The sequence below is a fragment of the Argopecten irradians genome, chromosome 4 (assembly GCF_041381155.1).
Source record: "Argopecten irradians isolate NY chromosome 4, Ai_NY, whole genome shotgun sequence".
NCBI lineage: Eukaryota > Metazoa > Mollusca > Bivalvia > Pectinida > Pectinidae > Argopecten > Argopecten irradians.
In genome coordinates, this window is record NC_091137.1 from 40,402,469 (window position 1) to 40,605,700 (window position 203,232).

The window sequence follows — 203,232 nt, forward strand, 5'->3', positions numbered from 1 at the left end:
ACGACTTTGGGGCGGAGGAATTGGAGATCTATGGAGTACTTCCGTTGACAAAAGAGGCACAAAGGGCCAGCTTAATATATTTAGAGCACTTCAGTGTTAAAGTAAAAATAAACTGCAAGTGTGTGTCAGTAATTAAATAAAGAATACTTATTTGACTGTATATATCTTCGACATTAACAAAGAGACTAGTCTGTTTAGTTTTATAAAAGTTTATTGCTTAGTTTGACAAATGATTGTTGTTTTGTTATAAAAAGGTTTTTTTGTTTGATATTACAAAAAATGTTGTTTAGTTTAACAAAATGTTATTGTACTTTTGTTATCCGCAAGTGTAATGTGTTCGGCTGTATAACTTACATGTAGATTTTAAATACGTTGTGCATTTTTTGGTTGGTTGGTTGTTTAAGCTTAACGCTTAGATAAATAAGAATCTCCCCTGTATTTGTCCCTTTGTGATAGCGGGACTCTTGTCCAGTTTATAGTGATATTTCATTGCAGCGTGCTGCAAAGGACACCGAGCCGCACATCCTGCTGGCTACCTTCAATTATTAATTGACAAACCAGTCGTTTCATTGCATATCTGTTAAGCGTTAGGCATGGACGATGACTACCACATTCGAAGTCTCCGATGTATCTGGGCATTTGAACATAACCCAAATATTTTCTCACAGGCTAGCATTTTTTAAATGCGCGGATTAGAACGTACGAAGTTTAAGTCACAGAGTCCTATTAATTCCGAAACAGATAACGAAGAATGGCGTTTGTCGGTGTTTCTCCATGAACGTCGAGGATGATTCTTTACAACATTAATATAAAAATATTTTGAATATCGAAAACATATGTGACTGTGACGGAAGTTGATTTAATCCTATCAACGCTAATAAGTCTGTTCCATTCTTGCTTTATCTTTTGCGTTGATACAATGTTTCTGATGTTGTGACTTCTTTTGTCGGCTTTAGACTTAGTTAAATCTTCGTCCTTTGGTTTGGCAACTTGTAATAGACGCTGGAATCGGAATTCAATAACTTTCTAGGTATTAAGCGTATAGAGATGTAGAACTACATTCGATTTGTGGTAGGTGGACTGCCATGTTGATTTTGTATTAATATCATATCACCGGGTTTAACCCGTATTTTAAGATGTATATGGCGTTTAGAGTCGATGAAACTGAAGAATTCTATTTGCTCTTCTTAAAGGGACAATTCATTTGTTTGAATAACAGGAAAGTGTTGAAATTGTTTATATTTAATGAATACTATATAGTTGGTTATATGTATTATAATGCTCTGAAATAAAGGAATAAATATTGTCGGTTCTAAAAGTCTTTTTCCTAATACATTGCGTTGATTTGAAAAGTTTCTTAAAGCTTGTTTCTAAAGGGCATTTGGTTAATGTGTATTTATTATACATTTTAATGCTAGGGAAATACGACTTCATTTTCAGTTTCATTTAGGCATCATCAACCTGTTTAAAACGAAGGGATATTACTTTAAGGAATTCTCTGAATACCATGCTCATGCTTACTTGTTTCGTCATTGATGGTTCATTCTCATCTTGATAATATCGGGCATTATATTGTATGTTATAATGACTGTCGTCCAGTTATATCTTGGATATTTGAAAATAAGTGCTTTGAAATAAAAAAAATCTTTCTCGTTTGAAGTCAGTATTTTAAATTGCAAAATAATGCTAAGATATAAGCTTTAATTATTCACATAAAAAATAGTTACATAAATTCGGGGAACCGTGAAATACAATTCACATATTTAGTTACAAAACTGTTTTAACATAATATACAGCTATAATTCAGTTCTACAACTAATCTAAACGGAATATAGATTAGATTATTTTCACCTAAAACCTGTTCCTAAAAACTATTTAACCGAAATATTTTTTACAGCAAACGCCCTAACAGTTATAGAGACAGTGTTATTTTATCCCTATGAACTATTACTCCAAACTAGTAGAGTGATTATATCAATATTTAGCTCAGATAAGGCAACAATAGAAAAAATAAATCCCAAAATCAATTATAATAGAATGTCACATCCGTCGACTGTATGTTATGCTAATATTAAGCTCATTTTGACGCCTTAGTATCTCGTCAGTTTAAACAAATGATGACCTGTTTCAGACTAACCATTATAGTATTTTTTTCTTTGAAGCAATTCTGCTTTATTAAATATCGGCGACGCACTTCCGGGACATGTTCATTATTTACTTCCTTTTACTTTTACACGTCGATTCAAAATTTAGCTATGACGCCATTTAATGTATGAAGGCGTTATAATTAAGTACTAGTAATTTCCCTCTCTATGGTAAAGATGACTGTGAAATAATAGCGGTTGGTTGAACATTAAATTGTGTGTAATTTTTTCATCACTTTATTAAATACTTCAACGTTCTGTTTTCATGAAGATCAAAACGGATGCCAACACTTATTTGCTTTTTCTAAGGTCGATCACGAAAGTAAATGGATTATCACGGTATTTGTCTAATTTTGTACGTTAGTCATAAAATTATATAATAAATAGGTATACAAAGTATTGTATGTTTAGTTTACATCGCTTCCTAGAAAATAAGGTCAAGGGATCATATTGTCAACATTTAGTTTTAATAAAAACAATATTGAGTAGTCATATAATTTGTGAAATGAATTCCCCGAAGATATTATTTATTCAATTGTCAAACACTATATCTTTCAATAAATAATTATCCATGTCTTTAAATAGGTCATTGTTACTGATTGTTGCTTATTTGTGCCATTACTGCCCAAATGTTCTCTAACAAGGAGACAGGAATCATTCAGCTTAGATATCCTTGAAAAGATCGAATAAAATTAAATTACACCCTTGATGACCATTTCCTTGGGCAGCTCAAGATGGCGTTATTGGAAACAACACCCAGTAGAGAAATTTTGCCATTTCTACTGTAGAATCACGATGCGCAGAATTCAAATATCGTTCTAAGTTCAAGGAAAGCCAAACGAGTATACGGAGACAAAGAGGCGGTGAAGTGTCTTCTACCAACAAATTATGCTTAGGAATGAAACTACAAAGACTGAAACTTTTATGTTTCAATCATTTTGGACACATTATAAAATAACACATAATCATTATGTTATATGATGAATGGATCATTTTAGCACAAACTTTCTTCATTTTTGCAACTGTGATAATTCCATATACTATTAGTCTATCATCATAGTAACTTATTTTATCGTGCTTGTAATATGTATGTTCATAGGCTAAGGATTTGTGTTGTAACATTAAACGTTATCGTGACAGCTCTTTATTTGACTTCTTCCGGTTGACAAAAACTTAAGCATAACGATTTCTTGGGAAAATGTCCCCCATAACATTCCCGTGAATTATTCAGGTATAGAGATATGTTACACAAAAGTAAAATTGGTGTAGTGCATTATAATGTTTGATATCCATCCTAAAAAACCAGAAGCATCAAAATGTGACTTCCATATTAGTGAAAGAATGTGGCCCTCAGAATACCTATAATAGCATCATCTGAACCTAAATAATTTCACTCGAGTTTCATATGAATTTGACGTAAAGAAATGTTGTGTTGTGTGCTTCTGGCGCTATTAAAATAATCTTTGTACCAGTTTCCACAGCTGACCTGCTTGAGTGCTGTTATGGACATAAGATAGCATTGACTTAACAATTAAAGGATTGTTAGATTGCATTTATTGGAGATATCAAATGCAATCTAGGTGGCAGATAAATAGAATAGCGCCGGTTAGGGCGCTATTCTATTTATCTGCCATTCAGATTGCAATTATATCTCAAACAAATGCAATCTAACAATCATTTAATTGTTATATTTACATTTACTTTCTAGTTCAAAGTAAAACATAATTTAGATGCGAGTGAACATACGAATTTCCCGCTTCAGCCATTTAACCTAAATAGCCAAGTTCAAAAGTGATAAAAAATAGTCCCTATAAAAAATTAAAAATATAACAAAATTTCAATGTTTTTCGATACCTTTTCAGTTTACTACAATTATCCAGACATTTAAAACATTTTTTCATAACCAATTGGTTCATTCAACTACAATGTCAATTTTCCCGCGCGGACTAACATGGTGTCAGTAAACAAGACTCGCATCCATTTATGTAGATATTAATACACCAAGTCTAGGCTGCATTTATTGGCTTATAATGCAGATCAAGATTATCATTAGAGTAATGGAAGTCGCAGTGACAAAATGTAAGTATATGACAGATGATTAGGTGATAAAATGGCATTACGTTGACTACTGTACCAAACCGTGCCTTAACGACGGTAGCTATACGCCTAGTATATAAAGTCAAACAATCGGGTTATTTTAGTTTTCTTTTAAAGCGCTCGGAAATAAAAACACAACCTTTCGCTTTTTTAAAAGAAACATTTGGTATAATAAAGAATATCAGTAAAACAGTATATCAAATATCATAGTTCTCTCTTACATTATACTCATATGAGCCTGATCATTTCTGTACTTTCGGATTCTTTTCACCGAACTGGATCTTTCCTTTAGATTTTAGAGTTGAGGTTATGTGAGACATGAAAGATTAAATTCCAAATAGTCGTTATATAATCACACATCATTTTTCCTAGTTAGAAATTCAAAACTAGTAGAAATAATAGTAGATAGAGCAAGCAAATAAAGTGTATAAAACGTAATATTTTAGAAAGGTCATTGACGTTGTATATATATCCCTAATATTTATGGAAATGTGTACGTGCATGGACATAATGTTGTATCCTACTTTTGCCAACTTAATTTCGGTCCATATGAAAGATGATCAAAATATTTTTTAGAAAGTTATTATTCAATATTTGTCAAAAAAACTTTTACGTATAAGCATCGATATATTAGCTTAGTACACACATGAATCGATTCTATTGAAGTATATAGTGCAATATTATGTTGAACACTTGTCAACAGGTACTTTAAGTTTCCTTTAAAAAAGACAGTACATGTATTATTCAGAACCCCCGAAATGATACATAAACCTTGTGCAAATAAATTTAACCCAAACAACTGGACACGTAAGTGATAAGTTGGCATAGTTTCCCTTTCTAGGTTTGCTTTGCTTTAGATGAAACCTTACTTGAAATGTCCTTTTTACGCACATTAATTACTATGTCGTTTATGTTGGAATTATGAACATTCCAAATGGTCTATCTCCCGTCTTCTTTATGTTCTGAAACTAGAGGGTTGTCCTTAGCAGGTCTGAATGAATAAATTTGGGAAAGGTTTGATACAAACGTAATGCACGCTAAAATAAAACCACGCTGATTTAACATTATTTGTCGACACGGATAAAATGTCATTTTAACTCATAAGAGACGATCTTAAATTAATGGCAAAAACGCATATACCGATGTCCAAAAATATTTCAATACTTCGTTGAAATTTCAATGTTGTATTTAGAGAGAATATCAAAACAAGATAATAGAAAATCAGCTGGTACTAAAGCTACGTTTATTTCTAACTAGCATTTTCATAAATCAGAATCATAATGTAAGGATTACTTTTCATTTTGGCGTTTTTTTATCTGTTAGTCGTACATATATCCTAACGTTTTGTTTTTGTAATGATTGTTATGTGGTCATTGACATGACCTTTTCTTCCCTCGACCTTTTCTGCTCACGAATGACAATACCTGTAAAGCTGTGACAAGTAAATGCAAGGACAATCTAAATACAATAAATCTAAACGATATGTCACAAAATCAATTAGTAAAGACATATTTCAGATGAAGCTGGAATATCCTCGTTTCCTTAATGAGAAAAGAAATTGACAAGATAAACATTACATAATAGGTCTTAAGTCGACGGAATCCAACTAGTGCGATGTTTTCTTGTCACTTTGATCTTTGAAACCAGACAAACAGTTTGTCTTGATAAAAAATCAATAATTACTAATCGATTAATCATTAGTGTCATAGATGATGGTGTTAACGGGACTAATTGGTACTTTGTCTGTCATTCATCAAGCCAGCAGAGGGCGCCAACAGTCATTATGGACACACATATAGGTTTTACGACTTCAGATGCCGGGATTAAGCCCATGGCCATTTATTTGCATTAGGATTAATAAAGAGAAAAAAAGGATAGACTTTCATAGGTCTTTACATTTACTTATCATGTTAAAAGGTCTCTTTCTAGTTATAAAAGAAATGATAGATAGTTAGGCGCTTCATTCTTGTGTTTGGTTTACGTGCGGACCGGAAGCTGGAAAAGATCATGCTTAAAACGTAATTAATAAACCTGGAATAGAAACCTAGATAAACCTTTGTACTTTAAGTGAATCGGTTAATGTATAGCCAATTAAATATTTTATCACATAATATCTTATTTCATTGAATTCGCAATTGCGATAGGCGTATGTCGTTTTAGATCATGTGGTCATCTGGACGTCATCACATTGATTGACAATGAGTGACGTCACTAATTAAAAATGGCGGAACAAAGTGGCTGATTTTCTCAACACATTTTGTCTATAAAATCCTTTGAAGTATTTTTTTCATTATGTGATAAGAAGATTTTTTGTCGGGAATAGCAAAAGAACAGCTTTAAATACTTCTTATATAAAACTTTCAATTAGACCTGTTGATATCAACTCAATATGTTAATCATTTATGTTCATTTCATTAAATTGTGTGAAATATTGAATTACAGACGCTAATGGACAGGCTATATCTCTAACACCAACACCCCCATCCCCCCCCCCCCCCCCCCCAAAAAAAAAAAAAAAAAAACAACAACAAACCAAACAAAACAACAACAACAAAAAAAACCACTCTTTTTTCATGAAGGAAAATTCAATGAAACTAGCATACTTTGCTATCAAAAAAAGCGTGTTTGCTGTGTATGCATATAATCTTACTACCAGTCTTTTTATAGTTAAACTATTAAAACTGTCGTTAACTTTATCTTAGTCAGCATGTCTGAGATTAATTTGTCATGAATGGGATATATAAATTAAACCCTCGGGTGTTTACATACGCAGTCTTGCCTTGGTATCTACTGCAATTTCTTTTTTTTATTATTCCTTCGAATTTTATCTGCTTCCCAATCCATCACGTTTACACAATGAAATCAGTCTAAATCGGTTGCCATTGTCCCAACTGAGTATGTAACGAGGTTCTGATTTGTCTCCGTATTTTAACATTGGTCTGGGGAAACTTTATATTCGTCACTTTAAATTAGATCAAACGGAATGTTTAGTAGAGTATTGTACGTGGGAGACTAATGCTTCTGAAAAAACTAGAATCACTTGGTCTGATTTCGAACATTAACCTTGTACTTTTAATTTGGTAAACATCTCAATATACCTCTTCTTCATCTCCAAGTTGTTAAATTATTTTCAAGATGAGTGGTAATTCTATCTACGAGGCATGCTTCAGTGATTTAGCACTACAAAAAAAGAAAATAGTTTCACTATAGAAGAAGACACAACAAAAATATACCACAGTCTCCCAAAACACGCACCTTGAACTTCAAACATGGAAGAAACAACGTAAACTGAGGCCGTCCTTAAATGACCCTGACTGTTAATAGGACGTAAATATAAGAAACCAAACCTAATCGTAACCTGTGTAGTACATTTCAATATATTCCATGGAATTTTGTTTTCTCAATGTGAATCTTCTTGAAGAAAACATTAAAGAAAAATATAAAAGTTTATTAATTAGTTACCAATACAAATTCAATTAATTTTTGGAAATTTTAATGTAAACTGCGGGGAAATACGCATTTTGTAAAAGAGTTGACATGAACACTATTTGTTTTCCCAATGCTTATATTCTTTTTATCTTTCTGTCATTTCAGATGAACTTGAAAATAGTATGTACCGCTTTGGTGTTTGCTGCGGTTCTGCTCCTGTCTCACGCCAGCCAATCACAGCCTAGCACGCGCGCCCTCAGTCGTCTGCTCGGACAACAGCCTTTGTTGTTTGGAAGGAGAGGCATGAACCCAAATATGAACAGTTTATTTTTCGGAAAACGATCGATGTACACTAGTCCAACGAATGTAGAAGATGTGCGGGAAGCTCTGGCATCAATTTATTCCATTTGTCAAACAGTTATGCAGACAAAAGCCAACCTTGAGGACAGCGTGGACCCATAAAATCAAGGTGCATATCGAAAACTATTGTGGCTAATGACTCCCCTTCTAGCATGTCGTGAAAGGTCTAGGGAAATACCGCCCATAATTTTAATGAATTCAGTAAACCAGTTTACATATTAGATGATGTCGATATATATTGTAAATTTACAACATTGTTATTGTATAAGTCATGGAGCTGTCGATTTTCTTGGTCTTTAGTAACTGTGGATATATTTAAAACTAACAAATGCTGCAAACCACCAAATTAACAACACATGTATTGAATGTCTTGTAGTTGTATCTTTTATGAAGCATTCATATAAGAAAAATTCTTATTTGCCAGAGGAATCCGATATAACTACAGTATAAAATATGAACCAGCAACGTTTTGTTAGTTTTTCCGTTCTGAAATAGATATCAAGGACATTTGTATATTAAACCTTTGAACTTTCCTCATTCCTCATTTGGAGGTCAAATAGACTAAAAAGTTTTTTGTATATTTATCTACACTATTTTATCGAACTCCTTCTTTTTTGCAGAATGAGATATGCGTCTAAAGGAGAGAAACAGATGCAAGTCTAAATTGTTGAAATCTTATAACAAATCATCGAGATTGATTCAATTATGATTCATAACAGTTTAGAAACGCAGTATCGTGTTCATGTTTGCTCGTTTAAGAGATTTTGTAAATAAAACTTTTCGACATCAACACATGTTTCTTGTCACACATTTTGTTGATGGATTGGAAACAACTTGTTGGAGAAATAGCTTAACATTACGCTAAAGACCCTTCGTAGAATTATCAGGATTTTCACGCCGGAGAATTCCACACCAAAGATTTACAATGTATTGAGCTAACAAATCTTCTTTAATTCGAAAAGGGCTTACCCAATTTTTATGCTCTCTTTGCTAAATATTTCATTTACAAATTAGCGTGGACTTCGATCAATATGAAAAAAGACAAAGCAAATAAACGTAACAATAGTTTTTGGAATTATTACCTTTTTATAATTTTAAACTGGTTAAAGTTATGACCCTTAAGATGTTTTGACAGTTATATTTCGCATAAAATTTGAATACTAGTGTTTTATATCAACGGTATAAATTTCCAGCGATTAAATAATTGAATTAAATTTTATATTTCTAAATCAAGACAAAAGCATTATCTTACACCTCATTTCTCTTTCCTTTAACCACGACATGCGCAATGTTTAGCAAACTGCATGCAATGTTAATAACTGAAAATGTTTGCAACAAATGCAGTACATTCATGGAATATTTGATATGATTACTTCTCTTTTGACCTCTTAATTTCAGTTTAAGGTCAAATTTACTTACAAACGGATATTCAACATAGATAAAGAAGTAAAAATGTCTTACACATATTCAGGCATAAGGTTGAATAAGGTTGAAATACAAATTGTGCAATACAATTCGATTCAGAACTTTAAGGTTCTGTTCACCATATAAGCGATACTCCAGGGGCTAAGATTATTATCGGTACATTCATCCCTGGAAATTATCATAGCAAAACTGAAAACTCTGGCCGAAACAACAAATACAACAGATAAATTGGCCCTTTTATGTCCATCAATAGAATCAAATAACGGTACATTGTGTAACTCAAAGTTAGGCGTCGCTGTCTGTAAGATAGAGTCTCTGTAGGCTTTTGAGGTCAGATTTTGCTCTCATGAAATGCCAAGGATTATGGGATGTTGAAGGTTATAACGGTTATTGTTATTGCAATCTGAACATATCACAGAGTACTACTAAACTGAAAACGCGACCAACCTTCAGAATCCATCGATTATCGAAGTATCTCCCACGTCTATCATCATAGTAATGTTCTCCATTTAGCGTTTAATACGTTTTCGGGTTATAGTTATAGTAAATATGTCGTGGTCTATTTTTATAGTGGGATAACATGACTGGTTACTATAATAGAGCGACGCAGGAACATAACGGAAGTCTGGAATATAACACATTATAGTGAGGTGTTCACCAAATATCAATATATAAACATAGAAGCCTTGAAAAAGAACGGTAGTGTGGTTGCTGGTATTTGTCATTTAGTCTTTTCGTAATTTCGCCGGGTAAAAGCGATATGTAAAATCAAAATTATTGTCATGAAGTTCTCTTCCAAAACAAAGGGCGATAAACGAAAAACATAGGTTTTAAATATTTCTAGTCACCATAATGACCTCTCATTACATCCCGTTATTTCACACATAATGTTTTGTATTTAATTAGGATGAGCGAACACACGATGTCTAGTGAGGTGAAAAGAAAGTAATTACTATTTGTAAAAGGTAAGATGATAACGGAACAATACATACAAGCCGACAACACATGATAAATTAAACTGTTTGTATTAGTGAAAATAATAATGTATCTTCTTTAAGACAGCGCGGATATATCAAGGTTTGATGCTTGAAAATAGCAATTTTGATATCTAAACATCTGATCGGTTTCTCAGTCTATCTTCTAGGTTAAAGTCAAACTAATTTATGATATTGAGGTACATATCAACTTTAGTCTAGGATTCATCGTCATCATCGACATGACTAACCTTAGTTAAAGACAAGATCAGATTGTATGTCGACAACCCAGAACCCGAAGCAATTGTCTTTCTGGCCTGCGCATTGAAGAACGAAATGTGGAGAGACCACAGCACCAAATGATTCCCCATAGACGATAATATTAAAGTTGGTCACTGTCCAGGATAAATAAAGCTATTAAGTTTGGTCATTTATCATCTATTTTGAAGATTGTCATCTCACACAACTGTGAGTATTTTATTTAAATGTGTACCATCTTTCTAAATTTTGAGGTGGGGTGCCATCTTTGTTGAATTCCGTACCATAAAATTGATTATCTCCCCTCTCAGAAACAGTTTTAAAATAATTTCAAAATTTCTTTACGCATTTTATATTTACATCTTTACTTTCTTCTTGTATATATGACTCCAACTATAATTAAATAAAACTAGATATTCTATATTGTTGCACATAGCTTTCATGGAATTTACCGTTGCTTATGCATATGAAGTTTCTTATTTGAATAGATTTCATAGACAAAATATGTAATATTTGCAAAAGTGAAGATAATAAACAAGTACTACAAATGTACCTTTCAGGTATAATATACAAGAGACAAGTTGTAGAGCGAATATAAAAGATGTATGACTCCCGCATACTTCCCCCCAAACACATATACATGTACATACACTCAGGCTTACAAGATGGTCCCCATTTCGATATTTTTATCTTCCTCTCCTCTCTGTTATTGTTATAATGGGGGTTTTGTTTCATCATTTGAAGTGATAAACTGTCTTCAATTAATGACTTTTAGAAAATTGAATTATTTGATTTTTTTTATTCTTGTTGTTCGCTCGAGTTGCTCCCCTTCGACTAAATATTACTAACTATGTCAACATATTACAATTCATAACGTATATACAAAACACTGAGACACCAATATAATGACAAATGTCTGAAATATTGACAAAATATCGACTTCGAAAACAATATCATAATAGAATCAATCTCGGTTACACATACATGTATATACATAATTAAGAATCAAATATAGCTTTTATAAGAATTTGGTCAACGAAATCACCGAAAGACGAAATGTCGGATATCAGAATTAACAAGAATATTGAATTAAACTGAGATATACAACTATACAGAAAATACTTGGTTACTACAGTGAAAACAGAAAATTTTAACCTAAGTCAAAATTTAGCACTATTTGGTTCAAAGAAAACCGGATAACATCTTTATATCGAAAATAACAGTTTACAGTTTATTGGTACAAGGCTATGAAGCTAAGCTCAACAAAATCAGAATCTTTACTGACTTCTATTGTTAAAGCAAAATATGAAAATATCGACTGTAGAAATAGGGTAATATTTACAAAGACACATTCAAAATATTTTCAATTGTTAAAGCAAAATTTGAAAATCATTGACTGCAGAAATAGGGAAATATTTACGAAGACATATTTAAAATAGATTGTCAACCAACTTTTATCTTCTGACATCAAAAAATTCGGATGGAAAAGGTAAGTTTCATAAAATATACATGAATATTAAAGATTATCCTTTTTCTGTATTGTTTGTTTGTTTTTATAGATAGATTTTTATAAAACAGCTGTACATTACCCTTACTTAGAAACAAACAAATTTTTCATCTTAATCAGGAGCATTTCCCCCAGAGAAAATAATTTTTAAATACACGGAGATACTATACAGTCTAAAAGAAGGTAAATTTTGGACCTCTTGCATTTTATCCGGAGCTGTTGAAGCATTGAATATAAGTATGTGACGCGTAATAGAAAAATTAAAAACCCTCTAACTGTCGCAAATTGTTACCTTCATTTTATCAGGTTATTTGTCATTCACTTAAAATGAAGCTACATAACTAACGGTAACGGTTAGACTTTCATTAGATGTTGATTTCACGAACACAGATTTCATTATCAAAAAGGAAATAAAAAAAATCGCCTTTAGGAATATTATTTTTCCTTGAAAAAAAATGGATAAAAAGTGAAAAGATTTGTTTAAAAAGCATCCCTATAGAAGTTATTTATTTAGGTTGACAATTACTACAACTTGCTTCATATTTCCCTGAGGTATATTTGTTAATACACATAGCCGTTTCAGAAATATCACAGTAGGTTCTCTTCTTTATATCTCTGAAAATTTGATGATACATATATAATATATAAAATTCATTGTAAAATAAAGCCTTGTCGTTGCAACCACAAAATTCCATTGTTTGCTTCCAAAATTGGATGATAAGATGTAATACAGTTACGTGGGTTTCTTTATTTATAACTGATAACTGGCTCATTGCTTCAGAAATCGACACATGTTTGAATAGTTAACATTTAACGCGTTTAACTTGACAACCAATCAGAAATGTCGTTATGTTGGCACATAGGAAACTGTGCTTTCCGCTGGTGAGGTATGTAGCTTCTTTTAGTATATTCAGTGAATATGTTGTCAAAACTTATGTAATCTCATCTTTTACTGAAACTTCTGATAATTCCTGATAATAAATTGCACAATCCTCTAACAGACCAGTTTGAAGATATGTATTCAAGTAGATTCAAGTTAATTTGCTCGATAGTTTTGGTCTCCAATTATTTATTAACTTCTCCAGCACGAGTTCTTGTTCGAGTTGTTTCTCTTCGATTGGATATCGAGTAAAATATGTAATAGCAAGTAATTCTTGGTATTTCTTTTTGAGTTGTCTTCCTTCATGTGGATAGCTTGTCAGAAAAGTTTGCAAGGGAAGTCCATAGAAAAAAAAGTTCCTGTTTTAAATGAACAATATTGATTAATTGAATATGTAGTGACATTTATAAGATGTAGACAAATTAATTGTTAACCAACTTATATCCGAGGTGACTTAATTTCGCATTTTGAAGACCAAAGACTTTTTCATTGAGATTTATTTTTCTCGAAGGCTTATTAACCGTCAAATACGCGAAATTTAGTTACACGCAAAATTATGTTGGTTTTCAGTACTACATAGCTTAAATAAAAAGTTTTCAGTATTTATTGTTCTATTCATTTTTTTTCTTCATAAAATCATTAAATAATCATATTGACCGACTTTTACATTTGATATTTTTTTTGTGTGTGATGACAAAAAAAAGTTCAAGGAAATAAAGAAATAGTTATGTCATAACTCAAATTTGGTGATGTCTACTTTCATGAAAGATAAATATGAAATTATATTGCTACTGGGATTGATAATTTACATTTTTGTAGAATACAAAAGTAAAAATAGTCTGATATCATCAAGAGGGAAATGAAATTTTCATTGCAACATGTGGACATTTTTAGCCCGTCTGTATTACAAGTTGACGTGTTATTCATTCCATACTCAGATTTATCTATTTTACTTCAAATTCGATCAAATAAGCATATAAACTTATTTATATTTATATATAAAGGTGCGAAAATAATCTCTTTCCCAAAGGTACGTTTTTTTCTGTTATTGTGTGGGTATCCATCATTCCAACAGTATGAAAATAAATTTCTCTTGAATTGAATTTTTCCCTGGTGACAATCTGTAACCATGACAACTGCTGTGATAACCGGAAATATGTAAAACAAGCAATTAGCAATCTATGATAAACAGTAACCATAGCAATTGGTTACCTTTGACAGCCGGTAACATATGGCATCCAAGATTCAAGATTCAAGAAATTTTATTTTACGTCGCATATCAGAAACAAATACAACAATAGCACTATAGTGCTATTCTTCGCTACAAACATAAGTATTATTGTAATTTAACAATGAAAAGGCTGACAAAATATCACAGACATAATTATACACTGCTAGACTTTACAATGACAATGGCACAGAAAATATCATAACATTTGAAGTAAGCATAGTCACATGGAGTAAAAAAAGTAAGTTAATATTGAACACTAGTATATCACACTGGTGTTACTATAGAGTATTAAGACACTGCTGAGTGTAATATACATATATCCAATATGGCAAAAGTAAAAATTGACAGAATAAACACTAACATCGTGTATATTAAAAGAAATATCAATCAAAGAGATATGTAAAAAGTTTAGCTAAAGATAACAGATAAAATTTATGTGTTGAAAAAACCATGTTTCAATCATACAACGGATAGTGACTATGACAGGAAGGAAAGATGTCAACTTAATTGGCAGGGTTAGAACAAATGGTCCATGAACAGATTTGGCCATCCCAGGTGCTAAGCAATCTACGGAACGACCCATAGTTATCAACTAGTCTAAGGTCATTCGGCAGACTGTTCCACACCTGAGATGCCACAAACCTAAAAGATCTTTACCCACATGTTGAGGTGTCCACCTTATAAATCTTCATAGTATTGTCTTTCCTGAGGTTGTAAAATGCTTCTTTCTTATCAATTAAATCATTTAAAATATATGGAGAAACACCATTTAGAATCTTAAAAACTTCAGCAAGCCAGCTGGCATCCATTTATGTTCAGTAACAGATAACTCGTGACAATCTAATATCTTATCTTCTAGCGATTCACATTTGAATAACGAAACATGTGTTTTCTTGTTAAAACTTTCCTCAAATATTGAACACCAACCAAACGAAACTATTCTTTTAAGTTTTGGTTAAACAAGACAATTCTTAGGCGTTTTCTGTACGAAGTGTTTGCGCATGCGCATTTTAGGACACTGTGTCATTGTACCCTAGGGGCAGTTTTCTAACTTAATAAAAACCTGTCTTTCAAATTAATACTCAAATGTCAACAACATCTTGTGTTTTAGATTCTAATCTGTTTTCGTCTTTTAATGTAATTTCCTTGTGAGGTTCGGTCGAATTTTTCTTCGTAAAAATATCGATCCTTTAATTAGATGCCCATCGTAGTTTAAAGACTGTGGCTGAAGGTTTAAATTTGCCCTAGCGGGGCATTTTAATGTCGGTGGCGTCTCGAAACGTCTTCTTTTAATCAATTAATACTGTCGATTTCGCGCAACGAGCTGCAAATGGTCTGTCGTTCAATCGTGATGACCCAAACGTGCGTTAAATCGGGACGCAGCATTAAGCTAATGAAATGAGTTCTGTTAAGGACCGGTTAATGTAAATAAGCGTTCATGTGTTCTCCCTGGAGTCACACGGATCTGCACCAATCACCCACCGACAAGCTCTTATTTATTGACAAATAAAGTTAATCTAGCAAATGGTGCGAGCTAATAGCTCTTAGTCGATGATTAAAGTTCGACACAGGGAGTGCTCCCCCCTTCACATACCAAAAGAACTTGTATTTATAATGACTTAAACAGTGTTTTGTCGATGATAAAAAAGAACGTCAAAGCGTTCAGAAATCCATCATGAATTTTTATTTCCTAGTAAGGAACATAGCAAAAATGTAGAATTGTAGGGAAGTCAAATGATCAAATTGGACCGTACATAACCGCTTTATGTAAGACAATGTTCTGTAGTTAACATTTTACAGAACCGATTGTTTTGTAGTTAATGCATCGTACCCGTAGTTGCACAGTAGTCTGCATTGGCATCAATACAGAGTTATCTGTTCTTGCGGGTAGGTATTGATTATGTCATCATATGTTTTCGAGCGTAACGTCATACTTTTCAGAGAAAACGACTTGAATTTCACTCACAAAATAATGACGTCACAATGGAAACCTACTCAAAAGGGAGTTAAATCTGTAATAGCCAAGGCCGAATATATTCCCGATTTTTTTTTCAAAAGTCATATTGTCAATTTTGATCTGTAAGTTTCTCTCTGAGTGTATCCATAGGGTAGGGTGGTCCAAAATGAAATTGTTTGTCGGAATATAAAGAATGCGCAGTGCAATCGGTTCAGTAAACGTTATTTACAACGCATTTCCTTACCTAAAGCGAGTCATGAACGGTACCATTTAATCACATGACTTACTCACAATGTGTAATAGATTTATCAAGTGTTTTCGGTTTTTTTCTCAAATTAAAATCTGAATTTAAAGGACCATTTGTTGTTAAAGGGATATTCAGTGGGGCTAATTCTATTTCATAACCACGAAGCAAAATATGACATAAATGTATTGTCTTACATTTCTTATGAAACTATAACAAGAATAATGACAGATTTCACGACATTGTTAAGAATAATAATTAATATCATTAAAACTCCAAATCGTTGATCAAACGATTAAGCAGGGACAACATTTACGCTATACCCATATCCGAGCCAAAGTCACGCACGTAAATCAAATGCAATACATAACCACTAAGGAGTTGATGAAATTATATTTAGACAAGAACATGCATCTAATAAGGTAAACACACTACTGTAAGAGTGATTTGAGTAGTTCTAGACACAATTTTGTTTTACGTTGCCAAGGGCCAGGGTTCCGCATAAAGACATCCGGCCACTATGTGCAATGACGGACAGTCAGCGAGTTCGAACATTTCACATTCATTTCACTACAGTTGGGTTTTCTGAAATAGTATCACAATGAAAACATGAATACTGCATTGGTATTTTTTTGGAGTTTATAACATCATAGACTTTGCGTCTATGAAAACAATGTCCGTCCTCTTTTGTCTTTGACGTCTTAAACCCTCAAAATATTGAGAATAATGCTTATTTGAATAATATACTAATTAGGCGTTGCTTTTCTTATTTTCATCTCAAACTTCTAACCAATAGAAATGAGTGTAACATATGAAATTAAATAACAAAGTCATAGAAAGTGTCAGTTAGATCTGAAGTATGACCTTTTTCCACAATATGAGAGTCGTAGTAACGGACAATATGTATTTGTGTTACACCCTGCACCATTTGATAATGCCACTATTAGTGATTACTGGTTAGCAATATAAAAGTAGGTAACAACCCTAAAAAATGCTACACTGCTGACGAATGGTAGTTTTCTTCATCAAAAACCAGTGCAGACGAGTTTGTGTGCTTTCTTCAGTTACAAAAGTAAAACTATGCCCTATATTGCATGAAGTTCTTTTTGTGCATGCACCAAACGCAAAACAATCTATTTCATATTAATGTTTGTGTTAATTAGACATACATTTACATGAGTAAACACCAACGTTTGTTCAAATAATGCGTATTGTTTATGCTCTGTCGGCGATGTAGCATCTTTATTTATTCATTCCCTGAATCTCAAACATTGTTAAAAGAGGAAAAACATCAACATTAACACATATCCTACATTGGAAAGATTTAACAAAGACTGCCTCACTGATCTCAATTTTTTTTTACATTTTGTTTTTACTTTTTACCCAGATAATCAGACCTCAGATACTTCATATTAAATGATATTATCAAACCCGTGTCAATATTGTCATATTGCAAGCCAACTGTCAACCCACACTCCATCTGAGATAAATCGACCACTTCCTTGAAAGTCAGACATTTGTACACATAATACATTGCATACAGGCCTAGGGGAGACCGTCCTTCAATGATCTTAGGGTTTACATATACCATACATTTGAAAGTTTAATACATTTTTTAATTGGAAGTTAGGCCCAACTATCCAAGCATTCTAGAAAATCATCACTGTGGAGTATGTTAAATGGGCCAACTTTAAAAGTGAAGACGATGTAGATTTAGTTTGATGCTATATTTGGATGTCCAAACGTTATAATTGGAAATTCAAATGGTTGGTGGCTTGCAAGGGAAATGTACTTATGACGATTCTCATTGTAATTTTATTGAATTTGCCATTTTATCTGAAATGCTTGTTTGCACAGAGAATATGGATAGAACGATGTCTAGTAATTTACATGTACTTTATTCTAAGTTGACGATGATATTTGTAAATGTATTGAAGTGCTATTTTAATCTGAATGATTTGATTACAAAGAGAAAATAGAGAACGATTTCAATAGATGTCCTTTTTTCAAGAAAGCACAAAAGGATGTTGACAATAGCCCTGGAACAGCACAGAGAGTGGGATCTATCTTCATCCGTCTGTATACCCACTAGTGTTATGATTGGCCATACACTTAGACATGTATCAATACTGATTAATCGTCAGAAGACAGTTAATGTTTCTTGAGCTTTGCATCGAGTCGCCAGTCCAAGCGAGTAGGAGAAAATGATTACAAGTTACATATAGATTGGCGCGGACTAGACTCTTCAGCCAGGCATGAAATCACCCCATCATGAATAGAACTGAATGATTTTCCTTCAGCGTGAAAAATTCCACAGAAGAGCGGTGAAGAATGAGAACTATCGAATAAATCAGAGAAGAGACCTATAATCTGCTATTTTGCCGATGTCGATGTTTGTCTTCTCGTTTTAATCTCGTGACCTCCGATGTTTAACTTGGTGTAAATTGCCACACAGTTTCCCGCCAAGATTGATGCCAGATAGATCAGAGAGGATTGCTTTCGGATATATATCTCGCTAAGTCGTCAACGTTTATTGATCAAATTGCCGAAAATGTTCAAATTTACGAATTATCTAGCCATTTATAATTTGATGTTGTTGAGCAAATAATTGACTGATGGTCTTCGAAGGAGCAATCTTCATCAATTTCGATTATATTTGCATGATGACGACACCATTTCCATGGTGATAAATGTGATATCGTTTGGTCCTAGACACCTTTCTCAGTCTGCGCCTGCGCAAGTCCACGAAATACCCATATGACCGGCTACCCAATTAATTAGAAACTTTGCTTCACAAGGAAAGAAGGGTACTTAATTTACAACTCCTAAATGAGACAAACGAGGTTTATTTTCGGGTCAAATCTAGAAAGCCATCACGAATCTTAATCTGCATGCTCAGTGTATCAGTTTACACAAGCTATGTATGTATGATATTGAAGAATAAGCGAGAGATGAAAGCATGCAGTATATCGTATATACATAAAGGAAGTGAAGGGAGAGAACTCATATAGGCTATGCCTGTTGTTCAATCCTTTTCAAATAATTCTTTGAAATAAAATTTGTTGAAATTAAAAATTGAATAAACGAAGTGTTGGTCGTCAGCTCGCTCTAGTCCTTTTATGTCAAGAACTTCAGTACAAAAACTATATAGTCATGTCATTGGTATTTCAAACCTAATACAACTATATGTTTTTTTCTAAAATATAGTGTTATTAGATTATTTTATTTTTTAATATTGGCTCGTCATCTTCTCTGTGGGATGGTTTGGTGTATAAGATTACTGTCCTATTAATAGTGAGGATCATGTAAGGACGGCGTCAAATGTGTATGTTTTGGGAGGCTCCGGTATATTCGTATTGTGTCTCCTTGTTATAGAGGAACTCTTGCCCTATTTATAGTGCTATCTCACTGATGTGTGCCACCAAAGACATCGAATAAGCACACATACAATTCAATTCAATTCATCTTTATTGCTTCCTTGCATCCATACAAAAGGGATTGATAGCAAAACATACATGTACATAACACACAGTAGATCAAAACAAAAATTTCAAATGACTTTTTAACAAAGAGGCCTAAATCATGCAGTTATTATTAAAGAGTTATCCATTTTGATTTACCGCATAATTAAAGAGTTATCCATTTTGATTTACCGCATCGCCTCCCGATGTTATTTTATTTTTGTTTTCTATTATGAAATAACCAACGAAAATTGACGTTATACTAAACGCTACTTTCTGTGTCGCCTGCAACGCAATGGAGACATATAAGTATCTACTATGTCGGCGTCGGCAGCGTCCGAGAAAAGGTTTCTGTGCAATAACTTTAGTATTTATTTTCCGATTTCAACTAAATTTAGTATAATGCTTTATATCAATGAGATCCCGGATTGGTTTGATACTGCTTAAAATCCGTCAGTATTTGCAAGAGTTACGGGACTTGAAAATCATCACAACAGATAATTCCTTAGGTTCAACTCTACGTTACTTTTTTCCCCGAGATAATTTGCTGATCTGGAATGTGTATGAATTTAAATTAATCTGATTTTATGTAATGTTAATATTAGTAGTCAAATTAAACTCACATAGACCAGTCGCCTAAAGAACAGATACTCTTTAAAGTAATCAGATGTAGTTACATGACAATATCTTCATAAAAGATAATGTAACGTTGAATTCCGTCTTTGCATATTACAGAGTAAGCTCCCATGCGGGTAAGTATCGATTATTACGTCATAATTTTGTTAGCGCAATTCACCTCATTTTCTCTGAAAAGTATGACATTACAAAAACATGACGTCACAATCAATACCTACCCGCAAGTGCAGATAACTCTGTAATATGCAAATCCGGAATACCTATTTCTCTAATATCGTGAACAACGCAATGTAGGAAAAATGGTTATTTTCTAAAATATCTTTGCCAAGGAAAGTGATATTTTCCATAATATAATACTTTCCGTTTTGAGAGTAATTAATTTGCTAAATTCCGGAAGCAGAAATTGCACGTTGCGCATACGCATCGGAACCCGTATGTACAGTTTTCCTCATTATAAAATACGCAGCAAAAACATGATGGCACGAACAGTGCATAACGGTGATAGTGTGTTTCCCTAGAACCAAGAACATATCACAAAGCAATATTATCAATAATAATAAGTAAATTTTCTAACCCTCCAAAATAACATGTATCTCTGAAATAATGACGTTTTATTTTGCAGCAATTACGAAGGCTTTCATATTCTGTTTTACTAGAACGTCATATTCAGACCAATAAAAATAATCGACCAGAAAATATATTGTGTTTGTAAGTCAAAAGTGATGTAGGCCAAGTAAAAATGTATTTATTTTAGCGGTAGTTTTATTTTAGCGGTTTTTAAGCTGCTTTTAAAGCGTTAATTCATGTAGTGCTAAAGGATTTTTATAAAAGAATATTTCCGGTATTGAATCACCGAATTGAGCTAATTTCGTCCGAGCTAATAAGTCACATTTTGTCTCATTTGCGCTAAAATTTGACTGCGCTTAATATAAGTATATTTACAATGAAAAAAAAATAAAACAAAAAGAGAAAAAAAAAATACAGAAAATATCCTGGTATAACGATTTTGACAGTTTGGTTTACATAATGTATTCCCAGGTAATACCACGTGAGCTAATGATATTGACCAAGGTCCAGAAAATGTTCATTTTGTGAAATTAAGATAATTCAGCCTGATCCCGTATAGGGAACACACTATAAATATCCTGCTGATGACGTTTAAAACTGAATTTATTTGTAGAATTACGGATTAAGGTCCGACATTGTTTGGTTTGTCGCTGTATGGGTTCTTCTCAAGTACGTGTTTTTATTCAAGTTTTTGACTTATGCGTCATTGATTTTCGTTCTGGAATTAAATCCGGACAATCAATTTTGTGTTTGTGGGTGATAAATCTTGGTTATAAAATGATAAATGATCTTATGAACGGCAGGTGTGTGTCCATTAAAATAAGTCTTGTTTATAAGTCATTAGACTGTTGTTATTGATTTCATTGCGCAATCAATGATAATCATATTACAAATCTTTATACTTTAATAATATAAAATAACATTTTGAGGCAAAATTGCATTGATAACAAAATATTCACCAATTCATTAAATTTAACTGAATGTTGATATTGACGCCAGATAAATTTGAAGTCATGTTTGTCATATTTGGTAAAACAAACCAAACTCACGGATTTATTTCGCGTGTGAACAAGTGTTTTACCACGATATCTTTACTTGTTTTATTACCAACCTTGAGTATTGCATTTTAAAAAATCTTTGAAAAGTAATCTGTGCAAAAATGAAACTTGCTTTCTGTCGAGGTTATCGTTTTCTCATTAAGCTGATGAGTATGCCAATACAGATGTGATTATATCTATATAAGTCATCCACAAGAAGTTAGTCATAGGGTTTCTTAAATCCTTGATACCGAAAAAACCTGGTGAAGACACGGACTGCCCTGATCTGACAGCTGTGGAACTAGTCCTCGAGTCAATACGGGTATCTTATTTTCCTGATAAATTCAGTTTTAGGGTTCAACTTTTTAACTTTTTAAATTGTTTCTTAATCTGCCAGATATCCAATTGAACCATTGAAAAGGCCCCTTCAAGGCAGCGCTTACATGTGTGGACAGGGATATTGAAAATAGTTCGATAATGAGTCAGGGATAAGCGTTGATGTGACCATGATGGTCGATCTGGACAGGGTACTTCAAAATTATATAAATAAAAACTGACAAAAATAATTTTTAGTAAAATTTATCAATATGTCTAATTTTCTTATTTTTGAAATGAAACAAAAGGGGAAAAGTATAAAACAAATTATTGCAGGAATCCATACTACAATAAATATGTCATATATCAATCTGTCTAATTTTCTTATTTTTGAAAGGAAACAAAAAGGCAAAAAGTATAAATAAATTATTGCATGAATCATATTAGAATAAAGATTTAAAAGTACAAAGAGTTCAAGAATGGAATACATATTTTTGTTTAGTAATTTATGTGTTTGTTTTGTAAAATGATGAAAACATACTTGATTGTGTATGATTCTCACGAATAGAAGATTTAAAATAAAGCAAATGTTTATCAATATTTTATCAAATCTTTCAAAGATTTCAAATACACAAACTGGAAAACAATACGTCTAAAAGTAAAAAGTACATAGTAATACAATGCCTTATGTATTGTCCGGATTTACTATTACATTAACATTTGGCAGCAACACATATTATTCCAGATCTTTGTACAATTTATGGGAAACCAAAATTGATTGATAAACTAGTAACTGAAAATCTACACATGTGCATTCAATGTATTGACACCCTTTATGAACAAATCTTATGAGAACTGTATTATCTGGTAAACCATTTTGACCCCGAAATTAGGTTCGATAAGGATTTATACTTTCAAAATAATAATAATAATAAAAAAAAGACAAAAACAAATCCAAACGTCAATTAAGTGTTGGCAAACATTACAAATATCTTTGCACTGAATGAACGACAACAATGACACAACTTCGACCTTTGAATGGAAAGCATTTACAAACGGCAATCAATCTGCGTTTGGTTACCACTACCTGTACCCATGTTTGCTATGTACTCATGTCAATCAATATTGTTTTAAGTGACACTTTTATAAAGAAGCACAACCAGATGAGTACGTGTATTGTATGGTACGTCTTTTTTGTATGTGTATATTTATCTGTATGTTACATGCAGTGTAATTTGTTTTATCCGATACAGAATGATTTATTTCACCTCTTTTACCGATTAATTTCCAAATGTCTTCTTCATATGTTAAGTTAGTTAACTATATTTGACGCCACCTTTTGCTATATAAGAAAAGAAATGGCATATAATCATGTAATTTAAACAATACTTACCTCCATTAGGATTTATAAAAATATTTGCAAAGGTTAAGGGGGCTAGAATTGTACCTGTTAGCATAATTGCATGTTGGTAAAAGTTGACTTAATATAGGATCAGATCATTTCTCTTCTTCCCAACTTTTCTCTTCATAATGTCTAGCTCTGTTGAGCACTTGTCCATATGAGGAGGGCTCTGAGTTCGAACTCCTGGACAAGACACACTATAGTCTATAAAAGTGGTAGTTTCTGCTCTATGCAAAAAGCTCAGAATAAAGTGAATAGGAAGACTTGTTTGCCCGTTGTAAGTATTATGTGACCAGGTGGGTTGTGCTGATTCGGTGTCTTCAGCGGCATAACAATATAGAAAGGGAAGGAATTCTACAATGCCAAGGAGAGACAAAAAGAATATACAGCAACCTCCCAAAACATACAGATATTCAAACATCGCAACACATTGAACACATAGGAGGCCGTCCTGAACTGACCCTGACTATTAATTATATGACATTAAACCTGATAACCCAAACTAAATCTATTAACATTAATTCACTCAATGTTTCAGAATTAATTAATCATGTAATCTTTACCAAGATTTCATTTTAATACTTTGATGATAAAATCATTGATATACAAAAAAAACTTTATTTACTTTATATCGATTGCTGCGAAACAGTTTACACAACTTATACAAATCACTTTCAATGGCCCGGATGAAAGCGCGCGTAGAGTCTTGGAGTGAAAGGAAACCGGAGTGCCCGGAGAAAACCTACGTGATCGAGTAAATGACCCCTGACCTTTTCACGTCGAACTGCGACCGGCTAGGTGAAAGGCTTAACCACTACACCATCCGATTACCCAAATCACTGGTACTAACAACAGTGATGTATTTGGGTCAAAGTAGAAAGCATAATAAGGTAAACGAGCCATAAAACGTTTATGATATATTTATGAAATTTACATATAGTGCATGTTACTTACAAAAACATAAATTATTCAATTAAAAACGTTTATTCTTCCTTTCATTTAAAGTGTAATAAGAAAATGATATTTAATTAACATTATTATTTTAATGAACATTGAAGAATTTCCAATCTGATAGTTGTTTAAATTCTGATAGCATGAATGGAAAACAATGATGATTAGCACTAATATATTTATCAATATCTTATATTCAATCTGTGTTTGAATGTTTTAAACGATGTTTGATTTTAATACAATTGAAAAGGGATCAAACGACAGATAAGGCGTCTGTACGTTAGAATGTTGATGGCGCACCATTTTAGAGAAATAAAGATTTCTTACGACGGAGGAAAGCATGGTTTATCGCATAACTAGCCCGTCCAGCCATGTCATACGGCCATATCATAAATATCGTAAGACACATGTGTAATAACATTATTTTGACGTCACAGGTAGTTTTGACGTCATAATCTATATATGACGTCGCCTGAATAATTCAGTAGATGGAAACGTCACATCCGAGCCGGATTTCTACTGTTTTACTTATATTTCTATTATTAAAAGTTATGTGATACATAGAATCTTACACTCGTGACTATGATATATGATTTATCTCTCTTGTTAAATAATCTGATATGCCACTCGCCTAAACGCTCGTGGCATACCAAATTATTGAACTCGTTTGATATATTCCTATCACATAGCCACTCATGTAAGATCCTATATGTGATATATACTAGAATCATTGTCTAGATACTCTGCTTATTAGTTTTCTTATTACATGGTTTCTAAATAAAAATTTATATATTTTCATTTCTTTGGTGTATAAGATTTGTTTTTAAGAACAGACAAAAAATGCTCTTTGGTAGTTTCAAATAACAATGTGGGAACCAGAACAGAAAATTTCCTCAGTGTTAATCACATGATGGCTATATTGGATGAAATACTAGGGTCAATACACAAATCAAGTGTGAACATCGTGTAACCCGTAAGTGGCTGCAATCACACAATCCATAAACGACAGCAAATTAATTCATCACCATAAAACCCCGTGTCATGATTCCCGCCGTTGATAAATGGCGACCATTAATGGACCTCATTAGACTCCGCCAGATCAGGAATGCTGGGTAGTCAAAAAGCAAGAACCTCTTTGTCAGCGACGCCATCTTATCATTGTCGCTAAAACCATTTAAGATGACCCCCTTTGCCTCTTGGAGTCGCGATGATCGTTTGTAACGCCTAATGTTATTACAAATATACATTTCCTAATTGAAAATATTTGCTGGACACGGGTCACGGGGTGGTATAGGACATAGGATAGGCTTTCAGCTGTGTCAGGCTGTGTCAAATTAGGTACTGTACCGAAGATAAACTTATCGGCTTCAACCTTATTGTGTACTTAAAAAAGTGTATCGGTTATCACTCACACGTCTGTAAGTTTATTGCCTCAAGTTAAAGTTGGTACTCGTTAAGTTGATGTTATTTGTTGTTTTAGCAGTTGATGGTGGCGGTACTCTTAATCTGCTTGCACGATTCTTTATTTACCAGGTGACCATGAATTTACGATATGACTTTTATTTTTGATAAATCGACATTTAATAAATAAAGTTATCTTTTAGTTATCAATAACTTTGTTTATTCAAAACGTGTCGATGTAAAAATAACAACTTGCAGTGACTGTATATACAGCCTTGATTTTATCCGAATAATATTTGATTACCGAATATTGCTTCCCGTTTTAAAATTCGTCATGGCATATTATGGTTTATTTGGATATGTGAGTTATAATTAATGTAAGCTCCATTGGGCATATCTAGTTCTCGTAATCTATATACTACACAGAATATAAAATATTGTATGTTATTGTTTTGCAATTTACATTTCGATTTTGAATTGATAATTTCAGTAATGAAAACAGTTTTTCGTTTGCTGTACAAGTATCGACTGTATTTTCGTTTCAATACTTGAAAAAAAAGTTTATTATAATAATTTTATTTATTGATTGATTACATAATTGCAATTTAAGGAGAAACTGATATACTTAAGGTTTGTATATGTGTTACTATGACTATGTTATTTTAAATTAACCAGCAAATCGCTATAGTTTGTACTTTTATCTTACAACTAGTATTGATCAAGAGTGAATATCATATGTTGTACTTAAACTTTCACTTATGAAATCATGAATCCATTGACGGACAACTTTTATTATGTAAGGTGCCTGAATAATCAGAACCTTTTTGAATGGGTATGCAATAAAACATGTCTGTCTGCCACTGCTACTGGATAAGTCATCCAAGGGTTCTTCATCCATAATGTGATCAAGCCAAAACAAATCTACATGATGTCTTTTATAATCACGCTCCATTGTTTTCTCGGGGAAAATGTGAAGCAAAACATTTCAAAACGCTTTGATCGACGCTTCAATAGATAAACCAACAAAAACACTTTTTATTATGTTATCGGAAACCGGTGCATCTGGTGACCGAACGACTGATTCATGCAATAAACCTTAAAAATTGATGTATTTGTTATATTCTTCCATTCTATGTTTAGGTGTCAATTCAGGCTTGTTAATATTGATGCTTGCTGTATAGGCACCCATGTTAGAATCTGTTTCTTTGCTTATCTGCTGCCTTTATATAAATGAACGCAATCACGAATTAAATCTATCAAATATTTGAAAATCAGATTTTGTTTATAAATACCCATGATGCGCAGACTTTTACATCTTTGTACAATGTTCCATATAATATTGCATTAAAACCATTTTTTTCGCATTTAATATGATTAAAAATCTGCACTGGCCGCAATGGTTAAGAGAAGTTAAGATGTTTCGACATACATGTATTACCACCAGCCCTCCACCTCTGGGTCCCGAGTTTGAATCGCATGATTAGTAGTATCCAGATACTGAACTCTGCTCGGTGGTTTTTCTCCTGGTACTCCGGCTTTCGTCCACCAACAAACTGGGCACATCCTGGAACGACAATGTCTGTTGATAAGACGTTAAATCAATAAAACCCCAATTTGTTTAGAAATGTCAATATTGTGTCATTCAATATTTTATTGGAAGTCGATGCAAAAACTCTAAAATCTATAAAGTTTACAAATACAAAGAGTGGAAGGAAATTTTACGTGTTCTTGGCGGTGTAATGTGTATCAAGTGAACAATGAGAAGTATTCTAGCTGGTGCTTCATCACTTTAATAATATATTACCTTCGACATTCCAAACATACTCGAGGCTCTGGTCAGCACACACGTTAACGTATCAAATATGATTTTAATAATCTCTAGAGATTGGGTAAAGTAGAACCTCTCACATTAACAGCGGGATGACCATGATACGGCATGTCCAGTGAGCTGGCTGTTTGACAAGGACTTGAGATTCTAACGAGGCTAGAGTTCTATTATTTAACTGCCAATGACATGAAAGGATGAATACTCTATAGGAAATGGCTGATTATATTAATAGTAGAATTATTAGTTTTGTTGAGTATGGTGGATGCTTATCTGATAGCACACGCCATGACTATTGGGCAATATTACACAAATTACCAAATATCTTTATGTTGCTTAATTATTTTAATCGGATAAAAAAACCAACAAATATTGAAGTTTATGAATATTTTAACATTCAATATATAAATTTAAACCACATATTTTCACGACCTATGGAAAGGGCCTTAAAGCACATCCAATAAAGACTATGTGTAAATTAAGGTAAATATTCATTAGCTGAGAAACTAGAATATTTACAAAAGGTGCATCTCTTAATATTGTAAATCTTACCTATTTTAGTGTCTTCACAAAAATAATCCCAAAAATGAATAGCCGCATGTCCAATTAGAGAAATTTCATTTCATAGGTAGTGCAAATGTAATCTGAGTGTAATCTAATAATGAATCGGTTCGCTCTTACACTCAGATTTTTATGCTATTGCTCTTACCATAAAAATATATTCAACTTTATACTTAAATACTTTCCATTTTATTTCTTCGTTATTTTTTTCTCTATGAAATTGAAAGAGTTACATATGATGGTTTAATCTAGACTACTAAATGAGACAACCCGTCATCTGTCTGATAAGCCGAACACGCTGCTTAAAATGTGATGAAAGAAACGCCAACAAGGGCGATGAAAATTTAACCGCAGATTAAACACACAAGATGTAAAACACAATTAACGAAATGATACGCTAGGCATTATAACATCTGTTTTTCTACGTCGTGATGTAACGGGAATATTTTCCTACTTTCTGTTTGGTTTCTTTAACGGTATACTTCAGTGAGATAGCACTATAAGAAGATACATCCCGAATATAAACCGCAGCCTCCCAATACATACTACATTTAAATACGTTTCACATAGTATTTTGTATTTGCATATTACAGAGTTATCTGCCTTTGCGGGTAGGTATTGATTGTGACGTCGCATGTTTGCGAGCGTAACGTCATACATTTCAGAGAAAACGACGTGAATTGCGCTCACAAAATAATGACGTAACAATCGATACCTACCCACAAGGGAGCTAACTATGTAATATGCAAAGACGCAATACTGCTTAGAGCGCCCGTAAATGATTGCCTGTTCATAGGACGTTAAGCTGAATCAACCATATAACCTACAAACAAACCCGTAATTGATGACACTGATGGTCATACTTAATGATATCGATAGGAGTATGAAGGAGGACAGTGTTTAAGGGAAATTTCTGTATATTTCATGTCATCTTAACGGCAGCAAAGCGAGTGTTTATCAGTAAGAATTCCAATAAGATTATATTTATCTTAGGATGTTCAGTAGCCACTCCCGCCTGATGACCAATTACACAGATGTTTGGCCCGACACATCAAACACTTCTCCTCCTGTTTGTTTTCTCAATACTTGCCAAACAATCATGGCCGTTATTCTGATCTATCTAAACACTATGTTACCATTGTATCGAGGCATCAAATTAGATATCCTATTCTTCTATAGTTGGACCACCTGGTGACGAAATCATTATTTACATCAAATAGGTTTAATATGACTGATACTCAATGAATAATACGCCACAGGACAAATTATTCTTATATTTCTATAAAACAATATTTTCCGGTTTTAAGAATCTATTGATATACCAAAATAATTATTAATATTATTTTATTATTATATTATTATATTTTTACTATTCTATATACTCCGTAAATACAATGGTTCTGTAACATGCAACTCCTCTAGAGGTGAAATGAATGGGGACAAATATTGTATTGCAAAAATGTCTTACAACTAGACGATTTCTCGGTAATGGAAAATGCTACTACTTTTGAATAAAAATATTGAAATACGTTATAGATAATTGGTCCTGTTTCTGACTGAATGAAAAATCTGGGTTCTTTTTGTCCGGTCATCGTGTACACTGTCAAACTGCTCCCCATTGTACATCACGTGTCACGTGCATGTCTTCTGTGTCACGTGCGAGGTGAGATAGATGCATCTAATCAATTGCTGCACAATAGATACACAGAACTTGATAGAAATGAAACTATGCATGTACACAGACGGTCATTCATATGTTAAAAAAGTCTAAAAGGAACTCCATATTTGAATTGTTAATTTTTTATTGATAGCGTAGCGATATACCTAATAAATAAAAAGCTGTCGTGGAATAGATAATTGCACGTATAAGCCGTGCAATGTTATACACTACTAAAGTATGTAAAAGCTGAACCAGTGTCCACAGTGCCGCTTGTTACCATTTAATAAAAAGACGGCCGTCATTTAGGCGTCTGAATCTGAAAGCGTCTAACATATCAGCTAATCAGTTAAAAAGAGTCACTCCTTTTCTATGACTAATGAATAGCAAAACGCAGTAAAATTGATGAAAATGTATCAATCAGCTAAGAAATGGTTTGACATATACGATAGTTATGATTTGTGACCTTACATTACCAGGAATTACCATTACTAGGAGAAATGGCGGGAGATTGACATATAGAGTGGCGACTAACAATCAAAACCAACCTAATCAATTAGACGGAGAGGGATATCCGGGATGAAATAGAATTCAGCTTGACAAATGAATTACAATATTTCTAGCGCATTAAGGATAATGCAGTGCTTCGCTTAGACCCAAACATGCTACGTCCCGAAATGAACAGACGACATCGACTTGTCACGTGCGAAGATTCTTATGGGCAATACACATCGATTTCGTTTAACCAATAAGAAAGGCCGAGAAAGGGTGTCGGGCAACCGTAACGGATGATTGACAAGTCTATAGGAATACACAACTTAAACGGCAGGTAAAATACTGTTATCAAGTTTATAACATTAAAACCACATCGCATCGTATATAATTTTAGCATTATATACGATTTATATATGAAGTAATAATGCCTTAGATTTCTTGCTTCATCTACGATTCAGAATGGACAGCAGACATGACGATTCTCTTCGAAGTTTAAAATATTGAATATACTCAACAGCGATTATCATTTCTTAGCCATTCGATAAAAATGAAAAGGCTAAAAGCGCACAAGTCATTGCGAGATAAATAACTTCTTGAAAAGTTGAAACATTTGTCATTGCAAGAAAGTTATTTTTTATATAAAATGCTACCCAACACGTATATTAAAATTGTATTGTTATAAGTATAAAAGCTTTAAAGATCAATAAAACCCAAACGTAAAACAACAACAACAAATTGTTAATATAAAGTCATGAATCAAATTTACAGTATATGTTTAGTACATTGTCCTAAAGCAACAAGTGTTTGAAGTATACGTATCTAGAGTAATCTTACAGAGGAACTGTGTTAAACACAAATCCAAACCTATTAATAGAACTACATGTATATGATTGAAACAAGACCTGGTGACACCCAGCGTTGAACAAGCCACTATACGTATGGCTGTTACCTAGTTCGATCTAAATCATCTGTTGAATATCTCCCAGCTCGAGGCTGATCGTGTCTTAATTACACCAACGACGTGTAAACTGCAGGTGCAACAGGATCATTCCGCTGTTATACGTGCATAAGTACAACATTATTGAACTTAAATTGATAAATAAAAATGTTTAGGAGCATAAAACAAAAGTACCTACAAATCTGTTCCTGAATTACCCAGCAATTGTAGCAGCCTCGAGCATGTCTAAGCGTCCTACAAGTGCATTAAATGAAAAGCATATGTACGATATCCTAGATACGTGAGTTCTCCGCACAGGTGTTCATTTCATAAATCTTTTTCTTACAATCTTAAGCATATCAGAAAGCAATAAATGTCAACCATGAAAAGTAAATGTATAACAGAATGCTTTCACATCTACCTCTAAAATCCTTTCTGTATTACACCGGGTTACGAACCTCAAGGGTTTGACCCCTACGCTCTCTCTCCGTTTCTCCAAACTTTTAAATAAAATCCGACAGAGTTCTGAAAATTATTACTATTTCACATTAATTTAATTTTATATATAGATAATATGGTTCGGGCACGAAGTGCGAAGCACTTCTAAGGTCATGAAAGAAGTTATGTAGAAGTAAATGGCTCCTTTATTTCCATAAATTGAACTTTTTAACATTGCAAAATTAATGGTTACTGAAACATCTGGCTGCGCCATTTAAGGCCTTGACTTCATTCATATTACATACAGTATATGTGCTTAATTTGTTTTAAGTTTTGTTTTGATATTTATTTTCGCGATTTTTATGTGCCCCCCGCAAAACGCGAAAGTTAACCGGACGCGAAAATATATTGGTTAACAGTAATTAGAATTTGTCATCATTCAGTGCGGCACACGGAATAAAATGCAGCCATGTTCACTTATTTAAACCAATACTGTAAACCACTTTCATGCGCGTGGGATTTACTTTCGCAAATTTCGCAATCCAAGTAAATTCGAGAAAGTTTATCTCCCCAAACTATTATCCACATCATCTATGTTGATAGGAATTAGCATTCAGTTGTTAAATCTGCCAATAATTATCTTCGCGAAGAATTTATTTGAAAGTGGAAATCGCGAAATTTAATAGCCGCGAAAGAAAGTTGGTGTACAGTATAATATTCTAGGTTTTAAAAGTTTAAATATAAATACACACCATGCACTGACTGACTTAATATGAACCTAAGGTCTTGGTAACCGTTTAATATGATTTTTGATAATTTGCATGCCTATAAATAACTTCACTGGTGGAGTTAAACAGAACGTGATTGATCAAAAGTTAGTGTGCATCATGGTTATCTGTAGCTCTTACTGGGAGCTGCTTTTAATTTTTGACAAAATATGTTAAAAATGTATGTTGCAGGAAAAATTATGCAGGGGAAAGAATATTTATAAATGAATAAATTTCTTCAAACAATCTTTTTACTCCACTCAGATGTAATTATAGTATTTAATCATTGATATCAATTTAAACATACATATATGGCATATTTGCGGATATAATTGATATTTCTAAGGTCAAATTCGGTCAAAGAAAATGAATGAAATTTTATCCGAACCTGCTACACTTGTTTTTACCTGAATCATATATAACTATTTCGCATATTTTCTCAAAATTTACAAGCGGTTCAATAAATTACACATCAACAGTTTAAGAAATTTTTATTTATCTTTGATTAAGTTAGTGCACCACAGATCCCACCAGTAAGATTTAACAGGGACATATTCCATTACAAAATAACACAATGGAAAGCACGTGCCATAAATATTTGCTTAATTATAACAACAAACCATATGATCAAATGATACTTTTATGATGTCGCTGGTTGCCCTATGAACATGCAATTCATCAAAGGTGTTCACCAGTATAGAAACCATGAATGTTTGGTCTTGACAAGACAGTATTTTAGTTCTAATCTTACAGAAATGTTTAATTTAATGTAAGATTTCAGGACATTGTAAAACATTAATTTGAAACACAATATACAGTAATGCCAAAAAAAAATTTCCTTCTGATATGAGGGGTTGAGATCTTTGGATTTAAATTTTAGATAACGACATCAAGATTTACCTTACGACATTAACATTTCATTTGATTAAGCAAAACTGATATTTAACTTTATTACACTTAAAACATGCTGGGAGCATGCGTTGTGACAGTTTCAATTAAAAATTATGTATCTCTATTTAAAAAAATGGAAAAATCCAATTTTTACACTTCCAAGGCGCATGCGTAAATTTCTATTAAACCCCCCAACCCCCCAACTTTTACAATTGTCGTTATCTGATTAGACTGTAAATATAATTTTCTTCAAATAAAAACATACCTGAATGCTATCAACAAAGATTATGTTTTTTTTTGTATTTCTGTAAGAAAATAAAATCATTTATGTCCAAACACTTCGAATACAACATCAACCAACATTGATAGGAGTCACTCGAGCAGCTGATCAGACAATCTGATTTGTTGTTAGTCACATCACGTGTTTTAATTTCAGGTCACATGACGATTTGACTTACGACGTGATTATGACAACAACAATGGTGGGGGATTTGTGTATCTGTGTGAAGTGTTACGGACCTCCCGTGGACAGCCATTCCTCATATGTAACACACCTGTACCGTTATGGAGACACAGCGAGACCATCGATGTCTCTACCAACATAGAAACACATACAAACTTTTCATGTAGCGTATCTTAAACAATTCTACGACAACAATTCTTGGTCTTTTTAGTAGTTTGTGATGTGTCTACCTGAGTGGAAGATTTTGACTGGTCAGCACGATGCTTACTGAGTGCTGAATTTATTGGGTTTTTTCCAAGCTGAAGCATGTGTTATATTCAATAGTGGATCATTTCCTAAGCAGCACAAATTGAAAGCAGATGATCTTTAATATCTTATCACAACAACGAAACCATTAAGTTGAGATTAAAAAATGCTTTTCAATATTATAGCTCATTGAAAATACTGTTCATCTGCAAAATGTTTTCCAACCGACATTTTGCTAATGTTTGCCATTAATGCTATTGTTACCAATATATATATATATATATATATATATATATATATATATCGTGGAGAGTATATTTCTGATTCGCCTGGTTGCCATACTTTCACTCCAATCAACTCATCATTACGCTGTGTTGTGTGCACAAGCCAATCTGATGGTCCCTAACAATAGAGATAGCTCCCTCGGGTATTAGATGCCCTTGTCACATCAATTCTTATCTCGGGTGGCATATAAATACAGCTAAATAAGACAGCCAAGATCCCCTCTACGTGTCTAAGACGGGTTTCCGACTCCAATAGGTACCGGCAGTTGTTTTGAATATTAGTGCGACATCTTTGAAGGCACTTCATTTTCAATAGCAACTTCTAATCTAGTTTACTTATCGATGTATATTGTAGGAATTATGTCCACATTTAGAAGTTTCTGATATTAAACTATGGGTATGTAAGAATAAATCAAAGCGATTTAAGGAGATTATTAGCTGATCAGTTTTAAGATAGATGATTTATCTATTCAGTCTGAATTTGAATAGGTGTACATGAGTCATCGAAAGTTTTAGATCAAAAATGATTTAACTTTCCACGTGGGAGTTAGTGGACAATAGAGATGGGGTCAGCTGTTTAAGCTTAGAATGGTATTAATTATAAACTAAAGTATTCATATGATGTTACCCCTAAAAAATGAATAAATAAAATATAAAAAAATGCAAAATATAAAAAAATGCAAATATATTATACAGGGGCAACTATTAGTATCTCTCTTTCATGTACTTCCACTCAATACCGACTTCCATGTGAACATCTTTTCAAATTCATCATGAAAATTGAACCCCCACTCCCTAAAATGAAAAGTAAATCATGACATTTCCTCTACTTGTTTTTTCACATATTCTAAATTCAAGCTTGGGTGACACTCACATCATTATAAAAAAATTCTATTTTAGTATCGTTATCGAGTTCTACAATAGAGTATCCTAATACACTTGAATAATAAATCTAAAAATGTTCATTAGCATTATATCATGTGGATCTTTCTATCATTTTCCTTTACATATGGAGGGGGTCGTTATAGGTTTGATAATGTGGTTGTCCAATCAGACTACCAAAAAAACCCAGTACAACCAGTGCAAATATATCTTTTACAGATTTTCGGCCTCTTTGACATCTTCAGGTACATAGAAACAAAAGGCAAGCTATCGTAAAATCCATGTTGAACTTCTCAAGATTTTTAAAAAAAAATTATAAAAGAAACTTTGTACTGTTTGAATTTTATATGTATTCTCCCTCTGGAGGTATTGTTTACAAATAAAAAATTCGGATATAAAAATTTTCAATCCTGTTGATACCACAACTGTTACCATTCTTAATAGTTTTATGTTTTCTAAGTGAATATTATAAGACTCTTTCATAAGTTGATATGAATGATAGGGATATTTTCTACCCGAGAGTCACAAAATGTAGTAAAACCCGAGGCTTGCCGAGGGTTTTGCAACATTTTGTGATCCCGAGGGTAGAATATCCCTATCCTTCATATCCACTTATGAAAGAGTATTTTTCTTTCATACCTCGACGTTTTATTGCAGTTTTGCAACAATAATATCCCGCCATTGTGAAATCAATTCGAAGATATATCCACGACTTAAAGTCAATTTTCCATACATGAAAAATAACGTGATATTTTCAATACAAATTCCGTTGCTTGCATCTTTTATAGTAAAACCAGTAACTTTTGTGAAAAGAATGTTAAAATTTTACCGAGGAAATAGAGATTTTGTTGACGCCGTGACGTCACGAGGCTTTATTGCATGGGTAGCCATGCAATACAGCCTCAGGCGACATGATTGTATTGGCCTAGACAAGCCAATATTACACGTGTAGGTATGAAAGAACACTAGTTATGTTACACATCTCACTCTGAATAAAAGATACGATGAAGCTAATTTTTTGGATATATTATATAAATAAAAAGACAATGAAAATGTCCGGTTATATTTTCATTAAGTGACGAGCAACATGACAGACATGGTAACAAACTATATATTTTGGTAGTAACTCTCCCCTTTTTGTTTGGTGAGAAACAGTAAAGAACTTAGGCGCAACCGGAATTTTATGCCTCAATAGTGATCAGTCGTGGTATTTATTTCATTTAAAGACGTTAATAAATTTTCTGAGAATATGAAGTTATGTTCATCTTTTTTTTCTGTTACGTAAGGAATTCATGTACGAAAAATCGGGTTCTGCATCAAGCAATCATCTTCTATCACAAGGAATTTTTTTTATACAAAATTGAATACCAATAATTTGGGAAAATGCATAACTTTTTATTTGTTCTCATGAGTTTGACAATAATAGATGTGTTGAGGAAGTGAAAATCGTTGCTCTTAAGTTGTTACTAGTATAAAAAGAACAGTAATTTATAATCGCTATTGTAAGGAGTACAATATTTCACAATAAAAGGTAATAAGACACTTACTTTGACTTGTAAGTAGATGCAGGTGTGATAAGTTTACACTCTCGAAAAGAAAACTCTTAAAGCACCGCTATAACACATGCCATACAACCCTTTAAATAAAACACACTGATTGGGGAGTTTTTGTTTTCAATATTTTACAGTAATCCCATGTTGAGTGGCAATTCATGCACAATTTGTGACAAAGTAAAATCGACTTTATAACAAGTTAACGATAACAGTATGATATATGGGCCTATAGAATACTTTGGGTATGTGTACTCTCGCTGAACATTCAATAAGGCATGCTTCAGAGCGATCGGTCTATATCTAGGATACCATGCACTACTTGTGGGTACGAGAAGAAATAAAAGGATTTATGACGAATGATTATATAATTAAAGTATATTTGCTTCGACTTAGTGTAAACGATTGGATGATCTGAAGTAATATCTCGATAGGCAATATATATGAATGTGTTTTACAAAGGTACGATAGTTTTACTCTTGAACAATTGTATTACGGGAAATGGCCGTCTGTTTTCCAACTTTAGGGGATCCTCTGTGATTCAATAAATAGAATTAATTAAACACATAGGCGATATCTGAAATAAAACCTTACATTATAAAATTTGCAAGTTTGAATAATTTGCAACTCAATATGTTAAAGTACATTATAATTTGGAAGTTAAAGAATTATTAACATTTCAAAGGTCATACTTACAAGTTACGTTGTTTCTGTCTTTCTTGTTACCGACACATATTTACGCCTGGGTGGCAATTCTCCAACAATGTAAAGCACGACGAAATCTCACGTCGTGTTCTCGGGTAGCAAAGTTTTAGATAATAAATCGTCTAAACAGTGGCCTCACATGTTATGGAAGTAAATGACATTTTCGTTTGGATATTCCAGATTTTGTGTTTTGGAACATTAATATAAAGTTTTGGGTCAGTGAGTTCCGTAATAACGAGGCCGAATCAATAAGTAATTAGCATATTCCATTTCTGATTGACCGAGATGGTCATGATTTTCATGTTTGTTTCAATACATGTTTTATACCTGGCTGTCCAACTACTCGCGACGCGTATCAAGTCCATGGCTAATGATGCAAAGGGCATGTTTTTCATTCGGTACTTGCAACTGGTTTGCTCTTTGTCTGTTTAATGTGACCGTGTGAGGTGTGTTGTTTGGTGTCTTTGGGGGCAAGCTTCATTAGGATAGCACTACAAATAGGGCAAAAATACGACTATTACATAGCGACATAACTCGAATATACCGCAGCCTCCCAAAACAAATAATCATTCACAAACGTAACACATTTCATATGGTTGAGGCCATCATTAAAATGGCGTAAAAACTAATAAAACACCCCCCCCCCCCCCAAAAAAAAAAAATTATATATATATAAAAAATAAATAAATAAAAATAAAAAAATAAAGGGATGTAGCCAATGTTTATGGGTATATTGCACAATCTTCCATTTGCAATTCTGGGTAGGCAGATTCAAACGTTGAATAATGTTTTTAGAGGCCGTCAAAGGTAGGGTCACCGAGGGGTGGCAAAGTGATAGACACAGCATTTAGGGATACAAAGAGAGTTGTTATGCTGAAACTGAAACTGAAACTTAAGAGTACTATGTACACTTGCTAGATCAACTGAAAACCGCAATCCCTGAAAATTACCCAGAAACTCTTAAGATGTTTTGCTGCGACAAGACAACGCAAGAGTTCACACTTGCAATGGTGGCGATGGATGATGTGCAGCGAAATAGGTATGTATAGTATCACATCCTGTCAAGTCTATTACTGATGTTGATAAGTTTAAATCACCAATGGGCTTCCGTATTAATGCAACAAAGTTTTAAAAAAAAATTAAAAAAAAATAACAAAACAAAAAAGAAGAAAAAAACCACACAAATAAAACCCCAAAACATACACGTATAACATTTTATAAAAATAATCATTGTATTGTTACATTTTCCTCTTCTGGTCCCAAATAATATTTGAACCTCTTTAGACGAAAAATGGTTTATCCCAACCTATCCCTATATAAGTGAATTATCTTTCTGACAATATTGTGACTAATGATGTTGATAAATCCGAATTATTCAATAAATATTATTGTAGCATAACAAGATTAGATGATAATTACACTGGCACACCTAGTGTTGAGTTGTAAACAAATTAGCAATTAATCAAAATAAAGGGTACTACTTTATATATTCCGTATACTGAAGCTTGCCGAGACCTCTGGCGGGGATGTTATCAGTAGTCACATACTAAAAGCAATGATTATTCTGTTTGTTTAATACATGAATCTCTAAGAACTATAGTCTTTACCCAAATAATTGGAAGCCAATTTCATACCGTTATTCAAACCAAATTATTCAACAGTTTGTGTAACTTAATGCTGATGTTCCACAAGGTGCTATACTTGGTCCTTTATTGTTTTTAATACTCATAAATGACATTGCGGTTATATTCGACTCGGCCTCTCGACTGTTTGCAGACGATATATAGTCACTTTTAAAGGGACAATTCAGTGAGGCTAATTCGTTACATAACAATGAAGCAAAATATGACATAAATGTATTGTTCTACATTCCTTATGAAACATATGACAAGAAATAGTGACAAATTCCACAACATTGTTAAGTATTTTGATTAATACCATTGAAGTTCCAAATCGTTGATCAATAAGATAGAGCAGGTACAACATGTACGCTGTACCTTTACCCGAGTCAAAGTCACGCACATTAAACAAATGCAATACATTGTATGTGCCTTTAGTATTATTATCTGTCAATTACAACAGGTGTCGGACTTTATTATACCTTTATTAACAGGTACTTGTTACCTTAGTTATAACATCAGATAACGCGTATTGACCACTGGTCAGTTATATAACACCTGATTGATGTGTGTGACACGTTAAAATTGGGGATGTTTCTGAGACTGAAACAACTTGGTACGGATCATAACTATTATCATAACTTAAACATTATTCTTTGATTTCTTTGTACTTTAAGTGAGAAAAAATTATCGGAAATGCATGAATGATATGTGGTGTAAATTAAAGCAGTGCCTAGTCCGATAATGAAAGGCCACCATTTCTCTGATGTCAGCATGTGCCATTTTTGACAATTGCATTGCATAGGATAAACATATTCGATTGTTATTTTTCATAGTTTTCACGAAGAAAAAAAATAAGAATTTTTTACCCCAATTTTCACCCCGTGTCTGAGGTTATCATTCCTCTGCTGCTATTCGATTAGTTTGTATTTGCATATTACAATAATTAATTTTTCTTTGTTTTCATACCAAATCTGGCTTTCTGACTGGCCAATATTTTTTTGGCATACCACTATGAAAAAAAATCCGAGAATGGCGCGAAACCCCGACGTTATCGTGACGTCACAATAGAGACATTGACGTTGCGTATTGATTCGGAAAAAAGAATCCCTTGAAAAAACCACTATAATGTTACATTTAAACATACTTCATTTTATCAAATAGAGTATAAAATTAATTATAAGTATTGATGTCACTATTTTTTAATTTTATCGGGTTATGAAAAAAAAAATTGTTTGCAAACTTTTGTGAGAATCCGCTACGCGGATTCACACAGTTTGCAAACAATTTTTTTTCATACCCCGATAAAATTAAAAAATAGTGACATCAATGCTTACAGAGTTATCTGCCCTTGTGGGTAGGTATTGATTGTGACGTCATGTGTTTGCGAACGTAACGTAATACTTTTCGGAGAAAACGACGTAAATTGCGCTCACAAAATAATGACGTAACAATCGATACCTACCCGCATGGTAGCTAACTCTGTAATATGCAAAGACGGAATATAGTATTAGGGATATACTCTCTAAATTACTAGCATCTAACCTATTTTTATTTAATTTATGGAAATTTGAAGTCTAAAGAGAACTGTGCACATCCGTATTAATTAAGGTAGGTCCATACTTTTGAAAATCGCGCCAATTTATATGACGCTATACCGGAAGTTGCGGAGGTTGTTTTGAATTCCAGAATGGTTTCCGATACGCCACGACATCACACTTGGATATTTTTTCAATGGGTGAAAATTGTCTACATATAATATTGAATGTTTAAAATCATTAAATAAATCAAATAAAAGCAGTGAAGTGAAAATTATATGCTATCTCTGTGGTTTTTGCGGTCCCTGTCGTAAATGGGAATGGATTTTTAAACACCGGAAGTGGCGTTCGTCGCTATAAATCATAAGAGGGGACCCGGCCGGACCGAAATTCCGGAATTCTAAAAAAATCGCATACGGATTTCCTTTAAACACACAATTTGGAGAAAATCATAAAAACAAACAGACATAAACCAGATATAATATCACAAAAACGTATGAACTGATGTGGAATGTTTTTTTGCGGCATGATTTTCAAAAAATAGTCAAATATAACCCATCTTAGCACTGGATGAAATGGGGGTAGGGTTGCGAGTTACAAACTTCAAGCTTACAAAATTGTGAAATTTTGATCGAGGACCCCGTGTTTTTGTATGATATTTGAAAAACATATTACCTTTGGCATATCATATACAAATATTGTGAAATTGACATGGGTTTTCATTTCCTTTTTGGTCTATTCATTGATTTTTTACGGGCGAAAATATGGCAAAACATGATAATTACGTATAGAAAGGGTCCTTGGAAATAACAAAAATTAGTAAGCATTTGTAAAAATAAAATAGTTTTGTATATTGTTCTATCGTAAGAAATTTAGGACAAAAAATCAACAGGATCGAGACTATATTCACCCTAATATTACAGAAAGCATAATTTTACGAATTTTTCTATTTTCGGTCAGCAAATTTGCATGGATGGTATATTTCAAGCTCAAATATCTCAAAAAGTAGTTCGAGAACACCCATTTATCTTTACAGATTTGAAATCTACATGAAAAATGCAAGAAAATAAGACCTGTTAGAAAAAAATGACATGGGTTTTCCCAAAAGTATGGAGCTACCTTAAATACCACAAGTCATTATTGTATATTCGTCACGTTTTTCTCATCCACACTTAAATTGTATTAAATGTGTTAAAATCTATTAAAATAAACATATAAAAGAAATATGTATAAACCAATTACCTATATGCTTATTTAAATGTAAGTATTAAGGGTTTAATAAAAAAAAACGCACAAAATACGTCTCTTAGAATAAAAACTAGCTTGTCGAGTTCTAATACAGTCGACTATCAATGATGTATATTGCCCCGTAAACAGGTGTTAGCTAAATAAGTGGGTTCTAATTAATTTCTGACACCAAGGGGACATCCCAGGTACATCGTCCGTAACTAGGAGCTATCCCTGAGCCAGGTGTCGGCCATGTTGACATTAAGTAGAGGCCTGGTGAGAAACAACTATGCGCTGTACGTTATAGCGTAATGTTGACAAATACAGGGGGTCATCAGAACAATAGTAAACTATCAAGTCACTGTGTTCCGCGATATCACACATACTTCTGAAACAGCACAGGTGATGCAAATATCCACCCGTGTAAGTTAATTATAAACGTTATTCCGTGGCAGACATGTTATATCTTCATATTTTAAATGTTATTAAATTCCCAAATCGATGTAGGTCTGCAATTACTAGTAATACATACTTGTAACACCAAGCAATACTAGTTTGGCACTTGTCTATTGCTGGAGCATGTCTCCGGGACTTTAAATATTGTTCATTAATTAAGTTATTAACAAGCATATTATCACGTACTCACAAATGTTTTCTTAGAGTTACCTGACACACAGGTAAATGAATCAAGGACATTTTTTCTGCTCCATGTAAAGATGTTCAATCGCAGCCTCTTTTTCAATAAGCAGGGTGCCTGTTGGAAAGAAAATCGCTCCGAATCGCTCATAAAAATGACACTTTGGATAATTAAACGGTGTGTAAATTCACACCTGCAGCCTAGGTAAGAGAAACAGCACTTGACGCACGACCTACTTACTGTCTTTATCACGTGTCAATATAATCAGTAAGTTTAATTGTTATATTGCCCTGACGGACCCCATGTACTCTGACTAATAACTGATCAAAGTAACTAATCTTGTGTAACTTTTCAAGGCATAGTTATAACATATTTATATAGAAAAAAAACCCACAAAAAAAACATAAAGTATTTTTTCAAACTTATCAATTTCTCCGTAATATAAGTAAACCTATACAAATAAATGCAATTAATGTAGCAGTACATAATGTATACGGAGAAGATGGACGCTGGATGCTCAGGGAGAGATGAAATCAATGTTCTTCTTAATTTTTGATTTTTTTTAAAAGAATAAATACATCAGAATGTATAAATACTACTATTAAATGATAATAAGAAAAGATAAGCGAACATTTACAGATAAAACGAGAAGGGAAGACTACCTTTTATTTATAATATTAATCTAGATTTATATCATATTTTATTCGCTGAAAGATTTTGTAAATCTTCCAATATAAATCGTTTAATTGAACTGATTTGTAATGCTTCTTCTTCGCTACAGTACACGTGATTTCGTTTCAGAGAGGAAGTGTATCTCTTAAATCGTTTGAATCTATCTTCTTATAAAGAATTTGAAACAAACAAACAGAAATATTTAATTCGACGTAGCTTTTGATTGTATTGATTTCAGAAAAAAAAAGACAAAATGGCAAAAATGCAGGGACGCGATAATAGAATCATTTTCCCCATCATTATGTACTATGCTATCTTTCGAAGTTATAAGAAATAAAATATTTATATATTTTGATCCAGTGTGTTTTGATTGATCGACCTGTTACTCCATTTTCTTTTGTGTTTAACACAATAGTCATTTCACCTAGTGAAATTGTGCCTTAAAATGTTTAATTTTTGTTTAAAAATCAACGGTTTCAAAAAATGACAAGTATTCTTATGAAATTTATTTCATTTTTCTAAAGTTAGGTTTTTGTAGGAAGGCGCATAAGCTTTTCTCTCGCTCTCTTAAAAATTCGATGAAAGAAAAGCCAACATTGTAATACATACCTAGACAACAATATATCTTTTTTTTAATTCTATGAACTTGACAAGGACAACAATTACAATTTCTGTAACAAAAACGTCATTTCGAGAATATCGAATAAGGAGTGAAAAATACGCCGAATCACACAGAAAAAATGGAAAAAAGCATATATGAATATTTCATGAGATGTGATCAAACCATTGTAATCTGTTAATATATTGACGGAAATTAATACCGAATCCGCTTTGGCTCGACAGTGTGTTTTACAGTTGGACTTTTGGTCATCGCCAAGGGGAGGTAATTAAAAAGCTAAAGCTATGCCAATCATAACATAAGACATACATATATGTGTAATGAAATATATTTTTTCTGGAAATATTATCATATCATATCCATGATGACATTAACACGAGAAAAACAACCATTGTGTTGTCTTTTCCCACATAAAACAAAACATTAGTCAATGAATAATAGAAGCTGTTTTGATACGATTCAGAAATAATCAAAACATGTACATAATGTAACTGTTTGTTTAATAAAAAAGAGTATTTCCTTTAAGATTTGAAATATTCATATGCTACCCGGTATGTGAAATGGTATAAATCAATTTTCTTAACCACAAATTAGGAATTTAACTTATTTAAAATTTCAAAACATTTTTTCTATAAAGCATTTATCTGAATCTGTACACTCAGAACTAGGAATTACAATACGAAATTGAAAATGGCATCAACTAACCGACAAAGAAAATCTCCGACCAAATTCAGTAGTCACTTTACCGACGATCGAGATAAAAGTATTTACTAATCTGCCAATGAGAAACGCGACAAAGATATCGACAGCGTGCTGCGGTTCCATTATTTACATAAAACTCGATAGCTCCACCCCTTATGCTAATGACCATAACGGGAGATATAATCTTTGAGAGCTACCGTTATCGAATGTTGTGGCAATGTTTGGACGGGTAAAGAGTGACACCGTGTGACGTTTGGCACAAATATTTAGACTTTTTTGGACACTTAAGGATTTGTGTGGTAAATGATATGAGTGAGGTATGGACTAACGAAGAAGCTCTTTACTTCGGACTTCAATATTGTTTTGGATTCAACCTGGTGTTTAGTTAGATAAACAAACTTTACATCCTTGTTGGACTTAAGTAGTGTTCGTATATAAGTTATTGGTGTTGTTTAGTTAATGAAATTATGTCTTCTCGTCGACAGTTCAAAGTAACGAAGTAAACAAACATTTTTTTAAACTAAAAAAAAAACAAAGAAAAAGAAAATTGAAAAGACGTTCTGATGCATTTCACAACAAAGATGGAAAATTCTTCCAAATCCTTCAGCATCGACGCTTTACTATCGAAATCTTCCTCAGCATCAACACCAAAGAAAGCTTCTGATTCGGATCATCGTGCTCAAAGAAAATCACCACAAGTTTCACCCGTGGCACCACTTGGATCTCCACGGCCCTCGTCTTCCGGTTCTAGTCACCGCAGTAACAGTCCTGACTCTAGTTTATCCCCTTCCGGTTCCGGAGGGTTCACATCTGGAACTTTTATTCCTCGTCCTGGACTTCTTAACACTCAACATCCTGCACTTATGCATCAACATTCGGTTGCTATTCAAGGACTTCTTCATGCTCAACAAATGTATGGAGCATTTAATGGACATACGGGTGGACATGGCGGAACTGGAAATAGTATGCCCATGTTTTCAGGAAGTGCTTTCCATAGTCCTGCAGAGCACGCGTATAAACTGTCACAGCACGCGCAAAATATCCAGCCCTATCTGAATGAGTGGTTCGCACGTGGCGGCATGTTGATGCCCCGTATGATGGATTACACGGGTGAGTGATATGTCACGGATGAAATGACTGGTTGTAGTAGAATTTAGGTATCTTACATTTATTCGTAAAAAAATAGTCTTCTGTTGTGATCATGAAATCCTAATCATAAAAAAAATATTGTACGCTATATAATTAAAACCGGTGCTATGTTTCCCCGGATTGTATATAAACAGTTTGATCGTAATAAACTGACATTTTAGTGTCTTTAGGTAGGGGATTCTATTTATTGCTGATATTATCTAAATGTTTTTCTTTTTAATATCTGATATTATCTAAAGGTTTTCTTTTTAATATCATTAGTTGTGTGAACATAAAACCAAATTTTCAGTTATTGTCTGATATGAGTTAATATGGTTAATATGCTTTTTACCTAGGATACTTTATTATAAATTTTGAATTATAACTCTATGGAAAATTATCATAACAATTTCATGGTTTTATTTACCACAATGTTACATGTATGTGGAAGCAAAATTTAAAACAAACATGTGAAATATTGGAAATTAAATAAATTATGAATAAAAAAAAAACAATAAACAAACGAGCAGAAAACGGAAGATAGGAGGTCTTTCGGACTAGTTTTCAATTCAATAATATACCAAAAGATCGTTTTAATATAAAGAGATTTATTAAATCAGAGAGGTGGTCATTGAAAATGTTTCCAGTATTGAAACTTTATGAAATATTAAAATAGCGAAGAGTTGATGTATTTTTCAATCAATTTGAAGTATTGGCAGAAATTTTAAAATCAATGCACCATTCGAAATGAAACGTTTATTTATAAAATGAAATGTACGTAATATAGGTATAAGGAGAGTGAAACTGATAGGGAAAAAATCAAAATCCGGAAATTCAAAACTCCTTATTCTAGACTTGTAAGTCAAATCACTATAAATTAATAGACGAATATTGCCGGGAACCGGATATCGTTTTACTGGTTTTTTTTTTACTAGAATATCGAGCGTGTTTTATGGTTTTATTTTTATAAAGAGCTATATAACCGATAAAAATATCGACAAATTATCTTATTCTAACCTTGATTAAAATTTATTTAAAAAATGAAACGGCACATATTTCTCTACTCTTTGCGATATATAAAATAAACAAAATATTGAAACAAAAATAAACAGATGATATCATAGATAAGTTTATGTTATTTAACAACGATGAAGTCGGGTATACATTCAAAATAGTATATACAAATCAGTGAAGCATATGTTAAAATGTGTAATAATTTTAATGTACAGTATTGTTTTATTATTTGTAGTTTTTAAAAATAAAAATAAACACAAAGTAATGGAAATTGAACATTAATTGAAATAAATTTCATAAAATAGATTGATTTAATGCGATATGAAATAAGGTTTAAAACGAAACTGAGAATTTCGACATGCTTATGTTGCGGAATAAATGCCAAACAATTAGCACCAGAGAAAGAACAGCAGTGTTTTTATTTTTAAGATAAGTAATTTGATTATGGGGAAATTCATAATTTTAAAGATTGAATCTAGGTTTAGACACTATTGAAATTTATAACTTTTAATATATCTTGTTTGTTAAGAAGCCAATTTTTGAATTTTTTTGAATGTCACTAAAACAAATACGATAAAATATAATTTTATTTAATATTAAAAAAAAAATTAAGCGCAAATTTCAGAAGAAATAAGCTTGTCATTTCAACGTCACTTAGTGTAAAAGTTTTCTAAGTTTTGGAATTTATTTAGTAGAACCATTTAAATAGAATCAATCAAAATGCAATATTGAAAAAAATATGCACAAATTATATCTGACTATAGCAGATTTTTGTTTATTCTATATTAAATAAATACATCTCAATGTACTAATGGTTTGCATTGGAGGTTTTAGCTGTACTATATCAAGTCTCAGTTTTAAAACCAAAGAAAAGACATTATCTAACTTACGATATGGTAGATGGTATTTATTTCAATATACAGTTCTTGTATATTTATCTCTAACACGTTCGTATAAGTTAAAAGTACAATACAGGATTTAATCAATATATTTATTGAATAAAGGAACAGAACAACAAATACCTGTATATATACAGAGTTGTATAATGATAAAAGTATAAAGTAAACTCATTTTTGCTTTAATCAATCCATACTCCCCTTCCGTTTTCCTACCCCAGCACCTAAACACACAAAACCTATAATAAATATTACAAAAACTGTCCAATTGCTTATGTGTTGTATATATGAAGACGTATTAATTTCATTACATAGTAATTGTTTCCGAACCCAACCTCATGTTTTATTGTATCCTTATTGAATAAAATATTGTTTAAACTAATTACAAAGTACTAATATTAATCATCTCCATATATAACACAAGCAATTAGACAGTACTGCAGTTAGATAATTAGTTTAATTTGTGCCAAGTGATGGGGAAAGAAAATGAAAGGGTACAGGTTTTGGGAAAGGGAAACAACTGGCGTTTAACTTCCAACCATACAAGCATACAAATCTGTTGAGAAGACGGAACTGATGTTGTTTGATCATTTAGATAACACTAATCGGGTCTGAACATGAATTGTTGCCATAGTGACAGTGACTTTTAGTGTGTATAGTTTCAGTTAGTACAATGTTCTCAGTCGAGATATGAAAAAATGACCTAATAAATTAATCGCTGATTAGTTTATTAATTGGCAGCACTGAAGATGTTTAAAAAACATTTCATCGAGCAGATTTCTAATTTTGAAGAATTGAAAATAAACTACAACGCAGTATTTTTCATGATTAAAGAAAATGTTTAAAACTATTTTCCGACTCTTTGATTTAGACTGATTGTTATAAAATAGACATTTAAAATTTAATAATTGAAATAAAAAAAAATATATTTAAGCTCTTTGTACATTATGTTGAATTTATATGTGATAATAGATATGGACCTTGCATTTATTTGTTAAAGGGAAAAAAATTCTTCCCATTGTCTAAAAACAAAACAAAAATACTAAAAACAACAATATTTTATTTTAGTTCAATTGCACACAATATGGTTTATCAAATTAAGAATTGGATATCTTGAAGGTCAATACAATTCTTTTAAAGTCGTAAAATAAATAAAAAAAAAAACCCAAACAGAAGTTGAATATTGACTATTGACATATGCATGAAATAACCTATTGTGTGATCGTGAAAACCCTTTGCTTTTTTATTTTTATGACAACAAAAGTTTTTAATCGACAGAAATATGACAGAGTACCAATAGTAGTTTTGGTTACATACTTCTGGACATTATATTCTTTGATAACAGTGCAATAATGAGTTAATTAATTCGTAAAAGGATGTATTTATTTTCGAATAGCTATTGGTAATTTCATTTTCAATTTTTCATATTAGCTGTTCGATGTATTTCAAAATGAAAGTTTGTTTTAATGAATTAAAAGTGCTTAAAGTGTTATTGATATTATTAATTATTGTGACAAATGTAGAGTCGATAAATTTGATTATCTTAATTAACAATAAATATTGTGGGCACAGATAAACAGTTGTATGTATCTCAGTATGCTTGAACTAAGAAGTTCTTTATAATTATGTAATGGACAATAATCATTGTAAGCCATCAGCATAACTTCAATTGTCGCAGGGTGTCTTATAGTGGTTCTCCTGGGTCATGTATGAAAACATCCATATCAACCTTTTGGTCCATGTTTCCCCTCCCGTCTTCTTGTCCGTTTGTTTGTTCCATAGCTTGATCTCCGTTTTACCTTTTTAACCCACTCCCCTATTGAACATTTTGTCCATTTTTACCGTCCCGTTGTCTGTTGAGTATTGAATATTTCTTCGCCCCTCTCCTCCCATAGAGCTCTTCGTCAAAGGTGTAATTTCTACTACAATAATACCTAGACACCCTCTCGTTCCCTTCTATTGTTTATCGGATTCTTTGCCCCTTTACACTGCCTTAAAGGGCTTGCTAGCTTCTCGCGATTGCTTTCTTTTATCATTGGCGCTTTTTATTGTTTTCCATTTTCCAAAACCATATGCATATTTTTTGACTTCAATGAACCTTTATCCTGCTTGATTGCTGTTTATGTGGCTTGCATTCTTTCACATCTGTACTTTTATAAAACTCACACTGATTCAGTGTTTTATTGACCTTTGTGTATCTCACAGCCTTCAACGCGCTAATTACTAATATTTCACGTGACCTAACTCTCCCATATGCTAAATTGCCTTATGTATGGATTACATCTTCTCACCTAATACATTGTCACAGTATTGTTTACGTCTAAACTCCTTCACGCCCTATGTTAACTCTTGATGTGGGGGAAGCGTTTGACACACTCTGTCGTAATCTATATAATTCCCCTGTAATTCCACGAAATACCTTATCATTAAGTTCCTCATAAACCAATTATGTCCTTATAATCCCAACTACTCTAACACGCTAGAATAGGGCGCACCATTTCAAAGGCGCATGCCTACTTTGTTTAGCGGGCCAGATCAGAAACACAAAGACCGCCATTTTGGATTTTCACCTTTTCGTTGGATATGAATGCATTTGACTGATACAGGGTTTGATAACATTCTAACGGGTATTTTTGAACGAACGGTAGACGAAAGGTAGCATTAAACCTGTTTAATCCGGGTATGTATGGTAGAAGTGAGAACGAGGCTTAGTGTACGGTTATACAGATAACGGTATCGGTAGGGTATCATAGCAACGTGATGAGGCATGGAAATGAAAATTAGAGCGGGACAGGTGTTGTTGAAGACAAATTATACCTTGAAAATACCTGAAATCTGTATTGAATTAATTCAGCACGTATGAAAAAAAATTCTTTAAGGGCAATTTGTTTTGCAATTTCTGGAATAGTTTTGTTTTTATCATTGTTTAATGACAGTTTTATAGTTTAACGTCCAAAATCTGAATAAGTAAATACTTCTGCACTAGTGTAAATAAAGAGTAAAGGAATCATTGTAATATTATTAAACCAAAATAAATCTAAACTAAAGCGACCGTATTCCATACAAATATGTATAAAAAAACACAACAACATTTTCTTTGATTCACTCTGGGAAAAGTGTAAATTTAAAGTCCATTGCTTACGGATCCGTGTTTGAAGATTAAAATTCCTTACAGAAAATCCGTATTTCCTGTATATTTCTCATGAACTAATGGAAGGGAATTGTAACTAACGACAGATAAAGTGGATGATATATACTAATCACTGCAAAATAGGCATATTTTTAAGATCTGCATTTAGTTTGTAAGCGCCGTTCAGCTCACGCCAATGCGAGCTATTTTTGTTCGACATGAGATATGTTGACCGAATCCCCGGGTTAATTTTCAGAGACCTTTATTGCTGATCTTTTGCTATTTTGATCATTGTGTAAGATTCAGTTGGTCTAGAATACTTCCCATCTGTCATACCGTGCCCTGATTGGTCAGCTTGCCCGTTTAATTGGTCTCTCTGAAGTGTCTCTTTGTGCCGAGAAAACTGTCTGCTGAAATCTGTTCTAATCGATCTATTATCCTGAAATGTTACCATATACCGTAAAATATTATCATTTTAGTAATGACTGAAAATGATTACAGTTTAAACAATATGTTTAAGTTACTTGATCATAAGATTACAATCATATGGTTGGTGTAGGAAACAGAGGTAGCAAATAGAATGTGGCTTTTATTAACGCACGCTGGTATTTCAGCATCCCGAGCACGATTTGGGGCAGATTTGTCAACAAAACACGTCAATTTACAAGCTCAAATCTCCCCTAATATGTAGCCTTAAAGTGACAGGCTTAACACCTGGTGACATCAAAGGGCCTTCCGAAGTCAGGTACACAGGTAACAAAGTCCTGGCCAGGTAAACATCATCCGTGTATATTGTTATCTCCTTTGACAATTGGACGTGGATTATCAGTGAAAAATATGAAAATTGTTTTAACGTGTGGAAATTAAAACGTCGCAGAAATATTTGGCCAATATTTGGAAACGCGTTAAGCTATTTGTTTTGTTTAAAGTTTATCTTAAGCATTTAAATCGTTTACGAATAAAGAGTTTGACAGGTAACATATGTTGATGAGGTATAATCAACTTTACTTAGTAACAAATTACAAGCCAAGTCGGATGTCTTACGCTAAGTAGGTGTCGGTTGCAATAGAGGTGAATACTCATCGAAACTGCCTTCAAATTCATTCATTCATTCATTCATTCATTCATTTAAATAACTTAATGAATTAATTCATTTCATTCAATTAATCAGTTAATTTCAGTTAAATTTCATTCATTCATTCGTCCATTGATTGATTGATTGATTGATTGATTGATTGATTGATTGATTGATTGATTGATTGATTATTCATTCATTCATTCATTCATTCATCATTCATTCTTTTTATTGATTGATTCATTCATTCATTCATTCAATTAATCAATGAATTCATTCAGTTAGTTTAATTGACCAGTTTATTTTATCAATAGATTCATTTACTTAGAGCATTGTGTACCATTAGGCATCAGATTGGGTTCCGTTTATTATTTCATATAAGCGTCATTGTGTATGAGCATTAAGGAGTGTAATCTCACAAGATAGCTACCTATCGGTAATTTCCAACCAAATCTTAAGTCTGTGATGTAATGCATGACTAGAAGGCCGAGAAATGGTCGTGATCTTTTAATGATTGATAATTTTTATCTTAAGCCGGTCATCATTAAAGATGGCCGATATCGGTTACTCTGTCGATAACGACCTCATACTCGACATGGCAGGTTAACAAGTCCGTGGACGTCCCCAGAAGATTATTACATCATACGAGATCATATATTACGATTTCTTATTCGTTATTACTTCATTCTGTCGAATTAACAAAGATAACCCATGTAACTGTTCTACGGATCGTGCCGAATGGTAGATTCGTGAGACTAACCCTACCTGTAACGCCATTTTGTTTTCTCGTCAAACTTTAAATGCCGCTCCTCTCTTGTAACGTACCGGATGTCGTTCAAGACTGATGTTTTAATGATTATGCACTAAACTCTTTATATGTGAATAACAGAACAATTATCTGCTTCCCGATAATTCATTATTTATTAGTAAGTAGTTATTTAAAAGAAAAAAGTTCAAGAAAGAAGTTATGCAGACACTTATAGGGTTCTGACATTGCTCTGGAAAATAACCCTCTGAGCAAAACGAGTTTAAAGTCATATAAAATTATGCCGGTCTCTACTGAATATTTTCCTCTGAAATACCCATACTTTATGAATTGTCTTCAGATAAATATGGTTTTTTTGCTCATTTAAAATTCTAGCCCTACTGAAGCATACTATCCATACCAAAAGGCACCTTATAATGACAACACCTGTCATATCATCCTGTTTATACTGAACTTTAAGCAAGAATAGAAAATATTATTTTTAAAGATATCGTCTTGTCTAGAAGAAGTAAGACAGTGTTTAGGGAGACGTCAGGAGGGATGAAATGGGTAAGAAAAAAAAGACTCGCCTTTGATAATTATGCTATGGGAGAGCAGGTATGATTCTAATGTCCTATCTGTTAAGGCAACTGACATTATGAACAAATTAAGCGTAGATCTATTTAGAAATGATAGTCTGATTCGGCAGGATAATTACTTGATTGCATATAATTGAGATTCCTACAGAAACTGGTGTCTTAAGAGTGTCTTTTATTTTGATATTCATTCAGCTGTCCGCGGGATTGTTTTTCTTAAATTACACGAGTAGTTAGCCTTAACAATGCAAGAATTCAGCGTTGCAAATTGGCCATCGTGGAGTGAAGAATTATCCATTTCATCTACTCCGGTCTTACGCCCTGCCCCTAAATGACAGAAATCGGTTTCTAGCTGAGCCGGTGGTTTGTCTCTGTATCGCTATTTTCCGGGAATGCACTGGAGACCAACCGTAATTCATTAGCCTGGAAAGAGGCGAAGAAATGACTGGGAAATTTGGTAGTAAAATTTCATTACGAATGTACAGAGTGTATTAGCGGCATCTGGTAGAATGTATTTCATTTGTATATGTCAACAGCACCGGCTTATCGCCACATGATTAAAACGGCACTGTAACGGGCGCAAGGAGCGCAATTTGCTAATTCAATTTTCAATTCGCCAGCTATTAGCCTCCGAGACAGTCGATTTAGCCTAACATTAGTGACAATTTGTATTTGGTTTTGCCACCATAGGGCAAGCTCGCCAGATTAATCAAATCTGCATGAGAAAGACTGAAAAGGAGACGGTCTCTCCTGGTGTGATGACTGAATTGCCTTCTCTATAGCGTCTGTGGTCGGAACACAAAGGCAAACCACGGGAAGCTCTCCAGAATGGTTCCTTAAGTTACTAACGATAGGGCAAATTAACTAATCAACTTAGTTCTTCCGGAATTAAATCCACTTGATCCGACAAATTAAAACCGAAGATTAAAAAGCACAACGACAAACAGTGTTGCAGTGCCGTTCTTGTGACTGACATCATTCAGTGTGTGTAATCAATCATTCAGACTTGGCCCAGAATTTTAGCCGACAGACTGCAACATTTATCGTCTAAATAGAAAAGATAGTAGGGTTAAATTCAATATGAAAAAAAGTAATCACAAAACCTTTAGGTAAAATGTATTAAAGTTTAACAAGTACCACTTTCCACGCCCAGAAGCTGATGTACCACTCGTCTGCAGACCTATCAGGCGAAATTCAGACTTTAATCAAATGATGCTCGAATAGCATTTGTATTCAAATCACTGCAGAAGTTTTTCGAGTACCTTTCTATTGGAATTACATATTGCAATTTCGATTTGATTGCTCGGAGGGTCAAACATTTTGTTTTAATTAAGTTTATCTTACCTCTAGATATTTAAAACACCACCGTGAATTTCAGGAACAACATTTCTTTGATTTTTTAATTGAATGCCTGATGTTTGTGAAATATATTTCTTAGGTGTTTCACGGTATGTAAATACTTCAATATGTTAGATTCTTTAAGTCAGAAAGTGTTTCACTATCTTCACATATTTGTCTTTAATATAAGAAAATAGAAAACTTTAAAAAAAAATTCAAAATTATTTGATTTACAAGCAATAATGTAGAAATCCAATTTCAGGTAGACAGAAATTTCAATAATATATTAAAAAAATATAAGATTAAAAATAAAGGACCTCTTGTACAGACCAAGGAAAACAAGAAAACACAATCTTTTGCAATAAATAAGTCCTCTGAATTTAAAATCAAACTTTGATAAATTCTTGATACTGATTATTGAAACCAAATAAGCGATTTTTTTTTGTAACAAACATTTTGATTGGTTTAAAGTTAATGTTATTTTGTCAGATCGTTATGACGTTGGCTTTTGCAACATCGCGTTTGGTTGGCTGAGGTATAAGTGATTAGTTTAACAATCTTTAAACAGAAAATATGTTCTTTAAATTTAAATTGATGTTATTGCTAAATAAAAATGTAAGCGGACTTATATTTATTAAAATGAAAAAGGTTAGCCAAAAATTGTTAAAATATAAAATCCTAATTATAGAAGACGAAAAAGAGAAATAGTACACCCTATTTGGTGATAATTCCATTATTAAAAGGCAGATTTTAAAATTTAGAATCTGAACACTTGCGAAGGTATGTCCCTTGAAGTGACGAGGGATATTATTAATCGTGTCATTCTAAGACTGAATCCAAACTTGATAAGAAACATGAATTAGTTTATGATTTTTGTTATATAACATGATATTAAAAAAAGATGCACATTTTATTTTTCGTTCCAAAATCATGTCAAAAATTTCATGTTTAATGATATTTTCTTTTTATCATCATTGCGCAACATGATACGTTTTCATTATGAAAATAGAGGATAGAAAAACATTCTTTTTCTTAAGTTGAAAAATAGTTTTAATTCAGGGCATCTTCATTGATTCAAAAGTAGTTCAATTTCTTAAAAACAAATAAATCCATCAACAATGACGTCAATTTTTCATGATGTCACATTGTATGAAAAGGTTATATGTAATGTGTTCTTTTTACACAGATGTGACTTCAATAAATACTAGTATGATGCGACTATATGAGCGATGTGAAATAGGTAGACATATTTTCAAGGTTCAGTTCAAGTGCTTTACGGTTAGATTTAGATACTCGAGTGAAGTACTCTTGTCATTTCTGCCTGGTTAAATGATCGACGTTTAATTGGAAATGAAGCGGAACAAAATGGTTAAGAAATTAATCATCATGATAATGAGGAAAACGAATTTAATCACCGGAGAGAAATCTGTCTGATGAAAGATAATTCTATCAATTCGAAAGAAACAACGGGATGAAAAGTGCTATTATAAGGTCCTAATATGTAAGGAGGATTCATTAGAGGGGTCCTCGAAAGGGAATTATGGAACATCTTATTACAAATAATAATCAAAATCAAAGTCAAGTTCGCGTTGTATGATTATATGTCTAAATAAAACGAGAAAAAACCATAACACTTATGCAATAAAAACAAAGTCTGCAAGATCTGCAATTAAACCAATATAAAAAATATCATTGAAAAACAAAGCAAATTCGTTTAATAAATTTCCCTTGCCTTGCCCCTATTGAGGACGACTTGAAATTTCCCCGCGTTATTCATTAGAATCTGTTCTCCACACCGCAGCCAATACATTAATAGAATTTATGGGAATTCAGATTTTCCACATGGCTACGTTTTCACCGTCTGGGTAACGGGAACCGCGTCGACTCCTGCTATTCATCTGTAACAGGGCATGGCTTTATTTGAACTTCTCAGTTACAACTCAAGAGCTAATTAGTGGACTGTTGACAAATATAATTAGATTTCCGGAACAGCAAACTAAGCCGCTTGCTCCTGAATAATCATTTAGAGAAACTACTGTAGTGCTTTTTATTCGTGTTTGTTAATGCCACATTTTTGACTAATTTCTTTTTTGGTGATATATCATGAGCGCCAATTGAGGATGAAGGTTCAGTAATGATAATAGTTACATACATCTGCTTGCATATAATGAAGCATTATATTTTCGTCATATGATAGCTGTTATCATATATGAACTGATAACCTAACCAGGAACACTTAAGTATTAAGTTTTTTTCGTGTAACTAATTTCAAACTGGCATATACTTATGGTTAAATAATTTCTGAAATAACGAAATAATAAAGCATGTATAAATGGTATTATTTGAAGAGCTATTCTACTTTATATAAGATATTTACATGGTATATATCAAAATCATTTTGTAAGTAAAATAATCGAAATAAATACCATATAAGATAAATAAAAAAAAGTTACCAAAAGATAAAATTTTTATGGAATAATTTTTCAGTTATTTTAATACTTTACTACATAATAAGTATAACAGGATATTTTTATACAAAAGACAATAGATTAACTAAGAATAATTAAAATGAGTTGTCCGAACAAATGATGGAGTAGGCGATACGATTTTACAATGACAAATAATTACAGTCTAAATTCACATCAAAAGTTACTTAATAAGAATCCCAAAAACACAAGAAGAATCAAAGGTATATTTTATTTTTTGATTTAATATATCTTTTAATTCTGAAGTCTATTGTATAGCTTGTCTTTTATTAGACGTTATGGATTCGTCCTACTCATTAAAAAATAAATTAGCTTTACTCCCGCTGTACTTTTATTGTTGCATGCAAGTAAATATGATATGTACCACACATAAATGCTATAAATTAAAAAAAAACACTTAATACAATAAATAACATAAAATCGTTAATAAATCCAACATAAAATAAATATATGATATAGGCTGCATATGTTATTTAATGATTTGGGAGACACTAAGGTAGATTGAAGGTTTATATAGTGATCACAGTGAACAGTGTCTTTGCAGCGTTTATTGATTGTCAAATATCACAAATGGCTTTAAAATATGTCCCAAATAGTTTTCATAAAGCACTGCTAATATATAAAAAAAGTCTACTGAGTGTTAACGAAGCATTACTTAATTTTTAAGACTTGTTTAAAATTTAAATTGATAAAAGACTACTTTATCATGATTTACGCATTGTTTTACTTTCACAAGATGAGAGGCTGAAAATGACGTTTGGCCACATTCATTAGTTTTAATATTTTGACGTTTATTTACAGCTCAACAACAGTCGAGTCTGCTCGGAAAGACAAGACGCCCTAGGACAGCCTTCACTAGTCAACAACTGCTGGAACTAGAACGTCAGTTTAAGATGAACAAATACCTTTCACGGCCCAAACGGTTCGAAGTAGCGACATCCCTAATGCTGACAGAGACTCAGGTGGGCATTACTTCGCTGTGTGTCGATTACGTAACTCTACACATCATTTTTGATATCTATGTATATCTTTATGATAATTTGTTGAAGCAAGATTGGCCATTTCTGGTTAATTTGTGCTTTCGTATTGAATAATTGTTGACTTGTTAGATAACATGTTTGTCAACGATAATTTAGGACAGTTATTAAGAATTTCCGCTTAGTAATTACTAATTGACATTGTATATTCTGATTTCATTTTGTCAAAAATTAACACAGAACTTAATAATTATATAAACACTGACAGTCGCCAGAAGATAAAAGACCTGAAACATGAAAAAATTAAACATAAAACCAATACTTCAAGAATTTGACAAAAATAATTCCGATGGATTTACCTTTTAAAGTAGGATTTTCAGTATAATTTTATTTACACTCACTGTAAAATTCGAATATCACTTTACTTTTTTACAAACACGATAAAGTTCTATGACAGAACTAGTATTTTAGGTAATATCTAGATAATGTAGAAACAACCTCTTTAACATTGCATTTCCAACAAACAGTGATCTGAATTATCCAGTTTTATTTCATATTGATACCAAAAAAATTAAGTTCTTTGATTAGATAGCAAAACATGATAAACAATATGACAATTCATTGAGTTTTCTACCCCTGAACCCCCCCCCCCCCCTCCCTTAAAAAATAATGTTGTGAAAAAATGTGGATATCAATCATTTATGAAATAGAAATTACTATCAAACAATTCAAAATTTTATTTTATCACGACTATAATTTTAAGACAACGTTTAAAAGATTTACAGAATGTTTATTTATCCTAATGGGTACAGATAATGTTGTTATCACAAATTTGAAGCAAAAGGTCAAATTTTGATCCAAATTTTCCATTCTTGTAGGTGAGATTTGTGATTAAATATACAAAAAAGATTAATTGATAACACTCACAGAACTAAAACTTTAGATTGTTTCTTTAAATGCATTAAAAAACATCCATGCTTTTTTTCTTTACTAAACCCCCATTATATCGATAGATGATATATGAATCTAATAAAAAATACAAAGTTTGCACAAAGTTGTATTTTTGGTAACATTATTCACAACAACAGAACATTGGACAGGAAGTATAACTCAGTATTAATTTGGAACCTCCAGGACAATATAGGATAGATCACCAAGGTAGTTTACTTCCCCTCTTTGCCTCCAAGTCATTTGAAACCCATTTGTTTACCGTTCTATAGCCTTTATTTGTCAAAGTTAGGCATGGAATTTCACTCATTAGCAAATGTTCACTTCTTAATCACATTTAAGTTATGATAAAATAGCCGAAACAGGCAGGAAAACGTGGCTAATCTCCCTTTTCTTACAATTCTTTATCTTGCATATTTCCTTCGTGTTGACTCTTTATCAAACGAAAACACAAAAACTGCAATTGAACGTGGTCGTGTCTAAACGCCCCGGCGATTAATATCGGAGCGCTAATTCCGGACTGCAAGGTGACTTATCGTACATACTCCGAGATTTTTGTAAATTCACCAAGCTCCATTTTAAGAAGGGATTAGCACACGGGGTTAAAATTTACACCTCACCTGAAAACAAGGATACACTACTTAATACCCCAAACAACACCTGTATATTATCACAACGTATCCAGCTGTCTCATCGACGAACTTATCTCCGGTTGTCCGAGCAACCTCCTTGATTAATGAGAGAAATTTTACCCACTGAGAAATAAGAAAGGTATTTTGTGCGGGGTGGTGATATGGCCGTGTTGACCATTAGACAACTGACGGCCCGGGTGACTGTTAAGTTTTCATTTTTTAGCTTTCACACCGTCGTTAAATTTGTAACAAACGAGGTATATGTACTTTCCATTGTATTGTAGGATCGTTATTCCTGATTAGTCTGCACGGATCTAATGTCCATGCGTCGGTATATCTCCATATCGGATTCACACCTTGTCAAAAACCCGAAAGTTATCAGATTTAGAAGTTGGTGACTCACAACTTTGGGCGCAAACATATTTACAAACGTTAATTTACCCAGGACTTTAGGATACCCTACATTACATTTCTGTCCGGTTTGTATCATGGCTACTAATCCAAAAATGCACTTCCACCCCATACATGAGCCTAACAGTAAATAAACATTTTACAATGATAACTTTTATTACTTTATTACTTGCTGAAAAGAACGCGGTTGCTTTGGAGCAAAATACATTGGAACACTACATCCATTTCACCGTAGGCGTGCTTCCTATTGCATGTCCACGTTTTGTGTAGAAACGAATGAAAACAGATTACTGAACTTGACCACATTTGAGCGTATAATATTGGGTATTATGCAAATTTTATAAAATTTCTATGTTTTAATTCAAGGTGTTTGGCATCAAGTCGTTTTATATATTTTATTTTTAATGTAACGGGTTTCTTTTCAAGGTGAAGATATGGTTTCAAAACCGAAGGATGAAATGGAAGAGGAGCAAAAAACCTTCATCGGAATCATCGCAGAAACGAGTATCCGATGGAGAGAAAGGAAGCAGCCATTTCTTAGCACATAAAGGAGAAAAGACACAATCTGATGATAAATCTGATTCGTTCGACATCGATCCAGAATCCGAGGATGTCGATATTGACGACGATGATGAGGATGACCTAGATTGTGAATCACGTGACGGAGACATCAATGAAATTCCCATACCACTTCCTGCTCACGTGCAAACTGACATTCATGGAGGTAGCTTACAGGATTCAAATTTTAATATGAAACAGTTTGGATTAATACAAGCAGGCTTGTAAATATCACTGTCATTAAAAGTTGATGATGGGCAGCTCTGTCGGTCACATATAAACCATGAACATTTGAAAAGCCATTTTGATTGAATTTGGCATCGAAGGACTTAACTCTCACAATGAAATTGTGTTTTTCTTGCCATTGACTGTCCTCAGTTTGTGACATTGCCATAGGAACCAGGTGACATTCCTATGGTCCCAAACCTCCAGGACCACGTATGAAGTCATGCGTTATGTGATGACGTTGTCTCACGTGACTGTTTGGCAGATATGCTTCCCGCCAAGTATTATGTTGAGCCAGAATGCAATTGACCTAGTATTATTTATTGACATAATTGTGGACTTTTTTCTTGATATTGACGATAATTACGATAATTATGTCGATCAATATTGACGAGTACGATATAAAATCATGTAATTAGTACTTGCCGTATTGTTGGATTCATTATGTTTCTGAAGAAATGGTAGAGCAAGCGCAGAGAAATCCAGAGAACACGTTCTTTATCATCGTTACATTGAAATGATAACAAACAGCTATATCAAACCAATCAAAGTAATGAATGGTAATAAAATTAACAAAATTTACCGAAAAAAGAAACACTTAAAATGAAGAAGACAGAGGCAAATATAAACAAAATCTCGTCTGAAGTGATATCTAGAGAGTAATGGGCACACAGATATCCTCTGTTCCGGAGTGGTGAGAACGTTCAGAGCTACATAAGCTTTAATTCCCGTGAAGCTCTAGTTGTCATGTTTTAGATTTGTTTTTTTTTTCTCGGTCAATAAAAAACATAACTTTTCATAATGTTATCTATTATTGGCTATATTAAAAAAAGATGATATAAGATGTAATCCTAAAATAAGACTTCCAGGATATTGGTTCATGTATTTTCATTCCCCGAACTTCCAAAAATGACAAAAACCACAACTTGAAATAACAACAAACCTATAAGTCTCGACAATAGGCGGCGATGTCAGCGCTGTGTGGGGTGCATGTGCGTCTAATATTCTAGACAACACTGTGCATCGTCTCCAATCGTCCTTCGTTACAGCGACTCAAGGTAATTCTGTCCAATCTTTTACCAATTTCCGTGATTAAAACATACAAATAAGAGAGATTAATTCAGGGACAATTGATTGCAGTTCAACGCTCGTGACGAAGTTCTATGTTTACATAAGAAGCTGGAGATACCAGAACGTAACACACTTCCGTAATCTTATAGGCAGGGATTCAAGAAAGACGTCGATAAAAAGAACATTTTAAATATTTACCTGAACGTCGAGGGCAATAATTCGACCATTCTGTCGTCATTTTGAGATTAAACTCCAATGAATTTCAGACCATATGTTAAAGCCGCGCACACCTATATTGTAATTGGTTTTTAAAGCAAAATTAACTAGTAATTAATTGTGCCTTAACTGATATGCGAGTGAACTGTTACGTAGAAGACGTATTTTCTTTGCTAGAAAAGTCTACCAATTTTGGAAGTATCCCAGGTTGAAATGCCAGAGTTACCTGTAACGTAGGATGGAAAATAAATATATGCCACAAACATGTTTTAAAATGACAGGAATGAAGTTACATGTAAATTTAAAACACTATGAAAAAAGCGGCGAAAATCATATTGCCAATGCAAATTGTCCTAAAACCATGAGTCTCGGAACAATGAGCGATCTCCGTTTTATCAAAAGTGCTTACTATCCGAAATCGAATCACATGTAGATAAAATTACATTCTGATACCAATCACACAAAGATGCACTGTGCAAGCATGACTTCACGTCGGAAGGCAAAACAATTTTGTTTTGAATGCAATCTCATTCAGGTTCTTTAGAAGTGTAGTTGTCATCATCAAAATACAGTTTTTCTGAACACATTATCACATTATCTGTTGAATATTACGAATAAATAAAAAATAAACCTTAAGAAACAGAAACTTAATATGCAAAACAACTGGCTGTTGCCGTGGAGCGAGCATTCAGTGGTTAAAAATTTATCATCGAATTTCGATATATTTTTGAATTTCAGCATCATGATTAGATTATTTCCCGTATGTTAAACAAAAGTAAGCTCATGTAACATACCTCAGGTGTAAAGTCTTTCAAACGCCTTTTAACAGATATGTTTATTATATAAAGGTCACTGGGACACACTGAACGGGTTTAAAATGTGAAAAAATAAGAATATTAATGGTAGTATCCTGATATTACTCTTTGTATTTCTCAAGTATATAACTGAAGCGTGATTGACATGACTGTCCGACCAGCCTGCACATCTACAGATGTAATTGGACCAGAGAACACAGATATTCCGGTATGTGGAAATCAACAGGAATAAAATATCGATCTAACCTACAAACGCACGATATTAATTCAAACAAATGGGATTTTCTGGATTTCAAATATGCTGATAAATGTATTTCAAACCGATCAAAAACATCCATGGCTTAGTTTGATTCAAACATTGCTCCTATCGATAAAGAAATGTAATCCTACGACTTAGGGAAAGGATTTAAAGTGAATTTAAAATATATTAGACCTTATTAAGGACTTATATGTTTGTCATTGGACAAATATTGTACAATCCCAAGTGCCAATATATTACCCAGTAAAACACAGCTGTCCTACACGGTTAAATTGGAACCATGTGGCGAACGAATATTCCTGGGTCTGAAAGTCACTTCCAAGAGAGATTTTTGTGACATTTTCGCATGTTTGTCGCCAGTAATGTCGGTTTTGATTTGCTGTAACTGTAAAGATGAGGAGCAGTAAGCTTGAGCTTACATAATTTACAGGACATAGAACGAATCTATAAGTAATAAAATATATAATAGATAGTCTTACGTCGACGGTAGTTCAGGGATTTTCTATAGGGTCTTCGGAAAACCCTCCTAATCGCTTAATATGCGATTACCATCAGTATTGCCTTTTATATTTAGTTCATCGTGATCTTTCAGAGGATTAAGACACGTTCACACGGTAAAATGGTTGATATCAGAATAGGTACTCGTCATTTGATTTGTTTCGATAAGTTTAACGTCCCATTAACTGCAAGGGTTATCCAAAGACGTCCCACGTTTGGGAGGTGAAAACCGCCGATCAGCAGTCAGTACATGGCGACTGTCCCTACATGGTATTTGAACTTGCAACTCAGAGGTGGATGACCTATGGTAATATGTCAGGACATCTTAACCTCTCGGCCACCACCGCCCCATCGTCATTCGACAAAAATACATAAGGATATGAGGAAAACTTTCAGAATGATTTAAGAAGAGCTTACCTAGGTTGTATACATGTATAATTGCGGGTAGTATTATTGCTGTTTTGGCCAAGTCCAATCGAAAGAGTCTGCATTCTGTTTTGTAAGATGGCAGGTACGAATACATGTCCATACTATTAATGTTTGACTGTAAGTGTCCGTCGCGCTACAGACCATTTTTTTTGTTTTGTATGCTGTATAACACAGACGTTCTATGTTTTCGTTGCTGCTGTTGAACAATGAATATAAAAACAACAAGTTAGTTCATACGTTATTTGAGTTGCTATCTCATAGGAAAAGTATGAATATTTCTTCACACTTGATACATAAAACAAACTTTCAAATCACCAAACAATTCATATTAGACAGTGTTTTTGATAACTACATCTAACATATATTTATAAAAAAAAAAACTATGCGAAACACTACATTAACTATTTTCAAGTTTTTTAATCACATTGACCAGTTTGTCGTCTTATCATAATGACAATATATGATACATGCTATAGCAGTAAGATTGGTCTTCATTTGAAATCAAACACATTCTTAGCATCGAAATGTCTTAACGAATGGTCCGTATAAAACCACTATGAAACATTATGTGACCTCAGGTTACTCATTTTATTGGAATAACATAGGTTTTACTTTTATGTTATGTTTATGTTTGCACTAAAATGACACCAAATCAGGCATTTTTGCAAGAAAATGAATATGGTGAAAGACACTTATGTATGGTTAGAGTATTAAAGCATAATACACCACTCTTATTATAATATGGAGAGTTTTCGAATCATCTTATACTGACAACAGACTGACAAAACCAACCGACTACCTTATACCGACTGGTAGCAAATCACCAAGCTCGCTACATTCTATTGACAACTGTCGAACACCTCATCCGCTCATCTTATGTTCACAACTGGTCATCAGCCATACCTGCATATCTTATGCTAACGATTGATTACTAACCAACCTATCCTCTCACCTTATACTGGTAACTGACTGATGATCAACTTCATCCGCTAATCTTAATGTATTGACAAATGATAACCCTTTTCAGCTGCTTAACAAATATTGACATTTCGGTTTTTTTTTTACCGAAAACGACATAACTTGTTTTTGTTGTTGTGTTTTTTGTCTAGTGTGTCGTTTTATGTGTCTTGTGCATTTTGTATTCTATATATTTTTTCTGTCTCTTGTGATATGTGTATTTTGTTCATGGCTTTTATTCCAAACTAAATATGTATTGATTGAGGCCCAGTTGATAGGATATCTTACCATTTTTTTACTATTTTGTTTATTCTTTTAAAAGCAAAATTGAATATATCAAGATTTGAGCAAATAAGACCAAAATGGGAATGACTGATATATGATTGATAACAATTCACGAAAAAAAAAGATAGAGGATTGTCTCATAAAACCTCGCAAAAATGCATCCATTATCACGTGTCATGCGAGAACTCGTGAGCGTTGTCATGGTGATATGACATTAGGTGATAAAGCTTTCTTGAGTGACGTCGACGTTGCCTCATTAAACACCTGTGCTCGCGTTAAACACTAATTACTCAACGCAGCCGTGATAAGTAACGGAGCTCCCTTCCTAGTCAGCCAAATGTCACTCTTATAATTTCACCATTTTGATTTAAATTCTAGATAAGGGACAAACAAGGCTATCTTGGTATCCCGTTCTGACCTAGCTATAAATGAATGGTTAGGTTACCGTCGGATAAAATCTGACCACACGGACTTAACATTGAAATTTCAGAAATTTAAATTGGGGGTCGCAGACGCTTTATGATCGTCTTCTTTTGAAGAGAAAGTATTTGTTTCTTTTGTTTTTGTTTTTATCAATAACAACTCTATATTCATAAATTGTAAATTCACCCTAGGCAACCACATGCCATAAGTATTCAGGATAAATGTTAGAAATATAAATTCGATAAAAATCATTGGAAAATATCCTGATCTCTTTGAACGTAAGACATGTAAACAATTACTACTTAATGGAAGGCACATACTGATAACCACAGCAGCTAAACGCATTCTCATGGTCAAAAAAAATGCATGATTTAACTTTCGATCTATGTTGAAACTACTTTAAAATTGTTTGTATCATTTTTCTTTGAATTTTGGCATTGACTTGTACAAATTGACTGCGACAAACTGTATACGAAGTTCACAAGCTAACCATACCTTTAAAATTCAGGCTGCGAAAAGCATCCAACAACTCTCCGTATGCTGTTCACGGCGATAAACACGCGGAGACGTGGATAACATTTTTCTAAGGTTGACATCATTATTCAATAAATATTGCAGAATCAACAGATCATTCTACTAAATTATGACAACGGGTGCGATAGAGAAGGTGGCTACTTAATTAAATTCCGCCAGAGTCCGGAGACGAATCATTACAGCGATAATGTCCAGTGCTTGGCAGACGATTAAAACTAAATTGAATACTCGTTCCATTGAAGGGTAGTCCCAATTGAGTCCACCGTTAATCCTTAGGTACACGGTTTGATGTTTACACCGGGGATTTCCCGGCTTTATAATCGCGATATGATTGAAGTGGGATATTGAAATTACTACTTAATGAAAAATACTTACATTTTATACGTTCCATGTTTGATATCGGTTTTACTTATATTGGTACGTTACATGTGTTAATTTGAATAAATGATATTGTAAATTGATTTAGTCTCGCTTTCTTTCTGCTCGACACCTAAAATAGGCAGAAATTAAACTGTGCTAAATTAGAATTGATCGTTGTTAATGTGACGTAAATAGTATCATAAATATGAAAAGGTTTTTAATGTTCGTCATTTGCATAGCTTAAGTAAATCTAAAAATAATTCAGTGAATTATATGGATAACGAACCAATAATAAGGTAGATCCAATTTGATGAATTAGATAACAAAAAGAATCCTATTTATCGCACTTTCATTTATCTACTCAGTAGCGGAAACTGAACAATGGACATTCGTAATTAAACAGATACATGATTTATGTGAACCTCATTGCTCACGGTGGTATTGAGATGTATAGAATCCCAACGGCAAAGGTAAGGTCGAGTAATAGCTCATGTTTTTTGGAAACTATTTATAAACTGTACGTAACTCGTGTTAAAAATCACAATTTCTTTTTCTTTATCTACATCTCTCCTCCTCCCCCTCTCTTTCCATTGTGTTATACATGTACATTTTGTTTCTTGTCGTACTTGTAGAAAGGTTGAATGAGGTGAGATAACTCGGCAAAAGTAACAATTTAGTTTTGTTAATATACAAATTAATTTACATGATTGTTGTGATAATAGACTTACCATTATTATTAATTAGTTATCATTGTTCTTCATATTTGTTTTTTTGTGTCTCCCTTTGAAGACCTTGGTGCATTGCAAAGGTTTTTACCAATTGTCATCAAGGTAGTCATCTTCAAAGACAAATCAAACATTGGCAGAACGATATAATGATTTATCAAAACTTACTGTATAAATTAATTCATGCATTCATTTAATGATGCATTTTAGCATCAGATAATGACTATCTATTATTGTGTACTTTGATAATTGATTATGTACCCAAATTGCTATGATCGGGAAATAATGAGAAATAGTTTAATGATATTTACCATTAAAATCCATGTCGCTTCTCTCGTTTTTAGATCAAATCAAGAAAATTTTGGTCCGTGAAAATAACCGGTTATACAGTATGTCATTTTTCTCTACCTTAGATGAGATTCAAGAAAATAACATATTCTTGCTTTATTAATATTTCACATTTCAATAATGTTAAAATGTAATAAATAAAACCAGATTCGGGAAACTAAACTATCAGAACTGTGAATTTAAGAGTTATCTCGCTTTAAGGTAAGTTTTCAACCTCTGGAACATGCATTGTAGTTTAAAATAAGATACAATAGATATAAACTTTTATCAAAAAGGAAGAAATTACTGTAACAGAAAAATATATTTTTATATTAAGAAAAAAGAAAAAAAGAGAGAAAAGGATATTCGGTCAGTAAATATATAATTATGATAAAAAAAATAACAAAATAACCCCTTTGGAACCTCGCTGTCATACATACAACAGTTCGGCAATTCCTTCTGAGCATGTTTGATTTACCTCCCTTATAACGTGCCCTGAATCTTGAGGCTCAGACGGATGGTTGTACTTTGTGCCTATCACGATATCACTTTATGTCCCTCTTAAACCACACTAACCACCATCTTGTTTCTATCAATGCCACAGCAAGGGTAGTGATCTTTATTTGATACCCAACGATTCAAGAACAATGACCCCTCCTTCAGTTGTCTACTTTGTCATTCAAGTTTTCGACTACAAAATAAACCTTGCCGTGTTGTGATAACAAAATATCAATTTAATTGTAAGACCATACAATCTCATTGTTATTAATAAAAATAATTATATAATAAGGTAATATGGGATAGTTCAATACTTATGCAGGCAATATATGAATAGGGTATATCAGAAAGAGTACTTCTTATTTATGTTGCCCATGAAATCTATCTTTGTCAAGAACAAGGATTAGCTATAGTCTAAATAGATAAAAATCAGCTAGGATATATTCAGGGATACATATAAAAAACACTGCTTTACACTGCGCTAATATACCGTGTAGATTGGTTCCAACATATTGAGGTCGTTTAATCATGTCTTATAACGACTTATCTTTTATTGGGGTCATCCGAGGCGAGCTGAACATTATGCTTCAGGTTGGTAGCTCACCAAGGCGTTATCGACTGTAGTATGGAGGCTCATACAGGCTATAAAAGTAGTTCATCACACACGTCTGAAACCATATAGCTCTCTCTCTCATAAACTGGTGAAAACCTTCAAATCTCTCACAGTTTTATGCCTAACAATACTCTTACAATATCATCATCGTCCTATCAAAGAACAAGTCATAACATACTTTAGGGGGTTTATGAAAGATTATTAAAATTGTGGAATCAATGCTATTGCAGTGTTGCATGGATACCTGACTTAAAAAACCAAATACGTTTTCTTTTAAATGATAAGAAATCATATTAAGTTAACGCTGTGTAAGGGTCAGTCAGGTAAAATGTGAGGTATTATTCACTTTTCTCCAGATGTTATGCAATATAACAGAAGTGTAACAACCGCTGCTCGTAGTATATTATCTTCGAAAATATCATTGCCTTGCTGTTTTGAATGACAAGTACTATCACTTGCATACTATGCCGCTCTGAGTTTGCTTTTTATGATATGACGAGTTGTAAATATTTTATACGGCTTTATTCGTTCTTTTTCAGAGTTGAACGTAAAAGGAAGATAGAATAGCAAACTTTCAGCCTAGTAAGACGATTAGAACGAAACAACATAAATGTTATGGAAAGAAAATTCGATTGAAGATATTTTACAGGAATATGGAGAGGAAGTGTACAATTCTTTTAATATTCTTTTGCAACCTTATTGAAGAATTTTCCTAGTCACTTAAAATATATTCATAAAACATGGGACTGATATAAAAGTATGTCTCTGTGATTATTTTAGTAGAAGTGTCTTAAAAATGAATGAAGAATACATTAAAATACTTTGAAATATGCCTTGTATTTGATGCATTGCCAGTATTCATTTAACACAAACACACATTTGAATTTATTTCTTAATAAACATCAAAAGTAGTGTTTCAAACCCAGAACATCTTTGATATACCAATCCTTTCTATGATAAACTGAAATGTGGTTGTGCCAAAATGTTCACACCTAAAATGTTAGAAATATATGCTTGATATTCCCAAGTATTTCCGTTCTATTACATAACAGTGATAGTGTTTAATTCCTATGATTCATATGTACAAGTGTTGGGAGATGAAAACATGCACTAATTTAAACTGTATGTTTCAAACCGCATACGCCTACGAAACGTCATTATGTGGCATTACTCAGCAGAATTTAAAAACATTAATTTTAAGACAGTGGTGCAAAAAACTCGCTGATAATGCACAATTTTACCTCCGTTATTGAAGAGCTATTCTGTTACAAACGATAGACGATATTTCCCACTTCTTGAAGGAAGTGAAAGCATAGTTAGCATACAGATAACTTATTTATATCAGACAACATTTTCAAAACAACACCAAAATTATATATTTGTTTAACAAACCGGACATTGTGTGTCCTTATTTTAGATGTTTTTGAGATACATCATGGGGGGATATAGCTTTTTGCAGAGTTAGCATCGTAGGTCTCTAGGGTCGGACGACTGTGAGTTTCCATGTACAGACAATGAAATTGGTCATTACTCCTGGAGTTCACGATAAACATCAGCACGTGAGACACATGTGATGTAAAACATATGTTTTTCAACACAGATATTTTATCGGCGGGGGTCAACCCACTCACGAACTGCTGCTGAAGAGCTGCCAGAAACAACTAGTCGATAAATGAAGTTGCCTGTTGGAATTCTACAACAGATAGTATTTAGGAAAGAAGCAAAACCATAAAAACGCAACAATTACACGAAAATTTGAAAACACGAAATAGAGAAAAAATAAGAACCTTTTGACTTATTTCCTTTGAATTCGACTAAAAGTGTTTTTGCAATAGTAAAATTAATAACTGCAATAAACTAAAGTTAATATTGATAATCTCGTTAAGATTTAGTGCGGTGTTGCAATTTTATCTCATTGTTTTTCTTTTAATACTTATAGTACATATTTTGAATGCTGTAAGATCAAATCAATTGGCAGACTTTAAAAGCAGTCAAATTAATGAAGCTTAAAGGATCAAGAGTTTGCTAATTGTTTTATATTCGGGTTTTTAAGATAGTAGATTGAATGAGATACAGAAAACAGATTTGGTATGGTGAATCTTGTCTCTGTATCTTGTGCGGTATATCACACCGTTCACGACTGTGTCGATGACCTCAGGAGATAACGACTCATGGGAAAAGTAGGGTACATCATTTTTGAATAAAGGTAAATTTAGGTTTTAAAACACGACACGACCTCAAAATGTCGATTTCAGCGAAGTCAGCAATCACTACGGCTAGAAACTGCCAGTTCTCCTCTATCTTCCTCCAACCGTACCAGATTGAGTTTCAAATGGAGTACTTTCTGCATGAATGCAAAAACCAACCCAGCGTTTCCAGCCATTAAAACGACTTCTCTAGCCAGTGGCTTGTTGCGGCGTCTTTCTTCAGTGATAAAATATCGCCCAACAAAGGTCAATGTTTGAGGTCACTGCCGCGGAGTCTTCAGCTTCTGCAGCAGCAAAAGGGGCTACACGTCATATTACGGAGTGCTGTCTCCTACGTTTCTCAACCTGCAACTGGTAGCCGTGCTCTGTTTAGTACGGCTTCACCGATTGGCCTATTTTTGATGACTAGTATATTAAAACTTTTCGGCAGTTCTGTAGTAGTTTGATGCGGCCTCCTAAAAGCTGCTCGACTCAGTGAAGTCATTTTCCCCAAGCTAACCTAGGAATCCGGTGTTCCAATACTCAGATATTGGAGCACGGCTCTTCCTAGTATCAGAAGCCGTATCCGGCTTCGGACAGTACATCTATTAATATCCTGAACTTTTTTCCATTCCTATAATCTTTATGAAGTTCGGGATTAAACGTTTATAAAATGGCATTTGGAACAGTTCGGTGGTCGAACTGTATACTCCCATTATTGCTATGGGTGATAGCAACGACGGCTCAAGGTATGTATACAATTATAAACTAATAAATCGATATGTTTAATGAGCAAATTATAACTGTACTAATGATTTGAACATGTCACGTATTGCAATAACTTTAAAAGATTGGGATAACATGTGCACATTTGTCATAATTTGCAAGTGCCGCCATTTTGTCATTTAGATATCGTGACAGACGAAATATTCTGTTTAAAAAAATGATAAGTGTCATGCTTCAAATAAAACACACAAGAGTGTCGCAATTGTGTGCCATTATTTTAGTGAATATATGTTGTGGCATGTTCAGAACATAAAAGCATGAATCACATAACGTGTTATTTGGTTTGTTATGAAAACAATTTTCTTTGTCACTTAGTCTGCTAATTCATGTCGCTTTCCCGTGAAGACGATGATATGAAAAATGACTCGTTTTTGACGGACACTCGGCTAGTAATTACTACAGATGAGGGAGACCATATGCTAAAGCTTAAACTCATCGAAATATTGTTAGAAAGGATTGTCACGTTACTATTGTTACCAGATTATTGTAATCGGACTAATGGTTTTAGAACCTTATTACCGAAAGTATTCACCTACCAAAAATGTTCCTGCATGTGGTAGTAACGTCATGGCACTTGTCATTCTACAATATCGATGTTGCATATATTCTGAAAGATATCATACATTTGTCAATTCTAGAAATCAGACATTTGGTTTTCTACAAGCAACTACTCAGAGGCAAAGCCGTTATTTGTTTTACATTTCAAAATTTATTTGAATATTTGAATTTAAAATAATCTGGAGCAAAATGTCACTGTATACCTGATTTGATGGTGAACAGTTGGTAAGCGGAACTGGCTGGCAACTGATGATATATGGATGCGCATGCGCAGTTAAAAGTGATGACGTTGTGATAACCGAATTATGCCATTGTCCATATAGAAAACATTTTAATAACGACTTAATTGATTTTCGGTGACTTTATTCTTCGATAACCGATACCCTATTTAAAACTCTGTAATGTTTGTTGTTTATAGCTAACTTTTATTTTTTTAAATTAAGTATTGGTGAATTACATTTTTTTATGAATTTTAGCACTCACACTTGACAATTTTCATCGTCCCTACCCCGCCACTTCTTACCTTCAACAAATTTCCGAATAAGCTCTGTCCATCATTTTACTTTTACCCCCTTTTTCCCTTTGGTTTTGATAACGAAAAACTTTTGTGGCGTCGGCAATATGTGAAATCATAAGGCATTGTAAATACACATCCGGTCCAAGTTATTTAATTCATCGTTTCAATTGATATCGGTACATACGCATTTGATTACTTATGAAATTAAATGTAAGATCCAACCTTTCCCACAAGACACAATTTCAGCTAAAATTAACAACTTATAGTAAATACGTAGTTCCGATACCCCCTTCGGAGGCCTCATTAGATTTGAAACGTGGCACAAAACTCTACCTCAAGCATATGGCTACATCCGTAGAGTTTATATTGATAAAAGTTTCAGTCATACAAGTGGTTTGAGTAATTTTAATTTACTGCCTTGTTAGATTTTAATAGCATTGGAGCTTAGTATTAATAAAAATGTTATTTCCCTGCACGGTACTTTTTTTTTACTAAATAAAGATACAGCCAATTGTGTTCAGTACATTTGACATGGAAGATGAAGACATATGCAATGCTCAGATTCTTCTGTGACAAAAGATTATTATTTCAAAATTCATGCCATATACAACTATTTGGTCACATTTTTTTGTGATAGTGCTCATTGGTAATTTACATAGACACAAATTTTTTGAAACTAGAATAAACATTGTCATATTCTTTAAACTTATCTACTTTTTAAAAAAAAATCATTATGTTATTTAAAAGCAATTGTTATCTATTATTTTCTCCGATGCACACTTTAAGTTATTTTTTGCTTGACCGATTGCTGATATCTAGATATTGCCATCAAATATAGCAATACTTGATTGCGGTATTTTAAAATTTAGTTCACGTATAGAATTGATGTGATATTTGTATGTATTGAGGAAAGATGTTTTAATACAATTAATCAATTAGGTGGAAAACATGAACCACTTTTTTGAGAAACTTGGCGGCAGGTGCGACACAGGCTGTTTTAGGCGCTTGTGTTATCTGTTGGTAAGTCAGTGGCCATAGAATGGTTTTTTACGAGTTTTGTGTGAAATTGAATACAGCCCTAGGCCTAGATTCGTTCTGCGATGAAGTCAAGTTACATCTTGTTGCCGATATTTCTTAAACTGGCACAGTGTTATCTTAAACGACCTAGCAACGGTTTCCAACGTCCCTCCCCTCCCCCTCCCATTCGTACACACTGTTGGATTGATAGCATTCGGGTCTACGCTTCGTGCCACGTCAGCGACTTGTAAACCTTAAAATTTTCATCTAAATTTTTCGAAAAGAAAGAACTCAATGCAAGGCTTTTTTTAAATCAACTATAAAACGTTTGTTTATTAAAATGATTTTGTAGCATCTTACATTTTCCAATAGATATGCAAAACATAGCGAATTTAACATAATGCTGAATAAATGTTTTCGACATGTGGGTATTAACATTATATATATCCTTTATTGTATGTTGTTGTTGAAACAACATGCGGGTGTAACATTGAGTGTATGTTGCAACATCTACAATGTATTACATGAAAAGCTACATTTCAAAAATTCATCTTTGGTGTGTTGTATACAAATATAAATCATTGACCTAATTCGGAGTAAATACGATAATTTAGCTACCCGGGAAAGGTAACCTCTTTTGAGGATAAATCAAAAGGAGGTGCCAAGTTAGGTTCACTAATGGTTATCACCTATTATGTATACCTTGATGTTAGTTAGTAGTATTAGGACATGAGGTTTTATATTCGATTCAATAATGACCAACGTTGTATAGATATTTGAAAAAAAATAGAAATGCATATATCTATTGTAAAAAGATGTTTCATTCAACTATTTCAAGAAATTACCCATTCGGCACTAATAACATATTACATGTGCTTCTTATCCTTAATTGAAAGTATAAAATCAACTCTATTTCAGTTCAAAATTTACTTGAATTATCAGTGCATCATTTTAGAAATATTTAGTTTATATCGGTTGTGTATCGAATGCAGCTATATATAGATATATATTGTACAAGTTTAGATTTCCGAATGTGGACAAAGCTGGCATCTATTGAAACTATAAACATTAGTGTAGACATAAATATTTATTGTACAGGTTTAGATTTCCTAGACAAAGCTGGTAAAAGCACAATATTGCAAAATCCAATAACTGTACAGCAACCCCCTTATCACTATCCATTGCCGAAATGTAAATATTTTCAAATGCAAAATATATCTATTTCCTAAAAAGGGAAAAAATGATCTCTTTAAAAACTAGGTCGCCGTGACCTACTTTTGCATAATGGTTATTGCTTACACTCTATTGTAATATATACACCTATCAATGATTCAATATGACCATATGACGAAATATTTCATTACATTTAGTTACATTTCGTTTCAAAAATGACTTTCCATCACCCACTTTTAACTCAAAATGGCCGCCTCCGAGTAGACCTTTATGTCATACTATATCATGGCTACCAAACCCCAATGAATAGGTAAACAAAAATAAAACGTATCAGATAAGTGATAGACACACTCCTTTTTTGCAATTAGGTCAATGTATTTAAATGTTTCATCATAAGACGTTTCTATTTCAAGTGACATGAGATAATCATAGCAAACGTCACGACGTAGGTAAAGTTTGCATAGGTCAAAGGTCGCAAGAAATGTGATTATTCTGTTACATGATGTACTTAATGATACTATTAATTATCTTATATTGCAAAATTTTATTTACAACTTATACTTATGTGCTCAGTTTCAACAAATATCTGTCTCTATTCGAAATTTAAAAAACTTAATGAATCATTTCAAGCTATATTGCAAACTGTATTCTATATTGCAGAACCGGAACAAGAACTTATGTGTAATTTTAAAGGAGGAAAAATACGCGAAGGGGATTTTGTACCTGGAGATGATCCCTGCACACAATGTGTATGTGAAAATGGAGAGATAATCTGCTTTAAAACAGACGAATGCACAAAAGGTTGGTTTTTACACTTACTCGTAAGCGAATATAATGTATGACTGTATGAATTTGCTGAACATAATCATAGGTGATATCATAATATCACACCGGTACTTTTCAATCTTTAAAGAATCCATTCAATGGCTATTATAGATACTGTAAGCCATCTTCCGCGATTTTGTTTTATTTTCAAAAGTTCGTGAAGATAAACATTCATGGTTTTAATAATTGAATACAATTCCTTATCAATATAAATAATTTTGCTATTAATTCGCGGATACAAATTTAAGCGAAAGTAGTTGTGTCGCGAAATTCGCGTTTGTAAAAGTAGCTTACGGTATTCCATTGATTTTAGAAAAAAAAGTCCAAATCAAGCAAGCGTCAAAATGCTTCACGTTTAGTGATGTAAGTCAACAGCGGTTTTTAATTACTTATTTCAATTCATAACAAAAGAGGTCAAAGGTCAATCTGTTGTGACATCGATCGTGAACGGTTCCTTGGATGATCTGTTATTCACTAGTCCATGTCGTTTTCTGGAAAAAAAATAAAGAGGTATATTTTCCAGTATTTCTTTTGTAAAATTATTGCTTTAAAATCAGACTGTATTTAAATATGTCTTCTTCTTTTCTTTCAGAAGAAAATAACATCCAAGTAGTAAGTAGATAGATACATTTCGTTCATATAAGCAAATTAAGCTTTTATCAAAAATCTTTTTAGAATATTTGAAATTATAAATTTATAGTGGTTATATCAATAATATTAGAAAGAAAAAACTTTTTATGACTTGCCTTTCTATAAAATCAAATTAATAATTTGATACACTGCGTGACTTTTGGTGGCCATATGAAATATGGAGATTATTAACTTTCATATAACATAAGTATGATTCGGCCTATCCTTTGAAAGTAAATGTGAAATACGAAAGTAAAGTCCAATTATATTATGAATGCTTATTCATTCTTAAAGTGAATCAATTTAGGGTAGTTTTCTTTAATTATATACAGCGCTATGCAAATCTTGCATATAATTGTTATTATATTAAAATTCTTCGAAACGATTTCTGCATGGCAGAATGAACTAGAAATATGTTTAGATAATATTCTTCTATGCCTTTTTATATATTGATAAAATATATATTAATTCTAAAGGCGTCGTTTTTGCATATGTTTTGTCTTATTTCAATATTTCTATTACATTTTTCCAGAAAGATTCTGAAACCATACAAGCTGCTGAGGTAAGCTTTAAACAAATTTGACACAATATTAAAGTTCTGTTTTACTTTTTGAATTAACTCTTTACTACATAAATTTCCAAATTGTAAAAAAGATACATCAAATATACAGTGAAAATAGTTTATAAAGAATTACAACGGACATTTTGATAATAAGTGTTAAGTTACTACGGAAATAAGGTGAACGGACGTAAGAACGAGTTCATTAAGAACAATAATTCGTTATACATATGGTCATATTTCTTATATTATTAAGTACTGCAGTCCGACATTAAATTTTAGTTCGTTATGAAAATTGAAGTCTTTATATTAGAGGATTTTACTGTATTTATACTTTAAAATTCATCTATGGAATAAATTGAGTAATTCTGAATAAGGGAGAAGTAGCGGATATGCCATCATTGACAATTTAATTATATAATGTCGCAGGGACACACAGGACCAGAGGGTTACCGCGGCTACACCGGGGCTCAGGGAGTTATGGTAAGTGGTAACCACGTCACGTTAATACTGTCACGTAATGATGACGTTATCTCGACAATGTGAATTGTTCCATCTTCTTTTAAAATATAGTTATTTTGGTTCCCATTATTAAAATGTTCTCTTAGGATATCGTATTTCTTTCTAAAATCTCAGTACTGTTTTTTCTATACAACTTGCTGACGAAGTATTCCAGAAATACAATACGATACCTATTTCCATTAATAGTTCATGTATTAATTTGTGAATTAATAGACTGTTTTTCACTTATTTTTATTCAATATTATTTTATTATAATACACTTTTGTATCATTTGGTTCTAACAGGGAGCACCTGGACCGAACGGAAACCCTGGCGTACCTGGACCTCCAGGCCCACCTGGAATATCACAGACTGTACGTGGTTTATTTTTCGAACATAAAACCATCGGTTTAATTACATTTTGTATTAGACAAACTAATAAGTGTTATAGCAAACTGATAAAATACCAGTACGACGTAAGGCTGATGAGTTGACCAACTAACGAGAATATTTATTCAGGACAGTTTATGTACATCCTGCCTTTCGCAATAATCAATAAAATAGTATGTTATTATCTACGTCAATAAAGTATTACATTACTGAATCGATTATACATTAGACCCAATGCTATAAAGAATGTATTACTAATAACAACCCAGTAAGAAATAATTGTAAAATAAGATTTTGCCTTATCGTCTTTCCAATTCCCACATTCAAAGGACATTTGAGACATTGATTGGCTAAACAGAAACTTAAGTCTATGACTGTTTCATGATCCAGGAGTATGGTCTGTCATCTTTTAGATGGCAAGTGCCGTTCTTGGAAAAAAATTAAAGCACTTTCAAATCACTGGTTATTAAAACAAATTGCATGGTTCTGATTCCCTAATACTTTTCAAATAATTTCTATCATAAAGTTTAAGCTATGTAATTTTAGGCATTCTTTGCACCACTGACTTTATTCATTAAACTATCATCTGGTTTAAAATTAATGACCATTTCTCTCTTCTCTTGCTTACAGCCAGCCGATGAAGCTTTCCAGCACTGGGCACAGAACTATCCACAGAAAGCCGGGGGATATGCTCAGGGACCAAGATACCTTATGGCCCAACCGGTAAATAGAGATCAACCTATGCCTTTATTGTTTTGTAAATCAAAGTTAATTAATAAAAATACAGCTGATTCTTTCTACTGAAAAAAATTGTACTAAGAATTTGCTTATAGTCGAAACATACAAAAATAGTAAAGAACACTAAATAAAAAAAGATCGTTTTTGAATATCAAAATGAAATGACCCTTTAATGTAGTGAAATTAAATTTTTGTTAAATTGTGCTGTCAATTTCTACTATTTATCTGTTAAAGTCATAAACATATTATAATTGATATGGCAGCTCTCTGTACCGGCCACGCCATTTATGGGATAATTTAATTAGAAATCAGTTCAGTAAAACAAGGTAGCAGGTGATTTATTGTTCAAACAATCTCACAGTAAGAATGCCAACCTGCAGCTTGTATTATCTGAATGTATCTCAGATAACTAGGACTTACAGCATCACACGAATTCTGAAACATGGCTTCCTTTATCGCTTGATATGGTTTGCTATTTTGTTTGTTCCAATTAAGTAGTGTGTCTTGAAATTAACCTTTTTACATGACTAATTACAATGTACTATATTCTTGTTCCCTAGGGACCAGCTGGACCTCGCGGACCAACAGGACCCCCTGGACAACCTGTAAGTAAAGGAATATGTTGGCAGTATTGTCATGTAGTGTCAGTATGCAGGTGTGTCATACAAGTGGACTATTGTAAAATATACACTTTAAGAGAGATGACAACATCAGAAGAATCAAAATAATATCAACAACAATATCATTCTCGGCTTAATTTCCTTTTGGATCCGTTGTATTAACTCGATTACATTATGGCAGACGACGCTGTCTGTCTTCAACTTTTGAATCTTGTTCTATTTTTATACTGTATATGATATAATTGCATTCTGGTAAATAGGGACCACAAGGTTTGACTGGTATCCGTGGAGAGCCAGGCGATGCCGGCCCACCCGTAAGTATCCTGTATTTCTTATCTTATCAAACGTATTCCTCACATGTTACGGAGATAACATTCCTAAATAAAATACTCTTTATCAGAGATGACAGCTAGCTTAAGCAATTACAAATATGCCGATATTTTTTCTAGATATAATCTCTCATATTGAAGGTAAATTTTGAAGAAAATGTGATCAACTTTTGTAACAAAGTTGAACTTATAAACTGGCAGTACAAGCTTAGTATAATATTCGTTAAGTATATACCCATGTGGGTTGGTAATGATTACTACGTCATATGATGAGCAAAAAAATTTGTTTGTCTAGGAAACTGCGTAATTATATTGTTCACCAACTAATGATGTCATAATGCATACATACTTACAAGAGGAAATGATTATAAATATGACAAGAAAATACAGAATAACATTTAAATGAGTGATTCAAAAAAGTTATTGTTTATCTCACTTATTTCCAGGGAGCACCCGGACCCCGTGGTTCTCCAGGACCTGCCGGATTACCCGGTCCAGATGTAAGTTACTTTATAAATTATAATATTCCGGATTAGGCATAACAATCATTTTTGGATATACAGTAAAAGTTCAAAGCGTCGAAGTTGGCTGGACAATCATTCGACTTATTGTGACTTTGATTCATCTCTTAAAGATTTATTTTATTGTGAAACAAACTGGCACAGGCGTTTCAAAAAACAAGCTTATATGTATGCTTAAAACTCAACTGCGTCATGCAACTAATGAATATTTAAAGACTTCCGAGTGATGCTTGTATGACACTGTCGCCTTGGTAACGTATTATTGTACCGGAAACGGAAAAATAAATGTGATATGTTTCGTTAAGGGAGATGACGGTCGCCCTGGTGAGACAGGACCTCGTGGAACAGCTGGAAGGAAGGTAAGAGTCTCCCCTTTAACTAGTAGTTGGTTTGTGTGGTTTAACGTCTGGTTAACAGCCATTGTAATTTAAAGATTTACAAAGTTTAGGAAATGGGAGAAACCCGGAGTACACGGAGAAAAATAATCTAGGGTAGTGTTTAGTACCTAGCTACTGCTTCACATGGGATTCGAAATAACGACCTTGGTATAATTGCTAGTGGCAATATGTCGGGTGATGAAGAATATAACTTGTATAGATATTCTTTAACAAGGTGTCAAAGTATCGAATATATATGTCAGCAAATTACATCACATAGAAATGATCGGAGACAATATTTAATTTTCTACAACTAACTGTACTGCGTATTTTTTTCAAGTAAATATGATAACATATATAACAAAATGAATGTTTATTTCAACAATTATGTAATATTTTATGTAAAATAGGGACCGTCAGGACCGGCTGGAACTCCAGGAATCCCGGGCTCAAAGGGACATCGGGTAAGTAACATATCGTAGATTTATCTAAATAAACTTCAATACCGGAAGATAATGCAAAAATGTGTATATACTGAAATTATTGCCAAGTAACGTTATTGACACAATAAAAATGTCATATTAAAAGTAGCATAATATCACAATTGAATTTATCATTATGATTTAATCGTCATATGTTCATCGTTATTCCGAGTTACATCACTTGCCAATAGTTCGGTATCCGTGGTGTCATTATTTTGTGAGCAAAACTCACGTCATTATCTCAAAAATAGTAAGACGTCAAGCTCACAAAAACATGACTTCATAATCAATTACTACCCACAAGGGCAGATAACTATGCAATATTTCGACATAATAAGTAAGATTGTTATTGATCTCCATTTGTAGGGTTACAGTGGTTTGGCCGGACCGACTGGTGAACAGGGTATTCCTGGAGATAAGGTAATATATCCATATATATATATGTCCTCTTTGTGATGTAAACATACCTATATTTGCGCTTTTTTACCCCAGGCATATTGCGTTAAAATATAATCATATTATTAAAGCAATTATTGCGAATGCGCGAATGAGTCACAGTTTTATGATAATATAGAATTACATCTGTTATATATATTAAGTAATGCTTGGCGAAAATGACAAGAATTGTCTTTTAAAATCATAATTCTGTCCTTAACTCTTCGTATTAACTCTAAGAAAAATGAATAATATAGAAATATAACAATAAGAAAATGTCTTTATTTAGGGCGAAACCGGTCCCCCAGGACCATCAGGCGCTCCGGGTCTCCAGGGACCACGTGGCTTGGCTGGAGACAGGGGCAGGGATGGTAGCGATGGGCCAGCGGTAAGTGCAAATCGTCCAAAACCAACCTGGGAAGGCCGTAGGTCTGCGGTTGTTTCCACCTGTAATGATATTTCGGTATTTGGCTTCATCGGATACAAGATCACGTCTCTGTATGCTAAAAGCAAGATAAGTTGAATATTGTAATTTTCTACTGTAGATGTACCACACCATATCTGACCTATCACTATTGAATGTTTTGAACAATATATGACTTATTTAAAAACCTTTTTGATCATATTGTTTCATGATTATTATTTTTGTTGATAGCGTTTTTTATTATGGTTTTCAGGGTCTCAGGGGAGTTGATGGTCTCCCTGGAGCAGCTGGAGCACCCGGTCCTGTTGGAAACATAGGACCACCCGGAATCCCCGGAACACCAGGAGAAAAAGTAAGATTATTGTCACATTTCGGTATTGTTACCAGATATCACATTTTAAATGCTTAAGATTCTTTCATATATGTACATGGATGGCATCAATCATCAAGGTTCATAAGTTCATATGAAACCTGAACCTTGCCGACGGTTTTCAAAACATTTTGTGATCTATAGGGTAGAATATTCTCATAGTTCATGGTTGTATTGCACCAAACAATCAAACAATGTAAGATTACTACATTAAATGAAGCAGTACTTCACGTATAGGTGAGGGGGAATCATACTTACATGTAATATTCATGTGAATTTTTTATCGTTGGTTGGAGCTTTGATGGAGCGATAATGCCAATATTCTTTGGTTTTTTTTATATTCGTGGTTTCACAGCAACCAGAATAACAACAAAATTTTCTATACAATAGACATTTTATGCAATACAATGTACGAACTGTGGACATTTTCTATGATACAGAGTATTAAAAAGAATTTCTCTTCTGATGTAAATGTATACATATCTATGTACAAAATGTGGACATTTTCTATGACATTTTCCAAAGAATTTATTTGGTGTTGTATACATAGGGATTAAATGTATTTTTTCTAATTTCATAGCGGCTATGAATAGCAGAAGCTATCTACATATCCCGTGGAGCGCGTTAAACAAGATAAACAAGAAATATAATTAAAATAAGATTTGATTTACTTATTACATTAAACCTTAGTTGATTTTACATCAAGAAATAACGTATGAAAGATTATACATTGAAATAATCTTTATTGATATGAACCTGACGTAATGTTTCAAATCGGCTGATCGAGGCACGAGAACCATTGTATTCATAGTGTATTCATAGGGTTTTCATAACCAAATATCTGTTTTTCGTCAGTTGGTTGATTCATATTGTGACGAAACACTCCGTATGTAAATATATATCTAAATACGAAATATGGACATTTCCTATGATATTTGCAAGAATTTCTTTTGTGATGTAGACATATCTGTAAGAAATGTGGGAATTTTCTATGATATTTTCAAAGAATTTTTAATCATTCGCCCCGTTAGGGACAACGTGGAGCGCTTGGACCAAAAGGAGCAGTAGGCTTGCAAGGAATCCGTGGAGAGAACGGAGAGCCGGGACCATCAGGAGAAACTGGTCCAACTGGATCTCCCGGTCTTCCAGGAACTGATGGCGAGAAGGGAGGATATGTAAGTATCAACACTCTGATAAAAGGTTAAAATGAAATTATCATTTAATGGTCAGTTTTTATTAAAATACCGATTCAAGGATGGACTTGATAAAATATTAAAACTTGTTCAGTTCTATTAAATATAAGTAGAGTATAACATTTCTTATGAACCTCGAAAAGAAAGCATTTTGAGAAAATTCACTCCTCCTTATATTTTATATTTAATTACCTGTTTTGTTGCTGAAATACCATAATTTCTATAACAAAAACTAATACTATTTATATCATTATTTTTTTGGTTTCGATTAATATCAACTACATTATTTATTTTTAGGGAGAGCCAGGACTTTCTGGTCCCCCAGGCTTCCCCGGACCTCGTGGAGCCCCAGGATTTGGCGGAAGTCCAGGTGCTATGGGACCCAAAGGATCTACGGTGAGTAAAAGAAATGTTGTCTTACTTACACACAATTTAAATACCAGTATCACAGTATTCGGTCAGAGTAAGCGATGGTGTTGACATATTAAAAAAAAAGGGATCATAAGATTCTTAGTTTTAAACTTTTCTATATTTGCAGGCCTGTATGTTTGACTTAGTGAGATGTAATTTAAAAAAAAAAGAATTGTATTGATATATTTGATTTATTACCTAATTAGGGACAACCCGGACAAATGGGTGTTAAAGGAGCCAGTGGTCAACGTGGTCAGCCAGGATCAGTTGGAGAGAGGGGTATCCAGGGTCCACCCGGTCCCGAGGGCAATCGAGTATGCATCTTCTTCTTCATACAGAACAAGTATTAACACAGCAATACATGATAATGAAATTATACAAAAGTCTTATTGATAACATTTCTCAAAGTCTTTGATGTGTCTAGCTTATTCTAGTTTTAGTATATTTTTTTATAAAGCCAAAATATAATTCTTAATATAAAAATGTTTCTGAGAAAATATTTTGATGTGTATCTTGAAATATACATTGAAAGTTACTGTGAACGTACATTTCTTGATGGTAATCATATTTTAGAACTTTGTGTGTTAGAAACCTTAAATAAAATCACACTAATTTTATCTAGTGTAAGCAATGATAATTTTTGCGCTAAAATTGATTGCGCTGAAATAAGTTCGTAACATACAGCAAACGCAGATCAACATGCATTGTGGTTCTACTTTAAGACTAAACTAAGTAATGTAATTAGTAATAACGTATGATATCATATTTACAATTAATGTTAAAGTTAATTGATGTTCATTAATGATTATTCTAGGGACAACGAGGTATAGTTGGCGAATTGGGACCAGGCGGTCCCCAGGGTGAGCGGGTAAGTAACCTTCCTACAACATACTGTATCACAGATATATGCTAATTTGAATATTCATAATATACCATATTACGCTTTTTAATATTCCTGCTAAATGATGTTAGCGCGGTATATCGTCTTTTAACGTCATTCCATCACCAATTGAAAGAATTATTCTGCACAACATTATCAGGCAACATGTGGTCGATTTTTTACAAATTCATATCTTATGTACTGAAAATGCATGATCAAAAGAAGACGTAGATATAATAAGGATCAAGAAGATATCCTTACTACTCAGGACTAATATTTCTCTCTGCGGAGCAAATGCGCAGAAAGAATGTAAAATTACGATACGTTTATCAAGATGCACAAGGGATTTGCGTAAAGAACGTTGGTTTTTGAGAGATTATTTCCATATCTTCAGGGACCACCAGGACAGCGAGGAATGCCTGGACTCTCTGGTGAGGCTGGAAACATCGGAGAAGATGGCGCTCCAGGACCAAGAGGTCGACGAGGAAACTCTGGTCCTATGGTAATTTATTAAACATCACTTCAGATAGACAATTATGTTCCAAACAGTCAACAAGATATACAATTATGCTCCAAACAGTCAATTATGTTTTAAACAGCCAATCATGTTCTAAACAGCCAATTATGTTCCAAACAGCCAACCAGATACAGATAGACAATTATGTTCCAAACAGTCGACCAGGTAGACAATTATGAATCATGTATTGGGACAAGATTTTTTGAGTTCAATATAAATGTTCAGTGTATGCAGACCTTCTCTGCATTGCCGACTTCAACCTTGACATTTCTAGGTACACACTATTACCATCTCAACTGAATTCACACTATCAAGTATAGCAAAGCAGAGACTGAAAAACAAACCGACCTATTACTTACTATTTTCATTACTGGTGTATAATAGGAATATATTTTACTACATTAATTGCATGAAAATTGTCCATTTCAATAAAAGGTTTTCTACCATTTTCACGTGTCCAAAGTATTATATTTATATTGTTTTTAATTCACAGGGAGAACCCGGACGTCAAGGTGCACCAGGTGCTCGAGGCGGCAGGGTACGTAATACATAAGGATTATGACAGGATTACTCTCCCTTTGTATTATAGCCCCGTTTTAAAACATCTACCCAAATCAATGCTTACAATTCTAATGAAATTCTAAATTTAACAAGGGAATAATTTCTTTTCGATATCGCTACGCCGTTGTATGTAAGAACCAACGTCATTTTTACGTTATGGTATGACATTTCAAATGTTTAACCAACAACAAAGGTCATTACAAATAGGATTTCATTATATATCTTAAGGTTACGTTGATCTTGCTTTCAATTATAAATAATTTTTATTAACACATTCAAGAGTTATACAAATGCACAAAAATCGAACATAAGTTATTATAATTGATGCTCATTTGTAAATAACATAGAAAGATCGATTTCATCTGTTGAGTAATTCGTTTAAGTTATCGATCCTCACTAAAATATTAATATTCACGTGTAGATATTTTCATCAGTGTTAATTTTTCTTCTTATGATAGAATTCAAGTATATCGAATGTGACATATCCGCATTTATCCTGACATGTGATATAATTTCCCTTGATGCAGGGACCCGGAGGTATGGCTGGTTTAGATGGAGTTCCAGGAAGGGCAGGACCTCAAGGAGTTCCTGGAAATGACGGATCTCCTGGAGAAATGGGACCACCCGGTATTCCCGGACCAGCCGGCGTGCAGGGGCCACAAGGCCCAACAGGCGAAAGAGTAAGCACACTGTATCTTGGCAAATTGTCAATCATTTAGAAATATGCTTTACTTGAATTTTTATTATTCATTTCATTTCAAAATATCGGAAAGATTTAATTTTGGAACGGGCTGCAGGCTGCGGGCATATAATGAATATGTGCCCTCTCCACACGATTACAAGTATGTATTTTATATAAAAGCATATTTTTAAGAGCATATCGTTAAAAGTATATTTGAAAGCATATTTGCACTGTACAGGATCTATAAAATGACATTTAATCATTTTTAGATTAGAACACTAATGAATAACGGTATTAATTGGTCTGTATTAAGCGCTTAAACAAAACGTTCTGATTTTAGTTTAACTGGATTTTGATTGTAACTTAATCTCCCAATGTCATTCTCACTCTGGATATTCTTTGTAGCTAGGCAGCACTAAAATGCACTATTTTACGTTTTTATTTTTCGTTATATCTGTTTGTTAGTGATTATGTGTATGAAGTTATTACAGCAACCGTCAATCACTAGTGTTTATTTTAACACAGGGAACACCCGGACAAGATGGAAACCATGGTGGCCAGGGAAGCCGTGGACCGGCTGGTGACGCTGGACCCCCAGGAGAAATGGGACCATACGGACCTCCAGGCCCAATCGTGCGTATTTTTGTGAACACACTAATTATCTTCATGTGAATACCAGACATGATGTTCAGTAAACGCCTATGAAATAAATTATATAACATCGATTTAGAAAAAATAATTTAGCATGTTTTTATTTTTTTATTTTACATACATATAAAAACCAGTTGTAACACATAAGTTAAAGAAAATATGTTAATTAAGAGTTGAGTCCTTAAAGATTTATTTTCGTCTCCTCAGGGAGAGGCTGGAGAAAGAGGACCAATGGGAAAGGCTGGCCAAACCGGATACCAGGTATGATTTTATTCTAACAAAGTATGAAATAACTCAAGAAATAAAATGTGTACTACATTTCTTCCATTTTAAGTGTAAAATGATGATGACAGACATGTCTAATAAATAATTGTGAAATGAAATTGAAGTTTAAAGTCTATTGCTATGAAAATGTATCTAGTGAACCTTACATAATAAATGTAATATAATGTTCCGGTTTATAGGGCTCACCTGGTTTACCTGGACCCCCTGGTGAGAACGGTAAAGAAGGAGAGCAGGGTCAACCTGGACCCCAAGGACGAAATGGACGCCCTGGATCGCCTGTAAGTGTCTCTGGAATTATTTAATATTACCTGAACGTTTTCGTTATAATATGGAGGTATAACAAACAGATGATCCAGACAATTCCACAATCCGAGAGGGACTATTTTTTATGAAATTATCACGTTTTATAAGCCAATAATGTTATGAGATGATCACAATTTTTTTTAGCAAATTGGAATTTTAAATTAGTTTATTTTTAAATGAAACCAATTATATGTCAAACATTTTAGAATTATTTAGAACTAGCACACGTGAAAATTGTTTAGAACTAACACACGTGAAAATTGTTTAGAACTAGCACACGTGAAAAATGTTTAGAACTAGCACACGTGAACATTGTTTAGAACTAGCACACGTGAAAATGTTTTAGAACTAGCACACGTGAAATTTGTTTAGAACTAGCACACGTGAAATTTGCTTAGAACCTAAAATCTATTTGGGTAGAAATGTTCAGTGGAGCCTGTGATGTTATTGTTGCACTTCTTTTCAGGGAGAGCGTGGCTTCCCAGGAGAGCAGGGACCACCAGGAGTTTCTGGAGAGCCCGGAAAAGTTGGACCAGAGGGACCTACAGGAAGAGCTGGAGAAAGGGTAAAAGACAATTTCACAACACTTTGTATTTCAAACTTAAGTCTTACAGTATTTTATGGTATACTTTAAATGCAAAATGCAATTGTGTTCTCTGATTACCTTATTTCCAACATATCTTAAAGTGAACAGTCGGGCAAGGATGGCTAAAGTCGGTAAAAATAAAATCTCTCGCCAAAATCTGTCTGCGTACGAAGAAATTAATTTAAAGTATAGGAATCCTTATACGTCCTCCCGGCTGACTATGTCCGTGGTTACATTTACACGCAGCCTCGCTTTCAATACTTTCAACTTTCCTTTACTTTAATGGTCAGAACTGGGAAACGTAAGCAGAACTTGGCCGTCGTATTAATATGTGAGAACTTTTGGAAGGCCAATGAACGCATTTAGACTGGTTTTCTTTGCCCAACTATTCACTTTAATATCGTTATTTGATCCAGAATTATTGTTTTGTTTATAAAATACATACATGCAATATATATAATGAATCTGTATTATGCTTACCTGTCTTGTTACACTGACAGGGAGCTCCGGGACCTCCAGGAGAGAAAGGAGAGCTTGGATCTGCAGGAGGATTGGTAATAATCAAGATAATTAATTTCATTAATAAGACCTCAGAAATATAATGTATTTTACACAAAAAATATAAGAATTAACACTATATGCTGACGCTATAATTATTCGTCGCACCTTTCGTTCATTGTAAAATTACTGATATGCGTCATAAGACATGTCACCAAACTTCTAATATTCATTTTATACACTTCCCCTGTGTCCACAAAAGATTGCCACTTTGAAATAAAAGTTAAAAGACATTTTAAGCATAGAAAAAAGCTTAAATGTTATCACCTCTAAATGCTTGAAATAAAGACTACATATGGTAACGGAAGCGAACTTAATATTATATGAATAATAGGAAGCAGATTTGTACATTGTAGCATGCCTAATTGTAATCTCTATTTTGATAGGGACCACAAGGTATGCGAGGAGCGCGCGGACCCCCAGGAGAAATGGGTGAACCAGTAAGTAGACCTGTCAAAATGACCATTGGTACATTTGACCATCTCTATATTTTGGGGAAGGCTACTCATGCTTTGTTGTGTTTCTTGGGATATGAAAATACACGTAGAATAAAAAGCTAATACCAGAAAGCATTTAAAATATGAATCGTATTTAATTTTCGTAATAAAACCTACTTTTATTATAAACAATTTTAGGGTGACCCAGGACCACCGGGTCCTGACGGTCCTACTGGACGTTCTGGCGAGCCTGGACCACCCGGAAAGCCTGGAGAGGTTGGACCACCGGGACCTGCCGCTCCCAAAGGAGAAGCTGGAGACCCAGGATATGATGGCGAGAAAGGTACACGTGGAACACCTGGAGAAAGGGGTCCAACAGGTCTGGGGGGTCCTGATGGGCTGACAGGAATGCCGGTAAGCTGTGATTTCTTCAGAAAATTACTCTAACGGTTAAGGTGTTGCCAATAGATATGAAGAAGGGCTTTGGATCTTTCATTCAATAACATTTTTGTCAAACCGAACATAGATATATATGAGGAACTATGCATTGAAGTGAATAAGGCACGAAATGATAAATAAGAAGCTTTAATATATACAGAATTATTACTATTTTGCAGGGAAGTGCAGGGCCAACTGGACCAAAGGGACAACAAGGTTATCCAGGAGAAAAGGGAGATCAAGGAGATGCTGGTGATGCTGGTATTTCTGGACCTGCAGGACCAAGGGTAAGTGGTTTAACAAAGTTTACCGCTACCGATTGCCTATTAATCCAAGCGATACGGTTGAGTGAAAATATGTAAAGTCAAATATTAAGCAACATATAGAAGAGGTACGTATGAACTAATACATATCTGTGTCTGCCAAACAGGGTCAAAATGGACTGGATGGCTCTAAGGGTGTCCGTGGAGAGGAAGGACCACCTGGCCTCCCAGGACCACCAGGACCGAACGGTCGACCAGGACCTTTGGGACCCCAGGGTAACATTGGCGAGACCGGAGATCCAGGGGAGGCAGGACAGGATGGAGGCAAGGTAAGCTGAGCCTAATTTATAATTGGTTGTTCCAGCTCTCTTAGCAGACGGGTGTAAATGTTTACTTAGGGTTGAATGAGCTGATAATCAGTACCGTCTTATGTAGTTGAAAACACTGCAATTAATGCATGTAACATGTATTTTACAAACAATTCAATTTAAGCACCAAATATCGTCTTTTCTTGCACCGAAAACGTCATATATACGGATTATTATTGAAAATAGTTTACTCGAAGTCAGCGAGCCATGATAAGACTTATGTAATCAGAGTATCAACATTTTATTTATTTCAATAATATCTCTTTAAATAGTAATACATTGGTTAATGTCCGAAGCAAAATTTCTAGGGAAAAATGAAATAATATAGATTAGTTTAGAATAATATGGATTTTGATTTACTCCTACAGGGAGTACGAGGAGATATCGGAAATATGGGTTATAGCGGTGATACTGGAGCCGCCGGACCCCCAGGAGAGAATGGCCAGAAGGGAGAACGCGGTGAGGACGGAATCCCTGTAAGTTGACACTGAAATAGGTTTATTTTATCAACTTCATAATCACTTCATATTAAAATATGTAAACTCATGGTTGTAGAAACGATGCAAATTGTGCAATAGGCGTCGGAGTAAAATAGAAATACAGTATGTATATGGTTCATTCGGACGTAATTTATTAATTAGAGATTTTTTTTGCATATTTGTAATTGATAAATATGTTATAACATTTACGTATAATATAACAGGGAGGATCTGGACCACCAGGACCTCAGGGACCGGCTGGAGATAGAGGGCAGCACGGTATTCAGGGTGTTAGGGGAGAGAGGGGACCTAAGGGACCCAACGGACCACCGGTAAGTTACGCTTAAAGACCCAAAGTCACCTTAGTGAAAGACATATTTGTTTTATTTCCTCGGTGATTTCTTGCTTTGTTGAACTTTATCTTTGTAAGCTTGTTAGTTGTTTTTTCCCTCTCCCCATAAGATTCAATGTCACTTTAGTGAAAGTAGTCTTTGTTTTATTTCCTCGATGCTGTCTTGATTTGTTGAACGTTATCTTTGTAATGAGTGTTTGTTTTCTCTCTCGATAATGTCTTGATTTGAGTTACAGTTAACGATTCAACGTCACCTTGGCTTTTTAAGCGGTTTAGTTGTTTTTCTCTCTCACAATAATGTCTTGATTTGTCGAACTCCATCTTTGTCAGCTCATTAGTTGTGCAATTTGAACACATAGGGTAGCCAAGGTTCCCCCGGACGTGAGGGCCAGGACGGTCTGCCAGGAAAACCAGGACCAAGAGGTGTGGCCGGACCACCAGGACCAGTCGGTGACTCCGGTAGTATCGTGAGTGTTCACTATAAGTGTTGTTTCAGAAGATGTTTATTATACAACAGTAAATGATGATACGTCGAATCTAGTCAGACCTTGACCTAAACCACGTGACGATGTGGTGAGTGCACATTACTGTTTTGAATAGTGTTTTCCTCCGCAAACGTCAGTCAAGAAAAAAATCATGATTTTTTATCATTAATATTAATCTTTGTAAGTACCAAATGATGAGAATGATACAATTGTTTATATTGAAAAACAATTTAAAAAGGAATAAATATTACGTATAAAATGAATACGATGAAAATAATAATAGTAAGTGTTATTAATCGAAGGTGAATATGCATTGCTTATAATATGAACGGTTTTAGGGCTCCCCTGGACCTGACGGTACACCCGGACTTCCAGGCAGGGTTGGAGAACAGGGATCGGACGGTGACATGGGCATGCCTGGACCAACTGGAATGATGGGATTCCCCGTAAGTACTGTATAACCGATTCAGCCATGAAAACACATTTAGATTTTTCTAGTTCTTCAAAGTCTGGAAGAGTTTATTTGGGAATTTCAGAGATAAATAAGCTAAATACGCGGGGTTCATATTTTGCGGTTTTGTAACCGTAACTTATTCGCAGTGTATCCAAAAGTTTTAATGGTGTCGATTTTATTATTAATATTTTCTTAGTTCTGAGTGTTATCGCTCGTGTGACCACCATGTTGAATAAGGTACACAATAAACAAAGTCAAAACGACGTTAATAAAACAATTACTTCGGTGGTGTTTTGAATTCGCTGAGTTCAGCAAAATTGGAATTGATACGAAATTATTCTATAGTATATTGCAGTAAAGAAAATACATTTCTATCTAATTTACCTAGTCCATTTTTGCCATCGTATTTATTAACAACTGTAAGATAGCATTATTAATGTTCAATATTTAGGATTTATATAGAGAACGTCGCAAATATTAGTCCTTATATTTTAAAAAATGTGTATGTTTTCATAAATTGTCATTAGTTTCATTCATTGTACAATTTAATATTATTTAAATTATTTTTAATTGATATAAATATTAGATTAATAAAATCTTAGCCCAAGACTGAGATAACCCGATCTCGATCACTTAAAGGTAATAGATTTTTTTTCTCGCGCCTCTAAGATATAACAAAACCCATCTATATACGCATTCAGAGTGTAAAACTAACCCGTCTTGGGCCTCCTGGTTCAAAGCCGATTAACCATTTCATCTGCGCTTCGATTTCAGTCATTCCGCATAAAACTATAGTTCGGTTATATCAAAGACAAACGATGATCAATCGGTACATACTGTTTTCATAATTAAAAACAACAACCAAACAATGCATGGTAAATGACTAAATGCACACATTTCTAATAATATTGATTATCTGACGCTTGTGACGTCACCGGTTCGAGAGTTTGACGTCACATGCGCGGACTTTTACATGAATGGCGTAAAATTCCGCCAAAATTCGCGTAAAGGTACCAGACAGATCGGACGACATAGAAAAATCTAGCACTGGGTATCCTGTGAGATTTCCCTGTCCGAGGTGCGAGAAATTATTATATCATTATTTATTATTTTTATAATTTAGGGCCCTGCTGGACCACCAGGATCCCCAGGACCAGCTGGAGAGCGTGGAGTCAGGGTAAGCCTTATTTGTGGTCAAACCATTTAATATCATTTAATCTAATTTCATATGTTACACTTATTTCTATTGGTTAGAAGTTTGAGGTTATTTTGAAAGAGACTGAAAGATTTTTACGTCGAGCATCATGACGTCATACACGAAGAACATTTTCGCTGGAAATTTTAAAAGCGGCACAGTAATTGGTCAAAATTAACTATGGACTGGGATATCAGTGAGCCACATCTGAATTTGTTATATTGTAAAACAAGAACATAGATAAGCCTTATAAGTACCTCACTGAGTTTTTCAAATTCAATGATAAGAATTATCCTTAATATATAATAAGAATAATGTTTAAATAGAAAAGCTAAAACTATATTTTTCTTCCTTAATAAATACACGACATCATCTCTTATCAAATAGGGCGAATCTGGACCAGATGGAGCACGCGGCGCACAAGGGCCACGCGGACCACCTGTTAGTAAATATGACTTTAACTCATTCACCTCCGAAAACATAATTAGGCTTTTCTTAATCGACTAGACCAATCCATTATAAAATGTCTGGAGTGAATGAGTCAATCTAGAAGGTTCCGTATATGATTAATATATTACTTAAAAATGAAGTAATAGCTGTAGAAGCAAATCATGTAACCAACCTTTTGAATAATTGATTGATTAGTATTTTTGTATCCGTTGTTTAGGCAATGCATAAATATGTGAAGTTATAAACTTTCCGTGATGGATATTAAACTATTTGTTTGTATCGCAACCGTATTTTTCAATTCTTTTTATTGAATTGTTTACTGATTGCATCGAAGTTTAAATCAATCTACATTTAACAATAGAGCGAAAAATGTATAGAACATTGACTTTTTTGCTTTATGTATACACATTTAATTCTAATCTAATTGCTTGAAGGGGGCATACGGAGCACAAGGAACTTCCGGTGAAAGGGGAGATGATGGTATGGCGGTGAGTAAAACTACCTAAAGTAAAGTGTTTTAACCATTCATTGATAAAAAAAACAACATATAACATTTAAAAAAAAAATTACACAAATGAAACTGGTATTATTGAGGATTTGCGGAAAACATATATGTATCTTATGAATAATCAATACTGAAAATCAAAAGGAATTTGCATTTTTGTGTAGATATAATGATTTTCAATATAATAAGATATAATATCAACTTAACACTAATAATAATTGTTTTGTAATAAGTATATTTCTGTTTAATAATAAGTACATCGCTGTGTTTAGGGAGACAAGGGAGATCCTGGTCTGATCGGTATGCCTGGACTGCCAGGACCAGAGGTAAGAAAATGCGTTGGAGTAAAGGAGTATTTGTATTTCAAAGAAATAGACTAGGGTACTACAAGACTTCAAGTTATAAAATCTCTCGTGAGACTTATCCATTAATTAGGTTTTAAGTTGTTGTCATGACAATGCGAAAACAGTTAAGAAAAAAGAAAGAAATGATAAACCTTTTATTTACGTAATTCGAATCATTATAATATATAATCATATAATAGACATTCCAATGTCATTGCACTAGATTTATAATACGAAATGGTATACAAATTGTTTTGCGTCAAGTATTTTGCTAGTTTCACTGATGCTAGCTCAATGCGCTATTTCATCTTATTTTGCTTGGTATGAATACTGATGTAATTTTTCCAATTAGTGTTCTGTCAATGGTTAATAATAAATCAAGAACTGAATTAAATTTATTACATGTGAATAGGGACCACAAGGAGATCAAGGAGGCGCTGGACCCCCAGGCCCAATGGGACAACAGGTATGTATATTCTTACTTAGTTACGTGAATATCAACAACATTTTATATGAAAAAAATATCAAAAGATACAAAAAAACGCATATTGCGTGTATCTTTCGCTTGGTAATTCTAAACCATCTTAACACCCATTATGGATACACGTGAAAATATAGATTGAGACATCGTCTGCGCATTTCTTGAATTTTGCACCAAAGGTTGTCTCATACCAAAAAGTGATGAAAACGGATTATAATTGAACTTGTTTATTCAAAGTCAGCGCGGACATAATACTTTAGGCCTTCGAGACATAAGAACTCGAGTTAAGAGTCTGAAAGGTATATAATGTCTGTTGTAGGGTCCTGACGGACCACGTGGACAATCTGGCAGGTCAGGAAACAACGGCGAAACTGGACCACCAGGCCCAATGGTAAATATGTCTATTATTTTGTTAATTTGTATTTCAAATAGTTGTCGTATCGTTCTCAACCATGTCCAGCAATCATACCAACATATAAGAATATTTTTCAAAAAAGAAAGAAAAAACCCAATTTATGAAAATAAAAAAATGATTAAGAATTAATAATAAAAATAATAAATGTTAAAGCAGATATCTAGCCTAAATTCATTAATTTTGGAAATATGGACACATCATTAGCCGCCGTTTTTCAATTCAATTTCGAAAATCTTGATGTTAAAATAAACACGTTGATGTGCCGGATCCCCGATAAAACATTTAACAATGACTGTTGTGTTGAATTAACCAATATTTGTTTGCGTATAGGGACCAAGAGGAAATCAAGGAGAGGACGGCAGATCTGTGAGTATCTATCATTCATCAGAAATGTCTGTAATATATATCACACCGCATTATTCTTTTTCAAGCATATCTTTTGGATTATTCTGTATTGTCATGCATTAGATAAGAAAAAGAAAGGCTTGCAATTAACTCTGAGTAAATATTTTGATAAACTTTGCTTATATTATAAATGCTTAAAACGATCCATAAAATAGGGGAAAATAAAAAATATTGTATTTGAAAATACATGTGCTCTTCTTGTTTGTGTTCTTAACAGGGTGTAATGGGAAATGCTGGACCTCCAGGACCTGCGGTAAGTTATTGCTTAAAAAAAGTCAAATGAAATCACAAATCTATTAACATGAAAGCCAAATAATTATAAAACAAAAACAAGTTATGAAGGCCAAAACGACGACAAGATGAAGGTTTATGGAAAGAGTTTTTCAAAATATTATACGATTATCATTAAGTGTTGAAACGTTTCTCATTTAGTGTTGAAATGATTCTCATTACGCATTCTTAGAAAATAACCAGCAAAATGTGGCTTGAACAAGGATTGTAACAATCTGAAATCAGACTAGAGATAAACGTATTAAATTGTCTTTTGGCTGATGGAATCACTATGTAAACCTCAAAACATTCAAAAGCATAGTTATTTTGACATTGTATCTCTGATAGCTTCTGGTAAAAACTCTGTAAATAAAGAAAATAAAAATATATTCCATTTAAAAAAATCGAATACATACCATGAAATCATCTTTTCCATTATCGGAAAATACGTTGGAAGGAATATCTATATTAAAACGAAATAAATGAAAGTTTAAGATAATCAGAAACAGCGTCTACACCTATCTACACCAAATACTACGATAAAAAGATTACAAACCATCATTTCACAAAAAAATGTGCAATTTACACAAGACGCCATTATTGAACATATACACTACTTATTTGATGGAGTAAAATGAAATCACCCATAGTGTTATGGATGATATATTAGAATGCTATCTGTACAATTTTAGGGAGAGCCAGGACGATCGATCTACAGCCGAGCTATCACTGGATGGTTCAGTCGTTCTGACCTGAAGGGAATACAGGTAAGGTTTTAAAGCTTGAACAAATATCAACTAATTCCATTTTGTTTTAAGTTTTATAAATATTTTGTTTCAATATAAATATCAATGAAAGACAGTGATAGAGTATAAATATACCATTAATTTGGAGCTCAACATTTTTGATAATCATGTGATATTCATGTGATATTCACATCCATGCGTAAACGTCTTGAATAAGTATCAATGTTCGTATACACATTATGTTGGCTTATGTATTAAAGAGGCCTGTTTTGTTATTTCAGGGAGATGAGCCTTTGACAGATGAGGTATAGTATTTAGATCGAGCATTTAAACTTAAATATAAAAAACAAACAACTACGTTGACTTTCTTTAAGGATAGTGTAACAATATTATATAATTTGTTAATAGTCTTTCTTTTTAGCAAATTATATAAAAGAAATATAATATAAAAAATTGTGTATATTTGATACATATGTATGTATGTAACACACAAAATGGAAACCACTTTTTGAAGAGGTGTTTTTCTTCGTGGAATTCTCTTTACAGATTAGAAAGTTGTTAAGTTGTTTATGATGTCTTATTTATAAGTATATAGTATTAACGTATATTTTCGTACGATTTTCGTACGATCTGGAAAAAATTGTCGCGAAGGAGTGTCCCCTAACAAAAATAAAAAAAAATAAAAATAAAATAAAACGCAAAAAAAAAAAAAAAAAAAAAAAAAAATTACAAAATAAAAAAAATTATAACCAAATTACTTTTGGGTGTAAACAACAAAATCAGCGCAGTGATAGTATTGTCGGACACAAAATCGTGAAATTAAGTTGCCACGAAAAGAAAGTGCTTCACAGTATGCTTTAATGGTATATTATCTTTATCATACTATAGCAAACCAACATTGTGGCCTACCTGAACTTCCTGGGACATGAGCTGTCTAAAATCATGCACCCACAAGGAGAGGAAGATTCCCCATATGCTAGGAGCTGCTTGGACCTCCGTATGGAAAACAATGACTTAACAAACGGTAAATGGCTGTATTCATTACCTTATTTCTAGGAATATTAGAGTATCGTTTAATATTTGATAGCGCAGTTTTTGTGTTTTTTTTCTGTCTGATCATATTTTTGATACAGCTAACAGTTTCTAAGGTTCAAGATTACTGATTTTCATTTTTTTGCATGAACTTGACATTGTCCCCACAATTACATCAAATTTGTAAATTCTATTTACTCTTTATCATTTTAATTATAGCTGCAAAAATGCTGTTTGCAAACTTATTTTGGCAAAATCATATTCAAGCGCAAATGTGTTCTCCAAAAGGCTGGAGCAATGGATTGCGGAATCATAATAATAGCCATCTATTATTTTTTTTTTATTTTTTTTTGAAAAAAATAGAGGAAAAAAAAAAATAGCCATCTAAACAATACTCAGAACATAGAATTACCTAATAACATAATACCTTTAATGCGGAAATATTGTTATCGTTAAAATGTATACGTTGACAGTAACTAGCGATTTTTGATTTTTTTTTTATTAATATTAGGTCTTTACTGGATCGATCCTGATGGTGGAGTGCCCAACAACAAGATCCAGGTGTATTGTGACTTCAGAAAGAAGACATACACATGTGTCCGTCCTCTGATTGGCTTGGTGAGGGTCATCTCGCATTTATATACGACAATTTATTAGTTTCAGTAGTTAATATACTCAAAATACATATACAAAATTTATAAAAAATAAGTTACTTGTCACAAAACCTTAAAAATGTTTTTTCCATAAAATTTTGAAAAGAATTTTCACCAACGAATTATATAAAATGAAAAACGATGCCTTAATATAAATCAACATATTATGGAATACGCATTTAGATATGTAACTGTGTCTTTCAATTCTAATTTCCATTAAATTTAGTATGAGAACCAGCCGGTGTCAAAGGAGGAGGGCGATGATTATGCATTGTTTGCTCAGAAGCAAATCAAGGGCAAAGAGGTGTGTAGCATTTTGAAAAAATTCTAATCATAAGAGAAGTATTTATTGAAAATGCGTTTCCGAAAAAAGTCCTATTATATAACAAGCCCGGTATAGCGCTAGGGCATCTATTAAAGTATATGAACCGATTACCTAAAGAGAAGTTACAATACAGAACAAATGCAAGTTCTCTTGTGTAAATCTATTTTAACAATATAATTATACCATAATTTGGGATATTTTGGCGTCGGGAACGTTTGGCGTTTATGTATCACAATACAGTGGTTAAATTTTGGTGCGTTTAAATTTGGTGTTTCTCTGTGCCGTGTTAATTTTTGCGCATGATTTTATATGATTGAAAGATTAAAAAAATTAAGATTTGCTTTGTCTATACACATATATCTCGCAACGATGAAAAATTGACGTGTGAGTTTTGAAGCCATATGGATAAAAAGACAACACTCTGAAATATTTGTCTTAGAAGGACTCGCACATGGAACCTTTTCCCCCACAGAATATATCTTAAATGTTTGTTTATATAACATGTTTCAGTAATTTATCCAAGAATATCCGTTCGCATGCCTAATAAATGATATGTAGATGTAATGATCGTTATATACAACAAATAAATACGTAGCCAAAATTTGGTGTGTTGAATTTTGGCTCTTTGATGCCGAACGCCAAATAAGCCAAAATATGACCACATCTATAATATCCGTATTAACGGTATATGATGATAGTTAGCTAAAGGAAGATCCTGTTAATAAAAAACGACCCGCGTTATGGAAATTAACAATTAAATGATTGAGTTTATGTTTTTAAAATTTTGTAGGACAAGTGCTGTAATATCAGAAAGCTAACTATTTTAGAATATAAAAAATCAAAGTCATATGACATTTAAATTAATTTATATTTCAAAAATGAATCATCGTTCCAGTTAAATTATGCACTTGTAATTGATATTTCAATATTTTATAACATAATAATTGATTTGCCATATACAAAGTAGAATATAGACAAGCTTCTTAAAACTATTGAGAGCGAAAACTATATATATTTATGTTATCTCTCACTTGTATGTTAACGTTTTTAGCTGGAGTACCAGTCAAACCGTGTACAGCTTAAGGTCCTTCAGAAGATGAGCTCCAAGGCTATTCAAACCATTGTATACAAGTGTAGGAACACTGTCGCATACTACGATCGCCAGGCAGACGCTTACAATAAGGCTATCAAACTGGTCACCTTCGATGATACCGACCTAGGAGCTCAGGGCAGGAAGAAGTACAGATACAAAGTCATCAGTGACGGTTGTGATGTACGTATTGTCTTACATAGTACCACTTCTATTTTTTATTTTCTTGTTTTATGCATATGAAGGGTGATAATTTACACCGATATTGACTTCTTATTCTTGTTTTCCCTCATTATTTTTGGTAATAAGGTTCGTACAGGAAATAGCTTCGAAACCGTTGATAATATTAACCGCAATAAAATAAGTTGGTTTTTATCGTAGATAATGACTGAACAATGCCTTTTGCATCTAAATCAAAGTAACATCACCTACACGCGGTTACGCCGTGTGTATTGATGATGTCACGTAATTGTCTAGCGGTTGTGAGCTGTCTCAAACCCCCTTTGTAAATAATAAACTTATATTACAGATGGCCCAGGACAGTTGGGGAGAGACTGTTGTCGAGGTCAGTACCAAGAAGACTGAAAGACTGCCAATCATCGATGTGGGAATTCAGGATATTGGACAACCGAACCAGGAGTTCAAGATTGAAGTGGGACCTGTTTGCTTCAGTCATGATAATTAATGTTTGTTACGTATCATATAATTCACGATTCATAATTGATTTCGGACACTTTGTGTAATACAATGAATTTTTGTTTTGACTTTTGAGAAGCCTTCTTTTCTGGCTCAAAATTACTTGTAAAATAATTTCTGATTATTGTTTAATTGAAAATATTGATAATGAAATGACGCCGCATATTTAGATATGTTTTACTTATCAGAGGGTAAGGGACCTGGTTATATTATTGTGGGGAGGGTTTAATCATAGAACATGTTGGATGTTTGTGTGTGTGGGACCATTCCTATGTTGTTTGCCTTTATCAGAGAAAGATAATATATCACGTGACAGGATGTTTCTGTGTATGAAAGTTGCCATGGAGAATGACGGGACGCGACGTCATCGTTTGGTGTAACACCTGCGGTCTGCCATGATACCGCCCCCGATGACGTCACGTTCCAGACCTTATATTTTTATCTGTGATATATACAGCTAACACTGCCATGATTTCAAGTACAAAAGCTTTAATTACTATCAGACATCTGATTGCTATAATTTCATTGGTCGTTTACATTTTCATTATATCAAGCTTGTCTGATAGTACATCGTGCTCTTTCATGACACTTGCTTGTCTACCTTTCTTAAATAAAATGAGAAAAAATGACAACAAATGTGTTTGCTTTGTTTTATTAACCGCAAAACGCGTTGACACAGGAAATCTCTATAGAGAAAAGTTGTTCGTAGAATTCAATTATATAAATATTCAATTTCCTTTTAACTCATCTCAGTTGTTCGTCTCTGTTGTTCAACTCCGATGTTAACCATATGTTCAACTCAGATGTTCAACTCCGATGTGAATCAGACATTCCATTTCACTTATCTTGTATGATTTTGATTAAAACCTGCTGAATTTGTATTAAGCTGCTTAAGTATATATATGTTACAGCGACATGTATTTCTTTAAAGATCTCGGCCTAGTCGGTCTATCTCGTTTACGATGAAGTCCATCCCTGACTTTTCACAGAGCGGGTTTTCTATTATGATCCTGAAGAAGTTAACAAGACCTTTACTTGACAAAGGCTGGTATGCCGTCATCATAGTACCCTCCATCATCATCTTCGTCTTGATTTGTGGCGCCACCTTGAGACAAATAGAGTGGAAACGGAGGTCAGTAAATAATCCATCCTTTCAGAGCAAATTTGAGGTACCATCTTAAGTGTTGATAATGCAAATGTATGGTATAACTGGTGTACTTAAAATGACGATTAATATCTAGAAGGTAAAACATTATACAGTTGATGACGTGATTGAGGGCAACAGATGATTGGTTGGACCCGACAACAAGCTGTTGCCCGACTGTTGTTGAGGGTCCAACAAATCATCTGTTGCCCGAAAACCCAAACGATAACTGTTTTGTTATACCCATTGACTCCAAACAATGCTTTGACGTCACGAATTGTAGGTGTGACGTCACTCCGGTCCAACAGCACATTTTAACAGTTGATTTTAACAGTTCTTTGGACCGGACTGCTCGACGGAACAGTTCATTTATTGGCATTTTTGTCAATAGAATTTATATAGAAACGATTGATTATAGGTATAACAAACATTACAGTAACTGTAAATGAACTTATTTTAACGCTGTCAAATTTTAACGCAAATGCGAAAAGTTGAAAATTATTATATATTTGCGGGTATATAAATTAGCGCATTTTGGTGTCTTAATACACAATATACAGAGGTTTATTTCCAATCATTTAGCTGTGCTATCGTCTTTTTACATAGGTCTGGAACCAATGCACAAAGACGATATGACAACAGAATAATCCATACTGATTAAGGATGTAGATCTCAGAGACCTTCAAATAATTATTGTCATAATATGAAAAATATGATATATGACATCAACTGATAAAAAATATTACATACATTTTTATTTCAAACAAAAACAAAAATGTTATTTGTATTTATTCGCTGATAAATGCTATATCTTTAAACTAGATATAAATATTCCTTGTGGTTAATTTTGCTCTAAATAAGTAAAGAAATTAATAAAATAGAAAATAAAAAAGTAAATTGCTAAACATTAATAGCGTCATTTTTGAGTAAGGGAAAGTTTACCTTGGAAACCTCTTTCCACCATTCTTCATTTTCTACTTTTCCTCTCAGACGCGGAGGAATGTACCAAAAGCTTATGTTCGTACACTGAAACTAGAAACAAATAAAAAAAAATCAACAGAAGAAAAACATTCTGATGGAAAATGAGTACAAAATGTATACAAAAGGTTTATATTCTAAAGTTGATTAAACGATCGTCGGTTTTTGTAATTATTTCATCATTTTTACAGAATGTTCAATTATATCTACTACCGTTAATTTTTCACTAGAGCCAAAACAATATTACCTCGGGCAAAACTAGCCGAAATCCTTCTGTTTCTTTCACCTTTTGTGTCAAATATCTAAAGAATATTAAAAAGCAAGTACGTCAATAAAAACACAATTGTGAAAGGTATATAAGACAAGACCGTGCGATTGAAGAATTATTAATAAGAAAAGTAATAGATAGGCGAAGAACGGCTAATATGATTCATACAAGGTAATTTAGTGGACGCATTTTATAAGCAAAAAAGATGTTTCATATCTAAGATTTATGGATCTTTCCTACTTAGCCATGTCGTAGGCATGGTCCACACGAGCTGCCATCCCTTTGTCGCCATATGCTTTCCACTGCATCCACAGCTTTAGTACATCTGGCTTTCGTCCACACTGCATTGTTTTGTCGCCTGATCAAATATTAATTACAATCATAGCGTTAAAATAAACACCAGATGCTTAATTGAGAAAACATCGGTAGGCAGAAGTTTGAAACTTCCAAACTAATTTGTTAATTCGTACTGAATGGGGATATAAAGTACAATGTATATTCATAAAAAAGAAGCTCTTCATTATGATTTTTTTTAGATATACATATATATATATTTTTTGTAAGAAATTTTTTTCAGAAATATTTTTTTTTCTTCAAATAACAAGTTTACAGTAAGTGTTGCAATCTACACACGTTCCCTGCCGTCAATTAATTTTTCTATGGCCAGTTATTATTGCTTAGTGATGCTATCACTGTATGAAGTTTGAACAAATTCCGTTTATGTGTTCTCAAGTTATCAAACTAACTAAAACTTGTTAAACAAACTATTTTGAACAACAGTGACTATAATTGTGTGAAATTTACGGTGGCTGGGAGCGGACATGAAATAAATAAAATTATTGCGTGGGAACGAAATACTATTGCGTGGGAACGAAATATTATTGCGTGCGAACGAAATATTTTTGCGTTCGAACGAAATTTTATTGCGTGGGAACGAAATACTATTGCATTCGAACGAAATACTATTGCGTTCGAACGAAATAGTATTGCGTACGAACGAAATAGTATTGCGTTCGAACGAAATAATTATTTCGTGGGAACGAAATAATTATTGCGTTCGAACGAAATATCAACGGTTCACCTTTGGCTATTTCAAATGTCGCAGTCTGCAATTTCCTATCAATATTCTTTGTAATTGGTCATTTTTAAGTGGTTTTGTGTTAACCTTCTTAATAAAGTAGTATATTTTGCTTTGAAACCATTAAACTATTTCAGTATGTGCCTTCAATCAATCAATCTTTTATCAACCAAAAGCCCTTAGACTTATAGGTACAAAACATATATACATAGTTTTCATAAAAACTGCAGAAGATGTCGTGTAAATTCATTGTTTTACTTTTAAAAATAGTTGACTAAGTATTGATACAAAACAACGTTCGTTGTAACACAATTGCACACATTCAAATGGAAATATTGAAGCATAATGTATTAACATATAATGCTTTTATTTACGGCAGCGTATTAGGACCAATATATAGGTTTATGTATCATGTCCATACAAATTATTATCTTGTACGTTTAACTTAGTATCTTTTTAGTATCTATTGTTACATTATCGTGTACATTTGTACGTACGTATGCACAAACACTTATCTTGTACGTCTGTAAATTATTATAAATTATTATCTTGTACGTACAACTTCATATCTTACAAATTATTACAGTGTCTTGTACGTGCAAATTGTGATATTGTACATTTGCACGCACAACGTTGTATCTTGTACGTACAAGTTTATATACTAAGTTGTTCATATGTACAAGATACTATGCTGTACGTAAAAGATAAATACAATTATAGACATGTATAATGTCCCCTGTACGCCATCATGTACGTGTATTTCATTAGATATATAAAGTATAATACAATAAACAAAACTTTAAATCGTTAAAAATAAGGAAAACATCTTTTTTAGATAACGTGCCGTTTCATAAGTTGTAGGCCATCTCTTAATCATATTACTACGGTGGCATGATTACTGTCAATTCATCCATGTATGATAATGAGCTCGATAGTTATTTCGTTTGAACGCAATAATTATTTCGTTCGCACGCAATAATTATTTCGTTCGAACGCAATAATTATTTCGCTCCCACGCAATAATTATTTCGTTCGAACGCAATAGTATTTCGTTCCCACGCAATAATATTTTGTTCGAACGCAATAATTTTATTTATTTCATGTCCGCTCCCAGCCACCGTAGTAATTTGATCAAAATCAGTTGATGTTTTCTGAAGATATCATCTGGAAACAATAGTTTTTCAAACAGTCTATTTGTAGTAATAATGAGCTTTGTAGTTGACCTTTTGCCCCCAAATTCAATTATAGGCTGTATATTCTCATATACTACATGTTCCAATGTGTGAAAAATGTTTAAAATCAGTTTATGAATTCTCAATTTGCCGTTTGGAAACTAACATTTTATGAAACAATCTATATCTAATGACCTTTGTAATTGACCTTTTGACCCCAAATTCAATTCCATGCTGTATTTTCAACCATTGTGTGAAGCATGATTAAAATCCGTTGATTTTTCTCAAGTTATCGTCTGGAAACGAAATCTATTTTCAATAACAGTTGCCTTTGTAATTGACCATTTGACCTCAAATTCAATTCCAAGCTGTATTTTCCATTATGACACCTTTGTGTGAAGTTTGATGAAAATCCGTCGATTTTATCTCAAGATATCGAAACAAAAAATAGAAACGAAATCCGGACAGACAGACAGACGGGAACAAACACTATAGTCCCCTCCGATTTAACCGGCAGGGGACTAAAAAGCAGAAATCAGGGATCCCAAAATGTAAAATCCTCGGCATGCCTCGGGTTTTACAACATTTTGTGACCCTCGGGTAGAATATCCCTATCTTTCATATCCACATATGAAAGAGTCTTATAATATTTCGCTTTAAAAATTACTTTACCAATATCATACGAGGTGTCGTAGCATTTATCGGGCTGAAACAGGTACTCTGCATTGAAGGAGTTGCAATTCTCTAACAGTCCCTATACCAACAGAAATTTCAGTTGTCCACTAGTAATAGTTGTACACGATTATCAAAATACATTTATTCAATCCGTAATTTTTGGCAGTTTCATATATCTTATTTAAAGTATCCATATTCATTGCGAAATTTGTGTATAACTTCTTTTATTTTACAGGGATGCGGGGAATAAAATTTAGCTATATTCGCGGTAGAGTTAGTTTCCGCGAACATAAATATCCACGAAAAATGTAAAGAATGACAAATAAGATGCACTGTATAGCTTATTATTGTTCAAATTTGATAAATCCCATGTAAATAAGTGTCAAAAACAAAAACCGCGAAAAAGTATCCCGCAAAAATTATACAGTAAATTACGATATACTAACCCAACAATACATTATTCGTTCTTAGTGAACATATTATGCGACAATTTTAGAAAATGAAATGAAGTTATTTATGTAAATCTGACAATCCTACCTTTTCTTTCACCAGAAGAGAAGAGCATTGGATTGGGACTCCACTCATTTTATGCTGGTTCCAAGCAACTGAATTGGCTCTGGCGTTAAGAATAGATATCAAAAATTAAATAATAATAATAATAATAAAAAAAACAATATCCAATGTACTCGCAATGTAAATTCTTTTTATTGTAAAATAATTATATATATGAAAACCTTAATATATATCATTTGAGCATTCTTTATTTGTATTTGTTTACCTTTCAACTCCACTCATTAATGCACGGTGTTTATCAGATAAGATTGCACTTCCTCCCCAGGCTGCCTATCAAAACAAGTTAGATACATTTATAATTCAAAGTGAAATAAAATATCATTATGGTTACATAATGGCGAACATGGTCAAATAAATGATAAAAGGATCTTCTATCAAATATAGCTACATAACGATAGGGTTAATTGTGCAATACAAGTTATTTGCAAACAATAACATATTTAGATCGTTATATCACACACTATGTGAAGTTACTTTTATAGTTTTAAAGACTGGTATTTGGTTTGCTCATTAAAGAGCCTTACGATTAATCTTTTGGTGGGACAGTACATATCCGAAACCATGCAATATGATTAATTATCCCACACACATCACGTGTAAAGCTCGAAATGACTATAAGAGATATATTTCAGTACTTGGCATACATTAAGGTTCTTGATACATTTGTATGTGTATAGGATTTCCGAATATCTAAATCATACGACACTGAACGTAATGATATTGTTATATTTTTATGTCACACATAAAATCTTCAAACTGAAAATCCCAAAATACGCAAAACGCTAACACGTTAACTAATTTATAATCTTAAATATTTAAAGATATCATTTGATAACATTTAAAGTTTTGTTTCAATTGAAAATGATACCGGTGTAACCCAATAAGGCCAATTCTTGATAGATCATGAAGCTACATTAAACAGAAAAATGGCCGATATACAGGGGTCATCTGGAAACCATTTAAATTATTTTCCCATCTCAAAATGAATGTTTTGAATCTGCATTGTCAGCTTTATGAATGGTAAAATGTTCTACTATATTAGGTTTATTTTCAAATCAACCACCAATTTAACACGTACATCTACATGCATCCAGACGCCATGTTTCTCACACACATCTGCAACGGCATTGAGATCGTCAAACGACCCTAGGACAGTCGACCCACATGTCGCCATGACAAAGACGGGCAGTGTACCCTGTAAAAATCAAAAGTATATATCCATGAAATTACAAGTATATACAATCATGTCATCGTGTTTTCTAAATTATATAGTTTACCTTATAGGGTATTCAGAAGTACAAAAGTGAACTCTGCTTCGTTTTTTGCTACCAAAAACTTCAATACGTGCGTAATCGATAGATGAGCATTTATTAAATGCAAACGGTGAATGACAATATCGCAATATTTTTTTAAGATACATGTAACAAGGTTGGTTAAAATAACAATTTACTAACAACACTTAAAATTATTGATGTTTAATCACGCCTCTGTTTCGATTATCTCGATACCAACGTCCAACAACGTTGAGGAAAAAGATAAAATCTATTTTTTGATAATAACAGATTATGAGATAAATTAATTTCATGAATTTATGATATTGAACTGCATATCCATGTGTTAATTAATGCTTACTTTAGCCTTCTGTTCTGTTAGTTTCTTGTCCAGATCAGTCGGACACATGCGTCCTTTTTCATCAGTGTCGATTCTAATGAGATTGTTCATTCCAAGCCCAAGAAAACTAGCGCCTTTCGCCAGTGAGTAATGCGCCTGGAAAGGAGATCAACGATATTTGATTTATATAAAGACTATTTCCACTGTAAAATAAATTAACTTATATACCAATTATCAAACAAATCGAAAATTAGAATATGAAATAGAAAAGTAGGAATGACAAACATGGATTACTACTACCATGTGCAGCAAAAACTTAAAAAAATTCCATAAGAAATCATCACAATAGTTTAGATCTATTAAAACATGTAATATGTTCCTATGAAGAATTTTATATTAAGGAATTTCTGGGAATTTCTTTAAGGAAAAGCTAAGCCCTGGTACTTATAGCGCTTTTGCGTTAGGATTTGTGCTAAAATATAACTACTTATAGTTTCTGTATGTCTACTTCTTACAATGACATTGGGCTACATCAATAAAAATTGCAAGGTAATTAATAGATGAGGTTCATCTCACAGACCCAGTTTGTCACCAGATGAAGTTACAACCAGAACTGACAGGTACTGTAAACCAATGGTTATTTGTTTGCGTATTTTTGAATCTCCTCGATGAAATATCTGCCTCACTTATATTGTATTCAGTTTAATTCCATGTAAGTTAACATTCGCATTTGTTTTCATCACAAATCGCTTAAACTTTTACAAAATTAAAGAACATTTATGTAATCATGTTAAGAAATAACTACGTTTACAAAAAGTAATCCTGATTACACTAATCAATTGCAAAGACCATTTGGAAAAAAACTTATGTGAGCTGAAAAGCTCAGGGTAACATTAATCGCAAATTCTTAAGTTTAAAAAGCAACAGCACCTACATCTGCGTGTGTAAACATTGTGAGGACCTTGGAACCGAAATTTCCCGTCTGTTTAAATGATGGGTTGGACTTGTACCTAGCAACATGGAGCGCCAGTATATTTGAGTAAGAACCCCCTGAATGTTGAAAAAAGATTAAATTGTCAAAGGATGTGGCGGTAAATTCAACATAGAGGACAATACGTTTGACTATTATCAATAGATACATTATTACGATGTACATGTATATACACTAAAATTTTATCAAATTATATGTAAATCCCAAACATTGTCGGAATTCGTTAGGGTGAAATGTAAAAATCTAAATAATAAATAAATAATAAGAGAAAAAGGCGAAGTACTTGCCCGGACAAAACACGCCATCGCCATTCGGAAAACCGAACACCGAACACATTTTTTTCATCATGAATCTCTCCAGTATAACGAAAACGGGAGCCACTTCATAGGTGTGTCTGAAATAACATCATTATATATCATAGAAATCATATGTACCGCATATCGTTGAGTATTCCGCCCTTGCATATTACAGAGTTGCTTCCCTTACGGATAGGTATCCGTTGTGACGTCATTGTTTTGTGAGTAAAATTCATGTTTATTTTGGTTTACGCTAGGAAACACATGCCGTCACAATCAATACTTACCCACAAGGGCTGATAACTTTGTAATATGCAAATTCAGAATGGGATGAAGATTTCTGAGTATGACAGTAACGAACTGCTTGTCAGAAACCATGGCCACTCGACATTCTCTGTCATTATCATTTTAAATGTAAACAGTGATACGGTGCTATATAGCAAGTGTGGATTTAGCTCAGTCGGTAGAGTGGCGGACCAGACAGTCCGAGGTTAAAACCCGGCTGGCGACACACTATTCTAGTCTTGTTAAAATTGTATTGAGAGTGACATTTTTATAGATACCATTGTTTGTCATGACAGAAAACTTTCTGTGTGTGAAAACTTGAATTTAGAAATGCGTTACCGGTTTATACTCACAGGTTTGTACTGAGAGCGTCAGTGAGCCAAGCCCCCGCCATACTGTACGGGTCTTTACCGCTGTACAACTGGTTATAGAACTGAGGGTGACCTGAATGGACGAACGTAATCAAAATCATAAGATAATAATAATAAAGGGTTAAATAATTTTATTTAAGTGTCACCTCTATATTACATGAAACATATACACAGTATTTATAAAAAATCAATATGTAGCCAAAGTGATATTGACTTAAACATAAAACATTACTATTCTAAAAATTTATAAAATATATGGAACCTTAAATGATTTCCAGATAAATAAAGAAAGCTGAGTATAGTATATCACTATCCTTAGTTCGCTACCATATCCATGTGTACCACAATGTCTTTATCACAGTTCATCATCTACGTGTGTAAATGTAAAATGTTTTATCACTTGTAGCCTATGTATATAAAGAAGCATTTCATCCCTGAGGTCTTGTCATTGAATAACTTTCACAGACGGTTAAACCGTAAATAGAAGTGTATGTGTGTGGAAATATAAATAATACTTCAATAGTTACTTAAAGGGGCAGAATATGAAATAAGTTTCGTGTATATTTTTAAACGTTTATGAGATTCAAACTACTGATATAAAAGTCTTATAGTTGTATAAGTTTTTGTATGATATACTGTAAATTGGAATCTTCTCGCGTTTAGATATTTCCGCTAGATGAGCTTTCAAATTGTTGACGGTGTGATCATGTGCCTTTTTACTCTGTATTCGCGAGTGGATATAGTCGCCAATATTTCATGAAAAGGGAAATAAGGGAAAATGTCCACCCCACGAAAAATTCCACTTTTACAGTATTCATTTAATAGCGATACATTATCATTCCCACCGGTCTTTACACTATGTTTGATCAGATCACCACTCAGCTCCAATAGCCGCTCGTTTGTAGTTGGTCCATCCCCAATGTCCAGATCTAGTATTTTCTGTAACCACATTAGCATATCCCAATTATATGACCTATTCTTTCATGGCTCTCGATATTGTATATGATGTTGAAAGACAGAAATGTTGATAAATATTTTCTGTAACCACATTAGCATATCCCAATTATATGACCTATTCTTTCATGGCTCTCGATATTGTATATGATGTTGAAAGACAGAAATGTTGATAAATATGTTGGAAGTCAAGATATCACTTACTGAATTAATGAATTACAATAATGATTTTGTATAATATTATCGATCTTGTTTCGATGTCCATAAACATATTGCATTAATGTTGCACGAAGCATCCGCCCAAAATAGATGTGATGATATTTAACCAAATTCGAGTCATGGTATTGCCAAATGGAACGTTCTATTCCCCAATTTACTGCCACTTAATTTGTAAATGAAAATTCATCAAAAGAAAAAAAATTTCGAAACGTCTTATCAGGTGATCCAAAATATCAATAATGTTTAATAATACAGTACCTCTAACTCATGTGGCTGTACGAAGTTGCAGACCTTAGTACTCGGGTCTTCCTCTGCTGCTAAAGCTTCATTGATCATAAGTTTGTGGAAATCCTCCAGGAATTTCTTCGTTGTAGGGTCAGAGAAAGGCTTGTCTAATGATAAAGATCATCATCATCATAATCATCATCAACAATCATCATCATCATCATCATCATCATAATCTTCATCATCACCATCACCATAGTCATCATCATCATAATCCTTATCATAGTCATAATCACCATTATCATAATCATCATCTCATCATCTCATCATCATCACCTCAGTAATCATTCATCATCATCATCATCATCATCATATCATCGCCATAGTCATCATCAATCACCTCATAATCATCATCATCATCATCATCATCATCATCATCGCCATAGTCATCATCATCATCATCATCATCATCATCATCACCTCAGTAATCATTCATCATCATAATCATCATCTTCATCATCACCATAGTCATCAACATCATTATCTTTATCACAGTCATAATCACCATTATCATAATCATCGCCATAGTTATCATCATCATCATCATCATCATCATCATCATCATCATAACCTTATTCATCATTATTATCATCATCATCATCATCATCATCATCATCATCATCATCATCATCATCATCATCATCATATTATCATCATCATCATCATCATCATCATCACTCTAGTCATCATCATCATCATCATCATCATAACCTTAGTCATCATTATTATCATCATCATCATCATCATCATCATCACCTTAGTCATCATTATTATCATCATCATCATCACTCTAGTCATCATCATCATCATCATCATCATCATCATCATCATCATCATCTTTGAAAATTATAATACTAGGTAAAACCTACGAGACCAATATCACATGGTCTGAGTTATACAACCAAACATATGTCGTTAACAAGTCATCTAAACCACAGGCATTTTGATTTTTAACAAATGAAATTGAAAATCAGTAAACATTTCTGTCTCTTGTATCTCTTCTGTCAGTTTTATATGAAATAACACTTATTATTGCAATGTCACGTACAAACACTGACAAGCCCATCATAATATCATTAGCTGTATTACAGACAACATCATGGAAAGATATTAAAAGAAAATCTTCCTAGTACGTCTACATATGATTGGATATCTATATAAGAACATATAAAGCGAAATGATTTCTTTTATAAGACATACAGATTTAGTTGCCATCTAATCAAGCAGATGTCATTTAATACCTTTCACGATATTTTGATATGAATAGAATGTTACTGCTTACTTATACTCGCCATCGTTCGCTGTCTGGTGAGGTGGTATGATGCTTGTTGGACGGTACACCGGAACTGCCGAACTGGTAATTTCGTAATTATGTAACGAAACATTAACCTTTGTGACAACCTGTAAAACACCACGTGATCATACGATAAAGAGCCCAGTCTTTTTGCCACAACGCATCCCCATACCCAAATAGACAAGAGCCTACGGTGAGTAGGCTAGCCGAACTACATGACTATGTTTACATATAACGTCGTTACATATATGTGTAATCTCGTCACACTAGCCTTGACACTGCTCATCTTGTCAGCCTTGTATGACGATAGCTTTGAAAGTTACAGGTCCCGACTACTAGTGTGATTCCTGGTTTTTCTTTTATTTATTTTGTGAAATATTACACTTTGTATGAGTATTTTTTTTTTATTCAAAACCAGCTTCCCCTTAAACTGTAAGGACTAAACGATACGTAACATAATCAGATCAGTAATCATTCGCCGCTGTACTAGATACCTGTCGATATATGTCAGTATGCTACATAACTACGTCCCGATATTCAACGCAACACGAATATCATTTAATGTATTATGATAACTCCTATTATCATACAATGATACTATCATGGATGTCTCTGAAGTATGATCTGTAATTAATTGCAAGGTATTTTGTTACAAACATAAGAAATCAGTGGAGCGGAACGATATTTTCAAGCTGAGATAATAAAATGTAAATGATGTTTTTTGAAATACACATTTCCGACGGCTTCTTATCAAAGTTAATCTACAGTTACTTACGTGTAGGCGCACAGAACATGGAAAGGTCTGTCCTGCTGATCGGTGTGTTATACATATTATCCTCTTATCGTGATGTAGGCCAGTGTGTATGGAGAGGGCTTGGTGTCATGTGCATCTAACTTCCTCAATGTACAACTATTATGTATATACCTAAATCGAAACCAAATTTTGATTTCGAAAATATTAATATGAAATGGGTTTGAAAATGTTATAGAATTCCAAAAGTTGTTAGCTTGCAATGTGTTGCATATTAATAATAATAATAATAATAAAAAATCCGTATGAATGGTAATTCCCTTCGTCATAACTCCTCGTTTGACGTTGAACAAAACGGTTTTTTTTATTTCTGTGTCTCTTTTTATAACTATTTGCCATTGCCATGTGAAAATGTGACAAAATAGACTTTTGATTGCAGAATTTTATGTACAAGCATATAATCAAATTGACATTTTGAAAACAAATGATTCTTACGCTTTACAGGCAGGCAAAATTTCACTTTCACTTAATAAATGTAAGTAGCAAATGTGACAACATGTTTAGCTCTTTTGAAGGCGCACTGTGAACCAGTTAAGTGAACAATTACAACACAATGTTTTTATTTGAAACATAACAAATTTTGTAATAAAACTTAAAACGTCTAACACAACTGACCCTCAGTTTTTATGCCAAAAAAGTAACAGCATTTTATTTTAAATTGCTAGATATTCAAAATACATGTAGTGATCCTAATTGTTTGTAAAAACTGGATCTGACCAAAAAAGTGAAACATTGAGTATTTTAAAGATGCTGGTATTCTGGTCAGATAGCATGTTTTATGTTATGGCTAATATTACACATAGTGTCAAAAGCTTTTTAATTGTCATTAATTGTTCTTCACATCTAAAACTTTGATATGAACTCCTATTTTTAGATATCTTTATTAAAAGAAAAGTCAGTCATAGGAAAGTTATGACTTCTCATCAGGGAAGATGATAACAGGGAAAAGCATATGGTTTTAAATCTCGAAAGTATATCAGCACATGTTTTTATGTATGGAAACCCGAACTTTGGTGGCCATGGAAATAAATTGCTTCACATGTTTTAAAAACGAATCTAGAAGTGCTTTTGATATGCTATTTACTCTCGAAATCATCAATGTTTTGATAATTACAATACTTTCAATGCATAGGTTTTAATCTTACGTATGGAAACTAGAAATTTGGTAGCCGTGAAAATAAATTGCTTCATATATTTTAAAAATGAAAAAAGAAGAGTTTTTAATATGATATTCACTCCCAAAATCATCAAACTTTTGAAAATCACAATACTTACAATGCATAGGTTTTAATCGCACAAGTATATGTTGTAAGGAGAGGGCGTGTATAGGCATGTTGCCTGTTACCCAATTCTGATTGTCTTTACTATCAGACAATGAAATATTCTTAACTTAAATATTACAAGTACAAATAGGAGCTGGAAATGATTTTGGTAGTATAATTAAATATAGAGTGATGATGAAGTGAGTACATGATATATGATTATGAAGTTGTAGTCTACTATTTCATTTTACCGTGTTATTAGTAAGGTAACTGAAAAGTGATTTACGGAGGTATGTTTCCATCTACATAAGACATTATACAATAATTTTACAGTACGTAAATTAGGTGTTGTAACTAATGTGTATTAGGCATCATACATGTTTGTCTGTCCATGTGAATGATTTTCACAGTATAATTCATCACATCTCGTGGTTTCAATAGATTTTGGAGACAAAATAAAAATGTTCGCCCAGTCATGACGCACATAACTTTAATAATCAAAAGGATAATGGAATAAGATATGGATCCAAAATCGAAATGAAATGCTACAGAAGATAGGTGCTTGATTTAGCACATGTAAACTTTACAACACATTTACTGTGGTCGAAATTAGGACTCTTTCAAGAATTATTATTATCATAAAATAACAGGAAAATACGGGAATATGCCTATTTTGGAAGCATTGTTTTCGAGAGTGATTACAATAAATAAGCAAACAAATGAAAAATCCAACATTAACTGATCTTGTAGCTTGATACCAAATGAACTATATACTTTGCGCTATCAATAAACTTGTCTTTTAATATACTAGTCTCGTATATGGACCACAGAATATTTCCAGAAATATAGTATGGGTTTTCAGTTTTTTTTAAAATGTTTCTGTACCTACTGGGTTGAAATTTACATGTGTGTTGGGCGTTATATGTCAGAATGAAATCAAGTCTGATTTTGTCAGTATGAGCTCAATTTGTAAGTTAACTTTGTAAAAAAGATCAGTTGTGTTACCAGACATGTTTGTCGTCTTTAATTAGATGAACAAAAACTAAAATGGATGATTTCGAAATATATCTATCTACAAATTTGAGAGATGACAGTCTTTGATATTAGGGCTAGTTGACCAGTGTAAATTTGTGAACATATTTCATCTTGGCAGATAAAAGATAAAAAAAACCCAACTCGATGAGGTGATGTTTTATCAGCTCTACCTATAGTTCTATAGTGAAACAACTATCTATTGACATAGGCTCGGTTTCAGATAATAAATAATAATCATTAATACCCTCCAGCATTGATGGGTGAAGTTATTCCAACATTTCCACCTGACAGTTGCAAAGTATCAACGGTAGGTCGGTGGTTTTTATACGGGAACTCCTGTTTTGCAGCACCTCGAAATCATGACTCAGCTTTAAATGAGCTTGACACCTAGTAGGAGATGGACACATTTCCATTCCCCTAAGATCGACGGCAGCCAAGAAAGACTAGGGAATTACAGGATAGTTTATACATATTGTTTTTAGATGAAAAAACACAGGTGAAGGTGAAAAGACCTATTGGTGTTTCAAAAAATATATTTAAAGATTAAAAATATATTAGTGGTAAGACAAAATCTGGTGATCGGATGGTGAAGTGGTTAAGCCACTCGCCTTTCACCTAGCTGGCCGGGGTTCGATCCCCGGCACGGACGTGAAAAGGTCAGGGGTCACCTGCCCGATCACGTGGGTTTTCTCCGGGCACTCCGGTTTCCTCCCACACTAAGACCCCTCGGGCGCTTACATCCGGGCCATCGAGAGTGATTTACATAAGTTGTATAACTTGTTTCTCAATCGATGTAAAATAAATAAAGTTTATATTTAGACAAAATCTCGTTTCTTTTCATTTATTATTAATGTGACACTAGGATGAAATGAGTTATCTCTTATGTAGGGAGGACAATGTGCAACCACACACGTAGACGAAGTATACACGCGTACATACACATACAATACATTATGATACTGTTTTGTCTTGTAGTCTTAGCTAAGCTTCTCAATGCATTCACATCACATCGTAGTTACTATAACTATGGTGATAGATTCCTCAGTGACGTATGATGTTTGGGTTTATAGGCAACAATGCAAATGATAAGCGTCTGAGTCACATCGATCATTTTTATCCTTACCAGGTCAAAAGCTAAGAGAGATACCTCACACACAGCGAGAAACAGCATCAGTGCTTGTGCAGAAGAAATCGATAGCCATATTGGATAAAGAGATCGGAGGTCGTCTTTTTATAGGATTCATGATTAGGCGTTTTATATAAACTCATTGGAGTAATTAAAAGTAGATCCATACCATCTGTATTAAAACCTTTTGATACCGTATGTTCGCGATCACCAACCCGCGTAAAGCACTGGTTATACAGTGTTTCATTTTGTTTACTTCTGCTGTCAGTATTATCAGTCCTCCAAATAGTATCAATGTATTTTTTGTCCACGACGAGTACCTGTTTTGCTCTGTGTCCTGCCTATTATTCAATTACTGATAATTGTAAGGTGTCTGGGATGTACTGAACCCTAACACTAAGCGAACACATGTGTACACCTCATTCATAAAAGAAAACTAATCTAAGGACCTTTACCTGTACCAGTTTTAAGGGATACCGCTTATCGGTCCTTGTTAAGGATTTATCGTTATCTCTCTAGTGAAAAGGTATTGACAGATATTGAAATGATGATTTTGTGAACGAAAGTCACGTTATTTTATGTGTCTAATTTGACGTTGTGCTCACTAACGGATGACGTAGCAATCAATACCTACCTAGCTACAAGAGGAGATAACGCAATATATACGCGAACACGGAATAGGTAGTTAATAACGAGAAGCACTTTCATGTATTGGTTAATATTAGGAGTAGCAATGGCCTTTAATGGATGTTGAATCTTGCTTTTAGTGATAGTTTTCCGTTTTTCTCGTTGTTATTACTAACGCTTTACTGTATATGATGCTGATTAAGAGTAGAAATAGCTCTTATCTAAATATGGTCTTAACTGAAACCTTATTGTTTATGAGTGTATGTTCTTATCGAGTTGTTGTTTAGAAGTGTTTTTTTCTGTTCGTTTTAACATATGTTATTTGTAATTGAAAAGTAACATTTACCTGTATCACTTTTTACTTAGTAAAAGACCAAATGCATTTTTTAGGATATATTTTTCTCGGTATCAATAATCTAAGGATTAGCGAGATTGAATGAACCTGTACAAGTTGCTGCTTGTTGATTAGGTATAACAGTAACCTTGACAATTGTTATTTCGCCAAGGAAATATTTTAACTTTTATTTTTCAAAGTGTCGCCTATATCAGTTTTTTTATTTGTGTGTGATTTTTAACTACATATTACACTAAGTTTCAGTGGCATCCACCTGCATGAAATGTTGATCAGGAATATTTTTTATCTGTAACATGTGTTGTTTAAAATGTAACGTAATAAGGTAATAACAGGATAATGATAATTGAGCATGTGAACAAGTGTAAATTTATAATCATATCAAAATAAAACTTAAAATATGATATGTTCCAAACCGATGGTTATTCAGACAATGTAAGTGGAACTTGCTAATATCTGTATATTAATTTCAATCTGTATTTCGTGTGACTAATAACACACTATTAGAAGCGAATCCTGCAGCAGTGTGTACCTGCATTGTTATTGCATATAGAAGTTCAGGGGTGAAGGTAACTTTAACAGTTGATGGTTAGCTGTATAGAACGCTGTGGAGAGGACTGAGGTTTACCTGTGTTTTGTTAGCATTCAGCCAGAAATTACCTGTATCGGGGTTTTTTCAAGTGAAGGTTCACCGCATTCAGTTGTTATTCCAAATATTAGGAAAAAGTCGTTGTGTAATTATTACTTTAAAATTTGGGTTTACTTGTAAAGCTGTTATTTATCAATGAGAGAATGTTAATGTGTACATGATTTGTTGTTTTTTATTTCGTTTATAAATAGTGTTTACCCAAAGGATTGTTAGAAACATTTACTTGTATCGGATGTTGTTTAGCAGTTACGAATAATTTTTGATTGTTTCTAAATAGAGATAACATCCTTGGTGCTGCTCGGAAAAGCGTTTACCTGCAATGGTTGTTGTTGTTGTTGAGTCAACATGCACCTGTACCGAGTGGTCTTTTTAAATGCCTTCCACTCAAACAACATACCTTTTAATTTATGTGTATTTTACATATTTGTCAGAGTCGCAATGGCCGAGATGGTCCAACATATTACCACAAGCTCTCTTCCTCAGGTTTGTGAACTCAAACGTGGGGCATTTGCCAGGTATTGACCACAGGTCGGTTGTTTTTCACAGGGTACTCCGGTTTATCTCCACCATGAAAACCGAGCACCTCTTCAAATGGTCGTGGCTGTTTGTAGAACATTAAACTAATCCAAACCAACCGATCCTTTTTTGGTCAATAATTATGAACCGAACTCGACAATGATACAATAAATCTTAAACAGTGGGGTGTACGACTGTTAATAAAACAACAAAAAACTTAAATTATTTAGTTTATTTTTTTATTTTGTTCCCCTTTGCTACTGCTTGGTGTTTGAAATGACGCCGCATGAAAATGAATGATGAAAAATGAGAGGTAGAAAAATAAACTACTTAAATCCCCGGTCAGAATTAATATAGAAAGAATCCTTATATGTATATTTCAACAACACAGTAGACTCATGTTTTATACCCTTTTGTACAACTGCACTATCATGCATTTGTATAAGATACCCTGTCTGTGAACATAACAGGATTAATGTTGTATTCCCCTATAAATATACATAGACAGAAAGGAAAGACGATGAAACAGTGATAAGTACATATGGACGGATGTGATAAGGTTATCTCCCTTTATCAGAAAAAGAGAACATATAACGCGGTTTGATCAAGTTGCTATGGTTACCCTTATCATATTGCCAATGTGCCATGAATTTCAATTTTGAAAATAATATCTCTTGATGCTAACCTATTACGTGTTCTCTTGTTCTTTGTAAAGTTACCACCAGTTCACCACATATTCACACATTTGCTCATGTTTACACACATTTGCTCATTGTTTATAGTTTTCATTAGAAAAAAATGTCCCATCCTGTTGATGAACTTATATTCCTCCGTTGTTAGAAATTGCCACGATTTAAATTCTAGGTTTGGGACTCTCGTGTCTGATTTTTCCGCACCATGAATCTGGAAATTGGTTGATTTTATTTTACATATTTATTATGTGGAAATCTGCCATGATTTCAAGTACTGAACGCCTGCCATGATTTCAAGCAAAACCTTTAAGAAATGAAGATATTTGAATTACCAATTTAATGAAATTAGGCTCGGAAGCAGACCTCTCCTAATACTATTTTAAACTCTGCTTGGCTACCATTAATATCACTTTCATTTATGTCTACATCTAAAATAGGCAGAGCTTCAGCCTTTCTGGATTCAAGGGTGAACACCTTCTGTCCCCATTCACCAGTCATCTGCAAAGAAAAAACATCAATGAAGACGGAACAGGAAAATTACAAAAAAAACCCAACTAATTTGTTATGCGTGGCAGAAAATATCAATTGAAATGAGTCAATTTTGTGACACGTACCTAAGATTATCAAATTATAATTGAAAGATATTAAAAGCTAATTTGAACTGGAACATGATAATTTGTTTTATATACATTACATATATTTTTCGCAACTTGGGCTACACAATTTTTTATATCTCAAACTCATAGCTTCCAACAATTACAGCGGCATAATATAGCCTCTTTATTTTAGCAGAGATATTTCGTTATTTACCGGGCCATTGCTACGATCGCGAAAATTCAATCCACGAAATTTTGAGAATATGGTGAATTATGTACTTCAAAAGCCAGGTCGCAAAGATTTAAACCAGCTTAAATATAATTTTTTAATTTCTTTTTTCATAAAATAGGAAATATTTTGACGAAAATAACAGGCTGCAGTAATTAAATCCATTAATGAAAATAAGTCAGGTGTTCTTACATTGCAGTTATCCTCGTCAACATGTACATCGACATAGCGAGGCTTAGCTCCATTTCGCTTGTTAGCGTCCACATTACAGCCGAGGAAGGTTTCAAATGAGGTGGTGCTGAGATTGATGTCGTGATTCCTACATTTGTAAGTAAGTGTCTGCCTCGAGCTGTCGCTGACCTCTTGTAACACACGCAATTGTCTCTTTTCCTTATAATAAAACTGGATAGAAAAACAACAATATTTTAAACAATACCCATAAATATATAAACATATGAATACAAATATGATAATATAAACATAGAAAATATATCTAATAAATGCCATAAAAGTATGGGGAAATGTTGGAGTTTGATCCGATTCAGGTACATTATATTTCCATATAAATTGTTAGATGCGACTCTTGGTAAAATACTTACTTCTTTTGTACTACCTATGAATTGTTCGACTGTTTTCCATGTCAACTGAAATAATTAAAAAGTTGTTAATTGCATATTGTTTATAAAAATGCAAATTTATTTAGCTTTCTGTCTTTCATCTTCCTAAATATGCTGAAAATCGATGTTGATAACAACGCTTTGCAGATTGTATACACAATTGATATCAGGTTTTGTTCGTGCAAAGTAATGTTATTTTACTACAATATTAAAAAAAAACTACTAACCTCTTCCTGTCCTGGTCGTATGCATGTTTCCATTGATTCAAATCTACAGTATGCTGGAATAGCATTCTCCAACTTTCCACCATCGGGATCAATCATGTAAATACCTTCAAAATAAGTTAATGAACAAAATAAAAATACTGAAATAGAGTAATTTGTCGTATATGATAAAAGTGTCTCTAAAATCCGAAAATACTTCAGAAATACAAGACATGAAATGAATAAATTAGCATAATTAATTTATTTCTTTGATTAGTTTAACGTCGTATCGAACGCCGATGTTATTTAAGGACGTGATAGACAGAAAGCCGGAGTATCCGGAGAAAAAATAGACCACCTGTGGTCAGGACTACTAAAGGTTGAGGAATAATTTGTCGAGACATATTAACAATTCGACAATCGCGACCAAAACCAAATGAATTCCAATCTTATCTTCATAAGATGATTCCAACATACCATTTTTAAGTTTTGCTCTAGCTTCATCAGACTCTTGCGCGTGGTACAAGTGAGAACAATCTCTGGCTGGTGCTTTTTTTGTTCCGTCGGGAACGTAAAGTCGGTCAATAGAATCTTGCAAGCTTCTAAGGAAGGTTGAAGGCAGTTCCTACAAGTAAAAAAATTAAATTTGTAGTACGAAAATAATTTTTTTCTTTGCTTTATTTTCATTTACAGAAAATTGTGTTTTTTTCTTGATAATGTGTTGGTTTATATTTTTGATAACAATTATTCAAGAAATGAGAAGAATATGATTAAAACTTACCCTAAACGCCTCATCATACATCTGCAATTAAAAATATAAAACGTAAGCTTACATGTTTCAATACGTAACGAGTTGCATGGTCAAAAATAAAATCATAATAAACAAATCACAAATTTTTAAGTTATATAACTGAACAATATAAAACTAAAAATGAAGTCAATTTTCTATGATTATAATATACTGCATGTGCTTTTATCCTTATTAGCTATGATTTTGCTTTATGATGTTTTCTTTCTAAACGGTATACCATCATTAAAACTTACGTAGCTTCCTGCTTTAACTGGTGCGGGACCAGCTCCAGCGCACATCTGACCGTATCCCTGTAATCAAAATGTTAATGCAGTTTCAGGAAAATGAGAAATAAAACTGATTGTAGCCATTGTTGTAGCTGGATCGATTGACGATGAAGAAAAATTTAAAATGTTCATTGCAAACATGTCAAATTCCTTCTCAATTTCTGTTATAACTTATGATACATGAACTTAAATTGTTTAATTTTTGATAAAGAGTAAATAGAGGTTCATAACGAGTGATTTCATTATTTATGTTACACGAATTAGCTATTTTCATTTTGTTGTGTGACCTGCTTCTATGACAATTTGATGATATACAAGGAGGCCAGATTAAGATGAACGTTATTTGCCGACATATGCAAATAAGATAAAGTAATATCTTCATAAGCAAAATGGTACTCGTTAAATCATATTTGCAAAACTAACATTATTGATAATTTTTTTTACTTTTATTAAAACACAATGGTTTTCCCACTAGCTGATTGTCTTTTCCGATCTATATTTTCATAAACCCTTATCCAATAGACAACTCGTTGTCGAAATATATGCGAATATATTTTAATCAAAAGACTTCAAGATGATTATCCGCTAGTATGTACTACTATTGGAATATCAATAAATGGATTTATCCAACACTTAAAACATTTATAAAGTGGGAGGGATAACATAATGTATTGTGGTAGAAAGTAATGTCCTTAAGTCTGCGTTTATTATTTTTTTTATATCTTTGATGCGTATTAGATGCGATTTTTATTATGGTAGTTAAGGTGAACTCACTGGTGCTCCGGGGGCTCCTCTTGGTCCTGGTGGTCCAGCAGGGCCCTACAAAATACAGCAGTCCCTTATACTGTTAAGCATAAAATATTCACGGGGATGAAACTTTTCAAATGATTTCAATTACTGGTGGAAAGTCTTCGTAACGATGTTTATACTAATGTAGAAAAATACACGTTAGTTATTTTTCATGGTTTAATAGCAACTCTGAAAACAACAGATACTTCTAAACAACAGAACTAGAATGTTACAGAATAATACTAATCAGTTCGTAGGATATTTTATAGCCCAAATCTATCTAGGAAACAGTAACTCTGGAAATATGATACTTTGTGTATCATTTATTATCGCTATTGTCATTAACATTCCGTTGACCACTTACGGAGTCACCATCGTGTCCAGTAGGTCCTCTTGGTCCCTAAACAGATAACATCAGCGTTAATTACAGATATATATTAATTAGTGCCAGAAAATGTAAATTAAATATTTATACCCATCAAATTCTGCATGGCTTGTGGGTGTCAAGATCCATATATGATCTTTTTTATGAGATCGAGCATCAAAGGAGTCCTCTCAATGCTTCCAGAGAAATTCGGTTGCTTTTATTGATGTCCTGCATATTATGAATTATTTGCGAAAATATATTTATCTAATCTGGAAATTGATTATTGGCATAATTATCAGGAAGACACTATAGCAGGAATTGAAGTGACATTTCTCGACTTTTACTATCCACAGTATATAATTGTTATCTATGTATATGTAACGTATATATTTTAATGACGATGTATTGGATGAAGGAAAAAATGAAGCGCGCACCTGTGGTCCCGGTAATCCTGGCGGTCCTGGCTCACCATCACGTCCGCTTGTTCCTCGTGGTCCTTGTACACCCTAAATATGTACAAAACCAACAGAGAAATCAATCTCAAATTGCGAAACACTGTTAATATTAGTGAATAAGAAAGGTATATTTTATATCATTCCTGATTACTTGTTTGTTATTATAAAACTAACGTTTCCTAGACGAATGCTATAGACAAGAGATCAGTAAATGTTAAAAGTCATTACATCGGGACAGTATCCGTTATTACTAACCGGTTGGCCTGGAGGTCCGGGGGGTCCAGAATGTCCCATTTCACCAACATTTCCCTGCAAACAAATAATATCAAAGTTGATGATTAAGTTGAAGTTTAGGAATGAAAACAGATAGTCATTTTACATTTTATACACATCGTTAATCAACGATAACAGAGTTGTCGAAATCTATTTATGTGTAAAAACATTAAAAAAATCTAAACAAACAAAGATATAAGAACAGGAAATGTAATGTGCACTGATCCTTCAACATTGATTTATTATTTTTCAGGCCGAATTGAAGTCCAGAAAACTCCTGTTTCACTTCCAAATAAACATAACATACCTGAGGTCCTGGCATTCCCTGTGCGCCGGGCATTCCTGGCCAGCCCTTGTCTCCCTAAAACAAGATAGCAAATCATTAATAATACGAACTATTGAAAGTAATCTAGTAACGTGATTTTGGTTATCCTGTCACATGAGAAGTTCCCTACCGTTTTCGATATCTTCTTTAGTCGACGCTTTTCTAAAAGTTTGAATTAAAAAAACTCTTTTTGTATTGTTAATATCATATTTCCTCACAATCAATTTAATAAATTAATAAACATCAAAAACAATTCATCAACCCTTAACATTCATTTGAAAATGAATAGAAAGAAAGTTCTATTGGTAACAATCTACACCATTGCCTTAATATTAACTTTTTGTTTTATTAATTTAGATTTTAATGATATGTATTACATGGATAATTAGATTAATAATTAATTAAAAATAAACGCACTCTTGGTCCTGGTTTGCCGGTGGCTCCCTTGTCACCCTGGGGTCCAGCTGGTCCCTAAAAATATTGAGAAGACGTTGCTATAGTTTTGCTCTTTATTAAAGCAGTATGTACCTTTCAATTTTGTTTTTTGCGAAATATGTTGCAGCTTAAAATATGACATTCTAAACCTGCATATCTGCTTTAGTAATGAAAAACACATTTTCATGCAGCTTTATTAATACAAAATAAAAGTCAAATATAATGCTTATGTAGTGAATATTTGATAAAAAATATTTGTATTACGTCATTTAAACCTTATTCCTTTGTCTCACCTGTTCTCCTTGTTGTCCCGGAGCTCCTACCGGTCCGCTTTCTCCTGTCGCTCCCTAAAACAATGAGTATTTAGTATAATAATCACCTCCTTATGCTTATGATTATTATTAGCAATTATAGTGATATAATGTAAAGCAGAAGATTCCAAAATACACTGCCCTCCAAAAGTTCTGTTACACATGCATTTTTAGAAATATACATAAAGTACAGAAATATGTAAATCTTGTTATTACAATCATTAGTATATATTATTTTTCAACTTATTTAGCTTTTCTTCAACTCATGAATTGCTTTTGCATGAGTTTTATCAGAGATAATTTGTAAGCAAAATTTAGGGTATGTAACAGAACTTTTGGAGGGTAGTGTACTAGCCGATAAAATGACAGATTTCTGTCTGTTATTTATGGTATAGTTCTATCCAACTGAACATATCCACAATCTAATATTTACATATCACAAACTTTCTACCTTTTTATTTTCTCTACTTCTTTTATTTTCATTATCACATTCCTATTGCCATATGGCATAACTCATTCACTTCATTTTGTTTTACTTTGATTTTTGTTTAAATGAATGATTAACTTGAATAGATTTTTTTGTATTATGGAGATAAAACATAACGTAAAAATTCTATTCAAATTAATCCTTATAATTCAATTTACTAAAGATAATCTCTTTAATATTCACAAATTCAATTTGGGACTCTTTTGTCTATGAAATAAATACGCCGATCAGCCAATCAGAGGCAACGTTACAAATGGCGACGCCATTTTTTGAATTTATTTGCTAATAAAGTAAATATTGAAGCCAATGAAAATGCTCGTATCAAGCAAAATTGAATTATTCATTAAAATGTAGTTGATTATGTTTTAATTATATTTTACGTGTCTATATTTAGTACTATAGATCTTTAACTAATGACAATAAAAATAAAAACTGACCCTCTCTCCTCGTTCACCTTGATCTCCTTGGGCACCAGTGGCTCCCATAGGTCCCTGTAACACAACGAGGCATGCTTGTAGTGTCCAGTTTTAGATGGATTGACTATATTGACTACTTTATAAGTACTTAATAAGTATTATGAAAAGACAATACATCACACAAACTCTCGGGCTTACAAAAGATGTCATTTCAGCGAGGAAATCAGCGAGAAAATGAAAGGTTTCTGTATAGCTAACTCTCACGTAAATGAAATTAGAGATTTTATTTCTGATACAATCATCGATGCTACCGTAAAATTGATTTCTCGCGTCATCAATGAGCCAGTTTGTAAATATCGTGGTTTCATACTATTCAGTGAAAATTGGTAAAAACCTGTGGTCCTGAAGCTCCCTGGAGTCCGTTAGCGCCCTGTGGTCCTCTATCTCCTTTGGAGCCAGGCAAACCTGGGGGTCCCATGTTACCATCCATACCAGGTGCTCCCTATAGGTAAAAAGCACAATCATTTAATTCTCGTCGATGTAATTCAAACAAAACAAGTTAGAAATGCACCATATCCCTTCGCATTCATTTTAATGAACTTTCTATTTAACATCGATAAGTTCATAATCTCAATAATTTTAATGCATCATAATATAGTTTTGTCATAGATGGAAATGTCACCGATCATGAAAGATATATAGATCTGCCTGGGATATCTTCGACTAGGGTATATACACACATAGATAACGGTTTTAACTTCTGAACACTAGCCTGTGTCTTAGATTACCGATGCTTGACTTAACCAAGCCTCTTTCCATTGAAATATTGTGTGTCAGTTAACATTATTCTGAAATTAAAATAATAAGTACTTGTTCTCCTGGCTGTCCTGGGTATCCGGCTCCTCCCATTGATCCTGGTGATCCTGGAGGTCCTGGGATTCCATCAAGTCCATCCTTTCCTGGATTTCCAGTCACTCCCTATCAAGCATTGAACTATAAACTTAACTTATCTCCCTCTCAGATATTGTATTATAAACTTAACTTTATTTTTTATAGATTTTTTTTCAAATCAAATCATAGCATTCTTTATAATCCGTTGTATACTGTATTTTTAATCTTCGTTAACGAACTTATTCACGGAAAAAATAAACAGGTAACTGTTAAACAGTTGAAACAATATTACCCGATTTAAAAAATCGCGTTTTTTTGTAAATGATCCAAAATATTAAAATACAGTATGTACAATATCGCATGGAATTCGTGTTTTTTTAATCGATTAGTATACACACCTGTGGTCCAGCATCTCCAGGTGGTCCAATCTCTCCCGGCATTCCAGGGAATCCTGGTCCACCTCGCTCTCCCTGAGGTCCCGCTGGACCCATTGGTCCTTGTGCTCCCTGTGATATTACGTAAATACAGCGCGGTCTAAGCATGATATCAATAAACTATGATATGAATTAATCGAAAGACGTTGCATATGAATTCTGTATTTGCATATCAAGAATTAACCTACTCTCGCCAGACATTGATCATTACGTGATGTATTTTGTAATAAGTGTAACGTGATGATTATGTTGTGCTTTAGAGACCGAACGTAATTTTCGAACGCAAACTAATGGTACAAAAAACCAAAAGAAGAGTAGATATACTATATACTGTTATATACAAAGATTGAATAAGATCAGATTACGAACAATCAATTTAAAATCACATTGATACATAATTAGTTGAATGGTTTTTTTTATAATTCTTACAGGTTGTCCGTCGCTTCCTCTGTCACCAGGGGAACCGTCAGCTCCAGGGAATCCGGGGGCACCGGCAGCACCAGGAGGTCCTGGAGGTCCAATCTCTCCACGATCTCCCTAAAATCAGATAATTTCTTTAAATGTTAGAAATGAGAACACAGATACAGATAGACAACAAGGACATTTTTTGTAAATACAATGTAGGTATTTGGAAGGATTTCATAATTTTTCTCCACTCGAACTTGAACAAATCAAATAACTAGACAGTGATTTTTTTATAAATTAATAGCTTACTAATAACAGGCTCACTATCAAAATACAAACAGGTGGTCTCACATGAGGAAACTTAATCGTCGTTCGCGCTTTTAATCACACACATACTCTCACTTACACCTATTATAGGGAATATCGTTTATAAATAGTGTTGTTTAACCTTAAATATAAGGGAGATATTCATATAATTTCTAAATGGAAACTCATTCTTTCACATGGGCGTTTTACCTGTTCTCCAGCTCTACCAGGTGGTCCAGCCATTCCAGTATTTCCCTTATCGCCGGGCAAGCCTGGTGCTCCTGCTCTGCCAGGAGCGCCTGGGGAGCCAGATAGTCCCATGGCGCCAGTCTCTCCTGGAGCGCCTGGTGAACCATTAAGTCCATCTTGACCCTATCACATTTGAAAGTTATCTTAGATGTATCTACAATGTACTTGTTATGTAAACGTTATGTTGATTTAAAAGATAGCCACGATTAAGCATTTTTAACTTTACATAAATAATTACTATACGTTAATAATGAATAATTCGTTTTATATTTGTGTTTTATTTTGCAGGTTTGTGGGTTTTTTTCAAATTATGTCACGATAAAACATACTCTGTAGTTCTCATTTAACAAATATAAATAAGTTTGAAAAAATAGTAAAAAGCACCCTGTTGTACTAATATTTATCTACTAAGTCAAAATCTATTCAAATTAATTCCAAGGAGGTGATCTGTCAATTAACATTTCATGTTTTAAAGATTTTGTTTATTTTCTTAAAGGAATCAACCTTTTGATTTTATCCGAATATTTCTTTGAACTTTAACTTCCTAAATTCGATTAACATGTTGTTAATTCGGCAGAAGCCATTGCTTTCTAGTAGGCATAACTTAAATCACTATTGTTTAGTCAATACATAACTACATTGTTATACAAACTTACTGGAGCACCTGCTGGTCCTGGCTCTCCTGGGTATCCTCTTGGTCCGGGGTCTCCCTAATCACAAGAAACACATAGAATTAATAAAGAAATTATAATATATAAATAACTTTCAATTTCCACATAATGAAAAAAATATATATATAAACTTAATTAAAATTCTTTACAGCATCAAAATCTGCCTTATTATTGAGCATGGAAACGTTTTACATATAAATAAGATTAATTAAGAATGTTGTTTTAAATAAATTAGTATAAGCTTATATAAATCAATGTCAACATAACATACCCTATTTCCTGGTTTTCCAGTGTCTCCTTCTGGCCCACTCTCGCCGGCTGGTCCCTAAAATATTTCATATAAAGTTTAATATTTCAATAACGTCATAAAAACAGTAATATCAAAGTCATATCGAATTAAGTTACTTTTCAATACATATAAGCATTTTTTAATATTAATATAAAGTGATATATGAAAACAACAATATTAAAGTTATATGACAAAAATTCACTTGTCATTACATTAAAGCAATTTCAAAATAAATAAAACAATAACATCAATGTCATATCGTATAAGGTTACTTTTCATTGCATTTAAGTAACTTTGTACATAATTGTAACAAGTGTATAAAACATAAATAGAAACAGGTCAGCTTAGGTTTTCAAATTTTTGGCAGTAACTTACTGGTGGTCCAACTGGTCCAAGAGCTCCTGGTGGTCCAGCGTATCCTCTTGGTCCTCCCTCTCCTGGCTCTCCAGATGGTCCGGACTCTCCCGGCGCTCCGCGATCTCCCTTCTCCGGCATGACAATACTGGCGGGTCCGACAATACCTGGAGCTCCAGGGGTTCCCTGCTCACCTGGCACTCCCTGCAGACCTGGGGCTCCAGCCTCTCCTGGTTCTCCCTACCAAGGTCATGTAAGATAATGTTAGATAACAACACTATAATAGCAAATGTCATCAGTTGACTGACACAATATATACACGTGATATTATAATGGCAGTCATTCGCCGCGGGTTACTATTGTTAGCATTACTAATTGAAATATCTTCACTAATTATTGATACTAGTAAATATTGCCTTTTACCTGTATACATCTTCACTCTTAAGTAAACATAGGTTACGCATGGAGTCTTGCATCTGTTTGGTCTGGTAACCTCATTTTAGTCCACCGATATTCCGAATTTGCATATTACAGAGATATCTGCACTTGCGGGTAGGTATTGATTATGACGTCATGTGTTTACGATCGTAACGTCATACGTTTCGGAGAAAACGACGTGAATTGCGCTCACAAGAAAATGACGTAACAATTGATACCTACCCGCAAGGGAGCTAACTCTGTAATATGCAAAGACGGAATATGTCTTCTTATGTCATTATTGTTTTAGAAACTTTTAATTAATGTGTCGAAATGTTAGAGGGCCTTTAACTGATGATGATGATGATGATGATGCTATGTAACTTACAGTAAAACCTTGTGCTCCTCTCAATCCTGGTGGGCCAGCCTCTCCTGGAAGACCCTTTTTAATAAAAATGATATCTTTTAAATAAATAGAATTATAAATAGAATTGTTTAAAGGACCTTCTTATGTCATATCATCAGCCTTAACGTATCCTTACTGTAACGCATATCTACTAGTAGACATTAAATAGGCATTGTCAGTTGTTCCTTACTGTAACGCATATCTACTAGTAGACATTAAATAGGCATTGTCAGTTGTTCCTTACTGTAATGCATATCTACTAGTAGACATTAAATAGGCATTGTCAGTTGTTCCTTACTGTAACGCATATCTACTAGTAGACATTAAATAGGCATTGTCAGTTGTTCCTTACTGTAACGCATATCTACTAGTAGACATTAAATAGGCATTGTCAGTTGTTCCTTACTGTAACGCATATCTACTAGTAGACATTAAATAGGCATTGTCAGTTGTTCCTTACTGTAACGCATATCTACTAGTAGACATTAAATAGGCATTGTCAGTTGTTCCTTACTGTAACGCATATCTACTAGTAGACATTAAATAGGCATTGTCAGTTGTTCCTTACTGTAACGCATATCTACTAGTAGACATTAAATAGGCATTGTCAGTTGTTCCTTACTGTAACGCATATCTACTAGTAGACATAAAATAGGCATTGTCAGTTGTTCCTTACTGTAACGCATATCTACTAGTAGACATTAAATAGGCATTGTCAGTTGTTCCTTACTGTAACGCATATCTACTAGTAGACATTAAATAGGCATTGTCAGTTGTTCCTTACTGTAACGCATATCTACTAGTAGACATTAAATAGGCATTGTCAGTTGTTCCTTACTGTAACGCATATCTACTAGTAGACATTAAATAGGCATTGTCAGTTGTTCCTTACTGTAACGCATATCTACTAGTAGACATTAAATAGGCATTGTCAGTTGTTCCTTACTGTAACGCATATCTACTAGTAGACATTAAATAGGCATTGTCAGTTTTTCCTTACTGTAACGCATATCTACTAGTAGACATTAAATAGGCATTGTCAGTTGTTCCTTACTGTAACGCCATATCTACTAGTAGACATTAAATAGGCATTGTCAGTTGTTCCTTACTGTAACGCATATCTACTAGTAGACATTAAATAGGCATTGTCAGTTGTTCCTTACTGTAACGCATATCTACTAGTAGACATTAAATAGGCATTGTCAGTTGTTCCTTACTGTAACGCATATCTACTAGTAGACATAAAATAGGCATTGTCAGTTGTTCCTTACTGTAACGCATATCTACTAGTAGACATAAAATAGGCATTGTCAGTTGTTCGATCCTTTTCCAATTACATTGTACATTTCAGGCAAAATTAAGGTGAAATGAAATATAGAATATTTCCATTCACAATCAGATATAAACCAAATGATAAACAAAGCAAATAATTTTGCCAGTTATGTTGTCGATGATTACATATATAATTATGTATTGTTTTCCTACAACTGATTTTAAAAAATCTCATTTTATAATTTTTTGATCATTTTACTTACAACAAGTCCTGGTGATCCAGTGTCTCCACGAGGTCCTGATGGTCCTGGGGGTCCCTATAAAATTTTAAAATGCATTTTGTTTCTTTTTTTTTGTTTGAAAATCGATAAATGACGCGTAACTTTGTCGTAGGTTAGTGACACTAATTACATTTTAAAACCAGAATTTGTTATACTTACACCCTGTCCAACTTCTCCTGGTGGTCCTTCTGATCCTCTTTCTCCTGGGGCTCCTGTTGCTCCAACGGGTCCGGGCTCTCCGGGGAATCCACGGTCACCCTGTCGATCAGATTATGTTTTAATGATAGCGGCACGATAAGTTAAATAAAAATGTAATATGTTATACTCTATCAAAGTTTACGGCTGTGTTTATATTGATTTTGCATGAAAAAGGGTATCCTTTATAATACAAGATATAGTTAAATATATATTAGAAAATTAGAATACATTTATCAATATATAATATTGAATAAGGACACACTTTTACTAATGATAATGGATGAACCATTCCACCAGTCTCTTCTTGAATATCTAGTTCCCCCATGGTAAGAGAATTACCTTTCCTCCGGCATTTCATCGACCATTTGATTTGCCATCACCCTAACCTTGTACCAGATTCCTTGAACACTTAGTTTTCCGATGAGAGGAGACTTATCACTCCTCCAGCCTCTCCTTGAACGTTTAATTCTCCCATAGGCAAAGACTTCAAAGACTTACCCTTGCTCCTGCCTCTCCTGGCACACCTGGTTCTCCCATGATTCCAGGATCTCCTGGCCTTCCAGCTTCTCCTGGAGCTCCGGCTTGTCCGGTTATACCCTATGATAAAAGGTTAATTTTACATACAAATACCTTAGCGAAAACACAACAACTTTCATTCGAAAGTTAATCGGCGATAAAACGTTTTGTTTTATGCGTAACAATAATTGTGAGACATGCTGCACTGTACCTGGAATCCTGGTTCACCGATTGGTCCAGACTCACCACGTTCACCCTGAGGTCCCTATTACCGGTAAATAGAAAATAACATGTTGTCAGTAATTGACACAACGATTTTTTTTCTGTAATATTGAATGTTTTTTTAATACACATATTGTCGTTGATGATAAAGTGTATGTAAAAACAATAGAAATGAGACTATATCATTATTTGCTAAAAACAATAAATAAAACTTAATATTTTTTTTACAAATTATGTGAACAAAAGGTTAAGATTATGAATCGTATACTTATAATTGGCATCAATAGATAACGATGTATGATGGTGATGAAACTATACGGAATATATTATTCCTCAATAACACTGGATGTTTCAGGTATTTATTGGTAAAAATTTAATAATTAAGTAGAAAAATATATTTTCCCGCGTAGTAAAATGAACAAACATACAGCGGCTCCTGGTGGTCCTTGTGGTCCAGATTCTCCTGCAGGTCCCTTCTCTCCACGTGGTCCTGGTCGTCCGGGTGGGCCAGTGTCACCGTCCCTTCCTGAAGAACCCTATACACCAAAGGTTAACATGGTCTTATGATAATGGTTTCTAATTTATATCAGAAGTCAATGGTCTCAGATTGAATTATAGTTTTATATTACCATAGTAACTTTTGGTCGATGGTATAATTTTCGATTTGCAATATTTTCAGATACATATTATTTATATAACATATTATTTTTGCAGATATTTGTGTTTTCTGTTTCAGTTTTTTTGTTGTTGTTGAAAATCAATGTTTCGTGTATTAGTATCTCAGAAACATTAACAGCAATATGGACAAATACCATATGATCCCCTAAACTGTTACGATACTTATTGTGTATGGGTTATGGTACAAATGTAAAGTAAAACATTTGTGTTAACATTTCTTTTTGTCGAATGTGATCTAGATACTGTGTTAAATCATACTTCGTCTCCCTTAGGGCCGGATGGGCCTGGCAGTCCTGGGATACCCGCTGGTCCTGTTGGTCCCTGTTCTCCTGGCTTTCCCATTTCTCCTGGGTTTCCCTGCATACAACAACAAGTACAATACATTGATGGCTATCTATAATAGGGGGCCTACTCATTCGTTGGCGACCTTATTAAAATCATCGTCTAAAGTTAGATATATTTATGAATTTTACAGTCAAATGTGTGTGCATATTGTAATTGTTTCTTTGAAGTCTGATATTTGATCAATGGTATTGTTTGAGTTTTGTTTCCTGATTTTCATTAAATCGATTGACTAAGTGAAACAAGTTTAATATCATGCTATTACATTTAAGATATCGCGATAACATAATGATTAATAGATTTATTTTTATAGTTAGTAAAGTTTTTTTTATTATTCATGATGATAAAAGGTCATTGTTGACTTACACCTGGTCCCGGGGGTCCTTGGTAGCCATTTTTCCCGCTCGTTCCTGGTTGTCCCTATAACATTTAATTATACTTTGTAAACATCCTTGTTATCCTGTTTTAAGAATAACACTTAAAATTATATGAATGAACATACTACTACGTCATGATTTTACTTTAAGTAAGAAAGAAAAGGAGAAAACGACGAATATTACTTTATGAACTACAAACTTTTCAACAAAGATTTATGAGTATGGAAAATGTTTATAAATTACACTTTTCAAACATATTTAAAGGGTGTGTGTTAGGAGGGAGGATTGCTTGATGATTCACAAACTATTGTACAGAAGATGTGTTTGTGATTTCGTGTGAACCGTGTGAAGACAACTTACCCTGGGTCCTGGGGATCCTGGTAATCCTGCTGGTCCCTGAAGGCCCTGTTTTTGGATACGAGAAAATAAATGATTACTGTTTTCATTTTTCAACAAGATGATATTAATGTTATCCAAAATATGATAATTATTCGCAATTTATCGCAATTTTCTTTTTAAACATGGTTAAGGTGAATCTTGTCGTATTATGCAACTGGTTCTTTTTATACGTACGTTCTCTCCAGCCTCTCCGGGCTCACCCGGAAGGCCCCTCTCTCCGTCATTTCCCTGCTGACCTGGTGGTCCCATTGCTCCTGGCATTCCTTGCAGACCTTGTGGTCCCTATAAATCATGCATAATGTAATTTGAAATTAATTTTGAGCATTAAAACTCTTTCTACAATTTATATTTTATAAAATATATGAAAATTCAAATATGTATATGTGCTGCAATTTTCCAAAAGCAATAAATTAATAATTAAATAAAGGAAATTATTACTGCAGCAGTTATTTGATTGGTTTTATGTATAACAGTTTGTGTATGAAGGTTATACAAGACATAACATTATATTATATCGCAATATCCATTTGCTGATTTTTTTATTGAGTGTCATACAAACCCTAAAGAGACCAGAAATATCCGCACAGTGCAAAGCTTCCTAATCGTGTTAATAGTCAATAAAACGTACCCTATCTCCGGAAACTCCAGGTGCTCCCATTGGTCCGGGCAATCCTTGTGGTCCCTGCCAACCCAAAGTTTTATTTGTAATATATGGACTTGGTTCGGTTCAAAAAGTAATATAAACGATATGTTCCGGGTAACAGGGGATCCTTACAAACGAATATCTGTAGGACATTAAATACTTACATATAAACCTAACCGTACAGACAAAACATATTTCGGTATCTCAAAGCTGTCTGCCCTTTTATGGATAATTGTATAAAACAAATGTGGTCATATAGAAAACAAACTCAAGCAATAATCTTTTCAGTGAGCGGTAGCCAAATTTAGCAAGATTAAGTCAATATGTTCATATGAGGAATTTAAAGAATTTCCTTAAAACATTAATTTTAATAGCCTTTTCTTTATTTGCATATAACAGAGTTATCTGCCCTTGTTGGTAGGAATTGATTGTGAGCGTTACGTCATACTCTTTTCGAAAACGATGTGAATTTCGCTTATACAACAATGTCGTCACAACGAATACCTACCCGAAAGAGATGTTACTTGAATTTTGCAAAGTCACTTGCTATATTAGGCAATAAAACAAGGTTATATTATACGATAACTTACACGTGTTCCTGGGTTTCCAGCTAATCCTGGCAGACCACGTTCTCCCTGAGCTCCTGGTGGACCCTGTCGGCCTTGGGCTCCCTCTCGGCCATTAGCCCCATCCATTCCCTATAATAACGTTGGTTTTGTACTGAATTTACAATCCGAACTACAGATTCTATAAATCATCCGAGATAATCATGCAGGTTGGAATCATTTGGTTGATATAAAGTATTTGGCTTAATAACAACAGAACAGAAAGTTGTTTTACATTGAAAGTAAAAATCTTTTAATGAAGATGTTCCTGTTATGATAAGTGATTCTTGTAACAATTCATTATACAAATCTAGCAATTCTGAGGCAAAACATATTTCCAGGAAAATCAGGCAAAATCAGTCGAAGTTAAACTTACCGGTTCACCCTTCATTCCTGCTGTTCCTGGTTCACCAGACTCTCCCGGGGGTCCCTGGGGTCCTGGGAAGCCAGGAGAACCTGGGGCACCTTGAAGACCCTATTGAATAAAATATATGAAACGTTATCGTAAAGACACTGACAGATATGGTTAGAAATCGAGACTTCGAAATTGTTATATTTAGTGAAATTTGAATTAATAATATAAAGCTCAATCATCAATTCCTTTCCATATTACAGGGAATTAAATGGTCATTTATTGTGACATTACCGGTTTAACACCAGTCTTGATATTTACCTGGGCTCCCTTTTCACCGGCAATTCCATCCTTTCCTGGAAATCCGGAATCTCCAGGTGTACCTGGTGGTCCAGCGAGTCCGTTCTCACCAGGGGGTCCCGAAAGACCCATAGGTCCACGCTGACCGGACTGACCAGCATCACCCTATTACATAAAAGAGAAGATAATATATTGTTAAAGTATTTTACATTTACTTGTATGGCAATCCCAGAGAAATGTGTCTAATAAAAAATGAAAAAAAAACGTAAGAAATCCCACCTTTTGTCCAGGACTGCCTGAGAAACCTGGGGGTCCTGGGTTTCCATTTGGTCCCTGAGGTCCACTTTCTCCAGCAACTCCATCCAATCCGCGGGCTCCCTGCAATACATCGAAAGTTATAATATTTTCTTGTTTGTGTGTATGTGTGTCTTGTTTGTGTTTATGTGCTCTTTAATTATGCATCTTACGTATTTGAACATTACAAAAAAAAAAAAGAACATAAAAGAATGAACAATTACGTTAGTTATCACACGGCAAATTCATGGGTGTAAATTTAAGGTGCAAATTAATGTAGATATATAGATGGGTTGGTTTACCCACCATTGGTCCTGGGGATCCATCTCGTCCACGCTCTCCAGTTTGTCCAGTTGGTCCCATGGGTCCGGGGGCTCCTGGAGGACCAGAGAGGCCAGCAGGTCCCTATTCGTATAAAGAACATACAAATAGATTACATATAGACTATATGATCAGACAGAATGTGCATTTAACAAATCATATTTATATTACAACTATAAATTTTTTCCAAAATTTATCAAAGTCCTTATATATTTTATTCCAGTATACGATTTAGATAATTTTTCTCCTTACCTTCGATCCCTGTGCTCCAGCAGGTCCGTCCTTTCCAACGGGGCCTGGGAATCCCTGTAGAATGAAAGTGGGAAACATTTTCATTTGAAAAGCAAATGATAGTTGATGCTGTCATATATGAAATTGCGATGGCTCATTATCATAATTACCCAATATGTTATTTGTATCTGTATCGCGATCAACATCTATGTTACTTTAAAAAAAATATTCAACTGCGTTACTGATACACAACCTGTAAGTAAGAAAGACTATATTATCAGGAATACCTGTATTTGGGGACACTTTTTTCTATATGTGTTGTTTATTTGAGAACATTACATTACATATATATGTAACAGAAATAACAAAAAACACTCGCTTAATTTACTTATTGCATATAAGCAAAAGTAAAGTTAAACTATGCAGTAAGAGTTCAACATTAGATGTACTGTTCATCGAGTTTGCGGAAACATTTTTTCTACCTCGTTAACTTATTACAAATTGATGGTAATATTTTTTTTATTTGAAACATCTAGTTTTTTTCAATGAACAATTTATATACATGTCAGGGTATAGTCAATGACAAATGAATTTATTTGGTAAGGCATTTGTATATAATTGGCAATTTATTTTCTATGATATGAGAGTACAACATATACAAGACACAAGAAACTTTATGTTATGTCGAACACATAACAAGCAAGTCTCCATAATAACTACAGTTTACTTCGGAAGTCTGTATTAATATGAGATCTGATGTGGTTGTAAGTCGACAAAGAAAGCGACAGATAAAAACGACACTTGCGATCAAAACACTATTGTCTGTGTTAGTACTTACCCTGTGGCCTTTAGGTCCTGGCAGACCGGGCATACCGGGGCGACCTGGGTTTCCCTAGAAACAAAGCAGTAGCATATCCATTTTTATCACGTACGCTTCATTCTCTAGTACAAGAATAATACTAGATATAATTTTACAATAAAGCCTTACAGTTCATCGTATGCTGCTGAAATATTTTGTACTTGCGTCAGAAACTAACGAGAGCGTTCTAAATATAATAATATGCATCAAATACCGAAATGCTGTATGCTGCATTGTCTAAACTAATACCATAATTATTTTAACAAGATGCGTTATACGCTGAAAGCTGCTTTCAAGATTCATAACGAATCAAATAAACTGACTTTTTTTGACTATCTGTCGCGATAATTGTAATGAATCTACAAATTAACAAAACTACATAGAAGAGTAACAGCAGACTCACTGGTGATCCTATTGGTCCAGACGGTCCCTGCTCTCCTGGAAGTCCCTCATCGCCCTGTAGTTATCACAAGCATTTCAATGTGATGTACAAATTGAATAACTGACACAGACATTATTTATACACAAGCATAAAGGGGTGACTATTTTGTAAATATCTTTAAAAATAATATCAAAATATTTACACGTTTTCCATCGATGTTTAAATGGAAAGCAAAAACGGATAAATTGGTCTCTGGTGTATCAATTTCAACCATGTAAAACAGTTTTACCAATGTTTTATAAGTCGATATCTGTTGTGAATCTTTCATAAATTTGCTATTATATATAAAGCGTAATAAATATATATTTTATTTTAAGTGATATTATGTTTAAAAATAGTTGATAAGTGTTGGCTATTTCATTATTGAAAAGAAACTTGCATCGGATCCTGGTGGACCGGGTGGGCCGGGAAAACCTCGCTGTCCTGGTGATCCCTAAAGTAAATAAGAAAACAAATAAACACATATTCCTCTTGTTAAGATTACGACTTCTATTGATAATGTCAATGATTCCCATCCTTCAATTGTTCTTGGCCAATATGCAAAAACTTATCTTAATTGAGAAAATCCAACAAGAAGAGACAACTAGAATAGTTCATTCATATGAGTATTTCTGAATTAAAATCATCATGTTTTAGAGATCAATTTATTAAAACAATTGAACACGATACATTTCCATTAATTTTTAGGTTATTTTTCTGTCTTTGCATATAAAAAAATCCTTGGAATGCCGTTATTGATCGTGACGTCATGTGATTGCGTGTGTAACGTTGCTCACAAAATACCTACGTCACAATCGATACCGTTCCGCAAGGAAGATAACTGTGTAATATGCAAACACAGAATGAGGCATTATAGTGCTACGGATTATATCCTAAGTATTACTTACTGGTGGTCCAGTCTCTCCTGGTTCACCTCGCTGTCCCATGAATCCCTGTTGTCCCTGAAAGAAACAGTTATAGCTATGTTTTTATATGTCTTTTTATGAAATTCCCAACGATCAATTCAATCTAATATACATATTTCTTTCCATGGCTTTCAAAAGTAAAATGACCACTATCTCAAAATGATTCCAAGCGGATGAAAATCAGATAAAGTAAAGGCTACGTATTCTTTAGCTTGCTTTGATAAGATATTATTATTTTCTATTGTTACAGTTTTCTTTAAATTAATAAAAACATTATTCTGTTCTATGCTACATCAACTGCACACACAATGTATTGACATTGGTGTTGACAGTTAAGCATAATTACCTCATTGACATACATTTGGATAAATAGCGTCATTGTTAGGATCGTTGTGAATAAAAAGATAAAAAAAAAATGTTAAGTTAATACTTACAGCTGGTCCCATCGGTCCTGCGGGTCCACGTGGTCCAGGAACACCCTGTAATAAAATTGGATTCTACTTTGAAGAAATAATTCATTTTGATTTACTTGGGGGAATATGATAAAATAAAATTGTATTCTGGTTTGAAGACATAATTCGTTTTCATTCATATAAGGGTATATGATGAAAATCATTTTTTAATCATTATTTTTGTTAAGACGGAGATTACTTTAATGATTTATTTAAGTGAATGGGGAGAAAATGATAATATAGTGAAAGTGAATACACAGAGAACTGCTCATTACTAACCTGTGTCAGTGGGAGGGTGGACATTGCTGGGCCTGCCTTCTCATCGGCGACAACCGCAGCAATTTTCGCGCCTTCAAGATTACCAGCCATCACTTTTCCCATCATTTCCTATGGAAAAATATATGTTATATGGAAAATAACTGTTGATATTACTTCTTTGACCCCTATATGTTACATATATCAATAAACGTCCTGAATTATTGTTTTCTCTATTTTGTATTTTATTTTGTTTAATCAGTAATGCTACATCAAAAACAAGATGTCCAGGCTTTGACTGGACTATAGATACCAAAAAATATTTCCATTTTGACATTTATAAACGACAAAACACTTGTACAACGGTTTCAGAATAACCCAAATCCTTTTAAGATGAAAAATTGCTTACCTTTTTGCCAATAATTTCTGTAAATGAAAAGGAAAGATAATTACGATTAACAAGACGCGTAGTAATAAAAAAAAATCATAGAGTCCCAACTGAACACTTAAAATACACCGTCTATGGTGCATATGTATATAAAAATTCAGTGTTTGTATTTTTTAATATTGAGGTTCGATTTATTTATACAATTAAGTAATACGTAAAATGAACAAAACAACATTTGATTTTCATCGCGGAGTTGTTTTATTGTTCAAATGTGCTCAGGCTCGCGGAGCGTACCTAAGAATGCTGTTTCACAGCATCAAAAAACGTGTCATTGATATATGTTCAAAGCATATCTGGTAAGCAAGCAATCTTACCAAAACATTTGAGCTAAAGGTGTCCAACAAAAACATTCGCTTGTGTGGATATTATACTCAAGTGCGTGACTAGCATGGTACATTAAAAAATATTTAACTAGATTAAATTAACAGGAACCACACAGTTGATAAAAAAGTTTACAGTGAATAATATTTCAAAGTTGAGTATAGCACATATTCAGCTTTTGTTGTGCTTGTGATTCTTAAAAACAACATTTCAAGACTGATCACATATTGGTTCTCTTTATAAAACATACATATCTTATTTAACATAAAAAGTTAAATTATCCATCAGTTTGTTTTTGCGTATTACGCAATTATGCGATTTTCGGGAGTTGAGTTGTTAAATTTAATGTCATATAGCGATGCAACTCTACTCAAAAAAAAAAATAAAAAAAATAAAAACACAAAAAAACACCGGAATACTCTATCAGTGATATGTTGAGTCGTCTATGGCCACTGAAACTCCTTTAACTCTGAGTTTAGTTGAATGTTTTAATGGCCTTTTCTCACGTCATAAATTAATGATTGGCAATTATTTTCGTTCCTAGAAAAAAACTAAATTTACCTCTGCAGACAGGACAGCATTGTGAGTCTTCAGTCACCACTAAATCCTGACCAGGTGGGCACTGAGGAGGTACATCACAGATTATCTCACTACAGACTAGCCTTCCATTGTCACATCGGCAAGTTTTCAGGAGCTGGCATTCGTTGATTTCTGTTCCATGTTCGAGACGTTTGCCTCCAAGGTCGCAATCAAGTGGTTCTGGCAATCCTAAAGACAAAAGGAATCACATGCTTTTGACAATAATTCATAGTATATTTATCTTGCTTTTATACAAATTTTGCCCAAAGCGTAAAAATAATTTTCACCATATACAACGCATAATGTTACCTTAACAAAGCTTCCTAAAATTCGAATTGTACGGCATTATGTAAAGTTGGAAAATTGAACTTATAAAGTTTACTTATTGGATTAGGATTAAAACTATGAAATCGGAATTCACTATCAGATTTAAACTTAATAAATCCCAGTGACATGTAACAAATTAACTTCCACATCATTTCCAGGTTTAATTGCATCTACATTTAATCTTAGGCACCTTATCGATTGCAATTATGAGTGACTGCCTATTATGACGTCATAATCAATAATAGCAGTTATGACCAACTGCCTATTATGACGTATTAATAAATAATAGAATATATCACAAACAGAATATTACGTCATTCTTATCAAAAATATAATATGGCAGTAAAATAACTTAAATATTTATTTACCCCAAAAATTATATAATTATCAATGATATTTAATTACAAATGAAGTCACCCCATATACATTAGTCACTATTTCATTTTATCACATAATCCGCCTAATATCCAGTGATTTTGCTCGTGTAATATGATTGCTTATATTACTAGTGTAATATGACCTGGATCGATTTTCATTGGCTGGAAATTCATTGTGAAATGACGTCAGGAAAAATGACTTTACGTCAAGATCATGTGGACGGCTCGCCAAGGCTCGCAAAAACAAAAACTTCTTAGACTCGTTTGATAAAATTTCATATGAAATGATCACTTATGTAAGATCCTATACGTGTATATTTCTTGTCGACTACACATCATATTGACAGGGTAGAAGGACATAAGTCGTGAGTATATATACTCAATTGGGAAAAACGAGTCTAAAATGTGATAAAAGTCACATGACTTTTCACGATTTCATCCAATTGACATTCTCAATAGCAGGTCGATATATCTCCGAGGTCGATGAAGACCGGTGTTGTTTAATGAAGTCTTGTATTTTCATTACTTTGCTGTACAGCACATGTTATCAAAACCGGATTTGGTTTAAACCTGATACCTATCTATCCCGGTTTAACTATATGATATTTCCCTGCTTCGTAATAGTAATTGAAACCTGTATAATCCAAAATCCTGTCAATACCGGTAAAATATATTGGTCCCGATTACATTCTACATTGTATAGGACGTTTACCTCCTGATAATGTAAACGTACTTGTTTTAGTGGTACTTTCATTTTTTGCCACAGACTTAATTTTAAATTTGGAAAAAGATTTTTTATTTAATTTTTCTTTGTTTTTATATTGCTTAATATATTTTATGTTAGATTTTAGAAGATATCGCAAATCATCTTTGAAATACGAAAATACAAATTTATAGACGTGGTAACATTAAGTATAAACTAAATTCTCTCCCTCAAGAAATCGTCAACACGTCGATGGTGAGATTGAATTCTTTATTTTGAATTATAAATGAGATCTTAAAAAATCTAATAAATAACAGCGTTGTCATAATAGAAAAGACAAAATATTAATATCTTGAACACAATAGGATTATGACGTCTTACGCCTTTATTCCTACCTATGTCGTTCACATTAGATCCACTGGAGCTTAATTAACAGTTTATTTAAGGGTTATTTATATTCTTTTTTATGTTATGGAGATATAAAATACAAAAAAAAATCTGAGTTACCTCTAAATATGCTGCAAAGCGGTTTAATATGAGAGTACACTCAGATTTTTGTGTTATATCTCCATAATATAAAAATAAATTCAAATTAATCCTTATAATTCAATTTACTAAATATAATCGATGCAAAATTCCGAATATATATTGGGACTCTTTTTGTCATTTTGTCTTTTTTTCGTAATGAAATCATTACGCCTTTATATCAGTAAATAAGACGTGATGATACAAATGGCAACGACTTTTTTTCCTTTATGGCCTGATAAGGTATTTTTTTAAACCAATGAAAACGCTTGTCACAAGCAAAATTGAATTACTTGAAATCAGAATATTTACAAGAAAGGAATACAAATTACGTGGACCATATCCTAATTCTTCCGACGGCTAATGGAATTCGTCAACGTATCACAGTGTAACTCAAATCACCATTGGTCATCTAAGGACATATTATATATTCAAAAATAGAGAAAAAAAAACAATGGTGTATATTACATGGAACAATGTAGTATCTATTTCTAAACGGTGGGAATCAACTTACGACGCAAATATGGAGAGCTAGTTATAGAATGTCGATTGTAAGCTGTCCATTGGAATTCTTCGCGAACCACATCAGAGCTGCGTATGACACGAATACTACGCCATGGGCTTAGGTATACTTATATGCGAGACTCCATTCACAAACTTATCACAATAATTGCTTCCTGGTTTTTTGTTTTCTTCATATGTGTTGTCAAGTTATGTAGGTGCTTGATGTTATGACTAAGGCTAATATTTTAAAATTAAACACTTTCTATTTTCTAAGTACTTAGTAAGTAGAAAATTACGAAATAAGCATTGAAATATTTTAATACATTTAATTATATACCCACAGTCAAATATCAACATAAAGTGTTTTGATACTTAATTATCTAATCATCTAAAATGCATAAGATAATTTCTACAATAACTATCAGTATCATGATTAAAACTTTCTGCGCTGGTTGTATATGCCTTGAAAAAGTTAGGTTGTATCATAGAGTATATTATAACAGTAATTTGATTAAACTCTTGCACCTGTATGAATATAGTCAAGTAGTACAAAACACATTTTTTTGCAAATCAAAAAAAAATATTTTCTAAATCTTTGCAAATGGACATCACAGTCATACAAGACACTTGCTTTATTAATAGAAACTGATAATTTTTACAAAGTATATAATCAACAAAGTTAGTTTTATTTACTAAGATGGCGTCTTTTAAGTAATTCAAAACGTTCCTTTCATCAAATGTAAATGCATTAATTATCTTATGTTGAAAACGCCATAGGCTGTTCCATTGGGGTATATAGACACTGTTTCTTTCTAACTCATATCTAAAAAAAGGTAAACGCATTTGGGATACCGTATAGTCGGTTATTTTCGCGGACTAAAATTTTCTCGATTTGATCTAAAAACGAAAATCGTATCTTAACAATTTTACGTTTTCGCGACATGGAATTACCGATAGATATCATTCTACCATTTCTTATTATTTTACGGGTCAAATTTTCGCGATCATAGCAATATAACATCCCCGCGAAAATAACCGACTATATGGTATTGCTCTTTTTATCTTTCTTTTATTATTTTGTTATAGTACATCGCCTTGTTTTCCGTTTACTTAAGTTTTTATCCGATTTTAGAGAGGATTTACCGACGTCTATATGAACGATTAGAGTAGTGTTGCGATATGCAGTTTATCACACTAGGGTTTCTTTTTTTTTTTGTTTTGTTAAAAGCGATTTACATACTGTTTTTTCACTAAACTCTCCCAAATCCAAGACATCACTAAGTGATATCAGGTATGGCAACGCAAACTATATACAGAAATCAACTTTTATACTAAAAGTATATTTCTCTTGGACCCCGACTACTGGAGGAGCGACCTCTTGCGAAGATAAAACAGTTAAAAACTAACATAATTTGCTTGCATCAATGTCCATAGTATACATATAAGTATCCACGCAAGTGTACCCTTCAAATATCCGTTTTAATATGACCTTGACTTTTGTGCCCAGGTAACCAGTGAAATATGTTTGTAGAAAAACCTGTCGTTTACAAAGCATCAAAAGCTCCACAGTAAGCCAGTTCAGATAGGATCCCGGAAGTGGTATCGGAAATGGTACCCACATTGCATCTCAGTTTATACTTTCTCACATATTACGACACGCTCGTGGTTTCGAGTTCAAATCTCACGTCGTGGACTAGTTGCCAGGTACTGGGCGCAAGTCCGTGGTTTTTTTTCCGCGGGTACTCCCGTTTTCCTTAAATTACCCTGGCCGTTAATATTTAAACCAATCAAACTTAAGGTTGTGCCCAAAGCAAAGATAAAAATAACACTTATATATTTGCAGCCATTCAGAGGAGACAAGGTCAATAGATTTTTCACCTGTTTGGCACTGATAGAAACATGAGAGATGTGTAATTATATGTCAATTTATGGTAATGGCACTTAGATATCGATTCTCAGAGATATTCCTATTTTGAAAAAAAAAGCATAAGAAAAATACCATCACACGTTCCTAAATACACGTATTGCCTATTTAACTAAAAGTCCTTTATACTAAAATCACCATTTCATATCCTTAAAGATGTTATAAAATAAATAAAAAATAAGATTATGATAATGAGGTCAATTGAGGTAAAGACATTTTAAAATCAGGACCGATTTGAATATCATTTGATTTTTACTATCTTACAAAAGTTCAACAAATACGTTATGGCATGGGATGAAATGTTGAGTTAAAGGAAAAGGTAAATACGTCTACCACTTTGGTCAAGATTGCAAACTCTTAAGGACAACAATTTAGCCGACTTCCCGAGTTTGGAGTTTCATGGTCATGATTTTACAGATGGATGACTTTAGTAGTATATCTACTTGACAGGTAAGGACTTTATGGTTTAATGACCTATTACGTATCTACTATCAAGGTCATGATTCTACAACCTGATGGCTTATATATCATTTAGGACCTACATTGTAACCGGCTTGGGTTCGATCCACGGCACAAAAGTGGAAAGATCAAGGGTCATCTGCCCGATCATATGGGTTTTCTTCGGGCACTCCGGTTTCCTTTTGCTTTAAGACCCCTCGTGCGCTTACATTCGGGACATCAAATGTGACATGTTTATATTACATAACTTACTTCGTAACTGATGAGCCATGGTGTCAGAGTATGAGGACAAATGATAATCCTCTAACTAGAAAACGATTGTAGAGTTTGAAGTTAAATACCATACACCATATTACCTATGTCAGGATTCAGAGGTTAAGGACAAGTGGTAGGTTGGTGACTTACGGTCTTTTCTTCTAAAGTCTAGGACATGGTCTCCAATACTGTGAATTTACGAATTATATCTTTACTAGGCAACGTTATTAAAGGTATTTTTGGGAAACTTTTAAACCATTTACTATTTCAAGTGACATAAATGTCAAACATATATTATAGACATTAACGAATGCAAACATGTTCGAAAAGGAAATGCTTCATCAGATTAAAACAAAACTACCAATATCACGATGATTAAAACGTAGCATGGAAATGCCAAGTTCCGTGATCAAAGTATATATGGGTATTCACTGTATAGCACTTTAAATTCGCGGGGCCAATATTTCGATGTTTCATTGACGGGTCATATTCATGTGGGTTACGTTTCGTGGTACATATACTCCTATATTGTTCATGGATCTATAAAGTACGTCAATGCCAAGCAACTTTTTAGATATTTTGCTGGTGATTAGTATTCGCGTATTATAGTAGTTACGTGAATATAGCGAAAAACAAACAAGAAAAAAAAAACCAAAAAAACAAAACAAAAACACGAAATTTAGCCGCGATACCCTATCAACCAGCCACATAGCAGGCTCCGAACCGGAAGTGACGACATCTTTGATTTTGGAGCATACCAAAGATAATCAAAATTTATTGAAGTCATATCGGTTAGGTGGTTACACGTGTATAAAGATTATAATTATAGGCAAGAGACCTATGTGTTTGTAGTGGAATCATGTGGTAATTTCATAGAACTTGCATACTTACATTGTTAGTGGTAATCAGAAGAGATGGTATAAAATCAAATTAAAACATAGTGGTAAAGCGATTGAAAAAGAGTTAATGCCCATTCCATAACCCTGAAAATTATAACGTTAGGGTTTCCCATTCAAAGCGACCATAGAACTGTTATCTTGACATAACTTCAACCATTTCCTATATTGTCATGTATACGTTAAATATCTAAATGCCTTGAAGGAATAAATTTTTATAATAGTGATTAAAGTTTTATATTGAAGTTTTATCCGACAAGATGTTTTCATATGGGGTATGTTGTTTTCTTATTGTTACGTGGTTATGACATAACTAAAGCCTAAGTTCAAATAATAATAATGTAAAAACCATTATGGCCGAAGTTGTAATATTTAATTTTCAATCATTAATCGAATAATATTTTTTAAACATTTTAATTAAATTCCAATAATATTTATCCGTAATCGCATTTCGGATTTGAAAACCCTGTGCATCAAAACTATCAATATTTTATAACTGTACTAATACATGACAAATGATCAATTTGAAGAAAACAAATCGTATCCTGTGTTGTTAAATTAACTCATTTTTGAAGAATTTAAAGCATAATTATCATCTCAAAAGTGTTATACTCTATATGATGGAATCACGTCAATTTATAGAGCATGTCGTTAGCACTTGAGCCTATGAGCTATAACTAATTACCCTATCGCTGAGCCAACTAGAAAGTCTTTACGGGTTCCTTATCTAATTTGCGCATCTTGCTGTGATGTCTGCTTATCTCTTAAGTGTTATCGATATCAACGTGTATTTAAATACATATTCTCATTACCGAGGTTATCGCTTGGATTTATCTAAGATAAAGATAGAATAAGTGTTTGTTGAAATAGATCGCCTGAAAAATGCCTGAAAGAAAGGAATATATATCTACAGACATTGCTGTTGATCTTACAAGTGGATACAATCAGCATCATAATACATATTTTAACCAAGTGGGCTTGTTCTCATTTTATTAATGGTGTTCCATGTCTGGTGTGATATCTCATAAGAAACCGCCTACTAATTAAAAATGTTAACAAGTGTTGTTTTTTTCTGGCAGCCATGGCAATTATTTACAATAGCAATTTAAAATGAAACTATTATACTTTAAAGACTTGGTAAAAATATGAAAAAGATATTCATAAAGGAAACCGCACAGTCAGCGTTTCTGGTTTAGAAGGCAGTGAATCAACGTGGCACTAGACAGTCAACTTAGGTGTTGTTGGAAAAAATTAAAAAAGGATAATAGCAAATGTAAACGTGTTCGTTGGTATTTAATAACATTGTGATTTGTTTTATATCATTAAGCTATAAATGAAGGCATCAATAAATAGAAACAAACTTTTTTCTCTTTAAGGTAATGTCCGCCATTTTGAATGACAAATATGGCGGACGTCCATTTTGCAAACGTGGCAACATATCCAAGTCGATGAAAGTCACATCAATGTTTAATTTTCCATGAAAACATTTTGTTCGTATTCAATATACATTTATTAACAGTTATCTAATAAAATGTTCTTTTGATAAAAAAAATAACTGCTAAATTTCTTTAAAGTTAGCAAATATACATTTAAGTTACTAGTTTGAATAAAAAGAATAGTAATCCTCATTTTTGAAATAATAAGTATTTACTTAAAAGTATTTTGATAGTTCGAAGCTACAAGGTATAATAATAGAGATGACTTGTAGAGATTAAACAATGATTACTTATTCTTAAGACAGCTAATTAATACACGAATTCAATTATGATTAGACGAGTTTTAAACTTTGAATATATTATATCAACAAAATATTGTTTCTTGTAATTAGTGCAATAAAGTTCTAAACCACGTATAAGCATATTTATAATGTTAAATATGAATCATTATTTGTCAGCTGCAATGTTGACATATCAATCGAGGTATGATGAATGATAAAGTTGATACTTCAAGATATTTAATTGAGGTAAATAAATATAAGCCATTCAATATTTGATAATAATGGAACAAATTAATTAAATAATCTCTTAATTGATTGATGATGCAGATGTTATCATAATTAATGTGGCGTGGACTTGGCATACATGTCACTGACGTGTATCCAGAAATATGTCAACGCGTCTGTCCCATGATTCTTCCTCGTCCTCCTTTTCATGATGTTAATTACATAATGCATGTTAGTATTGTCTCACATACGTACCATTTTGAGCGTAGTTAATCCTTTGAGCTGATATTTTTCCAATGATACATATGAGCAGAATGCTCCATCGTACGTTACCGTACGATGACATTTTGAGCTAATGAGTGTTCTTTCCTAACTATCTACTGCATTTATGGGGGAACAGTAGAAAAATAGAATTATCTGTCCAGATTGAAAGACTAGTTGGTACTAAAAGCCTGAATTGTCAGGCCTTTCAAACACTAGGAAGAGCCGTGCTGCTTTTGAAGAAAAAGCAACACAGGATTCCTAGAGCGACGTCGGAGATATTGAGTCTAGTACCGTCGACCAAAAAGCCAGGCGGCTAGCCCTCAAATGCTTGCGATGATAAGTCAGAATTTTATACGGTACACATGCGCTAACGGCCAATCAGTCTCCACAACTGTGACCCAGGCTACCAGTCGCGCGCTGCTTCCTGAGCCCGTTTCCAGCATCTGCAACCCGTTCGTAAGATGGATGGACGTTCGGGCCAGCTCGGTTTCAATTATGCAAAGTTATATGAGTGGCAAAAAACACTAGCCTGCACACTCCGCTAGGCAGTAATTCGATACCACCACTCCGTAGAAGTCGTATAATTTTTACTGGTATTTGATAAAAACTTGTTTGAGTGTGAAACAAACTATTGCCAAGGAGACGTGAATAAGAAGCTTGACCTGGGTTGACCCCGCTGTAAAACCGTTATTTAAATCAGTCGCGTCTCTGTGCCTGTCTTATGTGCCCCGTTTGTCTAACGTAACGTGTCACTTTTCGCACTGGGAAAACTGCTGTAGTTGCCGAAGAAAATTTTCGCTTCGTCAACTTTTCTCAAATTTATGGAGGATGTTACTCCTAAAGCATCTACACCAAGCCCACACTTAAACCAGATGAATTTTGCCTGGAAGGCAAAAAATAATGACAATTTGACAAGAAACTGCATACACGTTTTCAATATTTTAATGAGAAACTTAAAGAATGTATAGCGATTTAATATTTTATCTACAAATACCTTAAACAATTCTATAGAAATATTTTTTTACACAAATGTGAAATGTATGTTAATAAACGTAAAAACGACAAGAGCAGTTATCTACAAATCGAAAAATCTTTAAAGTTGGTCATCTTCATTAATCAGAAGTAGTTTGGCACTTTATTTTTTCTGACACATTCGTGGTTTTTGTCTGTTTATACGCGTACATAGAGTTCGCACACATATCTGGCTACAATTGCTGTCTAACAGGTCCTGTTTTATTTAGCAGTCAAGATAATACTGTTAAAGTCAGCATTCTGTTTATCGACTAGTTATGCCTGCTTCTCGAATTTTACTTGTTACAATCAATTGCTGTGTATTAAAGTGTTTTGCGTGTAACCTCTGCCACTGTATCCAACGTGATGTATCACAATTAGAATTTTCTCTGTCAGACGCCAAGTATCAGTACAGCGGGCTCAGGGGTGGTCAGAACACCTGTGGATTCAACAGACAATGATGTTCATTTAAAACCAGCTTGTTTTGACCAAGGATTTTTACCTTTGTTTATTCTCCAAACAGCATTAGGCGTTGTTAATACTAGTAAATAGTATCAATAAGAAATCTTATAGCAAATGAGCATGTATCGATAGCTGCCCAAACAAACCATTACTAAGTAAGTAAAGGTTGGATTGCTAAAATATGCATCCCCTCTAAATACCAATGAATTTGTTCGTAAGAAAACTTTAAAAAATATCAAAATTAAGCATGGGCCATTAATTCTTCTTAGCTATTTTTTTTCTATGTTCCTTGTGCCTCGATTATATTTGATGAAATGATTAGAGTAAAAGTTGAGCTTTATCAGCAATATCCCTTGAAATATATTTTTTTCTGAAATCGACCGTGATATTTCTATGGATGCATGGAATATCAACTTAGAGGGGTTGTGATTGCTCGTTTTGCAGGAAATTAGTTTAAAATTTTGTATAAAGGATATGGATATACAAGCATAATTATCATATTAATTAACTCATTTTAATTCCGTTGAAACTGTTCTGTACAGGTGCAGTTTGATCGTTATCTACTTTATGGAATTGCATTAAGTTTATCCCACAACGATTACATGTGTGTACAATTATTTATGATTGTTGTTTTAGAATTAGATAACTCTTATCATTTTTCCTAAAATTTTCTTTCATATATCTCTCTCATAAAAAAGATCCCGAGGCCATTTTGACAATTTAAAACTTTGGATAGCTACTTTATAACAAAGTGGGTCCTAAATATATCAAAATCCTTCATGCATAGTTGGTAGTTACATGTTTCCAGCTCTCTGATCTGAATGCTAGATAAGAACTCTTCTCTACAACAAGCATCAACTGTACTTAACAAAAAGCATTCTGACACGAAATGCTCGGTTTAGCTCACATGTCAGTTTCCTGAGGAAATACTGCAATGATATATAAAAGAAAAAAATAATTTCTTGTATATGTAGTTTTGACAGCACTGTAAAACCTAGTGAATGAAGTAGACATACGGCGTTCATTTCCGTTCGGAATTTATGTCATCGTTAATGTTTCATGTTTTGTAATACCCTCGGAACCCAACAGTAAAATGACTTATGTTACATTGCAATATCTTGCTAACAAATATAGATGCATATGCATATTATTGTATTTAAATTCTAAATTAAGATTGATACACACGAGTTTGGAAAATTATTCAGTACTAGCGATCAAGCTCCTAACTTACATTGTCAGAAGAACAATAACAGTTCTGATTTGAGACAAAAATACATTCTATGTGTTACGGTAATGAAGAACAATTATACTTTATTCAGCTGAAAATATCATTTTGTTCTTTGCATTTTTGTATGTCGTTGATATAAACAATTATGATGGAATTGTGAATGAATTTGCGAATACAACATTCCACCAACTGGAAAATAATCATTTGTACAGTACCTTCACATTCAAATTTTTCTTAAATATTACCATTTTACACTAACACATTGTTATAAAGCTTCGACCACATTAAATTGGGTTATCTGGAATATTCTAATTATATCTGCATCATGGATTCACTATTCGATAATGGTTGGTTGATTCGATATTGAATGAAAAAAATCGAAATTGTCTGTACAGTATTTGTTTCTTTGGATGATAACACATTATATCGACATCTGTGTATTTCAGTCATGCATGACCGCGATCTCAAAGTCCACAGACCTGCTGCAGTAAATTACACAGGTTTTCCAGTAAAGCATGACCGATATCTGCTGTATAAAGTGCTTACACTTGTTTCATCTATTCTGGATTATTTACTACATGATTGAGATTTCTTTGGACATTGACCAGACGTTCGGGTTATGTAAACAGATGTACCTAGCGTACATGGTGTTATTCCTCTTTAATAAAATGGTGTGGTAGTATTTTATGTTCTTGCAAAATTCATATCATGAGGAAGATGATGATGATGATGATGATGATGATGATGATAATTGAGTGATTTATGAAGATGATGATGATGATGATGATGATGATAATTGATTGATTTATGAAGATGATGATGATGATGATGATGATGATGATGATGATTGATGTTGATGATAGTGTTGGTGGTAGTGGTTTTTCTTTTGATTCCAAAATACAACATTACCACCATCGCTATCGTCGCCGCTACTGTCATTGTCGTCATCATCACTGTTGTCGTCGTACTCCTCGTCGTCATTATCTTCAGTAGATGTTGGAACATCATGCTTAATTCTAAGAGATGTGAATGACCTATATATTTGACACTACCATGTGTAAAGTAAAGATGGCAGCCACACGGAGAAGTGAAGAAACTACGGCTTAGTTTCACTTTCGGGTCAAGAACCTGGAAGACAAAAGAATGAGATCTAGGTGGATACCAGACGATAAGATCTAGACTGAGAGAAACATTGTCAAGTCGTAGAAATAAGCCATTTATCATCCGGATATTGACAAGGCAAAATGCTATTTACCTGATATAACTGTACCAGATCTTAGCCACCGAGAACAATAGGAACACATTTTTTGATATGTAAATGCTATTTTTCGGCTTTTAAGCATTTTTAATTTCAATATAGTTATGTCATATCAAAGTATGGGCAGATACGAGGTTTTTTTTTAATAATGAGCATATCAAAAATACATAAAGCCCGGCACAAGATATCGACAAAAAGAATATAGTTAGATTCAACTCATTTTTAATTCTCTTTGAATACCCCTATTACGACTGAACGTTTACCTATATTGGTGTTGTTATTAATGCGAACCGAAAGACAAGCATCTTTGTGTTTCATGGTAATTTTATTAGCATACTTAAAGATGTACAGTGTCCTCTCCTTTTTACGCATTTCATGTGAACATCATAAAACATATGCTTTATTTCATTCTCCTCGGCTGCTGATTAAACAAACAAATCATCAATTGCATTCTTATGATTTACTTTACCAGTAGATAGTTTATTAAATGGTGATTAATATAGGAATAAACGATGAAAGACTTTTTTTAACCAGGCGGACTTGTCTTTTCAAATAATAGTTATCATCTAGATGGTTATTCAAAAGTTTTTGGATGTCAAAGTGCACTTTATAAGTGTAAGATATTTTACTAATATATAAATGTACACCATGGGAATATTAAGGACACGTCATAGAATGTTCCTTCCCCTATACAAAAATGTTCTGTATTATTAAAAAAAACAACCTTGCATCGTCTCATTCATGATTTGCTTGTCTGGCAAAAAATTTGGGATGGTGCAGAGTTGTTAGGGAAAAAGGATTGAAGTGCTTACTTGACAAAACAGGCGCATATTTTACCAATTTACTAGTATGATGTCACAGTTCTCTCATTGAAAGTTTGAATATATATGCTAAATTAGCATATATTCTCTATGTACCGATGAATAAACCAATACTGGTTTATCAGTAAACAATTATTTGCAATTTGGTTCATAATAAACCTTATTCAGAAGTAAGATTATTTGTATATTACTTAGCTCTTTTTTAATTGCTATAAACATGATGATTGTGTTATATTGTATAATCATTCTGTATTAATAATCCGTGTTTCATAATATGTCTGAATTCTGCATTCTACCAAAAGTGAAGTACATTTTTGTGCAAAAGGAAAATGGGCTAACTTCAGACTTTCAAAAACGATGTCAGTGAAATTTGTGTGATATGCTTACAGGGCAGTATTGTAGTGGAGTAGGAACCTACAATGTTAACATTCGTTAACACACCGTAACATACGGTAAGTGGGTCAATCTCGGGAAGGAATAGGGATCATTTATCTTACTTCCCAAGTCGGGGTTATCAGCGGACACAGATAGGGGCCTCTCAGTTTACACGCCTAGTAGAGGCTTCAGCTGCCACCGTATACAAATTATGTGTTTAGGAAAAAAATAATGTTTCGTTTTTTACTTTAACGAAAAGTGACGTGATGGTTACTATGGGGAGGGCCGATTTTTGAGGAAAGTTTGACAAGACGAATTCGGCTTAAAACACACAACTTAAATAGCGCACGTTACTGGGTTTTTATGTCTGGATATTTGTTCAAATGCCAAAAAGAATCATTTTTATTTTCATGTATTCTTTCTTGAAAAAGTCTTTGCCGTTATTTTTTTTTATCTTTAATCATCATAGTATTATAAAACTTTAATTTTCCTTGAAATTTGTGGGTCGAAGTGGATATTGGTGCATATGTTTTCAATTTAAGTGTCCATTTAAAACAACCATGCCACAGCACTTTTCCAGTTTTAAACAATCGAAATCCTTTTAGAGTCGAATATTGCCAGGTACTGACAACATGTCTGAAGTTGTGTTTTTATTTGTGGACAGCGGCTTTCCTTCACAACAAAATCCGACATATCTTTACATAACCCTAGCTATTTATTGATGTTAAATAATAAAGTAAACAAAATCAGAAAAAAAAATCCAGAACAAAAATGATAGGAACGTTGTATAATTAGCTTTTGTCTATTCGTAGCTCTTTGTTAGTAGTCTTACGGTGCCAAATTGTTTTCGAAATAACAACCCCAAGCAGGTGTTCCGTAGGAAATGTACCACCGTCTTAACATATCATGAATGGTCAACTAGACGAACAAAGTACTAGTGTTGGTGAGCAATATGGAAACAAAATACAAAAAAATATATATATGTATAAAAATGAAAATAAATAAAAATAGATGAAACATCTGCCAACCTAGCAAAATATTGTCTACGTTTTTTGGTAATGCCGGATATAAACTTTTGATTTCAATGTGTAAGTGGTAATATTCATAAGATATATATTTCAATAGACAACTATATTTTGTTTTTAATTTTATGAAAAAATCATCTTAAAAACATTATTTTCATATCCGTACTCAAAATGCTATATTTTTGGCGTGTACTTAAGTACTAACAGTGTATCTGATGACGACACACAAAGAACTTTCAATAAGCCAGCTTAAGATAAGTCGATGTACATTGCAGTGTTCTAAAGAAGAAGGAATGTGCAAGTGTGTGTAAATAAAAAAGTGAGCTCCACAGGTCATTGCTTGGGTTCAACTACCAGCACCAAGACATTCACATTAGGTCAAGGACCTTTAGACAATTTCAACTAAGAATTCCATTGCATTTTATGTAGCTATAAGTGACATTCAGTAGATATCAAAGTAAATAAACATTTGAGAATTTGGTGATAATTAACTGCATTACCCTTCTTGTTTGAATCGCCAATGGAAGTATCCTTATTGGGCCCCCTCACGTCGCCTGCCCCATAATCAGCTCATTGAAAGGGCGCCGCCCCAAATCGTTCAGGTCAGTGGCAGCAAAACGACTGCTTAATTTTAAATCCAAAAATAAACTTTTTCTTTTACAGGGCAAAAACGTCGAATGTGCAGTACATGGTAAAGATAGCCATAGTCTCTGATACATGTTTGTGTATAGCTTGCTTGGAACGTCGCGACCGGTGCTTCATCATTGCTGACACAGCGAGACGATTACTGACTTATCAAGGACCCGAAATATAGTTATTCTTTTGTCTAGATAGCAAAAAATAGCACCATCTTTGTTCTCAACATATAATTATAATGATACTGTTTGTTCAAAGGATTCGAAATTGTAATTGAAAGTGGTGATATGATCATTTTCGTTGGCTATTCTTCTTCGGATCAACCAATTGATCCTTATTGCTTTAAGTCTTTGATATAAAACTCATCTTTACTCCCATTGAAAAAGGGAACGATCTCTCAAGTTGACCCTTGTCATTGCCAAGAAATCTTGATACACATTCAATCTTTTTAAAAAGTTGCGGTTGTCTTTACGAAACAGTTTTTGCACTTTCGCCGTGATTTGTTAACAATCGTATCATCATTGCCATTGTCATGGAAACCAAAGTGGTCGTTTTCTTTGTCCACTGACTTTGATATACATGTACCATAGGCTTTGTTTGTTTTATACGTTTTAAAACATATAACTTTAACTTCTGAGAAACTCGATAGCGACATTCCCCAGATATTAACAATATAAGTGTGGTAAGGTGTAAAGTGTCAGAAATTCGGAGTTTCTCCCCTAATGCTTTCCTATTGAGAATGTTAAGTCAAAGAAGAAACTGGACCCTTTTGTCCTTATAGGACCAGACACCCTGTCCGTTGTTTAAATATTATAATTCCCTGTGTTATTTAAGGAAAATTGGGATTTCTATAATTAAGTACGTCTAGTCAATTTTAAATATAAAATCTTGTGTTCAAAAGCTATCTTCATAAATTAGGGAAAAAAAACCCAAAGAGGTAATTCGTGACCATCTAATTTATAGATGCTATCTAACTTTGTATACTGGGTGTCGAAGTGGTATCTAGTTGTTCGCTGTAGCTCTCCATAGATTGCTGTTTCCCACGCCTCAGCCTTCAGTTCCTGCTTCTCTACATAGAGGATACCTTGTGAGAAGTGCTTCGTAATAGAACTTTATATCCATGGTCACGATAAAGGCAAGAAATCATATACGGGATGTTATCATGGCATGAATATTCTGGAGTATATATGTTACCGAGTTTACACAGGTGTCGACTGCTTAAAACCAAACTAAAAAGTCCATGTGGTTCACATTTCACATTCATATAAATAAAATAATTTACTAACTTATAAATTATTTTGTAAAAAAAATAATTGTAATAAAATAATCTTTATCAAATTTGATTCTTAGTTTTAAATGGGTATATGCTATACTAGTACGGTAGTATTCATTATAAAAATAAATAAATAAATAAATAAAATAAATAAATAAATAAATAAATAAATAAAATAAAAAGGGAGGGAAAACACACCGACAAAAAACGCACACCGTAACAATGTTTTATCATTTTTAAACATTGATGATGGTGTTTTATAAGAATACGCCCTAGATTCATACGTAAGGAAAAGTAGCTTAAAATATATTCGTTTTATTATGCAAAATTAGTTTTTTCATACTGAATAGTTTCACACCTTATCAGTGTAATCCATTGGATCAGCATAAACAACCAAATAAAATAAATAAATAAATAAATAAACAACATTTTACCATATATTTTGTCCTCACATTTGAATGTAGTGCCTTGCCCTATATAGGATGTATACATATCAGTCGCTGTATCTGAGTGCCGAACTGTGTGAATCAGTTTCCTATATGCCGAACTTCTGCATTTGGCAAACAAGGGGTACACGAGAGGGATTGAATGATCAGATTGATACTGGTGTACATTACTTGTTTCTGAAAATTACATATTCGTGTATTTATTTATATACTAATGCATGGGACTGTGTTGTAGCATTTATATACATTATTTAGAATATATAATTAGTGTGTTCAATGTATACTACAGTATACACGACGTATTACACCACTCAGAATTATCGTTCCTGAATTCCGCATTTTTATCCCCAGTTCCACGCCGGATATTAACATTACTCAAAATGGCGGCCTCCACACAAAACATGAATCATCTTATGAAAAGAAAATCTGATTTGGAAGCCGAAATCAAGGCTTTGAATGAAGTTCTTGATTCGGTAGGTACTTTAATCAACTGAAAAATAAGCTTCGATTTAATAATAATGTTTTAATGCGGTTGTCATGCGATTCTAAAAAAGAATCTGACTTAAAGTGCAGAAGTGTACATAATCACATTCTGTCAACAGGCAGGGCACAACCCTGCATATGGGTAACAGTTACCCATTTGAGTAACAGTTACCTGTTTGAGTGATCTATAAGTTACCCAAATGAGCAATATAAAAACTGCACATATGTAGCATACATATATACATATGTGTAAATACCCACATAAATTACTGATTTACATAGTATTGATGGGGTATAAAAGTTACAAAAAAGACACGACCTTACCAAGTGTATACATTTAAACATCAAACTATTGTACACTTCATCATACACTTTATATAGTGTATAGGATAGGAGAGGAAATTGTATATTTTTTCAAGACATCAGACTTTTGATAATATACATGTACATTATAAGAGCGCAGCTCTCTGCGCGGCCGAAGGACGCGTAGAGCGAAGCTCTACTAACCATAACACGTGTGTGAGCAAAAAGAATCCAATACATTCCAGTACCCCCTGGACTTTGAAATCGTGTCCTGCGGGAAAAGTCTCGCGCCTCCATGTAGGCAGCCATGTTTTAATTCTCGTTATCAGGACGACGAGATTTGAAATTTCTGTACTAGACTAAATGTGTTATCTGTTTATGCTTTAAAATTACTGTTAGTAGTTTTAATTTTCACACATACAGGGACAACGCAATAAATGTACTGGTCCAATATATACTGTGTATGTTCTCAAGCGCACGGGACCGTCAGCAGTGACGTCACAAAACTTGACGCCAAATATGACGGCACAGATTCGTGCGTATTTTGATAGCATGGCATGTTGCCAAGTTTTCTCTGCATCTGATAAAAACAAGATTGAAGTATGTTGAACTATTCCATTTGGATTATTTTGAATTCTTTCTAACTATCGATAGTAGTAGTATGTGCATGTCATAAAATATATTTTATTGTTAATCTCATAGGAAAATATAGACAATATAAAGTTATGATGATCTGCGCTCTTCTGAGGCTTTGCCTTAAATTCATATTATATGTAAATCTTTAGGCCAAAAAAAATATATGCATGTTTCATGTTACATGACTGAAAAATATAGGGTAGGTCGGTCGGGATTTTTTTTTTTTTTTTTTATAATTTTTATAGGAGGGGTTGGGGAGGAGTTGAGTGGCTTTATTACTACATTACAAAGTAATTTAATAATACATGTAATTTGTCATTCAGTCTTTAGGCTAGCTAGAAGTCTTTTATTTCTCATTACCGTATTCAAAATTGAACTTTATCTGGATAAACTTAAAGCATGCATAAAAATCTAAGTTGACAACTTCACACACAACATTTTTGTTTTGAAAAAGTGTGATAAAATAGCTAGGGTCGGAAGTAAAAACTAGGGTAGGTAGGGACACCTGAAACATACATATTTTTTTAGGCCTTATCCATGCAGTACTAGTCCTTATACATATACATGTACTTTTGATATTCTTATGGAATCAGCAAGTAAATGATAAATGCTATATGTAATTATCATTTAAACACCAGTTAACACAGAAAGTAGAATAAACTGAATTAGATGAAGGCGAAAAATCCTTAATGTACACTGTATGCTTTGGAAACTTCCTTAGTGTTTATTAGATTGAGTCACTGAATAGTCTTGCATGTATGAATACTTGCTTTTGTTGATATTAGTCATTCAATTGTTTCCACTCTTTTCCACAGCAACAAGGCGTTGGTTTGAAGGAGCCCCTGGTTGATACAGAAGGCTTCCCCCGGGCAGATATTGACGTCTACTCAGTGCGACATGCCAGACATCAAATCATATGTAAGTTAATTGTCTCTTTTTTAATCTGTAATGATAATGAAGGCTAAATATTTGTTCTTCACAAAATCTGATTGTCATACACTGTATCAAATCAAACTAAAAATTCAAATTAGATGTGATAATGCTGAGGTTTATTACACTTGGTCCTCAAATAAATATCCAACCTGTCTAGAAGTTGTTTTAATTTGGACACTTTGAAGGACGATAGTTTATATAACATACCATATAGCCAGCTATTAACGCGGGGTTGATATTTTCGCAGTTTGATCTGCAAATTATTTTCAAATGGTTGAATCATACATACCCTTAAAGTTATATCGAAAAAATTGAAATCGTTGAAATTTTACTCTCTTGTTGAAAGATAAAATCGTGAAAATTTTGACTCACAAAAATAACTGGCTATAGGGTAGCTTTGATCACAAAATGTTTAAAAGTCTTTCAATATTAATAAAAATATTCTAATAGACTAATACCCTATCCCCGGTATGTACCATGATATAAAGAATGCTTTGGTTGTCAATACTTTCACAGATAAAGGGAGACCAATCTTTTTGAAATTATAGGCCCATATGTAAAATAAAAAAAATACAGACAATTGTAACCCAAATGCTTATGATTAAGTTTTGCCTTAAGTATCATTTCAAATATTTTGTATATAGGCCTTCAGAATGACCATAAGGCAGTTATGGCCGAAATTGAGGAAGAATTGTATAAAATCCATGCTGAAGCTCGCAAGGCTAAAGGTGAATCTATGGATACTACTGAAGAGGGTGGATCTGTACAAACTCAGTCTCTGACAGAAAGATTATCTCCCTTTGCTGATGTAGATAGAGTTGATGAAGGATCTCCAGCAGCTGAAGCGGTGAGTGAAGACACAATACATACTTATAATATTTTCTCTTTTATAAAAATGTATTAAAACCTTTAATTAACCACAATTTGTTTTTCTTCGAATGAAATTAGAAAATGAATGTATGTATGTATGTAGACAAAAAATATTGTCAATTTTCATATTGTGACACATTCATGCAATTTTCATTTTAAAAAAAAGATAAAAAAAAAATCACCCAGCTTTAAGAAATATTATACATTGTATTTCATTGAGGGGAGGAAACTTTGATATTTTTCAGAAGTGTGAAGTTTGATTCATTATTACATTTTCCATAGTGAAAAGTAAGGTTCTATGGTAAAAATAAATGTGTTATTACATATCAGTTTTGATATTTATTACATTTATATCCCTGTCCTTAGATCTAGACTAGGTGTACATATATTGTGATCGGCCGTGATACTTATCTTGACATTGATGTGATTAACTGTGCTACAGTACAATATATTTATAAATATATATGTATGCAAACTTTCCGTACATATTTATACATACAATGTATGGGTATTTGATTTTACAGGGATTGAAGGTTGGAGATGCCATAGTGCAGTTTGGTTCCATTACGTCAAGTACATTCCAGTCAATGCAAAATATTGCATCTGTAGTCCAACACAGCAAAGATGTAAGTTCATATCTTTTTGTGTACTATTAAACTATCAATTATATATCAATGTAGAAGTATCATCTGTCATCTTAAAGAATATAGATGAATGTTAATTGTTCTACATTGATACTTCTGTATAATAATCTGCCGTTCATCACATTTAAGATGTAGTATCATTTGGTATGTCACGATTCTGGCGAAGAATTGTTTTTCCCTGTGATTGAAATTGAAAGCAACTTTAGTGTTTTATGTTTAATTTATGAATTGAATACATGTACAAAATTAAATAAATACGTTTTATAAACAATACTGTGACAAATAAGGTGACCAACTTTATACAGTTGCTAACCAGATGTTAGTTGTAAACATTTAAAAAACAATTTTGATATATCAAAGATAGATCAATTCTGCATAGAATGGCTGAGATGAGTTTTACGATGTGTTTTGATGAATATGCGCGCGCCAAAGGCACAAGATTTTGTTGTTTGGGGGGTCCGCGGGTCTTCCCTGAGAACAAATATTACGATTTGGAATGGCTGAGATGCGTTTTACAATGTATTCTAATGATTTTAAAGCGTTCTTAATACCATATTTTTTCAATTGAAAGTTACCTGGATTTAGAAATGATAATTGTGAGTGGCGTCATACCATTATGCAACCCAGCTCGATCTGAACATACCGGCTTCACACCATCGGCACATTGTTGTTTAACTCAAAATAATAATGAATTGATTTTCTTGCTAAGACATATAAACAAATCAATCTTTTAAGAAGCATTTCTTGAAATAGTATAATCCCTTGATAGACATTTTTAGTTTAGTTCGTGTGTATTGAATTTTCATTATTAAAGAACATCTTGAACGTTTTAGTAAACGCCCCGCGCAGCGGAAAATTTTCTTAAATGAAGTACCTCTGCTTGTTTTTATATATATCTTCTATCTGGACCAAAAGTTGCCGGTCAAAGGACCAGCTGAACGGTAAAAATTGTCTATCCAACTATAAAATTGCCGGTCACGGGCAGACGGACAGGCGTTAATTTCGAACGCTGCTCTTACATGTACCACCATTATGGACTTGACATCCTATTTGTCTTAATATTGTTGTTTTCATTTTTGCAATTTTCTTTAAGAATCCGTTGAAAGTCATTGTACGAAGAAAAGACAGAGAAACACCTTTGAGTTTAACACCAAAATCTTGGAGCGGTCGTGGATTATTAGGGTAAGTCTATACTGTGTGTCATTGAAATATTTTGATCGTTATTGTTCCAATTATTCTTAATTTTTCCATTGAAACAACAGAGTTATGTACGATCGTATATGATAAGAATCCTCTTCTGCACCCTCTTTCTATTTATATATATTACATTACAAGTGTTTTCTCCAAATTTTCAGAGTTTATCCAAAAGTTTCCCCAAGACAAAAGTTTCTTTTGATTGAATTTTCAAATGTAGTTGTTTATCAAATACATTAATACATTGTTTGTTGGATATTTGATATTATGTAAATTTCTTGTATTTGTGATCTTTCAGAAGACAAACAATATAACAAATGGAACTTTTTTTCTATGTGCTAGAATAACGTGGTTATTTGTTTTTACAGGTGTAACATTGTACCAGTGAAAAGATGATAGTGAATGAAAAGAAGAACCGGACCAGACTAATGTTTTTATCATCAGTGGAATAGATGGAAAGAGGAAAAGGAACAAACTACATGTACCGGGGTTTTTTTTGCACCGAATGTTGACACTGTAAATACGTGACAGTTGTTATAAGAAAAGTGGTTATTATACATCTGTATAGAAATCCTGACAGTTTTAATTATTTTCAAATATGTTATCTGACACCTGATCATTATAGTATGTCTCTTAATCGTTTCATGGAAAGGTATACTTGTACAATATGTACATGTATTTTCATTGTAACTGTCGATGTATGAAGAGATTTGTCATAGCTAATCAAAGTCAACAACAACCTAAGTGGGAAACTGTGTAATAATGTTCATTTTGTTTGATAAAAATTACAAAAATGTTTTTGAAATATGTTTTGTTCAGGTGTTTGTCGATTTATACTTAAAACAAGAGATTCCAGAGGGATATTGGCGCCCACCAAAGAATAATCTACGTCTGACAATGGAAAGAAATTTCAAACTTTGACTACATACTAAATATATAATTTGAGAAAGATGCCTTCAGTACTTTCTGAGATATAGCAGTAAAAAACTTCAATTATGAAAATCCAAGATGGCAATCTTGTTGAACAATCGGTCTCAAAATGCAATATTCACAACTAAGGTCCTAGGGGTATCTGCATATGAAATTTGAGGCAGATCCCTTCAGTACTTCCTAAGAAACAGCGGTAACAAATGTAAAGCTTCAAAATCGAAGATGGCAGCATATCGGCCATCGTGTTGACCAATCGCTCCTAAAATGCTTTATGTACAACTAGGGTCCTAGGGGAACCTGTATATGAAATTTGAGACAAATCCTTGCATTTTTATCTGTGAAATAGCGGTAACAAACTTCCATTATCAAAATTCAAGATGGCGACCTGTCAATCATCTTGTTGACCAATCGGTCCCGAAATATGCACAACTACGACCCTAGAGGAACCTGTATATGAAATTTGAGACAAATTCTTTCAGTACTTTCTGCGAAATAGCGTCAACAAATTTTAAGTATTAAAATCAAAGATGGCGGCCTGTCGGCAATGTTGTTGATCAATCGCTCCCAAAATGCTTTACGCATAATTAAGGTAAACCTGCATAAGAAATATGAGACAGATTCCTTCAGTACTTTCTGAGAAATAGCGGTAACAAGAATTGTTAACGGACGGACAACGGACGAACGGCGATTTGATTAGCCCACCATCTGGTGGGCTAAAAATAAACAATATGATGTTTTAATAAGTTGCTTTCAGCAGATCGCATTGCCAAACATTTATTATTCATGATATATACAATGTAAATATTTCGTTTTTTGTAAACCATTAAACATAAACATATGATTTAATACCAAATAAAACTTTGGAAAAGTATGATATTCTTTCTAATGTCTATTATGAAACACGATTGGAATGTTTATAGTTTTTAGACAGCGACGGAATGATATTCTGTATTGATAGGGATCACACATGCATTGCCTTTTAAAACATTCAATGCCATTTCTAATATCTATTTTTTTGTAGAAGACATGTTTGAGATAAAATATTTTATGAATGTCAACAACATATTCAGATAAACTAAACAAATCAAGAGGTAATCTTAAAATTTATGGAACATTCTCATCAAACAAGTAAACTTCCACTTCTAAATACTGTTAACTGTATGCGGAATTTTTTGCTAAAGCAGCCTTTAAAACTATTCGTGATATGAAATTTTCGGGCTGTAAATCTAGTTAAATTCATCATTTGTTCAAATTTGCATTTAATTAATTTTTAACGTGTGGATACAGTCATGGAGATTTATTAAATGAAATAAGCGGCAATTTTCACACCGTTCAGTCAGTCCCAATGATGTGTTTATGGGCCAGAGTCTTTAGTTATACTATCTATAGACAGACTCCGCTATATCACTAAAAAATAGGTTCAGAGTCGATGTTTCTTATCACATCCTGTTGGTCGTTGTCGCAACGCGCCTTGATTCTGGTTTTAAGTAATCCGAATTCCCATCTAGATGTATGTGGCGGGTGCCAATTATAAATTGTTGCGAGAAGCATTTGAAAACTTCTCTCGGACTTCTCGTACTGAAAAACATTATATTTTTGCATTTTACAGAGTTGCCTCCCTTGCGGGCAGGTATTTGTTGTGAAGTCAATATTGTGTGCGAAATTCACATCGTTTACTCTTAAAATTATGACGTTCTGCCCCCAAACACCTGACGTCACAATCAATACCTACCCGCAAGTGCAGATAACTGTAACTGCAAATACAGAATACGACTACCTTGATGCATTGGCTATGTTTTAGACTATACACAAATGACTATTGTAATGAGTTCCAATGAGATGTGATGGCATCATGTTATAATGACCTATACTTAAACTAATGCTCACAACAATATACTTCATGATTCAACAGTCAATCCAGCCTCATGCTTGCATTAACCCCTATCTTTCTAAGGAAATAATTCAATGTCATTAACTTCAAAATACATCCAGTCTGTGGAAACCAGGAAAATGTCCGTGTCTGAAGTTTCAGTAAACAGCTTGCAGTTAGCGTCTGTCAGTTGTTTGTTGTAGTTAAACGCTTGACACAGACTGTTCCTTAGACACCTGTCACTACAGTCTATTGTACTATCACCACGTATCACGTCCAAAAGGGACGAGTTGTTTTGGCGAAGTTTGGTGTCGACAAATGATATTTCGGCTAGCTTTTTGGTAACCAGGGTACCTGAAACAGAATGTACCAAACACAATTATAACATATTCTTCTTTTCAACTGTCGGTCTCACGCTGAAATCCTGTAAACGTTATTTTTCAACATGGCAACGAGAAGGTAGCACCGTATTCGAGATTCGGGATTCGAATAACGAATCCGGTGCCAGCACCTTATTCGGGATTCAAAAATGAACCAATAAATAACAATTTCAAGACATAAAAAACAGATCGAAACAAAATTTCACAACCTCAAAAAAACTTAATACCTCGATAAATTGTTTTGAGATTGAATAACGAATCGCCGGGATTCGGAATTCGAATAACGAATCTGGTGCTGGCACCGGATTCGTTATTCAAACTGAATAACGAAATACGATGTAAGCATGTTTTCTGCGATTTTCAAGTGTTTAAATGATGTCTATATACGTTTTACTGAATAACGAATAAATTGCTGACAAAAATTCACTGAATCGGCTGTCAGCCGCGTGGCTTCATTGAGGAAAAAGAAACATTTAGTAACACAGTTACTGGTATTACATATGTAACATGCTATAAGGCAGTTTTAACATAGTATTGAACTATAGAATGATCGACAGACTATGTAAACAGGGTAACCTACCGTTATAGATACAGTCAGGGATGGACTCCCATATGAAGCTGCTGTTACATGTGATGGCTTTAACGCTACTACCGCCTGGGAACTGGTAATGACTGACACAGCTGTATGTAGCTGTTGTGTTATCAACTGCTGAAATCGCATTTCTGACATCCGGGGGGTCACCGCATCTGTAACCTGTAAAACACCAAATATAGAGAACGAAGTAACATACTAGAACCAGTTTTAAAGACAAATAAACTTGACCACAAACCGACTTTAACCTGACATAACCGACCAACACAAGTCGATGAAACTGTCTGCAATCCAATCTTATTGTCTGCAAACCAATTACAACCAGACAAAAACGACCACAATCCAACCTTACCGATTATAACCCGATGAAATAGACCATAACCTGACAATAACTAGTTCTAACCGATCAGAAACCCATTCAGACGACCTCTACCAAATATGAATAAACCATATCTATTATTATAGTGGTTCGTCAGAGGGCACATTTTAGAATTTGCATTGTACATTGCGCTTGTAACACATTTTCATTTGGTGATTGTGCTGAGTTGAGCAAATACATGTTATAATGTATATAGACAGAACAACCGTAGTGCCGTTGTAGTCTACCGAAATTTTGTTGAAATCTAACGGCTTTCTAATGATTCAAAATGTCTTGCTGCGAGTATTCTACATCATGATATACCAAATTAACAAAAACATCCCTCTGTCGATAGACGGACGAGATAGCTTGCGATGACATTGAAATTCACAATTAGGTTTTATCACAAGGTCGATAACATTATAGAACTTTATTCACTATTATATTTATTAACGTGTCGACATTTTAAAATAAAAAACACCTTTGATGTAATGGGGAGATAAGTTTGATATATAGTACACAGACAAAGTTGTGTTATGATATTTACGTACGCGTACAAACTGCCATTATTGGTTCCCACTTTCCGTCGGCACCACACGAAGACGTTAAACTGTACGTATCCGGGGCAAAACGCATTGGACTGGGGCACGTGTAGGTGGCGTTCAATCCGTACGTGTGTCCCTTATCAGTCAGTTCCGTGTTTGCCATCGAAGGTGGTGTTCCGCAGTCTACCGCTGTAATCGTAATTAATACAATGAATTAGCTTGCAGATATGATGATTATTAATAATATTTAATGTATGAGTACCTGACATACGCTTGAGTGTTTATGCCTATTTGGCATTATATACATTAGCATTTAAAGCATATTTTAAAGCCTATCTATCTGAAGTCGCTAAATTCCGTTTCTTCCCTGTTTTATTGTCTCACTTGATAGATTTCTCGTCACAGATAATGATGTTTCTGTTAACTAACGACCTGCAGTGGATTACCTCGGCATATCGTGATGTCTCTGTTCCCTACTTCATCCGGTACATATTACATTGTCAGACATTGGTTGCTGTTGCTAGCCGACCGATATTCTTACCTTGACCGATAATGATATTCGATGTTGCTATTACCTAGACGAGCGACAATATCTTGCATTGACAGGCATTGGTGGCTCTTGCTAGCCGACCGGTAGTGTCTTACCTTGACCGATAGTGATATTCGATGATGCTGTTACCTAGACGAGCGGCAATGTTTTACATTGGCAGACATTGGTGGCTGTTGCTAGCCGAACGATAATGTCTTACCTTGACCGATAGTGATATTATATGATGCCGTACCTAGACACCTAGACTTGATAGATTTCTCGTCCCAGATAAAGATGTTTCTGTTAACTAACGACCTGTAGTGGATTACCTCGGCATATCGTGATGTCTCTGTTCCCTACTTCATCCGGTACATATTACATTGTCAGACATTGGTTGCTGTTGCTAGCCGACCGATATTCTTACCTTGACTGATAATGATATTCGATGTTGCTATTACCTAGACAAGCGGCAATGTCTTACATTGGCAGGCATTGGTGGCTGTTGCTAGCCGACCGATAGTGTCTTACCTTGACCGATAATGATATTCGATGTTGCTATTACCTAGACGAGCGGCAATGTCTTACATTGGCAGACATTGGTGGCTGTTGCTAGCGGAACGATAATGTCTTACCTTGACCGATAGTGATATTATATGATGCCGTACCTAGACAAGCGACAGTCTCTTCCATTGGCAGACGTAGGTGGACTTTACCTAGCCGACCGGTAGTATCTTACCTTGACAGGTGATGGCGCTGCTGTTCCAGGTTTTGTCAGCCTGACATATAATGGGCATACTTGTTGCGCCACTCATGGTGTATCCAGTGTTACATGTCAGCAGTACCACGGTTTTGTAGGTTGTGGCTGTTGTGTTGACAGTGCCGTTTGGAAAATCCAATTCAGGACAGCTAATAACTGTAAGCATACTTTCATATGAAAAAAAAGCAGGAAGACGCTGCCGTTTCATCAATACTTGTGATATAGCGTATCACAGGGTAAACGGATTAGGGTAAATAGTTACCCGCATCCATGATATCTATGATGCAAAAACGTGAGTAAAAAAGTGAGTCGGTTCACAAGTCAAGCAGGTATTTGGCTGGAATAATCGATGTAGACCATGTCTTATAGCATAGCAAAATTGGAAGCAAAAATTGTAGAGATCGTCATAATCAAACATAAAATAACACGATTTTGGTAACGAAATTATCTCTTCCGTGATTTTCTACAACAATGTGATTTGGGTAACTGACCGATAAATTATCCATCGATATTGAATTAATTTATTGGAGAAATAGAAAGAGAAATATTTTTACAGTAAGAAGACGACGGTACATACCTCTGCAGTAGTCGCCCAGATCGCTATCCCAAACATGGTTGTCCCCACAAGTGATGTTCCTAGAAGTAGTGTTATCCAGGAAGAACTCATGACCGGCATCACAAGTGTATGAAATAGTAGAGGATACGGTAAATACATCCGGAACGTGGGCAAATGTAGTCAAATTGGTACTTCCGGGTACGGCTCCAGGTGGGTCGCAGCTTACAGCTATATCGTTCAATACCATCACATCATAAGTGCAATTAAATAAAACATTGTGTACTTAAAGTTGTGCATAGACTCCATAAGGTGGTCTACATTGCTTTATTAAGAAACTCATTACACAGAAAATAGAAATAGTGGTGGGAAAAATAGATTTGTTTGTTAGATATCAAAATTGGGTTTGACAATATTAGGTTTTATATACTATAAATGAAGCATTGCCATAATAACTGATGATATCCTGCAAGTAGCTACCAACTGCTGAATGTACATACAATTATTACAGAATCATCATCCCTTACATGTAGGTATTAATTGTGACGTCATATATCTGCGAGCATTACGTCATAGTTTTCAGAGAAAACGACGTAAATTTCGGCAACAAAATAATGACGTCACAATCGATAAATTCCCGTTAGTGAGGTAGCTCTGTAAAATACAAAAACGGAATAGATTGTTCAAACGTCAAAATGGAGAGTATTTCTTTACCGTAAAGTCTGTGGACTGCTGCAGCGAAAGGCTCGGCATTGTCACAATCACTTTGTGGGAGTTGACCATAACTCATTTTTTCATGGCATCTACATTCAGCCAATAACGCGTCTAAAATAGGTAAGGATATTAGAAAACGAAGCAGTTATTGGTAAATGAATACAATTGAAAAGTTGTATGGTCGGTATGAAGATTTTGCGAAATAAGTTTTCTTTGTGTTATGAAGACATGGTGTTCGTTCTTGTGAACATCTTTCGTTCGTAGTTACTTAATTTTTGCGATTTTCATTTCGATTTTCATTTCAGATTTAAGAGTTTATTAAGATTTATTATCGCATAATAAATTTAAAATTTGATCATGAAAGAAGCACGTTTGAAAAAGCAGTTTTCATCATGTCTATGACTTCGTTACTGAATTATTCAATTCACATTTGAAAGTGACCAGGATTCTTCTGGAACATCATGTTTAACTCGAGATGTCAACAAACAAAATATTTCCTTAATACTTTGTATTAAATGTAAGTGTTGTTATTTTGAATGATGTTTTATTATATCATACAAGTAAAGAAAACAAAGCTTACCGTAACTGTAGAAGGGCACTGTGCCAGCGCATGTTACTACACAGTCAGCCTCACTTACTACTGACACAGTCAACGTCACATCCGGCGAACTTGTGTTGAACACTGCGTAACATCCCATGTATGTGCTAGAGTCTAAATAAATAACATTTGAAAATTAATGTGCAGGCATTTAATTTAAAGTTTTGAAAATTTCCAGAATTTTTTATGACGCTTCCCGTAAACCAGTTTGCGGCACAGAAGATTATTTAAACTGGATCTATGAAGTATGAGGAAAATGATCATAATTTCAAAAGTCATTAAACTCAGACAGGTATCATAAAATCCATGTCCAAATTAAGGTATTGTTTGCGTTCCAGTTTATTTTTTGGTCTTGATTAAGACATATTATTACCTATATAAATATGATAATTAACTTGTTATCCTTGCGTTAAGTTTTTACAATTTAGGCCAATATATTTTTTATCAATACATGTAAATGCAGCATCTTTGCAGCATCTTTACAGCATTGTATAGTTATATAATTCCGTGCAGAGAAAGAAGTTCGCGATTTTTTCTTACATGCGTATTCGCTGAAGACTTTTTCGCTCATTGTCATTTTTTACACTAATACATACTTTTGTATATGTTACCATTCTTGTTAACATTTTCAGTGTATTCGTGGATATTTAAGTTCGCTGGAGTTAAACTCTTAAGTTAATATATCAAATTGCAGCCCGTCGCGAATAAAAGTATCCTCTTTGAGACCAATCCGCTCCGAATTAGATGTCAGTTTCTCACCTTAGGAAGCTATACAGGTTGTCTTGATTATCATTATCTTTGGTTTTCTCGTGAGTAAAAACAATTATTAAGTATTGGAGAAAGTGTGTTCAGTTCACTACTTTTTCATCAAAGAATACTACATCACAACGCGAATCATTATGTTTTAGAATGTGATAACTATATCATACTAGAAGCGTAAGACAATGGAAGGCTTGTGAACACGATAACACTCATTTGATACTATGGGCAATATGCTCACCAATAATGCATACGCGACTTTCATTTATGTCCTCTTTGACGTTTTAATTGGAAATCATTGTAACCAAATGACATCTGATGTCTTGGAATTTTATGTATCGTATTAGTCAACATTTAAAACACTTATATAAACATTTTCTACAAAATCACATTAAAAATGTATCCAGTTGTTTAGGAGAAGTTGTCCTGGCATGTTCTGAGGATTACAGACAGCCAGATCATATCTAAAAGGGATGTTTCCATTATGTATCCTACTTCATTATGAAGAGTACAATAACGCAAAAGCAATTTTAGCGATATCTATCAAGAGAATGTGCGACTCGCTCTCTTATTGTGTAAGAGAACCATATTAATTGGAATATCATATACATACGAATACAAATAAGGTATCTACAACGATTTACTTACAATCGAGCATGGCCATATGATTTCCGAATAAACCCATTCGGAGTGCTACGCTTGTTCCATCCGGGTATACTCGAACGGTTTTCGTCACAAATGGGGCCGGGAAGAAAATATTGATGGCGCTGGCTTTGTCTTTGTTAGCTAAGAACTTTTGGAAAAACGAAAAATTAGTCAAGTTGTTTTAAGGTAAAACATGGTTTAGCTACCTCAATGTTTATAAAGGGAGGTAACTTTGATACGGTTTGGTTATCTCAGTGTTTAAAGGGAAGTAAATTTGATACGTTTTAAGGTTTAGCTACCTCAGTGTTTAAAAAGGGATAACTTTGATAATCTGAGGTATTGTTATGTCATTGTGTAAACGGAGATTAACTTTGATAATCTAAGATATGGTATCTCAGTATGTAAAGCGAAGTAACTTCGTTACGCTTTAAAGTACTCACGGAACCGATAGATTTCCATTCTTTATCGACAAGACTTGTGTATCGGACCTCTACTGTCTTCGTGAATTGGTTTGTACTAGGGTTAGGGCGACCTGAAAATAATATAGAAATAATGAACTAATTAACAAAATGAAACGGAAATACAATGAAGTTATGCTGCAAACCTAAAACATTAAATAGATATGGGAAAACTATTAATACAAAACGAAGAAAAACTCCTATCATACATGTACATACAGGTCACAAGGTAATGTCACTCTTTTTATCCTCACTAACTGCAACAGGGAAATGCCAGTAACGATTCCTACCCACTCTTACTGTAGGGACGAAATCTCAAATTGTCACTAAAGATTCGTACACACTTACTGAAACATGGAAACGCCACTAACGGCTCGTACCATTTCTTACTGTGACCAGGAAAAAAACACTAATGCTTCGTACCCATTCGTATTGTGACCAGGAATTGCAACTAACGGTTCGTACTCATCCCTACTGTGACCAGGAAATGTTACTTAAGGTTCGTACCTACTAGTAATGTGACCAGGAAATACCACTAACAATTCTTTTGCACACTTACTGTGACAAGAAGATGTCATTTACGTTCCTACTTACTCTTACTTTTACCCTTTCTGACTGTGACAAGGAAATACTACTGCTGATTCATATTTTACACTGTTGTTAAGGAAGTTAGATTGCTAACACTTACCTTGTACCAACATGCCAGTCACTAGGTAATCATTGGATAACTCCAGCTGTACCCAAGGCTCCGTGTCACCCTCAGCCGGAATCCACACAGTATCCGGACTGAAGATGGAGAGCAGTTCGGTTCCTCTGTGAAATAAGTTTGTGGCACTTTTTTAAAGCGATTAAAATTACAAACTCTTGATACCTAAATATGTCTTTTTATCCAAAAATATCATCAGCAAATAAACAGATAAGAATAAGTTTAAAGATGCTCCACCGCCGACAGAGCATAAATGATATTCATCATTTGAACAATAATTGGTGTTTAATCGTGTAAATATATGCCTAATTAACACATAAATTACATAAAATAATTTATTTCGCCTTTGGTGCATGAGCAATCATTACTTCATTCTATATAAGGTATAGTGCCAAGGAATTTTTTCGGGATGCAATTAATTATTTTTTCTATTTTTAACTTAAAGTAACATTAGAAGCTCAAACTTTTCAATGGTGGTAATGGTGTAAAGTAAGTAACTTTTGTAACTGAAGAAAAATACTAAATCGTCTTCCGTTTTTGATTGTGAAAAAATACCACTTGTCAGCGGAGGGGCATCTTTAACCTATTAAACCCATTACTTGGCCAATCCGAATTCCCTCGATTCTAGCGTTATTGTATGGCAGTTTTATTATTAATGTGTATTTATTTGAACCTGTATTGTCCGGAACGTGTCTATACTGATCAAATACGCTTGTCTTGGAGGCCGACAGTTAAGATAAGTGACGCTATGTACTATTCGGCTTTATATGGAAACACGAATTCAGATACAGGGACCCTTCTTAAGGAAAGTCTGAGCTTGTCTGACGCATTATTTATATGTTGTAAACGCTAGTTGTTATCAAGGTTGCGTTTTGCAGAGAGTAACTGGTAATTCTTAAGTTGTATATAATAGTCTTTAATAAGCGAAAGTAATTCTATAAAAGCTAAAATACAGAAACTACAGGTCAAGCACGTTTAAGCATCCTCTTTGTTTTTCCGTTTTCATTTTTTATTATAATTCCTTTTAATATACTACACCGTTGACAAATAACTTCTCTGTCAAAAACAGGAGAAGACAAATTACTGTTTTCGTCAGGTATAAAAGCTACTTACATTACACCATTACCACCATTGAAAAAATGAGCTTCTAATTATACTAAATACAATATACTTAATGTTTATAAAAGAGTTATCAATTGAGTTCCAAAAAAAATAAATATCCTATATTGTGCATGCACCAATACTTAAATAATTTTGTTCTAAATAATTTGATATCATGTTTTGTGTTAATTGAACATATGTATATCGACAATAACATCAGTTATTGTTCAAATTGTAAAATATCATTTATATCCTGTTGGCGGTAGAGCATCTTTAAGACAATTGGACATAGTTAGTTTTTTCAATTTATTCTATATGCTGTTTTGGTCGACATAAATATGACTCTTGTGAAGTTGACATTACCTGATTAGAGACGGTATAAACGGTGCTTCATAAGAACTGGCCGTTATGAGATTACCGGGAACATCTATAAAATGAAACACTGAAAGAAAAAAAACCCGTGTTGTTGATACTTCTGTGAATGCTTAGCACTATAAAAGATTTGGTATGTTACTGTCGTGACTTATATATATATATATATATATAGAAAAAATGACATTTGCATTATTACATGTGATTGCATATGTCAATATATTAATAGTATGTAAAACAACTTCCTGGTCTGCTTTACGTCTTTTCAAACAGGAGATATCATGCATCTATTTGTTAATAAGATAACGAACTTACCAAAATAAGAATAGAAAATGGTCTTCAGTTCCCGAATAATAAAAATTTGTTATACTTAAAATCTGTTAAACTGGAGTGTGCTAAACAATCCAGTTAATTATTATAGAAATAATGGAATTTTTTAATTGTATGAATTTTCCAGAACTCGCCTCAAAAGTTTTGAATTTGTGCAGCAATGTTAGCAAAACACCAATAACATGCAAAGACTCGACGCTCAAATAACAACCTCTTATGATGTGTGTTAAGAAATTTGTTTCCATTTGAATGAATTTGAAACACGTAAATAAAACTTTCTGAGAATATATAAAATGTTGTCAGTTCGATATACGTACCTTCCCAGAAGCATGTCACAGTTATCGGATTATTGTTTGGAGGTCGAATATTATACCGTCCATACATCGAAACACCAGAATCTACCATCTGTGCACAGCTTGCGGCCAAGTTTGTAGCATAGTACGCTAGAACGCAATATATGTATGTAAAGATTAAGCGTCAGATAAATATCACTACAAACTATGTGTGTTTGGATGCAAGGTAAGGAGAATGAGGTATAATATTAATTCAATGACTCCGTCTTTCATAGAGATTGACAAATGAAATGGGTGTCATTGCGAAAGGAAACTTGTCCACATTAAAAAAAGACTTTTCCTTAAAAAGTGAGATCACCGACAGGAAAACTTCAGAAACATATTGCTAGCTTTCAATAATTGTATGGGTTACATAACACATTTATCGTACCTCGGGCAGAAATGTCCCCAAATGATTGGTGAAAAGCCGTCATGTGGTGACCTCCGAATATTTCATAAGGGGTAAGTAAATTGTACTATGTTGCATTATGGCGGCTTTCGCATTCGCTTCAAAATTTAAACAATTTCTCTTTAACATAATACACCATTTCATTACCGTTAAACTATATATTACTTGTTATATTTGTGCAAAAGTAACTTAAATCGTTTTAATACTTCAAATTAAATTTAAAATATTTTTCAAATACGAGTTGCTTCCCTTAAGCTAGTTTGGAAGTTGATGACGCGGTGAAAGTGAAACGAAACAGTTCAAGCGTTTTCTTGACTGTGATTGTAAACAAATGGAGGAGTTCGTAGAACCTAAAGATCCATCCTCACTCTACAATCAATTTATCGTCATATCTAGTGATTATCTAAGAGAGATTGCATAGATGATCAAGGAGATTGGGCCTTAAATGTTGAATCTTGTGTCGTATTGAGGTAGGTCTAACTTACTGTGCACTAGGATTGTCGAAATTAATGTAGATTCACGAACTATTCAGTACGTATTCTGCAGGATGTTCCACACACCGTGCATTTGCAAAGAAATACATAAATAAGTATGCAGGCTGGCCACTCCTAAATTATTTTAAAAAACAAAGATTGTTTGAATCTTTCGCCAGCATGATTCAAAATTGATTTCAGATTTTTGACAAAACAAATAGGAATCAAAGACTTAATAAAACATATCAATAGTCCAAGATGCGATAAATTTGTAATAGAGCCTGTTACTGACCCCCGATAAAGGCATATAGGGTCAGTTAGAAGTATAAGAGGCTCTGGCTACGCCCTCGCCCCCTCCAAATCTTACTGACCCTCTATGCCTTTACAGGGGATCAGTAACTGGCTACGCCCTCGCCCCCTATAAATCTTATTGACCTATGTCTTTACAAGTGGTTTGTAACTAGCTATGCAAGGTATATAGGAGGTCATTAACTAACTGTGTAAGAAGTATAGGAGGCTCGGCTACGCCCTCGCCTCTTATAAATCTTATTGACTTTCAATGTCTTTACAGGTGGTCAGTAACTGACTATGTAAGAAGTATAGGAGGCTTGGGCTACCCCCTCGCCCCCTATAAATCTTATTGACCATCTATGTCTTTACAGGGGGTCTGTAACTAACTATCCAAGATGTATAGGATGTCAGTAACTGACTATGTAAGAAGTAAAGGAGACATTCTATGCCTTTACAGGGGGTCAGTAACCGACTTTGTAAGAAGTATAGGAGGCTCGGGCTACGCCCTCACCCCATATAATTCTTACAGACCTTCTATGTTTACAGGCGGTCAGTAACTGACTATATAATTAATAATAGACAGCAAAAGAAATGGGTAAGAAGATTATAATTTTATATATACTTTTCGAAAATTCAAGAATTATTGCCCATTTGAAACGATACTCACAGAGCTTAAATACAGATTCTACGCCGTTTAGGACTTTTGATCCACATGGCTGAGCACTATATCCCACGCAAGATTCGCAGCTGTCGACGTATGATTCATTAAATGAAACTGATGTTTCATCGAAACAATAACACCAAGTGTTCCACACTATAGCATACACCGCTAGGTTAGAGCTCAGGCAATACTGTATGCATTGTGTGGCCGTTATATCATATCTCAAATATATCGGAAGTACGGTAGCAGATATTCGATTGACTTGTTTACACCCAACGTAACCTAAAGGAGTAGATAAAAAAAAAACTTTTAATGTTATAATTAAATGTACATTTTTCGTTTTGAATGATCGTTCAAAATAGCCATCATGCATTGCAGCAACAATTACAATGATCTGGTATAACATAAAATAAGTTTTGTCGTGCAGAAACGTTCATTGTTTTCGAAGTTGCTGTGAAACCCCGACTTTAAAACCACAGCATATGTTATTAATTGCATTCCATCAAAACATATTAATTTTGTATAAATTAACAAATACATATCATAACATTTTTCAAATCATTATCGAAAAGACGATTTCTTTCGTGGAAATGGTATTTTCAAGAATTCACCAATAACGTAAAAGTTGTGGTAAGCATGCATTCTGTGCAAAACAATAATTAAATTACAATATAAAACACATTATTTTTACAAAGCAAATTATCCTGAATAGGATCCAAAATTCGCGTCGCAAATTCACTCAGCAATTCTACTTTGACAGTATAATTTACTTTAAAAAAATATTGTGTTTAAAGTGACTTTTCTCATATAGAAAAATATAATGTTAGTCGTAGAAATGAGCATTGCCTATGATTAATGTTAAAATAAAACAGGCCACAAGGTTTTCATGGAATGGCGTGACTTATATTATCGCATGTTACTTACCTTCTGATCGTTCACAGATAACTGCGAATGAGCCATTAGAATAAGACTCCATTAAACCAGTGGTCATGTTAAACACACTGTAAATCTGGTCGTTTGATGAAGCCAGCTCACCAAACACCGAACCATCGCCGGTTCTCTTAAAGGAAGTCAGTAGTTCGTCTTTGACGGACGTCCAGATACCGTCAGTAGTGACGGATATGTAGGGATATAGATCCTTAAACATTTGACGTTTTCCTGTCGAGCTTGGATAAAACAGATATCCACCATTGTTAAAACATGTCTGTTCCGCATCCGTATACGACATTCCGACCGTTGAAGCAAACTGATAACACGCACCGTGCTTTCCAAACCATCCTTTGGGACATAACGTATCGTCTGTTGAACAAATGAAAAATAAAACATTTTAGAGTAGTTACGTCATCTACACTCACATCTGATATGTCTTCACGAAAAAATAGCTAGTTTCTCATAAGTCATGATTTGACATGGGAAAAGATGATTTCCTCCATATCTACGAAGTATGAAATCAAAGTCTTGAGGGATATGCCATATCGACACTAATTGTTATTGTCTCGGTTGTTTTCTTACCAATCATTGTCTCTCCACATTCCTGTGTTGTATTTCCTATAAGGTATGTGCCTTTCCTCCACACACCTGCCTTATATAAGCTAGAGCAGTTTTGGGCGACATCACTATATTCTGAAAAAATATAACATTACATAAGAATATGAAAAAAGTTATTTCGAGCAAACGTAATATTATTACGTGTAAACACAATAAGTAAAGCATATCAACGCCAAAACATATCATGCGAACCCAGCAATTTTGCCTATGAACAGAAGCAAACAATAGTATTTCGGTCAAATGCTTACCTTTTTTATATTTTTCGTTTCTTTTACCAGAAACCGTATTTTTTTTTCATAAAAAAAACAAGAAATTAAATTTATCATTGAGTGTCGGAAAAAAATTGATTTCAGTTCCTTCCTTGTGATTTAACTCTTTTGTATTTTGAATGACACAAAATATATCAGACCCAATGAGTATGCGTTGACAACGTCATCTCCTCCACACACTTGTAAGGAGTTTCCAGGACACGTAACGTTGCACGAGGCACTGGTCGTAGCCGCTGTGGGTATGGGTAATTCTGTACAGTAACATGCAGTCCGCTGGACCAGGGCTACTCCGTCCATAGATACATTACCCATACAGGTTTGTTTACACAAAGTTAAATCCATATTTTCGTACTTTGATATAATTGGTTGAATACTTCCCGGTGTTGTGAAACACCCTAGGTATTCTGAAAGTAAGATATTTGTAAAATGCAAGTATATACACGAGAACAGATTGCTATCAACAGCAATATTATTGTTCTTTAATTTAAAATTTAGTTAATCTCAATACATTGGTTTTGTTGTACCTCCTACTGGTAACTCCTCTAATTATTTCATCGATTTTTATGATTTACTCTATTCACATAGACAGTGATACTAAGAATATTCAAATAAAAAAGATTAAATCTATAATGCGAGTCGATCAGGCCGAGATTAATCAAATTGCAAAGAGATGTAATGAAGTTAAATTTGCCAAGCAAGTGTTTCTATGAAAGTTTCAAAGGTGATCACATATAAATATAAATCACAACATTAGAAACAAATCTTTAATAGGAACACTCACGCCTTTTTAGTTCGCAGAAACTATACGTAGTTGTGTCTTCGTCACTCGTGACGTAGTTATAATCTGCGTCATTCGTTAATTCCATGACAACCGAGTTTTGAGATGGATTAGACGATAGAGGCGGGGAATAACTTGGAAGGGATCCAGTGGCCCAAGTAAAGGTTCCTAATCCGAACTCGTCAACTAATCCCAGGCGAATTGTAGTATGGGCATACTTCGGATGACCTTGAAGATGAAAGCCAGCAAATTGATTAAAATACATTTCAACTGTAAATAACATCAATAAAAACAGATAACACAAGCTTATACAATTATTAAATCCATTTTTAGAAATAGTTTTAGTTGGAGATTTTGGAGTTGGGGTGGTCAATTGTTTTAGCGTTTACCATGAAGCATGTTAGAAGTAATTAAGTGAAAAAAATGCACTGCTATTTGTTATCGTACAAGTTGATGATTACGTTTTTTTATATCAATAGCCTCACTAGGTTATAAATAAAACAATACCTTTATAAATAAAACAATACTTTAAGTCAATTTCGTATTGTGGTTATGGCTGTTTCATATTACTTAGGTGCTGAAAGTGCAACTAAACTTCAAAAAAAAAAAAAAAAAAAAAAAATGGAACGTACCCCATTGTCAGATAACAGATCAAATGCCCTTACGATGAACTACAGTTCATAATGCTAAAATTGATTGATATATTTGGCAACTTTCAAAATCTTCGTAAATGATATCATCTCTTCTTCAGAAGAATTCTATGAACCGGGACTATTGTTGTATATAGCAGGCAATTTTTTATACATTACCTTTGAGAATCATACGAAAGAAGTCGTGTTCCGACTCACTAGTGATCGTCAACAGATGTCCACCAAGGTTATCGCAATGGGAGTATAGCTGGCTTTGATCCAATGCCTGGTCAACGAACATATAACACTTGCCTCTATATCCCAGCCAGTCAGACGTAGGACAGGTTGTGTTGTCTGTTGATATCACAATCCAGGATTTAAATTCTTTAACATTTCTTTATAGTGAAATGTTCTAAAAGAGTGCTAGTCTAAAATGAGGTTTTGTAAAACATTTTTATACGAGAAAAGAACACAGTCCCAAAATGCACTTCATAACATGGTTTAATTTTCTACATTTCAAAACCATGTTTATTTATAATTACATCAAAATAAACGTATAGATTATTTGATAGAATTTAGATGAGTACCTTTGATCATATTGTCACAAATTTTAAACTTACAGGTAGAAATCACTACAATGAGCAAAATGCAATGAATAAATGAACCTGAAAAAACTAGAATTTGTTTGTACCATAAAAGTTGCAAGTCGTAGCAATTCCATTAATGGAGTATGTGCCCGAGCGAATCACTCCACGGTCATAGAGATCCTCGCACGTGTTGGACAATGGATACAGCCCTGTCAATATAACCAATGATTAGAATATGTAAAACATGTGTTCTTTATTTCGTAGACGTAAAAGCAAGAACAAACATTTGTTTATCAATAAAAGAACATTGTCATTTGGTTTAATTTTGAATAACATATATACATTTTGTATGAATAAGATATATAGAAAATATAATGATATTACCGATTATGTTATATGTAAACTGTATGTAGATGTATGCGATTACTAATTTTCCATCGATCTTTATGTCTCAAACATTATTTTACATCTAATCCTGGTATTTCGATGTGGACAAGCATGAAACGAAATGCACTCTTTTAGAATGAATTACAAATAAATTTTAAAGAAAAATTTATAATGATAAAATGTGATACCGAGAGACACCATAATGGTCCTGAATTATTGGAAACAACAACAACAAGAAGAACAAGAAGAAGAAAAAATAAGAAGAAGACGAAATAAGTGAGATATTGATACTTACATGTTTTATATACCGATACCGCATCGTCAATGGTGGATCCACATGACTGAACGCCCACACACGTATCAGAACAGATCGCACCACCATCTTTATCAAGAGGAGGTAGGTGTTCACAGAAACACGCCGTCTTCTGTACCATGGCAAACAAGTAACCGTTACCACGACAACTCTCCACGCACTGCTGCACCGTCATGTAGGCGTCGTTCTCTATCACCGCCACTGAGACGTTGGACCACAGGTAACAGCCATGGAATACTGCAAAAGAATAAGCAAATGTAAAGCATAGGTATCAATTCGATCAGTTATGATGTTATGTGAAAGGCATAATAATATTTTACATGAAGACACGGAGCTGTATTTTGCATGTTGTTAGTTTCTAGTGTGTAAATATCCCAACTTGTTCGGATGTTTGAACTATAATATGACCTTAGTTAAAATAATCAAAGTGTGATTGATTGCAGATAGAGATCAAGATGCTTGACTGTGAATATTTTTGTCTGTTTCCTCGATTTGAAAACGATGTCTATGACCTATTTTCACACCTTACTCAAATAAAGAGTGTACTTATACGATTGTTACGTTGTCATGCATCAGGTTTATGACTAATGAGCAACAGCTTATTACAATCCAGACTGGAACAGTTTATGCACTCCATTGACATGTATTTATTGATTTCAATATAATCTATTAGTAAATATATCAAGGACATTTCGCTCAGAAAAATTGCACTAAATATGTAAATTCACGAATTCGGTTTATCATGAGGTACACTCAGATTTTTTGTGTTGAACTAGCCAATAAGAACCGACGTTACAAACGGCGGCGTCATTTTGGACCTTAATGGCCGCTTCACACTTTCTGACGAAAATCGTTCTGCACTAATTCCGATGAAAATACTATGCCTAAAGAAGGTCACACCATAATACCCGAAACAAATACGAAGTCGCGAATACGTGTTTAATGTGGATGTTTATACGAAGGATGAACGAAGGGCACTGGAATGCTGATTAAACAAGACACAATGGCTATGCACTTCGTGATAAAGCACGATTACCTCTGTCTTAAAAAGTAGAAGTAAGCATTAATACAATAAATTATCAGTAAAGCCCAAACGGATAGATTGTTCAGAACACATTTTATTAATTCAGTTGAATTAAACTTTTTTAGAATCTGCTGAACAAATATTTTAATATGTTAAGTGTCTCAAGCAGGCGTAATCTGGAATTATTGTAGGATCTTAAGATGAAATATGTATTTTAAAGATTGGAAATATCAAAATGAGGTAATTTTATCAGCAGCAAGGTAAGTGCCTGCAAAAGATGTTCAGTTAGTTATCAAAGTTGAACAAATAGAGGTAATGCAGGTGTCTGTCTTTTCCTAAATTCATTATCATCATAAGATGTCATTTCTGCAGTTACCTCGAATGACGGAAGAAGATTATCTGGTGCTAAATTTTATACATGCCCCGTTGTCTTCGTCAGCACCGCAGTTTAACTGTGATGCCATCCTACTATAATACGATGTGTTCACGGCGGTCTTACGAGGGCTTCACGTGGTTGTGTTACCTTATTAAAATTGACGGATATATTCGTGGTTCCTTCGTATCGCGTTCGTGATCATAAACGTGTCCATTGTCGCCGATAATTACACAATGGAAAGACGAAGAAGACACGAATTGCAGGGATGTCCTCGCGATGAACTTACGAAAGGCAAATTAAACACACGAATTAAACAAGAAAATTAACATTCGCTTTGTGTTCGGGCAATTATTTGGTAGGCCAAACATTTAAGTGCCACTCACGAAGTTCCTTCCGAAGCCCGAGAAACTTCCCCGGCAATTATACGATAGCGCCGAATAAAAACAAATTTCTTTTCCGTGTGTCCATCCCATACCAACTTTGGGACAGTGTCACGCCAGCGTTATGGGCTGATAAGTAAAATTTTATGCCAGTTATAAGCAAGATTGGATTATATCGTTAATATAGCAATAATTGAAATTACGAAAAGTTACCATTACGGTAGACTGTTTCAAAATCAATTTTTCGGTCTGACTGATACATACCATTACTCTGTTCACAGATGTAGCTTCGTTCTGAGGTCTTGCCACCCATTTTCCATATCATAGATGGTGACAGGAAGAGGCCTCGTTTCAACCTTCCAGTACCGGACGATATTATATCCTTCACAGTCGGGTTACTCCGCTGACCATTGGCCCAGAAATAACGCTTTGTATAAAAACCTGTCATGTGAAGTCCGAATGTCCATTCCGGCGCCGAGCTATAAAATGTGAGGTTTCCTATGACACCACTGATAAATTCGTCGTCTTCTACTGAGTTTACTACCAGGAGGTGGGAACTGTAGTTAGCACATGATTGTAACGCATCTGCGTAATTCTTCCTGCCTAGCAATAATTTGTAGCAGCTACTGTTTCCCTTAATCCATGCATATGGGCAACCTATACGGCAACAATGTAAGAATAGATGACAGATCATTCTTGTCATAAAAATTTTGAAAACATAAATATTTCATCAAAGCATCATCAAAACAGTACTTTGATGTTCATTTTGTAACGCTGCATGCTACGGTAACCTTGTATTTTTTCGTAGAATGAAAGTAATTTCTTCTGTTTTTGTTGTTAATGTGCAAACTGTGGTTGTTGTTGTTTTTTTTTTGAAAATACATTTCCAAAAAAGTATTTTCATTAGAAGTTTTTGTCGTTAATTTTTTTTCCAAATGCTTTCAAATCGGTCAGCAAAGATGTAAATAAGAATTCAATCGTAGGAGGAAAAATCTGTTCCAGGGGAAGAAGGGAAAGCTTGTTCGACCCTCAGATTACACAATAAACCAACAACAGGTCTTCATTTTACCATCTGATGATGTTGTAGGAGAATATCCTTATCAGTTAACCCTATGTATGAGAATATCAACCTGCGATTAGAAATTGATCATAAAATATTATACATGTAAATAGTTAATTACTATCTATTTTCTTTATATTAAAACATTTACATTAACCATTAGATTCATTAACAATTTCACACAAAAAAATCATTAAACAAAATGGTTTTTTGTAAAACTTGATCTTTACAGGGTAAACGATATTTTTCATGTATGATGAAATATATATAAATTCCCGACTACAGCACGAACTGGATATCAAGGTTCATTGCAATTCAATATAAACAAGTTTTATTTCATATGTTACATATGTCAGCTATTGGGATAAAAGGAAGCTAAATGTTTAGCTTAATTTATGCATCTTAAACATATAGCAACAATACTAGTATTTTCGTATTTTGGTACTTGAGTGTTTAGAGTTATCTCCCTTAAAGATGTTCCACCGCTGACAAATGGGTTTTTTTCACTATCAAAAACAGGAGCAGACGATTTAGTATTTTTCTTCAGTTACAAAAGTAACTTACTGTACACCATTACTAACATTGAAAAGTTTGAGCTTCTAATTTTACTTCAAGCTAAAAATATGAAAAATGATTAATCGAAAAAATTCCGTGGCACTATATCTTCTATAGAATGAAGTAATGATTGCGCATGCACCAAAGGCGAAATAAATTATTTGAAGTTATTGTTTGTGTAAATTAGGCATATATATACACGATTAAACACAAATTATTGTTCAAATGATGAATATCATTTATGATTTGTCGGCGGTGGAGCATCTTTCATTGGCAATATTCGTTTGTTAGAGTTATTCCCCTTGGTAAATCAGGCGTCCCCTTTTCGCATAACTCGCACGCTGATTGGTCAATTACATTGTGGGATGCTGAAGCCCCACTCATCAGTCAGCCATATTGGATTTTGAAGAGAAGGGCTAGTTTTTAAGACTTTTTATTCAGAGTTTTTTCACAAAAACTACGTACCCTCTTCCTCCCATATTTAAGCTGAGTTGATTTTTAAAGGGGCGCTTCTTGGTAACCCCACATTGGCCCCCTTTTTCAATATGTATATTTTTTAAATTGTACCATGTATTTTTATTATATTGTTTTTTTTGTGTTGAATATACATATTAATAAATTCTAAGTCAGCCTACTTAAGGTTGGCCATTTTCATTCATATTCATCGTTGTGTAATTCTTGCCACAGTGTGTAGATGCATAAACGTTTTTATATGTACCTGTGTCGTTGCAGACTGTGTAGTTGTTAGAGCCCTCTAGTTTATATCTGTCTCCTGTCAGGCCTTGTGATTGGAGGTCTTCGCACGTGCTAGCCCGGGAGGCATTCCTTACTAATGCCAAAGATTAAACACTTCAAAATGATTTTTATTTAAAAAAAACCAACAGACCTTTGGTAAAGACATTTCTTTGACAGTAAAAAAAGCATGATAAATGTTTTTAGAGAGACCGGTTCATCAACTATATATTTATGAAGCATGTTATTATTTAAAACTACATATGCAAATACAGTATATGCAATTAAACGGAATATCTTTATTTTGTATACTAATGCAACAAAATGTGTAAAGCCTTTGAAACTTACAGTCAACAGCTGTGAAGTAGCCAGCCGTATTACCGCCACATGTTTGCAAAATGTTTCCGGGGCATCCGATATCACAGTTCGAATATGACATCACAGAAGTGTTAGAAATACCTTCCACACAATAGCACGTATCATTTCTTGCTAAGGAGTATGATGTTCCACGAGCTAGACAAGCCTGTGTACACATTGTCAACGTCATGTCATCGAAGGTTGAGTTCCACACCGTGCTATTTATATCGTCATATACACAAGTCAGGGACTCTGTGTTAAAAAGAAACAGTTAAAAGTAATTCAATTATATTTCCCGGAGAAATTAATCTCTAAAACATCGCTTCATCGTTACAAAAATACCTTTAGATGAAACCTTTAAACTGGTTTTGACTTCTTCGTTCTCTCCAGCTTGACAGTTTGCTACTACATGTAACGAGTATGTATGTAAATATTTCTTTGTAAGATTTAGAATTGGTAATAACATTATCACTTTGAAAAATATAGTAAGGCATACTTATTTTATCTAGTTTGAGTTTTTTTAGAATGAACATAAATCTACCATAGTATTAGCGTGAAAACATTCTCTCATTTGTCGTCTTAAAATTGTACAGCGTTAAATTGGTATAAGCAAATCAAAATCTTAGTCAATCGATACTGGTAAATGATACTGGTACTGTGTTATAATATATTCCAATTGACTACTGTAAATGCGCATATTTTAACGGTAAACATATTAAAGCGCTTTTCGCAGTAGACATTTTCCTTTAAGATATTTTTGCAATAATCGTATTTACTAGTCAATGTTGGTATAGCTATTTTTACAAATGCGCTCATTTATCACTCCGCTTACCTGTTCAAAATTAATTTTGCGCTAAAATATAACCTAAATAAGAAATAGAAACTTACAATATTTACTTCAATGTACAGCGCTATTTCATGCATGTGTTGAACGATATTGAACATACCTCCGCCATATTTACAGATAGTGTTTGTCTCCGTGCCACAGGAATGGCTGTACCATTTACCGTTATCCTGATACAAAGCCACACATGTTAATTCCCCAGCCAGGGGCTCCAAGTCAGCAAAATTCTGATATGTTAACAGGTTTCCGTCTGTCCAGGAATAAGCAGCTATTGCCTTTGGGTCATATAATCCAATAAACCATTTTTTCATTAACGTTGTCGATCCTCTGAATTCGTCGAAACCTTTTTTTAATAAAGGAAAATGTTTTATTAAGAACTGGTGAAGACAATGGATATTTAATGATAACATATTTCTAATTTTTTGTCTGATAAAATATCAGCAAGAGTAGTTGCATGAATTTATTATAATAAACCTATGGGATGAAATGCATTAGTTTATTGTGTATATTAAAGAACATTGTGTTGTTCATACTGACTCAGCATGCTTTGTTATATGTTTGATGTTTTTTCTTTTCCTTTTATGTTGACGAAATGTAACCTTTATGTCCTGTAATGTTTATTGTTATATCTTATGTATTTGTAAATATGTTATATCCAAAAACGAAAATATATTTTAAAGATTAGAACATTTATTACTATCTTTTTCATTTCCCTCACTTTACAACAAGTTGTACAATTAAGTCCCCATAACTCTTCCTATCTTCTAGTACTTGTCTTTATTATTTTCTTCTCCTTGTTAAGAACAATTGGGGAGTGCCTACTTATTGCGTATTATAATAGAGTTAGTAGACCACGTATATATGAGATTGCACTGTAGTAACCACCTATAGTAGAGCTTACTCGCCATGTAAATTCGAGCTTATTCACCACGTATTGGAGAGGTAATTTACCACGTACACAAAAAATGATACTTTTAACATCGATTTATTACCATATACAGTAGTGGTTTCGCGTCACGCACAGTAGAGGTTACGTGCCACTTTTAGTAAAGATTTCGTAACACATGTAATAGGTTCAACATACAACGTGTAGTAGGGGTTACATACAACGTGTAGTAGAGGTTACTTACCACGCATAGTAGAGGTTACTTACTACGTATAGTAGAGGTTACTTACTACGTATAGTAGAGGTTACTTACCACGCATAGAGAGAGGTTACGTCACGTATAGTAGAGTTACGTACCACGTATCGTAAGGTTACTTACCACGCTAGTAAGGTTATTACAATAGTGAGGTTACTTACCGCGTATAGTAGAGGTTACGTACCAGTATAGTAGGGTTATGTACAAGGTGAGTAGAGGTATTCAGTATAGTAAGGTTAGTACAAGGGTAGTAGAGGTTACTTCACGTATAGTAGAGGTTATTACAAGTGTAGTAGAGGTTACTTACACGTATAGAGGTATGTACTAAGTTAGTAAGGTTATGTACAGTTAGTAGAGGTTCTTGTACAACGTATAGTAGAGGTTACGTACCACGTATAGTAGAGGTTATGTACAACGTATAGTAGAGGTTACTTACCACGTATAGTAGAGGTTATGTACAAGGTGTAGTAGAGGTTACTTACCACGTATAGTAGAGGTTATGTACCACGTATAGTAGAGGTTAAGTACCACGTATAGTAGAGGTTACTTACCACGTATAGTAGAGGTTATGTACAAGGTGTAGTAGAGGTTACTTACCACGTATAGTAGAGGTTACGTACCACGTATAGTAGAGGTTATGTACAAGCGTAATAGTAGAGGTTACTTACCACGTATAGTAGAGGTTATGTACAAGGTGTAGTAGAGGTTACTTACCACGTATAGTAGAGGTTATGTACAAGGTGTAGTAGAGGTTACTTACCACGTATAGTAGAGGTTAGAGTAACGTATAGTAGAGGTTATGTACAAGTGTAGTAGAGGTACACGTAGTAGGTTTAAGTATGTTAAGTATAGAGTTATTATTATGAGGTTACCACGTATAGTTATGTACAAGTTAGGTTATTACACGTGTAGTTGAGGTTATGTACAACGTGTAGTAGAGGTTACTTACCACGTATAGTAGATAGTAGAAATTACGTACAGATAGTAGTACTACCATGTAGTAGAGTTATTACCATAGTAAAGATTACCACATGTAGTAGATGTAATGTACCACGTATAGAGAATACGTACCTTGTATAGTAGAGGTCACGAAGTCGTTTTGAACAGACGTCAGTATTGAGGCCACAGTACCATTTAGTTGTTGGCAATATTTCATTGCATTTACGAATGTAAAATTTCCCTTTTGGAACAAGTAACAGTCGCCCGCAAAACCAATCCATCCGTGCGGACATATTGTTCCATCTGTTAAATAATCAGAAAACAATAAAGATACAAAATACAGCTATCCATTATTCATTACTTAACATTTCAGAATGATGAATTTTTTTTTCGTTTTCATACTAAATCTGATTTTCTAATTGGCCAATTCATTTTTTTTCATACCACTATGGAAAAGAATCCGAGAAAGGCACGGCTACCCGACGTTATCGTGACGTGAGAATAGAAAAATTGACGTTGCGCATTGATTTGGAAAAATATTCCCTTGGAAAATCCATAGAATCCTACGTGTTAAAAATTAATTATAACCATTGGTGTCAATGCAAAATTAAATGCAACCAATACTTTAATATGGAAAAGACAAGTACTGGTATGTTAACATTCCATCATTTATTTTGTTGGGTTTGATGGCAGATGTTCCATGAAATATATTTTGTTTGCAAACTTTAGTGATACTTAGTAATCCACTACGCATATCCACACAGTTTGCAAACAAAACAGCCCGATGAAATTAAACAAATTTGACATCAATGCTTAAGTAATTAAGAATAGACCCAACAATATAAATGATGAAATATTAACATCATTATAATTCATGAATTTATTGACTTCTATGGAAGAGGTGTGAATAAAAGCGGTATAAATAGGTCCAAAAGACAATTTTTTATCTAACAGATATTCAGACGTGTTAGTGATTACATTGTACTAACCCATAATAATTATAGAATACAAATAAACACACAAAACTATACAATGGCGAGGACAAGTTACCTTTGAAGTTGCAGTACGTTCTGCCGAGTACCTTAAGGTTATAGTACCCGTTATCTTTCACACCAGCCTCGTACAGCTTGTCACAGCTTTCATAATCTAGCGTGAGGTCGTCTGAATAGCGAAGTAAAATTATATGTTAATGAGGTTACATTATTGACCAATCGGATGATGATTTTAAAATATCAATTATCACCAAACAATTCACTCTGTTTAGAATGAAATAATTTTCCTCTTCTTAGACCATATGAATGCTGAGTGAGGGAAATGATCTCAGACTAGAACATAATATATATAACCACTGTAGTCGACTTCAACAACCGTCTTCTATAGTATTGAAACTATCAATAATATTTAATGAAAATTATTAATATCATCTCGTCAAACACATCATTTTTATCTGATAAGAAACTCTAAATTCTGTCTGCACCCTATTTATTCATGAAACATTTCACGAATTTATTTCACAGTGTGTTTGTTTAAACATTTCGAGCTGTTCTAATTGTCTCAATAAACTGTTTAAGCTATAGTTTTATAATTACATAAAAGATCATGCTAAAAAGGGCATGTAATTTGCCAGTTTTATAGTACCGCTGTGAACAAGGTCATTGTATCTTCACCACTAATCCATTAACATTTTTATGATTCTGTTTTATTATTAGTACTTACTCAATTGAGTTATAGTATAAAGTATTCCATTGAAGCCGGGAAGGGAGCTGCATGAATGCGCGACTACAGAACCCTGAAAGCTGGAACTGTTGGTACATGAGCATTGACCATTTGTGAGAATGGAGTAAAAAGCAAAGTCTGCTAAACAGCGCTGTTTGCAGGTCAGAGTCTTATCACCAGACACTGGGAAGGATGGAATCCCTGTCATATTGACCTCCTTGTAACAATTAGTGGCTAAAAATTAAAAAAAAATACTTAATACTAATGATTGTGATTTTATCTATAGTAGCATAGTATGTGTCTTTTTTATATTTGTCCAGTCTTTTTGGATGACTAGAACGACATGTATCCCTTTCACCTTCATTAACAATTGACCGATCGGCAGGTGTAATATAGCCACGCCTCGTGCTCGCAAACGCATGTGTTTCTATCAGATATCTGTACCGGGTAATATGTATGTAACAAAGCGATAACTAGACACGTTAATTGCCATAAGCCTGCCCACCCCACCACACCAAATAAATCCAGCACTTCAAAACTTATCAAATAAGTAGATGACTTTTAAGATGTCGTCATTTAAAATATCACACTTATATCTGAGTGGTCTCAGGGTGACCCACAATGATTGTTTTGAGTTTAGTAAATGTACTTATATTTCCTCTAAGGCTAATTTTGTTATTGGCTTATTTTCCGTATCATAATGTAGTACAGTAAAACACGTTATAAGTAACAAACTTACAACTAATTCACATTATAACGAACATACTAACAACGAATTCACATTATCACGAAACATACTTACAACGAATTAACGTTTATCACGAACATACTAACAACGAATTCACGTTATCACGAAACATACTTACAACGAATTCACGTTATCACGAACATACTTACAACGAATTCACGTTATAACGAACATTCTAACAATGAATTCACGTTAATCACGAACATACTTACAACGAATTCACGTTATTACGAACATACTTACAACGAATTAACGTTATCACGAACATACTTACAACGAATTCACGTTATCACGAACATACTTACAACGAATTCGTCGTTATATTCCGCGTTCGGGTTCCAACACGATTATTATAATATGTGTATTTCGAACTATGCTGATTACTTACTTATTGTTCTATATATAGATTCTTCGTGATTTAATCCTCCACAGTAGGTGTTATGTTGATCACTGGGGATTAGTGGACATTCCCGGTTACACAACATGGGGTCTACTACTGTAAAGGTTGGTTCAAGGTAATTCCCACAAAAGCATGAACCATTGGCGCTCGCGGCATAGCGGTAGTCAAGATCTCTACAGTCATAGATGCAATACAGCTGTGCTGAAAGCGTCAAATTGAGTAAGGTCTGCAACGAACCTGGTGCATAACACCCCTTATATTGTCCGGTCTCTGTGAGAAAGAAAACAGATAACATGTTAATACAGTGGTATTTGTTTTATGTCAAGCTTGATATATTCCTTCAAAGGTTCACCAATATCATAACCAAGAGTCCTGGAAGGTTAACATTCGTTGAATCATCGATGGCATAAACAGAATTAATTCATCCATGAAGGAATTAAATGGTTTATCGTTAGTGTTATCATTTTTGTTTTCAACAGGTTATCTTCGCGATTTATTCCATCGTCGTATTATATACTCCTATTCATAGGTGGATATTCATGTATATTTTAATCAAATATAACTCATTTAGTAGCCTCGAAAAGGGAAGCTAGTTTACAACCTCGCATTTCTCTGAAAGTAACACCTACTTTTGCATTCTATCGAGGACACATCCCATTGACCAGATTCATTGCAAAAGGTGGTGACTTTGGGAGGGTGACTGAGGACAGCGCTCCGATGAACATATCCAGCCGTACAGACTAACGTTATATTCTCTCCGTAAGTGTAGTTACGTCCGGTCTCCATGTCGTGGAAGGAGTATTCAGGCGCAAGTTGCGGACATGTTACCGCTGTAATTACATAAATAATAGTAGGATACATTTAAATACCGATACAGCCAAACCTGTCTTAGCTACTATCTCTGTCACCGCTGTAATTACACAAATAATAGAAAGATACATTAAGATACCGATACAGCCAAACCTGTCTTAGCTACCATCTCTGTCACCGCTGTAATTACATAAATAATAGAAAGATACATTAAGATACCGATACAGCCAAACCTGTCTTAGCGACCATCTCTGTCACTGCTGTAATTACATAAATAATAGAAAGATATATTAAGATACCGATACAGCCAAACCTGTCTTAGCTACTATCTCTGTCACCGCTGTAATTACATAAATAATAGAAAGATACATTAAGATACCGATACAGCCAAACCTGTCTTAGCGACCATCTCTGTCACCGCTGTAATTACATAAATAATAGAAAGATACATTAAGACAGCCAAACCTGTCTTAGCTACTATCTCTGTCACCGCTGTAATTACATAAATAATAGAAAGATACATTAAGACAGCCAAACCTGCCTTAGCGACCATCTCTATCACCGCTGTAATTACATAAATAATAGAAAGATACATTAAGATACCGATACAGCCAAACCTCCCTTAGCGACCATCTCTGTCACCGCTGTAATTACATAAATAATAGAAAGATATATTAAGATACCGATACAGCCAAACCTGTCTTAGCTACTATCTCTGTCACCGCTGTAATTACATAAATAATAGAAAGATACATTAAGACAGCCAAACCTGTCTTAGCTACTATCTCTGTCACCGCTGTAATTACATAAATAATAGAAAGATACATTAAGACAGCCAAACCTGCCTTAGCGACCATCTCTATCACCGCTGTAATTACATAAATCATAGTAGGATACATTTAAATACCGATAGAGCCAAACCTGCCTTAGCTACTATCTCTGTCAACGCTGTAATTACACAAATAATAGAAAGATACATTAAGATACCAATACAGCCAAACCTGCCTTAGCGACCATCTCTGTCATCGCTGCATTAAGATACCGAAACGGCCAACAAATCTGCCTTAGCTACCATATTTGTCACCGCTGTCATTACATAAATGATAGTAGGATTCATTAAGATACTAAATAAGTCGAACCTTTCTTAGCGACCACCTCTGTATAAAGACCATCTGCGTAATGAGACCACTTTTATTAGGTTCCCAAATGGTCGATTTCAACACAATTTACCCTAAGTATAAAGACCACTTGATTATAAAGTTAATTTTCCTTTGTTGCTTTGCTGGTCTTTATAGACAGGTTTGACACGAATACAATTTGATTTACATAAAATCAGTGGATCTGCTAAGATTTTAAGCATTCAAAAATATTTGGTAACAAAATTGATCAATGTATGCCATGTCGAAATGAATAAACAAAGTCCCATATAGTAGACACCAAACACCTAAACATCCATTTAACGTCGATCTTGTTGTTTGGGTAAAACCTGTTATATCTTTGTTGGAAGATGTTGATTATTACGTCACAAGTCTGTGGGTGTAAGAACACATTTAAAAAAAATTAACTCGAAAGTACTGTTTCTCGTATGTGAAAATGCATTTGATAATAGGGAATTTAATCAACAAGTAAAATATCTCAAAATAATACGTCAAAATATTAATTGAAACAATTTTGGAAAAAATGACAAAATTTATTGAACTGTACCATGCTCGTTACGGTTAAAAGAACATTGTTTTGATTTAATGATAAAATGTGTATGGATAACATATGCATGCGGTATTACTAAGTAGAGATTTATGAACTATTTACTCACCGTCACACCGTTTGTAGTGTATGTCACCGAACACTTCACAGGTGGCTCCTCCATTTTTGAAAACGCATTCACAGGTCACCATGGTTACTGATTGCCCGGATGTGTGATCAACAAAGAATGAATAACCCTCTTCACATTTAATTGTAACATTAGTTGAGAGGCCAGCGACACTCGCGTCTGCTGACATATGAACCTCCGCGAACTCTGTGGTATTAAATGTGCACACCGCAACTGCCAAAAGAAGAACATGATTAACATTTTAATGAGAAATTGAATACCTAAGACTAAACCAATTACCACCATGTTTTGTTTACAAGAATTTCTGCGTATTTTCATTTTACAAGCGATGCTTTTTATATTTGAATTCGTAGCAGAGGTTGCCAAAGAGTTGTATATTCATTTTAGTACATACATGTATATTATTATTTTTTTCGAAAACAAATAGCATAGTTTTGCGGAAACATATAACACAGTTTTGATAATGTGTAGCATTTTAACACATAATAAATATGCAATTTCTATATTTTCAACATCATAAGTACTAAAGGACGAAGCAATTGTACATATGAAATGATACAATTTTTACCTTGCAGTCATGCAAGTTCTCATGCGAAGTTTTTTTAGAAGAAATAAATAATTAAAAGGTGATCATGAATGTGCAATTTAAACATACTGTATAATCGATGTTACCTACATCGCAACGAGACTTCCGGAATTCTGTTCCGTCATTATTGATTGATCTTTACCTGAACACTTCGGTACAGTCCCCAACCAATCCGTGCCGGCACACAACAGTCTTTCATCACCGGAAGTCTTAGTATAGCCATGGTCGCACTGAAATATGGCGGTGGCATTTGTACTGGTGTAGGTCACGCTTCCGTTCGGGGGAGGGTCAAGGAGGGGGCAGGCGGGATCTACAATTTTTGAAATAAAAACATAATAAACTTACTCCTGACGCTATCCCTAGGACAAACACTACCTAGAACAGAGTAGGAAAACGCTGGAAACGCCATTAGCCCTAATTGCTCCATAAATGATTCCCAGAAATTTCAGATTTAGTAATGTCATTTCAACACAAAAAATTCGAACGGAAAACACTGTAACAGTATATGCGATGTCTTTAGATTATGGTACACTAGTAACTTCTTTACCGACAAGGAAGGGAAATAAGGAAGTAAAAGCTGCTGTGATGTTCATGGATCATTACAGTACCTACACTGCGTCTCGCAAATCAGAATAAGTAACATAAACATTGCTTCAATTCTGATCAATAAGTACAGATACTTTTAACATCATCTGCATGTAGAACATGTTTTGCTTTTATCAAATATTAACAGCATTAAATCATGTATATCAGATTCTCTCTACATTATGCTTAGTCTCATACATCTTTGGAAAGACCAACAACAATCGAATCACTTAGTCATACAAATTAATATATTTTCTATAATTAAGTCTGTATGTCATACCAGTGATATTGAAGCATAATGCAGACATAGAAATCTCACAATCCACGGCAAACCATTCCCCGCCATTGTTAATAGCAATACAGTAGTTCGTCAAGTTGTTGTAGGAGGGTTCGCCGGTACCCCACGTAACGAAATTTGGCTTTAGATTTGGTGGTCTCCTTGATTCTATATCAGACGGTGACTTCATTATGTAACCAAAGTGAAGTTTGGATGTGTAAGTGATCCTGAAATTTTCGATTGGAAGCAGTAAATTAGATTTACTTTTGTTGTGTTTGCAAGGTTAAACTGATGTTTTCTCCTGTTTTCAAAATTTCTAAGAAACTAAGAATAATGCGTACTTACTTTTTCTAAATATACTCTCAGTAGACTAATTTGTAAATTTCTGAAGTAGTATTGCCCAATAAAGAATTAACTAAAAACACATGTACCGATGTAACTGTGTCTAATACTTTTTTGGCTCATACGTACACGTGTAATACTGGCAAGCCTGGGGCCATTCACTCATGTCGCCTGAGGTTGCATTGCATGGCTACTCATGCAGTAAAGCTTCGTGCAGTCACAGCATTAACAAAATTACTATTTTTGGGGTACAATCTTAACAATCGTTTCAGACTTCAAGCGTTCAGATGATAAACATGCATTGTCTTTTAAGCTTCGGTGTAATCCAAGCATCTCGCCCAAGTCTACGAAGAAGCAATCGGAACACCTCCCCGCACCTTAAGTCATAGAGACCTTCAATCATTCAGACTGGGTCATCAATGTAAATTCCTGATTATATTAGGCAATAGGTTCCAATTGGCTTGCTTCGTAGAAAATGACGAGGTAATCTGATTGGATAATATCACCATTGGCCGTTTTCGAAGGCTAGATTATTGAGATATAGTTAGAATATTCAATCTAAACTGATAATGACATATTTTCATTCACAAAACGACTTACATGTACTACAATCAGATCAGCTGCTGTTGAACCGTGATTGACTAGACACAGGTATCACTTTTCTAAACCCTCTGCATAAACAGTGCATGACCAAATTGAGATCGGTCCGAGTTTATCATATTTTAATATATATATATGTATTTGGTTATTTTTCATACGCTACGGCTAAAGCAGTATTTTCATGCCGGACGGTTTATTTTACAATTTACTGTCAATATATCAGGATAATAATTACGATTACAAGTATCACTATTTTATGCATGACATAAACCACAAAAGCTGACCGCAAATGAATTGTGTGAAATATATTTCAGTATATTACGCAGGGTAGTTTGCTGTTAGCCCGGCTGTCAGAGTCTGCAGAACTGCCGTATCTGGAATCTCGGCGAGGTATCCACCCTGACTAGTGCAGGATACAGCTGCATCAGCGGCTGATTGAAGGTCCAGGTCAACCCAGTAACAGAGGATCCCAAGGTCGCTGTAAGCCTCGATAGCGGGACTACTACACGTAGAGGCCGAGGAGGCGGCATTGGTCCAGGACAGGGAACATATCACTAGTGTTATAAAAATAAATTGATATGGTTGAAGTATGGCTTTTATATAGTAAATACATTTTTTTTAAAACAAACAATTTTCTTATAAATACAACACTTTTAAAGGAACGAAAATCAAAATTAACAATAAGGGGTCAAGCATAATCAGACCTTGACCGAAACATACATAGAAACGATTTATATATAAAAGAAAATATCTTTATCCGCCCACTAGAGCATCAAATGAATAAAAATTTTCACAGCTATGGCTACTTTATTCATCATTCTGTCATAGTTGGCTTACATAAAAACTCAAACAATAACAGTTGCATATATATTGACATATATTAAGGTCTTTCTTGGCTGAAAATCTTAAAACATACATTTCAATACTCTGTATGATTTCAGCCATTTTTGCCCTCTTAATCGATCGACTGTTTAATTAAGTGTTAGGAAATTACGTTGTACATGTATATTTAGTACAAATCTGACTCCATAATAAAAGTATTCTAATTTTACTCGAAATATGCATAAATTAAGCTAAATACCCTTTTTAAACTTGTGATGTTTTGTATGCCTATATCTAACTTTTAGGTGTTGTTTTGTAACATAATTGAGTTGATATAAATGTTTGATTTAAACATATTTTATTTGTACCAAATATATACAATGGGATCGAGCACAAGTTGACCAACTTATTTTAAGCCCTCTCTCAATACAATTTAATAAAATATAATAATATACACATACAAAATGACAACATATTTTCATATGCACAATTTGAACAGAATAATAACGGAGAAAAAATTCTTTTACAATATATATCTTGTGTATTATAAAGAGAGGAAAAGTAATTTGAAATGTGGTTGCATCAGGACTAACACAAGGTTTTACTATTGACTCTTAATGTTTTGTGTAGCTTGTACATTTTGGCAAAATAGTGTAAACGTGCATTTCAGGAAAACAAGTCCATGGGATTCGATACTTTATTTCTGTCACTAAATAATCGTTCGATTTTGGAAAAAGTTATTTTTACAGTTTATGGTTCTATTTCGCAAACAAAAATGCATAAATCGCTCGGATCTAGCTTCATTCAAATCGAAATATTTTAGGAAGAATTCTGTGGAAATCGTTTGAGCAGAAATTATACGAAAGGAAGATACTACTTTATAATAAGTTTTATAGTTTATCTTATCAACAATCTTTTTATAAATGAATGTTGAGTTCGTCAAATTGGGAGACGAATCTGTTGGCTTTATCAGTTGAGATTATCCTGTTCATTGTCATTATCTACTGTTTCTATTGTGTTGACATCAATCCTTTAAAACCCCTCGATTGTGAAGGTTAGCAACTATATGTAATCCATAATGATTCCATCGAACATAACTATATAGACGTAGCAATATATAAATCATAATGATAATACTAGGATATTCTTGCAATTAAGTTGCTTGAGCTAAATAGTATTATTCGACAACATAAAAGTGACGTCTTGTTGAAAACAATCATACTATTTTTCCCTTTTTTATACTTCATGGTAATCTGTATGTGTTTTATTTAGAAGTTATTGCCAATATGCATTGAATGCAAGATTTTATATTTCACTCGTATTATTTTAAGTACTTTTACAAAATAGCCTCACTATGGATAATATTTTTTTTTTTTTTTTCTTCTTTTTTTTCCAATGCTGACTGTAGTAGGATTGATTTGTTTTGATTGCATTAAAGGTGATATGAACGCAATTGGATAAAGACATATTCAATGTAGCGCGCTATCTAATTTAAATGCAACTCCTCTTCCGTTGGCTTTATAGAGACATATGTAAAGATATGGTTTTGTATCGTAATTTTTTTATAATCAGCATAGTAATTTCACTCCATTTAATTAAGCTCCACACACGCGTGTGCGTTTTTTTTTATTTTAATAATATGAATATGAAATATTTTAAATAAAGGATAGACGGCACGTTTTTTTTCTCCCATACCTGACAAGGTTATACCGCGGTTGCTGAGGAAAAGAAAACTCTCTTTTACCAGGGTAGGGAAAAGACACCTCACATGCGCTTGACAATGACGTCATCGATACATGCAGATTTTTTTGTCGACGACACCATTAATTGTCAACACTATAAAAATAATTCCTAATCTGTTTTTTTTTAATTAAGGGAGAAATATAATCTTACATGGGTCTGTCAAGTGGACAGGAATATCTCAACCCTCATGAAAGATTTTTGCCGCCAATCCACGGCAAGCCTCGGGTTGACCAGCCAAAATCTTTCAGTCGGGCTGAGATATCCCTGTCCACTTGACAGATTCATTTAAGTTTCTATTAGTCTTTACTGTGTATCTTACGCCAATGCTTATTTTCGCGAGAAAATCAAATTTGTGCGGTTTTAAATTTTCGCGATCTGGCTGAAGTTTAAATATGATTCATCCATTTCTTAAAATTTTGCGGTCGTTCGTTATGTTCTACGAAATCGCGATAATAACCTTCATCGCGAAATAACCGGCTGTACAGTGTCATCAGATTAGTGAAGGACATAAAGAACATCATTTAATATACCCCCATACTGAAACTGATTGCAAAAGGATTTTTATCGCGTTATCCGCTAGATATCCAATGGATTCATACAGTTTGCAAACAGATTTTCTTTCATACCACGATGAAGTTAGAAAAAGTAGTGACATCAATGCTTAAATGACTTGATGTTAGTAAATAACGAGATGAAGTCAAAATTCGAGGCTGTCATGTAAATATGTCGTCCTCCGCTAGAGTTATGATTTTTGACGTAAAAATTCTTTGGAAAGCAGTATGAAAGAAGTATAAAAATATAAGAATCGTACTTATGTCATGTAAGATTTTATGAAACCAAGGCTCGCTGATATGTTATTGGTTTTTAAAACTCGTTTTGAAAATATACGTAAAAATGAACACTCAGTTAAGATTCTATATATAGGTATCTACACAAATTATTCAAAATCAAATTAGACAAAAGTGTAAACTACATTCACACAAAAATATGCTCCGTTAGATATATATTTATCTTCCGAATAAAAAATAAATTGATGAAAAGTGCACTTACCGATAAGTAAGATTCTCTGATTGCGGACATTTCCCATCGTTTCCTTTTATCAAGAATGGCAATTACAATGAAGTGGCTCTAACACACATTTACAGCTTCAGAGAGTTCAAATAAGTGATGTAATTCACACCGGAACAAACACCATGGTATCTAGTCACAACGCAAACTTTCAACAACGAATTCTTTAGTGGACTAATAACAGATGAAATAGATCTACTAAATGTTTGTTAAAAGTTCATCGTTTTCTTAGTTAAAATTATTTACCAAAGAAACACACAGTAATTACCTCTGTACTCCATCATTGGTCAAACTTTACAGCAATTAACACGCACAGGCTAGTTATTGTCCGACAGGTATTCGGTATATCTGAGCAAATGAATCTTGACAATGATTTATTAATTAGAGTCGACCTGTTAACATTTATACTGACGGCGGAGGCTGTGTCGGACTCGACGGGTCACCTCAAGGTAAATCAGACAAACAATCAAAGACTATACTACTTGGTGAGTCCATTATCAAACCTAATAACTCAATCAGAAGATGTGAGCCGAATCCACACTAAAAGCATCCAGAGCGATCCATTGATTAACGCTATTGATTACAGTTGCTTTGTTGTTTTTATGCAGATGAACTATGAAAAGCTGATATTGATTCGTTTCGTATATTGTTCGTGTATTATAAAAGAAGCATTTAGTGCAATAGAGAAAGATAAAATAATATTTTTATTGCCCTTGTTTCGTATTAGTCTGTGATTGAATGAGATTTTCGGACGCGATTAGATTGAAAACCTTTTGGCATTTTGTTTCACGAATTTTTAAAATTGGCAGTTTTCATGATAAATTACATGTCATTAACTGTATCTATATAAAAAGGCAGCAATGTAAAACTGTGCTACTCTCCGTATTTAAACCATTCACGCATGTCGTATTGTTTTTATGTCGTAAACTGTATCTAGAATCTAGAAAAAGTTAACCGTAAAACTACTAATACCGCACTCTA

General features: G+C 33.7%; 6 protein-coding genes across 6 annotated transcripts; 3 read left to right on the forward strand and 3 right to left on the reverse strand.

Annotated features, from left to right (window-relative positions):
- The first annotated feature begins 45,213 nt into the window (after positions 1-45,213).
- Positions 45,214-61,571, forward strand: LOC138321659 (motor neuron and pancreas homeobox 1-like). Its single transcript, XM_069265492.1, has 3 exons — positions 45,214-46,101; positions 58,201-58,361; positions 60,794-61,571. The coding sequence occupies exons 1-3, from the start codon at positions 45,555-45,557 to the stop codon at positions 61,151-61,153; spliced, it is 1,068 nt and encodes a 355-aa protein (XP_069121593.1). The 5' UTR covers positions 45,214-45,554; the 3' UTR covers positions 61,154-61,571.
- A 10,225-nt stretch (positions 61,572-71,796) lies between these two features.
- Positions 71,797-101,744, forward strand: LOC138321660 (collagen alpha-1(II) chain-like). The gene is made up of 50 exons (XM_069265493.1): positions 71,797-72,095; positions 76,058-76,198; positions 76,815-76,834; positions 77,385-77,414; positions 77,841-77,894; positions 78,218-78,286; positions 78,933-79,025; positions 79,601-79,645; positions 79,921-79,974; positions 80,436-80,489; positions 80,816-80,869; positions 81,298-81,351; positions 81,736-81,789; positions 82,094-82,192; positions 82,482-82,580; positions 83,630-83,773; positions 84,089-84,187; positions 84,409-84,516; positions 85,017-85,070; positions 85,477-85,584; positions 86,093-86,137; positions 86,688-86,840; positions 87,368-87,475; positions 87,701-87,754; positions 87,958-88,056; positions 88,548-88,646; positions 89,168-89,221; positions 89,612-89,665; positions 89,861-90,076; positions 90,280-90,387; positions 90,531-90,692; positions 91,100-91,207; positions 91,435-91,542; positions 91,922-92,029; positions 92,386-92,493; positions 93,625-93,678; positions 94,084-94,137; positions 94,581-94,634; positions 94,924-94,977; positions 95,408-95,461; positions 95,796-95,867; positions 96,222-96,257; positions 96,514-96,549; positions 97,259-97,333; positions 97,594-97,617; positions 98,201-98,336; positions 98,856-98,962; positions 99,224-99,301; positions 100,374-100,595; positions 100,942-101,744. Exons 1-50 carry the CDS (start codon positions 72,020-72,022, stop codon positions 101,095-101,097), a joined length of 4,305 nt encoding a protein of 1,434 aa, XP_069121594.1. The 5' UTR covers positions 71,797-72,019; the 3' UTR covers positions 101,098-101,744.
- Positions 101,745-114,207, reverse strand: LOC138321661 (cysteine sulfinic acid decarboxylase-like). Its single transcript, XM_069265494.1, has 16 exons — positions 114,078-114,207; positions 113,291-113,409; positions 111,982-112,115; positions 111,396-111,489; positions 110,533-110,623; positions 109,886-109,992; positions 109,542-109,657; positions 108,629-108,763; positions 108,075-108,191; positions 107,202-107,266; positions 106,961-107,039; positions 106,421-106,502; positions 103,739-103,856; positions 103,478-103,532; positions 103,195-103,284; positions 101,745-102,213 (listed from the first exon to the last, which is right to left on the reverse strand). Exons 2-16 carry the CDS (start codon positions 113,391-113,393, stop codon positions 102,034-102,036), a joined length of 1,566 nt encoding a protein of 521 aa, XP_069121595.1. The 5' UTR covers positions 113,394-113,409; positions 114,078-114,207; the 3' UTR covers positions 101,745-102,033.
- A 5,695-nt stretch (positions 114,208-119,902) lies between these two features.
- Positions 119,903-151,257, reverse strand: LOC138321663 (fibril-forming collagen alpha chain-like). Its single transcript, XM_069265495.1, has 49 exons — positions 150,834-151,257; positions 142,649-142,855; positions 141,728-141,744; positions 141,343-141,450; positions 141,046-141,090; positions 140,594-140,647; positions 140,086-140,139; positions 139,668-139,721; positions 139,244-139,297; positions 138,427-138,480; positions 138,160-138,258; positions 137,839-137,937; positions 137,581-137,724; positions 137,284-137,382; positions 136,893-137,000; positions 136,288-136,341; positions 135,834-135,941; positions 135,621-135,665; positions 135,250-135,303; positions 134,800-134,898; positions 134,292-134,399; positions 133,853-133,906; positions 133,624-133,722; positions 133,087-133,185; positions 132,910-132,963; positions 131,357-131,410; positions 130,573-130,791; positions 130,180-130,233; positions 129,894-129,947; positions 129,199-129,360; positions 128,707-128,814; positions 128,242-128,349; positions 127,823-127,930; positions 127,347-127,454; positions 126,974-127,027; positions 126,032-126,085; positions 125,721-125,774; positions 125,286-125,339; positions 124,961-125,014; positions 124,685-124,756; positions 124,248-124,283; positions 123,869-123,913; positions 123,062-123,118; positions 122,799-122,819; positions 122,495-122,642; positions 122,042-122,145; positions 121,797-121,841; positions 121,390-121,599; positions 119,903-120,870 (listed from the first exon to the last, which is right to left on the reverse strand). The coding sequence occupies exons 1-49, from the start codon at positions 150,922-150,924 to the stop codon at positions 120,718-120,720; spliced, it is 4,197 nt and encodes a 1,398-aa protein (XP_069121596.1). The 5' UTR covers positions 150,925-151,257; the 3' UTR covers positions 119,903-120,717.
- Positions 151,258-159,732: 8,475 nt separating this feature from the next.
- On the forward strand, positions 159,733-165,249 carry LOC138321665 (26S proteasome non-ATPase regulatory subunit 9-like). Its single transcript, XM_069265497.1, has 6 exons — positions 159,733-159,850; positions 161,615-161,717; positions 162,377-162,579; positions 163,127-163,228; positions 164,340-164,428; positions 164,809-165,249. Exons 1-6 carry the CDS (start codon positions 159,758-159,760, stop codon positions 164,834-164,836), a joined length of 618 nt encoding a protein of 205 aa, XP_069121598.1. The 5' UTR covers positions 159,733-159,757; the 3' UTR covers positions 164,837-165,249.
- Positions 165,250-166,045: 796 nt separating this feature from the next.
- On the reverse strand, positions 166,046-202,806 carry LOC138321664 (uncharacterized). Its single transcript, XM_069265496.1, has 34 exons — positions 202,234-202,806; positions 198,941-199,172; positions 197,680-197,903; positions 196,957-197,124; positions 196,211-196,441; positions 194,217-194,417; positions 193,576-193,857; positions 192,440-192,673; positions 191,774-191,884; positions 190,856-191,026; positions 188,746-188,985; positions 187,790-188,050; positions 187,428-187,538; positions 185,359-185,751; positions 183,297-183,551; positions 182,719-182,823; positions 182,208-182,381; positions 181,402-181,626; positions 180,761-181,024; positions 180,316-180,426; positions 179,728-180,102; positions 178,810-179,085; positions 176,955-177,080; positions 176,299-176,377; positions 174,817-174,941; positions 174,111-174,202; positions 173,674-173,818; positions 172,249-172,380; positions 171,669-171,779; positions 170,979-171,185; positions 170,381-170,557; positions 169,122-169,304; positions 168,201-168,374; positions 166,046-167,594 (listed from the first exon to the last, which is right to left on the reverse strand). The coding sequence occupies exons 1-34, from the start codon at positions 202,268-202,270 to the stop codon at positions 167,320-167,322; spliced, it is 6,507 nt and encodes a 2,168-aa protein (XP_069121597.1). The 5' UTR covers positions 202,271-202,806; the 3' UTR covers positions 166,046-167,319.
- Between the last annotated feature and the right edge of the window lie 426 nt (positions 202,807-203,232).

Excerpts from the sequence above, each read along its gene's own strand:
- LOC138321659 (XM_069265492.1), top strand. The coding sequence starts at position 45,555 with ATGCATTTCACAACAAAGATGGAAAATTCTTCCAAATCCTTCAGCATC. Across the intron at positions 46,102-58,200 it reads CCGTATGATGGATTACACGG|CTCAACAACAGTCGAGTCTG; the intron begins GTGAGTGATATG and ends GTTTATTTACAG. Across the intron at positions 58,362-60,793 it reads TAATGCTGACAGAGACTCAG|GTGAAGATATGGTTTCAAAA; the intron begins GTGGGCATTACT and ends TTTCTTTTCAAG.
- LOC138321660 (XM_069265493.1), top strand. The coding sequence starts at position 72,020 with ATGGCATTTGGAACAGTTCGGTGGTCGAACTGTATACTCCCATTATTG. Across the intron at positions 78,287-78,932 it reads CACCTGGAATATCACAGACT|CCAGCCGATGAAGCTTTCCA; the intron begins GTACGTGGTTTA and ends TCTTGCTTACAG. Across the intron at positions 89,222-89,611 it reads TTGGATCTGCAGGAGGATTG|GGACCACAAGGTATGCGAGG; the intron begins GTAATAATCAAG and ends CTATTTTGATAG.
- LOC138321661 (XM_069265494.1), bottom strand. The coding sequence starts at position 113,393 with ATGTTTCGTTACATAATTACGAAATTACCAGTTCGGCAGTTCCGGTGT. Across the intron at positions 112,116-113,290 it reads GCGAACGATGGCGAGTATAA|ACAAGCCTTTCTCTGACCCT; the intron begins GTAAGCAGTAAC and ends CTTTATCATTAG. Across the intron at positions 110,624-111,395 it reads CAAACATAGTGTAAAGACCG|GTCACCCTCAGTTCTATAAC; the intron begins GTGGGAATGATA and ends TCGTCCATTCAG.
- LOC138321663 (XM_069265495.1), bottom strand. The coding sequence starts at position 150,924 with ATGTCATCGTACGGTAACGTACGATGGAGCATTCTGCTCATATGTATC. Across the intron at positions 137,725-137,838 it reads CAGGCAGTCCTGGACAAAAG|GGTGATGCTGGTCAGTCCGG; the intron begins GTGGGATTTCTT and ends TTTATGTAATAG. Across the intron at positions 123,914-124,247 it reads CTGGACACGATGGTGACTCC|GGCCCTGCTGGACCACCAGG; the intron begins GTAAGTGGTCAA and ends TGTATTTTGTAG.
- LOC138321665 (XM_069265497.1), top strand. The coding sequence starts at position 159,758 with ATGGCGGCCTCCACACAAAACATGAATCATCTTATGAAAAGAAAATCT. Across the intron at positions 161,718-162,376 it reads TGCCAGACATCAAATCATAT|GCCTTCAGAATGACCATAAG; the intron begins GTAAGTTAATTG and ends TTTTGTATATAG. Across the intron at positions 164,429-164,808 it reads AGCGGTCGTGGATTATTAGG|GTGTAACATTGTACCAGTGA; the intron begins GTAAGTCTATAC and ends TTGTTTTTACAG.
- LOC138321664 (XM_069265496.1), bottom strand. The coding sequence starts at position 202,270 with ATGGGAAATGTCCGCAATCAGAGAATCTTACTTATCG. Across the intron at positions 191,885-192,439 it reads TTATACTATAACTCAATTGA|ACGACCTCACGCTAGATTAT; the intron begins GTAAGTACTAAT and ends TTCGCTATTCAG. Across the intron at positions 179,086-179,727 it reads TATCTGTGAACGATCAGAAG|GTTACGTTGGGTGTAAACAA; the intron begins GTAAGTAACATG and ends CTACTCCTTTAG.